Genomic DNA, 288,358 nt, shown 5'->3' with positions numbered 1-288,358 from the left:
TGTTGGACTGTATTAACAAATGAGCATGCTCAGCTCCTTAGTATGCAAATTTGCTTTCTCTTTAATAATTGTTAAAATTACATGCAAAAATTTTAAAAACTGGTCAAATTTCAAACAAATATTTTAAAATTTGTTTTAAAGATGTATTTATTTTGATGTGAATCAGTGTTTTGGTTGCATGCTTGTATGTGCACCATGTGCGTGCCTGATGCATGTGGAGGTCAGAAGACGGTACTGGAAGGGGATTCAGTTACAGAGGGCTGTGACCTGACATATGGATGCTCAGAAGCAAAAGTAGGTCCTCTACAGGAGCAGCCAGCGCTCTCTATCACAGAGCCAATGCTCTAGAATAAAATTAATTTATTTATGGCTTATTATCAACAAATATAGGACTACTTCATATATATGTACCTGAGGTCACATAAACATTTTTTGAGGCAATAGGGGATCACAAGGACAAAAGAGTTTAAAAATCCCTGATGTAAAAAAAACCCTTGAAATTAAATAATATACTTCTAAAGAGGAAATTGCAAAAAAAGTACATAATATTTTTATTAAATGACATTTGTATGCACACTTTGCAAGATTTGTAGGATATAACTGAAGTGTTACTAATATTAAAGTTTAGAAAAGTTGAGAGATTACATTAGAAAACAAGAAAAGACCAAATCAATGACCCACGTTTCTGCATTAGGAAGCTAGAAAGAGAAAGAGAGCATACAGTTGATCTGCCATAGACAGAAGGACAGAAATGACAGACAGACAAGCCTGGAAATCAGCGGCATGGAAAACAAAGGACAGAGAAAATCAACACAGCCAAAAATGATCTTAAAAGAGAGATGAACGACTAAGAGAGACCTAGAAACTGTCAGCGACCATATGAAAACCCAAAGTTCCAGATATGATAAGGATGGGTCACTGTAAACAACTCTTGGGAGGAGGATAGGTTTAACAGGAGGCTTGTCAACACTTGAGGAAGAAACAGCACCCATGTTAATCTCCTACAGAATGGGCAGAGGCCACCTTTCCAGGAGGTGACAGATTCCCGACACCGAGCCTAAGGAGCAGGTTGAGAAAAGTACAAAGCAATACCCCAGTGAGTAACACATAGAACTCCTCGGCATTTGGACCTCACTGAACTGGATCTGTAGACATAGGAAAGGTGCAAAGGTGGAAGGGATGGGAGAAGGGGAGGGAGTGAGAACTGGCATTTGGTATGTAAAAATGAAAAGAGATAGGTTGTTGTCTTTTTTTAAAAAAATAAAATTTAAAAAGTTCACAAAGCTTAGCACGTCATGATTTTATCACATAATAAAACACGACACATACACAGGTAGCGGGGGAGCTGAGCACACTCCTGTTCCGAGAACAGATACACTGCTGAGGAAGTTTAGATGCTTCTTCCCACAGGATGCCCTTTGAAAACACTCGGGACCATTGCCTTCCAGACTGTCCTTAGCATCAGAAGGTCCTAAAACATCCCTGTGTGACTTCAAGACTCAACACACAAGAAGCCCCCCCCCAGTCTTGGGGAAGAGTTGGGTTTACAGCACCCTAATTAGAACACCTGGTTCCAAACATTTATTAACTAGGAAACTGAACAATACAAGGAGCAAAGCAGTCCTTGTCAGGGTTTGGGTGGGCTGGGCTGCCTGGCTTCTATGCTCAGTGTTAGCTTTCGTAGGACATGACCTTCAGTGTGGGAAATCTGAGCAGGGACGAGGTGTGCTTTTTCCCTGCACATTGGAAGGCAAAAGCTACAGGAAAGGAAACAGGTGGGGGTGAAGAGGTCGTGCTGCTGAAAGTCAGTCCCCAGGGGTCCAGCTGTAGCTCTGCTTCGCTGCACTGTGACCTTGGACAGGTCACTTTCTCTACAGCTCACCTTCCTCACTATGAAAAGGGCATAGTGGCACCTGCCCAGTCTGCTTCCTGGAGCCCAGCGAGGATTAAATTTGCCAGATTTGCAATGGAGTTGCTTTATAATGCAAACCTCAGTGAATGATTATGCATCTACTGTATGCTGGCTGCTTATTATATCAGGACGGAAATCTTGCATGACCTTGTTTTCATCCGCTATGTAATTTGGGGGTGTAAGAGCATGCTCACAAATAAAAGCATTTCTCTGCTAATCACGAAGCTGGCTGACTGGTGTGTGCCACGGTTAACACATGATCAGTGAAGCCACATAAAAATAAACAAACCAGAACAATTGTCTCTTTGAGGAGAAATCGAATCCTGGGAGTCACAGCCCTCTCCTTAACCCTTTTTAAATCACAGGGTCTTAATTATCACCGAGCCAGGCGGCAGTGGAAGGAGGCTGCAGCCAGTAGGGAGGGCAGCGGCTGTTCTGTTAAGCAAGCAGTGGTTTTCAGACTCTTAGAGAACCCATGGTCTACACCAGTTACACCAGACAGTGAACCTAAGCCACATTAGATACCACTGTATACAGACTCAGAGTGAAAGAAAATACAGAACAGTGGAAGACCACGTGGTGTTTGCTTTGCTCTTACTGTTCCCGTTAACACTAAGGCAGGTGATACAGTTGCTAGGGCTGTCGCAACTGATGCGTTAGACTCATGTTGGCTGCATTCAAGTCTCGTCACTCAACAGACTGGCCTTGTGCCTCCGCCTCTGTGCGGCTTGCCTGTCTAACCTTGGACTCTGTTCACACTCAAAGGTCAGCAACGAGAGCAAAGAAGCTGTGTGTAAACTTGGAGTGCCGTGGCCAACAGAGAGTGTAGTCTGTGAACAGAACTGAAGCCAATGAGTGAGTCGTTGCCACCCTCACCATTATTGCCTCCAAACGTTTTTGTTTTCTCACAAAGAGTCAGGGGCATTCTTAATAAACTAGCAATAAAGTAGGGGGAAATGCAGTCTAAAAGAAAGTAACATTTACTACCTTTCTCTCTCTTTGTTGTGTGTGTGTGTGAGAGAGAGAGAGAGAAAGAGAGCAACTTAAAACTAAAGTAAATTAGTATCTATAACATCTATAAGAGACATATAGACCATTTTATTCACTTATTAGTGAAGATGAACAACATAATGGAAACAATGTTTGTAGCTGAGAAACTTCAGATACAAAGTTTTTTTTTCAAGAAATAAATCCACAGATTTAAAGAATCCAGTTAAAATCCCAGCATGTCTTGAAAGTCAAAAAACTGACTTCAAAGGCTATGTGGAAGAACAAGGGAGCCAAGATTAACCAAGGTATTTAAGTCAGAAGAGTAAAGAAGAGGAATTTATAGTCGTGGACAATGGGACTTCTAAGCAGTGTAGTGACATGGTGCGCACATAGCAAAGAGACAAATTCTGTTTTTATTGATTTTATTGAGCTCTACCTTTTTTTCTGATTCCTTCCCTGCCTCTCCCCTCCCCTTCAGCCTTCTCCCATGGTCCCCATGCTCCCAATTTACTCAGGAGATCTTGTCTTTTACTACTTCCCATGTGGATTAGATCCATGTATGTCTCTCTTAGGGTCCTCATTGTGGTCTAGGTTCTCTGGGATTGTGATTTGTAGAATGGTTTTCTTTGCTTTATGTTTAAAAGCCACTTATGAGTGAGTACATATGATATTTGTCTTTCTGGGTCTGGGTTATCTCACTCAATATGATGTTTCCAATAAAGCAAAGATCTACTTTTGTTGTCTTATTGTTCTAGCTAGAACCTCAAGTATTATATTGAATAGATACGGAGAGAGTGGACAACCTTGTCTTGTTCCTGATTTCAGTGGGATTGCTGGGAGTTTCTCTCCATTTAGTTTGATGTTGACTGTTATCTTGCTGTATTAAGTTGGCTTGCCTTTATTATGTTTAGGTATGTTCCTTGTATCCTTGCTCTCTTCAAGACTTTTATTGTGAAGGGATGTTGTATTTTGCCGAAAGCTTTTTCGGGCATCTAATGAGATGATCAAGGGGATACAAATCGGAAAAGAAGAAGTCAAACTCTCACTATTTGGCTGATGATAGGATGGTTTACATAAGTGATCCCAAAAATTCTATCAAGGAAGTTCTACAACTCATAAACAATTTTAGTAATGTAGCAGGATACAAGATTAACTCAAAAAAATCAGTAGCCAGTTTTATCATCAGTTTACACAGAGGATAAATGGGCTGAGAAAGAAATCAGAGAAACATTACCCTTCACAATAACCACAAATGCATAAAATATCTTGGAGTAACTCTAACCAAACAAGCGGAAGACCTGTATGACAAGAACTTTTAAATCTTTGAATTAAGAAATTGAAGAAGACATCAGAAATTGGAAAGATCTTCATGCTCTTGAGTAGGCAGAATTAACATAGTTAAAATGGCAATCTTACCAAAAGCAATCTACAGATTCAATGCAATGCCCATCAAAATCCCACCAAAATTCTTCACAGACCTCAAAAGAACAGTACTCAACTACATATGGAAAAGCAAAAATTCCAGGATAGTCAAAACAATCCTGTCCAATAAATATCTTCTGGAGGCATCACAATCCCTGACTTCAAACTCTACTACAGAGCTATAGTACTGAAAACAGCCTGGTATTGGCATAAAAGAAGACAGAAGGACCAATGGAACCAAATAGAAGACCCGGTATCAATCCACACATCTTCAAACCCCTGATTTTTGACATAGAAGCAAAAAATATAATATGGATAAAAGAAAGCATATTCAACAAATGGTGCTGGCATAACTGGATATCAACATGTAGAAGAATGAAAATAGATTCATATCTACTGCCCTGCAGAAAACTCAAGTCCAAATAGAACAAAGACCTCAACATAAATCCAGCCACACTGAACCTTATAGAAGAGAAAGTGGGAAGTACACTTGAACACATTGGCACAGGAGAACACTTCCTAAATATAGCCCCCAGTAGCACAGACAGTGAGAGAAACAATTAATAAATGGGACCTCATGAAACTGAGATGCTTCTGTAACACAAAGGACACAGTCAACAAGACAAAATGGTAGCCTATAGAATGGGAAAAGATCTTCACCAACCCCACATCAGACAGAGGGCTGATCTCCAAAATATACAAAGAACTCAAGAAATTGGTCATCAAAAGAACTAATAATCCAATAAAAAATGGAGTACAGACCTAAATAGAGAACTTTCAACAGAGGAATCTAAAATGGCTGAAAGACATCAGAGAAATGTAAAACATTCTGAGATTCTATCTTACACTTGTAAGAATGGCCAAGATCAAAAACACTGATGACAACTTATACTGGAGAGGATGTGGGGTAAAGAAAAACTTCTGCATTGCTGTTGGGAATGCAAACTGGTACAGCCCCTTTGGGTATCAGTATGGCAGTTTCTCAGAAAATTAGGAAACAATTTACCTCAAGACCCAGCAATACCACTTTTGGGTAAATACCCAAAGGATGCTCGATCATACCAAAGGACATGTGCTCAACTATGTTCATAGCAGCATTGTTTGTCATAGCCAGAACCTGGAATCAATCTAACTGCCCCTTGACCGAAGAATGGATAAGGAAAATGTGGGACATTTACACAATGGAGTTCTACACAGCAAAAAAAATTATGACATCTTGAAATTTGAGGGCAAATAAATGGATCTAGAAAACCTCATATTGAGTGAGGTAACCCAGATCCAGAAAGACAAATATCATGTATATTCACTCATAAGTGGCTTTTAGACATAAAGCTAAGAAAACTAGTCTACAATTCACAATCCCAGAGAACCTAGACATCAATGAAGACCCAAGAGAGACATACATGGATCTAATCTGTGTGGGAAGTATAAAAAGACAAGATCTCCTGAGTTAATTGGGAGCATGGAGACTATGGGAGAGAGTAGAAGGAGAGGGGAGAGGAAGGGGAGAGAGAGGAGAAAAATATATATATAACTCAATAAAAGCAATTAAAAATTTAAAAAAGAAAACTTGCAATGAGGAAGATGGTGGTGAAGGACTGTAGAAGAAGATCAGGGACTCTGCAACTCTGCTGAGTCGAGGCTCTTCTGTGTTGGGAGTCCCAAGTGTTTGGTCAAGACTTGCTGAGTGTAACTTTACTAGCATAGAGTGTAACCTTCACCCAATGGAGGGGGGATCTGTGAGTTATATGTGTGACTGCATGAGAGAGAAGAGAGAGGAGAGAGAGAGAGAGAGAGAGAGAGAGAGAGAGAGAGAGAGAGAGAGAGAGAGTCATAATTCTCCCTAGAAGAAAACAGGTGTCTGTAACTCAAAAAATGAAGAACCTGGCATGATAGACCTGATACATGAGGACCTAGAGCAGAGGACCTGTCTCACGGATCTTAGAGGAAGTCCTTTATGAAGGGAACGGAGTTGAATGTGTCCTAGGCTGGAGAGAGGAGGTGATGGGACATTTTGTCCAGGTCAGAGAGACAGCATGTGAAGGTAGGAGGTTAATGTAGAGTCTGGACCCTAATATTTGTTCTATGGATAAAGTAGCAAGCTATGAAGGAACATTCCAGAACCCTGTAGCTGAGTCTAACTGCAATTCCCTGGCCCTTACCCCCATCCCAGGGTGCAATAACCCTTGTGAAGGGCAGTGGTAACTCTGGCCATTCAATATCAGTCATTTAAGTAAAAACTAAAGTTATTATTTCTGAAGTTCACATTGCAAAAGTTTTATTCCTTAGAGATTTCCAGGCTAATTTTGCACATTGTCATTGAAACTCAGCAGTGGGTAGGAACCTAGAACCAGTTACTCCAAAGACACAAGAAGTGTTTTCTTCTTGCTAAGGCTTCCAAAGATATTTGTAGAGACTAATTTTTGAGCAATGTAGAATAAATACCCTTGTCTATCTGACTAATTGCAACCCCCAAACCCCAAAAGCACATCACTGAACCCTCATAAATCTCTGAAAAGTGGGATGAATGCAAAGGGGGCAAGGATCCCTGCACTCAAGGGATGCGCTCGTGATGATTCCTTTAGGGATTTATAAAATCTCTTTCTTCTCCCATATATATTGATATATATTGATCCTCTGGCCTGTCATCAGGCCAGTGACAGACAAGAGAAGGCTTCTTCACTTTCTCACCAGTGCTGCCAGCCCTGGTGAGGAGGGGCAAAGGAAGCTTGGAGTTTCTAACTGGAGCATGTGAAGGAGAAGATGTTGGAATCCAGAGGCTGCAGGGCAGCGTGGAGCATCACGGCGAAGCTTACAGGAGACAAGGATGCTTTCAAAGAGCATAGGTTCTGTCTGGAGTCATCATTGTCAAGACTCTAAACACTGAACCCTGGGGAGAGACTTCCCAGCCTTCAGACAGGGCATTACACAGGCAGGAATAGCCAGATTCGCATTGTGGATGCTTTAAAAAAATGGCCCAGTGTATGCAAGCTGAAGTTAAAGGGACTATTTAACTGTTCTCAGAATCAATTCTTTTTCTTTCTTCTTTCTTTTTTTTTTTGAAGATTTGAATAGAACTTAAAGTTTTATAGCAGAACATTTAAAACATACAATACAAGATACAACCTAAAATGATTCGGCAAACGAAGGACCAGGAAAGCCTAGAAAGCTCTCAAGAGTAGAACTCTTGGATGCTGTAATCTCTGACAATGGAAAGATGACTTCATGCTTCATTGATTTTTTTTTTTTTTTGTCATGCTGGCCCTCAAGCATGCTAGACCAGCACTCTGCAGTGGATCTAAAGCCAAGCCACCGATGGATGTTCTGAAAGGGAACCAAAGTGCACAATATAAAAACACAACTTCTAAGATTTTCCCAGTATGCTTTTCATACCCAAAATTATATTTTAATGGATTTCATCTCTTCTAGAGTGTTTTCCCTCTGCTGGCCCCAAGTGGACAAAAAGTGAGAAGGATAGAACCAAACATACACGAAGTCTCCAAAAGGGGGCGGGGATTAGATCCAAAAATGGAAACATTTCTCTTTCATTCATGGCTGGTACTTATCCTTTTTTTTTTTTTTTTTTTTTGGTTTTTCAAGACAGGATTTCTCTGTGGCTTTGGAGCCAGTCCTGGAACTAGCTCTGTAGACCAGGCTGGTCTCGAACTCACAGAGATCCGCCTGCCTCTGCCTCCCGAGTGCTGGGATTAAAGGCGTGCGCCACCATCACCCAGCCCATGGCTGGTACTTGTAAGTAACTTGAAACTGCAGAGCAGGCAGCAGGAAGGGGCCAGCCGACCTCCTCATGCCCACACTGTCCTGCTCCAGATGGAGGTGGGTCTCAGCTAATCCAGCCTTCTCTTTGTGGGTGGGGGCAGGAGAAGGATGGGAAGGGTGAGAATAAAAGCTTGTATTCAAATACATTAAATGAAAAAAAACAGTAAAGGCTCTTTATATCTGTAATGATCAAAGTGGGAACTAGGAACTAGGTAATCCCGACCAGCAAGACGGAAGAAGACAAGGGATCTGGAGGAATCAAATAATGACATTTTTATCCAGTGTGCTGCCCTGGTGTACACGCTCTCTCAAGGGTGTTCAGACTCCAGGATGGGACTCCTTGGGAAAAACAAGAGTTTAGTACATGGAAATCCGGAGGAGACCAGGTTGTAAACAGAATAATGGTATTTTTACATAAAGTGAGACCAACTCATTTGCCAAGAAAAAACAAAAAGCCTGGGGAATACAGGTGTGTTTCAGAAACAATAAGGGAAACACCTTGTCCTGCCCCAACATACACACAACACACACATACACATTGGCACATGTATACACACATACACATGCACACACAGGTGCACACATGTATACACACAAACACACATGTACACATATGCACACAAATGCACACCCATGTGCACACAATACACACCCATGCACATCTAGACAAATAGGAAAAGTCTCAAATGGCCAAGGAGATTAACACTGCTGTGATCATTTTCATTTCAAAGAGGGTCCACTTAAAATATTTACTCTGGTGTCTCCTTCAAGTGGGGACCACCTCGGGGAATTGAGATTTCTTTCATAAATCATTAACCACCGAGTCAGCAAGGGAGAGTTCAGAGTCCTTGTCAACGTGAGATCAATGGAGGCTGAGGTAAATCATCTCAGAAAGGGTGACGCTAGCCAATAAACTGACGCTCAAGGCTGCAGGAACCCAAGTGCAGAAAGAGGAGCACAGGTTGTCTCTAGGACATGGAGGCAGGTGCCGTTTTTCCCGGGGTGTGCTACTGGTTGCCTCAGAGAACTGAGACCATGTCCTGTCACCCACTCCAGTGTGTCCTCACTCCATTCTCAGGGCCTGCACTGGATTTGACAGGTAGTGTGTATGTGTGGGTGTGGGTGTCCATCCATGCACCTCCTGGGCCCTGCTTGCTCATTATGGAAGCTGCGGTTTCCTCTCAGATGAGCGGCATCAAGCCTGTTGTCATATGTTATGTGATGATGTTAGCTCCACTAGGAAATTACACCCTGACAATGCCCCAGGGCGGGCTAATACATACAAATAGCCATTTATCAGAGGCAACCATAATCTCCTCGTTGCCATGACCCATCCTGTAATTTTCCCTTAGCTGACAAGCTACGAATGAAGAGTGTACTTAGATTTCAGTTATGAGATTTAAAATACAAATGTGGCTATAAAAAAGCCAAGCCCTTCGAAAAGAAACCGGGGAATTTCCATGTTAAATTCTAAGGACTTTGGTCCATCTGAGACACTTTGCCTGGCCCCCCACACCAAGTCCTACCCGCCAACACTGTCAGCTTTCTCCTTTGTCCTATGTTCTGGGTCTTCTCTCACCCCCAACACTTACGGTTCTCTTACCCATGGGCATAGGCTACCTACCCCTGCAAGCTAGGAACCTCCCTGTGCTCGGGGACAACATGATATAAGTTTTACAGCCATGGAATCCTTTTACCATAAAAATTAACTGGGCGTCAATGTGTGTTAGTATCATACTGCTGTGTACTAGAGACCTTACATCTGCACTCCCATTTCATAGAGGAGACTAGGGGCCAGAACACGATGCTAAAGGTTATGGGTAGGAGTTGGAGCCAGGATTTGAATCAAGACCAACAGTGCGGATCAGCTTCTGGTGGCGACTGTAACAACAGCAAATAGGGTGGTTTTAAAGATAGAAATAGGTTCTGTCATGGTTCCAGAGGCCAGACATCTGAAGATAAGATGCAGTCAAGGAATACACGCTTTCTGGAAGAGCTAAGGGAAAATCGGTCACTGGCTGCTTCTAGCTTCTAGAGGTCAGCCGTGCATTCTTTAGTTTGTGAGCTCATCACTCTGCTCCGTCACACACACACACACACACACGCACACGCACACACACACACACACACATCAACCTCCACCACCTGCTCTGTGTATTCTCTCTCCCTTTCTCACCCATAAAGATCATGAGATTACCCTTGAGCCTGCTCAGATAATATGAGGTTGACTCTCGCTCTCCAGGTGAGAGATCCCCCATCGTATCTTCTGTTTAGGGTGTTTGATGGTAACTTTAGGGGGATCTTTTAGCCCACCACAGGCTGCAAAGGTGTCAGAGTCCCACAACCGGAAACCCTCTCACTACTCACACACAAGACATCCTTGAGTTTGGGGAACCAGAAGTGAGAACTTCCAAGCTTGCAAAGATCAAGTTACTCCTCAGTCCACCTTCATAGACATCATATTCCCAGGGACCCCAAAATCAGAAATTCCTTTAGGTTTAGGCTTGAGAGCCTCATAAAGAAATGAAGACACAGGAGGACGATGCTCATCACTGCATCTCAGATGGGCGCACTCGACAACCTTAGTTCATCACCACATCCCAGTTAGGCTCACTTGATGGCCTTGGTTCCTCAGAGTCACAAAAGGGCAGACACACAGCAGGCCACATCCCACCACTTCTTCATGTACATGGTTGCAATGACATAAACAGTGACTTTGAAATGCCCTTGAGTCAATTCCTTTCTGAGGTTTTCTCTACTGGGCACAGGAGCAGTTGGATGGGAAAAAAAATGAAGCTCATAATTAATTATGTGTACATCTTTCTACATAATAACTTTGACATGCTGATTATCCACAGAAGTCAATCATCCAGAAATCCTTTTATATGTGGAAATTGTCAAAGCCACCTCCCTAATGCATCTGTTGTTACCATACCCCCCCCCCCGCATGACTTGGATCTCTCCAAAATAATTCTGTTTTGTTTTCTCATACCAGAAAAGACTTTTCTGTAACCTTTTAAAGATGCTTTTTTTTTTCAAATAATTTTGCATCAGCATTAGAGGACATTTTTGAAAAGATGAAAAAGAAAATCATCCATAATCCCAGCAACCTAGCAAAGACCAGAAAGAGAGGCTAACCGGACTGAACATCACATCACTCTTGCGTCAGCAGCTAGAGGCAGTACGCAGAAGAGAAACCAGAAAATACGTGCTTTTCAGTCATGAGGCGGAGATGTGTTGCGGGATTTGACTGAAGTACTTGGGTACCCTGGCAACCCTCTTCCGAGTAAATAGATTCTCACTGTGCATTAGCGCCTGACTACGTTAACAGATGAGAGAAAATAAGCAGACAACAGCCTGGAAAATTCCGAGGTACTAGAAAGATTCATTTGGACTCATTGAAGAGTCAATGCCAGGTATACGAGGCGGGGTGGGGTCTTGGTGAAGGTTTTGCTTTTTCCAGTGCAGGAGATCTTTCACAGGACTCACATGGACTTTCAAGTCATCTTTTCCCACCATCTATCGACTCAGTGGAAGCCAACTTTAGGATTATCAGGAAATACTAGAGCTATAGTACTCTGCCTGCCCCATACTCCCAAGGAAGATACTAATATAGAGAACATAAATCAAACCCAAGTGATTGTTTCCTATTTGTGAACATTGTCAAAAAACATAATGAAGATGATAACAAGTTAATAGGGGAAAATTGTAAGGTACATAAGTTATCCTGATGGTGGGATCTCACTCATTCTTAAAACACAGTACTCAACACACTCTTGGGATGCTCTTGCGATGCTCTTGGCTGTCACCATTAAGACTGGCAGCCGTTCATTCGCTCTAAGTTGCAGAGGAGCAATGTAGAGCCCTTCCCACCGCTCTGTGTGGAGTGGCGGTTCTCAGCCTTCCTAACACTGCGACCCCTTAATACAGTGCCTCAGGTTGTGCTGCCCCCAGCCATAAAATTCTTTTTGTTGCTACTTCATAACTGTAATTTTGCTACTGCTATAAATTGTAATGCAAACACCTGCTAAGCAGGACATCAGATATGCAACCCCCAAAGGAGTCCCGACCCACAGGTTGAGAACCGCTGGTGTGGAGGTTCCAAGAGTAGAAAGATGTCAGTCTCAGGTGGTGACTGTGGGTCATGTGACAAATGAACAAAGCTCGTCAGCTTTCCTGGAGCACCTCAGTCCTTGACTTATGCACAGGGTGACTCTAGGGTGTGCTGGAAAAAAAAAAAACAACTGGATCTCCTTGTTTGGATCACAGTATGCCAAAGGGAAACAGAACGGTAGAGAGGAAGTAAATTCACAAATAATTCCACCGAAGGGCATCATCAAGTAAGGCTCGCAGCAAATATGATTAAAGGAGGTGGGTTCTGCTTTTCCACTTCTTGTTTAGTGAAGCTAAGACAATAGGGTGATGCATGGAAAACGCCTGGACTAGAAAAGGATGTAGACTCAGGACTTCTGTGTTAATGTAGGAGAAGCAGGGTACCACTGTCCTCTCCAATGTCCTCATGTTTAAAACGGGTGCCGTAGCTGGGTAGCTAAAAGGCAGTCTTCACCTGGAAAGATCTGACACCTGGCTTATAGCAGCAGAGGCAGAAAACAGGGACCTCTGAGCACTGACTTGGTATCCAGCTCTACACTGGCTAACATGGCTAACACACCGGAGAGACTAGTGTGTGTTTCTGTTGACCCCCTCGAACTCCCCTGGAGTTATCTTCAGAGTCAGAGGCTCATCAAATTCAGGGGGCTCTTGAGAATGTAGACCTCCAACCATTGGATGGGACTGGCCTGGGGTGTGGCCTCTGGGCTTTATGCTTCCTGCTCACAAGCACCTAGCCACTTCCCCCTCCCCGACCCCTCTCAGATTTTTAAGATTTTAAAACCAGGTCTCATCATGTACTCCAGGTGAGTCACAAAGTCACTACAGAACTCAGGCTGGGCTTGAACTCCTGATTCTCCTGCCTCCACCTCCCAAGAGCTAAGATTACAGGTTGGCACCATTATTTTTTTCTTTTGCCTTTCTTTCATTCTTGCTCAAATCTTTGAAAAATTTCCTCCATGTGTATACTATATCTTAATCCTATTTATCCTTCACTCCCCTATTCCAACTCATGCAGGACCCTCCCAACTTCATATCCTCTTTTTATATTATGTATTTAGTAGTTTTGCAAAAATGTTTTAACCCAGTGAGTCAATTAGTGTTGCCCAATTGCGCACAAGTGTGAGGTTTTCCTCTGGGGCTTGGGAAGCCTGCCAATGGCCACACCCCCAAAGAAAAGGAACTGCCCCTCCCCTAGCAGTGGGCATCAGGTGTCAGCAGCTGTCAGCTAAGAGCAAAGCCTCAGGAGCCCCAACCTCACTCCTTTTTGTTGTTGTTGTTGTTGTTTTGGTTTGGTTTTTTGAGATAGGATTTCTCTGTGTAGCCTTGGCTGTCCTGGAATTCACTTTGTAAACCAGGCTGGCCTCGAATTCACAGAGATCAACCTCTGCCTCCCCAGTGCTGGGGTTAAAGGTGAGCACGGCCACCACCTGGCCCCCTTTTAACCGGCTTGATCTCTCCTGGCCCCAGCTTGATCTCTCCAGTGCAGCCATTTCTGGTTGGCTCTGTTCTTTCCAATGGCATAAATTCTGGTCCCAGATCTTCTCTTACCCCCACCCCGAACAAATAATCGTCTCCTTTCTCGTTAGATTGGAAAGCATGTGGTGTCCAGGAGCCACAACCATCCAGGGTTTGTCTCTCTTTCACAGGAACTGTCAAACTGACTTCTTCTGGATCAGTCGTCTCCCTGTCAGAAGCCATGTCTGAACAAAACTCCTTAAGCAGACAGTACTCTTTGCCCTCTGCCAGCCAATGCCTTTCTCACGCAGCCGTCTCAGTGTGTCTTGTGTGAATTGTGGCTCCTTGAAAATCTGTGTCTCGTTGGTATTAGTGGCCCTTTGAAGGCGGCTGTGCGAGCTTCCCAAGGTTCCCAGGGAACTCTGCATTCTTTAGACAGCCAACCCCCTTCTTTGAACACCTTCCCCATGTCACAGTGCTGCCACCAGGCCTGGCCCTGAGGTCTGAGCATGATGAGGGAGAGCTGCTGTGGTATTGCCTTCCCAGAGCCCTTTCCACCAGGACTTAAAGAAGTTTGCATCTTCACAGGTTTCTCATTCTATGCTATATAATTCAGTATTTGAAACTAAATCCAGAGTCTCCTATTTACTTCAGGTAAAACTCATTTTGTTGATGCTTTAGAATGCTGCTTTCACTAATTGGTCCTGTGGAGTGTGACTCTGTCACCCACCTGACTAGTTGTCAGTCCCCCTCGGTACCATCTGGAAATGGTTCAACAAGCACTATCCACACCCACGTAAATATTTGAGGATGTATTGTTCAAGGGAACAGTGTTAAGTAGAAGACACAGAACCATCATTTTTACAAACACAAAGCACTCGGTTACAATGTATTGTTCCTGGGTTTCTAGGCTGGCAATAGACTGCCATCAAGAGTCTCAAGTTGAGCCAGGTGTGGTGGTACATGACTTTAACGCCAGGACTCTAATGGCAGAGGCAGGTTTTGTGAGTTCAAAGCCAGCCTGGCTTACAAAATGATTTCCAGGCTAGCCAGGGCTAGCCTCTAGCTTCAGCTGCTTCACTATTGGCTTTTTGGCCTGTGTTGGTGGCATCAACCTGAGATTCCCACCCCAGGCCCATGCAGAATCAGTTGCTTTCTGAAGGCATCATGGAGTACGCTAACTCATTTTCATGGTCATCTCGATTGGATTTAGGATCACCTAAGAGATTGAGGAGGCACATCTTTGGGTAGATCAGAGGAGGCATTTCCAGCGAAGAGACATCAAGAGAGTAAGACTCACCCGCCTCACACTGAATATCAGTGGTTCCTTCTCATGGGCTAGGGCTCAAGGCAGAACAAAAGGGGAAGAAAGAGAACTCCAGCCTGGCACTTATAGATGCTCAGAATGCGTTGTGGATCCTTGGTCATCATGTTGAGTCTTTACTCCTCTATTTCAGTAAACAGTCGCTAACTACCTGTTTGTTAAATTAGCCTGGAACCTACACAGAGCCCAGCACCAAGCCTCCCTGCTGGTGGTTTCTGAAATAGACAGCCCACTTTTCAAAGAAGCCCACCTTTATCTGTTTCTTAAGCCTTTCGGCATGATCCTTCCTGGCATTCATCTCAAGGTCTATGCCCCAGTGGTAGCAACCAGGTTACCTCTGTGGTAACCAGGCCTGGCTGTGCATCGACTCTGCAGCCAGGATGTTTGAGCCCGTATAACATGAGTGAGGATTCTTATTATCTATGTAACTAGTTAGCTAGTGTCTCAAGGGGGACATAGAGCACTACCTCTACCTGGGAGCCCCTGATGTCGATAACCACTTGCTTTTTAAGCCTCCTTCCCTCTCATCCCTGCTCCGTGCTAAGCCCGTCCTCTGACACATGGTTATTACCACAGGTGTGCCCCGATAGAAAGGGTTACTAGATACCCTCGGGTCCTTTATTTTTTTCAACCATATCAGACAGGCACAACCTTTCTTGCTTAGCGACCTTTAACAATCTGAATTAAGAGTTCAGCTTCACTCTGTCATCCAAAGGCACCCACTACCGTGCAGATCTGGAGTCACAAACATGGTGTAGCTACCATAGTCGCTGTCCTTCACCATCCTGTGGAAAAGCACTGAGTGCTCCTTCCCGGATACCCGCTCTCCTCTGGCTTGATCAGGGTTGGAAGGACGCTGACATACTCAAAGAGGGAGAAAGGTCTAACTTGTAGAGAGCATGACATGGGGAAACTGAGGCAGGATAAGGAAGCACCCTGGCTGTGACAACAACAAGGAGTTGTTACCAGTCCTGGGACAAAAGGGGTAAGGTATGATTGCTGAACTCTGCGTTCCTACACAATGCTTCTTTATCAAGCCAAAGAGAAGGCTTGAGAGCCCAGGGACTCAGCTTTGGTCATCTTCCTGGGCCTAAAAAGAAGCAGAAGGGCAGAGGACAAACCAGAAAAGCAGGTGGGAGATGTCCAGCACAGGGCTACGGTTTTGGATAAGCATATTTTCCCACTCCCTCTCCTAAACTTCATTTTGAAATTTGTCTCTCGCCAAACATGTTCATCCTAATTTCTTGAGAACTGACTTCTTGCCAAGAGCCTGCATCCAAATATACCAGCTCTGCTTTAGAAGACCAAATCCTGATTTTGGATGGCATCAAACAGCCAGCTGTTCATCTCTCTTCTTCTACCTCTTCCAAAACTACAAGCCTGGTGGGGAGGGGAGGTGAGAAGGTGTGGACTGACTTGTGAGATCTGGGGGATTTCTCTACCAGTGCAGCATCAGAGTCAGGGGCTCACAGCTAGTGAAGAGATGCTCTTACAGCTCTCAAGGGTACAGGTACCACTTTATCCTAGGCTAACTGTCAGGGGGGTCATCATGGCTGACAGAGAGATCTATGGTGAGGGGGGCTCCTGCTCCTTTATGCTTGTATCTGATCCACCCACCTGCAGGCTGTCCCTCTCTTTCAAAATATTTATCTCCATCTTTATTGCTTCAGCCATACTAGTCACACCCAGTCTTTGTTCTTTCTGCTAAGACAGTGGGAAACTTACATCCTTGCTGGAAAGACCAAGAGAATACTTGAGGGGAGCGAGGCAGAGACAGTATGTGCATCTATTTGAGATGCATTATAGTTATGGGAATGTATGTGTGCACACATCTTTATTATTTTTTAATTAAAGGAATTGTCACTTTTAAAATTGTATAAGGTAAGTATATTTATTAAAAACTTGGAAGAAACGAAAATATTTCTAAAAGGCTTACTAGTCAGGTAGACAAATGGAAAAAGGGGTATTATATAAAAGTATATAAATTTATGTTACTAAACCATGCTCCTCAGCCTTCCTAAATATATCCTAGAGCAGTGAGTGCTCCTCAGTCTTCCTAAATATATCCTAGAGCAGTGCTCCTCAGCCTTTCTAAATATATCCTAGAGTGCTCCTCAGCTTCCTAAATATATCCTAGAGTGCTCCTCAGCTTCCTAAATATATCCTAGAGTGCTCCTCAGCTTCCTAAATATATCCTAGAGCAGTGCTCCTCAGCTTCCTAAATATATCCTAGAGTGCTCCTCAGCTTCCTAAATATATCCTAGAGTGCTCCTCAGCTTCCTAAATATATCCTAGAGCAGTGCTCCTCAGCTTCCTAAATATATCCTAGAGTGCTCCTCAGCTTCCTAAATATATCCTAGAGTGCTCCTCAGCTTCCTAAATATATCCTAGAGCAGTGCTCCTCAGCTTCCTAAATATATCCTAGAGCAGTGCTCCTCAGCTTCCTAAATATATCCTAGAGTGCTCCTCAGCTTCCTGAATATATCCTAGAGTGCTCCTCAGCTTCCTAATGCTGCAGCCATTTAATACAGTTCCTCATCTTGTGGTGACCTCAACCATATTGTTGCTGCTTCATAACTGTCATTTTGCTTCTGTTATGAACTGTATTGTAAACATCTGTGTTTTCTTCTAGTCTTAGGTGTCCTCCGTGAAAAGGTTATTTGACGCCCCCTCCCATGGAGCTGCTACCCAAAGGCTGAAAATCACTTCCCGAGAAGGTGTTATCTAGACAGTTTGATCAAGACCAATCAAATATTGTTTAAGGTTGCCTGTCCCTGAACTGGCCCAACCACATGGCTGCTGATGGCAAACGCTACTGTCAGCCTAAGCCAGAGAAGCTTCTCTTTGCTGTGGAAGGTGAGTGTAGGGACACAAGCCTGCTCATGGTGCAGAGACTAAAGAAAGGTGTGCCCAGCCATAAGCAAAACATTTACACCATGGTCTCTAAGGTTCAGGAGAACGCCATGGAAGATGGGGGAGAGAATTAAGTATCCGATTTGCAGGATATTTGATACGTGATCCCTGTGAGAGGGTTGTTGGACCCCCCAGGTCGAAAACCCCTGCTCTAGAGTATAGTATGCCTATCTAATGACTTTTCTTCTCAATGAGATAGTAGGTTAATCAGTGTGTGTAAGTGTCTATACACATACTGTGTGTGCACATTTATTATATTATACATATTCTAAATTAAGAAAATCTAGTACTTTAAAACAATGCTTACAATACGTATATTTATAAACAATTGCCTACACACACATAAGCAAACAAAACTGATAGGAAATGACTATAAGTACCTAACTTGTATGACTATTTTGTTCTTCAACACTCTTTTAATGTTTTCTAAGCATTCCCAGCATTGTATGGGATTTGTAAAGCAGGAGTCAGCGTTCGCCTCCCAGAACCTTGATGCATTTTCCCCTCTGACGTCAGCATTTCTGCAGGCACTGTCTGAGCACAGCCGGTCAACGTCTTTAAACTGTGATCGACATGATCATTGATCTCCTGATGTGATAAGTACACTGGCCCTGTCTTTATCTCAGGAAATAGACACGGGAACACTTCAAAATAAAGGGCTATAAGCCGTTGCTTGTCCCCAAATGACTAGAACGTGCGCTTTTACCATATTTATCTATTTGGCTTCCTTTGCATGTGTTCCAGGTATGTGCGTGCATGCACATATAGCGTGTGAGATGTGAGGGAGTGCCCTCACCTGCACCTGCCACGGCAATGGGAGTTAAGTTTTCTCTCTCTACCCACTTGAGTCCGGGGGATTAAGTTCAGATTACCAGACTTGGTGACAAGCACCTTTACTGGATCATCTGGTCCATCCTGCTCACCCTCTCAAATGGCTTTCTTGAAGTGTGTGGGGGTGAGGGAGAAAGTCCAGATAGAGATAGAATGCCTAGCAGTTATGCTGAAAGTTGAAGAATAAAAGGGATAAATTTTAAAAGCTCACTAGTAGGTATTGAACATATAATGCTGTTATTTAACAGATTAGTATATTTATATTGCTAAACACATTTGTGATGGCTAATCTTGGTTGTCAACCTGACAGACCTGGGAAGAGGGGAACTCAACTGAAGAACTACCTCCATCAGTTTGGCCTGTGGGCATAGCCCTGGGACAGCATTTTTATTATTAATTTATAGCAGAGGCCCTAGCCCACTGTGGGCAGTACCATCTGCACTCGTTACTTTTCTGTTACTACAACAAGACCCCATGACCAAAGCAACTTAGAAAAGAAAGCATTTATTTCATTTGGCTTATGATTCCAGAGGGCTGGAGACCATGGTGGCAGAGTAAAGGCCTGGCAGCAGGAACAGCTGAGAGTTCACATCTTGATCGACTAGCAGAAGGGAGGGAAGGAGGAAGGGAAGAAGGAAGGGAAGGAGGGAGGGAGGGAAGGAGGGAGGGAAGGAGGGAGGGGGGAAGGAGGGAGGGAGGGAGGGGGAAGGAGGGAGGGAGGGAGGGAGGGAGGGAGGGAAAGAGGGAGTGAAGAAGGAACGGAAGGAGGGAGGGAGGGAGGGAGGGAGGGAAGGAGGGAGGGAGGGAAGGAGGGAGGGAGTGAAGAAGGAACGGAAGGAGGGAGGGAGGGAGGGAGGGAGGGAGGGAGGGAGGGAGGGAGGGAGAGAAAGAACAAGAGCACTGGAGATGACCAAGGCTTTTGAAACCTCAAAACCTGCCCCATGACACACCTCCTCTAACAAGGCCACACCTCCTAATCCTTCCCAAACTGTTCTACCAGCTGGGGACCGAGTGTTCAAATCTACGAACCTGTGGAGGCCATTCTCATCCGAACCACCGCACCCTCCATAGGCAAGTGGGCTCTATAAGAAAGGTAGCTGAATATGAGCCTGAGAAGGGGTGAGCAGCATTCCTCCATGGCCTCTGCTTCAGTTCCTACCTCCAAATTCCTGTCTTGAGTTCCTGTCCTGACTTCTCCTATTGGTGAACTGACACTTGGAAACCAAGATGAAATAAACCCTCTCCTCCCCAAGTTGCTTTTGGTCACGGTGACTATCACAACAATAGAAACCACAGGAGAACAATGATCTGCAGATGATTCTGTCCAAACATCTTGATCACATATCACAGAAAAACGAGGTCTCTGGCCACCCAGCCCAGTCAAAGCGGTCAGTGAGCCTCTGGTTCCGTGAGAGACCCTGTCTCAAGGCAGTTAGGTGCAGAGCACCAGAGGAAGCTTACCCTCCTCCTCTGACTGTTTGTAATCTCACACACATGTACCCCCTGCACACACACACACAGTCATCATCATCACACCCCACAACTCTTTCTGCCAGTAATAGAAAACCTTCTTTTAAATATTACTAGAATATGGCAGATTAATTTCTTAGGATCTTAGTTAACATTTTGTGATTCTGCAGTTCAGTGTTCTGCCTTTCAACTTAGGGTGTTTCTTGTCGCTGTGGTTAAACGGTTTTTTGGGAGGCTGGGAACTGAGATAGTCCCCGGCTGGTGGCCTCTGGATTTAAAGGCTGTCATAAGTGAGAGGGTGTCCACGGAAGGTGTGGACGGGCTGGTTTTATTGAAGTTTGGCTGTGATAGCCGCGTCAAGTGACACGGGCTGGTTTTATTGAAGTTTGGCTGTGATAGCCCCATTTCTCTTAGCCCTTGCAAACTAATCAGGATGCATCGGGTTTTAATATTTAAGATAACCAATTTCTTTTTTTCTTTTTGGTTTTTTGAGACAGGGTTTCGCTGTAGTTTTAGAGCCTGTCCTGGAACTAGCTCTTTTAGACCAGGCTGGCCTCAAACTTCCAGAGTTTGCCTCTGCCTCCTGAGTGCTGGGATTAAAGGTGTGTGCCACCACTGCCCGGCTAAGATAGCTGATTTCAAACTTTGCTGAATATCCTTGTTTTGGAAAGTTGTTGGTTTTTTTTTTAAAAAGAGACTTAATATTATTTCCAAAATTATCTTAAGAGCACAAATATAAATATCAGGAGTTTCTATTGATAGCATACAGCCTCTGCCAGCACACAACCTTCCGTTCTTGAAAATCTTCAGGGTAGGTTATCAGGAGGACAGGCTGGGACTTGGGATGAAGATGCCAATCACAGGAGGAATTTCTTTCCCTTACAGGAAGCTTCTTTCTTATCTTAAATCCCCTGAAATTATGGAATCAGGTCTATAGTAATTATATATAATAATCTGCTTTGCTTAAACCTCACTCACCTTGAACATTGATCCCATCTACAAAATACCTTCCTAGCCGGGCGGTGGTGGCGCACGCCTTTAATCCCAGCACTCGGGAGGCAGAGGCAGGCAGATCTCTGTGAGTTCGAGGCCAGCCTGGTCTACAAGAGCTAGTTCCAGGACAGGCGCCAAAGCTACAGCAAAACCTTGTCTTGAAAAAAAAATAAGTTTCATTGAGTAATTTGAAGTCTAAAAGTTAGTCAAGTTGATACAAAAGTAGAGGGGGTTGAGTGTGGTGACACGCACTTTTAATCCCAGCATTCAGAAGATAGAGGCAGGAGGATATCTATGAGTTTGTGGCCAGCCTGGACTACATCGTGAGTTCTAGGCCAGCCAAGGCTACACAGTGAGACCCTGTCATGTCACTGAGCAGTAGATGCACACACCTTTAATCCCAGCACTCCTTCGGCAGAAGCAGGAGGAACTCTGAGTTTGAGGACAGCCTGACCTACAGAGCAATTTACAGGACAGCCAAGGCTACTCAAAGAAACCCTGTCTCAGAAAGAAAAAAAGTAGCAAAGGAAGTCCATGGGTGCTGGCTCTCTCTGTCTGTGTCCTTGCAGTTGGACGACATGACCTGCCACAATGCCCTGGGTCTTTAGCAACGGAGCTAGCTGGAATCTGAAGCTTGTACTACATTGTTGGTAATCATAGCAACAAAACCCAGACCTAATTCAATTCCTGCCTAGGATGAATCAACACTCCACAAAAATTGCCTTCCATCAGTCATGTTCAGTTCCCAGCATTAGCGTTGACCTGAGCCTCGGCAGGCTGTCATTTGTGTATAGCTCGTGAGTCACGCAGGATTTACTGTGACTCACACACTAATCCTCAGGGGCAATGGGACTTAATGGAGGTCTTTACTTCATTAGGAGTGTGCCCCTACAGACGGTCATTAGACCCAAGGCTTTCTGCTCGCTTTCTAAATGTGACCACTCGCTCTTCTTATCTATCCTTTTGGCCAAGATGTGTAGGCATCGTCATCCTCACCAGAAGCCAAACTAAAAGGGCCGCCTTGTCTTTTGGATCCTGAGCTTCTAAATACTGTACACCAAATAAAATGTTTCTTGAGCTTGGGAATGCAGCTTAGTGGTACAACACTTGCCTAGGATATAACATGCTAAATTTCATTCCCAGAACCACAAAAACCACTTTCTCTTGACTAGTTAGCTGCCTCGCTTCATCGCAATGATGAAAAAGATAATACACAACTGTTCTACATACAACATGTATAGAACACACATGTATACACATACGCACACACGCAAAATACATGTAACAAAGAACTTTGAAAATTTCAAGTAAGATGAGAATGAAGGAGAAACATGTTATATACAGAATAAAGATAGTGACAGCGCAGATGTCTCATTAGAAACTACACACAATAATAAATGGATGAATAAATAAACATACCTTTTCCCCCTAGTGCTAGAAAGAAAAATGAAGGCAGATTTCAACGTGGACTTCTACAGCCAGGGCACATCTTTCAAAAAGGAAAGCCAGGGCATCTTCAGAAAAACAATAGGTAAGAAAATTAATTCAGTGCCCACCAATTTACCCTGCAACGAACATTAATGGACGTGCTTCAAATCAAAGAACAAGTTACCAAATGGAAGCTCCAATCTACAAATCAAATGAAGAACTATGGGAAGGATAAAAAGACTACTTCTGAGCAATAAAGATGAACACAGTGCTGATGAATCTCAAAATGAGAACCATTTAAAGAAGGCAGACAACTAAACGGGACATGTTAGCTGACTGTGTTCATACAAGATTCTAAAAGCGCACAACAGGCTCTAGCAACTGGAAGATCTGTGGCTTCGTGTGGGGTGAAGAGGATGCAGCATCGGAGGCACAGGTGACAGAGGCTTGCAGACGTGTTTATTGTTTTGAATGGAGGGAAGGACCAAGGCTGTACACACACATCAAATCTCATTACGGTTTTTCTCATTTTGAAATTCCTGGAGGATTTTTTAAGAAAAAAACATAACCTCCTAACAAGGTTGGAAAAGGAGTAGAGAGAAAGATAGTTGAGAGTGAGAACCCAAGTTCAGTTGCCAGCATGCACTTCAAGAGGCTGAGAGCTGCCTGTAACTAACCCCAGGGATATCTGATGTCTCTGGACTCCACTAGCAACTACAGTCCTATACACATTTCCGTAGGCACAAACACACAAGTCAAATCAAATAAACTCCAAAAGATTAAAATATAGCCGACTTTGGAGTACATGAAATGGGAGAGACTGAGTTTGTACTGTACACAAAGAAAGGTACTACTATTTGTTTTTTATGATTGGGGAGGAGGGTGTTTGTTTGAGACACTGTCTCACCATGTGGCCCTGGCTGTCCTCGAGATCCACCTCCCTCTGCCTCCCAAATGCTTGGATTAAAGGCGTGCAGCACCATGCCCAGCCTGAAAAGCCTCTGTGTGTAATCCCTGAAACGCTCACAGACTTGCTCAGCTCTAACGTAAATGTGTCAAATTTATTTTTCTTTGTTGACAATGCCACGTGCACATTTTGGAATAGTATACCTGCTCAGTGTGCACCTTTAAGTGTGTGTTTTACTGACTTAAACAGCAGTGTATACACGAAATGTGGCCCAGGGAAGTCATCTTGAGAAGAAAGCAGGGGAGATTTTCCTGTTGTGTGATTCTCTGTCTCGCATCGCAGAAATAAACGTGTCTTATATTGACATCTATTTCTGAACACCCACCATGCTCTGAAACTAACAACTATATTTCTAAGCTGCTACAAAACTTCCAAAGCAATGGTTTGGGGATGGGGGTTAAACCCATTTGTGTAAAGAATATCTAATTTGGATTAGAAGAAAACCTACTTAATGAAGTTTAACAAAACCTTGGCATATTGGATGAACAAGGTAGGAAGTGGAGATTATAAAGTGGATAAAAGAATGGTGGGAGGGGCTGGAGAGATGGCTCAGTGGTTAAGAGCATTGCCTGCTCTTCCAAAGGTCCTGAGTTCAATTCCCAGCAACCACATGGTGGCTCACAACCATCTGTAATGAGGTCTGGTGCCCTCTTCTGGCCTGCAGGCATACATGTAGACAGAATATTATATACATAATAAATAAATAAATCTTTAAAAAAAAAAAAGAATGGTGGGATGTTAGAACCTTCAGAAAAGTTTTTTTATGACATGTACTTTATTCTCTAATAAAAATAAATAGCTGGGCAGCGGTGGCACATGCCTTTAATCCCAGCACTCGGGAGGCTGAGGCAGGCAGATCTCTGTGAGTTCAAAACAAGCCTGGTCCACGTAGCTAGTTCCAGGACAGGCTCCAAAGCTCCTGTCTCAAAAAACCAAAAAAAATAAAATACTAAATAAATTAGTAAGAAAGTAAGTAAATAAATAAATAAATGACCTTCCACAACACTGCATATTTGACTGTGATGAAGGATCGAAGACACTCTTATTAGTGTCTTTTAAGTGAAGATAAATAGGTAGTTATGGCTACCACTATGGTATAGACGTTTAGGCATGTTTTGTCACAAAAGGTTTTTCTCTTAAAAATATATTTTTTTAATTATGTGTGTGAGTGTCTACATGATTGTATGCAACATATGTGCAATGCCCTTGGAGACCAGAAGAGGGCATGAGATTCCCTAGAACTGGAGTCACAGGAACTTGTGAGCCAACTGATGTGGGTGATAGAAGCTAAAGAGATTCTCAGGAAGAATAGCAAACACTCTTAACCACCGAGAACCTCACCAGCCCCCATGAAAAGTTTTAATTTTGTACCTATGATTACTACTAATGGCATGATATTGGTCTATATCAATGTTTTAGAATGTTTTAAACGAGCTTTTCAATGTTAGGAGTGAGTACCTCCCTGCAAATGGCCGTCCCCGCCCCTACAATCAGATCCCCACCCCGTGTAAGGAGTGAACTACACACAAGGGCTGGAAGTGCTGGGAGCTGCACATGTCTTCTTGCTGCGGCAGACTGCACGCTGCCACTGTTCAGACCGCGTGGATGGAGAGCTGCAATGGCTATATGAGTATAAGACTCTTCTTTTCCTCTGAAGAAAAGAAAAAGGTAAATACGCAAAGCGTAATAACAAAGTCCTTACCATTTGAGATCAAACCAATAAGTAACAATAAAGAGAATTATTTACCAGGCAAGAGAGTGGTAAACACTGGCGTAGCCACAGCAGAGTGTGATACACGAGTCTCATGTTTCATCTTCTGAGTGTTCTTTTTGTTTTTCCATTTTTGCATTTTCTGTGTTTGGATGTTTTGCCTGCATGTGTATCTATGTACACGTGTGTGCCTTATGCTGAAGGAGGCCAGAAGAGGGCCTCAGATTTCCTGTAATCTGCAATTACAGGCAGGTGTGAGCTGCTTGTGAGTGCTGGGAATTGAACCCAGGTCCTCTTGATGAGCAGCCAGCACTCTTAACCACTAAACCATTTCTCCAGCCCTCACCTTCTGAATTTTCTAACAGTTTTACCAAGACATAAGTAACACCGTAATGTGAGCAACTCACTGGTTTTGCATATTCAGAGAGAGTTCTGACATCACTACCAAAATCAAACTGTGGAGCAATTAATTGCTCATGCATTGGGAAGATGTGCCCATCTTGGTTCTGTCCCTGTGCCTCCCAGACTTGCCCCGTGCAACCAATATTTCATTCTGTCTCTCCTTGGGGTCTGTCTATCAGGGAGGTTTCCTGTGAAAGGCAATACTGAAGGGGGTCTTTGTGTCTAGTTTCCCTTACTCAGCACGCTGCGGAGGCACATCCACGCCACAACACACGCCAGAATTGCATTCCATCGTATCATACAGTGATGTCCCATTGTATGGTATATCACAGGGGGTTTATCCATCCAACGGCTGAAGGGCTTTTAGTTCAAATTGTATTTCATTACTTTAAATTTTGCAAATAAAAATGACATACATTTATAATGTCTAAACTTGACTTTTTAAAATGATTTTTTATTATGTGTATGTGTGTGTTCATAGGTATGTGGGGGTCAGAAGACACTTTCTATGTGTATATGTGTACACACATGTCTGCATGTGGTGATATTTTGTTTATGATCTAATAAATAAAGACTGCCTGAGGATCAGAGCTCAGAGATAGCCACACTAACTAGCCATAGAGGCTAGGCAGGGGTGGCACACACCTTTAATCCCAGCACTCCAGAGACAGAGGCAGATAGATTTCTGTGAGTTCAAGGCCACGCTGGGCTACACGAAATTTATCCAGTCTAAAAGAGCTCACACAAAGGTGATCCTAGCATTTGAGATCATACACCTTTAATCCCAGCACTAGGGAGGTGGAGATGGGAGTGATATGGCTGGGTGTAGAGAGGAATATAAGGCGGGAGAAAATAGGAGCTCAGTGCAGCCTGAGGGAGCTAGGCAGTCAGTCTGGGGATACAGTCAGATCATCAGTCAGTCTGAGAATGCAGCCTGAGAATGCAGTCTGAAGACAGGATCGCCCCTTTGGTCTGAGCATTGATAGAGGTAACTCTAGTGGTTCCCACTCTGCTTCCCTGATCCTTCAGTTTTCATCCTAATAGCTGACTCCGAGTTTTTATTATTAAGACCAAAGAGAATTTGTGCCACACCTGCGTGCCACACTATACGTGTGGGGATCAGAAGACAACTTTGTGTGTGTGTGTTCAAGACAACTTCGTGTGTGTGTGTGTGTGTGTGTGTGTGTGTGTGTACATCATATGCCTATGTGTGTTGTGGAAACTCCTTCAGCCAATAGCCTTTAAGATAGCAGCCCACTTGGGCATGGTCTCTTATACTATAAATGTAGCCATAAAGCTTGTATGAACTCTCTCTGCCAGGATTCCATTCTTGTTCTCCATTCGTGCAGAGGACTGTGATCTGTGAGTTTACCCCTAAATAAATAACCCTTTATTATACTCAATTCTGAGCCAGTATTGGATTACTTTATAGCATCCATCATCATACGTGCTACAAAGTACATGTAAGGTCAGAAGACAATTTCCTATGTGTGTGTTATATTCATGTTCCTGTATGTCACGGTGCACATGTGGGGGGTCAGAAGACAACTTTGTGTGTGTGTGTTCAAGACAATTTCTTGTGTGTGTGTGTTCATACCCATGCCTGTGTGCCACGGTGTACGTGTGTGGGTCAGAAGAAAACTTTCTGGAGCTGGTTCTCTCCTTTTACAACATATGTTCAAGGGATCCAACTCAGGTAGTCAGGCTTGGAGGTAAGTGCCTTTCTCCTCCCCAACCCCAATCTAAATCTTGGCCCTATGGGTTACTAGCAATGTGACCTTGAAGAAATCGCCATCTTTTCCCCATGTCCTATGGCAGCAGAAACTATTTCTTAGCTTTCTGGTGAAGAGGGAATAAGTTAATGAATGAGAAGTCTTACATCTATGGTCTAATGCTGAAATGGTATTCACCATGGGTCAGCCACCGAGCCATGGACAAACACACACACACACACACAATCTAGTGGGTATATTCAGAAACGTTAGTATTTCTATGCAATGTATATATATTGAATGTAGTAACATTTTTAAGAACGTTCAACAATTTAAGTCCTTCACAAGTATTGCCTTTTATTGAAGATTTATTTTATTTTTAAATGAGTGGGGGGGTATGTGTTTGTAACTGCAGGTGCCCATATAAAGGTTAGAGGTGTCTCGTCACCCTGGAACGGAGTTACAGCTCATTATGAGCTGCCCAATATGGATGCTGGAAGCCAAACTCCAGTTGTTTGCAAGGATAATACACTCAGCCACAGAGTCATCTCTCCAGCACCACAAGTATTATTGTGATCTTTTCAGGAAAAGGGAGATGTAAAATAACATCATACCACAGCATACTGTATATTCATTATTCTCACTTTACAGATTAGAACATTAGGACCCATAAAGGCTAAGTAACTCCTAGCCAGTAGAAGTTACACAGCTAGTCTGTGACAGCCAGGAAAATTGGGGGCTAGAGAGACAGCTCAGCAGTCAAGAGCCTTCCAGAGAACCGGGGTTCAATTCCCAGCACCCACATGGCAACTCACTACTGTCTGTAGATCCATTTCCAGGGCATCTGACATCCTCACACATGTGTACAGGTAAAACATCAATGAGCAGGGAGTTAAAACCACTACTCACCACCTCCTGCTTGTTTTGACATTATTTAAGATTAGTCTTACACTTTAAGACATCCTGATTTGCACGGCACTTAGCATTCCGTCATATACTTGCACACCCATTGAGTGTCCCCGCAAGCTGGTGTGGGGAGAGAGGTGGTTCTCACACTCGCTTTGAAGAATAGAAATCATCAGAATGGAAGGCTGGGCATCTGTGGGTGGGCGTGGCTTCCTCACCAGTCTCTTGGGAACCTCTGTACACAGGAAGTTACTCACCATCAATGGAATAAGTGCATATAATGTGTCAAGGTCAGATAGGACAGGTGAAGATACAAGCTACAGTGCTTTCCTGGAAATGTCCCAGCCTAGTGGGAGAGATAGATACGGAAACCAGAACACACAATATACAGCCTCCGAGGGGGACATGAGAAGAAGGTCCATCTGTGCCTGGATGACTTAGAAAAGGCAAGGGGGAGGGGAGCTTTCCCACGGGAGAGAATGCATGTGTGCGTCAATCCATGTTTGTGTCTATAATGACGTGTCTAAGCATAGCTATCTATGAATCTGAAGTGTTTCTACACAGCCTTAACCACATATTAACTTAGGAATGTGCAGGCCATCAATGGCCTGGCTATGAAAGAGAATTGGGCTGGATTCACGGACGCCATAGCAGAATTGGGCCAGCCATGGCTTGGGCTTCTTTTCCTCCATCCAACTCCCAACAGTAGGGTGATCAGGGACACTGGACACTTCTATCCTAGCTGCTGTGCTTTCTAGAGCTCAGATGACAAAATCCATCACAGTTTTCAGCCCATCTGTTTAAATGTCTAAGTGAGCCAGACAGTTTATATGAGGGCTGGATGGCGAGGAGGTGCAGGTATCTAGAGGTACGCATCTGTGTGGAGCCGCTAGGCAGGCTGGGAAACCATCCTTTTTCTCAGTCTTCACTCCCCACCCCCTCCAGCCTGCAGGGGCAGGACCTAGCTACTCACCTGTTTCCACTGTCATCTGCTTGAGGCTGGCTTCTGCCTCCAAGTGGCGATATGCTTGGCCTGAGCAGAGGTGAGGCTGAACGGAACTGGGGCCATATTCCTCAGACTCCCTCTCTCCCTCTCCCCTGCCTATTTTGGCCCACGACCCTCCCAGAGCATATGTGAACAAAAGTTAGCACTTATATATCACAGATATCAGGGACCCCGAGGGCCATTCTCTAAGTGGGCAGCGTCAAACCCCTCCCCTGAGGAGAATACCTCTTTATAGGAAGAAGGTGATTGTGGAGAGTAAGCCAAGACTCTCCTCTCTATAAACATCCCCCCAGGAACAGGAAGGCATGACGTGGCTACAATGCTCTTATTTTCTTTAAGACTGACCAATTTTAAAAAAGAAAAAGAAAGGCTAGATGTGGTAGTGCATGCCTTTAATCCCAACACCTGGGAAACCGAGGCAAGCAGCTCTCTATGAGTTGGAGAGCAGTCTAGTCTCTATGGTGAGGTTCAGGCTAGCTAGGGGCTGTGTAGTGAGACCTTGTCTAAAATACCAAGAAGAAAGGAAGGAAGAAGAAAAGAAAGAAAAAAAATGCAATTGATGGTGTCTCTGGCAGTATATAATCAATAGCAAATAATATGTAATTGATAGTGACTAACAGTAGATTTCCCTTATTTTTGTAACACGTAAATTCAGGGCTGGAGGTCATATAGGGCAAAGGTATTGTATGCTGGAATACTTTGTGTTTACATTTTAGCACAATACAGTGCCACCAGGTAAATATATCCACTCATATGTTGAGATGGACAAGAATGAAGTGCAGTAATTGACATGTACAGTCTGTCATATTTTAAGCCAAACAATGGATAAATGAATAAATGGATGGAGAGAAAAACAAGCATAACTTAAAAAGTAGAATTGTCTTATCTAGTGGTCTCTAGCTACTTCAGTTCTGTTCCTAATTTTACCAACAATTTATATTAATGTGTTAAAAATATCTTTTAAAATCATCTATTAGTAAGTTAGCCTCAGAGGAGAACACTTCTCCAAAATATCAACACTCTTAATAATCATGATAAAGGGTCTTTTAAAAGACATGCCATCTCTAATAAATGTTAGCATTGCCTATCTGAATATTTCACCTTAATTATAGCACCTTATATAGTATATGTTTCCAAAACTATTTTCCTAACCATTGATAAAAGATGCTGGCTTACAAAATGCCAGAGGAATTTTTCATGTTTATAAAATGTTTACTTGTACTTAAATAGTGCATCAATAATCAGAAAACAAGAAATTGTCTGTGTGCCTAAACACTGTTTAGACGCTATGGTTTCTATCTATCATGGACTGCTTTCAACTGCTATATTTTATGGCACAGATTCAGTGGGAATCTGATCTGCTAAAATATTTGGGCTGTGAAAACTCCCACACTGTGACAGATGTCAAGTCCAATTAAGTGACTCGTGTCCAGGTTTCTGTCCAATAGGATTTCCCATTAAATATCAATTTAGGGGGAAAAAAATTCCATCCCCCTTCTTAAGCCTTTATCTCTTCCACCATCTCCAGGCTAAATCAATTGGTACCAGAAGAGCCAAGAAGCCACACAGGCAGCTGCCTCTTTGCTCTGGCTCTCCCAACCTCTCCCTTCTCTGCTTCCCTGTCTGTGTTACTCCAGAAGCCGGTCAGGTCTCACCAACCTTTCTCAAGCGTCTCCAAGCTACTGAGTATATATATTTTACTGCTATAAGGTAAAGAGAGGGGGGAGTAGGGGAGGGGAGGGGGTGTAACCAAGCCTTGAAAGACTTTGAAACTGGAAAATAGGTGTCTGTTTATACAACATATAAGTCAATGAGGGACAAGACAGAGGCAACCTTAGCCCCTAGTTACCGTATTGTGTTCCGGGGGAACAAAGCATTATCTTGAAGAAAAAAGAAATCACTTCTAAGCCACATCCATCCCTTCGCGCACTTCCCAGGTTCGTCCCAGCCCGATTAAGGGGAGGGAAGGAGTCCTTAAGGAATGGAATTTTATCTTAACCATCTTTCGTATCGATTATTCTGCTATTAGAAAGTGAAGGAATCAGCCCTTTGATGTGACTGCGTTTATCTCTGCATCTCTTTTGTTATTTATAGAGCCCTAGGAAGCGGGGAAGCGCGAGGCTTCAACACTTCGACTTAAAAAGATCAACAACGAATTTTCCCGAAATGTTTAAGAACAATTAAAAGGAGCAGGCGTTTTCAATCTATCAACTAAGCGAGCAATCATACCACCCACCTCCAAAGGCACCGTCGCTCGTTGTGGCGGTCGGCGAGATGACAGCTGTTTTTTCATCTGTGAATGTAATAAATATTGGCTGCTTTTAATATTTGCCAGGATCTCTCCTCCTTGTTCCCTGGAATTTTAATTCTAAAAGATTGGCGAACCGATTATCAGCTGGGCTTTTGCAAGGTAAGACATCTTTACGTCTCTTTTTCTTGAAATTAAGTTGATTCATATTGCATTTTATAGATGCATCCCCACTCATAGTCATAGACATAAATACCCACGAAAAATATTGTTTATGACTATTCAAATATCCTGAGAATTTAAACGCGTGGAGGACAACCCGAGAACTTTTTGTCCGATCTCTAACTATGTCATGGTTTGTTGTGATTTTTTTCTCCCTCTGTGTTTCTGTCCCTTCATGGCAACTGCCTAAGTGCGAGTTGTTTCACTTATAAACGTAGAGAAAAGCCCGTAGGGGATCGCGTGTGGTTCGTTTGGATCATTTATTGTTATTTTGAGAATTGGCTTTCCTTGCACGGAAAGCTGTTTCCGAGCTTAGTTCGCTCCTGCGCAAGTGCAGGGTCAGGAGCCGAACCCACATCCCCTGGCTTTTGTTTCTCTGGAGCGAGCCTCTAACTCACAACCTGTTCGGAGCCTACTCTGGGGACCAGGGGTCGCATCCGAGTCGTTTCTCCTGGAGGCCGAGACCCAAGCGCTCAGCTCGGGCAGGTGCCTGTCCCCACCAGCGGTCCCCGACGCCCCGCTAGCCCAGCAGTTCCCGAAGGCGCGCCGCGGGGGCCCTTCCTCTAGGCGCCCGAGAGCCCGGCGGGAGGTGGCTTTTCCAGGAAGGCCAGCGCAGCCGCGGAGTCGTAGCCAGGCCTCCCGGGGCCAGAGGTGCGCGGCCAGGCTCGGGTCCCGGGAGCTCACGAACTTTACCTGCAAAGATGCAGCTTGCGCCTGGGGCGTCCCGCATCCATGCTTCGGAGTCCATCCCTCCCTAACCCTCCCAGCCTCTCAGCCCGGAGCGACCCGGCCGCCTGTGTTTTCCCGGGAGGTGGTCGGCAGACTGCCGGGCATTGTGTGATCCACGTCCCTAGGTCCCCAATGTGTGTGGCAGTCTGTGTGACAGATGGTGCTCCGGGAGCGTGTGAGGGCCGAGGAGTCAATTTTCTTTTGAAAGGACCGAACACATGTGTTCGGTCATTTCTTTATTATTTCGGAGAAACGCGAGGGGGGACACGGAAGCCTTTCTGTCCCCGACCTAGGTTCCGGGATAAGATTCGCCAGCACCCTAGCGCAGCCCAGATCCCCAGGCGCTGGGAGTCTCCAGCTGCCTTGCCCCAGGCCCTCTGGCGAGAAGCACACTCCGCACCTCTATTCAAAGCCAGAGACATCCATCCTTCGAGGTCTTTCGTGTGTAGAGGAAGGGGATGGAGCAAGGGGGCGGGATAGAGCAGCTGATGTTTGGTCAGAGGAGGCACAAAATGCCAGCCAGCCCTGCAGGCCCACAATCGTTCTCCAACTCCAAGGCCATTGGCTGCTTAGGCCACCTGCAGGCTTTGGTGTGGGGTTCGGGGTGCGCTCTGTTGCCGGCTCCTCTCCCAGCCTTTCCTCCTAATGTGCGTGGGCCTGGTGCGAGGAGGGGACCCCGGGACACTGGTCCTCTAGCAGTCAAGCTTGCTAGGCCCTCGCCTACCACCCCTCATTGCAAATGAAGAATCAGATTCCTTTTATTGACTGACTTTCTGACTCCCCATCAGCCTGCAAAATGATGCTGAGTCCGGACCAAGCCGCCGACTCAGATCACCCCAGCTCAACGCACTCGGACCCGGAGTCTCTGGGCGGCGCAGATGTCAAGGTGCTGGGCAGCGTGTCGGACCTGGAGCCGGTGGAGGAGGCCGATGGCGACAGCAAGGGCGGCAGCCGGGCCGCGCTCTACCCGCACCCGCAGCAGCTGAGCCGCGAGGAGAAGCGCCGCCGCCGGCGCGCCACGGCCAAGTACCGCTCGGCCCACGCCACCCGCGAGCGCATCCGCGTGGAGGCCTTCAACCTGGCCTTCGCCGAGCTCCGCAAGCTGCTGCCCACGCTGCCCCCGGACAAGAAGCTCTCCAAGATCGAGATCCTGCGCCTGGCCATCTGCTACATCTCCTATCTCAACCACGTCCTGGACGTGTAGGGAGGGGGACGCTGCGGGAGGCCGCCGGTCCCGGCGGGCGTCTAGTCTGCCAAAGGCGACACACCCGTCCTGCCAGGCCTGAGGGTCTCCCAGAGACATCAGAACGAGGGGGGGAAGCTTGCAGTCTGTTCTCTCTGGTCATCAAGGCAACAGGGCAATGTTTCCGAGCCTGGGAGGTGGGGTTGGACAGAAAGATCTGGGTCTTGCAGGGGTATTTTCCTGGCTGGAAGAACCTTCTGGAGGTACCTAGGGTGAGTTGCTCCGGGGCCTTCCTTGGATGTGTTAGGGACAGCTCCTTAAGGGTGGTTGCGGTAACCCACTGGAGGCTTTGAGTCCACCTATATTTAAATCCCATACATCTTCATATTTTGAAAGGATAAGGGAGGGCAGAAGCTCAGCCCAGGCTGTTCGTTTCAGATTGTGACTATCGGGGATTTTTCTAATTGAGAAATCACTAAACCTTGGGGAGAAGGGAAAGATTAAAATCTTTTCCATATAGAGATTAAGACAGAAAGGTGGCCCAGTAAACTTTCTGTTCACCCTGTAAAATGAAAAATCACATTCAAATACAAATAAAATCCTGAATATTTGACAAGGTTAAAAAAAAAGATACATTCAGAATAGACAAAACACACCGTGGGAGGATTTGAGTTTAGTGAGACTTTAACCCCAAGATAGGACACTAAAGTAGATAGAAAACTCCATATTTAAATGGAAAATTTAACATCTGATTGCTTTTCCGGGCAAAATGCCCCTTTAAATATCCAAAAACAACCTGTCTATTTGTGACCTTAACATGTGGACCCATAGATGCAGTTAGAAAAAAAGACAACCTATTTTTATTTATGTTAGAAGGAGTAGAGTATTTTTTTCAAGACATTTATTTTTCAGAGTGGTGATAATTTTACTTTGGATACTCCGTGCCAATTTATTTATAGTCGAGTGTTTACACTTTTCCCCCCGTGAAATAATTGCGTCTAACCTTTTATGTGTTTGTTGCGATTATCTTGTGGTCTTTCTTCTTTATTTTTTGGATTATATTGCACTTATATAAGAGAGTTCCCGCTTCCCCTGTTTCTAAGCATATTTTATATATTAAAAAGTTGGTTGTTTTGTTGTGAGATCAGCAACACTAGCCCTTCACTGCTATAGTTTTATAAGAAGTTAAGTGTTGTTATTCTTGCCTGTAGTTTTGTCTGAAAAGAACCTTTCCAAACTGTTTATAAGGAATAGCTTCTTGTGTGTGCGTGTGTGACGTTTGTGCGTGGGATGATTTTAGGAAGTTACATTATTTTCCTAAAAAAAGAAAAGAAAAAAGAATTCAGACTTACTTCCTCTGTGACAACCAAAAAGAAAAGTCTATGACCTGGAAATGTTTCATGTTTTCGGCTGTGAAACTCGTAAAACGAGAAGTGTATTTTAGAGACAAGGGAGAAAGGAAAAAAAAAAAAAACCACATCTGCTATCCAAAGATTTTAGTCTTTTTCAGGGTTTTTTTGTGTCTCTGTTGCTTTATATAATGCAATATTTTGTAGTGAAAATAGATATAACCTGGTTTCTACCTGACGAGTTTTCATATCTCATGACTGGTGCGCTGTTTTGCATATAAATAAAGGTATCAGATAAAACTCCTCCTCTTTATTTTAAGCATCTGTCTAGAAATCGAACATGCTGGCTGAGCGTGAAATGTCTTAATGGACTCCATTCCTTAGAAAGGAATTAGTGAAACAAAACGAGAACAAAGCAGAGAGAGAGAAAGAGAGAGAGAGAGAGAGAGAGAGAGAGAGAGAGAGAGAGAGAGAGAGAACATATATATTCAGGGGCTGCAATGTTTGATGGTTTGATAAATTTGTATACAAGCACAGCCTGGGACCATATGGAACATGCCACATCCGTGAGGAAAAGCTGGGTGGTGTGCTTGTAAAAACATTACGCAGATCATAAATGTCTTTTTTTTTTTTTTTGCTTCAAAAGAAAACTTTGTAACTGTCTAATCCAAGCTCTTGGGAAAACTCAGGTCCAAAAAGGGGCCTGCATTTAAGCGGCAGGGCAGAGCTGGGCGTGGTCACTCACACTTCACAGTCCCAGTACCTGAGTACACGAGGTGGGAGAGCCAGGAGTTCAAGGTCATCCTCAGCTGTGTAGTGAATTTAAGGCCAGCCTGGGCTACAGGAGATCCTCTCTCAAAAAGTCAGTGATCAGACTCTTGTGACAGCTTTCCCTCCGGTCACTTACATACAAGGTATGTATTACTGAAACATGGAATCAGTCGCCACATTCAGATTATGACACACTTGCAGTGAGAAATGGCCTTAAAACAACCTTAAATAGGAAACATGTCATCTACATACCTGTATCTGGTATAAAACATGGCAGACTGTATAAGCAGAACCCATGAATAATATAACCATATCCCTGTATGGACATGCTCATATAGACTCTTGAGAACTGTACCACCCAAATCTCTAGACCATATAAACAAGTGATTATGTTATATGGATTCTCTGGTTTTGTCCATACAGTCTGTGGGCTCACAGTGTTTTCGTTCTCCTCCCTGGTTTCTTACAGTAGTAAGTTTCACCCATACCTAGCAAGCAAGGTTTCGTGTTCTTCTGTCTGGAGGTGTTTGGGATGCTTTCTGCAGAGGGTATCAAAAAGAACAGCAGCTTCCTTTCACTTCTCTCTGGACAAGGCCTTGGCCACAGCAGCAGTGGCTATTCAGTCTCTGAGCAGCAAAGACATGTGTGGCCTGTGACACTGTTGTAGCTATGAGCATCTCTAGGGAGTGGGAAGAAGTGGCAGCTCCTGGTCTTCATAGCATCTCTCTAGTAAATGCTCCTATGCTAAGGAAATGTCTAACCTCTGGAAACCTTCCACAGATTGACCTGGACAAATGAGTTGAAATCCAGTTCACCAACACAGCCCTCCCTTCACACCTAGGAGGAATCTGTTCACTCAATGCCTGGGACTAAATGTATACTTGCTTTGGAGTAGAACAAAGGCGGACATCCCCAGTACACAACCCACGCGGTCTCAGAAGAGGATCTTTAAAATGTCATTTCAAATCCTCCAGAGAGATAGAGAGAGAAAGCACTGTGACTCTCACTAGAACAGAGGGTGATAGGCTTATTCTTTGAAGGTAGCATGGACTCCGCCATGAGGGATGGAGAGGACCGAGAGAGGATTCTCTGCACAGGGGCACTGAGGTAATTCACTCCCACTTTGACCAGCCGGTATTTACTGAGGATGTAATGAGTGCCAGGAAATGTTCTAGACCCTAAAAATTGACATCAGATAAGACGGTGCCAAAGACAATACTGACAGCAAATGATTAATCCACTGGTTTTGAAGGACACTAAGTATTGAGAGGCGTTGTAAACTGGAGACCGGAAGAAAGGCAGGCGAAGGTGTCCTGGTAGGGGTAGTGTTTCCTACAGCATGAAGGAAGGCCTTGTGTCCTGGGATAGAGACATAATTCTACTTGCCCAGCTCTCACAGTTGCTACCACAGCTACTTCACATGGCCTTTTATGATGTGGGATGTCCTTCTGTATGTGTGTTGCTTTTATTGGCTAATGAGTAAAGCTGCTTCTGCCAATGGCTTAGCTGAGTAAAGCCAGGTGGGAACAGAGATATAGGGAGAGAGTAGGAGTCAACGAGATGCCATGTAGTTGCCTAAGGAGACAGACGACTCAGGAACCTTTCCGGTAAGCCACAGCCACGTGGCAATACATGGATTAATAGAAATGGGTTCATTCAAGATATAAGAGCTAGCTAGAAATATGTCTGAGTCATTGACTGAAACAACTTCACTCATTAGCCAATGAAAGCAGCACACATACACATACATACACACACATACAGAAGGACATCCCACATCACTTTCAGTTTCTTGTCATGCCATGAAAACAGTCCAAAGTTGAGCTACAGCTGTTCTAAAGAGCCACGAAGGAAGGCTGTCAGTCACAAGGATCAGCTGGCTGCTCTCGTCACCCACCTTTCCAACAGCTGGTCCCAGCCTTGTCCTCCATCCAGTGTGGTTTTCCTCTGACTGCTCTTCTCACCCCCTCTCCTCTTCAGCAGCTCAGTCTCCCGCTGAAGTTGCTCCTGTCCACCCCATCCTGTGGGCAGGCCACTGGGGTGGGCCCAATGCTCACTTGCTCAGAGAGACTTCTCCCCACTCCTAGCCCTGCCTGGAGCCTTTCACAGGTAAGACATAAAAGTGCTGAGCAAAAATACATTCCTTCCAGGGAGAGAGCCAAGGCTGTGTCACAGCGGAGTGTCTGTGTAGTGTGGTAGAGCGGGAAAGGAAGGGAGGCTGAGGAGAGAGGAAATGGTATAGAGGCAGGAGGCATGGGGAGCTGGGGGAGAGCAGGGAACACCCCCGTGCTGGGAGTCTTCTCCAAGGAGGAATTAGAGGTCATACCACTGGTAGCCCACTCTACAGAAAATCTGAAAGACCACTGGTGGGTGGAAACATGTTCATTCAAAGCTGGTCCTAGAGACGGCACAGTTGACTATCTCAGATCTCTCTCAGTGGGTTCTAGGGACCAAGCTTGGATGGAAGCAAACCAAAAAGTCTGAGAACGGTGCTGCCATGGCTAGAAGTCCCTGCACTGGGTGTGGTTTCTGTCATCCAGAGGACATCTTCTTCCCTCTTGGATTTTGCTCTCCTGCAGCTGGTTAACCTGACGCTGGCAAGGGCTTCTCTACAGCACAGAGGACTTGGGATGGGTGCAAATGTCCAAGGAAGGGGAAAGGAACAGTTGACTCCTCATGACTTCCTGACTGCTCTGCCCCATGAACACGTGTCCCCGCATGGCACGGGGGGTGAGTGTCTAGCCTCTGGGCTTCTGGCTGCTGTCCGTCATATCCATTTTCCTGCCATTTGGCAGCCAGCTTGAGAGCATGTCTGGCCAGTCCCCTTTCCCAGGTTAAAATGGACTCTCATTTATTATTACTGACTGGATAGCCATGAGTTGTATGCTGAGTGTAGACACTGTACACCTAAGAGCAGCACTGCACACGCATGACTTCATATAATCCCCACCACTCAACAAGGTAGATACTTTCATTGTTTCCTCTTCACAGACTGGAAACTGAGGCCTAAAGCCACCAGGCAACTTGCCCAACTCATGAAGTCATGTTTTCCAATTGATTAACAGGTTCATACCCCAACTTGTCACATTGTACAGAGTTCGTTGATATCAGCATGGCCATGCCATGTGCATACCTGCCCCTGGACCCCTGTACAGACAGCGTCCATCCATGCACTTAGAGACACCTCTGCTTAGGCAGCACCTAGGAAAGGCGAGGACTGCAATAAACAAGGCTGCTCCATCCACAGGACGGATGAGTGAAAGCCAAAGCAGAGCTGTGCTGTTAGCTGAGCCAAGCATGCCCTGATGGGGCCGGAGGGGTGGAGACCTTTTACTTTGCAAGATGACCCTGGACCAACCCTAGGGAGAAAATTGCCAACTTGGTGCTGTCCCCGGCTTTGCTATTTTCTTCTAGTCTCTCATCTTCTCACCCACATACCTCACCTAGGGACCCCCTACCCTCATTCTGACAGGGATCACAACCTTCTTTCAAAACTAGCATGCCTTCATGTTACCTCTCAGTGCCTTCTCGGGAGGGAAGGTGAGATTCAGTTCATGCTCCAGGCGTAGAAATACTTCCCAACTTTGTTCAGTCATTCTCGAGGTTAGACATTGCTGCTAAACCCAGCTACACACACACACACACACACACACACACACACACACACACACACCTGGTCCTTCCTGATCCAGTTCACACAGAAGTACTCTGCTTTCCTCTGTGACTTTAGACAGCATCAGTTGCCCGTTCCTTGGGTCCCACATACACACTCCATTATATGAGAATACATTGTTTCTCTCCGCCCTCCAGGTGAGATGCCAAGGCTGTAGAGCCCAGTTCAGACAAGGCCTGTGGCTTAGTCACTGGCTCTGTCGCCAATTCCTCTTAGAGTACATGGTTTCAAGGAGAAGACAGCATGTGCAGTGCCTTCAGATGTGTGTGTTTGGGGTTTCCCTGGGCTAGTGTACAGATTCTCAGGATAGCAAAGCAGAAGAAGTATGCAATGGGTGTGATCTGTTACCCGCATCTTTGTATTTACACTTGCTTAGGAAGCTGTATAGGTGATAAATCTATTGTACTTTTTAAATTTAAAATTATGTTTATGTGTGTATGTGTGAGTTGCTATGCCCAAGTGACTGCAGTGCTTGAAGAGGCCAGGAGAGGGCACTAAACACCCCCTCAACCCCCCCCCCCCCCCCATGGAACTAGAGTTTTAGGTGGCTGTGAGTCACTGGACACGGGTGCTGGAAATCAAACTCTACTGTACTCAAGGAGCAATACAAACTCTTAATCATCTCTCCAGTCCCTGACGTTAGTATTGGTGCATGAATGTGCCAGTGATTTGTGATTGTCGCCCACTGTATCCATCTGCATATAGCACTTTATGAACTCTACAAAAAGTCAATCAGAAATCGTCCCCGTCCTCTGAAGGAAAACATGGTGGTTAGCAGGGAACCGTGGACTCTCCCACAATGCAGATATTTAAAATCCCCTACATGTCTGACAGCCTCGTCCCACTACGCGATCTCTGCTTTGTCCCTCTTCATGTTTTTTCCCACATAACTCTGAGTGTGGTGGCTGGTATTATAGCAGAGTAGTCAGAAGTATGTATGCCGGCAAAGCAGGATCGCTGCAAACCCCTCCTACAACTGGACATGGCCTTGACCAAATTACTCAATTCCGTGCCCTAATTTCTCCGTCTGTTAAATGGGGGCTGGGGTATGAGATCTAATATTTTAAAAATGTAAAAAGTTTTAAAAATTTCAACTTATTTATTTATCTATGTATGTATCTATGTGTATGTCTGTGCATGTATATGTATGTATCTATGTGTATGTATGTGCAGGTGCCCAGAAGAGGGCATCAGATCCCCTGGAGTTGTAAGTGTTTGTGAGCTACCTGATGTGGGTGCTAGGAACCAAACTCTTCTCTAGAAGAGCAGCCAGTGCTCTTAACCACTGCGCCATTTCTCCAGCCCCAGTGATAAAATGACTAGATGGTAACATGTTTAGGAGAGTGAATTCGTTCATGTAAAGCATTGGAACATGTTTTGTGCATGTCAAAAACTTCAGCAGCACTGAGTCTTTTAGATCTTTGGTAGGCGACCTTAAAAAAAAACAACAAGACTTAGCAGTAAAATATTCATGAGGTAATAAACTGAGAAAGAATTGTTGGGGTTTCTTGTTCAATTTTGTTAAGTACTTCTAGATCCAAAGGAAATTTTTTTCATCTTGCTGATCATTCTGGAAAAGAATTCAGAAAGGTATTGGGGGAGAGGACACGTTCTTAAATCACAGCAAAGATGGGGCAGTGTCAGAGGTAGGGAAGAGGGTCCTGGAAGAGTCGAGGACCTTCTGGGGTCAGGACAGATGGCCTGGGAGAAAAGTCACTGACGTCAGCCTCATCAGCCTTGAGTGAGGAGAGGGTCAGATTGAGGAGAAGCTGGGAAGAAAAGAGTTCCTTAGAGACGGTAGGCAGGCAGCTGTGGTGGGACAGAACTCTGAGAGAGATCTAAGATCGTCTTAGTCCACGTGTGAATCCTTTGGGGTCTCAGTAGGTAAAGCTCCATCACCAGGAACTCAGGAAGCACAACATTTTCAAATACACTCAGATGGAGAGTGTTACCATAGCTACAAAAGCTGCGATGTCAGAATGGCTTGCAGCATGCCCAGCATCTGCTTTTAGTGAGTGTGGTTCATTTACAGCCTTGCTCTCTCTTTTCTACTATTTCTTTGGATTTTACAGGTTTTTTTACTACCTATAAAAACTAAGGCATGCTACAAATGTATAATTAATAATAATAAACACTACCTCATGTTTTAATTTTAAAAAGATGATTGGAACATAAATATATCGGTTAATTTTTAAAACAAAAATAGACCCTTTAAATACATTTGAATGTAAATCATGATAATAATTTTTTAAATACCCCTTCTAATATGTCCAATATTTATTGCTTTTAGAATTAAAAATAAGACAATCCAATGGGATCCAATAACTATATATTTTAGTCTTAATATTTTAAAGGGAAATATATTACTGTATACTAAAGCCAATAGTAGCCTAAAATCTTTCAAAAGGAACTTTCAGTTTGGAGTATTTAAAATAATTCTTAGAGACATTGAGATGAATGATTATATGTCTAATGCCCAAATTCAACAAATTTGAGTTCAGCGTTTCTAGGTGAACTGTAAATCTGTAAAACAGCACACGCTAGTGTCCATTAGAGTCACAGAATGTGAACGTTTATATAACTTATGTACAACTTTATATAACGCTTTCATGGCGGAAACCAGTGTGCTCCTAAGTCCCCTCTCCTTGCAGCCACACTGTTTCTGGAAATGCACTCTTTATCCAGGAAGGATGTGTTCATCCAAATAAAAACGATGTGAAAGGAGAGGTCCTTGTGCCCTTGGGGATCTGCGCTCAGCTTTTTCTGTGTAAAACCATACGACATTAATAAACTGTAAGTTAAAACAGCCATTTGCTCTTTGAAGCAAACCCTACACGTGAGAGCTTCATTTCAACCATGAAAACATTAGCAAGTGTCTCTAAAAGCTGAGGACTCTCGCAGTCCTTTCAGCATAACAAAGATACCACTGTCATCACGGGAAACAAACAAACAGCATTTTCTAAGTATCTGCCCTGAGCAGATTTCATTGAAGGCTCAACTTTTCCCGCTTCTCACTTGGGTCCCCTCTCCATTTGCCCTCGTTCCACTTTGATGTCTCCCCTTCTACTTCTCCCCTATGGCATTCTCTTGTCTCCTTTCCCTGTCTTGAGGGTTGTACCTCAGAGAGGGCTCTCAGTCCAGAAAGCCACATCACAAGGCTGGAGTTGGTAGCAGAGGTGAAGGCCATCATATCAGAAACAGTTAGAACATGTTTGAGTGGACGGACACACAGCCAGACCTACTTTAGGCAGATTTTTTTTTTAAGTCAGGTGATTTTTGTTAGATGTTGGTCAGGCATTGGGAACAAGAGATGACCTGGAGTAGGAAGTTCTCTGGGGACTGGAGAGGACCTGTGGATCTTCTGTGACAACAGTAGCTTGTGGAGGCCTGAATGGCACTGGCAACACATGTCTTTGCTAGTCCCTCATGCCCCTATTCAAAGGGGACCACGGGTGCTGAGAGGTAAGTGCCTCCCTGCAATAGCAAACCATGCTGGGCAGAGACTGGCCTAGGAGTGCTTGACCACCAGTCCTGTGCTCTGAATCCAACATGCTCTCCTTGGTTGCAAAACCTTTGCAGAGGTGTAGTCTCTGTCATCAATGGCTCAGTCCTCTCAAAGTTCAGGGAGAAATGTAGAAAGAACTGATCCCTACATTATAGATGAAGACAGATGAAGATACCAGATTTCAGGGCTAAGCCAGGGAGAATGCCCAAGGTCATCCACTGCTTCACTAGAAAGGACTGGAATGAGAAAGTGAACCTGAAGGACAAGAAAATGTCAAAGCTCTTGCTTTGACAAAGTGGGAGTGGGGAAGGGGTTTCTCCTCCTCCTCCTCCTCCTCTTCCTCCTCCTCTTAATCCTCCTCTTCCTCTTCTTAGTCCTCCTTCTTCTCCTCCTTCTCCTCCTCCTTCTTCCTCTCTCTCTCTTTCTGCAAAAAAACCTACATTTGGAAGTGGCAACATGTTTTCTCTGAAGCATCTAGACTTTGGTCTGGCCAAGTAGAGTTATCTATTAGACGGATACAGAAGACCTGGGGTGGGGGGTGGGGTTGGAAAAGAGGGACAGGGAGATCTCCTATCACCCTCTGTATTGAACTTTGCTATGGTGGCAACAGATTGCTATGCACTCTGTTTATACCGTGGTATGCTTTCTGGGTGGAAATGGCGTTCACTATAGGAATAGCTCTCTGATTTTTGTTTGTTTGTTTAAGTGAGAACTTGAAAATGAGAGCTTCTGGTGGCATTTAGGAGTTTGAACTCGAAGAGTTCCTAGCTGTCTGTGGCTGCAGGCTGTTCCTCTCCTCCGGGTCCTGGTTGCATGTGGGCTCGGATTTGTCTCTGGCTTCTTGTACGGTTTGGGATGAGACCCTCGCGTCCCAGGGGAGGGGGGCAGGTGTTGCTCCAGTCGAGCGAATGGAACCAAATTACAGGCCCGTCTGTCACCTCCTCTGGGAGAAGGAGGGAGGGGTCGGGAGCCGAGGAAGGGCGGGAGGGGGAGGGGAGGGCCAGAGAGAGATGAAAACCCAGAGCTGGCGGCAGGCGGGTCGGGATGCGGCGCCCGCCAGCGCATCCGCCAGCACCGCGACCCGCACAGGGACAGAGCGACCTCCGGCTCGTCTGCGCGGCGCCGGCCCCACGTCAAACCAGAGTTGCCTTTCACTAAATTGATCTATTTCCCGACTGTCCTGACTCCCGGGCCCTGCCTCTAATCTGCTGAAAAGAAGCCACCAGCAGACCCACACACCTTCGTCCTGAGTCCAAATAACACCTTCACTTTCAGCCCTTTGTCTCGATCTTAGTTAGCCCCGGTGACCTCTGGTTCTGTTCCTTGGTTGTGATTTGACCTTTGGCCTTGTTGGTGTTAAAGCTGGGAAGTTACCTTGAGGACGTCCCGCTTAGCCCAGGACTAGAAACGGCTCGCTGGAGTGAGGTGGGGGTGGAGTCTCCAGAGGTCTCCTTTGGCAAGGGGGAGGTCCCAGTGGGTGCGGAACAACACAGACACTGCAGGTCCTTTGTAGCACTCCATGGATAGAAATAACAAATTGCCATCAACCTGCTTTCTTTTGTAGATGGAGTGACATGAAGCTGGGCGGGGGGGGGGGGGGTTGCGGGGAGGGGGCGGCAGACCAGAGGGAGTGTTTCTATAAAGAGATATGGTCTTGTCAAATGCCTCAGATTTGATCTTTTGCCCTGCCTCCAGGGCAGGAAATGTTGAGAAATTGTTGGTTCCTACCAGTCCTTTCCATAAGAACCAAGACTTAGATTTAGGGTGGATAACAGCAGGGCCAAGAAGAGACAGAATTCCATTTATTTATTTATTTTTTATTTATTTATTTATTTATTTAGACGATGAAATAATTGACAGAGATAAGTCCCCACAGGGGAGGGGAATCTAGAAGATAATGGGCCCCGCTTAGACTGTGGCTGGTAGGACTCTGTCCATCTGATGTCAAGTGATGGCTAAGAAGGGAAAAGTAATTCCATTATCCAGCTGTTACTGCTGTGAGGTGCCCAAATATCCAGATGTTCCCAAACATCTGGATATTCGATAGCATATTTCAAACCACACATCCAGATGGTTGGCACTGTGCAGAGAAAGAGCAAAGATGGACAAACTGGGGAGAGGAGTGGCAAGAAGGGGTTAAGAGAACAAGAAAGGGGGAACCAAGGAAGAATTCAAGGGAAAAAAAAATCTGTGAAGAGAGGCTAAAATGCCTTAAAAGCACATTAAAAAAAAAAGAGAACAGTCTTCCATTTCTTAATAACTCATCACTTTGGGCTCTATTTTTACCTGGTTCCATGAAAAGTGTTTCCGTTTGTCTAGGTCTGGGTGACAGAGGAGAATGTGTAAGAGAGTGACCAAGACATGAAACTCAGGAGAAAATCCAGCCCTGGTCCAGTTTGCGCAGGGAGGCCATCCCCGTGACAGCAGGGAGGCCATTCCAGTGACAACATGAAGAAGGCTCAGTGTATGAGGAGTGGAGGAGCAGCCACACCTGTGAGAGCAAAGTCAGCTCTCCAGCCAAGGCTAGCCCCAGAAGCGAAACACTGAGATACGCTGCTATGTTGCTTAGTCAACTTCATTCCCAGCAATCCATCAGGATACTGGGCCTCCTCAGAGCCAATGACGGTGCAACAGAAGGAAAAGGGTAATTGGGTGGGGGAAGGTTGTGCAGTTTGGTGACAGATTTAGGGGAGGAGACATGATGTGATGGAGGTGAGGGCGGGAGTAAGTGTTAGGCTTTCAGAGCCACTCACAAAGGCTCTGTAATTCCCAAGCTGTCTGTTATCTATGAAATGCAAATCAGGAGGGGAGTGACATCATGTCGGATTATGGCCACAGGGAGTAATTATTTAGACATTAAAGGCTATTGAAGGGAGTGGTTGACAATATTAATGATGTCCAGATGGACAGAGTGTGATGCTGAAATTATTTCCTAGTACAAAGAACGGGGAATTTTTTTTTTAATCAAGTTTATTCTTCTATTTGCACAGCCTATCTCTCGGAGCTTTGCCCCTCAATGAGCCGGCGACACCGAGGTGAGGGATGATATGATCTCTGGAATCAAGAGACGCTGGATTCTCCTGCTCCAGAGAGAAAGGTACAATCAAAAAGCCAAACATTTACATGTAGCTATAGCTATAAAAGTAAGACGCTAACATAAGAAGGTGTAAGCGACAGGCTGTAGCCGGGAGACCCCCTGTCCCTATAGTCCCCCACCTACTCTGCCTTGTTTACTCCAGTGGGCGGAGGCATGTGGTAACCTGTTGCCTAAAGAACACTCACCCTGTGCAAGGCTGACTTACACACCTGCAGACTTCCGGCGGATGCTCCAGGCTGCATCACCACAGCCGAGAGCACTCACAGCTGACAGACATGACCTATGCAAGAAGAAATGCGGCACGGCCGGTGCCACACTGTGGACAGAAAGGGGGGCGGGAGGAGATGGCTCTAGCTAAGAGCCACGAGTAGTGTCTGGTAAAAGCAAGCCGGTTCCAGAAGATACCGAAGCCCAGAGCATGGCTGTGGGCTACCTGGCAGTGAACCCGAGTTCTGCTCTCATCAGAACAGGCACCTGAGATTTGGATGGGAATTTAGCGGGGTTCCAAATCCTCTGCCCGTCTTTCTGACTGCTGTGGGAATGGATGGGTCAGTCGAACAAAGCACAGACTGGTCTCGGATGGATGGGAATTTCCCGCACAAATAAGATGGGCCAGAGCACAGGTGATGGTTTTGCTTGAAAAAGAAAGGGAAGTCATTACATTGGCTAAAGGAGGGTCAGTTCGAGAAGCAAATGGATACTTCTAAAAATAGTTTCAACCCTCCCCCCACCCCCGCACCCCTGCTCTCCTGAGATTGTGTCTCACAGTACCCATATGCAGCTGTGTGTTTCCTAAGCTAGGAGCCCTCATAAGCCCTTGGACCAGGGTTTATGATGATATGGTACTACTGTATAACATAAGTGTATTTGTTTTTCTGATTTTTTTTAAAAATGAGTTTGCTGGAGCAGGCAATCTTTCTTATTAGTGCCCGAGAGGGCCCGTTGTATGACAAGTCCTCTTTTACTGTTTGAGGCAACACTATGAGCTGTTCAAGAGGATTTAACACGGAAACTTGACCCGGAGGAAGAAAAACGTTGATGAAATCATTCATCCAGCTGCTATGGAGGATAATAACTGTGACCTGTGTGACCTGTGAAGAACGCGTGCTATGGAAGACGTACTTGGTACCAATCGAGAGAAATGTACTATTTCATCCATGCATCCACTGAACCCGGTTATTTGAGTTCTGCAGATACGTAGTGAGCACCTATGCCACGGTGCCTGTATCACAGTCCCCAGTAGTTGTGAAAGAAATGTGTGTTTTTCAAGACAAATCAGTACATATTCTATAAAAAGTACTTCAAACCCGGTTGTTTAGGCATCTGAGGGGAGATTGTCAATGATTTGCATAGAAAACGTTACACATCATGCTTCAAATTGAGGGTCAATAAAACTCATGGTTCAAATTATGTAACATTCAAGTTTCAGCAAAACAGAAATTTGGTTTGGTGTATAGCCACACCCACCTGATCTGTGTTGCTAATTTGTGATTGTCCTGGAACTACAGTGGTGGAGTTCAGCAGCAGCAGCAACAGAGACTTATGATTCTCAAAACTTAAACTTGTTATTACCTGAAACATTAATCTAATTAACCTTTATCAATAAAAACCAAGAGTCAGATATTGGGGTCAAAACCTGGAAGATCAGAGAATAGAGAGCAGTAGCCAGTTGCTTGCTACCTCTACAGTTCATTGATCCAAAAGTGCGGAGATGCTGTCTCCGCCCCACCTTAGCACTTCCTGTCTCCTCTCTGTCTGTCCAGACCTCCAGACCTCTATGGTTAACTAGTGGCTAGCTCCACCTTCTGACTCCAAGCAAGCTTTATTTGTCAGAATACAAACAAAATATCACACAGCAACTGCCTGGCTCCTAGAGAAAGTGCGCCAAACCCTGGTGTAGAGCATAAACACCAGGATCAGTTTCCGCTCTCGAATCCCAGGGCGGCCACCACCTGCCAGCTCCGAGACTAAAAGTCACTAACCATCCTTAACCTGAGGTTGCCTTCCATTAAAAAGAAAGCAGTGCCAATACCTTCAGGGGAACCTGTGGAAGAAATTAAATGCTTCTAGAACATAATTTAGAAAGGACTCAGCATATATAGGGATCTCAAGACTTGAGAGCAAGGCAACAGACAATGCAAAGAAAGCCAGGCAAAAGTAGCCACTTCACCAAAGAAGATGCAAACAAGCCTGTGGCTGAGATATTGCATAACCTTTAGCACCATTGCAGCCCCCAATGTTTTCAACTTACCCAGCACTGGCAGGCACATTCATGTTGAAAAACTGGGGTTCTCAGGCATTGCTACTGGGAGTGCAAAATTGGTACAGTCCTTTAGGAAAGAACCTGTAGAGTTCCTTCCCATCCTCTTCAGTGTGTGTTTTCTTCTGTGATCTTCATGGGTGCCATAATTACTCACCCAGACTCTGGAAGTCTTATGAAGGTATATGAAGGCATATGGATAAATATTCAAATTGGTATTTTGTGATGAAATAAATGCTCTGGGAAATCATATCTTGCCATTTTGCTGATGTCACTCTTAAGTAACTCTGGCATTAAAATTAAGAAAGAAGGTCAGGCATGGTAAGAAAGAAGGTCAGGCATGGTGGCACAGGCTTTTAGTTCCAGCACTGAGAGGCAGAGGCAGGTGGATCTCCGAGTCTGAGGCCAGACTGGTCTACAGAGTGAGTTCTGGTAGCCAGTGCTACACAGAGAAACTTGTCTTGGAAATAAAAATATAAAAGTAATAATAAGTAAAAGAATTAAGAAAGATAATTAAAAAAATAGATGCTATTTATTGCTTGGAGTACAATCTTTAAGAGATTTATTGTATTAATAAAGGCATTTCCAGGAGCTGGAGAGATGGCTCAGAGGATAAGAACATTGCTTGCTCTTCTGAAGGTCTTGAGTTCAATTCCCAGCCACCACATGGTGGCTCACAACCATCTGTAATGGGGTCTGGTGCCCTCTTCTGGCCTGCAGGCATACACACAAACAGAATATTCTATACATAATAAATAAATAAATAAAATAAAATAAAAATAAAGGCATTTCCATTAAAAGATAAAGGAAAATAAAGAAAAGAAAAATCAGTGACCAGAAAGCTTTTTTGAAATAAACACCATGCTTTAAAAACAAACATGGAATTTTATGACATTTCAAAAAATATGGAAAATATAAGAGAAAAGATAAATCATGGGATACTCATGTCAGGAGAACAAAGCCAATAATTCTGGAAAGATAAAAGGAACTGTGCAGAAGGGAGAAAACTATAAAAAAGCAACAACAAAAAACCCCTTTCTGTAGATAGGATACACCATTATTCAAAGTGAAAGAATACAAATGAAAATTCTTTGTACTTCAATTTTTCATTCTGCAAAGTGGAGGAAATCATTATATTATGGGGTTGTTGTATATTGTATTATATCTAACGTACTTTAAACAATGCCTAAAAATAGTAAGTGCTTTATAAACTTTGTCTCAGATTTGTACTTGTATTATTTAAGAGCAAAATGAATACAAATACGTTCATATGTAAGCCCATTTTTTAGGAAAACTTAGTTCTTCAAAAATAAAGACAAAATTTTAGGAGCTCCCACAATTTGTAATAGCATGGAGAACATATCATGGCAAAATGCAAGAGCAGTATGCTTAAAAGTTTGGGTGAAGAATAATATTTGACCTCAGAGTTTCAATACCCAGCCAAACTGTCTATCAAACATGTAGGCAAAAGGAAATCTTTCTTTAAACATATGAAGCCTTAGGAAGTTTGCCTTTCAGTTACCATTCCTTAGTAAATTATTTGAATATATTCTGAAGGGGAAAATGATGGTTTAAATGAAGAAATACCAGAATATGAAAATTTAAAATAAAAAAGTGTTGGGCATGGTGGCGCATGCCTTTAATCCAAGCACTTGGTAAGCAGAGGTAGGCTAATTTCTGAGTTCAAGGCCAGCCTGGTCTACAGAATGAGTTCCAGGACAGCCAGGACTGCACAAACCCTGTTTCAAAAAATCAAGAGTTGGAGGGGGGAGGGGCATCCTAGGTAAGAAAGATAAAAAACACAATTCCAGGATGAAAATATACAACCAGCCACAAGAAAGCGATTGTCCCGTGTGGAGGAGAACAAGAGGAAGTATTTCAGCAGAAGCCTCTGAGGCTACAAAGGATTCTACACACTTGAGACCCGTGGGAAGTAAATTCAAAGGGCTGCTGGAGAAGTTCTGCAGGTCATGAGAAGCCAGGCTTGATGGTGCTGCTGCTCCCTGCTAGGGGGAGGCCAGGGCAGGAATATCTCAAGTTCAATGCCTTATGTGCTCTACAGAGTGAGTTCCAGAACAGCCTGGACAACGTAGGCAGAACCTGTTTCAAAAACAAAAAGTAAAAAGAGGTGCCAGGCAGGTAGCTCTACTCAGTGGAAGACAGCTTACCTGGCAAGGTGTTCAAGCCCAGTAACACACACACACATGCACACAAACAAGAAATTAAAGGACTTGAAGGAAACCAAACTTATAAAAAGACCTCAACTCAAAAAAGAGAAAACAAAACAAAAACAAAACAAAGAAAGCAATAGAAAAGGAAGCATTCTCTTTGAGAGGCTCCAGACTGGAACAAATAAATATAATATGCTTCTTAACCTTTTCTGTGAATATTATTTGCATGATCATAAAATATTAGTGCTGTTAGTGGCCTGTTTTTTCACCTTTATAAAGACAAAACAAACAAAAAAGGTTTTTGATGCCTACAGAAATATCATATATTACAATGAATTATATGCCCATCAACCACCCTCCATCACCCATCTCATAGCAAATTAAATTTCTCCCTTCCTCTTTCCATTCCTTGTGGTATTTGGAAATGCATCAAAATTTTTCTATTATTACACATCCATAAATAAATGGACATAAACCATAGTCTCTCAAATAAACTCTACAAACAGGTTGGTTTATATTGTTTTCCAGCTGTAACAGTATTGGGAGACAGCAGAACTCTTAGGAGATGGGGCTCAAGGATGGATTTAGGTTGCTGGAGGCTTCCCTTTGAAGAAGTGTTGGGAGCCCTCCTCTCTTTGCTTTCCATTGCCAGGAGGTGAGCAGGCATCCTACAGTGGGCTGAGCTGCAACAGACTCAAAGTAACAGGCTCAAGAGACTTAAGAGACCTTCAATATGTTTATAGAACCACAGATTTAAAGTCACTAATATGTCTCTACCCACTGCTACTACTATTTTCCTGGTGCTCAATGTTTCCCCTCCTTGACTAGCAAGATCCTTTACAGGTAGGCTTCTAGGTCCCTTTGACATGACTTTTGTAGTGTTTCCTACTATTCTTGCTTTTGCTTTGACAAGATGTTCTCAGACTATCTTGAACATTTGCTTCCCCAATTCCTAAAATTAGCCATTTCTCTGGAGTGCCCTCGTTCCTGTCGGTACGTGGTGGTGCTCATAGACCACTGCCCAAGTTAGGATCTTCTCTGCTTTGACTGGCTTTGGCCATTGCTGCTAAGAGAGTCTCATTATTTCTGACATGGCCCCATGACTAATCATTTTCAATGTAAAAAACTAGGAGTCACTTTCATTTGCTTGTTTGGCTCCAGGAAAGGTCATTACTTCCGACTCAAATTCTAGACTGGGCTACTGATGGCTTCGTTGTGACTTTCTGTTTGTCTGCTTTCTTCTGCATGAATATGCCAGTTCTCTGTGCCATGGATATAATGATATATTCATTTGTCTTCTCCTACATAAAAGCACAGTACAATCTTAATAACAGAACCAAAGTTACTGTGAAAATCTCAGAGCATGTGTCTCTGGGGATACACAGTCGTATTTACTGCAACTTAAAACCGTTTCCCCCTGTCAAGGAATGCCACTGACTGGATTTGTAGTTAGAAGCATTTCTTTCATTTTGCTTTCAATTTTTCATAATTGCTTTTTAAAATTTTATCTTGCTATGGAATTGTGCAGGTTATTTGCATAGTTCCGAAACTATGCATAGAGTGAAAGAATGTACTTCCTGTGTTTCCATCACTACTTCCACCCTACTTCCTGACTTTTCCTGAAGGAATCGTGTGTGTGTGTGTGTGTGTGTATGATCTGCGTATCAATTTCAGTAAGAAGCTATGTCGTGGTAGGTGAGGCAGGGTCAGGGAAGGATTAGGAGAGTCTAGAGTGTTGTCCGATCCCTGTCTTCTACATAAGAAAGACATTATCCTATAGACTGGATTTTGGGTTGCAGCCCACCCCAACTTCTTCCTGTAGCAAGCTTCAGCTTACAAGATAAAATGAATTATAACCTGAAAAACTTTTGGCAGGTACTGCATCCTGCCTGACTTGGTCCTGGAAACCTGACTTTGGCATCAAGGGATTGAAGAAAAGAAAGACACACAGACACATGTACAGAAAAGCTGGGTGGGCTGTGCTTGCTCTGATGAAAGGCACCTAGAACACAACCCGGAACCAGGAGAGGGGGCTCAGCTAGCCTTGGTGGGAAGTCTCGGTAGGCGAGCGACTGTAAACATCTCCAGGGAGGAAGCTGCAGTTGCTAGTTTGAACACGCTGGTCAACTGTTAGTAAACATGAGCATTTGTATACATCATCAACATTTGCACTTGGACCAGAAGAAGGCTTTGCATTCCTCTGAGCATCACCCCAGGGGAAGGTTCTACCACTCTATGGGGTCCTTGACAAGGCTGTGCCCATATCAACCAATACACGTGCACTTGGGACTTCATCTGCTCTTTCTGTATTCACTCAAGACTTCCTCTCCTCCTCATAGGTGAGTATGAAATATAAGCAAAGGCCGAAGGACAGCCTCCCCTCCAACTAGAACCCAACTGTGCTGGCCACCAGCTTCCGGCCTGCAGCATCCTACTGACCTTGGAGCATCTCAGACATTCAGGAAGCTTGTCCACCAAAGACTGAGTAAGGAAAGCTAACGCTTATTCCTCCACGCCCACCCACCCTCACTGAGGTAGCTCAAGGCCGAGCTAATAAGATGGTACTTGTTCACTTTTCTGCCCTGGGCTGCTGGTGGACAGAGCCTTCAGCACAGGACATCCCGTTCTCAAGGGCTAGGTCCCTGAGTAACGTGGGCTGGCGAACAGTGGATCTGGCTTTCCTGCCATTTGTCACTGGGGAAGACCACATGTCTTTTTCCAGGAAGATTAAATATGTTTATAAATATTAGCTCAGAAGGAAGAAGCTATTGATCTGGGTGTTGAGACAGTTATAGAATGCAGGGGAAGGAAGGAAAAAAATGAATGAGAAAGATGGGGAGAAAAGACCAGGAGGACTGAAGGGCGAGCTGGACCATCTTGTATCTGAGGAGGAGGCATGTTCTGGCTTATTTTATGCCATCTTGACACAGCTACAATTATCTGAAAGAAGGGAACCTCAACTGAAAAAAAAAATGCTTCCAGAATATATGGTCGGAGAGCATTTTCTTAATTAGTGACTGATGGGGAGGGCCCAGTCCATTGTGGGTGGTGTGATCCCTGGACTGGTGGTCCTGGGCTCTATAAGAAAGCCACGGGGAGCAAGCCAGTAAGCAGCACTCCCTCCCCCCATGGCTTCTGCATCAGCTCCTGCCTCCGGGTTCCTGCCATGTTTGAGATCCTGTCCCAACTTCCTTCAGTGATAGACTAAAATGTGGAATTACAAGCTGAGATCAGCCCTTCCCCCACCCCTTGCTTTTAGACACTGTGTTTCATCACAGCAATAGGAACCCTGACTAAGCCAAGCTGTGACACCTGGTGAGTTGGGGTGGAAGGTGAGTTCTCTTTCTGCCCAAGGTACCTCTCTTGTCTTTCACAGGCACAGCGTCAGGCTACTCTCAGAGCTTCTCATACCAGGGAGAAGGTGAGAGGCCAATGTCTCTGCCTCTAGGCGTCCCTCTCACTAGAGTTAGGGCTATAAGAAATTTGGAGCCTGAGTTACAAGTAAGAGCAGGCGGGAGGCACAGGTGTGAAAGATTTCCACCTTATAGGCCTGTGATGCCCAGAGCCATGGAGCCAGATCTGCCCAGATCATTCTCCGCTCTATGTAAAGTCTGAAGATCAGACACCTTTAGATGCTTAACTTGGTCGCCTTGACCCTGGTAAGCTTCTGTGGCAGAACTCTTTCCTGGCAGCTTTTGGTACAGCTCTGTCTTACAGGCTTGGTCTGACCCCACCCGTATGGTTGTTGTTTTTTGTTTTGTTTTGTTTTGTTTGTTTGTTTTGCTGTTGCCAACACCTCTCTATTCAGCAATCACTGCCTTTTCACATTGTAGGGTTGTTTTCTAGTTGGAGGGAGGAAAGACATCTCTGATAACAGCAGCTTCTAACATGAGCAGAAGACAAAGGGAGGTGGAACGGATGAATACATTAAACCCCACGGAAGTCCAAGAGAAAGGCGAGGAATTATTGCTAAGTGACTCACAAAAGACTTCATGGAAATTTTATTTGTGCTGGGCTTCCGTGGGCAAGTTGGAGCAGGCCAAACAAGGGAAAGGTGATCTCCGTGAAGGGAACGATGTGAGACAAGCTGGAAACCAGGAAAGCTCAGGGCAGGTGAGTTCTGATTGTACTGCATCTAGGATTGAGGACTTCACTCTGCAAACAATGACAGACTAGCGCTAGCCTCCAAGAAAGGGATGGAAAGAGATCAGGCATTGATGACAGCCCGATGATGATCCAGGTCTTTCACACCGACCCCAGGAGGCTAATGAACAGGTTTAGAAAGCCAGCCCAGTGTGGTTAAGGAAGAGGCAGAAAGAAAGAACGTATAGACAATGGTGTAGGCTCCTTTCACTCTGGCTTGAAGCTGACTAGCCATGAGAAGTGTAGGGAAAATTCTGGGAGGTTGATTCGGTAGACATGGTGGCCAATTAATTCTGAGAGCCTGAATCCAAGAGTTGTGGCAGTGAGAGTTTTTTTGTTTTGTTTTGTTTGTTGTTGTTTTGTTTTTTCCAGTTGGACCAGATTGCAGGCTGGCCAGGATGGAGGCCAACGTTGGTTAGAAGTAAAAAAAAGTGCTTTGCATGTAACCAGCACTGAGTCAAACATTTCACACACACACACACACACCCTTGCACTTCATACTGACATTCTTTTCCTGTGGTTGCAGCTTCATTCTGAGAAAACCAAGCTTCAGAGGGCCAAGGCAACTGGCATAAGCTCACACCCCTAAACACAGGGTCTACAAAGCACACTGGAGTTTATGTCTCTGACTGGATGTGTATACTGGAGTCCTGGATTTACAAATTGTCAGGAAGCTCAGAAGACAAGTCTGGTCAAGTTGGGCTCTTTCCTACCTCTGGTCATGTGGTGGTTAATTTACATTCTTTTATTCATAAGCTAAGCACATATGAGACACCGATTATGCAGCAGAAACTGTGCTAGGTGTTTAGGTAAAGAGAAAGAATTTCTTATATCATCTGCAAGAAGATTCTAGAAGTAGAAGTCAACAAGAGAGTTCACAACTAGAACGGATAGAGAAGGGCAGCTAGCCTGACATTAGGGGTGGGGTGGGGGCTGGAGACCTTCTGAGGTGATGGGCAGACTCGGTCCAGAGGCTAGCAGAAGGTAGCTAGCTAGGCAAGGAAGGGGCAAGGTCGATGTTCTAGACAGGAGAGTCAGACAGGATCTGGAGACCTGGGTGAGCTCACAGGAACTCTGGTTGCCAAAAGCAGGAATGAAGGCAGGAGAATGATCCATTATCAATTAAGGAACTTGGATTTCATCTTCTAGGCCACCAGGAGCCTTCAGCAACCATGGGTCAGTCCTAAGGCTGGGAGCAGGAGTCTTCCTGGACACCTGTGCTTACTGAGACACAGAGACTCTATGGACAGGAGTGTCATGGCTTGGCCCTCTGTCCAGGAGGGGTATCTTTACAGTACTTTCTGGTTATCTCTGGAGACCATGCTTCCTCAACCTAGGCACACTCCCAAGAGAGGTCTGACTTTAGGAATGCCCATGGGAGATGAGGTCTGAGCCTACAGAGTATTCTGTTAGGTTATGGCCTTTTACATACTGGAGTCCGGGATTTACAAGGTATTTATGTGATCAGACAGTTCATGTCAGAATGGACTTGGGTGAACACTGGCTTTGGCACTTTGGGGCTAGAATCGGAATAGTTGAAACCTGCCACATAATGGCAGAGTGCCTAGCCCCCAGGGGCTGGGCGAGCCTCCTTACTGTGTGCCCCCATATACTGATACCAAGAGAATCAAGGACAGCCCCAGCAGCTCTACTGGAAGGACCCCCTAAAGGTCACGTGGTCTCTAGACTTTATCCCATGTGTTTTTTCCATTTGTGGTTAATCTGCCTCCCTTTGCTGCAATAACCTGGAACCATGAATGAAGAGTTCTGGGTCTGGGGAGCTGTGTCAATAAATCAGAAAGCCTGAGGCAGGTCTTGGCTCTTTGATAAAAACCTCACTCTAGCATGCCAGAGGAAGGGACCATTGGGGAAAACCTACAGAACCTGGCACTTTGTCCCTAGAGTAGTGGATCAGTTAGGGTTTCTATTGCTGTGATAAAACACCATGACCAAAAGTAATTTGGGAAAGAAAGGGTTTCTTTTGTCTAACACCTTATAGTATGTCATCCAGGGAGGGCAGGGCAGGAACTCAAGGCGGAAATTGAAGCAGAGACCATGGGGAGCAGCTTACTGGATTACTTTCTATAGCTGGCTCAGTTTGCTTGTTTGCTTTCCCCCTCTTTCCTCCCTCCTTCTCCTTCTTTCCCTCTCTTTATTCATCTCTCCCTCCTTCCTTCTTTCCTTCTTACAAGGTCTCATCCTGTTTCTCTGGCAGGCCTGGAACTTGGTACATAGACCAAGTTCTTCCTCTGCTGCCTGTGTGCTGGAATCAAAGGCATGAGCCACCACACCCATCAGCCTGTTTTCTGACCCTGGGGCCACCTGCCTAGGGGTAGCACCGCCCACAATGGGCTGGGCACGCCCCCTCACATCAATCATTAATTAAGAAAATGCCCCACAGGCTTGCCTCAAGCCAGTCTTACTGAGGTGTTTCTCAGTTGTAATTCCCTCTTTTCAAATGACCAGCTTGTGTCAAGTTAACAAAAGCTCATCTCCAGGACAAGTAGGTGTGACATAGCAGGCTGCAATGAACAGTCCTGGGGAGTGTTGGCAGATGTCCCCTGGTCATTCAAGGCCCCTGTGCCATTCTCCTATTGGCCTGGGGTGAAGGTGTTCTTGCTTGGTTCTTATTTTATTATCCAACAGGATATTACACCTTTTCATTTTCAGCTTTTCCACAAATTTTAACTGTCCCCTCCCCTTGCATCTCTCTCTCTTTCTCTCTTTTAATCTGATAGTTAGGTAGCCACGGCACAATTTCCAGATACCGTAAGGCAGCACTTCCCCTGAACAACAGAAGTGAGTCTCCAGTTGTTGTAACTGGCTGTCTATTTCTGTGGCAAACACTATAAGCAAGAACAAGTGGAGGCAAAGGGTTTATTCAGTTTATATCCTGATCACAGTCCATGGTTGAGGCAAGTCAGGGCAGGAACTCAAGCAGGAGCAGAGGCAGGATGCATGGACGAAGGCTTCTTCCTGGCTTGTCCCTTAGCGTCTCTGTCCAGCTACCATTCTCATACAGCCAGGGGTCCACCTGCCTGGAGACTGCTCCTCCTACATCTGTTAACACGCCCACGGGTTAGTCTGGTGGAGGCCATCTTTAATTGTGATTCTCTCTTTCCAGGTGTGTCAAGGTGACGGCCACGGTTAGCCATTGCACCAGCAGGTCCGGGAAATGAAATATACTGTATAATAGTTACTCAAATAACCTGCTGTGATACAGCAGGGAAATTAGACTTCTCAGCACGGGTGTCGTCCCTGACAGAAAGCCTGAGAGTCAAATGTATGTGACTCCATGCTTCTTTTGGCACAGCCATGGGCTCAGTTTTATCACCTCTTCTAGTTGATGGGATGTGGTAGAATAGATGGTTCCTACTTTCTGTGTTGGTTGCCTTCCTCCTTGGTGTGACAAAGAGCTGACAAATGTAATGCCAGGAAGGAAGGGAGGGTTTATTTTGGTCACAGTCTGAGGGTGCAGTCCATCTCGGTGGGAAGCACACGGCGGACAGGAGCTTGAGGCCACTGGTCACACTGTGCAGTCAGGAGGAGAAAGAGACAAACGCAGGTACTCAACTCACTTCCCATGAAATGTACCCTCCCACAGTTAGAGTATGTTTTCCCACCTCTTAGCTCATTCTAGAAAACATCCCCGACAGACATGCCCAGAGGTCTGTCTAGGTGAGCTTGGGTCCTGTAAGTTGACTTATTAACAATCACACTTCCTCTTCGTTTCTATCTAGTAAAGGAGTTAGATTCATAGGTGTTTCTGTTCATTGTGTAGTCTAAGCCCGCCCTTGTTTCCAGCTCCAAGAGTAGGAGCTAGAAGCTACAAATTTTCACTTAAATATATATTTTGAAGAACACAACCTTGTCCAAATTCATAAATCCTTTCTGAGCTCTTCCTGTAACCCAGTCTTAGTACACACCCTTGTCTTGTTCCTGCCATCTCCATTTCTTTATCCCTCACTCCCTGGTACCACTGGGCTCTTAGGTTCCGCATCTAGAGCAGATAAGGTAAGGATTTCCTCATTGCTTTGGACCTCATCTGAATCAGGGCTTAATGCACAAAATAGGCTATTTTAAGCAGAAGAGAATGCAGTACAGGAAATGCGTTAGTATTTTGTCATTGGTAATACCAAAGGAGTTGATTCTAGAATATACCTCCATGCAGACAAAAGAGGCTACTGAGCTCAGGGACACAGTGTCATGCCAACTAAGCAAAGGTTTGCATTCTCAGCTGCCTTCCCCTTTACTGGCTCTTATCTCCGGGACTCAGGGACTGACACAGCTCGGGACACATCCTGAGTCCCTGACCTTATTCCCAGCAACCATAGCAAACACAACAAGAAGATGGCCCCTTACTTCACTACTGATACTAAAATCTTGCTCATGTGTGTAAGTGGCAGAGTCTAAATGACATGTCAGGTCCTGGTTATAATCAAAGACTGGAAAAAAAAAATTCATTTTGTCCTCCCAGTATGGCAAGAGCTTTCCAGAAAGGAAGCATGCTGAAGGGCTGTGGTGGTTTGAATGAGAACATCCCCATGGGCTCAGATGTTGAATACTCCAGTTGGAAGCACTGTTTGGGTAGGGTTAGGAGGTGGGGTTTTTCAGGTGGAAGTGCGTCTCTTGGAATGGACTTTAAAATTTTAAAGCCACACACCATTCTCAGCCCAATTCTCTCTCTCTCTCTCTCTCTCTCTCTCTCTCTCTCTCTCTCTCTCTCTGTCTCTCTCTCTATGTCTCTCTCTCTGTCTCTCTCTCTCTCTCTGTCTCTCTCTCTCTCTGTCTGTCTGTCTCTCTCTCTGTCTCTCTCTTTCCTTACCGCTGCAGCTGTTCTCTCCCCTGCCGTGCACAATGCCCCCATGTCTGCGCTCTGTGCGCTGGCACCCAGTTCGCGAGCTTCGGGCAAGGGGGCTGGAGGTTAAAATACACAACACACACAGACAGAGAGACAGCGACACGGGTCATTCTTGAATTCCCCAAGAATGCCCCCTTTATTGTGTTCAGGGGCAGATTATATAGGGATAGCCACGCCCCAGCCAAACCCACAAGAAACCACTCTCCAGACATCAGGAACTCCTGAAGGTCTCCTGCTCAGAGCAGCTGTAGGCACTCAGATCAGGGGATTACAAGAAATTCAGGATCTAGGGTCTCACTGCTCCCAACAGTTCCCCACAGTAATAGTGATGGACTCTTATCCCTCTGGACCAGTAAGACCAAATACAACCTTCCTTCTGCAAGCTGCCTTGGTCAGGGTGTTTTATCACAGCCTCAGATAAGTAACTAAGGCAGAAGCCAAGATGAAACTAGAGTCTGAAATTTTTCTGTATTCATTGCAGGCTGCTACGGTTCCTTCAAGATTTGACAGGCTGCTTGTGATCAGGATCCTGAATAGGAACAAGCCTGGCATTCCAAGGGACAGATATAGATGAGGAAAGTGTGCCTTCTGCTGCCGTCTCTTTAGGAAGAAGTAATTTCCGGGTCATGTGCCTGAGTGACAAGCTCAAAGAAGCTCAGAGAAGCTGAGTTCAGATTCAAGTTCTGTCCGGTTAGTCTGGAAGTTTTTAAAACAATCTCCAAGTTGTAAGAAACTCTATGCCTAAGAAATGGGAGAGAAACACATGCATACATAAAAGTTATTCTTGAAAATATCCTAAAATAGATACATAGATCAATTTAAAAAGGGGGGGGGGAGGGGAACAAAGCCTCTCATTGGGAACTGAGACGTCTGCTGTAGCTTAACCGGAAGGAGAGAACAGAAAAAGCTATCTATGTTTTGGATAGAGTTGCATCTCTCTAGACATTGCTTATTTCAGAAAAGCCAAAAGCTTGCTTTCCGAAGAGAAATTTGAGCTGCAGCTATCTTTTTCCAGCAACCTTGTTTTGTGTCTTTGAAGGCAAAGCTTCCAAGAACCACATAGGTAAGGAAAGAAGAGTTCTCTGCTTTGCCATGAAATTCAGCACGAACTGTAAGGACACCTGGTGTCTGGGAGTATGAGCCATGGCTCTTGGCTTCCTGGAGGCAGGAAAGGGATGCTAGCTACCATAGCAACACTGCCTCCTCCTGGAAGCTTTGTGACTAACACACATCAGCTATAGAGGGGTGAGAAAGAAAGGGACAGCAGATGGTCTGTAGTGACCAGGGGGGCAGACAGGCTTCTAGACATGTCCAGGGCACCTCTGTGGTGACAGTCCTGAATGTGGAAATGGAGAAGGCAAGAAACCGAGAGGATCGGTAAAGTGGGGGTGTATGGGGATAAAAACAGAAATGTCGGTAAAGATATAAAAGTTACATCCGCCAGCAGAAGAAGCAGGAAATTTGCACTGTATGTATTTCTAAGAGGTGACATTAAAGAAACAGGAAAGGTGGGGAATCCACTGTGTGGCCGCTGCTATGAGACCCATCTGGAAGTAAGGCTGAAAGTTTGCGTATGGCCATGTGACCATAACTGGGAATGGACAAGACCGATTTAAGTCTGGTAACTTCAGCACTGCTGATGTTTTGCAACAGACAGCGATGGTGGTAGTGGTGGTTTGAGGGCTGGGCTGCCCTGTGGTTTGTAGTTCTCCCATCCCAGACTCAGGCATTCAACTATGTCCCTAAGCATTTTTAAGTGTCCCCCAGGAGATTAAAGTCCCTTCAGTTGGCAATAACTTTTATCTGTGAGTAGACTCTCAATGGCAGGAATGAGTCATAGGGAAGGGAATGGGGCTGCTGCTTCAGGAGCCTGGAAAGTCGCTGGTTCCCTTTGGATTTTACATGGCTCTTCTAAGGCGTCTTCAGAATTGGTACACACATCTCTCTTAGAATCTCCTCTGGTTCCTGCAACCCAGCATTAGCAATAAGGGCTCCCCTAGTGGGTGTTCTGTCATTAACCCTTCATGTTTGAAGCTTGGCCTTTCCTTCGCACTAGGCTGTTTGAGCAGTCCTCCATCTCCTCCATCTCCTCTGTCTCCTTCTGTCACCTTTCTTCCCTGTCGTCAAGGTCCTGATGATGTTCAGTGGTCACCTACTACTCCACAAGTAGAACTGTACCCATGAGGTCTTCTTCAGGCTGCCTGAAAGACAGAAGGAGACCTTCTGTGTAGGCACTAGTGACTCATTCCACTCTGAAAGTGGGACCCCCACTTTCTGTCGGCCAACAGCCATGGGATAACATCTCCTTGCTTTGCTCCTAAAGCAGGTGATCATCTAGGTCCTCATTGAGTTGCTGCCTGACTCTAAGATGTATCTTGCTGAGTCAAGGTCTTCTCTCTCTGAAGTGCCATGTTGATTACTAACTGCAGGTAAGGTTAAAATATCCTCTCCCTGCTCTCTTACTGCCTTCTCTTGGCGTGTGCACACATCTCTCTCTCTCCTTTCTCTTCTCCTTCTCTCTCTCTCTCCTTTAAGTAATAAATGTTCAGTTTTATGTCTATTTAAAAAAAATCTTCTCCCCGATGCCTACGTGGAGACCAATAGGGACATATTTTTTAGAAAGACGTTGATGTTAAAAGTCTTTGGCATAGCTAGATATAGAGTGTAAGGTACAACAGGCATGCAATGGTCTCAGAGGTGTAGGAGTGAGAATTAATTCATTCTGTAACCATTGACTTTCAACGATATGCCAGGTATTGGGCCAAGTGCTTAGGTTGAGAGAGAGTGACCCACCTAAGGGAGAATTTACTGTCAAACAAAGAAAACAGAACAAAGCATAGTAACAGGGATGCACAGATTCAACAGAACACACAAGAGAGGGAAACAAAATACTCAGTGGTATCTGAAGCTCAGCCTTGAGACACTAATAGAGAACTTTGCAATAGATGCTTCTGGTTATAGTCACTTGAGCCCAATCAATTATAACATATTGAAAAGAAATCAATAAATCCCTTGAAGAAAACCAAGGAAAAGCAAACAGATGAAAGAAACTATTTGGGACTTTAAAACTGAAATAGAGACAGAAAAGAAAACACAAACAGAGGGAATTATAGAAATGGAAATTATGAGAAACCCATCAGAAACCACAAATGCAAGCACAAATAACAGAATACAAAAGATGGGAGAGAGAATCTCAAGCGCTGAAGATACAATAGAGGAAATAGACTCATCAGCCAAAGAAAACATTAAATATAACAAAAGCTTGACATAAAATATCCAGGAAATACGGGAAACAATGAAAAAACCAAACCTAAGAATAATAGGGATAAAAGAAGAAGTCCAACTCAAAAGCACAGAAAATATATTCAACAAAATCATAGAAGAGATCTTTCCCAGCCTAAAGAAAGCTATGCCTATGAAGATACAAGAAGCTTACAAAACATCAAATAGACTGGATAAAAAAAAAGTACTCTCACCACATGATAATCAAAACACTAAACATACAGAATAAAGAAAGAATATTAAGAGCAGCAATGGAAAAAAGACCAAGTAACAAATAAAGGCAGACCTATCAAAATTACATCTGACTTCTCAATGGAAACAATGAAAGTCAGAAGGTCCTGGTCAAGTATTATGAAGACAATAAGAGACCACGATGCCAACCCAGACTACTATATCCAGCTAAACTTTCAGTCATCATTGACAGACAAAACAAGATATCCCATGACAGAACCAGATTTAACCAATACCTAACCACAAACCCAGCCATACACAAAGTACTGGAAGGAAAACTCCAACCTAAGAAAGTTAACTATATCCATAAAGCACATACAATAGATGATCTTACAGCAGCAAATCCCAAAGAAAGGGAAAACACACACAATAACATCACTAAAAATGAAATCTAAAATAACAGGATCTAGCAATCACTGGTCATTAAAAGATCCCTTAGTATAACTGCAAAGCCAAGTAAGTGTGCCTGTGTAGTTTAGGTTTATGTTTAGATTTTTATTCAAATAACTCCTATTAGAGAAACACATAGGTACAGTTGCTAAACTTGCTCACAAACAGTATATTGAATGTATTATCAACTTCTTGTGAACTAATGAGTCCCTACTTATTTTAGATAGAAGAAAAGATACCACAGATGAAACGGCCTGATGTCTAAGTATTCTAGATGTATCACTTATACAATTAAAAAATTGGTGAAAAAAATTAAGTGTAGGAGGCAGCTCTTTCTTATTTATCATTATTAAATCAGCATACAGAAGGAACCCCATTTATTTTAAGGGTCTGGCATAGAGGGAGGCCTGTAGAAACCAGGTTTCAATGATGTAGATTATCGTAAACAAAGCCTTCCAGAGGGAAAGCGGAGAACCACAGAAGATCTAAGTCTTGTGCCACAGTGGTCTCAGGACTGGCAGCACTGGCATCTCCTGGATTTTACCTTTATTTTTTTTCCTGAATTTTAATAAACCTTAGACCCGTATCAGACCCACTACATCCAAAATTATATTTTAACAAAATTTCTTGGTGCTTCCTATGCTCAGGAAAGTTTGAGAAACACAGTTCTGAGTCATGCCGGTCTGTTAATAAACTTGCTTCATTTTCCACCTCTGAAATCTCTCAGTGACCAAATTTAAGATTTCATGCAGGGTCCCCCGAGAGCAGAGAGCCACACATCAATCTGCAGCAACACCCACACCACCTCCCTTCCTAATGGCTGCTCTACCATCCATTCCTGGACCCTGGCCACACAACATCCTCCCTGCCATGCCTCCTAATTGGTAATCTGCCACCCATGACCTTGTCCAGATGGTGTTCTGTCTTGGGACCTCTGGCCTCATCAGCTGATTCCACACTCAGGCAGAACCATATTACAAAGAGAGGCGAGTGCCTGGAGCATCCATAGAGATGGATGGGCCCCCAAAGTCTGGCATGCAATTAAAGGGAAAGAACTCTATTAAGAATTTTCATGAGAGGCCAAGGCCCTCTATAGATAGGGGTCACTAGCCCTACCATTAATCTAGTCTTGCTTTGTCTTCCAAATAGAAAATACTTTACATATGACGAACTATGAGGACGACGGGGGGGGGGGGGGCGCGGGGGGGGGACAGGGGCAGCCATGGAGCCCTTTCAATCCCTTCACGTGAGTAGAACTTTCTGCTGTGCTCCATCTCCATGGCAGAAAGGAAGGAAGACACAACTCCGTTGGCGTTGTCTTCTCTTTCGCGGGGAGCCAATTTGGGAGCAACCTCTAGGCCCTCCTCACAATTAACTTTTGCTCATGCATGCGGCCATAATGAATATTGATTCTGGGGATGGCACTGATTGAGTCTGAGGAATTTCACACTTAATGTCTCAGTCGAGATGAGACAGGTGGTATCCCTTCCATTTTCTGGGCCTCGGGAACCGTCATGGCCGCTAGGGTGGAGTGTCTCAGGAGAACAGGATCTGCCACCTGCTGCTTGAGAATCCAGAGGGTGGAGCTGAGGAGTGGGAGGCTGGATGGGGGCAGGGTTTCTGGTTCCTCTGCACTCAAAGGCCAGACTGCCTAAGTTCAAATCACAGTTTTTCCAACTGCGTGCCTCCGCTTCACGTATGTAGAATGGGCGGTAGTTGAGGCAGTACATATAAAACACTTAGTACAGAGGCTGGCCCAGAGCACTTTAATATCATGGACTGGCCTGTGAAAATGTACACTGTGTTCCAGCATTAGTCCCCCAAACGAGGGAGTGCCTTGTAATTCAACCCTGATGCCACATAGGTAAGGGCAAAGTTCTTTGAGTCTGACTCTCCTTGAAGTTAGCCTGAGGGCCCTAGAAGACGACCCTCACTTCCAACACCCGGGATGTGTGTTCCCAGGGTTTCTGTTCTTCGAATCATGACAATGTGTTGGTTCTATCATTTTCTAGAACAATTCACAGAATCCACTGAAAGTACTCGGTAGCTAAAGTCTTTTGTATTAAATAAAACTTAGAGCTGGCCATTGTTGTAGAATAAGCCTCTGCACTAGGACACCCACAGAGCAGACTAAAGGTCACAATGAAGTCACTTATGCTAAGGATCCATGTTGTCATCATACTGAGGCTAGACTGGTCAACTGACCATCAGGGGGATATGAGGGGGAAATGGCAGCCATATTTCCCAAACAACCTGTTTCCCCTGGAATGATAGTGAAGCTCCGCTTGCCTTAGTCCTTAGTACAGAATGTGTCCTAGTCAGAACTGGTGGTGCCGGCAGGGGACGCTAACACTTGAAAGGCAAAGGCATGGGAATTTTGAGTTCAGAGTCAACCTGGATTATATAGCAAGATCCTGTCTCAAAACAACAACAAAAAAAATCAACTAACACATGCATGTATACATGCACACATGCGCACACCTGTGTGTGCTTGCACACGCTTCAGCTTGACACTAGCGCCTCAGTTTCTTGGCTTATGTGGAAAGTAACTAACAGCCGACAGTTTCCTTTAGTTTCCCCTTCCTACAGCCCTCCTCTGCGCAAAGGCAGCCTCTTTAGCTTGGCCCTTTGGGGCACTTATTCTGTCCTCTGAAGTGTTGTCTGATTCTAGAATTGAAAGTAAAGTCTATTAAGATTTCTAAATTGTGGTCCATTGGTTCTTTGACAGTGATGAAAAGCTTTAATTCCCAAACAGACACATGGAAGGACACAGCTCCAAAGGACTCACGGTTCCTCTCTCTCCAGGGAGGTAGAGGTGCCAAACTCCCAGCACTTCAGTCTCTTCACTAGCCTGCAAGCCCCCTTGAACTGCAGTACCCAGAGTTCTTACCCCGGCTTCCATTGTAAAGGTGTGATTGATTAAGTTGTTGACCATAGGATTGAACTCCATCTCTGGCATCCCTGTCCTCCAGAAAGGTGAGGATGTGGGGTTGGAACGTTTGGAACTTCTGGTTTCATTTGTCCCTCACTTGGAGTAATCTAGGACCCTGTCCTGAGGCATTTCATTAAAATAAACTAAGGTATGATCTTATGATCCTAGGCTTTCATGGAAGCAAAAGGCATGCTTAACCACTTAGAAAACCCCGTGGGACTTGAAGGTCCGTGTGGGTGTATGGTCCAGGGTACCAGAGAGGCAGTTTAGCAGTTAAGAGCCTGTGCTGCTTTTACAGAGGTCCAGTGTTCAGTCCCTAAGACCATACAGCACAGCTTGAAACCAACTGCAGGGGATCTGATAGCATCCTTGGACCTCGGCAGGCACCACACTCATGGTCCCAAAATCACACACACACACACACACACACACACACACACACACACAGTCTTAGGGTTTCTATTGCTGTGACCAAATGAATGCAGCTTGGAGTGGGAAGGGCTTATTTCCCTTCCCCACAGCAGTCTATCCTCAAAGAGAGTCAGCTCAGGAAGTCTGGAGACAGAAACTGGGAGGAGTCTTGCTTACTGACTTGCTCCTCATGTCTTGCTCAGCCTGCTTATTATACATCCCAGGAGTACCTGACCAGGGATGGCACCACCCACAATGAGTTGTCTCACATCAATCATTAAGAAAACGATCCAGCCGGGCGGTGGTGGCGCACGCCTTTAATCCCAGCACTCGGGAGGCAGAGGCAGGCAGATCTCTGAGTTCGAGGCCAACCTGGTCTACAAGAACTAGTTCCAGGACAGGCTCCAAAGCTACAGAGAAACCCTGTCTTGGGGAGATAGAGAGAGAAAGAGAGAGAGAGAGAGAGAGAGAGAGAGAGAGAGAGAGAGAGAGAGAGAGAATATGATCTACAGGCTAGTCTGGTAGGGATACTTTTTCAACTGATGTTCCCTTTTCTCAAATGACTATAGCTCATGCCAAATTGACACACAATTAAAAATAAAATCTTGAAAGAATACAAAACAAAAATTCCTCAGCCAGGTACCTGAGGGTAAAAAACTGTTTCATTATAATCCATAAATATTCCAGGTGTTTATCTTGTATTGGATCCTGTCTCAGGCAAGAAAAAAAAGGAATTTATCTTTTTAGTGGTTTTCTTTAAACTCTCTTAAGACCCTCATTGCTAGAGCAGCCCAGCTCTATTCCCAGGAGGAATGCCACCAGTCAATCCCCACTGGGTGATACCCAATTGCTCTTCCCCACAGCTAGGATTTTTTTTTCAGATTCTAAGATAAACATAGAGTATTCCCTGGGTCTTTTGGTCTTCAATCTGAAGTTTCCTCCGTCATGTAACTATGAGCAAGACATCTGTTACACTTTTTTGTTTACCTGTCTTTTGTGGTATGTGTTGGCCCTTCTGGCCTTGTAAAGAGGAGGTATGGCATTTCTCTGCATGCACTGTGCCATCTTTAGAATCCTGGTTCTTTGCGTGCACTGCTGTGCCCAGATCACCCTCAGTAAGGCAGCACGCACTGTGTATGTCACTTTCGTTTCGCAAGGAAGGTTCAGGGAAAACTAATTCTGTTAACGCGCAAATTTCTTTTGTAGCCAAGAACTGCAGAACGCATCTCTTCTGTAAAGTCAGTGAATTGGCATTCCGATTTCCCTTCGGGGACAAAGGAGGGAAGTGGAGTGGGCAAATGAATTCAGCTCACTGGTATTATGCTGCGGACTACATTCCCCATGGACCAGCGGGGCGTGGTTTCCATTCGGGGCAACACTGACCCGGGTACCTGGGGAATAAGAGCGCGTTTTAAAATTAGCCCTGGCAAAAATAAATGATAAGGAAAGAAAATGCTTTGTTCAAAACCCAAAACAACTGGTGATGCTGTAGAGTCTAAACTATACAAGGCTCTGGGCTTGCTTCAACGTGCGCGCGAGAAAAAGGCAAAGGGGGGGTGGAGAGATTGTGAGAGCCGATGACGACATTGTACTCAGTTGTGTCTTAGGGTTTCTACCTCTTCTTTCCCTTCTGTTCGTGTGCATAATTGATTGTTGACAATGAAACTAGCCTGATCATTTCTGAGGAAACGTTCTACCAAGACGATCAAGATGTGCTGTACTGAACTTCCTCAATTTTCTCATCAATTCTGAGCCTGTTTTCAGAGATTGCACATTTCCAGTTTCCTGAGCTGGTTTGCTACCTTGGCAGCTGATGGGCCTTCTGAGGAGGGAGCCACATTCTGGCTCCCAGTGTCTTCATGAAACTACCTTGGGTGGTACCAGTTCCTATGAGACCTTGTGATAGTGCTTCTTTCATAAGATGTCTCCTTTTATGTGTATGAATGTTTATGCACCATGTCTGTGCGCGGTGCCTGCAGAGGTCAGAAGGGGCTGTCAAATCACCAAGAATGGAGTCACAAATGGTTGTGTGCTGCCACGTGGGTGTTGGGGATCAAAACCCCGGGTCCTCTGGAAGAGCAACCAGTGCTCTTCACTCTGAGCCGTGTCTCCAGCCTTGTGACAACAGTTCTTAAAATTCACATTTGCTTTTCTAACTTTCTTTTTTCTTTTCTCTCTCTTGAAAAGATGTCTAAAACGATTCCAAAGATAGAACACGTAGGAACTTAAACACCTCAACTTCTTGACAGCCTCCATTGGTGAGTCTCTCATCAAGAGAATGCAACCATCCGAATTAACTTAAGAGCAAGCAGAGGATCTGTTACACAGGTCTCCCCAACAGAGAAAAAAGACAAGCCTGCATCTATGTGACAGCGGCACAGTCGTGGGGATGACCAACTTGAGATGTAAGTTTTTTAGTACAGATTAAAAAAATAGAAATCAACTGTTTGATGGCAGCCACTTTCCCATCTACGGTGAGAGAACCTAATGGCTGTAGTTTAAATGTGATGATCTCAAGCCAGGAAATTTTTCCTCCTCCTGCCCTGCTGGAGAGAGGATAGCAGTGGTTAGCAGCGCATCAGCAAGGCCTGTGATGTCATCCCAGAGAGTGGTCTCCACTATCCCAGCAGCCAGGGATCTCACTGCTCCAGGGAGCCATTCTGGCCATCTGGGATGCTAGCAGGTCTTTGACACTGACTGGGAGAAGCACTTTCTCATCTGCTGGCAATGGCAGGCCTTTCATAGCCTCTCCCTGGGACACGAGGGAAGGCCTTCCTTCTCCTTCCTTTTGTTGGGACATGATTTGGGTGTATTTGAATTTTATGCAAAGTAAACGAAATTAGTCTTGTACAACAGCCTTCACAGGTGGGTCACTCTGTACATTTCACTACAATCAAATTGCTTTTTCCTTCATCCTTTTATATTTTCCATTTTCCAATCTAGACTTCCAAATGTAGTCATCTGAGGGGAAAAAAAAAGATAACCTAAGCCTTTGGGCCTAATGTCGTCTTTTTTTTTTTTAAGTAAGGTTAAAAAAAAATGAGAACTCCATTGGCCTGACTTCTTTTGTCTGAAAAGAAGCTTAGTGCAGTGTAAAAGGGCTGCATGTGCTGAAATGTGGCCCAAGGATATATGTTATTATTCCTCCCCCCTTGACCAGCAGGGTCTCCTTCTCTTTCCCTTTCAGCCTTTTGTTTGAACAGATGGGGTTGGGGAAGCTGGGGAAAGAAAGGCATTCTGTTCTCATTAACTCTCCCCATACACAAACACAACCTGGCTTCGGGGACTCAGAAAAGGGACAGCTCCCACTCCACTGCCATTGAGACCCCAAGGAGGAGGTACAAAGAAAGCCACGCGTGCGGAGGACACACATCACCATATCAATGAGCTGGCTAGCCAGAGAGGTTGCATTTGCGGATGGTTTTAGGAACAACCGCCTCCCCCCACCCCTGCTGCCACACACACACACACACACAAAACCAACCCACCCATGTATGCTTAGCACACAACATGGGCAGTCACTATTCAACTAAAATCCATCGACCTGTAACATATACCTTACTTAAATAGAGTATTCTCAAACATCCTTTCATCATGTATAGCATCTCAAGACCACAAACACTAGATTTGTGGAGAAAGATAGTTATTCTGTCAGCCATTTGGTTCTTTTACTTTGTGTAATGGAGTTAAAATCTCCAGGATGACAAGCTAGAGTAATTCAAGCTCTACTGTTTCATTGTGATAGAGAAATTATGGTTGAAGGTCTGAGTGTTCTTGCCTGTTATAGTACTCTGGGCCAAGAAAAAAGTCACAAAAGATTAAAAGTAGAGTCTAAATGTTGAAATCTCTCCCCTTGCCTTCCTTCTCGAAGCCCAGGAATTCCCAGCTCTTAGGAAGGAAAGACTACGATTTCACAGAATGAAGCGAAAGTACCCATCCCGGTGAGTTAATCTGGGGGTGGGCTCCCTTCCCTCCCATGTGTGGCTTAGAGAACTGTTGACCCTCTTGATTTTCAGTCTGACTGTCCTCACTACTGGGATGAGGACCGTGGAGGAGAAGATGCTTCTCAGGGGTTGGCGCATGTGAGCTTCCAATGTCATGGGCCTGATCAGGAAGGCAAGGAAAAAGAGCCCAGCCAGGAGAGGTGTGTTCATGCTTCTTGCACCTTTCAACATCAGACCACAGGCTGAGAAATGAGGTGTTTCCCAGGGTTTCAGAACAGTGAACACACGCACATCCCCATACACACAAAATAGACTGCCTGCCTCTTTCAGTTTTTAGTTTTAAAATTGCATTATTACTATTATTGTTGTTGTTTCATGCATGAGTGTGTGTGTGTGTGTGTGTGTGTGTGTGCGTGTGATCTCTCACACGGAGAGATCAGAGCACAGCTTTAGGAGCTTCATCCCTCATCCCAAAGGAGTCCCAGGGGCTGAGTTCATGCGTGTATAGCAGGTGCTTTTACCTGCTCAGCCATCTCTCCGGCCTTGCCTGGCCCCTGTATAGTTGGGGTCCACAAACAGCATTAGGATATTTGTCTCAAGCGGCAAAGCTTTCCCAGAGGACAATCAGTCCTCTGCAGCTGCACCAAGCATCTCTTGGAGTTTGTTGTTCTATTCAGGTCAGCACACTTTTCTCGTATAAGTCCCCCTTTGAGTCTGTGACCAAATGGAGACTCAGAACAGTTTTCACCCTTGGTGAGCAATTGTTAAACCATGAGCTCGAGATTCCAAGTGACCTGTTCGAAATGAAACAGTCAGCTTCCTGGATGACCTCAAATGGGGTTGATGTTCAGTATGAGCCGTTCTGGCTTTGCCTGCGTAGCTTCCTGTGGAATGGGAAAAGATCTGGACTTTGGCTGCGAGGAGCTCGGAACGTTTTCATTTCCACCATCAGTTCAGATTAGCCAGCTGAGAGCAGACTATAAATTGGACAACAACTGCAAGGGAAAAAGGCCAGTGATAAGAGGCAGCTCTTCTGGGGCGGGGGAGGTGCCTGGCAGGGTGCAGCGGGGTCAGAGCTGGACTTAGTCCTGTTTAATTTTTTTATTACTTCTCTGAAGGGGGAAGGAAAGCCACATAAAAACGACCCTACATATGACTCACATGTGATTTGTGGACCCCAGGAAGGGCAGAAAGAGAATTACAAGGGCAGCTAGGTAGGGCAGTCAGAAAGGGCTTGGGAGCCTGGGAATGGAGACGCCCAGGGCGTTGCCTTCAGCACGGTGGGTATAGCACCGCTTGCTGCAGAGATGTGTAAGTCGTCTGTCAAGGGTCTTCAACAAAGGACGCTTTGGGGTCTGCTTAGATGTTTGAACAACCGGGTAAAGATCTTCTGCCCAGTGACTGTCTGCGTTGGTTGGTTTCTGTCAAAGTGACTGAACCTAGACAACTCTGGAAGGAGGGAGTCTCAACTTAGAATACGCCGTGTGAGATTTGACCTGTAGGGCAGTCTGCAGAGGCATTTTCTTGAATTGACAGATGTGGGAGGGCGCAGTCTGTGGTGGGCAGGGCCGCCCGCGGATAGGTGTTCCTGAATGGTGTGAGAAAGCTGCCTGAGCAAGCTGTGGTGAGCAAGCCAGTCAGCAGCATTCCTCCATAGCCTTGACTTCACCCCCAGGTTTCTCGTTCCCTGAGTTCCTGCCCTGACTTCCCTCAGTGATGAATATGGCCTGAGAATTTGAAGCTGAAATTAACCCTTTCCTCCCCATGTTGATTTTGTCTGCGGTGCTTTAACTCGGTAATAGAAACCCTAACTGAGATGCTGTCATCAGGCTACTGATTGTAGTTGCAAAAAGACAAAAAGGGAGAGATGGCTCAGCAGTTAAAACACTTGTTGCTTTCGCAGAAGACTCTAGGGAGCCCATGTTGTGGCTCACAGCCATCTGTAACTTTAGTTCTAGGGCATCTGATGCCTTCTTCTGACCTCCTTGGGTACCAGGCATGAATGTGGTGCACAGACATTCATGCAGGTAAAACACCCACACACACATAAAAAAAATTAATTTTTTAAAGAGAGAATTTAAGTTATAGTCCCTGAGTTCACGAGGGTGTTCTGTGAATGGTGGTGGGGCTTTTAGTGAATATTAAGATTCAGTGGGACCCTCTGGGGGAATTCCACACTCTTCGGTCCCGAAACAAGGAACTGGATAAGGACACACGGACTTTAGTAGGAACAGAGGCTGCTTCCTAATAGACGGCACATTTGTTTCCAAAGAGGAAGACGTGGGCCAGAACAGAGAAAGTTTAGTTGCTCAAATGCAGTGCACTTTTATGTCACACAGTAAAGGCTTTGGAGGTCATTTGACAAGCATGGAATTTCTTGATAATGCTTTGTCTTTTATATGTAGTTCTACATATAATTTCATGTAGCACATGTCTCGCTGGCATCTTAAATCTTCACCCATGGGAGTGTGCTTTGGTTATGAAGGTCACCTTCAGACACTGGAGTGCCCCTACACCTCACCAGTCAGTTCTACTAGAGATGGTGAGGGATAGAAAGGCGGGGGGGGGGGGGGATGGAGAAGAGGGGAAGGGAGGGATGGAGGACGGAGGCTAGGGGAAGTTTCCAGCCTCTCTCTCTTTGGTTCTCCTCCAGTGTCAATTACACAGCCACTGTGTAAAGACTTCTGAACTGTACCTTCTGTCCTGCTTCTCTGACTCAGTTGAAAGCACAAAGAAGACTAGAAGACCTTGGCCCTGGGCCGTGGGGACCTACAAAAGGCCATCTGTAGCTCGTGTAGGTCCCTTTGTCTCCAGAGACCACCACTCAGTGTGGCTTGGCTTCTTTCATGTACGGTTCGCTCAAAACCTCTCCTCAGGAATTGTGAGTCTCCAGCCTGGCCTTTCCAGGACTCTAGTGTCCCATATCTGACTAGTGCTACCCTGTCCTGGGTCTTTCTTCTGTGTCTACTCACCAAAGAGAGGGTTTCAGCAACACATTAGACACTCCTGTGCTCATTGCCTGGGGGCTCCCCACTCTAAAATTCAGGATCCTCTCTCCCAAATAACCGATAGTTTCTTAAATGGGGTTGATCTTCTTCAAAGTAGACTGGTCACCAAAGTCCCAGTCATTCACTGTAGGCATTCTCTGTAGTTGCCATGTAACGATGATAAAAATAACACCTGTTTCCTTGTGTTGCCTTAGGGGTTAGATGAAGTGCACACTTCCTGCTGATCACACCAGCACAGTAGGGGATAGCCCGGAACTGCCACCAGCAGTCTGAAGAGTTCCCTTACATTTTTAGGGATCTCTTCTTAAGTAAATCCAGATCACTGACTTTGCTAGAGAAAGGAATTTTGAGATGGGCCAGAACGGAGCTGAGTAGGACTTATTAAAAGACATTTTTAGCACAAGGGGTTAAAAGTGTTGGGGAGGGGAATAAGGTGAGACCTTGGCTGGAGGCTTCTCAATGGACAGGCCTGCTTAAGTGGCCCAGTGGTGACCATATGTAGGGTTTTGGTAGCATTGGGGGCTTCCCTGTGGGTTTGTAAAGGAGCCCCCTCCTCTACCTCTATTCCCATTTGACCACTGAGATTATAGGGTGGCTCCAAAGGTGTTTCGGGGGACATTACAACTGAGTAAGACAAAAAGCAGGACTAGGGGTTAAGTACTGTAAATAGGGTTTTTGGTGAGTCTCATAGAATTCGGGTGTGTTGGAATTCTTGATTCTTAGCGACAGAGGCTTTGGGCCCACTCCGGGGTTCTCATGATTTTCTCTGCCTTCCTACCCAAATTACAAGTCCTTCCCCAGTATCTTGGCATACAGCCAGAGCTCAGAGGATGCCGCTAAAGGTTCACGGCCACACCCTGATCTCACTTTCTGAAAGGGGTTTTAGAAGTCATCTCCATTGGCTTAAATATGTGACTTACGTTTCAGGAGGAATGTTTGTCACACACTAGTGATGTTTACCCCCAGAGGCTCCATGACCTGCTTCACCTTCAGACAGATGTCAGTGCCTGCAGTCCTGCTGCTTCCTCACTGGGGACTGACTTGTTCCAGCACATTCTTGGCCCTCTGATCTCAATCCAGCCTGCTCTTCCACTCTGTTTCCCCCCAGGCCTTCGCAGGGAGCCTTCGGGGACCTATGATCACCCGCCACTCTCTCAGCCTCCAGGGCAGGGTGACTCAGGCTGTACTTTCCACCATGACACTTTGGTTTTCATGCCTCTGGGTTACCCCATTCTGAGTACTGAGAAGCCCAACTACTCCTGTTAAGACAGCAGCAGAGGCCTCTCTTCAGTGAGGCCCTTCAGAGTCACTCCCTTCCCCTCGCTCAGAAACTGTCTCCCATAGTGAGTGAGAATGCTTGCTTCTCCATCTCCGCCTCTAGTATGAGCGCTTCTGAGGCCCTGTTGTTATCGGAGTTTGCTTTTTAGCTTATTTATTTTTATTTATGCGTATATGTGTATGCCTGTGTGCAACGGTGTCAAATCCCCTGGAGCTAGAGTTACAGGCAGTTGTGAGCTGCCCAACATGGGTGCCAGGAAGCAAACTCAGGTCAAGCAGTAAGAGTACCTGCTTTTGTGTTCTAGTGGTTTTGTTTTTTAGACGATTGTCTCCTGCATCCCAGGTTGGCTTCAAATTCCCTATTGAGCTTAGATGACCTTGAACTTTTGACCATCCTGCTTCTTCCTTCTGAAAGCCAAGATCACAGGCGTGCGTCGTCTTACCTTGCTTGTTATCAAAACGTTTAAGCCAAAAGCTCGGGTTCTAGCAACCCCAAGGGGCTACACTTGCCTGTCTCTCCCTGACATGTCAGCTAGAGAGACAGGTAACAGTAAGAATTCGATGGGATTTATTCAATATGGCCACATCAGAAAGATGAACAAATGAGAGAGGGTCCAGTGTGGCCAAGTCCATCTTTAGGGGGTCCTGATGGTGTGGGGGGGGTTGTTAGATTTAAACAGGGGACAAGAGCTATGCATAACTAAGCAGTCCTGACAAGGGTGTGGCCCCCACCCATCAGCGACTCTCACCACTCAGCTCTGGTCTTGCAAGGTGGGCTGAAGAGATTAGATAGCTAAGCTGTTCATTGCTGATTAATAAAGCGGTCTTGCCTTTGTGGGTGCTCGGCCTCATCTGGTGGAGGGAGGAGGTCCTGAGATGTTTCACTCTTTCTGGAGTTTGAGGTGACTCAAGAGGAAAGGTGAAGGGTTTGGGGACTTAGCTCAGTGGTACAGTCCTGGCTTCAGGTCTGAAAATAGGAAACTTGGAGGCCAACGGGAAAGGCTCAAGACAACAGTTCATCTCTGTGACTTCAGCCTAAGAATGGGCACAAAAAGAAGGCAGAGATGCCAGGCTTCTGTCCTGCTTTTAGCTTCCTTGTGGTTTCGAAGGGAGTCAGCGGTTTGGTTTTGTTTTGCAAAAGCAGCATCGCCAAGTGTCTGTTTCAAGACACTTTTGCTTACCCAACTTCCCAAACCTAAAGTTCCTCTCACAAAAGCCCCTTAGAAGTGTTAGCCAAGGTTTCTAGCTAGATCGTTAAACTCCTGAATGGAGGAGGCAGCCTGAGGAAATCCAAAAATCACCTTAGGGAAGGGTAGACCCGTCTGGCAACACGATCTGGGCTGTGCACTCCGCCCCCTGTTGGAGAGAGAAGGAGGTGCAAGCGGCTTTGACTTCAACCAGGGCATCTGGAGCTGGCTGCCTAGGTGAACCGAATGGCAGCTAGCCTAGCCGCTAAAGGTGCCTTAAGGAGGCTCACAGCATCCTTCGCCCTGGAAGTCGCCTCTGCCTTCCGCGCAGCAGGTCCACTTGCGTCCTGGGACAGGCACACAGACTGTGTAATCAGGCTCAGCTGGTAATCAGGGAACTGCCAAACAGACGGGAGACTAAATTATCTCCCTGTCCCAGACAAAGTGGCCTTGCAGATGAGGGTTAAAACCAGACATGGTAGAAAAAAAAAAAAAACAAAGGCGGGAGAGAGTAGCAGCTGCTACAGAACACCTGGCCAGTGGCCGGTACCCAACTGTCTGTATTCACCCTCAGAGCCTCTGAAGCCAAGGTGGGTTAACAAGGAATGGGTGGGCTTCAGACCAATGGCATTGGATGCCAAAATGTTGTTACAGGAGGAATAATCTAGACCCTCAGTGGCAGCAGAAGAGAGCAGAATCAATTTCCTGCAGGTGACCAGCTGCGAAAATATGCATGACCATGTGCCTCTGTTTCCTCGATTACTGGCTGAGGCAGACGTGCTCCCCTTTTCAATATCTTTCCTCCCCTTTCCCAGGTCAAGACTCCATTTCTATTGCTGTGTTTGTAACTCTGGGACCTCCGGAGCAGACTTTATAATTGTGGCGAGAGCTTCTAGGCTCACAAGCTGTGTGAGATAGAACGCTTGGAAGAAGAAAGTTTAAAGAAATCTAGAGATTGTGCAGAAGAGGAGCGGGTCTGATGCTTGGAGGGAGACTCCCTAGCCTATTAGCTAGTGACTTAGAAGGGTTCTGCGTCATGCGCAGTGCTGGGCACCTAGCACATAGTGTTGAGCAAAGGGACCCAAGCGCGTTGTCCTCACGAAGCTTCCAGTCCTCGGGGGCGGATGGACATTGAACAGATGCTCCACAAGACCGTGTTAACCAGAGACAGGACGGGGCTGTCTCTGGCAGTGCGCTTGATCCAGCCCAAGGCCAGTGAGAAGGTGGCAACCGCGCTGAGCGAGAAGAGAAGTGAGCTAGCCAATCCTGCAGAAACGAAAGTGCAAGTCCAGCTGCATGGCAGCAGCAGGTGGCCAGGGCTTGTTCTTCCCTGTGCGCTACGGTATGGTTCAGCCCTAACTACACTATCTTCCCTAGGTTGTCACACAGGGCTTGAGACAACTGAATATAGGATTGCGGTGGGGGAGGAGTGCTTCTAAACACACAGTGACCAAAGTCGGTCTCAAAAGTAAGCACTCGGTGTGTGTGTCTTACTGGTGTGTCTGGTAGTGCTTGCCCCTGTTGCACTATGTGACATCGCTGCCCTCTTGGTTCTGAACATTCTGCACCCCGCATGCCATCAAGCCTTGTGAGGCCAACCTAGTGCCTGAAACTCCTCGGCGCAGATTCCAGGCGGCTGTGTGTTATAACAGACTGCGATGTTTTTGCTATATACATGCTGTTTTCTGCCCTTCAAGAAACAACATGGTTTAATTATGGAATCGGAGTTGGAGTATTTTCTTACCACAGCTCCTCAGCTTGCAAGTATCAAACGAGGTTATGTTTGGATTGCATTGTGTTTTGGTTGCTGACTTGAGTTTCATTAAAAAAAAAATCATCGAGTTTTAGAATTGGGCAGAATTTCCAGCAACTTTGGAAATGACCCTAAGCGTATGTCTGCCTTTTATACTATGCATTTGTGCAAAGCATCGGCCTTGTCATTGAAGATGATAAAATAAAAGCATGGGTCAGCTCTGACCAGTGTTCAAGATGCTCTGCTCCTGTGGGCTCCATGTTTATCTAAGATTTAATTCTTCACAAAAACGGCATATCTCACCAGTATGCAAATATGCATTTGTCTTTAATACACAACAAAATTGTATGTATGTAAATTGTTTAAAAATATGTTTATGATTTATTATCAGTAAATGCTTAATTCATATTTCTATATTATATTCCTGTCTATCTGGAGCTGTAAACATGACTCAGGCAAAGGGGACTGAAAGCGGGAACGCTTAAGGAGCCGGATCACACAATGCTATAGTGTTTACAGCAGGAATGTGGGGGCTGGAGGCAGGCCCTCCCAGATCAGTGGAACTGTTGGATACCCCCACCCCAGCCCGTGGTAAGGCTAACTAGAGTGGCTGCTGAGTGCTCGGTGACTTGCTTCTTGAGTTATGATAGCAGTTGCTGACAGATACAGTTGGCACGATGCCACGGGACAAGTCCAGCCCACACTGCACAGGTGCTAGTCCAGGCTACCCCTACCTGGTTCTTACTGGCCAGACAGCTCAGGGAAACCCTCTGCTGGAAGAGAAGTTTGCTGCCCTTCTTGGGAATAAAAAGCCCAAACTCCTTGCCATAAGAGGTAGCAAGATAGTATGATATACTCAGGGCTTTTAAGTGTTTCCTACCTGTCGTCCATTTTGCCAACATTTACTGATAACAGATTATAAAGACATCTATTTTAAACAATTGGTTGCTGCACATGCAATTTTACCCTGTATTAAAGACACAAGCAAATTTGCATAGTGATGAGATGGTTGTGTTTATTTTTGCCTAAGGAATTGTGTCTCGTTCAATACATTGGGGGACTTTGCAGGGTGTGGGTCAGCTACTGTTGGTCCTAGCTCAGATGGGCTCAGGTCTTTCTCATGTGACTGCAGGGAAGTGTGACCCGAGGCTAGCTCTTCTCAGGTCACTGGACACAAAACCAAGCCTGACAAATAGAAGCTTGCACTCACGTTATGTTCACTAGCATTTCATGGGGCAAATAAATTCACCAATGGGACGGGAGTGCATATTCCGCCCTCAGTGGGAAGGGACCGAGATGAGTCTTTGCGTGATAGCCCAGATGGTCACAGCATCCATCCGAGCAGCCCGATCTGGAACAGGTATCTGCAGGGGCCACTGTTTCCTTCCAGGTCTCCTTTGGCACTCAGTTCAACCCTCTCTGGAAACGTCAGGCTGCCTCAGCTGTGCTATGATGAGAGACAGGAAACAATTTTGTCTACTGTGAGCTTGAGCGTTAAGTGGAAACGAATATGCCCAAGTCCCAAGTGGGCGATGAAGCTCAGGGGATCGTTTTTCTAAGAATTCCTGTTCAAGAGCCCTCGTCCTCGGGGCTTTTCCTTCCAGCACGCCTCTCCGTTGGCTCTGGGAATGAGAACAGGGTTCAGTTTCAGAAGGAAACGGTTTCCTTGAAGTGTGTATGACGAGTCAGATGACAGCATATGCCAACATAATATGCAATCTGCCAGGATGGCTCTGGGCGCCCAGCAGTGACTGGCATCCCCAAAGCAGGAGCATGGCACTTCCGGGCCCACTCCTGACCAATCCCGAGGGACATGTCTGCCAAAGACAACCGCTCTAAAAACTCAGCTTGCAAATCCTAAGGAACTTTTGATCTAGATGCCCTCCTGGATCCCTCTTTTTTTTTTTCTTTTTTCATGAACAAGGTAACTAAGTTATTTATTTAGGCCATCTCCTCTTATAAGCAAAGGGATGGAAGATCAGTGTAATGGTCACTGTTGGATACAAGGAAAGATGAGCTTAGCACCCCATGAGCTTTCATGGTCCACAAAGTAATGGTCCAAACCAGTGCTGTGGTCCCTTGCTGCCTGGGGGAAGGTCCAGGTTCTCTTTACTCATCTTCATAGCCAGTCGGAAGTGGGTTCATATTGAGGGTTGTGGCAGAGGGTATGGTTACCATCTCCCCAGGGCAAGGGCTTGGTCCTGATGCGGAGATGAGGGTAGGCGACAAACTTAGGTCTCTCGTGCTCTCCGCGCTGCGACTTCAGGAAGACGTTGAGCATGCTCACTCCCACCCCGGGGCAGCGCCACGAAGTAGGTGAGGGCCTTCCACATGCGTGCTGAACCCTCCTCGCCGTGGGCGCCACTCGACATGGGCCGCCCCACCTGTGGGAGGGCCCAGCCCAGCAGCCCCGACACCCCCGAGACCCGCACACCCACGACACCATCTTGGAACACCTGGGTCCCTCTTGCTGTTGGACCAGCCGCTACCTCACCTGAAAGAATGCTGTTCTCACTGGAAAAGACTGAAGCTGTACTCTCCCCCCCCACCCCCACCCCACTCCCCCAGTAGGACATCCGACTGCAGAAAAGGCTTGGGTCTTTTGCACTTTGCTTGCTCTTTTAAATTCAAATCTAGGTTTGCAGGGGAGGGAAGGTAGTATTTGAATAGACCTTAAATTCCTGACGTGGAGTTTGATCACAAATCTTGGGTGGCACGGCACAAGAAAGAAGTGACCTTGCTTGAGAATGTAGAAGAAAGGAAGGAAGGGAAGGAAGGAGGGAGGGAGGGGGAGAGAGGGAAGGAATGTAAGAACTTACTGGCTTACATATTCAACCCCAGAAAGGAAGGACACAGGGTTGCTGATCTAAAGATGGTTGGAGCAAGATTCCAAATTTCTGTCTTCCTCTCTATTTTTATTGAGTGTGGGTCCCATGGGGTCCCCTGAAGTAGCTAATGTCTGCCCTAAACTACTGGTCTTTATGAATCAGAAAAGAGGAGAGTTTCTTCTGACCCCCCACATCTAGTTAAAACCTCAAAACTTTACATATTATGTCATCTGCAAAATTTCTTTTTCTTGCCATATTTCACTGGATAGATCTCTAGTGTGATGTTCAATAAAAGTTGCAAACAGCCAACCCCTTACACTGCCTGCCTAAGAGCTGTAAGAAGCAGCAACTTCTCTGCTCTCACCTCTGCCATCTGCTCCCCAGCTGTGAAGCAGCGACCTCTCGTGAGCGCATCAGGAGTTTACTGCCTGGATCACGGTGCCTAGCCTGGTGTGCCAAAACCACTGGAGGAAAAGATGACGCCTTCGACACCTTTCTCAGAGAGGCAGGCACTGGCTACATGTGCCCTGGGCAGTGTTCGTAGATGTGAACCCTACAGACATTGATGGGGTTCGCACTGGTACCTGCTACTGCCAGCTCTTTCAACCCAACCGTCTCTTCACAGGCAAGAAAGATGCTGCCATGACTCTCCTCTGCCACCACACCACTAGTTTGCGTGGTTCCTAGCTAGATGCACTTGATTTGTTCCTTTACAAATCACCTTCTCTAGCTTTCTTCCTACTATTACCTCTTTCCAGAGGTTTCTTGTTGGCCTCATCTATTTGCTTTGCCCCTTTCCCTGGTAAGGTTTGTTAAAACGTGTGGCTCTGTGGACTCACCATCTCAATCACGCTTGGAAATTGTCCAGCCATTTATTTCTTTAAACATTGTATCCAGCCTCCTCTTTCTCTGCTCCTTCAAAGACTCCAATATATATGTCCAAGTTACTTGATTGTGTCTCACAGATTAACAGATATTGGTCTGTCTGTCTGTCCTTTCCTCTCTTGTCTTCCTTTCTTCCTTTCTTAACTTCCTTCTTTCTTCTCCTTCCTTCTTTCCTCTTCCCTCCCCTTTCTTTCCTTTCTCCTCCCAGCTTTCCTTTCTTTTCTATTTTAGAACAGTTTTTCATTGTTCATCCTTGTGCCTCATTGTTCCCCACCATTGTCAAATCTGTTTTGTATTTCCAGGTATGTTACTTGTCATGTCGAGAAGTTCTATTTAGTTCTGCTAGTGAGGACGTGTCACTTGGTACTTCAGTTGTCATATGACCTGTTCCAGTAGCGCCTCCGTCACCTCCCCTCGTCAGCTAAGACCATCGACAGTGCTTTAAGACGCTGCCATGATTAACAAGATCGATGCCCCAGCAAAGGCCGGGACACTTGTAATGTGTAGACCTGGGTCACGGGGCAGTTACCTGGGTCACCTTAGGGAAATCACTTAACTTCCGAGTTTAAGGAGTCTCACCTAGAAACTGGTGTGAGAGTAAGATTAGCTACTGCGGAGGAATTCGCTGGGTCCACAAACAGGTGAAGTAGGCATGTGGGACTCGAGGCCCCTTCGCCAAGCGCTCCTATCTGACCACTTTGGAAGCTGGCTTTCCTTATGAGTCACAGGGAAGATTAGCAGTCCCTTTGCCCTCCGAAGGAGGGGCCAAGGAATGTTTCTGGATATTCTGAACCCCGGCCACATGTTGCAAGATCACAGTGGCTATTCTTAGAGCCTTGCTGAGATCCTCAAGTGTGGGGGCGGTATTAAGAGCCCACAGGTGTCAGAGGCCATGCCCCATGTCCAGAAACACCAGAAAGACTTGCCTCATGCCTCATTTGGTTATGTGTGTGCATGTCCCTGTACACTTGGAAACCAGATCACAGAGCAGACTCAAAAAAGCTTGCGTACTTTGGCTCCATCAGCCTGGTTGTCTACTGAGGATAATGATGAGGGAATTTGGAGACGGGGCTGGGAGTCTGCTACCATAGGAAAGCAGAAATAGGTATCAAGGGCCACACTAGAAAGGAAAGATGAAAGAAGTAAGTGTACTTCTCCGGGAATAACTAAGGATAGCATTCTTCTGGGGCTATACTTAACCCACAGCCCATCGGGCAAGCAGACAGCAACTGGCCACACAACTGGGATGGAGATGCAGGCGCATGGTCAAGAGTGAAGTGTGCTTCTTATCCAGGCTCTGTGAGCAGGAATGAGGTCCCTGCTACTTGAGTATTTACCAAAGCCCTGGGCAGTGCCCACAGAGAGCGAACCTTAGGGAACAGACTCCGAGCTCTGCTTTAGTCTCGCCTAGAACATTTCCAGTGACGTTTTTGGGGCCAGATGATTCCTCCCTGTGCTTCGTAGACCATTCACTGAACCCCTACATTGATCCACGCCAGTAGCTCTTCTGCCAGCTCATCTCTAGAGTTAAGACAATCAACATGGTTTACAGACATCGCTAAAGGTATCCAAGGGAAGGAGAGGGGCGAAACTGCTCCTGGGTAAGAGGCGCGGTGCAGCCTTCTGGCTTTAACTTCAGATGTGGCAGCATTTGTAGGAACTCCCAGGACTAGAGCTTGAGAAATGCCGAGAGAGCTACAGTAAAAATCCAACACGTACACCGGTTTATTTATGTCTGTAAAACCACAAGGCATTGTTTATATGTTTTTCCCCCTGAAGCACTTAGCAGAGGCGTACTAAGTGTGGTTCATTACACATGCTCCAGTCAGAGCCCCAGCTGCTCAGGTCCCAGCTTCATCCTTTATTATGCATGACGCTGGACAAAGGAATCCTGTCTCTGCAGCTCAGGTTCTTTGTCCATAATGGAGATGATGGCAGGAGCCATCTCACAATGCAGCTGTCGGGCATCACGTTCGTCCATGACCGTGGAGGGCTCAGCACCGCCCTGGATGGATACAGGATGAGCTCTACAAAGCGCCAATTTCAGCCCTTTTTCAGCTGAAGGGAGAGGTGGCAGTATTCTACGGGCTCGTGTTAGTAGCACTAAGGTTTCTTCTTCTGTCTTAAAAAAAAAAGAAGTGTCCCGTATAATAACTGAAATGTCCTGTCGCTTAAAATAAAACCACTGGGAGTTTTCAGTCTCTCAGGAGCCTGTGTGGGCTTTAGGAGGATCAGCTGGGCCAGCTCCTGTCTCAGGCAATCAGGCTGTCACTCAGTGGCCATCGTGGTTTGGACCGCTGCAGGACTTTCAGTTGTCATGATTCTTAGCCTTCGCTAGGTTGTCTAGCACGAGGAAAGAGAAAGCATACTAGAAAGTTAATCCTGGGTTAGGCAAGGTAGACTTGAGAGCCCCCGCCAGTTTGATTTATTGGACTCAAATCCCAAATTATACACATCTAAATGTCTCTGAACTATCTCAGCAGAGTTAGTTAGGAAGTACTGTCGTCATTCGAGTGAAGCTGACTTTTTGTGTTTTAGGACTGGAGAAACAGCTCATATCTGTCTTTGGTTATTTGTCCAGAGTGTTTACAAATAGCCTAATGCCTCCCTAGATGGGCCTTGAGATTGCTCTCTGTGGTGGCAATTTTGAGGGCTGAACTTGATGAGATTTAGAATCAACCAGAAGACACATCTGTAGGTGTGACTATGAAGGACTGTTCAGAGATGTTTAACTGAGGGGAAAGACCCACCCTGAATTTGGGAGTAACTGTCTTATGAGCTAGGATCCCACATTGAATACAGAGGAGCCGAGCTGAGCACCAGCCTTCTCTCTCTCTCTCTCTCTCTCTCTCTCTCTCTCTCTCTCTCTCTCTCTCTCTCTCTCTCCTTTCTGGCTGAAGATGAAATGTTACCAGCCACCTCAAGCTCCTGCCACCATGCCTTCCCTGCCACAATACACTCCCAAACTGTGAGCCAAAATACACCTTTCCTCCCTGAGTTGACCCCTGTCTAGCTTGTAGGTGTAGCAACAAGAAAAGTAGCTAGTACACTGCCCCACAGTCCTCTCACTTTTGGCAAAGATGGGTGTCGTCAATGGGTGTCCATCTCTTCTGTGGTAGTCCCAGGCTTTGGAGTAATTCACCGCACCAGCATCTGAATGATTCGGGATGAGCTTTTAGGGAGATGTGACAGAGCTTTGGATTATGAGGTTGGAGAGGATGATGCTGTGGCCTCTAGGAAGAAAATCACTGCTGTCTCTTCTAGACGTTGGAATTGGATGCAGAGCCAGGAAATTGTCCACTCACTATTCGACAACCAGATACAGTCAGTAGTCAATACTATGATGGTTTGAGACAAAAGAACGCAAATCAGAGAGATGAAAGTGGAAAACATCTGGTGGTGGTGTTGAGATGAATCACAGTATAGTGGTTCGAATGAGCAATGTTCCCCATCAGCTCAGATATTTGAACGTTGGTCCCCAGTGGGTGGCACTGTTTCGGGAGGCTTTGGAGGAAGGGTTGTTGTGCCCAAGTCCCAGAGACCCCAAGAAGACCACCAGAGACACAGACTCACAGAGATGCAAAATCAAGGTTTAATTCTGCAAATCGCGATAGGGACCTCGTCTGGCACACCAATGCAGCAGGGGCCAGAGGAGGTGCCCCACCAATCTTAGGCAGGGTTTATAAAGTAAAACACACAAATCTACAGTTATGGACGTAAAGGGTGCGCGTAACTCTCTGATTGCTCCAGTCTAGCGGACTTTCTACTTAGCGGCTGAGCTACAGCTTCCTGATTGGTTGTCCCTGAGCTGAGGCCTTTTGGTACAACTCCAGGCTGTACTTTCTGTTTTCTTGAACGGAATGTTGCCCTTCTGGGCTTAACTACCTTGGGGTCCAGCACGAAATGGAGTTGGTTGTGTCCCTTCACGGTCTTGCTGTATGTAGGAAGCACAGCAGTTGGCGATCTTTGAATGTTTATGGTCTTATTCCTCTTTCAGCTCCTTTTCTCTCCTTTGTGCTCACAATTGTAGTTGAAATGCTAGCTCTCAGCTCCCTGCAGCTGGTTACCATGCCTCCCTGGCACGATGGACTCTTATCCCTCAAGAACATAAAGCAAGTAAGCTCCTCCATTTTTTTTTTTATTTTCGAGACAGGGTTTCTCCGTAGCTTTTGGTTCTCTGTAGCCACCTCAGTCATGGCGTTTCTCACAGCAGAAGAAAGGTAACTAAGTCATCGCAGCCCGCGGCCCCACCTTCCAGTTACCCAATGCTATTTTGCACTAGGGTCTTGCTACCTGAATCTTGATATAATCTCATTTAAATATCTCTAGCTTTTCTAATTGCTTAGAAATAGACAAAAAAAAAAAGCCAAAACCAAAAGCAACAAATCCAATACAAAATAACAGCCACGACAAAAACCTAAACTTGAAATAACTGCAGCCAGCCAGAATGATAGTGTGCTGGACTCCTCATCCCCAATGTTGTGAGACTAGGGGAGGGGTTTGGAGGGATCACTTAGGTCTATAGCCTTCATGAGTGAGATTATTGTCCTTATGAAAGGGACTGCAAGGAGGTCCCTCAGCCTGTCACGTGTGGTCACAGTAAGAAGGCATCTTCTATGACACATGAGATAGGACCTCAGGGGCCACTAAGTCTGCTGGCGCCCTGATCTGGGAGCTCTAAGCCTTTCGAGCCATGAAAAGCACGTTTCTGTGCTTATAAACCGACTTTTTATAGTACTCGGTTACAGTAGTCACAGTGGACTATGGCTGAATTCCTATTTCTAACACTTCTGCTTTTAGCCCAGATAGAGCAACAGGAAAAAATGTATCTTCCTATCCGAAAGACACCCAACAAAAACAAACTAACAAAATTAAATACCTGCTACAACAGTGTTTAAAGCTCCCTCCATCCAGGATGCGCAGGATGACTTAGAGGATACAGGTACTTACTGTCAACCCTGAGGATGTGAATCCCCAGGACCTACATGGTTCAGGGAGAGAACCAACTCCAATAAGTTAGTCTGTGATCTCCACATTTTTCTGAAGAGAGCTTCTGGGAAGTGGATGAGAGAGGGAGAATTTTTATGTTGAGATGAAACTGAGGGTCCAAGAAGAGGAGGCTGCCGTTTACAAGTACATAGACCATCAAAAACAATTACTACCAGGCCTGGAGAGAGGGCTCAGCAGTTCAGAACGCTCGCTGCTCTTGCAGAGGACCCAGGTTCAGTTCCCAGGACTCATATGGCTCACAACCATCTGTAATTCCAGTTCCAAGAAATCTAAAGCCTTCTACTGACTCTTACCAGACACCATGCATGCACATGGTGACCTAGACATACATGTAGGCAAACGCTCACATAAATAAAATACACAAGTCTAAAGAAGTAAATAAAGGGAGATGATTGCTACTTGAGACATGCTTGAAGGTACACTGAGATTCACTGTCAAACACTGAGCCAAGTCCTGAATGAAGCCTACGTGCTGATTTTAAAGGAAACTCTTTGAGATGAGGAAAGAATGACCTAAAGGGCTAGACAGGAGGGGTCTTTAAGCAGAGCTCACACAGAGCCAGCCGGGGGGTTAGACTTTTAGAGACGAAAACCAAAATGCCCAAGGTGGAAAATGTCCTCACCGGCAACAACAGAGTCATTGAAGGGAAAAGATTAGCAAACAACTTTGAGAACGCAGAAAGAACACAGCAGCTCAGCCAAAACTGTCCACTTCAGCACTGCTGGCTTACCCAGAAAAAAATGTTTTTCAGAGACCAAAGCAAAATTTGTAAAGCTTTTAAAAAATAATAATGGACAGGAGAGAGGGATCAATGGTTAAGAATACATACTGTTCTTGCAATGGACTAGAATCCTGTTCCCAGCACCCACGTTGGGTGGCTCACAGCCGCCGCCTCTAACTCCAGCTCAGAAGGATCTGATGCCTCTGGCATTCCCAGGCACCTGCACTTCCATGAACGCACCTCACCAGAGAGCTAAAGTGACAACAATAGTAACTAAAAGTGAAAGAGTTGTCACTAGTGGGCTTCCACGGCTAGAACGTGAAAGTCCTCTTGGGAGAGTGTGTTGATGTCAGCGGCTCCTCAGAATATCTCAGGGTGGTGCTCCTCAAAGGCAAATGTGTAGAACTTAGTGGATGGAATATAACAATAGAGAGATGGAGGAATCCAAGTTTATCTACCTTCTTTCTGTAAGTCAGTTTGCTAACTAAACAACTAACAAAGGAAAAAAAAATGTTTGAATCAACTCAGTAGATACAGAAGAATTATTGGACAAAATTCAAGACCTATTCCTGATTAAAAACTGTAGCCGATTGGGAAAAGACTGAATTCAAGCTAATAGAGAGCATATTTTATTAAAACAAGATCTGTAGTTACTGTCACACTTAACAGAATGGGCCGCTTCTCCTGAGATGAGGACAAGGCTAGGCTGCCAATATTCTCTTATCTGTGTCTCCTCAGCATCAACCTGGGGGCTCCAGTCCGTGTGGTAAGTGAGTAAAACAGAACAAAGGGCGCCAGAGACACGAGGCTCTGTGTATACAAATGCTCTGACTGTTTGTGGAGACAAGCTAGTGGAGTCCATAAAGAATTTCCAGAACAAGTGAATTAAAGTTTGGAGAATATAAAATTGATATACAAACACCAATTGTATTTCTGTATACTATCAACAAAAAGATGGAAATTGGATTTTTACAGATGTATCACTTTAATGGCATTAAGATCTATGAACTATGTCTGGATAAATGTAACGAAAGAGGAAAGCCTGTGAGTAGAAACGACAAAACACTGGATTTAAAGAAGACATCTGTGGAGAGTCGGACCTCTTTTTCATCCTTCTGAAGACTCGTGTGCCCGTGTTATTTCTTTCCAAAGGGACTTACTAACTTAGCACAATTCCACACAAAAATCCCAGCAGTAATCTACTTAGGTATCGCCTGCACGCCATGACACACACGCCTGTGTAAAAGAACAGCCTGTGACGCACAAGCTTGGGAGAGGTGGCCATGCGCAATCCTGTAAAGGTCCGGAGACTCCGGCCACCCATGTGCTTTTCCCTTCTTCCTTCTACCCCCAGGAATCCTTCTCCAGCTTAGTAAACTGTCTCTGTTTCTATTTCTTTCTTTAAATGACAGTGAATAATTTTGTTCACACCCACTGTCTGGTAGTAACTGATCCCGTTGCTTTTCTAGTATCCAAAGATCTTCTAATCTATATTTTTAAAAAGACTTAATTATTTTATGTGTGTGAGTGTTTTGCCTGCATGTATATCTATGCACGCTCTCTTCTGGAAGCAAGAAGAAAGTATTAGGTCCATTGGGACTTCTAGCCACCACGTTATTGCTGAGAGCCCAACCCAGCTCCTCTGGAAGAACACCAAGCCCTGTTAACCACTGAACCACTGAGTATCTCTCCAGCCAGCCCCTCTTGTTCTTTTTCTGACATAGTTTCTCTGTGTAGACCTGGTTGTCTCAGCACTCGCTATGGAGATCAGGCTGGACTCAGATTAAGAGATCCGCCTGCCTCTGCCTCCTGAACACTGGGATTAAAGGTGTGCACCACTGCACCTCAGATTCTGTACTTCAATACATGTATTTATTTCTCTGTGTGTGTTGACGTGTGTGGGTACATGCGTGCCGTAGCACACGTGTGAGGTCGGAGATTAACTTGTGGGAGCCTGTTAGCTCTCTTCTCGCACCACGTAGGTTCCAGGGATTGAACCGAGGTCATCAGGCTGGGTGACAAGTGGCTTTTTCTACTCAGCCATCCTGCCTGCCTGTCAAATTTCATCCTTTAGATATTCGCTATTTACTACAGTGCCATAGCTACTCTTCTGTTGTTGTGAGAAGGCATCATGGCCAAGGCAATGAGGAAAAGATCTGAGGCTTGCTCACAGGTTCAGAGGGTGAGTCTGTGACCATCATGGCGGGAGACTGGGGGACAAGCAGACACGGCTTGAGCAGCTCCTGAGAGCTCACAGCTGCTCCACAAGCACCAGGCAGGGAGACTGACACCGAGACTGACATGAACTTCCGGAACCTCAAAGCTAACCCCAGTGACTCTCCTCCTCTCACAAGACCACACCCCCCAATCCTTCCTAAAAGAGTTCCACCAACAAGGAACCAAATTCAAATATATGAACCCATGGGGGCCATTCTTGTCCAAACACCACATGTAGAATATAAGTTTTAAAAGAAAATAATAGCTTTATATCTCATGTGTGTATGTGTTTGCTTAGCCAATGTGCTGTCTAAACATCTGACAGAATCACCTTTCTCTGCGCAATTATTTTAATAAATAGAAATGGAATTAATCATTTGTAGACCAGCAAATTGAAGCTTATCTTTAATCTGTTTGCAGTGATTATGAGTGATACGAAAATAAATATTATAGGGCTGGTGAGACCCGTCGAGGACCAGCCTGGACAAAAATCACCTCTTACCAGGGTAGGGGTGTAGGCATTTAAAAATATAAGTAAAGAATACAGAGACGATGTGAAGAAAACAGAACAGAAACCACAGAATAATACTGGGCAAGCATTCCAGTGATAACTGAAAATCGCCTGTGTTTGTTTTTCCTCCGCTTTTATATCCAATTCTTCCTTTCTTCTTGCCTTAATTCCTTCCTTTTTCCTCTCTTCCTTCCATTCCTCCATCCTCCTTTGCTTCTTATTTCCCCTATTTAAACACCCATTTTCCCTTATTCTCCCCTGCCTTGTAAATTCTATGTAGGTTGAGCTTCCCCCTCTAGGAGACCGGGCAGGCCACCCTCCTTGTACAGACCAATCTGACGTCATCCCAGCCAGACCGGTCTACTCCTCACGGCTGTACGACAACAAGCTGATTACCTGCCCTTGCTCAGCCTCAGTTTCTTCACCTGGGAATGGAAGACTTGATACTCAGTTCAAATAAAATAGAAGAAAATTAAAAATAAAAGAGTATGGGAGTGCAATGAGTCCAGCGATTGCCCTCATAGTGAATCCTGGAAGCATTAGTTTCTGTGCCGGCTGCTTTTATGTCAACTTGACACAAGCTATAGTCACCTGAGAGGAGGGAACCTCAGTTGAGAAAATGACTCTGGAAGACCAGGCCAACGTTGAGGGCATTGTCTTAATTAGTGATTGATAGGGGAAGGCCCAGTTCATGGTGGGCAGTGTCATTCCTGGGCTGCTGGTCCTGCATTCTCTAAGAAGGACAGTGGAGCAAGCCAGTAAGCAGCACCCCTCCATGGCCTCTGCCTCAGCTCCTGCCTCCAGGTTCCTGCCCTGCTTGAGTTCCTGTCCTGACTGCCGTAGATGATGAACTATATTAAGCAAGAAGAAGTGAATTAAATAAACAAGCCCTTTCGTCCCTAAATTGTTTTTGGTCATGGTATTCATCACAGCAATAATTCTAATTGGACAGCCTCTCCCTCCTCCCTGTACTCTCAACAACCAGGGAGCTTATCTGCTTGAGTATGAAAAACCTGAGTCTCTTCCATGGAGCCGTCTCCGTGTGGACATCCAGCTAGCAATTCTTGGCTTCTGTAAGTGAAACGGGACCTCAAAGAAAACCCCAGCCGGGCTCAAATCCCAGTTCTACCAGTACTAGCCATGTGACCTTAAGCAATGTACTTAACCTCTCTTACCTCAGTTTGTCCACCTGTGAAGTGGGAGGAGTAAAATTGCCATCTTCCTAGAGTTGCTCAAAGGAATAAACCTGCAGTACCTTTGAAAAGGCCGGGCCCAAAGTGACTCCGCAATGCTATTTAATACGGAGTTACTGAGCTCTGCTCCAGGCCCAGGCTAGTTATGAGAATACTGGTAACAGATGTTTGCCTGATCCAATAACCTTCAGACCCATTGAAGAAGATAGGAACTCCAGAGGGAGGGGTGTTTCCAAGGAGAAGCGCCACGTGTCGGGGAGTGAATGGCAGCCCCAGTCTAGACTGACACCCTCCCCAAGGAAGTGACATTTGTCAAAAACAGGGAACAGAGTCACGCTAGTGGAGCCTTGGGGCTTGTCAGCCTCTGCTGCTCTCTCTGTACCTGACTCTGTACGGAAGTTTCCAGATGCTGGTGAGGTGCAAAGGCTCCTAAGGAGCCCTGACATTCAGAGCTCTGGGGAAAGGAGGGCTTCGACAGCTCCCAACCCTGTGTGGCAAATTCCCCCGCAACACCGGGATCTGGACACCACTGTCTGCCGGCTCTCCCCTAGGGCGGCACTGAGCCGCCCCAGGACGCGCCTAAGGCAAACACAAAAAAGATGCCATGTTCGGCTTTGTCCACTGGGTGGAGTATTTTAGTCAAAGAAGAGCGCTCTGGAGGCAGTGGGAATTCCCCGTGGAGAGAGGCAAGCTTGGGCTTGTCCTGGGTCCAGTGCCCTCTAAACCCTCCTCCAGAAGGAATGCAGGCCGCCCCTCCTAAAGTCCAGCCCCGGAGAAGCCCGAGGCCTGTCCTACATCCAGGAACTCTCAGAACTAAGAGGAAAACTTTCGAGCCAGAAGAGGGCCACGGGAGAGCTATGTCTGATGCTAATTTTCACAACTTGGAAACTGAAAGCCAAGGAGGGGGAAGGGGAGCTGACCTATGCCTTTGCATGTAGGTGTGACTTTTAAATGTAGTTGACAACGTCTGTGTTTGAAAGGATAAAACAGTCTGTAATGTTGACTGTTGACACGACACGGGGTGTTGGGGGGCGCTTGAGCTGGAGAGAGCCTGCAGGTGGAGAGTGAGGCTGGCCCCTGGGCCCCCTGCACTCTTTTTTCCAGACTTCAGCCCCCTCCTCCTCAAACACACATATACACTTCAGCTATCTGCTCTGGCTCACTGTGTAACTGCCCTTGAGGGAATGAAGAGATTCCAGAGAGACACCCTGTGCCTTCCTTCCTCTGCCTACCAGACTATTGAGACACTGGACCCTAAGCAACTGGAATTTCCATAACAATCTCAGACCCTCTTACTTCTCTTCTGGGGGGTTGGGCAGAGGGCAAGGTTAAAGCCCCGATGTTACCTGAGGGGTAACTTGTCTCCCAGGAAGATTTCCCACCTCGCTGACAAGATCACTTGTCAGGAGAGACTGGAGACAAGCGCTACTGGATCCACCCTTTGACTAGGATTGTTTAATTACACACAGCTCTTGACCTCCCTTTAACCCCACATCTCAGGTCAGAACCCCAAAGATGCACGAGGGAGTTCCCAGACCCTCTTACTTCTCTTCTGGTATGGCCACATTGAGTAAACCTTTCCTCACTTTTCACTAATGTCTCTTAACCGGCCTGCTGAGGACAAGTGACCAGCCATAGGCCTCTTAGGGCTGCCTGGGCACAGACTCTGCCCTCACTCTGGTAAAAAAAAAAGGGGGGGGGACTTTATTTCTTTCTTCCTTTTTTTGTGTGTGAGAGAGGGTCTCTTTCTGTCCCCCTGGCTTGGAACTCATTGTGTAGACCAAGATGGTCTTGAAACTGCAGCAATCCTGCCTCTGTCTCCCCCCAGTTGTTTTCTTCCAACAACTAGCATGTTGCCTTTGTCTCTTCTTTTGTCTTAACTGTTCTTGAGAGCATATTTCCCTATGTAATATATTGTATGATATAATTGCACATGCATATTCTCTCTCTCTCTCCCCAAAGATGTAAATTCATGAATTCAGGTTTATAGTGTTTCTACACCCTGTACCCAAAAACATGGCATGTAAGAGATGCTCTGGAAAAATCTGTGTGATTGACCAGTAAAAAACACTCCGTGGCTTCGAGTCCTAGTTTACTTGAGAACTGAATTACTGTGCAGATTAACCTGAACCACGCTCTTGAGATCATCTACCACCTTTCAAGGAACAAGTGGAAAGGGGCGAGGTTGGGGGATCCCAGATGTGCTGGCTCACAGAGACAACAGGTAGAAATTGCGAGAAAGCCAAGGGATGTAGACTATCCCTTTACACTCTGTGAATATATGTCATGGTGATTGGGTTAATAAAGAAGCTGACTGGCCAATAGCTGGACAGGATAATGTCAGGCGGGACTTGCAGACAAAAAGAGAGTACAAGGAAGAAGAGAAGGAGTCTGAGACTTATGGGGAGACTCAGAGAGGCGAAGAACTTGCCATCCTGAGAAAAGGTGCCGAGCCATGTGGCAGAGCATACATAAGAAATATGGGTTAATTTAAAATGTAAGCATTAGCTGGTAATAAGCCTGGGCTATTGGCTGAGCATTTATAATGAAGTCTCTGTGTCTCTTTGGAAACTGGCTGGCGGGACAGAAAAAAAAACCCACTTACAAAGGGCTTGTATCACACTGTGACGAGGAACATTGATCTGTATTTGTTTGTTTGTTTTCTCCTTCTTGTTCAAAAACAAATGCAGCGAAACTGAAAAATGTCCATGAATTGTATATACAACCCATCGGTTCCAGCAAACCCACACAGACCTGGAAGTGTGGGCCACACTGGTTTGATCAGGACCGAGACAGCTGATCTGAGGCACACAGGTGGATGCAGCACCCCGTTCATAAAAACCCATAAGTCTGGTGGGGAATGAAACCAGAGCGACCCCAGGAAAACAAAGGCTGGGAGAGACGGCTGCCATAGCAAACTGCCAGCCAGGAAAACGCACTCCTCCCTAACAGGTGGGCACAGGTTTGCCTTCCCCACTTCCACCCACTAGGGTACACACGGACCCTCAGCATCACAGGTATGTCAGAGACTGCATCCTCGGGTGGGCTGGCAGGTCCCACACAGAGTCCCCTGTTGACAGGACCTTCTTACTGGAGCAGCCAACCGGAAGCCAGACTTGAAGTCTAAAGTCCATTTAAAAAAATGAAACAATTCTCTCTCTGCCCTTGTAGTTCTGTCATTGCATGTCTGTAGTGGACTTGGCAGAAATGAAAACATTCTAGAGAAATTCTGTGGCTCTCCATCTGTGAAACAGTGCCTCCCCCCCCAAAAATGGGAATTTCCCCAGGAATTTTCTGCTAGGAAGGAAGGGCAACAGCCTGAGAGGCAGCTCGCCTCCCACAGATTTTCACACAGTTCCCCTGCACACATACACGCCCGCGCCCCCATACATGTCAACATTACCTTTCTCGTTTAGATTGTTCTATCTTTTCAAACACATACATTCTCATCTCCACTTTAAATGGAGGTACCCTGGGGCTGCTTAGATGGTATATCCTTGGCTCTTGGCCCCCCCTTTTAAGTTTCAGGCTCACTTCAGAACCCTAAAGACAGACTTGAAGAGGTCAGTGCACCTCGTTGTCCCTTTTCCCAATGTGTATGCATTGAATAGATGTTTCCTGCTCTGTTAACTTGACGCTGTTAATTGTTTTATTGAGATGGATGCTGGTCTGACTTGGGACACGGCTTACTACCCCCAAGTTTGATAACAAGTCAATGCAAAATGCAAAGACTCTGATGCTAAATGTTTCAAAGTGACAGGGGTAGAAATGAAAACGAGGGGAAAGAAAAGAAACAGTTACTTACTGAGAAAAGTAGAGCGACTTCTAAATAAAGGTAACCCAGGGAGATTTAGACAACTGGGAACAGTTTGCAACGCTGACCTCAAAAAGACAAGGAAGGAAGAATCTTTTCTAAGGAAGGAGGAATCTCGCAAGCTTGCCAAGGACTGTTGTTGACAACGCTCCCTTTAAAAAGCACAGAGACAGTGCCTTGGGAAGGACTGATGCCCTGGGAAGGACAATGGGTCAGGGTTATCAGTGCTGAGTTCCCCCAAAGTCCTGGTCTCCTGGACATGAAAGTGAGGCTCATCAGAGCTTCTGAGGCAGCAGAAGGCCTCAGTACAGTCAGCACTGGGATTAGCTTTGTCTTCCAGCAGCTGGGAAAGGTGCCGGTGACTGGCTTTCTAGCGCAAAGAAGATAAACATTGGCCAGACTCCTAAGCACCATTATCCCCTCTGAAGAGCATAACAGAACCATTATCTGACCAGAAGAAAGAGCCACCTAAGGGGTACAGGTAGGGGAACTGCTGAACGAGAAGCCACACAGCCCAGAGCCCTTACTTCCGCAATGCGGAGTCTTTGACGGCTCTGAATCCCAGACCCACCCTCCATGGTCCAGCGCTCAACCCCAATCAGCTCAAGTGGCCAGCTGCACAGTGGCCAGCTGAGCGCATGGTGAGAATGGACCAGATAAGCTTCACAGACAGTATTAGAAGTAGAGAAATTATTGTAATAAGCCACGTTCCACCCACTCCAGTGAGAAGGAATCATGTACAATGGCTGCTTTTCTAGGGCTTACTTTGTGCCAGACTCTTCCGTCTGTGTTCTAAACACTACGGTTGCAGTCTTCCCCATTTTAAACAGCGGGGATCTGAGCCTCGGGGAGGATGCACGTTGCTCTGGAGTCTACCAGCCACTAAGAAGGCAGAGTGGAGATTTCGACTCTGATCTGTCCCAACTTGGATAAACTCCCAGAACAGCCTGTTGCTGATGAAGAACAGGGCAAAGCCATGCCTTAAAAGTTAATGAAGGTGGAGATGTGGAGGGGGTGAGGTGGAGGGGTCGGTGAGGGAGGGGAGAAGGAAAGGGAAAGAAAATGGCAGGACCTTGGCAGAAAAAAACATGAATGTTCCCGCGGAGACCAGAAAACTTTTTTGAAGTGACTTTAAAATAATTACCAGTTCTCTTGCCTCTGGCAGCCCCCAGCCACGGGACCTGGAAAGGAAAAGGAACTGGTCCTTTGTGTCCTGGGTTAGTAGGAAAGCATGTTTCTATGTCCCTGACTGGCAAGGACATGTGGGCATGGTGTTGCCAGGACTGGGATTCCAAGAGGACCTAGAAAGGCGTGTGTGTGTGTGTGTGTGCGCGTGCGCGCATGTGTGTGTGTGCATGTGTGTGTGTGCGTGTGTGTGTACACGCACATGTGTGTGTACGTGCGTGTGTGTGCATGTGTGTGCGCGCGCATGTGTGTGTGCACGTGTGTGTGCATGTGTGTGTGTGTGTGCGTGCGTGTGTGTGTGTGTGTGTGTGTGTGCTCCCTCAGTGAGACAGTGCAGCCAAGGAAAGGGGCTGCGTGATTGCCCTGGAACTGAGCATCACCGTCTCTAAGTTGCATTTTCAATGTCCTAACTTCTCCATGTTCTTAGTGGCACCATCTCTTGCTTTCTCTTCTCATCCTCCCACCCGCCCCCATGAGCTTCCTTCTCTTATTTGGCCTTTGCCCCCCCTTATTTCATTGGCATTCAGTATCTTTATTCTCCCCCCCCACCTGCTGCCCCTCCACCACTGACACACTGTAACGCTGTATGGACAAATCCCTCAACAGTGTCATATCTGACTTATTTTATTATTATTCATTGCATGATTTATTTTTAGCCCGAAACAACTGCATCCTAAAAATGGAGTTCTTAATGAGACAGAGGCTGGGAGAGCTATGCAAGGTATCTAGGGCTTGGCCTCCCAGCCTCCTGCCCGGCTCTTTCTCTTTGCGCATGTGTGCGTTAAGCCTCCACAGTCTGTCCCGAGCCCAAGACTACATAGCTGCAGGACCCAAGGAGGTGAGATCAGCCTCTTTGCTCTGTGCTGGGCTCAGCAAAACCTCCAGGAGCCTTCCATCCCATCTCCCATGATTTTGAGTCTCGGGAGAGAGAAACAAGACTTTTCCCCAATGAAGAGAACTCTCCTGCTCCTGGTGGGGGTTTATCTGCTGTCCTTCAGCAGGGCAGAAGAGGGGCTGAACTTCCCCACGTACGATGGGAAGGACCGAGTGGTCAGCCTTTCCGAGAAGAGCTTCAAGCAGATGTTGAAGAAGTACGAGGTGCTGTGCCTCTATTACCACGAGCCGGTGTCGTCAGACAAGGTGGCACAGAAGCAGTTCCAGCTGAAGGAGATAGTCCTGGAGGTGAGTGTGAGTGGGCCAGCGGCCACCTGTCTGAGTGAGCACGAGAGCCCGTGTGGCATTTCACAGGGATGTGGGAACAAGGGCATGGAGGTCTCGTGTGGAGTAAGTAGTCTCACGTAGATGAAGAGGTTTGTTTTGCGTTTTGTTTTGTTCTGTTCTTTCTGCAGAAGTGGACAGACTCTTAAGGTGGAAGGGAGTGAGGGGTTGCACACTGACTCCCCTTTATCCAGGGAGCTGGGTGAGCATTGCTGAGGACAAAGAGCAGGGGCTCGTTCATGCAGACTTGCAGAATCAGAGCAGGGCAGCAAGATGGGAGGCCCCAGAGGCCACGCTCCAGGCAACTGAGTTAAAGGTCTTTCTTCACACGTCCTGATGTGTCAGGGGCTCGTGTCCCACCTGACCATTTTCAAAATGTTCCAGCTGTTGTTAGCCCTTGGCTTAAGGGAACTGATGGATTTCTTGTGAATTCATTCAGTGCCAAGTCCCCCATGCTTTTCTCCACACTCTGCCCTGGATCCTAGAGAAGCCAGGTCCTTTGACCTTGCCCAGGGGGAGAGCGGCTAGGTCGACTTTAGACTGTGGATGTGTGCCTTTCTGGGATGCGCATTCATCAACAGGCAGTTTTGTTTTCTTTTCTCAGAAAGTTCTTGATGTGAGTTTGGGGCCCCCGCTGAAGTCATTTCTTATTTTATCTGTATTCCATGACCTACTGGTCACCTGGCACAGGGCACGTGGCATTTCTAAGCGAAAGGCTCTCGGCCTCTCCTCCTGGACAGCTAAAGGGCACCGGCACTTCAAGAATACCCACGCTGCCAAGAGTCCTTCTTAGTCCCCGCAGCCAGCTCCACACACGGCTACAGAAAGGGCTGCTTGAGAATTAACCAGGCAGTAGTTTCGGGATACTCAGGCTAATCAAACAATACGATTAACAAATTCACCACATAAAAACCAGGGAGATTGAAAGTCTCAGAAAAAAAGATGATTATAATAAAATCCAGCAAAGCACACAAATATATCAAAATAACATTTAAAGACAGAGAAAGCATTTGAGAGTTGAAAGAGCCTCCTGATCAGCAGAGAGTGCTAGCGCTTTAACAAATCTCCACAGCCATCATGGTCCCCACCCTGGGCCGAGGGTGGCGGCTCTGTCCCTCTGTAGAACTGGGGAATGTCACAGGCTGGAAGAACAACAGTCCCAGAGTGCACCTGCTGCTTAGCCAGTGAAATGGATGCATTACAACTGTCGTTCTCAGTTACAACAGCGAAGTCACACAGAGTCGATTCGGCAAGCTCACACCTGACTAGTTAAAGCCAGACTCAGAAGAACTCCTCCATGGCTAGGGCATAGTGATGACCAGTTTTAAATACCTGCTTTAATTAATAGCACATTTGCACATGTTACTGCAAGTATGTCCCTTGTGTATACTTGGTTCTGTGGTCCCAGGGGAAAATCCTAAGAAGGGACGGCCTTGGGGTTCCATCTTTCCAGATACCTTTCCTGTGAGGGTGCTTTACAAGTTGGTAAAGGGAAGCTGAGCATGGGCTCTAGCCTGATGTTTCTCAGGGAAAACTAGAAGAAGGGGAAGATGGGAATGGTTGCGAGGAGCTCGGGGTGTAAGTTCTAGCTTTGCCTCTACTGCGCATGCGAGCCGGGGCTGATAACTATTTCTCGGAGCTTCAGTTTCTCATGTATACAAATGTGAAGATAAAGAAACCCTTGGGGTGTCGGAGAGTCAATAAGGAGGATGGCTTATGGAACACTTGCTGGGTGGGGGGACTGCTTAAAGCCCTTTGTGTGTGTTAGCTGACTTAGCCCTCAGTCACCCTGTGAAGTGAGTACGGGCACTCTCTCCAGCCTGCACCCAGGAGGAGACCCCCAGAGGCCAAGTTGCCCACTGGCACTAGCTCATTTGTGTGAGGCAGTCTGAGCTCCCACAGCCCCCATGGCGACCTCCTGGCATCAGGTGGACGTGAAGGATGTTGCTGGCTACCCTGTGCAGGATCCTGTCAAGCACCTTCCCAGAACAGAGTTACCAGTCCCAGGCCTGGCCTGAGGGTCCCAGCTGAGTGACACCTAGGCTGAGAAGTGCTGAGCCCAGGAGGCAAGTCTCAGAAGTGGCAAGAGGCCAGGCTACAGCTCCTGCGTCTATCTATTAGAATGTGTGTTTGATGCAGGCCCAGGCTCTCCTTTTCACTTGGCAATTCATGGGCCTTGCCTCCTGAGTGCTGGGGTCACAGATATGTGACGTCTTTATAGTATGTTTTTCCTGATAGGTATCTTCTTGCCTATGGTAAAGTTTAACTTAGAAGTTAGGTGCACGGAAAGATGACTACAACTAAGAAAAATGTAGTCCAGTTCCAGCAATGCTGTGTGCGCGCGCACTACCAAACTGCCCTGTGCACACCCATAGTACAGTTCCAGCAATGCTGTGAGTGTGCAGTACCACACTTCACTGTTCACACCCACAGTACAGTTCCAGCAATGCTGTGTGTGCACTACCATTCTGCCCTTGCACACACACAGTACAGTTCCAGCAATGCTGTGAGTGTGCCCTACCACACTTCACTGTTCACACCCACAGTACAGTTCCAGCAAGGCTGTGTATTCACTACCACACTTCACTGTTCACACCCATTTCCTTGTTCCTTAATTGTTAAGAACTTGCAGCCTCTCTCTAGCCTATCCTGTGCCAGCATGAGCCCTCTTGCCCTTTGAGGCCTCTGGTATATAAAGAAGTGTTACTTGACTTTAAGCACTGTACAGACCAAGACCAAGAGTCGCACTGACTTTCTGAGAAGGCTTTGAAGTAACTAATGGGCAGGTAGCATACATGACATGGGAACCCTAAATGAAGAAAAGACTCTCGCTTCAAGGGCAGGATGGAGCAGAGTAATATTTCATCCCAGTACTCAGAATGGCATACAGTTTAGACTGAAAATCATTTATTTCTGGTATTTGCCAATGGTATGGCTCTTATCTAGCCTAGGGGAGACTATAGGAAAGAGGGGATTGCTGTGTAAGGCTTTCTGAACATGCCCAGAAAAAGAAAAATACCCTGCTGCCTTTGTGTGGGTACATGGGAAGTATGACAGGGCAGGACTGGTCCAGGAAGTGAGTGAGAATTTCCCAGGCAAAACAAAAAGGGAGGAAGGGGCAGAGAGAGAGAGGAAGCATCTGAGGGCTCTTAAATATCTGCTCTGAGTTCTCCCCTAAAGACTGTCCATGGGCATGACTGCCTTAGAATAAGGTTTCTATTCCTCCTTGGGAAATCCCTCAAAGGCATTAGCAGCAGCACCCCGCCCCCTCCCCTTCGCAGAGTCTGAACCTTGTGGAGAGAGTGAAGTTTTGATAGGATAAGAGGCAATGTGGTCATTGGATAGTTCATAGGAAAAGGGCAAGTAAATGCAGCCAGGGGCCTGGAGCTTGAATTTTCCTTTCCGTTCTGAGTCTAACTCCCAGGGCTCCCTCGGGCCGGTGCACACCTGGTGATACATGGGTGTCTATACATGTTTGTTGGGTGGATGAAATGCCAGAGCTTGAAAGAACCCCAGTAATCTTCCGAATTCTTCTGAACACCTCATTTCATAGATGTGGCTCTTCCTGGGGTTGTTGTGGTCAGAGCCTTGACCCTGAAAGCTGTAACAACCTAGGCTCAACCACCTATTCTCACGAGTCCAATAAAAGAGACAAGCAATAATGAAGAGAGGAAAGGGACATTTATTTATTCTGTCCACTTTGAAAAGAGTAATTCAGTGTCCCTGAAGTCCATGTTTGGGGTCCTGACACGAGGTTTAGGTTTAAATAAAAGGCAAGAGGTGTTCCTAGCTGAGCAGTCCAGGTCAGGGTGTGTCCCTACCTGTCATCATTGTCTGAGCCCCAGCCTGTCCTGCCTGTGGTTGTCAGAACTGTGGGAGATCTTCTCCTGGGACAGAGGAGCCTCCCCTGACTGACAGCAGACTTCAATGTTTTCCCTTCGCCAGCCTGAGACCCTTGGGGAAATCCCAGTTTCTTGGGGCTCATTGTTTCAACTGTCTGACAGCCAAAGGGAGGAGCTACAGGTTCTCTTGGAGCATCTTCTCTCCCGCGAGAATGGTTACATGTCCTTCATGGTAGGCTCATTTCCCCGCCGGGTCCCTTCATTAACCATGTAGCACAGCTTCCTTAGAAATTCAAATTATAAAAAAGAAAGAGGTAGATGAAGGATGTCATAAAACCCATCATGGCCAAGCAAGCATGGTTGGTATTCTGACATGTTTTCAGCTTTTTTTCCTATGTCTAAACATGCATTTTCAGCCAGAGTTACAGATTTACAGTTTCCTCCCTTATTCTATGCCACTAAACAGTTCCATATTCATAAGCATAATGTCAGCACCAGCTCAGTGTTCTGTGGCATAGCGATACACATTTCAAAAAGTCATTTTCCTATTTTTTAGAGCCTAGCACAATTTTAAAAGTATTTTTAAAAATTAATTTGTTTAGATTTTCAAAGTTTTAATGAACATTTTTTTTGTTTTTGTTTTTTCTTTTGAGATAGGGTCTCAGTTTATAGCTCTGAGTGCCCTAGAACTCTCTATGTAGACCAGGCTGGCCCCAAATTAACAGTAGTATGCCTATCTCTACCTTGTGAGTGCTGGAGTTGACGGTGTATGCCACCATGTCCAGTTTGAAAATTCATAATGGCATTGATTTTTTTAAAAATAACATTATTTTCCATTCACATATTTTTTTCTTTCATAATGATTTATCTATGCCCTTCCCCCATTTTCCTACTGTGACGTCAACATAAATCAAGAGAGCTGCAGTTTTGTGTGCTGTGTCCTGTGCGGTAGGGATGGAAGGTGGGGAGCAACAACAGACCAACCCACAATTCAGTTGTTAAGTGGTGGGATAGCCCAGGGATTTCACAGGCAATGGAGGCTTTAGAACATGAAAATGAGCATTGTGGATCCCTGGATAGACATCTCCATCCATATGGCCAATGTTTATTGCTCTCAGCAGATAGTTAGTGTGACAAAATGAATGGGGGGTGGGCGGGTGATGAAGGACCAATGTTTTCTCATCATGAACAGTCAGGACTGGTCCATTTGTTTTGGGTGAACTGGGTCCTTTGGACTGGCAAGCAACCTAAGGTTTTGGCACAAAGGCCTCATCATTTAAGTAGTTGAGCATTGGGTTGACCATTTGCTTTGGTAGCTTCCTGATAGACCATTCCTGGGGTCTAAGGTTTGGGCTGCTCTTCAGCATCCCTTCTGAGAACACACTTGTGCTTCCTGCTTAAGAAATCACCCTTTGAGAAATGCTCAACATCCTTATCCCTCAGAGAAATGCAAATAAAAACAACTCTGAGATCCCATCTTACACCTGTAAGAATGGCCAAGATCAAAAACACTGATGACAACTTATGCTGGAGAGAATGTGGTGCAAAGGGGACACTCCTCCACATTGCCAGTGGGAGTGCAAACTGGTACAGCTCCTTTGGATATCAGTATGGTGATTTCTCAGAAAATTAGGAAACAACCTACCTCAAGACCCAACAATACCACTTTTAGGTATATACCCAAAGGATGCTCAATCATACCACAAGGATATGTGTTCAACTATGTTCATAGCAGCATTGTTTGTCATAGCCAGAACCTGGAAACAGCCTAAATGCCTTCAACCAAAGAATGAATAGGGAAAATGTGGTACATTTACACAAAGGAGTACTCCAAAGCAGAAAAAAATAACGACATCTTGAGATTTGCGGGCAAATGGATGGATCTAAGAAACATCATATTGAGTGAGGTAACCCAGACCCAAAAAGACAAATATCATATGTACTCACTCATAAGTGATTTTTAGACATAAGGCAAAGAAAAATCAGCCTGCAAATCACAATCCCAGAGAACCTAGACAACAATGAGGACCCTAAGAGAGACATACATGGATCTAAACTACATGGGAAGTAGAAAAAGACAAAAGACAAGATCTTCTGAGTAAATTGGGAGGCTGCGGACCATGGAAGAGGGCAGAAAATAGGGGAGAAGAAAAGAGGGGAGCGGAGAAAAAATCTATAGCTCAATAAAAACAATTTAAAAAAGACATCACCCTTTGAGAAACTGTGTTTGCCATTATTGTAGTATCTGCATGGTGTCTCTCATGACAGTAAAGGGACATTAAATGGTATACTACCTATAATTTTTAGAAGTAGCCTATTTTAGAGCAAGCAAAACCATGGTGATGGCTGATTCTCTAGTACTGCAACACAGGCTACTGTCTACTATTGTTTAATGTGGCAATTATAGCACAATTTCCCATGAGACTCTGTGGGGAAAGGGGAAGCTAGTTCCATGATTCATGGGCAATACCAGGATGGGATGGATGTGGATCCCAGGCTTCTGCAGGTCTTTTTTTTCTTTTTACTTATTCTTCTTTCATACAATTCATCCTGAACACAGTTCCTCCCCTTCTATTTCTCCCAGTTCCCACCACTACCTCTCATCTTCCCCAGATCCACTGCCCCTCCACTTACTTTCAGAAAAGAATGGGCCTCCCAGGGATATCAACTGAGCATGGTATAACAAGATGCGATAAGACTAGGCCCAAACCCTCATATCAAGGCCAGATGAGGCAACCCAGCAGGAGGAAAAGGGTCTCAAGAGCAAACAAGAGAGTCAGAGACACTCTCACTCCCATTGTCAGGAGTCCCACAAAAACCCAAGTTTAATAACCATAACATATATGTAGAGGACCCAATGAGGTTCCAAAGCTCTTAGATGCATCTCCTAGGCCATTTCTCAGTCTTCAGTATCCCTCACAGTTGAGTTCCCTCAAAGGAATGAATCTAAGTCCCCATTTGATCTGTATGTTGATGGAAAATCTCTAGCTTGGTGTCACTACAGCTTCTTCAGGCACTGCAATGCACCTAGCATCATTGATAGGTCTCACAGGTTGTGGAGGTTTGAATCAAAACATTCCCCTCCCCCCCCCAGCCCTGTGCATGTCTCATATATTTGAATGTTTGGTTCCAAGTTGGTGGAACTGTTTGGGAAGGATTTGGAAGTGTGACGTTTTGGGGGGGAAGTGTGTTGTTGGGGGTGGGCTTTGAGGTTTTAAAAGCTTGTGTAATTCCAGTTGTCTATCTCTGTTTCATGGTTGTTGCCACAGTATGCAAACTCTCAGTTACCTCACCTTGCCTGCCTGCTGTCATGTTCCCCATCATCATGGTCATGGACTGTGATCCTCTGGAGCCATGAGCTTCAAATTAAATGCTTTCTTTTGTTGCCTTGGTCATTTTGTCACAGCAATAGAAAAGTAGCCAAGACACAGTTATGTACTCTAAAAACACGGTCATTCTTATATGCCCATCCTTGCATGCAAATAAGGAAGCTTGGGAAAAGCAGACAATTGGAAGCCAGAGGGCTTGAACTCATGGGGTTTTACTCTTTACTTGATCAGGAGCAAGCCCCAAAGATTCACCTACTCACATGACATCTGTAAGACCAACCATTTAGCTTTGAACTCATTGGATTAAAAGAACCAAATGCAAGCAAATGAGTATTCTGTGTATTATTAAAAAAAAACCTGTGCAGGAGTTGATGCCTGTTCTGCTATGTCAGTTGCAGAGAAAGGAATTAACCTCTGTGGAGTACAACTATTCTTGTCCAAAGGGGAGCTTTCAACTCTCTCTGGAATTTTCCAACATGTTAGCCTATTTCAGTAGTTCTCAGCTAACACCTAAAGAACTTAAAAAATAAAAATGACCACATTTCATGTCCAAGATTCTGCTTTAATTAGGATTGGTCAAAGAGGACATTAAGACACTACCATTTTTTATAAGTATTTATTTACTTGTGTGTGTATACACTGTGGTATGCGAGAAGAAGCCAGAAGCTACATTCTGGCCTTGTTTCTTTACTTGGTGGCAAATGCCTTTAAAACACGTTGAGCCATCTTGGCAGCTTTCTGAATTTACTTTTTTATGTGAAAATTTTCTCACTCTGGACAAAGTACCTTCTTCTTTTAAACATTATTTTCAAGTTTAAGGGTTTATTATCTTTATTCATCTGTGTGTGTGTGTGTGTGTGTGAGAGAGAGAGAGAGAGAGAGAGAGAGAGAGAGAGAGAGAATTGCATTTGGTTTTGAGTCATACAACATTGCATTGTCCAAGAGTATGTTGGAAACGGAGGCTTTTGGGGCCCATCCTAGAATCAGAATGTACATTGAAATGGGATCCCCAGGTGATTAATAGGCATACTATGATTCTCAAAGCACTGGGTGATTCTATTGGACTGAAGAAATTATCTATTTGGCCAAACATCATGTTGCATCTGTTTGACCTTTGCTTTCTGGACTCCTTTGAATGATGCTGGCCTACTGGTATACCTCTGATTTCAAGGTTAAGCTGGGTCTTGAGGTTCAGTAATTCAAGACTGCTGTGGTACTCAGCCAGGTCTCCCAGCTATCTCATGTTGACCCTCATACCTCATGGCTGGAAAGGTTTTCCTGAAAGAGAATAATACCGGCATCTAAGGAGTGTTGCCCCTTTGAAATGTTTTCCATTGAATTGGATTTCTGAGACCAAATCAGAAGGTTACCTACAAAGTACACTTAGGGAGGACTCAGGACTTAGCTGAGAAGAGAAGACACATATCTGTTTGGCTGCTGTGCCTTGTTATTCCTTTCCTAAGAGATGCAACATCAAGGACAGTGAGGGCACATGGACGCAGGGTATGCAGAGGCCATGATAGCCAAAGGGAATCATGGGAAGGTGATTCAGAGAAGATGGGAGAATGTTCTGCAATGTGACACTAGGTTATTCTTTCATCTGTGCATCAAACAGTCATCTCACTTGCAAAGACAGATGGCACGGCCTCCGATGTCTGCCATGCTCCTCTTTCGCAAATGATAAAAGTCAATTTCCTTTAGGTCTGTGTTTAAGTGTCACCGTCTGAGTCAATGCTCTGTTGCTGTGAAGGGACGCCATAACCATAGCAACCCGTGTAAAACGTGTCGGATTGAGGCTTGTTTACAGCTGTAGAGGTTCCGTCCAGTATCATCACAGCAGGGAGCCTGGCAGCATGAAAGCAGGCATGATGATGGGGAAGGCGCTGACAGTTTTACATCTGCATCTGCAGACAGCAGGAACAGAGAACCCTGGGCCAGGCTTGAGCATTTGATACCTTAGAGCCCACCCCCGGTGACACACTTCCTCCTAATCTCTCAAGCAGTGCCACCCTCGATGGCCAAGCACTCAAATATATGAGCCTAAGGGGGTCATTCTTTTTCAAACCAACAGAGTCACCTTATCAAAGATGTCACACACACACATATATATAGAAGGATAGAAGGAGATATATATATATATATATATATATATATATATATATATATATATATATTCTCCAAGGCCGCTTTTCCTCTACCCTTCTTCTTTTTTCCTTAGCACTTGGGTAACATCTTGCATGTTGTGTGACACTTTCTATAGAATGTGAAATCTACATGGTTCAGGACTTTGTCCTACTCACAGGTCTCAGAATCAGGACAGGGTCTGACACTTGGGTACAGTGTAATATTTTTTTGAACAAATATCGAAGGAAAGGAGGAGAAGGGAAACAGTAGGTATTACTGAATGTACTGTGAGCCAGGCCCGCTGCAGAAACCTTGCATATGATAGTTTATATAATTCTGATATTCCCACATCGCAGAGAAGGAAGTCAGAGAGTTGAGGAAAAATTGTCCAAATCACAAAGTTAGGAAGTGACAATTCAGCACGAAGCAGGATTTGAACCCATACCTATTCGGTTCAGGCAGCATGCTCCTTCCAGTGTACAACTGACCAGGAGAGTTTCTGGTTTGTAGGCAGTACCAAGTGATGAAAGCATGTGTCTTGATACTCGGGATTTTCACCCACACCTAGCCACGCTGAATTCTACAGCTGGGCTCTATGTGGCTCCTAAGCGGTTACTGTGTTTAAATGGGCAGAAGATTAGCACCTCGCTAGACTTTAATGGGTAAATGACGATGAAAGAATGAACGGATAGGTGGAAAGAGAAAGAGATGGGAAAGGAAAGGATGGGATTTGTACACACATTGTCTATACTGGAAAAACACTTTTGCTTGATTTCTTTTTCGAATTACGTAATTTGGTGAAGTGGAAGGCATGTGCGCCAGTAATACACAGGCCGGAGAGCAACTTTTTGAAGATGGGTTTTCCTTCCACCACGTGTGTCATGGGGCTCAAACTCAGGTCATTAAACAGGTTTGGTGGCCAGGATCTTTGCAGCCTGAGCCTTCTCTCCAGATCAAGTTTTTCTGTGTGTTTGTTTGCTTTGCTTTTTAAGTACAGGACAGAAAAGAGGTTGAATTTGTGTGATCCTAAAATCTGCGTGTTCTCCTTTGCTTCTTCCCACTGAAATATGGGTAAAATATGCTCTTGTTGGTTTATTTGTTTGTTTTCCCAAACCTTGGGATTCTCAGTCCCACGTGTATCTGTGCACATGGACAGAAAGAAGCCCCAAGCTTTTTCAGGCCGACCCTGCATTCCGAGCCCATTTAGCACTGGCACACGTCCCAGTGGCTGCTCTTCCAAACCCCAAGGCAGAATGAAGCTGCTGGAGTCGAGTGAATCTGCAGATGGGATGATGTGGGAATACTGGGCAGAGAATAGCAGCGCACGCAGGACTCGGGGATGTTGTCCAACTGCTCCCCACCCAAAGACGGCCCTCTTCAGTCTCACACCTGCTCCACTCTGAGAAAAACCAGATGAGGTCAGGCTTATTTTGGTTTGGCTTTGAGAGTCCTCACACAGGGCCCGTGCTGTTCCAGGAGAAGCATCCTCCCCCCTCCCCACACTCCCAGCTCATGTGACGCTCTGGCGCCCCGAAACTGGAGAATGGGCCTTTGCTGGGCACTTTATACAGTGCAGGTGATCTGGGATGAGTAAAGCAACAAGAAGCTAGTGGGGAGGAGGGGGTGTTCAGTTGACTGTAGTTAAGCCTTCCCTGTACAGAATTAATGAAGACGTGAAGATTTCGCAAATGGAGGGGCTGGTAAGATGACTCAGTGGGTAAGGGCGCTTATCTAGTAAGCCGAATAATCCGAGTTTGATCCCTGGAGCCCTCTGTGTGACACACGAACCACACAGCACATGAGCCCCGGACACATTGAGCACGTACAATAATAAAAATAGTCCTACCCCGTACATCAGAACCACAGTTCATCTCGAAGCTTCTCCCCACCATCTTGTATCATCGGGGTTTGATAGCCTCTCACGGGCACCCATTTTTAAATGAGCTACCGTGAAAGCCAGCACCATGGAGATACAGTAAGGACTCTTACATGATAAAGCAGTAAAAGAAAGAGGACGTGGAATCTGCTGGAGAAACTGAAAGGCTTTTTATTCCTCGCCAGCCCGGCTCTCTGGTAACTTGCGCTTTGCAAGTTGGGGTGGGGCGTGTCGTGTGAGCTGCAGTCTCTGTCTACACCTAATGTGACTTGTTCGCCCTAGAAAGCTAGTTCATCCCGCAGCGTCAGGCTGTTTGAAGATGTCTCAGAAGGTTCTGCAGAGTCTAAGCTACGTGCAGCAGGCCAGAATTATCCACCCAAGCTGTTTCTGCTTGGACAGCCTCTCAGGAAGAGATCCAGCACGCCATCTTGCGATGCTGTGGGCTGCCAAGGCATCGGAGTGTTCAGGGTGCCTGGTTCCAGGAGCTCCCTCCTGCTGCTGGGTACCCAAGCCAAGCACCCTCTCCTCCCCATCATCTGCTGTGTGCTGGACTGGCCCTCCCCTGGCTCTGTCTCACCCCTTCCCCACAAGCATCCTAGGTCAGGATATCAAGCTATTAGCTGACCCCCCCCAATTTACCTATGAAGCAAATGAGTTTGAGTCTGTGTGCTAGCCGTGTGGTTGCTGACAGAGTGGGATTTTCCAAGTCTGAATGCTTGTTTTGTAAAATATTCCAATGGCCACAATATGTATTTTCTTCCCAGACAATCTTATAATTGTAAAACAGACACAAGACACTTGTAAAAGTGACCCACACATATTTGGTGCACAGTTACAGACTGCTTTTGAACTCACTGCTATGTAACATCCCATAAAACATGCCCCTCGCCACACAAGCTAGCTTTCCATAGCCTCTGCTGTCATTAGTAGATGTGATTGGAATATTTCTTGTCAGAATTTGTTGTTGTTTTGTTTGGGGGGACCTTGCACTTACGATGCAGCCCAATCCACCCCAGCCTCCCTGAATTCTCAGATCCAGCCTGGCTCAGTTATTTCATAAAGTTCAGCCAAGGAGAATCAGGCTTCTGCTTTTCAGTGTGCACCAAAGGACAGAGAAGTCTAAGCCCTTCGTTGACAAACGGGAGGTCTCTCCGTGGGCAGGGCACTCCCTCCTTTCCTTTCTAATAAAAGACGATACTAACCAAAAGAAAGTGAATGTAGAGGGCAGCCTTCTCTTTCTGACTCCCCAAAGGTCTGGGCACCGTGTGTGGGGTTCTTCTCAGTGCGTGTGTTGGGGGAGGGCTTCAGGGAGTCTCCTGCCAGATTGCATCTCCACAGCTCTTGAGAACAGAACTCTGCTAAGAACATTAGGAAAGGGCATGGCCTACCCCCATGTTAATAAATAATTAATTAATCAGTTTATTTATTTATATGGTGCTGGTGATTGAACCAGAGCTCTGCTCACGCAAGGCAAATGTTCTATCACTGTGCTTCCAGACCCAAATATTGCCTTAGGATTAATTTTGTTGTTAGAGCGCTCTCTCTCTCTCTCTCTCTCTCTCTCTCTCTCTCTCTCTCTCTCTCTCTCTCTCTCTGTGTGTGTGTGTGTGTGTGTGTGTGTGTGTGTGTGTTACTGGGAATTAAACCCATTTGTTTTTTATTCCCTGAAATGCTCTTGTTAGTGTAAGATGGATAAACGAAAGCCCTGACCTCCAGGGACAGCCTCCCTCATTCTGTCATACTGGATATCACCCAAAGCTGTGCAGTGAGAGACGGTGCTCACGTGTCAGAAGCTGTGTGGAGCAAAGGTTCTCACTGTATGTGGGCCTAGGGCTAGAGGCATGGGATCAGAGCAGAAAAATCCACTCTGGGGTTCCATCTCAGACGTGCTGAGTGAAAAGCACTGGGTGGACTTGCAGGACTGTGTGAGCACCAGTTTCCCCTGCAGGAGATACCCATGTGTGCTTGTGGTCAGGACAAGGTTTAGAATAGGGTTTGCCCCACAGCGGCTTTTACGGGGAATACACCTCCACTAAGTGCTTGCATATAGGTCGTGCTGGTAACAATTGGCTCTCGCTTCTTTTTTGAATAGAAACTTGACGATCAAGGAAGCTATAACTTGCTCAGCTCACAGCTGGTCATCAGCAGAGCCAGGGCGTGGGCTCAGGTCCCTCTGGTTCCCTCTGCAGAAGTGGGTTGCGGTGGAGGAGCGCTCCCATTCTGGAGCAGTGTCCGGGCTGGACTCTCAGTGGGGTTGTTTATAAACTGTGGTTGCAGACAAGTTAGTTAGCCTCTTGTTCCTCCATTTTCTCATCCGTAGAGCTCTTCCTTGGAAGCCCCTCATGAAGATTCCATAAGAAAATTCGCATGAGGCAATTAGTGCTGTGGTTGGCATAGTGAATACCCACTCAGTACTATCTTTTTTTTTAACATTTTAATCTAATTAATTGTGTGTGTGTGCATGTGTGTGTGTGTGAATGTGTGTGTGTGAATGTGTGTATGTGTGTGTGTGTTCATGCCATGGCATGTATAGAGGTCAGGGGACAACTTTGTGAAGTCGGTTGTACCCTTCTACCACGTGGGTACTAGAGACCAAATCCAGGTTGTCAAGTTCAGCGGCAAGGGGCTTTCCCACTGAGCCATTACACCGTTTCCCTAATTGGTGCTTTATTGTGGTTGTTTTATAGACGTTTAGCCTGGAGGGATGCAGCAAACACACAGCATCAGCCTTTGGGTCGCTGCTTTGGCACTGGGTGGGGTGATAGGTCCCCAAAGTGCCAAGAAAATAAGAAGCCTCCCTCCCCCCTTAGCACTTTCAAGGGCTACCCACCGCCGGCCTCAAAAGGCTTCAGTAAATGCTTGATTCTCATAAATAGCTGTCCTCATCCCCAGCAGCCTCCTTGGTTGACATAATGTGTGCCAATTGCCAGGCTATACATAGCCCAGGACTTGCTTGAGAGTGGCCAAAAGCGACAGGAGATACCGGAGATAAACGTGGGCTCTCGGGTTTCAGGGGACACAGTTTTGAGTAGTTTGACATGTTGCCAGATGGCATTGGGGAAGGACAGGGAGAGCAGAGCTCTCTGGCTCCTGGATCGCTTAGAAAGAACAGCAGTGCAGCCAGGGTACTGTTAGTGGCTGGCCTGAGGGACAGCGTCTTTGAGCAGAGGTCTGCAGAATTCTCCTCAGGCTTCTTGGTTTTGATGCTTGCAGATTCTTGAGTTTGCAGAAGCCGCCTCTTTCAAGTGGCCCTCTCCAGAGTTCTTACCCTTCCCCTCTTTCCCATCTTGCCTCCATCCAGGAAGGAAATTCCAGCTTCTCCCCCTGTGTTAGAGCTGATAAATTCTATACAGGGACTTGGGAGGCACACACAGTCCTATGCAGGGACTTGGGAGGCACACACAGACCTATCGGATGCCCTGACCTCTGAGGCCCAGGGCAATAGCCAGGCAGCAGGGGGGACTTGTCCCTCTCACTCCCTTGTGCACTGACTTCCTTTCATGGACAAACTTCTGGAACAAGCAAGCCACACCTGCTCCAGTCTGTCCTTGCCACCCACTCAACTGTCCAGTTCCCTGCATTGGCGCCTGTCCCGGCTTTTCTTTACAAGGTCATCCATGGCTCACCAGTCCAGGAGGGAGACCAGCCGGGGGTCCTGCCCCTCCTGGATTCCCTGGGGCACCAGGACTTAGTGACTCTGCAGTCAGGGCACCATAGTGATCCTTTCATGCCTTTCAGATTCTGAGCAGCTCCTCCTTGCACGGGGTGGGTGCTTCTTCAGGCACCTATTTCCACGCATCTGCTTCACAGCCTCTCACATGGCCAACTCTGACCTGAGGCTCTGTCATGCCCCAGGCCCCTAAGTGGCCCAGCCTCTCACACCCTCAGCTCCTCTGGGAAGCTTGAGTGTTTTCTGTGACCATGAATTCACTGTAACTCTATTAGTTCTGCGAATCTAACCCCAGTTCTGGAATATTCTCCTGACGTTACCATTTGTCCTTTGTTCTGGTTTTTGGCTGGAGACCCTAAATCACCTCGTGGCCCCTCTCCTTTGTTCTCTCTCGAAAGCCAAGGAAGAAGGCCTGGGCCTCGCTGGTACTAGTACTATCTCTCCGCTCATACTCGCCACCATATAAGGCTCTTGCTTCTTCATGGTCCAAACCTCTGTCTGAGACCAGAATCATCTCCCGATCTGACCACACGCCTGCCTGCCACCTGGATGCCCTTTCTTCCCATACTCTTCCTCTGCCTGGCCTGGGTCTACCCTCTCTGAACTCAGGTCAATCTCTTTGTTCTACTCAACTCCAAATTATAACTTCCAACCCCAGAGTTCAACCCTTCACTCTTTTTCCTATACATCTCAGACACAGGACACTTCCTAGCTCCTCCAAATACAACTTGCTCCATTAAGCTAGCTTGTTCTGGTCCAGCCCTTGACATGTCCCCCTTCAAACGTACGCTGACACTGTTTACTCCCTGTGGATGCTCTCACTCCTTCTGCCCGTCTACTGTCCCAATGGCCTCTGCTCTCACAAGCAGTCTCCCTTTTAATTGGTTCATTTACTTGAGGCACTAATTTGGGAGTCATTCAGCTACCCTCCTGGGTGCTGGAGATAGCATGGGAGAAAGGCAGACATAGACACAGAGCCGGCTGCCTGAACACCGACAGTAGAGAGGTGATAATCACAACCATCATATCCAAACCAAGGGAAAGTTGCAGAGGAAAATCTCAGGGTCCCCGAGTAAGTACCGAGTTGAGAGCAGGGGTCAGAGGTCACCTTCTAGAGAATGAGCATGTCCAAGTACACTGCAAAGACAGCAGAACTGGGTCAGGGGTCACCTTCTAGAAAACTAGCATGCCCAGGTACACTGCAAAGACAACAGAATTGGTGAAGAACGTTGAAGGGTGTCTTCTAGATGGACCGGAGAACATATCTAGATGCGGGCTTTCGTTAAGCTGAAGAGGCAGAGGGCCCACCATGCAGGGCTGTGTGGTTATGGAGGGATATTTAGACACACCCAAAGTTCATGGAAACCAAACCCACAGCACTTCTCATGGCCTGCCAGGCTCTTTATGGTTTGCCTCCCACTCCTGCCCACAAGCTCTCTCTCTCATGAGACTCCATAGCCTTTAAATATGCCCTGTTCTTTTGGCTGCCTCTCTCATTAACTCATCCTTAGCTAACGATCGTTACTTCTCTTTCCATTCTGATACCCTGGGCTTTGATACTTGGGGATCAGCACACAATCCAGAACCATATTCAGCTATCATACTTTTGTTTTGTTTTTCAAGACATGGTTTCTCTGTTTTGCTTTGGAGCCTGTCCTGGAATTAGCTCTTGAAGACCAGCCTGGCATCGAACTCACAGAGATCCACCTGCCTCTGCCTACCAAGTGCTGGGATTAAAGGCATGCACTACCACGGCCCAGCCTTCATACTATTAAGGAGGAAATCTACACTTATTATGCATCTACTGTATGTGAAGACCCATGCCAAACACTTCATAGTTGTTATTTCTGTTGACCTTCAAAAGTTTAAAAGAGTCCCGTGGTGTAGATATTGTTACTGCCTACATTGTGCAGTGAAGTCACAGCACAGACTAGTGATAAAGTATACAATCCAGGAATTGACACTAAGTCCCACGCTCTTCATCATTGGGGTCTAACAAGTATAGGTCACTTACTCATTTAAAGGTGGCATGCACACGGACCCGATCTTTCCAACAGCAATGGTAGTATAAATACAATATAATAACAGAAAGAGAACGACATACCAAAAACAAATAGTTGTCAGCTACTGAATTATTATCTTGTTTATTTATCATGGTATCTATGATATTATTTATATAGAACTTTGTTAGAAGTTCTTTTTGGGTAAAAAGAAATCAGCAATGGCCAAACCAAATCCTAATGATTCTGAGAGAGTGAACAATGTTTCCATTCCAGGAGCCACATATAACTAGCCAACAGATGGGGCTAGTTTCTAGGATGACCTCTCAAGCAAGACAGAGAAAGAACCCACCAAACTCAAACCAGTCAGGAATGGCTGCAAGCTAGCAGGAGAAAATCACAGTCACGTATAAAAGAGTATTCCGATTTTCTGGGAATTTAAGAAACATGGAGGCAACCTTTTTTCTCGCCCGGGACTCACAGTATTGGCTGATAATTGCTTCTTGCCTCTCTGGCTCACAAGCTCCTTGAACTTGTGATGTGCTCAGACCAATCCATCCGTGCACCCACTGTCTCCAAGGAACTGCACAGATTACAGGAGACAATTGAGATGGCCACAGTGAAGAAAGAGTCACAGCGCAGAAGAGATATAAACCCAGATTACAGAAGGTACCAGAGCTCACTCCTGGGGATGGGCCACGGGCTTTCTAGAAAGGACAACTGAGCGAAAGATGAGCCTGGGCCTGCTCTGGGCACCCAAGCTTTGCTAAAGTTTGGAGACCTGAGGGAGAGAGGGTAAGTGAGGTGGGGTTTAGGGTGTAGGAGTGGGGTGATGGAGGAAACGAGCCACGTGCAAGAGGCAGCCATGACCAGTTTGCCTACTCCAGCCTCCCCAGAGACTACCGGTCCTCAGGAACCCAGTCACACCAAGAGTTAACTCAGAGGTCTCGGGTCTTCACCGCCGCCCCTTCCTCATTCACTCCCACAGTACTCTTAGGTGTCTGCTGGCTCAGACTGATTTAAGCTTGTGAAGGCTGCATGCTAGAGCTGGTGATGGTAACGGTGAAGCTCAGAGGGGCAGGCTTTGGGTTGAGGGAGGATGGAAGCTGGCAGCGATTCAGGAGGTACAGGAATCTGGAGTCAGAATGCTGAGGAGGAAGAGGAACGGGAGGAGGGGGAAGGTACACCTCACGTATTGGGGCTTTCTGGCCCACCTGTGATATAGGACAGTGATAGCTACTGACCACTCAACCATATTCAAAAGTCCCATGCAGATATCAAGACAGGAAAGGCTATGTTTCACACGCCCAAGAGATGAACACATTTGTGCTTACGTAAAATAAACAAATATGTGGTGGTGTGTCCTGAGGAGAAGTTGGAATCAAACACTCTTGTTTAATTCTCCAAGTTAATTTCTCGTTCTCTCCTGGTGTGGGTGTGTGTGTGTGTGTGTTGGGGGGTGTGGACATGTGGTACGTGCCTGTCATGGCACACACGGCACCGCACGCCTATGGCGTTTAGGAGGACAACCTTGTTGAGTCAGCTCTCTTTCCACCTTTACGTGGACATAATACAGGCTGTGAGAGCTGGGTGATGAGGGCCTTCAGTGCTCAGTGGACCGTTTCCATGCCTCCCTGGATTAGTAGTACCTCCCACACTAAATGGAGAGATCAAAAGAGCCAACGTGAGCCCACAGCTGGAACACTGCCGTGTGACTTTCGGAGGAAGAGCAATCATTCATAGCTGCGCTTTCCAGAGAGTGACTGACTGGAGAGCCCGGGCCTCAGAACCACGGGGTGTGGCTGCGCAGTGGTGGATGAGAGTGTGGATTCCTGAGCCCCACCCAGCTCTAGCTTCTCAGTTCAGTCGAGGAGGACCAAGAAACCCCATTTTAACAGAGCCTTGGGTCATTCTTGTGCCGACTGAAGTTTAAGGACTACTGTCGAGGCTCAGGCCGGAGAAGAGGGAGGAATTTACTGTACTGCAAAGCTGGGTGTGGTGGCTTTGAATGATTGACAGGGGAACATTCATTTAAGATTTTGACTTCTGTAAATAGGACAGGGTGGCTTGCAATGAAAAAAACGTATTTGTTAGGAAACGAGAACACAGCATGGTCTGATGGATTGCATACAATAGCCTACACCCGAGAGAACACAGCATGGTCTGATGGATTTTATACAATAGCCTACACCCGAGAGATTTCGCAGCGATTGGCACGGGGACCTCATGGTGAGTCACAGCGGCGATGCGGCGTTCCCAGCCTTCCCAGTCCCGGACAAAATCCAAGAAAAGAGAAACGTTCTGGGATGTTCAGGGTGGCAGTGATTCCCCGTTCCTGGGGTCCTCTCTCCACTGCAGGCACCGGGCATTCCTGCAGCAGATCGGCATTCTGTTAGGATCCTTAGTCTCAGAAGGAGGGGCTGGTTCAGAGCCAGAGAAAAAGAGAAAGACTGAGGACAGATGAGAAGGAAGCGTGACTAGGCCAGGACAGATTTGTGCTCACCTCGGAGGACCTAGGAGGTCTAACTGGAAAGGGAATGGAAGGAAGAAGACAGCGGGGATACAACAGGGGTAGACACAGGAACGGAGGATGGAGCGAAAGAACAGCCACAGAACAGAGGGTAGCAGAACAAAGAGCACCGGCAGAGCCAAAGAGTCCCCGAGTTTCTGGGGGAAACGAGAAACCCCCAAAGGACTGTAGAATACACAGGATCAACCTGTAAAATATGTAGCAGAATGAAAAGGACAGAAAGGAAAAACAGCTCCATCTGGAAGACTGAGGTGCAAACAAAATGAAATAAAAAAGGCCAGGTAAGAAAGCAAGGTACCATCTTCAATGCAGGACTAGAGTTCTCACTGGCAGAATGAAAAGTGGGCAGAAACACAAGGAAATGGAAAGTCGGACAAATGGGAAAAGGAGATACCTTTGCAGGTGGCATGATTATCTACCCAGACATTTCCCAAGAATTCCAAAGAAAGAAAAATTTCTTAGAAATAATAAATAAGTTCAAGGTTATAAGCTATAAGAAAAACATAAAAATACACTGATATATTCTATACTAACAAAAACACAGATGTGAAAATTGAAAATACACCACCATGGTGTGAAATAATTGAAATATTTAGTTTGGCTTGTTTTGATTCAGCTTGACTGGGAATTTTGCGTCAGCAGGGAGCTCTTGGTAGGAAATAATCCTAACAAATATATGTGTTTTAAAAGTAGTATTCAGGTTCAGAGTGTAGCACAATGATTCGGTGTGCTTTGTAAGGACCTAGGTTCAATCCCCAGACATTTCGTATTTCATGGTATCCCCATTTCTGTCAAGGCCCTTTTTTTGGTGAGATGGCAAGACGACAGAGAAATGGAGCTCTGACATTTGAGAGTTTCAGGAAGCTTAGTTGGACGCCAGTCTTACACATGGCTTCATCTGAAGCACGATTAATAAAAACTCAGAAACAAAAATTGGGGTTCAGAAGAGCAAAACAGTCAGCCACTGGCTCTTACCTCTACCTCAGTCCAAAACGGCGATCCTGCCTCCAGGAATCTCAGAATGAGACTGTGTGAGAGCCGTCTCCTCCTGTTTTATAATCCTCTCTAGTTCTGGTATTAAGGGTGTGCATCACTGCCGTCTGGTTTCTATGGCAAACTAGTGTGGCTACTAAAGGTGTGTGCCACTGTGGCTACTGGGATTAAAGGTGTGTGCCATTGTTACCTGGTCTCTAAGTCTGGCCAGTGTGGCTCTTTTACTTTTCTGATCCTTGGGCAGGCTTTATTTATTAAAATACAAATAAAATAGCATTACATTCATCTCCTATGCTGCTGTCTGCTAGAGTGTTTTTGTTTGTTTGTTTGTTTGTTTTTTTGCCACCTCCCTGTCCAAGGCACTGATGCATCCTCCTGAACTTTAGGGTCAATGGTACCTCCAGCCTCAAACACTTCCCCTTGTTTTTCCTCACTATGGGTTTCAGGAAGCCTCCAGATGCCAGCGGGCACCTGTCCAGGGGCAGGAGGCCTCCAGGCCTCAGGACTCCTTCACTCAAAGATGTGTCCCTGACAGTTTTGTTTGACAACTGCAGAAGGGCTCAAGGCTCCGTACCAGGTGTCCACTGAGTGTTTGAGCTCCTTGGCTCCTTTTGCATTCTCTGCGGCCCAATTTTGTCTTCTCGAGGGCAGAAAGGGGCTTGTAGCTATGGATGTGTTTTTCCAGATCTTTCCCCTTAGCCCCCTGCTCAGATTCTCAGCATTCTGCTGACTCATCAGAGGTCCGAGGAGCAGGATGTGCAAAGGGCACTGGCCCTGATGCTTGGGATGGTTTCTACTGTCACTCTTCCCTTAACTCACTTCCTCTACCTATTTGTCTCCAGCTCGTGGCCCAGGTTCTGGAACATAAAAACATAGGCTTTGTGATGGTGGATGCCAAGAAAGAAGCCAAGCTTGCCAAGAGACTGGGTAAGTTTGTTATTTGAAATCCATTAGGAAGAAACAAATGTGTCTGGGGGAAAAAAAAGCAGTTATATTTATCTTGCATGGTAACTGGATTATTTTCAAACACATAAAATGATAGTGCATACACCATTCTGGGTCAGAGAAGAGCCTGATAAAAGTAAACCTAGGCCTCGATCTAATGGTTTGGCAGGAATCATTTAATTTATCTTTGTATCAGTATCAGGCAGAGAGAAAGAGATGTAAAGCTCTAGGGCCTTGACTGACAGCTCCCACAGCATCTAGAAGCCCAGCTACTGCATCTTCGTGCCTCAGTGGCTTCTCTGGGCCTCTCTGGGAACATTCCAACAGCACTCAGCACATTGTGCAATTACATCAGAGTCTCCAGAAGTCCCAAAGTTAAGGCTGAACCCCAGCTGGAAAATTTCAGCCTGGATGGATTTAGGTGAGGCACGGTTAAGCGACAAGGCAGAGAGAGCAGTAATCTCTCATGTCAATATGTCATGATCAAGTGCCCTTTAAGATCCCCATTCCATAATCCCAAGGAGAAAGGGCACAAGGAACCCCGCTGGTTTCCAAATACCACCCCAACACTGTCCATTTAGCTTTTTCTGCATGACCAGTGGAGAATGGCTATTAAAAATAGCAGGAGGTTATGAAACAGACCCTTTGAAGAAAGGTTAATTGCCTTTGGAGTAGTAAGCACAGAAGAAGAAAAAAAAATCTTAGTGGTGGTTCAATAGATATCTTCAGGTACATGCAGGTTTATTATCCCAGGTACATGCAGGTGCATCATCCCAGGTACATGCAGATATATTATCCCAGGTACATACAGGTTCATTATCTCAGGTACATGCAGATGCATTATCCTAGGTCCAGGAAGATGCATTATCCCAGGTACATGCAGATGCATTATCCTAGCAAATTACAAAACACTCTTTACTGTTTTAATTCTGAGAAGAGCAGACATTTTTAAAGATAAGATTTATTTTAGAGAAGACTACTTAAGTTGACACAGGAAGAACTCATGCCTATAATGACTTACTGAGAATGACTGGCATATCGATTTCCTTGGAGATGTCTCAAAAATACCTTTTCTATCCTGAGCATAGACGTAAAATACATTCAACTTTTCCTAGAGTCAAAACTATTTAATGAGTTCTACCTCTTTCCCTAGCAGCTCATTGATTGTTAGCCTTGCTCCCAACCTGCCACTGCTTTAGTGAGTGGGTGGTATTTGGAAGAATTTTTAGTAAAATTTTAAAAAGTGCTAGTGCCCTAGAAATATTCAGACGTAGGCAGCACAGGCTGAACGAGAATTCACAAGAACAGACTGGCCAAGGGCATGATGGCGCTTGGTCTATCTAAATATGTTTTTCTCTAGGGTCACCATTGAGGGATGAAAGTAGCTGCAATGTAGATGTTGGATATTTGGGGTTTTCATGATATGGTTGTGTTCTGCAAACCCGCCCCTTTGCCCTCACCCTCCTCTCCTGATTGCCTCACTTTGGTCATGGCTATAACGGGATATGAAGCCCTACTTGGCCTCACTCAAGACAAAATCCCAAACAAGATGCTGACCGATGCTTCCTGGGGCACATTTCAAGATCAGATGCTCTCAGAGTCAAGAATATTTTGTGTATCCAATGCTGGGGTATGTCAGTAGCTCCTCAGATAGGGTTCAGGGCAGCAGGCTGTGGCCCAGCCCTCCTGCTCCTAAGGGTCCTTTGTAGTTCCTTAGGAGACAGCGTTTCCTGGATAAAAGAGTTGAAAACGACCCATCTGAAGAATTAATAATGTGGTGGATTTGCAATAATATCAATCTTGGCTGTTTAATATTCCGGGGAAGAGGGTACAGCGTCCCAGCAAGGATTTGTTAAAGTACAGCACCTTGTACCAAGGGTACTGGGGCAAAGGTGAAGCTGTTGTTTGCCTCCCAGCATCAACCAGGGGCCCTAGTAAAGAGGCCCGTGAAGCAGGGTTGTCCACACACAGACGCCCAGCTCTGTGTAAGAGGCTGGCCCACCCAGCTCTGTGTGCCCTGGAAAAGAGCACACCCCTATTGGTAGAGACTGTCCTCCCAGAGTGAGCACCTTTAAGCCCCGAGAGCAACCATAGAAGACCCAGGCGGCTGCAGAGACCTTAGATGAAAATGGGTTCTAAGCCAGAACCAGAAGAAGTAACCAAGATAGAGTCAGGGATGGAGGTCATTCTAGGTTTAGAGAAAAGGAAAAGAGATGTAAAGTCTGGCTCTGTGCCCCGTGCTGGACACACCCTTTCCTAACACCATACGGTGCAGAAGTAACAAGAATGGGACCAGGGATGAGGAGCCCTGGTCTAGCCAACGTGGGTGGAGCAGTAGGGCTGACATTAGGTGATCAAGGGGCTTGAAGCCAGGCTCAGGTGACAGGTAGCAGTGGCGAGTACAGGTTCTGGTAAGGACAATGGCAGGGGTCAATAGTATTCCTGGAAACTAAAGCAGTCGTGGAACTGAGAGGAAATTTCAAATTCACGGCTGACCCCGAAAGCCTGACCTGTCTGTGTTAATATTAGTTCCACTGATCCTGACCCCACTGCCACTCAGCATGTAGAAGGTTTTTCCATACCTGAATGACCTTGACCTTGGGCCTCTGTCCCTCCCAGGTTTCAATGAAGAAGGAAGCCTGTACGTTCTGAAGGGTGATCGCACCATTGAGTTTGACGGGGAGTTCGCTGCGGATGTCCTGGTGGAATTTCTCTTGGATGTAAGTATTTAGTGGGCGGCCTTGTGTGCAGCTGTTTCACAGAGGGGAGGCTACACCTGGGGTGCAGGAACAAAGGAGCTGGAGATCCTGGTGTGGAATATGGCTTTTCTCGGGCTTCACAAAACAACAAGGGGCACCTGCACTATCGCGGAATCTGCTTTTACCAGGAAGCAGGCCTTTAAGTCACTGAACCAGTTGTTAGAAGTGATGGGAGTGTGTGTGTGTGTGTGTGTGTGTGTGTGTGTGTGTGTATAAAAGAAGTGACACGGTGTTCTCTTACCAGTTACACACTGATACCCACTGGTGTTTTATTGGTATTGGTATAGTGACACTGAGAGACAGCCATGGGAAGTGGGGAAAGAAGGGGTGAACCTGAGATGGAAGTGGGGACCCACAGGCCTAGTCTTCCTGAGTTTTCTGAGTGGTATAAAGGAAGTTAGCAGATTGATGAGATGGCTCAAAAGGTAAAGACACTTACCGTCACACCTGGTAGTCTGTATTCAATTCCCCAGTCCCACGGGATGAGAGAATCAGCTCTCATAAGCTGTCTTCTAACACCCCCCCCCCGACCTACACACACAATGGTGTGCACACATCTTCCCACATACAAAAGAAGAAAATGTAAAAAAAAAAGTTGTATTTTAGGAAAGACAGAGCTAAGGAATACCCCCTCAAACACATACACACATACCACCACCACCACCAACAACAACAACAAAAAATGAGAACAAAAAAACAACCATATTCATTTTCAGCTAATGAGGTATCGCTTCCTCAAATCTGTAAGTTCCAACAGAGGGGGAAATGCTACCAAACATTTTGGCCATGCATAAAGTTACACTGCCGGTCACAGCTACAAGGCTAAAGGCTTTGGCACCTGTGGTCTGCACAGATAACCCAATCCTGCCAGGAATGGTGATGCACCTGTAACCATGGCACCGGGGATGCTGAGCCAGGAGGACTGTGCATGAAAGGCCAGCAGCCTGGGCTCTGTGGGGGCAGCCTGAGCTCTGTGGGGGCAGCCTGAGCTCTGTGGGGGCAGCCTGGGCTCTGTTGAGGCAGCCTGGGCTCTGTGGGGGCAGCCTGGGCTCTGCGGGGCAACTCTGTCCTTAGAACAAACAGCAACACTAACACGAAGAGCTCACAGCTGGCCACCCACACTAACAGTTTTCTAGCAGACACCCAGCAGACTGTTGCTTTCTCTCTACACTCTCAGAAGCCAGAGAAGGGCAGAAAGGGGCTGCCAAATAGAATGTCCACAGTCTCTGCTCAGCTGTCTCATTAACACAGAAGTCCTAGGGAACTTCAGGAAAAGCAATGTTGTAAGTCTGGACCAGCATGGCGCTGCTCCAAACTTACCAGCTAAAAGGAGGCTTCTCAAAGCAAGCCTCCATTAAACGACAAACAGTGTGACTGACCCACAAAAGCAGTAAACCAGAATTAGGGCGATGTTTAGACTTATCAAATTGGGGTTTTATCTCCATAAACCACAGATAATTCTGTTCTCAGTATGTAATCTATCTTAGTTATGGTTATTATTGCTGTGATAAAACACCATGACCAAAAACAATCTGGGGAGGAAAAGGTTTATTTGGCTTACATATCCTGAATCATAGTCCATTGAGGGAAGCCAAGACAGGAACCAAGCAGGGCAGGAACCTGGAGGCAGGAGCTGATGCAGAGGCCATGGAGGGGTGCTGCTTACTGGCTTGCTTCTCATGGCTTGCTCAGCCTGCTTTGTCATAGCACCCAGGTCCACAGTCTGTGTGTCACTACCCCCAATAGGCTGGCCCCTCCCACATCAATCATTAATTAAGAAAATACAGGCTTGCCTGCAACCAATCTTATGGAGGCATTTTCTCAACTGAGGCTCCCTCCCTCAGATAATGATAGCTTGGTCAAGCTGGCATATAGCCGGCAGGTGGCCTTTGTTTTCAAGGTGGGTGCCCTGAGGCTAGGCCCCATCTATCACACATCTTTATCCATATCCGTGGAGGAAAGAAAACCTACTCCCATCATTTTCCTAAAAATGAGGAATCATTTTCTCAAGACCTTTAGCAAACTTGTCCCCACAGATCCAAAACCGGGCCACTAAGTGTCAGGAAATGTTACAGAATTAGTGCAACTCAACCGGTGAAAAAGAAAAAAAAAAGTCTTGTTTCCAAGACAACCAGGATGAAACTGGAGAGCATCACGCTTATGAGTTTGGGCACAGAAGGGCAAACACTACACATTGCTGGCCAGAAAGCAGAGAGAGAAAGAGGAAGGCTGGGAGGACCAGATTCGGCAAACACAGAAGGCACATCCTCCGTGACCCACGTTCTCCTAATCCTCATCAGGACCCAAGAGCATCATCAGACGTTAACACTGTCAGTGGATTCACCCCGCAAAGGAGTCAGAGGCTTCATGACCTAATCACATCCCAGTGAGTGAAGCCTCAAGGTGGGCCAAGCCTCAGCACTTGACTGGGAGAGACACTTCATATTCAAAAGACAGTGCGTGTTTTTCCTTACAGGTAGAATTTTAGCTAATTGAATGTCTTTAAAAAAATAGAACAGAAAGTCCATATAATACCGGTTACCAGAGTCAGGGATGGGGTCGAACATGAGGAGATTGTGATCCACGGCATAGAGTCTCAGCGGGTAGAAGGAATAAGTCGGGTTTCCTTCCTTTGAGACAGTGTACTCAGGACAGTGAATAAAAACATGCATTTCAGGGGGCTGGAGAGATGGCTCAGCGGTTAAGAGCATTGCTCTTCCTAAGGTCTGAGTTCAATTCCCAGCAACCACATGGTGGCTCACAACCATCTGTAATGAGGTCTGGTGCCCTCTTCTGGCCTGCAGACATACACACAGACAGAACATTGTATAATAAATAAATAAATACATACATACATATTTAAAAAAACAAAAACATGCATTTCAGATTCGCTAAGAGGGAACTCAGATGTTCTCATCACACAAATGATAAGTATCCAAAGTAATGGATGTTAGCTAATTATTTCACAGTTTATTCATATTTCCTAACACTTTATGTTCCAGGAATATGAACAGTTATGGGCTGGAGAGATGGCTTGGTGGGTTAATGTGCTTGCTATATAAGAACAGTCATCTGAAGGTCTGGGTTTGAATCCCCAGCACCCATGTGAAAAGCCTGCCATGTCTCCTTGGCCTGCACACCCAGGAGGAGACAGACAGGCAGTGCTGAGAGGCGGCTGGCCAGCCAGCCTAGCCAGAAGGGTGAGCTCTCAGGTCAGTGAGACATCCTGCCTCAAGGCGAGGGAAAGATACAGGAAGACACTGAGACCTTGCTCTGCACAGATCTCACACATTCACTTGGGCTCACTACACAATCTCTCTCTCTCTCTCTCTCTCTCTCTCTCTCTCTCTCTCTCTCTCTTTCTCTTTCTCTCTCTCTCTTTCTCTCTCTCTCTCTCTTTCTCTCTCTCTCTCTCTCCCTCTCTCTCCCTCTCTCCCCCCTCCCGTTCTCTTCCTCTCCCTCTCCCCCCTCTCTCTCCCTCCCTCTCTCTCTTTTTCTCTCTCTCTTCCTCCCTCCCTCTCTCTCTGTCTCTCAATACACATGTATTCCCTCTGTGTGTGTGTGTACACATTATATATATTGATAATTGTCAATATATAACTTAAGATATAATTTTTTAAAAAATAACTGTCAAGAGGAATAGAGTACCCCCTCCTCAGAACAGAAAAATTCCTGCTATGCACAATGGGGTAGGATAGAATGTGAACTCAAGACCTTTGTGTTCACGTACACAATCACACATACACATACCGTGACACACAAAACCATACACACACACACACCCCTTCCAGGCTAGAGAACATGACCTGACTTAGTGTTCTTTCCATCTCATTGCCTATTTGCACAATTTGTGCCCAAGTGTCCCTACTCTCCAAGGTGTTCTCTCTTCCACTGGGGGGAGAAGATCCCTCTTATTTGAACATCTTTATGTGTGTGTATGTGTGTCTGTGACCATGTCTGTGCCTATGTGTGTGATTTCAGCTCATCGAAGACCCAGTGGAGATCGTGAACAACAAGCTGGAAGTCCAGGCCTTCGAGCGCATCGAGGACCAGATCAAGCTCCTCGGCTTTTTCAAGAATGAGGACTCCGAATGTAAGTTTTCTGTCAACATGAGTCTGAAGGCTAGCCCTAACAAGGGTGCTAGGTTATCCCACAAGAGGGTGTGGCTTTAACATCTCTTTTGCTGGGGGGAATAGAACTTGAATTTCTTCTTTTTTTATGTACAAAGGGACACGGGCAGAAACTGTGCAGAATAGGTGGTGAGTTGAAAAGAACATTAAAGGCAGGCCATGTTCTCTAGTCTTGAAGGTGTGTGTGTGTGTGTGTGTGTGTGTGTGTGTGTGTTTGTGTGTGTGTGATTGTGTGTCTGATTGCATTTGTGATTGTGTGTGTGTATTATTGTGTGTCTTAGTGTATGTATGTTTTTTCATGTATGTTATTGTGTGTATAAGTGTGTATGTATTATCTTGGGTGTGTTCTACAGAATAAACTGCCTTCTCCCTCCCTCTACTCTCCCACCTGTCTGCCTCCCCATCAGCATCTCCTGTAAAATGGGACACCCAGTAGACATCTTCCTGATGTTGGCAGTTCCTGTGGTCAGTAGCTGGAGAGCTTCCCTGTCAGTTGGAGAGAATTAATTGAGTTTTGAGTGGGGATGGGCTCAGTAGTTGCTAGAAAACATGGAAAAATCTCTGGTCGAGCCCACAGCTGGCCATTCATCTGTGCCTATGATGCCACCACACCCTTGGGCAGATTCCTATGAAGGTTTTGTGGCCAGGTTGTGTGTGAGTCAGGGCCCTTCCCCAGCATCAGGGCAGTGGGTGTGCAGGCAAGAGAGGGTGGAGAGTGGAGAGAAGAGGGAAGAGAACAGGAAGGGTAACTTTCTGAGTCGTTAAAAGACGAAACAGAGCAGAAACCTTACCTGAGCCCTGGCACACACGAGCTGAGAGCAGCTCTGCTCCCGTTCCAGTTCTCCCTCTCCATTTGTTCCTACGCTCCGCCCTCCCTCTCCTTCACCAATCCTGATGCAACAGCCCAGGAGGGGTCAAGGCCAAGAGCAGCACAGAAAGTGCATTCCAGTACCTTCCGCTCTGCCACACTGACAAAAACCAGAACGACCCCATTTTATAACCATTTGTGATAGCCAGGGCCTGTGCCTAGAAGATTGCCTTGTGACAGGCGAGTGGGGTTGTTCTTCCAAGCAGTTATCCGCATTTTAACGATGGGACACAAAGATCTGATTAACTGTCTCTTGTCACTCACAGATGCAGAAGCCAGGATGTAATCCTTAGTGCTCATACCCCTAACTAGCAGGCTATGCTTGCAAGGCCTTGCAAGCCTTGTTGGGGGACGGCAGATGTGATCATGCATGTAGGCATAAAAAGAGGTTAACCTGCAAGGGGTTTGGGCCTCCTGGTTTTATTATTTATTTGCTTATTAATCTTCTTATGTAATGGTAGCAAAAAAGGAGCTGAGATGGGGAACAAATATATAGTTTTCTGATCTGGAAGGAGACTCTTGAGTCACTTCCAAGAAGGCAGCTTTGTGACTTTAGGTATGAGGCTTAAAATAGCGGCATGCAATTCCCAAGGATGGCTTAAAGCGCCAGCCTCTTCAGTTCCTTGAAAACCACCATTGGTAACGGACTTGTTCACACACTGGATGGTGGGAGAGGAATGGACCACACTCATTGCCTTTTCCGTCGCTGCTAACATTCTTTTCTCTTCATTTGACATAATTTAGCCAGTCTGGTCCCCGCTCTTCATGGGCCCAAGCATCCCCACTTCCAGATAACGGACTCTTCTTCTTGGTCACAGCTATAATCTTCTTATTTCTTGTGACCATGAATGGGATTGAAACCCAACCGTATATTTCCATAGCATATTATGTATGGAAAAATAAATGATGTTTTTACTTAGGAATGCATACATAGATGTGGCCCAACTTGTTTTGTAATTATTAGTAAAATCTAAATACTAGCTGATGGTGGTAACTTATGCCTATAGTTCCAGTGTAGAGGGATGTAGAGGCAGGATGTTGAAGGGCTGGTGCTACAGGAGACCCTGTAATTTAAAGTTAAACTTAGTTAGATGCTCGGCCTGTGTGTATACCTGTTTGCGTGTGCATATGAGTGCATGCATGTGTGCGCATGTGTGTGTGAGAGTGTGTTCATGTAGGGTGCAACAGAGAACATACTTTATTATTATTTTTAATTTTTTATTCATTTTTACATATCAACCACAGTTACCCCTCCTTCCTCTGACCCTCCCCCCTGCTCTCCCCTTTAATTTTTTTTTTTTAAGAAACCTAGTCTCTTGCTGGCCTGGGACTTTCCAAGTAGGGGCCAGCAACCTCAGGGATCCACTTGCCTCTGCCTCCTCAGCACTGAAGTGACAAGCATCTGTCACCCTGCTGGGCTTTTAACTATTTGTTTGTTTAAATTTTATTTATTTTTTTAAAAACAATCTTTTCTCATTTTATATACCAATTCCAATTCCCACTCCATCCCCTTCTCCTGCTCCCCCCAACACCTTCCCTCCACCCCACTTCCCATCCACTCTTCAGAGAAGGCAGTTTCCTTTGGGGTTTTACTATCTGGGTTCTGGGTACTGAACCCCAGACTCATGTCCTTGCGTTTGCCAGGCAGCTACTTAACTTACTGAGATGTTTCCCCTGGCTGTGGTTCCGGAAACCCCGTGCTCTCTTTACATTAGTGTGTTCATCTGTTTTACCTGGGCATTGCTGAGCCAGCATTATTCTGAAACAATCCATGACCGAATCTTATACAAATCTGCCTAATTACGGAGTATAAAATCCAGTGAGAAGGGAGGAAAACCAGTCTTCTGACGAGTCCATCACGGCGGGACTGCAGGTTGTAAAATTTATAAGCACCACCATTCCCATCCTTCACGGAAGGCCCGACTCCAGACACCTCGCGCAGTCCCTGCCCAGGTGCAATAAAGTGCAGCTTTCTCACACGGGTGTGGTTCCCTCCTCCCGTGACAAATTCAGATACACGCTTGAAACCAGAGTCAAGAATAGGCTTGACTTAAAATAATCTTCTTAGAGGGTCAGAGTTTAAAAGTTAAACCTCGTTTTAGTCTTTGAACATTTCACACACACACACACACACACACACACACACACACAATTTTGATCATATTCACCCCTGACTGCCTCCCCTGAATTCCTCCCAGGACCCCCTATCATATCTCACATTATCAAACTGCCTTCTAAATATTTATATTTAACCGAGTGTGATGGCACAGGCTTTTAACCGCAGCAGCTGGGAGGCAGAGGGACGTGGATCTCTATGAGCTTAAGGCCAGCACAGTCTACAGAGTGAGTTCCAGGACAACCTGGGCTACACAGAGGAACCCCTGTCTCAAGAAACAAATCAGCACAAACCAATAAATGAATACTTAAGTTTATATCCAGAGGTTTGTGTAGCTCCCAAGCCTGGCTAGAAAGCCGCTCATGGCTGTGGCTCAGTGCAGAAGCTGGGAGTGTCCAGTATACGTGGGGCGTCTCTACCATCAAGCCCTTCCCCCAGGGCTCAGGGAACATGGTGGAAAAGGGGGCAGAGAGGATGCAAGAGCTGGAGGATGGCGAGGAGGGCTGAGAAAACCAACTTGCTTTTAAAAAGGAAAACCAACCGTAAGATGTACCTAGGAGCCCTTCTTTGGAGAAGTGTGAAAAGCTTCCTAGGGTCCTGTCTTTCTTTTAACTGTAAGCACAGTGCGGTCGGTTTCCTTCCGATTATGGGCTCATTTATGCAGAAGCTGCATCTTCTGCGGTGCAGCTGTAACTCCCTGCATTTGGGTGGAAGAAGGTTTTTGGTTTTTCTTTTCCCTTTGATTTGGAGTTTTCCATGTGATTTTTTTTGATTCAGGGTTCTTCCATGTCTTCTTTGTTTCCTTCCTCTTCCTCAGTTTCCCCTATTTCTTGCTTTCTGTTCATGAACCTGTGGGGGAAGGGTGCCAGTCAATTTCAGCTCCAACTACTTTTGAGATGGTATTAAATAGTTATTTAACACAGTTCTCTCCAAGTGTGTGGTTTGCCTCCTGCAAATGTCCCTGTTTCCTGTGGCTTCCCTCCTAGACTACAAAGCCTTCCAAGAGGCAGCCGAACACTTCCAGCCCTACATCAAGTTCTTCGCCACCTTTGACAAGGGGGTAAGTACCTTTGAGAACCATTTCGACATGTTCAGTCGCATGGACAACTCAAGCCCCTCATCCTTCTTTGCCTCTTTGTCCACAAGTGTTAGAAGAGTCTGGAAAAGCACTTCTGAGGCTGTGGTCCCTATATTCAAGCCCATAACCCAAAAGGAAAAGCTAACCCGAATTCAAAGACAGTTCACCCTCGTTGGCTGAGGTTTAGAATTGGGACAACTTTTGAACAGAAAAGGCAAGATGGGGAGAATGATCATTTCTTAAGTGCTTAATATGCACAAGGATGGGCATTCCATCTTCTCAGGGCCTACCAGAGGAGCCAATATTCTCACTGTACAAGGCCAGGAGAGATAGATGGGTTTGATCACAGTCAGTGAGAGGTAAGGCTGGCTGACATCTGAGTCTCACCTGATGTCAAAGATGCTCTTCTTTACAGCTGTGCTCAGAGAAAGAAGCCGCGGGTGGAGTGTGTGGCTGGAGTTTGGCCATCGCAAATGTGCAGGAGATGTTAACTAGCTATAAGAACTGCTGTTAACCAAAGACATCTAGACCTAGGAGGAGGGGCGGTCACACAGTGTTTTAGGGGAGGATGAACGCAGAAGGCCGAGTTGGAGCTGTCACTGGCCTCTGCTTTTGCTGAGCCAGGGTTGATTAAGATTGTAGCTCTGAGTGCTGAGGACGTAGTTCAGTTGGTATAGTACTTGCCTAATGTGCACCAAGTTCTAGGTTTGATTCCAGCACTGCACACAGGAGCACACAAACAGGGTATTCAAGGTCGTCCTCAGCGGCACAGGGAGTTCAAAGCCTGCCTGGGTACATGGGACCCCATCGGAGAGAAAAGAACTGGTGTTCATCAACAGAAGAGTAGTTAAAGGAAATGTGGGGCTGGAGAGACGGCCCAGCAGTCAAGAGCACTGGCTGCTCGTCCAGAGGACCCAGGTTTGAGTCCTAGGCCCCATGAAGTGTACCTCCAGTTCCAGGGTTTCCGATGCCCTCTTTGACCTCTCCAGGAACCAGGAACATGAGTCGTATACAAGATATCCACGCACATAAAATAAAAACAAAATTGATAAAATGATAAGTACACATAATGACCATTTTCCAGCCACAAAGAATGCAGGAAATGTTTGCAGGAAAATGTATGCAATTGGAGGTCATCATATGGAGTGAACTGAGTCAGTCTAGGGAACACAATTATCATGTTTTCTGTAATGCATAGGTTCTACATTTTGTATTATATACAAAACCCTGTAATACATGTGACATGAAATTAGAAGTAAAACTCTCTTAGAAAAACAAAAAGGAAGACAAGGGTAGTGATGTATGGAGAGATTACACAGTTGCATGAAAATTTCTTGATGGGACCCAGTGTAATTTTTTTTTTTAATTAAAGCGGGTTCGTGTGAAGGGAAGAACAGAGAGAATCCTGGGCAGATGGGCGTGGCTAATCACCAGGTTCCTAGTTTTCTGAGTGGCAGTGTGTTCAGAGTTCAGGGCAGTTTGTTTTTAGAAGTGCCTTCCAGCCTAGCCAGAGTGTGACTCCGTGTCTGTGGCTATGGTATGTCGACTTCACATCTGTGCCTATGAAGACAGGGAGACCAGCGAACCCCCCAAAGCTGCTCTACTACCAGCTAAGCCAGAGTCCTAAATGCTGCCGCTCACGTGGCCTTGTGAGGCTCACACTCTTTGAAAAGAGAGCGGCAGTTTCTGCGCCTCCCTAGGGAACACAGACCGGGGACCAGGCTAATGCCACCCGGGACTTGGTGGTGGGATCCACAAGGCATGACTGCGGCCTCCACAATGTCCAGCAGAGGGCGAATGAGCTCAAGAGCAGAAAAAGTAATAAAGCCGAGGAGGAGGAAGACAGCCAGGTTTGTGGCAAGGGCATCTGACCAGACAAGGGAGAAAATCCTCAAACAATCGGAGATTGCAAATCTGATCTGGAAAAACAAAAACAACCCCCCCCCCAAAAAAAACAGCCCCAAAGCGACTGAGGCCATTACAAAGCCCGGGAAGAAGTGGCCGCTAGGAACACAAGATCAGTTTGGGTCCAGTTTTTCACACAAGGAGAAAACATTCGACACAGTGGTCTTTCTTCTTCATGGATTCATCCATTCAGTTAGCAAGTCATTTTCCGAGTGACTTCTAGGTTTCCAGGACTCAACAGCATCAAGCAAGACCTGTGATTGGTCTCGTAGAAGTTAGAGTTCAGAGAGAGAGAGGTGAAAGGGCAGAAAACTAGTAAGAACCCAGTAGTAACACAATTCAAGAGGCCCATAAAGAGGACAAGGCTGCTGGAGTAGATTTGACGATGTCAGCATTCCCAGCTGCAGTCAATTCATCTTCTTTCCTCTACTGAGCTTTTAAAAGTCTTTGTGTGGGCCAATGGGATGGCTCAGTGGTAAAGGGGCTTGCCGTCAAGGCTTATGACCTGGGTTCAATCCCAGGGACCCACATGGTGAAATGAAGGACTGACTCCCATAATTTGCTCTCTGACCTCCATACACACCCACTAGGCATATCACATGAATGTGCACGAAGACACATACAACAGATATAAATGATTATCTATACATATCATATATATATATATATGATAAAGCAACTAAAAGAAAAAAACCTTAATCTATGTAATTATTTTAGAAAATTTGATTTTTTAGGGTTGTGTGAGAACACGGGAATATGAATTAGTTTTTGAAATATTTATTTTATTTTAATTATGCATGTGTGTGTATGAGAGTGCAGAAGCCCACAGATATCAGTCGGATCCCCTTGGACTGGAGTTACAGGTGGCTGTGAGCCCCCTAACGTGGGTGCTGGGAACTGATCCAGTCCTCTGCAGGAACAGAATATGCTTGTAACTGTTGATCCATCCTTCTGGCCCTAGGACTCTAAACTTAGAAACAAACAAACAAAAAACAAAACAAAAACTCCTCCCAGGGAACTTTACAGGACACACGGGTTTGAGACCCACACGGATCCCTGTGGTATAGATCAGGCTACTCTAAAGTTGCCCTTCTCCTTCTTCCTGGGGACCAGTGAAATGAAGATTTAGTCACACCGGGGCCTGAAGGAGCTGCTGGAGAAGAGAGATGTGGAGAAGATCCAGGTTCCTGCTCACCTGACTCTTCATTGCTGACCACGGGACTGGCCTGTTAAACTGCCCCAAAGTCACAGTCAAAATCCCCGTGTATGCAAAGGCCAGGAAAATATTCATTGTCTTTTGTAGTTTGCTCGAAAGTACCGAGCTTTATTCCAACTAAAGGAAAAAAGAAAACCAAGAGCAATTTTATTTTTATGGAACTCTCTGGTATCATCTGAGAGTACAATGCATCATTATGTAATTGTAACACCCGTGAGCCAGGTTTTGCTAGAGTCTTGCCCTGGACAAGAAATTAGCAGGAAAGCCTTGCTAAATACTTACAGACAAACGGAACTAATAAATCCATTGGCCAGTCAACTCTCCTTCAGTCCCTGCTATCCAAAATGCAATCATCCAAGGCTGGAAAAAAAAGAGAAGTACAGGCTACCATGCAGATGGTGAGGGAGGAAAGAGCCAAGAGACTGTTGGAAATCTTAGGCTCTTCCAGACTAGAACTTAAGGCCTCAAGAATCCAATTTTACATCCATAGACTTAACATTGCGGACTGAGGCAGTAGCATCCAGGGTCCAGAGACCCTGTGCACAGGCACCTGTGCACACACAGACATGCACATGCCTGTGGGTCTGACCAGCTCTCACCTTCAGGGCACGATTACTTCCCCTGATGTAGGACGGATTAATGAGAACTCATGACAGATGACAACAAAACATCTCGTTAGAATGCAGGCTGCCAGTGTAGTTATTTACGGAGCATCTACAGATTCCTTTCTTTACATGGTCAAGGAGAGGGGAATTCTCAAAAGGAAAGGATGTCGGAATACGAGAAACTAGAGGGAGCGCTTACTTTTCCCTCTGAGTGTAGACGTGGACTTGCCCTTCTCATCCTGATGAATCGCCCACCCAAATTATTCTTCATATATAAAACAGAGCAGAGCAATACTCTGGACACGTTCATAGCACGCACTGCATAGCATAACCAACCTAAAGCTCTCTGCAGCCGTGGCCAGCACATAGTAAGCAGGCCACGTACAGGACAGTATTGCAGATTTTTTCAAAGTAATCATTTCTCATCGGCCAGAAACCTGGCTCTTAGAACATGAGTGAGCTAGTGAACCTGGAGAGCAGGACCTGGCATTTTCAAGTTTGTTGTACCGTAGGTAGGTGTGCAAAGGATTATGTCAATACAGGCCCTGCTCATTTACACTGTACCCACCCAAGGGGAGGCGATCAGGTGTAAGGAAAACTCTCTCCTGCTTTCTGACTCACCCCGCCCCATGTGTGTGTGCTGGGGACAGAACCTCACGCATGCTAGACAGAGTTCTGTACCCCTGAACTTCATCCTCAGCCCACTCTTTATCTTGAGACAAGATCTTCACAAGTGAGACCAGCCTCGAACTCACTCTAGTTTAATCTGATGTTGAATTTGTGATTCCCCTGCCTCAGCCTCCCTAGGGCTGGGGTTATGGGCTTACACCAAGGCCCAGCCTGACTGTAGCTCTTCCTGTGTGTGGCCTGTTGGCTTCAACCCTGCGTAGGATGTCGGAATTAAAGCTTGTCTTTTGGAATGAAGCGACCTAGAATTAATAGCAAGTGATGATACTTATGGACAGAAGTGTTTCCACAGAATAGACCTCTTTGTGTAAGAGCTTGTGTAACACCCACCCTTCCCCCAGTAGTCCTAATCCCTGGGTTACTGGGTCACTGCGCTCTGGTTACCACCACAAGGTGTCAGCTCCTAGGCAGTGGTGTGAAGTTTAAAAGGAGCCACTGTTCTATCCTGTGCTTTCTTGGACCATGGCTCAGAGCTGGAGAATGGCATTTGGCTTCCTATTGAGCCTTGCACATTCCAGGCCTCTCAAAGCGTGTCGCAATGAGAGGTCCTGAGCTCAGCAACTTTGCAGGCAAACACAGCAACCATTCTACCCTGACAAAGCACTGGTGTGTGGCCCCTTTAACAAGAGAGAGAAAAAAAAAATCTGTCAGGCTTCGGGCGCTTTCTTTGAGCTTAGTTATAGGGTGAGCCACTCATTCTGGCTTCCTGGGAACAATCTGCACTTTAGCACTGAAAGTTCTAGGTCCCAGGGAGCCTTTCCCTCCTAGGCAAAGGAGAGCAGCTAGTTGTCTTATGGCTGGGCAGTTCCCAGTGCCCAACAAAACACCTACCAAGCTTGGGACAAAGACTGGGCCCTCGTAAGTCCCGTGCTTTGGCTCAACTAGTAATTCGAGTTTATGAGCGGATCAAGGACAGGTGAATGGCCTGGCTTTTGATTCTGTGAACCTGTGTACGATAATGGTTTCCATCAATTGCCTTTTCCATCCAAATTATTTCAGTTAAAGCCACCCTGCGAGCAGGCTCGCTCCTCCGGCCCTGGCAAACTCAGCAGAGGGAAGATAACCACACACTTGCGTTCCCCGCCTTGGTCAATTCATGCTTCTTCTCCAGTTCTTTTCTATTGAGTCTGCTTTGATGGCAGATTAAACCCAGCCCAGACTACAAGCAATAGAGTCTCTGCTACTCCAACATTTAAGTTAAAATTGCCCCTGAGCGCTCATGCTGTTTACCAGAGAAGATAAGCACCCTCTCTTGGGTAGATAGCCCCCTGCTCCTCTAGGCCAGCATTCAGTGAGCGATTGTATGATTTCTGCCTCTTACAGGTGGCAAAGAAGCTGTCCTTGAAGATGAATGAAGTCGGCTTCTACGAGCCGTTCATGGATGAGCCCATTGTCATCCCTAACAAACCTTACACCGAAGAGGAGATTGTGGAGTTTGTGACAGAGCATCAAAGGTACATGTGGAGGTCGGGATGAGTCTGGGTAACGGCCAAGAGTCCAGAGCCACTGAGAGCAATAGCGTAGAAGAAGATACCCAACAGAGCAGAACTGGCCACTGTGGCTTTGGCATTCATTGACCAATATCAAGGATGTTACCACTTCTGAATAAGGCTCTACATTTGCAGGTAGGGTTAGACTACATCCTTCTAGACTACTCAAGCCAGAGTAAGACAGGAACAAAACTCCACAGTTATAATGGCAACTCCTATGTGTGGAGCAACATTCCTGGTGCTTTATGGGAGGAACTTTGGCCACTCTCCAACCTTCGAGTTGTTATTCTCCCAACGTCTCAGACAGCAGGTAGGACTGAGTGATTAAGTAATAATATAGCCAGGGCCAATTCTACAGGCAGCTCCTGGGATAGGAATGTTTGCTGGGACTCAGAGCATCTCTAGCAGAGATCCACAAAAATTTTTCACTAAAGAACCACATAGTAAATATTTACACAGTTCTGGGGTCAAACGGCCTCTGTCGCAGCTGTTCAGCTCTGGGCTTGGAGCAGAGAAGACACCCTCGCTCACGCGTAAACAAATGGGTGTGGCAGTGTCCCGGGCAGGGTCTCGTCACACAAACAAGAGGCCTTGGTCTGGTCTGGCCCACCATCTGGAGTCCTCTGCCTCTGGAGCCACCTGGGAACACAGGCCACGGTAGTGCGTCCGCGGTCTCACCTTTCCTTCCTCCCTGACACGAACAAACGTGCTCACCGAACCTGAAGCGCCATGACCCCGACACCTAAACAGACCCTAAGGAAAGACAGCACTGGGTAAACATGATGTCTATTGTTGAGGTTTTTAATGGATGACCCTAATGTTTAAAATTGGCATTCTGCATAGGAATAATTGTTGTGTGTCCCATTTTCTTGTTCAGGATTGACTCTGGGTTCTCGGGAGCAGTCCCTTTCTTTGAGGAGGGGACAGTGGGAAGGAGCTGCTCCCTCTGACCCATCCCCATGTACTTGGTGTGCCTTGGATCTAACAAGTCTGACTAGGCTGAGTGGGCTGGGCTTAGTTCTTTCCTGACAGGGCAGGTGGGAAAGCTCTGCTTCCTTGGGGCAGAGGTGAATTTAGGAACCAGCGTCTAATTTGCGCGGAGCTGAGATTCAGTGTCTCCTGTGGTGATCCCTACTCAAGGAAACTCCTCTCTTTTGCAGACCCACCCTGCGTCGCTTGCGCCCGGAGGACATGTTTGAAACCTGGGTAAGGAAATGGCAAAACCCTGTGGTATGTGTCCCTCAAGAAGGCTATCCTCTGAGTACCAAGTCTTACTGACCGGGTTGAGCATCTAGAGAGTGAAGTATTGGGAACATGGATGGCCTCATGCTCATGTAAAGCCCATGTTCATGGATCCAGTATAATCCTCCTGGGTACTAGTCTCTAGGTAATATTGCTCAAATTTATCTCCCTTAGAGGTTGGCTTCCATGCAGATGCCACCAGCTGGGTTGGGCGGCACAGTAGAAGAAGCCCAGTCTACAAAGTCGTAGAGACCTGGATTCAAGTCCAGTATCTGCCACTGAGTATTCTTGTATCTATAGCATGTCCCGTGGTCTTTCTGACTTTTGTTTCCCCAGTTAAAATGGGGACTTTGGCGGGGATGAGTGAGATGGAGTGTTCGGGGCTTGGCAGGTGCTTGGTTAATGACAGCTATAGACACTAGAGAGAGACACTAGAAGCTGGGGATGGCAGCTCCTCCTCTTGGTCTGTGTCATAGACTTTGGGTGGCTCCAACAGTATCATCGACAGGCATTGGGGGTGCACCACCCCAGCTTCACTAGAAGTCTATGGACAGAAAACAACCAGAGTCTGGGGGTGTTTTCTAGGCCATTGCTGGTGTCTCACTTAAAGATGTGGGACAAATACCACTTTAGCCCATTTTACATAGGGAAAAACTATGATCAACCAAAGTTAACTACTCAAGGACACAGAACTAATAAGCATTAGTTCTTGGGATGCAAGGCTATCTGAACCCAAATCTCATGTTTTCTCCATATCCCTCCCTAAAGTGGCCATGTCCCCACAGGCTACCTCTGTGGTGTTGGGCATTAAAATGAAAACATTTATTTACTTAAAATTTAAACTCATAGTTGGGCGCCATGGTTGCACAGGGAGGAACTCACACATCCAGCATTGGACTTGCTTCTGTTTCTGAAAGCACAGCACACATTCAGGGAACTCATCTTTCAAGGGCTTGTTACTGAGTGTAAAGGGATGGCAAACGCCTATAACGCTGTTCAGACTTCTGACATTCCAACACAATGTCATCTAGAAAGATCAGCCCCCAGAACCACATGATCAAATTTAAAAATTCGAAAGTAAAACAAAACCAAAAAAGCAAAACAACACCCCACAAATAAATCTCATAATGGTTTCAGAAAGCTTATGGTTTTGTCTCGGACCTCATTCATTTGGTCTGACCTGTGGGCTGTAAATTGGACAAGCAAGCATTTCTTTTAAAAACTCTTTTCACTTTCAAATCATTTCAGATTTATAAAATAATATGAAAAATCTATTTCACCCAGAGTCCTCAAAGGTTGATATTTTACCCCCTTGTTTTTTTTCTCTCTCTTCTCATATATAAGAATATGCTCATAAGCAAATACATATATGTAAGTATATTTCTGTGCTCTTTGAGAGTTCTGTAGCTGACATAAAAATCCCAAAATATTTTAAGTGCTTTTCTCTCATGGTCATAGTGATAAGAATCCAGAAAGCATTCAACAACAGCCTGGTCTACAAAATGAGTTCCAGGACAGCTAGTACTGTTACACAGAGAAACCCTGTCTCTAAAAACAAAACGAAGCAATCCAGAAATCAATATTCAACATTACTCACATTGGCCAGGAGTCCCACTAGTATCTTTTATTGCAAGAGAAAGCCCCCTTTTTTTTTTACACTGGCCCAGCATCTAATGTAGATTCTGACACTTGCACTTGGGTATTAGATTTCTTCATTGCCCTTGACCCTAGAACAGGTTCTCAGGCTTTCTTCCAGAACCTGAAACGCCATTTTAAACTGAGACCACATATTGCTTTTCCTTGTCTGTGGTGTCTTCGGTCCTTCTTTTCTTTATCCTGAGGTCATTCATGATTGTCAAGTCTCTGGGGAGAAAGAGAACACAGCTGCAGAAACATCCCCACTCCCAGACTCTGCTCAAGACTAGGATTTCCAAGCCTGTGTCCCCTCCCTGCCCCTGAGCCTATGAGCTTCTGAAATCCTCCCCTCACCACACAGACAAATATTTTATCACCTTGAGGGAGGTGGTAAAGGTGGGAAGGATGTGTCTGCCTGCCTCCGCTGCCACTACCTCTTTTTACTTTTTTTGTTTTTCACTGAGTAAGTTGAATCAAAACAAAGAAGAAGAGAGCAAGAGCGGTTTGTTCCTTTCCAACACTGCCTTCTGTACTGGTCACATGATCTGGCCAGCCCTCATTCAAGTCCCCAAATGAGGGAAAGAGTAGCACAGGTTCTCCTAGACGTCTTCACAGTTTTAAAAAGGAAAAGCAGCCACCAGTTGGTCAGAAGGACTGGTGAGAAGTCAGGTCCATGCCTCTCCCAGCCCCTGTGCCCACGCTGGGGGGCACCGCTCCAAAGAGCAGTATCTAGATGGACCACTTATCCACAGCAAGTTAAACTACAGGTGTTGTCGATAGGGACTAGTTTGCGACTTACAAGCCTTCTCTTAAATCCATTCTCTCTGACCTTACAAAACAGTTGCACAGGACAGGGGAGTGAGCCGGCCTCACTCAGTTTACCCTTAGCTCTCTGCAGTCCTGCAGGTTTTCAAGACAGCAGCCCACAAAAAGCCATACCTGCCTTAGCACTGAAGAAAATGCTGGCTAGTGGCATTTGCTGTGTGGAAATCTGAGGGGAACCCATAGTTTCTACGGTTCAGAGAACTTGGAGGCAAGGGAGCCTATGGAAACCTGGTGCTGGCTCACCGTTCTTCTGAGACTGCGTGTCAATAGCCAGAGTCCTTGCCAACTGCCCACAGCGGATAAGGGCCAGCGACTTATCTAAAAACATTACTTTAATTTTATTTATTTTGTATGTGTGTGGGGTGCATGTGTGCCATGGTACCAATGTCTGATGACATAGAGGCCCAATGACAACCTGTAGCAGTTGGTTTTCCTGTCTTCCACCATGTAGGTCCCAATGAATTCGTCACCTATTTAGTGGCAAGTGCCTTTACCTAGCTAGGGAGTTATCTCCTCTGTCCCAGTAATCTCTTCTGAAAGATGCTTTTCAATCTTGCAACGCAGAATACTTTCCAAGATAGGACTAAAGAGCCTTCGATTAGCCCCAAGGTGTTGCCACTGCCTTAGGGAGCTATGCCTTGTTTTCTTTAAGTCTGTTCATTCTGAGAAAGTTCCATAGAGGTGAAGGAAATAGGACAAAATATGGAGGTGGTAACATAGCTGCCAACGTAGATAACACTCGTTTCTTCTTGGCAGGGCTAGGTTCTCTAACATTTTTCCCCCCGGAAGGAGAGTTTTACACACAAGGCTCTTTCTTGAACTGGTGGACGGTGCATTGCATTGTTACTCTGTGTTAACAAGAGTGTTATTCAAGCAAATGCTGCTCACCCAGAGTTAATGTTGAGGGTTATGTAGGAGAAATAGCCTCAAAATTTAACGCCTCAGGGAAGGGGAAGTGCCTTAGCTAGTTAAGGTAGTTGCTACGCACGGCCGGGGAACCTGGGTTCAACCCCCAAGAACCCACATGAAAGTGGAAGGAGAGACCTGACTCCACACAGTTGTCTGACCTCCACACGCCTGCTGTGGCACGCTCCCTTCCCCATCGCATGCTCGCACAATAATAATAATAATAATACACCATCATAGTCATAAATAAGATAATAACAATAATAGTAATTTCAACATCCACAACCCCAAGCCAGGACATTCATTGTAAGGCAGGAGCAGACAAAAAGCTGAGGGACCTACAGAAGGGCGTTGACTAGTGGTTCCACACCCCTCCTCCTTAGGGTCTGTGGCATGGCCACCAAGTGCACAGGCTGTGTTTAACCTCTCTAAACACGTTCATCGCATGCAGCAGCAATGAGCTTCTTCAGAGAAACTGCACTGTCTTTCGCTGTTGGTTTCATGGTCTATATTTGTAGCTCACCCAAATTCATGTTTTGAAAACGTGATGTCACATGTGGGTGGGGCCTTTGGAAAGGTGACAGGCTGCCATGACTGAGCCTTCATAGTTGGAATTGCTGTTTTGAATGAAGCCCCAGCCAGGAGATGGTGGCACACTTGGGAGGCAGAGGCAGGTGGATTTCTGTGAGGTCGAGGCCAGAGCAGAATCCAAAGCTACAGAGAAACCCTGTCTTGAAGAACGAAGAAGAAGAAGGAGAAGGAGAAGGAGAAGGAGAAGGAGAAGGAGAAGGAGAAGGAGAAGAAGAAGAAGAAGAAGAAGAAGAAGAAGAAGAAGAAGAAGAAGAAGAAGAAGAAGAAGAAGCAGCCCTAATTTGGCCTTGGTGAATCATGTGCGTACTCCCAGAAGGAGGCTAGTAAGTCTGAAGACAGCCTGGGCTACATAGTGAATTCAGCTGGGGCTACATAGGGAGTTGCTATCTTAAAAAAGAAAAGAAAAAAAAAAGAAAGGAGGAGGGGGGCCAAAGACCAGAGACTAAGCAAGCCCTTATCTGACACTGAATTTGTTGTTGAGGGCACCTTGGACTTCCCACCCCCAGAACGGTGAGAAATAAGTCCCTGATTCCTGTTGTTGATAAGCTATCAGCTTATGACCCTTCATTATGGTGGACAGGGTGGACCAGCACAGAGGGTCTCTGGGTTAGACAGAACTAATCAGTCCCGCTTAGGTAACCACTATCTCTGCGGCTTTAGATTCCTTAAGTGATTCTTAAGTACTGAACAGGAATATGATGTGCATTTGACTCACGGTTTGCACGTGAATTCTTGCTCCACGAGTTTATTGAGGAAAATTCTCAGCATCTAGCATGGCCTCCCCGTCTCTCTACAGGTGCTCGATACAGGATCATGCCCCGAATGCCTGAGCTGCCCTGTCCCTCTGATAGTGTTCTATCCAGAGCCCGTCTCCGCTAACGATAGTGACAGGCCCGCCTGGAGCAGCCTGTCAGAAAATGAATATGGATTCTTAATTCTAAAACCAATTTCCAAGTGCATTCTAGAAGGGGAGGCAGAAATGAAGCCTGCTTCACAGAGTTACGGGTGCTCAGTTCCAACTGATGGCAGATGACAGGGACACGGGGCCGCCTAATGAGACCTGACCGGGGGAGTCTGTCTGGCGATCATAGCAAACGGACGTGATCGTCAAACGGTGGTGAACGTCAGAGTCTCCTTCTGGTTGCTGTCGGGTTTCCCTAATAACCTGGTGCACACACATATATATCTGTAACATTCAATTCCCCAGAGAACCCGGCCGACGCCGACCCCACTCTCTTGTTTTTAATAATAATATTTTCTATTTAATCTATCTTAGATTTTTTTGGAGGTTTTGTTCATGCCAAACTCAAAGGGGAAAAATTAGCATTTAGATAGGATTGCAGCAGCATTAGAAGCAATCGAAATGGAAAACGGAGGTGGGGGAGGTTGAGTCCCCTACCCCCATAGGACGACTCTGATATGACACAAGGGTTCCCAGTGAATCTCTCTCTCCTGGCAACTGTCATCAGTATACATTGGACTTTTTTTCTCCATCTCGTAGCATGGAGTCTCCAGAGGGTCACATTTGTTATACAAGAGTCTCCTCCAAACCCTCACTCTTCCTTCTCCAGTAAATAATCAACACGAAGGTGGGACAGGCAGGTAGTCTTCCTGTCCCAAACGTGCATCTGTGAAATGCTCTTTGCTATCTGACATGTCCTCAGGTTTACTTCCCTTGCTCTGGCTCCCCCTCCCCAGGAACACCCTAAAACCACCATAGTCCCAAATTCCAAATTCTCCCACATTTATAGAAATGTTCCTGCCAGGGGTGGGAAGATGGCTCAGTGGTTAAGACCATTTGCTGTTCTTGCAGAAGACCTGAGTTCGGTTCCCAGCCCCTACATTCAGCTTATCCCTTACAGCTGCCTATACCTCTAACTTCAGGGGATCTAACACCCTCTTCTGGCCTCCTTCAGACCATGCACTCACGTAGTGGCATCCCTGAATTGCTCCAGGGGCTCTGCTTCTCCCCTTTTCTTGTGTGGGCACCAGAGACCCAAATCCTAGTTGAGTTGATGGTTCTTTACTGCTCAAGGTGGGGGTTCAGGATCCACCAGTCATGCTCAGGAGTCCCTGTAATTGGGTCCATCCCCAATGATATCTCCTGGGGGGGGGGGGCGCTTAGAACTGTCAAGTTCGCAGAACTGTCTTGAAACTGTTAGATTGGCTAGAGCCATTTCCAGAGTTTTTGTTGCTCCGGAGTCTCTGATAAGCCAGACTGACACGCTTTCCAATTTCCCGCTGCTGCTGCTCTCTGGACTCGCCAGACCACAGGCGTGAGAACTATTTACTTCTGACTCTTGTGTGTGTTGTCCTGTCTTAGAAACCCACTGATCCGAGTCCCTTATCAAAGTTCCATGTGTCCTGCCAGTCACCCATCAGTCCCTGCTTCCTTTGCGTGTGCCTGTCTTGCCCCTTTGCACCTCAGTGTCCATTTCCATCCCCTGCCCCCTATTCCATGCAGGCTCCATGTTGTTGTCCCTGACACACTCGTTTATATTTCTCTTCTCTTGAGATTAACCTTTGATTATTTTCCTCTTTCAGGAAGATGACTTGAACGGGATCCACATCGTGGCCTTTGCAGAGAGGAGTGACCCAGGTAGGATACCTAGCCAGCCCCCATTCCCACCCTCACCAATCTGTTTAGCCATTGGCAGGAACCGGCTTCTAAGCCCTCTCAGTATCAGTTCAACAGCAAGAAATTGACCCCCTCTAGTGGTCATCTGGTCGGTATGAGTGAGTCTTCAGCAGCAAATTCAGCCAAGGGGACAGAACTGCAAAGACTGTCAGCCACACAGCTGGGCAGTAATCCCAGCTTTGGGGAGGAGATAGGAGCGTCGGCAGTTCAAGGTCAGCGTAGGCAACTTGTGTTGATTGTGTGCAGCTACTCAGAATAGGAATGAACCCACAAGGAGAGCACTAAAACTTCCTAGCCTTACAGGGTGTGTGTGTGTGTGTGTGTGTGTGTGTGTGTGTGTGTTTGTGTGTGTGTGTGTGTGTCTGTCAGTTTATGATCGAACCTATATAAACCAATCCAACCTTAACATACGTTGTCTTCCTCTGGAAAGCACCATGTGCATAGGAACGGTCTAGAAAAATCTGCCAAACAGAGAGGAAAGGTAGAGCAAACAATCCATTTTTAGAGTACAAGTCTCTCTACCACCGGAAGGGTAACTTGGCTATTCTTGCACTGTGGGCAACATTCCCTGGTTTCCATCTTATCAACACCAATGGAAAGAGAAGGGAGAGAACAGTGAATTTTTTAAGAGTCAAAATGCTAGTTCCCCAAAACAGTGATCCACAAGGCAGCCTCCCAAGGGGAGGTGGAGGAGCAGATAGGAGGAGCGTGTGGGGGAGGCCTGGAACAATCCAGAGGCAGTCATGGAAGTCAAGGCTAGTCATTTGGGATGCCTAGTAGCCAGGCTTTGGCCATAAAGAGTTGGAACAGGGTTTCCTGAACTTGACAGCAAAGGCCCCCTTGGGCTGGTTCAGTCAAGACCTTTAGAATCTGTGGTTTTATGGGCCTCTGCTCTGAGGCAAATCATGGTGGATCATCAAGTTTGGGACTAGTGCTCCAGAAAATGCGGAATTATATGTTTGCTAAGAACTTCCATTGCCATGGTGCATTGTTTAGAGGTTAGAACTGGGAAGTGCTAGCGTGCAAGAAGTCCAGGGCTCCGTCCACAGTGCTGCAAAAACTGCGGGTGGTGGTGCGGGCCTGTCATCTCAGTAGAAGTAGAAGGATCAGAAGTTGAAGACTATCCTCAGCATGTGTCAAATTCAAGACTAGCCTGGACTCCATGAAACCCTGCCTCAAATCTAACAAGCAAACAAACAAAACCCAAAACACCTTAAACCCAAAACTAGTTAGCCAACCAACATCAACAAAGCAGATCTTAGCTTCAGACGAAGATACAGAGACTCAGAGAAGTTCAACCCAGTCTAAGGGAACACAAGGGTGCTGGGAAGAAAGGACCTATTGGCTTACCTATCAGTGCAAGCCTGAGTCCTCAGTGGCTTGACAGGGCAAGTGCCCTGCAGATGTTTACGGAGCAAGTAGTTAGACCTTTCTTAATGATGTGATTCTGGAAATCAACGCAATGTACACCCTATAGCAGCCACTCTTTAAAGCTAGCTAGAGTGGGGATTTTATCCTCACAAGGCGGTGCAGGTCAGCACCATCTCATTCCAGCCCTTTACCAACAATACCCATTGACAGTCATTCCCATTACCGACCCTCTCCACAGGTGGTAACCACCAATTGCATACTGTCTGTCTAATTATCTGTTCTGGACATTCCATATGAATGAAGTCATCATCTGGCATCTTGTCTTTAGCATAGTGTGTGTGTGTGTGTGTGTGTGTGTGTGTGTGTGTGTGTATTCCCACTATATAGTATCTATCTTGACTATTTTTTTTTTAAGATTGAGTAATGTTCCATTGCATCAAAGCCAAGTTGTTTGAGAGCTAGTCTCTTAAGTATCCATTGCTAGGCTGAATTTCCCACCATAGACTTGCAGAGCTGAGAATCCTCCTCAAGTATTTCTTTTTGCTTTTTTTTTTCCTGTAGTGTCAGCTGCTTTTTTACAGATTCTGGCTACCCTCAGCCCCCAGGTTTACAGGCTATAATCAGACAGAATCGGATCCTTGGTGTTGCGTGATCAGAGTTGCTGCTGGCAGCTGCCTGCTGGCAAGACTCCAGGGGGCTTCCTTGCCACCCCACTGCCCCCTCCCAGGGTTGCAAGGAGGCCTGTCTGGCTGTCTGGAACAATAGAACAAAGAGGTCTCCCTGAACTGCAGAAACCTGTTTGACAGAGATTGCTGCCCTAATGAATCAAGCTTCTACAAGGACTTCCACCTCCTCCCTGTGCAAACACCCCTGGGCCCTGAAGCTCTACCTTCTCTCCAAATCCCAAGCCGGGGCTTGTCCCTGGGGAACAGAGCAACACTGGGAGGGGAGGTCAGGAACGTGATCTTTCAGAGGCAGGGGCTGCCTTGGCACTCAGGGTTCTAACCTGAACCGGGGTTCTAATCAAAGTCCTTGACTTTGGGGTCAGTCAGCATTTACCTGCTGGGCAGTGAGGTGCTGCTTGGGGCCCAAGGCTGGGTTGAGGTCCTGGAGGGTGCATGCCTGCAGCTGGTTACTCAGATTCCTATGGTCTGACTAACAGGTCGCTAGAAGGCTTATCTAACCAGACTGCACCCACTTTCTGAAAGAGGAAGGTGGTGGGTTCAGGATAGCAGTTGCTTCTTAGAGAAGGAATGTCTGCGTTGAGGAACCATGAGGAAACAGCCATGTTAATCCCGAGGCCACTCTGTGATACGTGTGTGCCGGTTATTATTATTATCCTGGTGTCAGGGGAGGAAGTGAGCTGTCAAATCTCACTGACTGGACCACATTGCCCAGGGTCTCTAAGTCCAGGCCAACCTTGCAGCCAGCCCTCGTGATGTCCAAATGCATCAGGAGTATGACAAAGGTGGCAATGATGGCCGTAACTGTCACAACAACCCAACGAGGAAAGTTGAATTGTTATTCTCCTTTTACAATTGAGGATGCAGAGGCCAAGGGAGGTTACCAGGCTGGGGAACAGTGGAATGAAGTGAGGGTTGTCTGGCTTCCCAGTCCACACCCTTAACCACAAGGCAGGCAGACTTCTGTGCCTCTCTCAGGCGGCATCTGACATCCAGGCGATCATTCGGAGTGCCTCCCTCCATCTCCACCCCTCTGCCTCCAACGTTTGAGCCACAGCAGAACAGAGACGCAGCCAGTTCAGTGCTGTGCACGAAATCACAGGGCTAGAGGTACGGCAGAAAAGTGAGTTTATCTTTATTGAGGGCTCCTCGTGGGTCCTCTTTTTGATAGCACTTCTCAACAGCAACCCAGCTGCTGGAGGCTGCAAGCTCGTGCGGTGTTGCTGCAGGGTGGTGGGGAAGGGGCCAGGGCTAGGAGATCAAAAGATCGTACCAAGGAAGTGAGACCCAAGCAGAGTCACTTGGCAGCATGAGGGTCCCGTGAATAACAAGGCATCCTCCTAGGGCCCACGAAAGTTCCTGAGGCAGACTGTGAACTTCCGGGGCAGCAGCAGCATTGGTCTCCTCAGTGTCCTGGCCCCCAAGAACTCTCCTTACAGCCAGAGTTTGTGTTCCCCTCAGCAGAAGGCTGAGCGCAGGAGGGTCTCCCTGGCAGGCATCCATGTCTGCTCTCTGGCCCTATATCATGACCTGGAGTCTTCACTTGCTGTGAGCTTCCCCGGCCTGGCTGGGAAGGATGATAGGATGTTCTCGCGCCCTCCATCCATGCCAGCGGCTCGTTGCACCTCACCCTCCTCTGCCCACATCTTTTCTTAAGCTGCTCAGAGCAGAGCTGCACGACAGGTTTGCAAAGGAAAGAGTCTTCCTCCTCGCTGCTCCCAGATGCGTCTGCATTGGGCTGACATCTTCTTTACAATATTTGATGAAAGGTTTGCTGAGAGCGGTTCTACATGAGTGAGCGCTGGATGGAAACCCTCTAAGGGCATTGGGAATATTCACACTAACAAGCTAGAAACACAAGGATGGCTGCCGTCTGCAAGCCCTGAGCAGATTTAGCAACAAGCCCTGGAAGGGGGCTTCAAGCCCTGCTGCCCCTGAAGTTTTCCTACCCTGGGGTTCTTGCAAAAATGGGTTAGAGACCAATTGTCTCAAATAGGGGCACTAAGTGCTTCTTGGAGCACTATAATTTAAATTTGATATATCAACCTCACTATTTGATTATTGCTGGGTGCTGAATGCTACTTATACGCCCAGCAAGCACCAGCTCTGCAGATAGGAATGGTTACTCCATATTCTCCAGTATATAGAGGAGGGGCACAAGTACTGTGAAGTTAAACATCATCCCCAGCTCTCATGAATACTAAGTGGTAGAACTGGGACGATGACCCAGCAGTCCATCCCTCTATCTATCTCCATGTGTCTCTGAATTGTGAAAATGTATCGTTTGACTTTCTCCCCACCAATTCTGGGATCCAAAGAGCAAAAAATGGCAGGACCTGCTTCAAAGCCACGGGCCCCATGGCATCTTCTGAGTGGCTGTCTCACTGCAGTAGAAGTTCTTTGAAAAGGGGAGGGGGAGCGGGGGAGACTCCCAGCCTTGTGACCTCCTCACGGTCTTCGCACAAGACCCAAGTCTGGAGAATTCTGCTTTTGGAGAATTCCATACAACCAAGGACCCACTTGGCTCTGGGTCTGAAGCACATAGAAACTCAAAGGCATGCCTAAGAAAAAGAGAACATCCTTGAAGGCAGCCTCCACGCTGGGTGATATTCACCTCTGGCCTGCCTAGCTGCCCACTTCCACGTGGACAATGGCAGGAGGCCACTGTAGGGCCACAACTTTCCTAAGCCCAGGCAGAAACCCTTCGGTCCACAGCTGCCCAGCGTGTGGAGTCAGGAAGAGCATCCTCAGTCTCCATGGACTGAGCATAGCCAGCAGCCAGGAGGAGGCTGCGAGGAAGGGGCAGTCTGGGCAGCACCATAGGCCTGTTTGCTCCTGGGCCGTAGCTCAGTCTCAGACACAATCACATCTGCAAATGGGGCCTTTCTCTAGATGACTGTGAGTGACCTAGACCTGGTCCCCTAGGGCCTGGTGCAGGCCTGTTCCCACCAACCTCTGCCAGGGAAGCAGGAAAGGATAATGACTGGGTTCTCGTCACACAGGGATGCAATTCCCAGAGGCCAGTTGCTTGTCGTGGGAAACCTGGCTCCACACTCGTTCCCCAGCCCTCGGTCCTGAACTTCCAGACCTGCAGTCTGGGGGCTGGGAAGGGCCTGCTGTTCTCACAGCCTTCTTTATTTAGGCCATCCTGGAGACTCTGGGCTTACTTAAAGCATCACTGGGGTGACCCCACAGACAGGGCAGGCCTCAGGAGCACGCTCAGAAGCAGGACAGGAGCTTTGCTCCAATTTCTGTCAGAAGGGCAGAGGCAGCCCACCCCCACTTCCAGGAGAGAGGCCACACTGCATCTCCTCTCTCACCTGGCCTGTACCTTCCTGAGGACAAAGTTTCACATCCAGGGAAACTCAGGTACAGAAGTGAGGAAGGAAGATGGCAGCTCTGTGGTAGGAATACCGAGACCTCAGAGGGAGGAGGAATAGTAACTGGCTGTAGGTGTGTAGACTGAAGACCCGAGTTCGACTCCTGGCTCTGCTGTTTACTCATAGACGGCAGGGGCAAGCTGCCTCCTTCGAGCTCTCTGGAAAAATGAAGGTAGTAAAATCCTCCATGCAGCCTAGACGGGAAGATGAAATGCAAGGATCCTCAGGACCCAGTGAGTGCTCAGTGCAAATGCCCCTGAGAGGAAGGCTGAGTGGCAGGTGGCAGACTCTGCGTATAAAGAGCAACGACCGGTGTCGGTCAAGAAAGAAGCTAGTGTAGAAATAGAGATTTGTGCCTCTTAGGATCAAGAGCTCTGGGATCAGAAGGACCTACCCTGGAAATAAAAGGGAGAGACAGAGGATTCTGGCTGGGGCTCTTCACCAGCCTGGTTACTGGGGACTTTAGGTCTCCTTTTTAGGTGATTCCCTGGTGGCCTAGTCCTCCAGTGCCTATGCTAGACAATTTCAAGCCTAAGAGTCTATAGCTAGCCTTCTCCTATCTATCTACTTAGCACAGATTATGGTCTCTTCACTTTGAAAGGTAGCCTGTCACAGTCTAAGGCCTCTGAGCTAGGTCACTTATATAGGAAACAGTCATTTGATCCTTCCTGGCTCAGTTGCCTCCAGCTGTGTCCCAATCATGTGGGACTTGATGAAGCTTTGTGCCTTTAAAGTCAATTTTATTCATTTTGTTTGGGAAGAAATGGTTTTTGAGTTTTCCTTGCTCTCCCTATACATGAAGAATATTCTCTTTACACACACACACACACACACACACACACAAACAACCTTTCACAATCTTTAACATGGAAATAAAGCCACATCTATGAATTCGTTTGGTTAACACAGACTTGAATGTATTTTTTTTTCTTACAGAACCCAATTTTTTACTCAATCTTCCTTTTTCTTTCTATCGCTGAACCTGCTCTAGTTTAGAGACAGCAGGGGTGGCGTGATCTTGTATGTAATGTTCCTTTAATAAGATCTCAGCATTACATGAGCTTTTCCATGAGAACACAGCAGCATCTGTAGGTCATAGGCTGGGCCTTTTGCAACCTTGGCGTGGGAATCTCTGCTCTCCCTCCAGGAGACCCAGTCCACGTTTACTCAGCTTGAATGTGGTCTGTGTTGTGGGACCTCACCCTCTTTGTGATTTGTAAAACCTGTCCAGGTCCCCTTTCCCGTTTTCATTTCATCTTCCAGAGAACTGGCCATGTCACCTCAATTATTGCCCTTTTCTTCTCCAAGGTGTGCAGTCATAATTGCGGGATCTGGGGGGAATTCTCTCTTCTGGTCTATGCATTTGGATCCACAAATCCACAGACAACTCTTCCATGAATCCCTTTATTGTCCTCTGCTGAGACATGACCACATGCTCAGAAGAGGGGCCACAATGTACCCAGACGGCAGCAAGGACACTTGAGGCTGGAGGAGGGAAGCTTGGTTTTCTCGATGATGCCTACATGCAGGAGATAAGAACCACGCTTTTGCCATCCGCATCCTCCAAACAGCGAATACGTGGGCTCTAAAGCACAACCCCTATGTTTGTACAGAGGGTGTGAATCTCAGGCCACAAACTCAGCTATCACAGATATGTAACTTGATTGTTTAGAACCAAACCTAAGATGTCTCTTTTGAGCTGTATACTGCTGGTATACTGGTAGGAGCTGGTTCTACAACTGGTCCTCTAGCCCCACCCAGTCACTGCGGTACCCACACAGAGCTGGGTGGGGTCACCGTCACTTGTACACACTGGCATCTGTTGAGAAGTCTGTTGTCCTGTTGCCTCTGTGGTCCTTGTTCCAAGCAGGTCACCACCACTGGCCCTCTCCTCCCACCTGCAAGACAACGTCATCAGATTTGCCACCGTGATCTTATCTCTGCTAAGGTTCTGAGATGGACTGGCTGTTGGTGGCTCACGCAGGACTTTCTTGCTAAGTGCTAGGGGACTTGCTAAGAGCTTCCTTGAGTTTTTTTCATTTTCCTTAATATAACTGTTTAACAAAATATTAGTTCTCTTCTGAATTCCCTGAACTTCCAGAGAGTCTTCTGTGGACTTATGTGCACATATGATGTATGTTCCTCACATGTATACAAACACACACACACACACACACACACACACACACACACACACACACAGTGGTTTTTTGATCAGGAACCTGCCAGGTTCAGACCACTTGTCTCTGCTCTAGTTCTGTGTGGGGGTGTGTTCAGGATTTCCAGTATCACTTACTAAATGTTCTTGCAAAATTTTTGCTTATGGAAGAAAGAACTGTGTGCTGCAGGGCTCAGGCTCAAAGTGCGGAAGGCCTGCCCCTGCTTTTCCTATGATTCATCCCCTCTCTGGGGCAGAGAATATTGCTGACAGAGGACAGGGAGAGCTGGCGCTACCAGAGCTTGTGCCGGAGTGGGCTGTGGAGCAGAGGGAGGCCGACCCAGTTTGAAGGCGTTGGAAATTCCAGGCTGTTCCAGGGCCGTAGAGCAGATGTGGGGAACCCAGGGACGGCACATGCTTGGAACACAGAATTATTGGGGACAGGCAGAGAGCTTCCTCTGCTCTGGGACTGACCTTTGTCACTAAGGCCACTCAGTTTTCATCTCCTGGTGAACAAATGAAGGGAAATCTTCATTTAGAAAGGGGGCCACTTCCCTGTGACCTTTCAATTTCTCTGCTTAAAATTGCCCTGGCTTTCTCTGTATGAGCTCCTTTATGTCTGCGGCTCTTCATCTGACTCATTTTATAGACTTAGTCTGTAATTGAGGGCATGCACCAGATGGCCATGAAAGCCCTGTGGAAAAACCATGCTCTTGTACTCCACGTGAGGAGTGCTGCATGCACTGGGTGACTCAACTTTCTTGAACCCTATTCAGATGGCTATGAGTTCCTGGAGATCCTGAAACAGGTTGCCCGGGACAACACGGACAACCCTGACTTGAGCATCTTGTGGATTGACCCAGATGACTTCCCACTGGTGAGTGGCCCAGGCCAAGGCCTCATCCCTGGTGGCCTTCACCATCTGCATCTGTGCTTAGCACAAAGTCTTCAAGCGTGAGGGACAAACTGAAAGAGTAGAAGACATTTGAAGAAACCCAGAGGCCACTGCATATGGAGTGGGTGCATATGCTTTCAGGACAGCATTGACCTTGGCTTTATGGAATCATGGCAGTGGCCAGATTTATCAGTGTCCTCACTTCTGAGATGCCAAGAGGGGACTACTCTTGGAGAGGCCCATCCAGGGCAGCTGGGGGCATTCTTTCTTTAAGCAACAATATGGCCCTTTTGTATCGCCACCCACCTCTCCATGAGCCTCCAGAGACAACCTAAATTATTAGAGAATAGAGTCAGAAGTGAACACTTTGTAGAGCTAAGAACTTGATGAAGCAAAGGAACACGCTGTCTGAGGGCAGAGACCATGCCTGGCTTGCTTCTCGCAAGTTCTCTAAGACTCAGCATCATGCCTAGTACACGTGGAAGGCACAGTGACTTTACCACCCCAGTCTAACCTCTGTCAATGAGGAATAGCAAGAAAGCTCTAATAATTCTTAGTTTTGAACAAAGCATACAGAATTCATGCCACATAGGAACCCAGTGATAATAATAACGCAGGAAGCTATTCCTCTACTGTAATGAACATTCTCTACTGGCCAAGTTCAATGCTGCACCAAGAGCCAGGATCCCCAACACTACATGGGGTTGAACTTGAGTCTCTTCAAGAGCCTTCAAGACTACCACATAGGTACTAGATTACAGAGCTTTGTTTGCAAATGTCCTCATAGCTCACTCCCTAAACAGGCGTTGTTACAACCACTATCCCACTGAGAAAGGGCAACACCTGGATGCTAAACTAAACCTAGCAGATGTGGAATTCCCACTGAGACCCATATAAAAGTTTACCCATAGTAAAGTTAAAGCTTGGTCTATTGATAGCTTCTGGTATGGCTAACTGCTGGTAACTATACCAATTTGGTTATTTTCTGGCTATGAGTTGCATAGGCAATGACTGGTTATTAGACAGAAAACACTAACGTCAAATCCTACACACACAGGGGTTGGGTGAACCAAAGGCAGAGACTTCCATAACATTTGAGGTCTATGGCACAACTCTGGGTAAACATAAGAAAGCCATGGCCGTGTAAGCACACAGCATTGCTTTGCAGGTTTGTTTTCTGCTGGGTTATTTCCAGTTTACCCCGACTGTCTCAGTATGCAAACTTGTAGATGACCTGCCATTTTTTGGTCAGTTCTGCATCCATCTGGGTACTTGCAAAGCAATTTCCGGGCATTTCTAATTTCCAGATTCATAACACCAACTCCACGAAGGCCCCGCATTTACTAGGGAAGCCTCTGCCCCTGAACATCTCCATTTTCTTAGCTTCATGGTCTCCATTAACTCCACTAGCCTGCCCCAGCCAGAGATCTGTCCAGATGAAGCCCACACTGCACTGAAGAAACCTAGCTTGTGTTTGCATCTTATGCCAAATTAGAGCCTATCAATGTTTTCCCAGGCATCTCATGTGACAGGGAGGCACAAGATAAGGGCTTCTAAGAATGCAACATTTAAAGGGAGGTAGAGAGAAATGGCTCTTTCGTTACCCACAAACTACCAACAAGTTATAATTTGGGGGTTGGCCTCGGCCATCTTTGTGCTAGTCTCCCTGAGAGTTGTGGAAGCATTTATGGTCGGTGTTGTTACAGCTCGTGTTGTGGCATCTTTTGCTTAAGGCATAAAGTGCTTTAGAGATGGAGCTGGCCTTCAATTTCCTGAGTGTCCGCAATTGTTTCAAAGGCATTCAACCAATCACAACCCGGTTACTACAGCAGGCTGGCAGGTGAGTCCAGCCCTCTGCCCACTGTCTAACCTGGCCTTTTTGTTGCTGCAGCTTGTCGCTTACTGGGAGAAGACTTTCAAAATTGACTTGTTCAAGCCACAGATCGGGGTGGTGAATGTAACAGATGTGAGTATCCCCATCAAGACCTGATCAGGCGCTCTCAGCCACCCTGTTGGCTGTTATACAACCCCAACTATGAGATCATTCAGGAGTCTACAGCTGCAAGTAGAACTCTTGGGTCTTTCCCAAACTCTAGGAGCTTGCTGGTACAGCCCGAGCCTGGGCTCAAGCCAGTCCCAATCTTCTCGAGGAGTGTGTTTCCTTGCTTATGGAGCTAGTCCAACCTGACTCGTTGACCTTGAACTTTCCACCCAAGAACATCCTCTTGTATTCACCAAGCCAAAGAACAAGGCCTTCTTATACAGGCAACTCATGCCTGGAGCTACCATTGCCTAAGAGAGATGGAGAGGTTGATATCCAGAAACCCATGTTAGCAGTCACCCACTCAGTCAGGAGACCCCGATGACAGAAGTTTCAGCACGGATGAATTCAGGGTGGGAAGGGCTACTGAGCTGAACAGAGAGTGTGAGGAAATTTAGACTCAGTCCAGACATCTAATACACAACAAGACAGAAGCGGGGCAGATTCAACAATGTGAACAGTGGGGAGAAGGAGCCACAATAGAGGGCCCACTGCAGCCCAATGAACACAGCTCTTTTTGTGAATAGGGGCCAATTAACAAGGTCTCTTTGCTGCCGTGTGGTAAGTGTTCTCTCAATCTCTACATTTCTTGACTTTTGAAATTTGAAAGAAGATTGACTCATTCATTCATTCATTTATGTGTATGCACATTTACATTCTCTTGGGCAGTAGAACGCCCATTTCTTTTGCTGTTCTTGAAACAGAATACTGCACAGGAGTGTTCTGCAGTTTGGCATTTCCATTTGTCTATCTGAACATATCCCTGATAGGTGTGAGAGAGTTGGAGGCCTACCCAACAGAGCTCCTTAGAAAGTCCTGGTCTGTCTCAACCTCCACCCACTCACGCCTTGGTTCATTCCGTGTGTCACTGTAGGCTGACAGCGTCTGGATGGAGATCCCAGACGATGATGACCTGCCCACAGCCGAGGAGCTGGAAGACTGGATCGAGGATGTGCTTTCTGGAAAGATCAACACTGAAGATGATGACAACGAAGAGGAAGATGATGACGGCGATAACGACAATGATGACGATGACGACGACGATGATGATAATTCTGATGATGAGGATAACGATGACAGCGATGATGACGACGACGACGACGATGACGAATAGCTCCAGACCTGGGTGCATCTGAAGAGAACGACATCACAACTACCCCCTATCGTACAGACAACCCAAGGGGTCAGCAAGCAGTGGTGCCCACACCCAGCCGGTTCTTTTCCTTTCTCCAGCATCTTTTTCTAGTTGGTTCTTGGCAGAAGTGGTCAGTGAATGCCTTCCCAAACCCAGCAGTCCCACTCAGCAGGGGCAGGAAGGGGGGATTCCCATGCTGACTTCTTTTAAGCATTGGGGAACAAACAGCTCTTGTTCTTTGCTAGAACATTGGGGGGGTGGGTCATGGAATTCTGGGAGTCTGGGGATCATATCTCCTGACACCTCTACTCAAGTTTACTTACTGTCTTTGATTCTGGCAGTGACAGAACTGACAGCTTGCTATTAGTTCACAAGCAAAGAGAGAGGATTTCTAACCAGAGCCTAGGAAGGACACATGATTATTCAATTCAGTCCCCAAACCCAGAATCTCTCGGGGAATCCAAGCCTTTAGATGGCAATTAGAATCCTTGAAATGTGTGGGCATCACCATTATTTCTAGAATATTAGGATGCTGTGTGGGGGTCAGTTAGCTCTCTGAGCATCCCAACAGTTGGCAAGCCTCTTAAATTCACCAGCAGGGAGCGTAGGGAGAGGCTGAAGGTTGAAGGTTTTTCATTTTTCTGACGGAGACAGTTTGGGTCTCTGAAAGAGTTTGCAGGCTGCCTCCTGTGATCTGGGAACTGAATGCCCCTTCTCTGTCCCTGCTAGTGAGCTGTCCCATTCTGAGTTAGAATTGCTTTATCCAATGGTCAATTAACTCCCCATTCATCAGCACTCCGCAGCTGACCAGGGCAGCCTAATTAGAGTTCACGATGCCCTGAGGCAAAGAGGAAAAAAAAATCCCCAAGTGCCTTTTGAATTGTCTGAAAGTAACATTGTGCTCGGTAGTTTTCGTTGCTAAGTAAGTGTTCTAATTTATTTTCAAAATCTGTTAACGTGGAGAACACTCTGTGTGGCTTTGTTTCTGAAACTGGGGCAGTCCTTTTATGGAATGGTAATAAACCGACGGACATTAAACTTGTGTTTTGAAGAGATCGAGGCTGTCTTGATAATCCTACCCTGGCCTTTCAGAGTTGGTTTGCTTTTGCTGGGTTCCAGTTCTAGCCCTCTGCTCCTCTGTCTGCCCTTGCACAACCAGCACTTCACAGGGTCTCTCCGTTCACGTCTCCAGGCACCATCGTGTGTGGCATCATCAGCTACCACCTGTGTGTTCATGACCTCCACTAAGGGTCTCTAACCTTGGTCTCTGATCCACTGGCACGCAAGCTGAGGACTTCAACTCAACACAACAAAGCCTGAACCCACTCTCGTTCACACACACACCCCCCCAACACTGGTCCTTTTCATGAAGTCCCAGCTTCGATGAGTGCTTTTACTAGCTCTGTAATTGTGTAGGTGACTGAACGTGCTCCCATGCTATGGGGCACACCTGTGGTCACAGCACGTCTCATTCAAATGACAACACACTGCACAGCTGTGCTTCTACTAGATACAGGCTTTAAGAGACAAGCCATGTCCTTATCTCTGTATTCCAAGCACTTGGCGCTTTGCCTGTCACTAAGCAGATCCTATTTATTTAGTCAATGTGTGCGTAACTGGCCAGCCAAAGCAGCGGTCATTGCCTACCCGGTGTGTTGGGTAGCGTATCACGTGCCCCACACTGTAATAGGTAGCTTTTGTTGCCATAGCAAAATACTCGAGAGAAACAACCTAAAAGAAGGGATTTCACTTCAGCTCACGGTATTAGTATTAATCTTTAGTTTTAGTTCTGCTGTCTCCATTGCCTGGGGCTGGAGTTAAGGAAGAATTTCACGGTGGCAGCATTTATAGCAGAGGAAACTGCTGGCCACTCTGCATCAGAAACCCTAGAGAAAGAGGGAGGGACCAGGATTCCAAACTATTCTCTAGTGCCCCTCCCTCTGGTGACCTACTTTCCCACCTCCTAATAGTCCATGCACCTATGAACTCATCAATGGACTAAGACGGGTTAGTACCCTCGTGATCCAGTCACCTCTCAAAGCCCCACCTGTGAACCTTCAATCTTTGATGATATTCACATCTGTCTTACAACAGAAAGCCCCAGTCTGGGAGGTTTAAGCAACAAAAGTCTGCTTTCCCAGAGTTTAGTCCGATGTCAAGTTGCCAGCTGTGTTGGTTCCTGCTGAGGCCTCTTTTCCTGGCTTCTCATCTTGTTTGCACATGGAAGATAGAGAAGGATAGATAGATGATAGATAGATAGATAGATAGATAGATAGATAGATAGATAGATAGATAGATAGATAGATGATAGATAGATAGGAGTTCTGATTCTCTTCTAGAAGGACACCTATTTTATCAAACTAAGGTCTCACCAATATGATTTTATTTGACTTTGATTGTCACCTGAAAGGGCCTTGTCGTCAAATGCAGTTATATCAGAAGCCAACACTTCCTTAGGGTCTTGGGGGTGCCCAGTTCAGTCTAAAATGCAGGGCCTCAATATAATTTTCTCCCCTCACAAAACTAAGCAGGCTATGCTGTGTGTTCCACCCACCCAGGCCCAGTCACACTTCAAGCAAACTCTTGGGGAGGTGATTGTCCCAAGAAGTCTCTGACGCTGAACTCTGAAGTAGCCAAGGAGTGGGGGTCTGATGGGAACGCAGTCTGTTTCTCAGTCCAGCGCTGTTCTCAGAGACCTAGAAACATGTGAATCTGAAACTGTGCTCTGGTATTCCTGTTTTAGCATCCCTGGGAGCCAGTGCTTCTGCGTGGACAGTTCAGTGAGCAGCAGGAACCCTCTGAGCTGATACATATGGAGTGTTTTGTTCCATGACCAGAGCATGACATTGAGTGCTTTGCATATGTGACCGCAGCTAATCCTTAGAGCAGATTAGGAGATGCGTCTGGTTATTGTCCTTAATACAGAAAGACACAGAGGGCTCAAGGATTGCACAAACACTTTGAAGGGATGTAGATACAACTGTAGTTGCAACTTAAAAGGATTGACATTACGGATCAAAACACTGCATTCCTTTTCCCCCAGAGCGTGTCTGAAGAGACAGACTCACACGAATTTCCCGCAACTGATTTTATTGCTTGGATGAATCCATTCAACTTCCCATCCCGAGTTCATAATCAACTCAAATGACACTAGAAATGTGGGCTAATTAAAAACACAAGATCTGCTCTTCTGCTAAAAGAAAAGAGAAAGAGGAAGATTCAATGCAGAATCCGGAACAAAGAATCCTTTTCAGTCAAAGTCAATTAAATGCCATCTTAGACTTGAAAAGCGCTTGTCTTTTCTAGGAGAGATTGTGGCCTCTCCAGTCTTCATGTTTGTCATCCTGAGAGGAGTCAATGTCATGTCGTGTGCAGACATGTCATCTTGCTTTCATTGCATGGGTTCCTCACCTATAGGTCTGATAGCAACCTTAGGGGGAGAAACTTGTTAACTCATTTCTCCTCTGCCCAAGTTTGGGTAGGCAAGTAATAAATTTTGAGACAACATTGCAAGCATGATACTCATCGACTTTAATGGCGAGTACCTCTATTAAGAATATACAAAATAAACCTAGTGATGATTGAAGGGGAATCTTAACCAAAGAGCTTTGGCAGCATGGTATCGGTTGCCTGGATTGGCTTAGGAGAGTCACCTACTACAGAAACAGGACCGTACGATCCCCTTGGCTCCGTGAGGACATTTGAGGTGCACGATGATCTTTTCCCTCATGCAAGGGACACAGCCGCAGCCTGGGAACAAGCATGGAAGTGCCATGCTGTCTGGGGATGGAATGGCCACAGCCACCTCGCAGACCTAAATATTTGCAAGACGGATTAAGAGGAATCTTTAGAATCAATGCAATATTTTTACAATCTGAAATCTTTAGCGATAACTTCAAGTCTGTGGGATAACTCTGGGACTCCCATCGGCCCCTAACACTCCTAAATAATCATGTGTGATTGATTAGTTTGCCATCAGTGCTTTGGTGTTGAGTGTACTTTGTGCACTCACTCACTCACTCATTAAAAAGTCAGACTTTTTAAATAGACTCCTAACCTTCATTGCATGTAGATTAGGGAAGGTAAGAATGAGCAAGTAGCTGAACAGAGAAACAATAGAGGAAAAATGTTTGAAGTGCCCAGCTTCAGTTCTGAAAACGCATCTTCATATTTCCTGCAATATGAAATCTGAGACCACAGAAACACATTTGGACATGGACCCAGGCAGCAGAGCCCAAAGCCAACTATCATTTTGGATTATCCATGGCGACATGAGCCTGGGTAACGAGAGGATGTTCGCACACCATCCTGGCACTAACGGGAACGACATCCTGTCTGTGCCGTCTACCGCCAGCTGGTCCAGCCTCTTGCTCTTGGACTTTACCTACGGCTGTCCTGATGCTCATGACATTGCTTTCTCAAGATTCCTCCACGCTCTGCAGCTACAGCCATTGGCCCCTGTCTGCATGTGGCTTTAATTTGTTCCCCCAGCAGGGTTTGCTTGTGAACTTCTGAACTGTGAACATCTGGGCTGGTGGCCCAAGGAAATAGCTTATCATTAATCTATACGATAAGTATCTTCGAATCAATTGCTTTCTCTGATCCCCGTCCATGCAACTGGCAGGAATTTGTGCGCTATCAACATTCCAGGCAAGCGAAGGGGTAGCTGATGCAGAGCAGCAAGCATCAACATTTTCCATCAAATAATCTAGTTCCCTCATCTCAAGTAAGTCAATAATTTAAAACCAATTTCCAAACACAATTGACTGTGCGCCTCTCACCCCTATCCACGGTGTGATGGTTTTCCCCCCACTTTCCTGTCTCGAATATGGTTTTTTACTCATTTACTCGAGAAGTTGGCTTCCTCTCCAGGTTTTAGATAAGCCTCAGGATTTCATCTTTCACTCTGTATTCATTTAGACTTTTTCTCCCCATAAATTGGCCAGTGACTATTCATGGTCGTCACAGTGATCATCACCCTTCACTGCCTTTCCTCCTCTCTCATACTCCACTTGATTTTCATACAAACGCGAAGCTGCAGAAAATCAAATCAAGATAAAAAAAAATCTTCCCTGAAAAGATAGCAGAGCTTAAACCTGAACTAGTCACATCAGAAAGGGAGGGAGACAGTACACAATTTGGGGTCTCAATTTATCTTCCAAGTTTTTAGCATACCTGATGTGTAAAATGTTTTATAGTGAATTAGGAAGGGATGAGGGCATCAATGGAGGGCCCAAAAGAAAACCAAATAACATTAGCTACTAGGTACCATGTGTGGCACTGGTCACATATGCATCATGTGTAAACATACTAATAATAACAATAATGCTATTATCTCAAAATTTTTAAAAAGGAAGACCCAAGAGAAACTGGGGTAGCTAATGCCATTGCAGAAGACAAGACCTGAACTAGGGTGCTAGGCATGGACATGGAGAGAGGTAATTAAGTTGAGAAAGTTATAGGGCAAGGACAAGTCTTGATGGATTTGCTATGTGAGGGAGAAAACTGTCAATCATGGCTTCTGATTTCTCTCCTGGGTATGTTAGCCAGTGGCATGTGCAAACAACAGAAAAGCCAAATAGTCTATCAGGAACTAGAGTTATCTTCTTGCCAGAGATAAATTTTTAATGACAAAATATATAGGAAAAAATGCATTCATAATGCTGGACATAGGCAAACAAACGACAGTGTCCCTTTGATTGTGGCAGCTTACTGCTCTGAGAGCTTCCAGTCAGTGGTAGACACCAACCCTGCCACCAGCATCAGGACGAGAGGGCATTTCACAAAACAAACCTTAGAGAAACAACGGGACTTGTGTACACGGCTCTGAGTCATGCAATGCATTCAGCTACATATTCAGAAATGTTCAGTTAGAGCATCGGACTCAACCAATGTGGTGGTGTGCATTGACGCATCATCATTGTTTTAGGGTTCCACTGCTGTGAAGAGGCACCGTGACCATGGCAATTTTCATAAAGGAAAAACATTTGACTGGGGTGGCTTCTAGTTTCAGAGGTCTCTGGTCCACTACTATCATGAGGCACCATGGAGGCGTGCAGGCAGACATGATACTGGAGAAGCTGCTGGGTGCCTTACATCTTACAGGTAACCGGAAGTAGACTGAGACTCTGGGTGGTATCTTGAGCATATGTGAGACCTCAAAGCCTGCCTCCACAGGGACACACTTCTTCCAACAAGACCACACCTCCTAATAGTGCCACTCCCTGTGAGGATCCTTTCAAACCACCACGGTCATATACACATGGTATTTGACAACCCTAGGTACAGGCTAGGCAGAAACAGCCCTTCTTGGTTACAAAGCACAATACTAACTATTCAAAAAGGATATGGTCCATGCCACATGGTTTGTATTATCTACAAGATAAGGATAGATACTAGGTTCAAAATCCAGAGATGAAAATCGCTGCTAAAAAAAGCAACTGTCAGATAGCATCTCCTAAGGCCTGGCCCAGAAAGGTAAGGACTCTGGTCCTCACCAGAGTTTAGTTCATTTCCCCTGGTAGGGCAGTGTCTGTCACTGCTGCATCCTTACTGGTTTCCTGCGCTCTGTGAATAGTTGTTCTCATCGGTGGCTGCTTAAAAATGAACTTTGGTTCAGCAGGTCATAATTTGGGGGTTCCAGAGGAGCTGACAATTTAAAGCTTGGAGTAACCATCATAAAAATAAGATTATTAGCATTGGATTTTCTCCTGCCCACATTTATACAAAATGACTATTCTTTTTTTTTATTTTCTTTTATTTTTTTCTTTTTTTAAAAAATTTATTTATTTATTAAAGATTTCTGTCTCTTCCCCGCCACCGCCTCCCATTTCCCTCCCCCTCCCCCAATTAAGTCCCCCCCAGCCCGAAAAGCAATCAGGGTTCCCTGTCCTGTGGGAAGTCCAAGGAACCCCCACCTCCATCCAGGTCTAGTAAGTTGAGCATCCAAACTGCTTAGGCTCCCACAAAGCCAGTGCGTGCAGTAGGATCAGAAACCCATTGCCATTGTTCTTGAGTTGTCAGTAGTCCTCATTGTCCGCTATGTTCAGAGAGTCCGGTTTTATCCCAGGCTTTTCCAGACTATTCTTTTAAGACTAGAACTGAGGGGCAATAGCACCTGACAACGATGGTCACATCTCCCTCCCCGGCTTCTATGACAAAAACCTCATGCTTCCAGCTACATTACTTATAATGCAAATTGAACTGAATTTGTCACCATTGGTCAGGTGTCTCAATGCCATAACTAATCCCCTGGACAAAGGTCTGTCATTTGATGTTTTCATAGACTGGGGGTTTGAAAACTCCTACATCCTTGTTTCTTCCCTGTGGATTGTGACCTGTGGAGGCTTATCTAATTAATGACCATCTTACAGGTGTTACCTAAGACCATCGGAAAACACAGTTATTTACATTACAAGTCATAACAGAAGCAAAATTACAGCTATGAGTAGTAACAAAAATAATTGTGTAGTTGGGACTCACCACAACATGAGGAACTGTATTAAAGGGTCGCAGCATTAAGATGGCTGAGAATCACTCTCCCACACGGTGAGCAAATTCACAGTGAATGTACCTGGCTATGCCTGAACGCTCAGAGAAACACAGGCAAAACCAGACAAATTACATGCTCAGATGCTGTGATGCAAATGTCATTTCAGGGCCAAAAGAATCAGAGACTCAAGATAAAAGCCTGGGAGGTTGTTACATTTGTCCCCAGGAATTAAGACAAAAGTGTCTTTATTTCATCTCGGTGAGAACAAGTCTTTGGCCTTTCTGAGAAAGCCACCTTGCCTGCATTGCCTCAGGCTCCAGGAATCTCTATGGTGTTGAGAAACTCCACTCCACAAACATTCATCAAAGAGGTGCATTTCATGGTGAAGCAAATTGGGCGATCTAGGCAGAAAGGGACAGGATGGTGGGCTCGGTGTCCTAGGCTTTCATTTCATTCAGGAGTTTTTCTCTCCTTGTTCACCCTCGGGAATTCATCTTAACTCCCACCGCAGTGACCACATGAGCACCATAACCCCATCCCTCCGCTGGGCTAACTTGACCCTCCCACCTAGAAAAGTCAGCTCTGGTCCCTGTGCGCAAGGCCCGGGCTAGCCTCTTGCTCTGGTCCACCGGGGAGAAGTAGATGTTGGAGGGAAATGGCCCGGGCTGCAGGGAGCAATGCCGCAGCAGCTCAACTCCAGCAGGTTAGGGCTCTCCGGGAGGAGGGGCTTCTTCATTTCCTCCCATTATGTATCCCAGTGGGTCAGCCTGGTGGAGAAGCTTCCCACGGGACCAAGTGGTAAAACACAAAGTGCAAGAAGTGATCGTTCTCCCCAGGAATTCTCCGCCTCAGGTTCCTACTTGCGGTGGTTGTCTCCAGGTCCCTCCTCCACACCCAGAAATGCCAAACCACTGAGCTCATGCTCCAGGGTAGGGTGGGCAGAGGGACCTGGCTCTAAAGGGCGTGTCTGAAATCCCATTTACCAGGCAAGAGTCCCCTGCAAGTCTCTTCTCTCATCTCTTTGTCACCTGCAAATGAAAGGATCCCTAATCAAGACCCTGCGGGGAGGACAAGGGGTGCAGAGCCTGCAGATCCTGGTTTAGCACCCTTGGATGGTGCCAGCACTCTTCCCCTCCTTGTGACAAAATACAATGTTTTGTTAGTATGTGTACTCGGCTCATTTTCATTTGAAAGATGTCAGAATGAAACCCATCGCTCTACATACACTAACTGAAAAAACAGAAAACAGAAACCCGTGTCCCAGATCTGATTTTTCTGGGCATCTGATTAAAACTCAGTAGGGGCTTCCAGAGGGGTCGAACTGGGGTCAGCTCACGACTCTGGTGAGTACCAGTCAAGGACTGCACTCCGGGTTTAGAAACAAGGCATGTTTTATTTATAATGGGATATGACAAGGTTACATAGTAGTAAATTCACAGTAGTGATTTATCTTTTGTGATGTAACAAGATCCATAAAGAGCAAACACTACCCAGAAATACTTTAGGCCTTTTTATAACCATTGAGGTCTCCACTGCAGGACTCTTTAAATCATCAACCAGACATTCCTGTCAATTTCCATAACTAATCATTGGTTGTTTCTTTTAAAAGTTACATAATAAACGCACAGAGGCTTCCAGGGAAGTAAACCTTGCAGTAATCCCCATAGAGCTTGCCCTTTCTTTCTTGCTTGCTGTTTGTAGGTCACAGAGGCCCTAATGCAAGAACAGATTTAACGGGCAGGCCTGCAGGCTGACGACGGGCTCCCACAGACATCTCCTCGGTGAGGGGACGGTATAAGGGATAAAGGAGAACACAGACAAGGAGCCACCGTTGAGTGACCCTCCAAAAGCTGGGGGCTCGGAGGAACTCTCTGAAGAGATGTAGACCCCCACAGGCTGTCATACACACATGTACACATGAGACATACACTGATTTGTCACTGGTCACATGAATGTCATGATTGCCAATAGGCAAACATGTCTACCTGGCAACACATGCTCAGAGAAATACAGGCGGAAACCAACCCTCCCTTTTCCTGGTTTGCACCCACACGTAGGGAGTCTTACACAGCAGGGCCAGGGTTGACAAGAGTAAACCAGGGACTTCGCCTCGTTGTTTCCCTGGGTCAGTGGTTGGCAATGAGTGGGCAGGCGATGTCTAGAGTTCAATACGTTGGTAGACGCATACAGAGCTCTGCACTGGCTAGTTCTATGTCAACTGGACACAAACTAGTTATCAGAGAGGAGGGAGCCTCAATTGAGACACGCCTCCACAAGATCTGTCTGAAGGCATTTTCTTAAATGGTGATCCATGGAGGGGGGTCCCAGCCCATTGTAGGTGGTGCCACCCCTGGGCTGGTGGCCCTGGGTTCCATGAAAGCAGGCTGAACAAGCCATGAGGAACAAGTCAGTAAGCAGCATCCCTCCACAGCCTCTGCATCAGCTCCTGCCTCCAGGTTCCTGCCATGCTCGAGTTCCAGTCCTGATTTCCTTTGATGATGAACAGTGATGTGGAATCATTAGCACAATAAACCCTTTCCTCCCCAAGTGCTTTTGGTCATAGTGTTTCATCACTGCAATAGCAAGCCTGACTAAGACAAGCTGTTACATTTAAGACATGCACTCAAGAAGATGGTATAGAAAGGAGACTGACCACCACCACTCAAGGAGTGGCAAGAGTGAGCACCGTAAGCCTTTGTAAGACTCGCCAGAATGGCCAGGCCCCCATGCTCCTAACAATGAATTGCAATGAGACAAGCATACTTCACCCTCTCTGCTGTAAAGAACCACTCTTCTTGCAGATCTCAAAAGGGAGATCAGAGGAAGAAAGGGAAGCAGCTATTGTCAGGAGGTCAGGGGGATGAAGGCTAAGCATTTCCTCTGGGGTTTACTTTGTGAACTTTAGCCAAAAGATCTTGACTCTGTGGTTAACCTAAGGATGAATGAGCCTTATAACTTTAAAACCTATTCGAATTTCCATGGTGCAGACTTTTGGAATAGTCAATTCATGGACTATTGAAGACTGTCCCACCTTTTTATAGCACACACTTTTGAACAAAAGTTGTCTACTTTTGTAGACAACTGAAAATCACCAGGGGGAGGGCAGCCATAGCGAACCTACTCTCGGCATTGAGTTCTTTCACACTTAATGTTAGAATTTTAATAACTTAGGTTGAAAGTTATAGGGGAAAAAATCTATAAACATTTAAGTTAATGGAATCCTGTGTACTCTAACGGGATCATGCATCCTACTAGCTTTAGGGCACAATTTACATCCTTTAAAAAGAATAGGCTGTGGGGCTCCAAGAAATGAAATAAAAATTTATTGTCTTTAATCGTGTGATGCAGCTTTCTGCATCTTTCCACTGCTTTTCTCCAAACTATCATTCACATGGTCCCACTTCGCTGGTAACTCAAGCTGCTGAGATGGGAGAGCACAAGGGCCTAATTTGCCTTTGATTTTTGTTTCTCCTTTGGGAAGAAATCGATGCAAACTTCGTGTTTTGAAAGAAAAAATCGATATTCAATTTACAACCAAAACAATAATTTCAGGAAGTCTGAAATTCTACTATGCAAAGAGTCATAGAGGGAGAGGGGGCAGGAGAGAAAATAAATTAATTCCTTAATTTTAAACCTTTCTTACCCTGCTGCAAATGCACATACCAATACAGGGCTCCAACTTAACCCCTTAGAGAGCCAGGATCTAAGACAGCGTAGGGAGCACAGTATTTTAAGCGCTGATGAGCTGTGTTACATCTAACCCCACATTCTGTACATTTATGGCACTTAGAGCCACACGGTATCCGTGGCCAAGCAGCTAGCCTGTGACATTACCCTCCACACACAGCCAATCTCTCCCAGACTGCCCACCCCTTACCTTACCTCCTAAAATATTCCTGAGAAAGACATCACAAGGAACGTCCAGTCAGAAGGGACCTAACGGGAAAAACTAAGACCAAAGCACCATGATTCCACTCTGTGTGTGCAAAACAGAGTCGTGCTACTAACATGGGTTCTCCTGGCTCTGTGCCTGGCCCACGCCATTCCCCTTCCTTCCCCAACACACCTTCCTGAGCTAAAAGTTGTGGAGTGAAGAATGCTCACTTTTCCAAGTACAGATATATTACAAATATCCCAAGCCAATTTTGATTTTTTTTAAAAAAAATGACAGATAAAATAGTGTGATTTACCAAGTGCATAAACAGGAAGGGATACATGCAGGGACAAGAGGGCATGGTGACAGTGTTCTCCTTTCCTGAAACCAGATCCCTGAAGCCAGGAAAGGAAAGAGTGAATACTTGGGGGATCATTGCTTCAGATACAGGTAGGTAAACTGAGACCAAGACACCCACCCCACTTTAAGGTTTCAGGACATGGCTCCATTGGCACTTCCTGGCACAGGGTTCTGCCAGGAGGCACCTATGTCTACAAATCGAGGGACAGTCCTCTGAAACCAGTTACAAAACTAGCTGACAGAAGAGGCTTCCCGGACTGCAATGCTGACGCCCCCCCCCCACTCTCCCTTTTCCCAGCACCCCCTTTCCCTTTCTCTTCCTGACCAGTAATTAAGGGCAGCGTACCCCTTTCCTTGCAGCACACTGCACAGTGATGGTGGTCACAAACCACAGCGATGGGACAGCAACAGTTGCCAGCGTGTGGGCATTGTTTGGTCTCCTGTGATAGGGCAGCTTGGCACATGAACTTTGTGAGTACCCGTCTCCCTGGGAAATTGGATGGCTCCAAGAGGCACCTGCCAACTGGAGTCACAGTGTTGGTCTCTCCTGGTTTGTGAGAAGCAGGCCTAAGGAAGCAGGGGCTCCTGTTGCAGCCTAAGGGGGGCTCTGCAGCCAAATTGCTCCCCAGGGTCACACCTTACTTCTGAAAAGGACTCTGTGGGAGAGGCTGAGGCTGTGCAAAGAGCTTGTGGACACCCTGGGAAAGCTCTGGGGGGGGAGGGGGCAGAGCTAGCCTTGCCAGGGCCGCCCACCAGGTGGGGCTGTGGTCTGGGGTGCTCAACAGGGGCTACTGTGGAGTTCAGGTGGTCAGTCCCAGGCCTAGGGAAAGGCTACCTGCCTCAGGCCAATTAGAGGAGCGGGGCCAGATACAGGGCAGGTAGTTCTCTCCGTCTGGAGAAGAGAAAGCAAATCACTGAACAGCTGCAACCCGGCAGCACACAGTTTCTGTTGGGCTCTTTCTCTGCGGAACTTAAGGCAACAAAGAACAGATGCTGGTGGGTGGGTACTTCCTGGACTGCCCACCACTCCCCAGGATGGTGTAGTGATATGGATAATTATAGGCGCAAACACACGTATGGATGTGTAGTTTCCTGAAGCAGGACAAAGGGAGTCCCCTAGAACCTATGAGGGGTCGGCCAGAAGTACAGGGGGACACGGTAGCGGGGCAACAGGCAGGGACCAGTAAGGCGAGGCTCCCAAGGACACAGCAGCTCCACTTTGGTTTACAGCTGTCACAGGAACTCCAGGGAACAGCTTCTTCAGAAGTCCCATCTATTAAAGTCAGATGCCACCAGTCGCTTGTCGGGGTGGACATCTGCTTCCTTCCAAATAAAGTGCAGATGGTCGAAGGGTACTGGTCTATCATCTGCCAGTTTCAGTCAGCATTAAAGAATTAAAAAAAAAATCTTTATAAAAGGATCCCCCCCCAGGACATATATATCTCTATATATTCTTCTTTTGTTTTTCATAAAGCCACAAATATAGACCTTTCAAACCGATGTCTCGGACTGTAAGCGAAGAACAAACTTGTGAGATTTGGGGTCTATGAACTCTTCAGAGAGTACAATGAACGGAATTTTCTTCACATTGACTACGAGGCTGAAGTCCAAACATTTAAGGACGAAAACAATTCCATCCCGTAACCCATTCGTCACGGCTTCGTCACTAATAAGTCTCCACTGTGTTGAGAGCCAGCGATCCTTGTCATACTGCAAGGTGGGACCCGCGCTGAGGTATCGTTCAAGGAAAGCCTGAAAGCCAGAGAAAAGCATTAGGAACTCACAAGGGCGGCTACGCCAAGCGGCCAGGGGTCATCTAATTTATTCCTCGGAAATGTTACTCAGTTACACAGAGATCCTAGACCAGAGTTTGGCTCCTCAGGCTGAAGCCCCATGAGACCTTCTCTGGGGGAAGGAAGACTGCCTGGGCTTCCCCATTGGTTTTGTTTGCTTGTTTGTTTTTGTTTTGTGTTTTGTTTGTTTGTTTTGGCAATTTGCAACTGGAGGATGAGGCCAGAGAAGTGGAGTAGCATTGGTCAGAAGGCACATCTAAGGTGACAAGCCACCTGTAGACACAGGTGCCACTGCACGCGCGCTTCTCCCCCACTAAAGCAAAAGATCCTCAAGGGCAGGTCAAGTACCTGGTGCAGAGGGAAAGCCAGACAGACAAGACAAACCACACAGACAAAACTGCATGCTCTATCCCCTGCTGGCTGTGACTTTGCTCAGTCATTCACCCTCTGTCTGGGTGGAGGTGACACACTATCTCACTCCCTGGGCTACCACGAGGTGGGAAGGTTCAGTTCTCACAAAGCACCCACGGTTCCCGCTGGAGTTCAGTTGGCACACGGTGACTGGCGGTTAGGACTGAACCCGCGAGGCCAGTTCTAGGGACAGGCAGACCAATGTTCCCTCCCCTCTTCTGAGCTCTTGCTCCAGAAGGGACACCAAGCTAACCGAAGTTCTCTGCTTCTACTAAATCCTCCCATGTGCCGTTCCTCCTTAAACTATTTTCTTGACCCTTTGAGATGGATCGACACGCTCTTCTGCCAAAGCATGATCAGAAATGACTGGGATGATCTCATGTCACAGCTTACTTTTTGAACTATGACTGACTTGCTGTCTCCTCCCTACTCAGCTTCATGCTCGTAGAGGGCAAGACCTACATCAACACTGTCCCTTTCTTTTTAAAGTGACTTTCTGGTCCGTCTGGCACAGAATTAAATACACAAGTCAGTTTAGTTGAGAGAAAGAATGAGCCAGTAATATAAATTGAAAAATACTGGCACATATCCATCTGGTCCTAGGCCGAGGTCAAGCCGTTTTCAGTTTTCAAGCAATCCTCTTTCGTAACTCCTCTACCCCACTGCGCATTGCAAGCAGCTTGCCGTAGCCATGGTGATAGGTACACAAGGAGGTGTGGCTGTGTTCCAGTGAAATCGGAGTCACAGCAACAGCCAACCCCTGGCTTTGACTCAGGAAACTCAATTCAAATGTGCATCAACAGACAAGCGGCTAGGCAAATCTGCGGACCTGGCGGAATCAGACCCAGCTCTTCACAGGGAGCGAGTCGGAGCTGTGCGAGCCAGGTTAGAGGGTATGGAAAAGAAGATCCAAGAAGCCCTGAGTGGAGAAAGCGGGTTTCCGAAGTACGAACAAGTATCAAAGCATTTCCACCCTAAACACTGGAACACACACCAGCTCTCATTAGTGAGAAGTGTAAGGAGTGGAGGGAGACAGGGCTTTTTTTTTCCTCAAAATTTTTTTAATTTTAGTTTTTGGGTTACTGATTACTTTATTTAGTGTGTGTGTGTGTGTGTGTGTGTGTGTGTGTGTGCACCCTCATGCTCATGCATGCCTTGGCATGTGTGTGACCTGAAAATAACCTTCAGGAGTCCTGTCTCTCCTTCCAGCATGTAGGTTCTGGGGCTTGAACTCAGGCTTGGTGACAAGCGCCTTTATCCACAGAGCCATCTCACCAGCTCTAGTTGCTTTTGTTGTTTGTCTGTTTGTTTTTTGTTTCCATGAAGGGTCCTTCTAGGTAGCCCAGGTTGGACTAGAACTTACATAGCCCAGGGTAGCTATGAACTCATGATCCTTTTGCCTCAGCCTCCCAAGGACTGTGATTACAACTTTCTACACTGGATTTTTCTTACTCTATGATATATATTCAAGAAGGCATAAGTTTTCAAAAGAAATGGGAAGAAATCAGACTTTTAGCAACCCTGAATAAGGGAGGACAGCTGTCCCTCGTCCTTGCCAGAGACCATCCCTCTGCACATAGACACGTAGTTTTCTATCTACACCCTGTGTTCATGCTCTGTTGGATTTGGAGTTTTGTAACTAAATACTCAAACAACTTTTCCCCCACATTCCAATAGACGATATACCACATAGCATGTTAGACACGTTTGTAAATGATTTCCAGTTTGGAATCACATAGAATATTCTAGATGGGGGCAATCCACTTTCAATGTATGGTTGTGCATACAGATAAAAATTGAAAAGCTGATTTCAGGACCCCCCCCCCATATACTAAAATCTGATGTTCACGCCCCTAATATAAAATGGCACAGCATTTGCAAGTAACCTGCAGACATCTGTATACTTTCGAGTCCATCATCTCTAGGGGCCTTACAAGATCTACTCAACATGAAGCTAGCTGGCGGCTACACTGTGTTGTTCAGGGGACAGTGATGAGGAAGTTATGTACACACTCAATGTATCAGGAAAGCATGCATATGCGCTCAGTGTGACGGGAGAGTGTGTGCACGCGCTCAGTGTGACGGGAGAGTGTGTGCACATGCTCAGAGTGACAGGAGAGTGTGTGCGCATGCTTAGTGTGACGGGAGAGTGTGTGCACGTGCTCAGAGTGACAGGAGAGTGTGTGCACGTGCTCAGTGTGACGGGAGAGTGTGTGCACGTGCTCAGTGTGACGGGAGAGTGTGTGCACATGCTCAGTGTGACGGGAGAGTGTGTGCACGTGCTCAGTGTGACGGGAGAGTGTGTGCACATGCTCAGTGTGACGGGAGAGTGTGTGCACGTGCTCAGTGTGACGGGAGAGTGTGTGCACATGCTCAGTGTGACAGGAGAGTGTGTGCACGTGCTCAGTGTGACGGGAGAGTGTGTGCACGTGCTCAGTGTGACGGGAGAGTGTGCGCACACTCAGTGTGACGGGAGCGTGTGTGCACGTGCTCAGTGTGACGGGAGAGTGTGTGCACATGCTCAGTGTGACGGGAGAGTGTGTGCACGTGCTCAGTGTGACGGGAGAGTGTGTGCACGTGCTCAGTGTAACTGGAGAGTGTGTGCACGTGCTCAGTGTGACGGGAGAGTGTGTGCACGTGCTCAGTGTAACTGGAGAGTGTGTGCACGCGCTCAGTGTGACGGGAGAGTGTGTGAACCTGCTCAGTGTGACGGGAGAGTGTGTGAACCTGCTCAGTGTGACGGGAGAGTGTGTGAACCTGCTCAGTGTGACGGGAGAGTGTGTGCACGCGCTCAGTGTGACGGGAGAGTGTGTGCACGTGCTCAGTGTGACGGGAGAATGTGTGCACGTGCTCAGTGTGACAGGAGAGTGTGTGCACGTGCTCAGTGTGACGGGAGAGTGTGTGCACGCGCTCAGTGTGACGGGAGAGTGTGTGCACATGCTCAGTGTGACGGGAGAGTGTGTGCACGTGCTCAGTGTGACGGGAGAGTGTGTGCACGTGCTCAGTGTAACTGGAGAGTGTGTGCACGTGCTCAGTGTGACGGGAGAGTGTGTGCACGTGCTCAGTGTAACTGGAGAGTGTGTGCACGCGCTCAGTGTGACGGGAGAGTGTGTGAACCTGCTCAGTGTGACGGGAGAGTGTGTGCACGTGCTCAGTGTGACGGGAGAGTGTGTGAACCTGCTCAGTGTGACGGGAGAGTGTGTGCACGTGCTCAGTGTGACGGGAGAGTGTGTGCACGTGCTCAGTGTGACGGGAGAGTGTGTGCACGCGCTCAGTGTGACGGGAGAGTGTGTGCACGCGCTCAGTGTGACGGGAGAGTGTGTGCACGCGCTCAGTGTGACGGGAGAGTGTGTGCACGCGCTCAGTGTGACGGGAGAGTGTGTGCACATGCTCAGTGTGACGGGAGAGTGTGTGCACGTGCTCAGTGTGACGGGAGAGTGTGTGCACGTGCTCAGTGTGACGGGAGAGTGTGTGCACGTGCTCAGTGTGACGGGAGAGTGTGTGCACGTGCTCAGTGTGACGGGAGAGTGTGTGCACGTGCTCAGTGTGACGGGAGAGTGTGTGCACGTGCTCAGTGTGACGGGAGAGTGTGTGCACGTGCTCAGTGTGACGGGAGAGTGTGTGCACGTGCTCAGTGTGACGGGAGAGTGTGTGAACCTGCTCAGTGTGACGGGAGAGTGTGAACCTGCTCAGTGTGACGGGAGAGTGTGTGCACGTGCTCAGTGTGACGGGAGAGTGTGTGCACGTGCTCAGTGTGACAGGAGAGTGTGTGCACATGCTCAGTGTGACAGGAGAGTGTGCACATGCTCAGTGTGACAGGAGAGTGTGTGCGCATGCTCAGTGTGACGGGAGAGTGTGTGCGCATGCTCAGTGTGACGGGAGAGTGTGTGCACGCGCTCAGTGTGACGGGAGAGTGTGTGCACGCGCTCAGTGTGACGGGAGAGTGTGTGCACGTGCTCAGTGTGACGGGAGAGTGTGTGCACATGCTCAGTGTGACGGGAGAGTGTGTGCACGTGCTCAGTGTGACGGGAGAGTGTGTGCACGTGCTCAGTGTGACGGGAGAGTGTGTGCACGTGCTCAGTGTGATGGGAGAGTGTGTGCACGTGCTCAGTGTGACGGGAGAGTGTGTGCACGTGCTCAGTGTGACAGGAGAGTGTGTGCGCGTGCTCAGTGTGACGGGAGAGTGTGTGCACGTGCTCAGTGTGACGGGAGAGTGTGTGCACGTGCTCACTGTGACTGGAGAGTGTGTGCACATGCTCAGTGTGACGGGAAAGTGTGTGCATATGCTCGGCGTGACAGGAGTGTGTGTGCGCATGCTCAGTGCAGGGATGCATGTTTCCACCCATGACCGGCTGACACCACAGGTGAGGAGCCCACGGATACAGGAAACTGACTATGGACCTGACTGTGTTGGATCGGTTTCCTGGGTGAGAGACTACTGAGTGAAAGAAATGAAAAGCGCTGCAGTTTCTCTCTAGAGATTTCTGCACGGCTTTTCCAAGTCTGTAGCACTGAGACCTGTGGGACATGTAAGAGTAACATGTCCTTAGGACAAGGCCTATTAAATATTACCTATGCACCAATGCCAATGTCATTCATGGTTCCCTATGATTTACCTGCTATGCAGCCTTATTTATCATCATTTCTTACACCGTGACCTTGTTGAGCAGATATCCCTATTTTATATCGGGGGGGGGGGGTATAGAAAACACTTATGCACAGCTGCAAGCCAACTGAGTGGTTGGGGCGAGGACCTGAACTCACCACACACCCGCTGCACACACCCACTGCACACACTCGCTGCACACACTCGCTGCACACACCCGCTGCACACACCCGCTGCACACACCCGCTGCACACACCCGCTGCACACACCCGCTGCACTCACTGCACTCGCTGCACACACCCGCTGCACACACTCACTGCACACACCCGCTGCACACACTCACTGCACACACCCGCTGCACTCGCTGCACACACCCGCTGCACTCGCTGCACACACCCGCTGCACACACTCACTGCACACACCCGCTGCACTCATTGCACTCGCTGCACACACCCGCTGCACACACTCACTGCACACACCCGCTGCACACACTCACTGCACACACCCGCTGCACTCGCTGCACACACCCGCTGCACTCGCTGCACACACCCGCTGCACTCGCTGCACACACCCGCTGCACACACTCACTGCACACACCTGCTGCACACACTCACTGCACACACCCGCTGCACACACCCGCTACACACACTCACTGCACACACTCGCTGCACACACCCGCTGCACACACCCGCTGCACTCGCTGCACACACCCGCTGCACTCGCTGCACACACCCGCTGCACACACTCACTGCACACACCTGCTGCACACACTCACTGCACACACCCGCTGCACACACCTGCTGCACACACTCACTGCACACACCCGCTGCACACACCTGCTGCACACACTCACTGCACACACCCGCTGCACACACCCGCTACACACACTCACTGCACACACTCGCTGCACACATCCACTGCACACACCCACTGCACACACACGCTGCACACACCCGCTGCACACACCTGCTGCACCCACCCTTAGTCTTTTGGCCACAGTGCTCTATTAAATCACATTGGTGCTCACTGTAATATCCATCCCTAAAAGTGTTTTAATGCCTTTATCCAAAAGTGCAGTGGCATTTCATTTGTATTTTAATCAAGTTTGCCAGAATATCAGCAAAGTAAGTCAGTCATACTGGTCAGTCTTACAGACCAGGCAGCAATGGCACACACCTTTAATCCTAGTAGCCACACTAGCTTGCCATAGAAACCAGGTGGTAGTGGTGCACAGCCTTAATCCTAGAGCTAGAGAAAATTATAAAATGAGAGGAGCCAGCTCTCAGTCTCAGCCTCAGTCTCATTCTGAGGTTTCCTGCAGGCAGGATCGGCATTTTTGGACTGAGGTCAAGGTAAGAGTCAGTGAGTGGCTGCGATGCTTCTCTGGTCTTCAAGTTGAACCCCAATATCTATAAGATTTTATTAATTGTGTTTCAAAAAAAAAAACCTGTTCAGTAAAACAAATTCTACAGCATTGAAATTGGTGGCACCCTACCAAAAATCAATAGTTACTAAGTTAGGCTTTATGAAACGACAGGTATGGTGTTAAGCATATGACATGAATTAACATGAAGTGTTAGGAACACCCTCAGTTTATAAGTTAGGAAACTGAGGCATAGCACTAGAAGCTATTTGCACAAGGTAATACAGCCAGCCAGTTGGTGGAAGACCCAGGTTAAAATGGGTCGGTTTAGCTCTAGGGTCCACCCTAGCCACTACACTGTACTGGTAAAAAATGAAATATTGTTTTCTCTGTAATAGAATCGAGAGGTCTTAAAAGCGTACATTTAAACAAAACAATTGTACTGGGCTATGAGGCAGCTCAGTGAGCAAAGTGTCTGCTGTGCAAACATGAGGACCTGGGTTCAGATCCTCAGCACTGCCACAAAAAGACCAGCTATGGCAGTTCATGCTTATAACCCACTGCTGGGGAGGCAGAGAGAGAAGGGGCCCAAGGGCTCATTGATCAGCCAGTCCAGTAGGATCACTGAGTTCTATGTTCAATGAGAGACCTTGGGTCAAAGATGAGGTAGAAGGGTTGGAGAGACGGCGCAGCAGTTAAAGAGATCTTGCTTCTCTTCCAGAAGACCCCAGTTTGGTTCCCAGCACCATCAGGAGACTCAGTCACCTGCAACTCTAGCTCCAGGAGTCCTAACTTTGTCTTCTGGCTTTTTTCTGAGGCATCCAAACACACGCGAGAGATGCTCACACGGAAACACGCAAGTGCATATAAACAAACAAAGAAAGCACAGCAGTGTGGCGGCAACAGAGGGGACCCAGGACGTCAGGTGACTGCCCACCCACCAACCCCGGCAGCGCACCTTGGGGGTCATGCTGTTGGTGATGCAGAAGGCCAGATGCTGCAGGATGCCCTCCATGCTGTGGTAGTGTTGCTGCCGTGTGGTACGCAGGTACTTCTGCAGCGCCCTGGCCATGGAGGGGAAGATGGCCTGAGCTGCCTCCCTGGGGTCCATCACCTCTCCAGGAGACTTCTGCTGCTCCTCAGCCTGGAGACGCTGGATGTGGATGAAGGCTTCCTCTACTGCCACTACCAATCTGGGAGGAGATGAGGCGCAGTCGTCAAGGCTGAGCCCACTGCGGGGTTTGGGGACAGTCCCCTAAGACCCAAAGGGCCTCATGTGCCTACCACCAACTTCTCCAAGATTCCGTCACACTGTGCATCCCTAGCTGTCCTCCAGGGGATGGGAAGAGACCAGGAGAAAGAAAACTAACAGGAGAAACAAGATTGGAGGGGCCGGGGTGGGGGTAGGGGTGGAGGCGGTGGTCCCTGGGGCTTCTCAATTCTGCCAATAATGAGCTCAGAAAATGCACTTTAACCTGCGCTTTAATTTTTCCAATAAAAGATGAGACAGGAAGGCTTCTGCTCAAACTCCATCTGGGAAGAGGAAATGGGGATACAGGAGCAGCTGATGAAGAACCAGAGCTGGGGAGCGTCTGTTGGTGGAGTGTTTGCCCAGTATTACAAGACCTAGGAGAGACCCCCAGCACCTCATGTGGTTAGGCATTCCTGTAAGCCAGCACTCAGGAGCGGGAGGCTGGGTGAGAAGCCAGACTGACAAGATGGCTCAGGGTAAAGGCCTTTGCTGAACTCATGGTAGAAGGAAAGAACCAATCCCCAGAGTTGTCCTGATCTCCACATATGTACTGTGGCATACATGTAACAGTACATGGACACACGGGTACATACACCACACATACACACACACTCACATACACACACACAAATAGATAAATGCTTTAAAAAAGGTTTTAAAAAATAAGTTCAATGTTATCCTCAGATACATAGAGTTCAAAGCCTGGGCTACAAAAACAGAAAAGAAACCAGAGCGTGGGCCCCCTTGCTCCACCCTCCCTCCCACCCCAGCAGCTCAGGAAAAGGAAGAATGGAGCAGCAGGCATAAGGGAAGTCACCTCTGTCCCCTTCAATTAACAGGGGAAACAGTGTGGTGGGGCTGGCACCCTCTAAGGGCAGCGGCAGAAAAGCCCCTGGGAATCTGTGCTAGCTGCAAATTCCCAAGCCTGATCCAGGACCCACAGATGGTGTAGCGTGCCCAGAACCTGTGACGGGCATTAGAGGTATGTCTGGCTGGTGGTGATTACCCCTACACAAAATCTGAGAGACACGAGAGTCCAGTGGACTGTCGGCAGGCACGCAGGTCATGTTTGCAAACAGAAAATTAACCGTGGAGGTGAAAATAAACTACTCCACCAGAGGGGCCAGGAGTGTGGGGGTCACAAACCTTGCTCTCCGCTTCTTCACCCGCCGCTCGTGTTCAGCCTCCTCATAATACAGCTCATTGTGGCTCGAGTCCCTGCGCCGGGCAGCTGCAGCAATCATGGCTCGGGACTGACCAGAGGCATTGTTGCTGGGCCCTTGGACGAAAGGAGAATGGTGGGATAGCTTTAACATCAAAGGCCAGGACATGGAACAGAAAAACAGTACCAGGGTACTCTCCCACCCGCCCCCTATGGAGCGCACAGGGATGCTAAAAATAACTTCCCTGGGCACCGTACTCCATAGTCACAGCGGCTGAGAAATCTAACCCCAGCCTGATGGGGAAATGGAAAAGGAACTCTGAAGAGGCTGCAGGAGGCTCAGCACTGAGAACATCGGCCAAGAACAACACCCCCAGAGCGTGCCGAAGATGATGTCACTTACCATCTGCGACACAAAGTTTCAGTTTGGCCATAAGGGCAGCTGGGACATCACATGCAGCGGACAGTGAGAGAGAAAGAACAGGATGGGAGAACAAGGACAGACAGAGAAAAAAGAGAGTCAAAGGGCACGTACAGTGGTGACCACACACAGGAAAACACGCTAAGCTGGGGGGCGGCCTTTCCAGTCCCCACCCCAGACACCAGCGACTAGCGGCCACAAAATGCCCCATCTGTGAATGTCACTGTGAGTGCTATAGGAGAGATGTGGCAGGACCTCAGTTTCTTCTGGGTAACCTGCTGCTGAGGATTTGGTCTCACTAAGTTTTTCCATGGGGTGAAGTTTACACTTTATATATAGAGAGAGTGTGTGCGAGAGATTGCCATCACCAAAGTTGATATGTATGTAAATCAGCTGACTGGCTGACGATGTGATTCTCTTCTGGAGTCGGCAAAGCCCTTGTCTTATCCCAGGTGGCCAGCGAGAAATGACACGGAAGGAGGGAGTCCAGTTTCTCACACTTAAGCGCTTGACACCCTGAATGAAGCTGGGCTCCGACTCCTCAAGTCTGGCTCCAGCTTCTCGTCACCATTCAACTCCTGCTCCTAGCCAGGACTGAGAAGCCCGAGAGGAGCTCCCAGGTGCCTGAACTACTGACATGTCTTGGCCTCACGCCTTTGGAGGAGCATTCTGGTCTTTGGGTGAGCTGCTCCGACTTGGAAAAGCAGCCCTTTCCCGAGGGCTTCCAACTGAAGATGCTCCCAGCAGGAGGCAGGAAACACAACTACAGTTTCCAATATCAAAATCCCCAAATGCATGAACTTGCCATATATGTGGACCGTGAACTGACATTCCCCTGGAAAACATGTTTGTCTACCAGTAAAATAAAACAGAAACTGTTCTGAAGTGGGGAAGGCCCGCAAGGCAAGCGCGGAGCCCGGGGAAGAGGCAAATGTACCGCAAAGTTTAGGTGACAAAGGCGCCTAACTGTGGCCTTCGCACCGCACACAGTTTCAAGCACATACCATCTACATTGTAGACTTTCAGGCCAGCCATGTGCTTAGCGGCTCGGAATTTGGATGCCGTTAGAAGGTTGGGGTTGTAGATGGTGAAGTCCTTGTAGTAATTCTCCAGAACCACCAAGGCTGCTCTCTGGATGCTGTGAAGGGAGGGTAAAAATTAACGCAGGGTTGTCATGGAATACCACCGGTCTACAATAAAAGGTCCTCCGTGTCAGGTCGGTAACTGCAAGGCAGGGTAACCTCCCATGGAAGTCCGCTGGCTACACTCCTCACACGGGCCACTGTTAAGTGGCTCCCTTCCCTCTTCTGGGCTCTGTCATTTCCCAAATCCCATCCAGCCAGTGGTTGGAAGGGAAGAAAGTTACAACCTGAAACTGAGACCTAGGGTTAGCGTATACAGAACTTTTCCTGCTTGTCCTTAGTTTACAAAGGAAAAAAGAAAACTGAGGAGCCTCCCACACACCCACCCAAAGGTAGGAGGTGTGAAGGTGGTCACAGGGCTCATGAACGAAAGAAAGGCCACAGTTTCTGAGGCCCTCACTAATCCTAGGTTTCACACACAGATTACAGTGACGGCCTCCATATGAGGCAGAGTCGGCTTGAAATGAGGCTTCAGATAAGACCGTCTGATCATATAAGATCCTGGGAGCCCCTGCCCTTGCCATCTTGGTCATCCAGTGGATGATAGCTCCAAGCTGCCATTTTTGAGCCCGGAGATAAGACCCACACCCAGGACTAAGGGTGCATGCTGGGAGCTGTTTCAGAGAGATCACCCAGAAGTGATGCAGGAAGGGCCTACATCTAGCCCATCTCATCTGATGCTCAAGATCACTCCAGGCAAGAAAACAAAGGTACAGAAACCCATGAGCACACAATGGCATGGCATGCACTGTATCCGACTAGGACCAGGTGCAGACCAACAACCTAGATGCTGGCTCTTCACTCTACGCTATGTGTTCTGATGCCCGCAGCTTCTAAAGACATTCACCAACCCCAGCGTGCTAAACACCACGGCTCTGTTTTATCTTGCCCTCTTGCGTCTTCTTCCCAACACTCTAAGATGACAGGCTTATAAGGATTATGTACAATAGCCAGAACCCCAGGACAGGGACAGCCTTGGATTCCTGGATGACCACGTGGCATCCCAGTGCTCTGACAGTGGCTCAGAGACCTTCACTTCATTCTGACCATGCAACCCTTAACTAACCAGCTCAAGCTCTTGTGTACCCCCGCCACTCCCTTTGGAACTCTGCTTTAAGAGCTGAACCCAGGCCGGGATGAGGCTCAGTTAGAGTGTTGTCTTCTGGACTGCACTGGCCGAACAGGCACTAAGACAGTGTGGGATGCAAAAGTAACTTCCCCAAGGGGTGGCCCTTGGTTGGCAGGGATTCAGCGCAGATTTTCATGTATTTCTGAGCTCTGTTCAGTGTGGCTTCCATCTCTGCCCTGCTCTCCTCTGTGGCTTTCTCCAGTGTGGGGCAAGGGTTCCTTCACCCACAAGGAACTCAAAGGTATATTCTCCTCCATTACTCGCGTGCTTCCTTGAACACTGTTGCTTGCTGCTCTTCTGCCTCTGCCCATACTAGTTTCCCAGAACCTCTGGGCCTAAGGCAAGATAACGCCCTAAGCACGAACGTAAATCTCAGTTGTATACAGACACACCAGTTCAAACTAGTCCCTTCTGTGCTTCTATACCAGCAGAAGAGCATCTCTAGGTGCCTGGATTATAACAGAAAATTCTTCCATAATCCAAAGTTAAGAACTTGCATGCAGGGATTGAGAGATGGCTTAGCTATCAAACACTGGCTGTTTTCGTAGAGGCCCCAGGCTCAGCCCTCAGCACCTATATGGCAGTTTAAAGCACCTGTAACTGACATTTCAGGGGATCCAATACTCTTTTGGTGTCTGTGGGCTCCTGTTTGCATGTGGGGCACATAAACTCTGAAGGTACATACGTGTTATCAATAAGTAAATAAATAAATCCTTTAAAAAAAAGTGAAGAATTTAAAGGCAGTGTCAGAAGTTCTCCCCAGGGCCATCTTCAAAGCTTCTTGTGGTGGCTGCTGGTTTTGATTTTCATCCTGGCTACAAGCAGGGGCCCAGAGAATGCCATGGGCTCATGCGCTGAGGAAATGGTACTGTTGCTCAATGCCTTCGCCCCACAAATGCCATCTTTAGAAGTGGCTTTTGTCCTTGTCTCACTCGAGCAGAGCACCTACCCTGTCACCTTCCAGCATGGCTGGGACAGGCTGAGGCAAGGCCCCTGGCTGCCAATGCTGGGGCAAATCCCTAGGCAGCTGGTGTTCCGGGACAGAGACCTGGGGCTTCCCACAGGGGCTCAGTCCTCTCAAGCCCAAAGGAGTACATCTCCTAAGAATCACAGAAGAGAAGAGCAGGCATCCTGTTCCTTCTCCCACCCCGTCATCTCACAGAGGCACCAGGGTGACTCAGAGCCAGGCAAGGTCCTGGCCAGCTGCCCAGACTGACAAGCTAGTTCAGGAGCTGACTTACACTCACGCCAAGTTTCTAAACTCCTCCAAGAGCTGTGCACACTCTCGCCTACAGAGAACCGTTTGTCTGGCATCTAACAATACGAGGGAGTGGAATTCCCACAGAACCAAGACAATACATGACCAGTGTCCCCAACTTTAAAGGGGGTTGTCACCGTTTGGGTTAAACGCCAACATTACTGTGTTTCATCTTTTTACCGAGTAAACCATGGTGCGACAGGCCTGAAGTTTTGTTGAGACCTGGGATGGTGATTCTCTGTGTTCACGGCTTAGCTGTGCTTCTTCATACATAACAGCCGAAGACTTGGGTCCAATCAGCAGCTAGAGGCCGCCTGTCCCCCTGCTCTGCTCCAGGCTATGGTAACGATCGAAATACTCAGAACTCTACGGCTGATATCATTTTCTACGTTCTCCCTTGTTGTTGGCTATCAAAGTCATTTCAGGGGCTTAGATGCTGGCTTAAGTCATGCTAGACCTGCAAGACCAGGACATACAGTGCAAGCATTCTTTCAGCCAATGTCAGTGTTCAATACCGTCCTTGCCTCTGTTTCTCTGTATCTTCCAACTATGGACCACACAGGGCCAGAGCAGGCCTGGCCTCTTTCAGGCAGTCGCTCACATTCTTTAGACCCCATGGCCTGTCCCTAGATTCAGGGACTCCCAGCGCTACACAGACAGACCGTTGTCATGCTACACGGAGTCAGGCAATGCAATCTCTGGCTCTTTAACAACTCCTTGCAGAAGTCCCTCACAGGCAAGGGAGGCCTCCTTTATTTCTTCCACACATAACACTTGTTGGCTCAACTTGTTCATTTATGAAACCTTAGGATTCCCATAGGTTTAGGACTGGCCAAGAAGTATTTCCTAAAACCATTCAAGGCAAAGGGGGAATGAGAGATGTAGGAAATCAAATCTTTCAAGGAACCCTGATTCCTAGACAAGATTCATCTCTGGGGAGTGAGAGGGGCAAGGGAAATGAGACTGGTGAGGAGCTTGGCATCACGCTGTCAGAGACAAAAGGCAATGAGCTGGCCAAGCCATCTTTAAGCAGGAAATCTAGGACATAGGCTGTGGGCACAACTCTACCATATTCCCAGAATTGTAGGAATGAAAGCAATCTCCTTGTTCTCCCCAAAGTTCAATAATCAAACAAATCATAATTCATCTAGTCCAATATCCCAATCCATGAAACAATTCTATTGATAACATCCCAGACAACTCCCGCCTCTGGAGAGAAAGAAAGAGGGAGATCATGTCATCTTAAATTATTCATTTCATTCATTTGGCTTTTTTTTTCTTTAGTAGGATGGGACTCATAACCCAGAATACCTGGCTATGCCATGCGACGTGGGCTCCAAAAGCTGGCTGATATGAAGTGCGTCACTGGAGGGTGAATGAAATGAATTGGGCAGGCTGGTGACTTTAGAAATTCCAGCGAGAGACCCTGAGGTGCTGGCGAAGGCTGGCTTCAGGGAGAGCCGCCTTCCGAGCTTCAAGGCTGGCGGGCAAATGCTGAATTCAGACTCTCTACAAGTTCACTCTGACTGACATTTAGGGCGGAAAAATATTGGAGCTTGGGGATTTTGCTTTCTGCCTTTCCACGTTGACTTGTCTGTTTAGTTTAGGCTTGGTAAGATTTAATAAGATAATATAATTTAAACGGTCTGGTCTAAGGCACATGCCTCATAAATTATACTGCCATGAGTTTCTCTATCCATGTGTGTGCTGGGGAGGCTGATCTGCCCCGTGTGCACCCATACCAAGCTCTCCCACCCAGGAGGGCTGCCTTTAGAATGAGCCAACGTGGAGCCCTCTGAAAAGCTTTCCCTGGGGAGAGGAACCACAAGCACACAAGGTTCCAGCATCCTTTGACAACTCGCAGCCTCTTGACAGTACGATCTACTTATTGGGAGGCAGCCATGACTCATGGGTGGAGAAAACACTGGCCTCCGAAGCAGAAAGTCGAGATTCCAGATCTGATCTTGTCTTTCTGTTACTTTCTAGACTGTTTCCTCTTAGCTTGTGATGAAGAGATAAAAACAACTACCTTATGAAGCCGTTGAGATGAACTGAAATCATGCCTGTGAATGTGTTTATAAACCAAAAGCCTTATACAAAATAGTATCATATTATTGAAAATGGGTATAATCATCTTATAATAGGGAATAGGGTTGATTGGTTCATGCCACTCCTGGGCATAAAAGCATGGGCTCAAAATCCATTTATACTGAATGACTTGTTAAGCTTTGTGTCTTCAATGTTCCCCTCAAAGACTATATCCTCAGGGCTCAGTTGCCAGCTTGGGGAACTGTGAGGACAAAACCCTGAAGGTAGAAGATTACAGAAGAAAGTTAGGTCACTAGGAGTGTGCTCTTGAAAGGGACACTGGGATCGCTGATTGGTCCTGTCTCTCTTGCTTCCTGGCTGCCACGGGTTGAGCAGTTGGCCGGACTATATGCTCCCCACCCCCAAAGCTCTGCCTGGGGCCAAGTAAGCAAAGACAAAACAAACAAACAAATGAAACCTGAAATTGTGAGCTGAGCCCAAATAAGTCATTCCTCCTCAAAAACTAAACATTTCAGGTATTTTGCCTCAGCAATAGAAAACTAACCAACATACTCCTAGAATTCTAGAAATGGAAGTAAAACTCACTGTTCTGCCAGAGATTCAAGAATTAAAGAAATCAGAATTCACCTGGTTTATTTTTGCTAATCTATGTAACAACTCCCTTGATAACACCCCAGACAAAACCAACCTCTGAAAAGAAGATCATTCTCCCACTGTGCTGAACTAATCTCTAACTTCTGCTATTGTCCTCATTGCTTTCCCTGGGGACATGTCCCTCTGACTGCGGAGAACATCTCATACTTGGAGGAACAACTGTGGCCATAAACCATCTCTTTTTAAACCATCCCCTAGGTTGCAGAAAGAGAAGGATTGAAGTCTAGAGAAGCATGCACTCACGCACATATATGAGGTCATACATACATACGTACATACATACATACATACATGTATACCTCCACACGCGGTCCCTTATTTACTGTTCATTTGCTCTCCCTTGGCTTGACTGTGCCTTCTGCAACCAAACTAGTACACATGGCGGAAATGGCTAATGAAAACTGGCACCTAGGCTAACTTCCTCACATCCTCAACTCCTCTAAGACCAAGGGGAGACAGCATGACACAGGTAAGGCCCTCTTAAGTCTTAGCCTTTTCCAATATTAACTGGACCCTTCTAGCTCAATAAAACAGCTTTCTCCATGAGGAGAAAATGTGAACATCTTCCTTACACTCAACTGCCCCCCATCAGCGCCAGACCACTGTTCTGATTACCTGGGTGTGTGTTGACTGATAGACGAGCACTAAACAGCTTTCTCCTCATAGTAAAATCTGGAAAGATGTCCATTTAGGGCATGTGCTCATTGCTCGAGTCAACTACGCTGACGTCCAGAAAGGGATGAATAATCAGCTGCCCTGTCTCCATCCTGGCCATTACAAACCCTGAACACCTGTGATGGTCCAGTCACTAAGCTCCAAGCCAGACTTTGTTTTGCATGCTTTTTTTTTATTAATGAATTTCACATCACGCCCCTCAATCCTGCTCGTTTCCCAGTCCTTTCATATCCACTTCCACCCTTGTAAGCATCCCACAAAAGAAAACAAGTTGTGGTGTGTCAGTGTGTCCCACCGCATATCCTTCTGTCCAAATGGCTTTACTCGCAAATATTCATGGCAATGGATCATTGGCTTGGCTCAAGGCCTCTGGCTTCTGCTACACCGTCAATACTGGCCCCTCACCGAGACTCCTCTTGGCTATCCTGCTGTTGCCCTGAGTCATGGAGATCCTGCAGCTTTGGTTCTGCAGGACCACTCCCATCAGGTGCTCTAGCATGGGGTAGACATTGGGGCGGGCCAACTCAAAGCCCCGAATCTGGGCCCGAGTGGTAGCTGAGTTGGTCAGCCTGCCAACTCTCCTGAACTGCCCAGGAGAGGGGCAGGACCAATTCTCCTGTCCCCACAACATTGTTGGCACCACTGTGCAGTGGCTGGTGAGAGGTGAGGCCAGCTCAGCATGGCACTCAGTCATCAACGTATACTCAGACTGAAGCCCAGACAGGAAATCTGTATGGTCTTTGTTAGTAACATTGGCCAGGTACCCTAGGTGCAGTAGGGCCACAGACCCAGATGCGGCCCTTGGCAGCGGCATGGCCCCAGACATCACCATGACCTCAGACAGCAGTGCAGGCCTCTTGCAGCAGGCCATTCCTCACCACAGTCAAGTCTCCAGCTCCTCCTCTCTTCCCAGTGCACAAGGCTGCTTCTCTCTCGTCTCTCTACCACATACTTGTTCATTGTAGTGGCGCCTGCCCTGGGCCAGTGTGGCTGCGAGCTGGGCCCGTGTCCTCTGACAGACCAGACTTTGAAAAGGACTTTCATTCTTCCAATAGGCGGTGACAAGCACCCAAACAAAGAGTATACGTGAAAGACTCACGCGAGTGGAAGCAAACACATATGTAGAGGAAGGGGATGGGGTTCTAGCTGAGGTCCACACACCAGGCAAGGCTAACTGCCCAAGCTAAGTCTTAACAGGTGAATGCTGGTCCCACTTTGAGGACACTGGACTCCAAAAACTCCAAGCAGAGGAAACAGTATGAGCAGAAAGATCTGCAATGGGAGCCGCAGGGTCAGTGTTCACCACTGGATGGCTCTGAGAAACCCAGCGTAGTTTCTCAGACGGTTTCCTGAAATCTGCATCTGTCTGGACCCTCGGAGTGTGACCTGATCTGGAGATGGCATCTTTGCAGGTGTCACGGTCACTCAACCTGGTGTGCCTGACAAGATCTAGGGAAGCAGAAGTGGGAGTGGTGCACCTCAAGTCAGGGAGAGCCAGGACGGTCAGCACACTGCACCAGACGCAGGAACAGCTGAGGAAGGGGTCTCTTTAAAGCCTTCAAAAGGAGCGAGGCCCTGCCAAGATGGAGACCACAGGTGTCTGAGACACCAAAGGGAGATCTGCAGCCCTAGGAAGCTAGTAAGAAGATGAATCAGGAAAGAAGGGAAGCTGGTCAAGGGTAAGAGGGGAGTGAGCTAGCTGGTAGCTGAAGTTCTGCACAAACGCGAAGGGAAACTGAGGCACTTGGACAACGAAGAGAACACCGACACCAAGACGACCAACAGAAACGTCGACCGCATCCCCTGTCACCTACCCTTTACAGTATGGCTGCTCCAGGGGCTACATTTAAGGGCTCACACTCAGGTCTTCTTACAACAACACAAAAACCGCAGGATCTCAAGCTGTCTGCTGTCTGTCAAAAACTCCCAGCCAGGGTAAGACATCTGTGCTTAATACTGACAGCAAGCTTGGAAGGACCTGAGCATCACTTGGAGACAAAGCTGTGAGAAAGGATCTAGGTTAGGTTAAGGGAGCTGGGAAGAGCCGCACACAAAGGAGGAAGGAACTTAGCAGATCTTCACCTCCCTCAGCGGATGCAATATCCACCTAAGGATCCTGCTGCCAAGACTCCACAACTCTGGGCTGTATCCTGAGTCCAAACAAAGCCTTTCTTCTGTGGCTTGCTTTTGTTAGGTATCTGACAGCAACAACCAGACAAGTAACGAACAGAACCGTCAGTGCCCCCCACCCCCTGCCCGCACCACCATTCAGCCAAGGGCCAGTTCTCCCCAGCAAACATATATGAGAGCCGAATCAGTCTGCATGCATGCAGCTCACTAGCCCAGAGCTCTAGCAAGACACAGCTGGGGCCAGCTTGCAGCCCTATTTGTGTGAGTCCCGGAGAAGCAAATAGAATTAGCCCACGAGTGCCGCTGCTGCCCTGGCCAGGCACAAATAGTGTTTACATTTCCAGACCCTCTCTGCTGTTTAATTAAGATGTCTGTATTTGCAAAGCTATCTTGAGATCAAGTCCCTCCCAAATAACAGGCAGCAGGCACCTTGAAACTCAAGAGACCAGAAGGGGCAACAACTGGAACTGGCTTCTGTTTATTATCCAGGAGATAGAGTGAGCTTTCTGGGACAAGGCATCTTGTGCCACATGTCTGGGACCCAGGCTGCCTGCGATCTTTAACCACTAGGCAGACACACTACCTATCTTGAAGGGGAAGCTGATCAGTGGCTTTGGCTGTCTGGCGAGGCTGCAGGAAATCCCAGTCTGTCACTGCCTGGATCCACAGGTGATCCAAGTCTTCTAGTGCAAGCAGGTGGAAGCTTTGAATCAATAATCACAAGCGGCAAAGCGTTGCTGGCCTCCACACTGACTACCAGAGCAGGGCAAATCTCACAGCTAATCCTGTCCTTAGTGAAGGAAGGGCGAGCCAATGAGAAGCCTGGGGTACCGAGACTAGACCGCCAAGACAGAACCAATAGAACTGAGTCACCACAGCATGGTCTCCAAAGTGCAGGGTAGGGGGCACCTTGAGCACTTCCCCACGCTTTTACTGTCGCCATGTTAGTTTATAATGAAAGCGAAACTCTGAAAGATAGCCACTTTTGTACCGCGAGTGGAGCCACACACAGAGCATGCGCACACTGGGAGGGGGCGTGTGAAAGAGACCTGCTTGTTCTGATCTCGGGAAAGAAATGACACGAAGCTGCCATGGGCGTGTACCCTCCCTGGTCATCACGCATGACCCTATGTAGGGCTCTGAGTGTGGGGAAGGCACTGATAGACATTTTCCTTCTGAGCCTCCGATGAGTCACAGCCAGAGCCAGGGATACTGGAGCCCTCTCGCATTTGGTACCCAGGAGCCCTGTTCCGATAGACGAAAGCCCCATGGCCCTGCCACTAACTTCCCAGAGGGCTGTAGCTCTGCCTCAGGCTGTAGCATAGAACCCCACCATGTTCGGGTAAAGGTGGCGGTGCACACCTTTAATCCCAGCACTCAGGAGGCAGAGGCAGGTGGATTTCTGTGAGTTTGAGGCCAGCCTGGTTTACCAGAACTAGCTCCGGGATAGGCACCAAAGCTACACAGAAAAACACCGTCTCAAAAAACACAAAAGAACCCCATCACACTGTCACCTGTTTGTCAGTCCCGTCTGGGCCAGAGTCCCGATCTGGAAACTGGCTTTTCTTAATTTGACACATTACTGTGTGAATCACACAAAGACAAAACACCAGAGACCCCAGGATCAGAGACCAGGGCCTGCCTAGCGTGTCTGAAAGCAGCCATGACAGAGACTAAGAAGGCCTACAGACACAGCTGAGAGGCTCTGCTGGCCTTCCCGTCCCACCTTCCTCAATCGGCACCCCTAGCTTTAGGAAGACTATGGGAGCACAGGTCATTAAGTCTGGGCTCCAACAGTTAACAGCTACCCAACGGAACTTGTGACTGCAAGACAGGGCCAAGCTATACCTGGAACGGAGCTGAGTGCCATCCAATGAATCAGAGGGCAGAGGCGCCAGGCACCACTTCCCTTCTCGGCGGTGTCCCGACAAGCACAATCACACCTGTATTTATGGGCGGGAGCTGGAGTGTGGGACCAACCCACAGGAGCCCTTGAGGGAAAGGGGTGGCGTCCTGTTCAGGAAGCCAACATAGTTCCCCAGGAAGGCTGCCTATACTCACACTGTCATGGGGAAGGTTCTCTACGCCACCATGGGTCCCAAGTAGGTTGTCTATGCCAGCATGGCCCCCAAGTAAGCTGTCTACACCAGCGTGGCCCCCATGTAGGCTGTCTACACCAGCGTGGCCCCCACGTAGGCTATCTACACCAGCGTGGCCCCCACGTAGGCTGTCTACACCAGCGTGGCCCCCACGTAGGCTATCTACACCAGCGTGGCCCCCAAGTAGGTTGTCCTTGCCAGCATGGCCCCCGAGTAGGCTGTCTATATTAGCATGGGTCCCAAGAAGGCAATTCACGGATCTAGCATGGATCTTAGGAAAATACCAGTTGGCTTCCATACAAACATGGTCCCCACAGAGGCCTTCCACACCAGGATGGGTCCTAGGAAGGCATATATAAGCATAACCCTTAGGAAGGCATACTCAACTGCCACAGCCCCTGCCCCCCTCCCACCGCCCCGACAAGGGAGTGGAAACCAGCTTCCCTTCCATGGGCACTGTGCCCTATGAGAGGTGAGTCCTCTCACCTCGGCATGAGGCTGTGGGCAGACGCCATGCACAGCAAGCCACCCCAGCTGTGACGGCTGCCAGAGAGCAGCTGTATAAACAGAACGCCACAGTGTCCAGAAACTTACATTCCCATTACAGCCACTTTTAAGAGGCACCACAGCACCAAACCACAAACGGCAGCTCTGAGCCTGCCTCCAAGTTCTCCTGCGGCACAGCCTGCATGGACCCCGCACCCTCTAGTCTTCAGCTTGCATTCATTTTTAGCCGTTGGTTTTTTTAAGGGAGTGGGCATGGGGACTGGTGAAATATTGTTATTGGAAAGTAGTTACAAGTGAAAACACTCATTTCTATATGAAACCATGGTAGTAATAATACAAGCCAAGGACTGCAGTAAGCATTTAAAAACACTCCTGGTGTCAGGGCTGATGGCTCTGGGTCCTCACCAGCCTTTCAAGACCATTGGTGTTGGGCCCTAGTGTAGGAGGGGAGGCAGGTGCCAGCTTCATGACTGAGCCTGACCTACAGCCTGAAGGGCTGCTTGTTTACTGCCAGAGTCAGAGTCAGGGACACAAGCCTTCCCAGGCTGCCTGACTCTCCCTTTCTTGTTTTAGCTAGAAAGCAGAGAATTTGCAGGGAGAGCAAAGCCCCCTACTCAAGCCTGGAAGAGAGTGGATGAGCCACCCAGAGGACAAGACCAACCCTGTTTCACTAGGGACAAAATGTGCTTACTGACCCCACAGATTCCTGCGTTTTAGTGTCAAAAATTGCCAGTTCTGATAATAATCCCATCTTAGCCTTGCCTATGATAACGTGGATGAGCCCAGGTAAGTTACACGACATAAATCATTTTCTCACAGTTTTGAGGCCTGGAAGCCAACATCAAGGTTTCAGTCAATTCGGTTCCTGTGAGCGCTCCTGTCCTGGCTTTCAGATGGCTGTCTTCACTATCTCACATGGCTTGTGTTTGTGTGCACGTGGAAACAGAGTAAGGTGTTCTGGTATCCCTGTACATAAGGACGTTAATCCTATTTAGATTCTTAGCTTATGGCTTCAAATGAGCCAGTCATTTCACTAGGGCCCATCTCCACATACTGCCACATTAGGGGCAAGGGCATTACTGTATGTGTGGAAGAAGGAACATAAAACCAACCACCTTTTCAACAAAGCCATCCAACAGCTGTATATACTCATATATTGCTATGATTTAGAAAGCGATTCCAGAACCACTTCTTATAAAGCATAGAAGGTTCTCTGGTTAGGTACCAGCCCTGTGACGAAGAGGTTCATGTTCACTGGCAATTTATAAAGTACTCATAGTCTTAGTGAATGAAGCACTGAAAAAGACAGTTAAAAGCTACAGGGTGCTTGCTGGGAGTTGCATGGACATCCGTGCGTTCCTTTTCTCTCTTCCTGACAATGATTATCAACAAGGTATTCATATTTGTGCAGCACCCCAAAGAAGCACTTTGTCCCCACTTGTAACCTACTTCTAGTCCTTTAACATAGAGAAATTAATATCAGAGCTATATGCAAAATAAAGTCTAGCAGACTGGGAAAGAGGAGCCTGGGGTGGTAGGTGTTGACAGAATCCAGGAGATCCTAGGAGATAAGCCTGGAAGAGATTATTTAGACAGGGCTATGAGAGAGGAAGTAGATTGGGTTCATGATGGAGGAAGGTCATTAGCTAATAAAGGAACTGCCTTGGCCCATTTTATTGGTTAGAACATAGGTAGGTGGAGTAAACAGAACAGAATGCAGGGAGGAAGAGGAAGTGAGATCAGACTCCACAGCTCTCCTCTCTGGAGCAGATGCCTCAGAGAGACGCCATGCCCCAGCTCCGACCCAGGATGGACTTAGGCTAGAATCTTCCCGGTAAGACTGGTGCTCACAGATTGTTAGAGATGGGTTGATCGGGATATCAGAATTAGCCAGTAAGGGCTAGAGCTAAAGGGCCAAGCAGTGATTAAAAGAATACTGTGTCCGTGTAATTATTTCGGGGCATAAGCTAGCCAAGCAGGCGGCTGGGGTGTTGGGGATGCAGCCCCGCCGCCGCTCCTTATTACTACAGGTTCACCAAGGGCTGGTGTCCTGGGCTGAAGAAGGAGAAAGTGAGCAGAGCACCAGCATCCATTTCTCTCTGCCTCCTGACTGTAGATACCATGGGAGCACTCACCTCAAGCTCCTGTAGCCATGACTACCCCACCATGACTGACAACATGCTCAAACCGGGCCAACACAAACTCTTTATATCTGGGCTTGCTTTCACCAAGAAAGAACACACCAGAAGTGATGCCGGGCTCAGTGCCTGAGAACTATTTGGATATCTTTTGAATCCTTGAGCTGCCATGGATATCTAGATTCTGACGCAGAAGCAATAAAGAGTCCATGAGGAGATGGAGAGTGTCTCGGGATATACAGAAAGAAAGCAAGGCACAGCCATGCTGGCTCATATGTGTGCGTAATTGCATAGGGACCCAGGCAAGATCTACGGGAGAACCAGCCAGCTGAGCCCATCCCATGCTGCAGAACTGTTAGAAATGAAATGTTGGTTGCTTTATGCTAGCTATAACACAGCACCAGGGCAAAGGCATCCTTGAAGCAGGTAAAGTAGAGAAGGTAAAAAGGGGGTCCATTCAGAGCCTCAAACACACTGCGGCAGCCCCAAGGCCCAGCCTTTGTCAGCTGGTGAATTAAAGGACTGTTGGAGCCAATGGACCAGAGAGAAAAGCCAGTCTTACATCTGCATCCTCTCCAAAGAGCCGGACGAATACAGCAGCACCCACGGCATCAGCTAACACCTGCCAGGCGTACACTAAGCCCACACAGGGTGCTTGCAAGTCCCTTATGTGCTCTTACAGCAGGACCACGAACGTGAGCACAAAACCTCCGTCTAGGGCCAGTACCAGGAGTGGTTAAGGCCATTCTGAAACCACACCGTGGGGCTCAAATGTTGTCTCTCACAATGGCAAATGCCTCCGTGCCTCCATTTCCTCATCTACCGGTGAAGAAGACAGTTTCTCCCCCACAGGACTGTCCTAAAAACTGAGTTTTGTATTCAAAGGTGAGAAGGCGTCTGACGGCTGAGAGCCAGCTAGGTAGCTACTTGCTGTCAACTACATCAGTGCCTGCTCCAATATTTATGGAGTTTTGCTTTAAAGATTTCAAGACACAGAAAATATTGAAGTTAGTAACGGTCATTTTAAAACCTGTCTCCCATATTCTTCTGTGTTACTCCCCTCATAAGTCAGCTTTTAAAAAATACATTTCTAATAAAGTTAAAGAAAATTTATCAAATCACTGTGAGAATTGGGCCAGTGGAATGTGTACGAGCAGCTGACATTGACCTCCACACCCACCTCAGGTGCCACAGAGAACATAGGTCTTGCTGCCTGCCAGTGACCACAAACAGGTCCCTTAACCTGCCCTCAGTGGGAAAAGCTGTATGCCACAGTCCCACCAGCTCTGACCCCCAGAGGTGAGGTAAATTAAGCAAGCATGAAAAGCCCTAGTAGCTCCCAAGGCATTAGTTAAAGGTTAGGGCACATCTTACATCTATTTCTGGAACTTCACGTCCCGCAACAATGATCTCTCCCATTTCGGAAGGTTTTCAAATAAACCCCAAACGATCCCTGCCCACGAGGGAAGCCACAGCCGGGGCCTTTTACCAGCGCTAACAAGACCATTTCCTTTATGAACCTGAGGAGGAGGCATTCTTTTGAACACTCTCAAAAATAGCTCAGCCCATTCAGGAAAACCATCTTTGAACAGGGAAGAAAGAGCTCCCCATTGCTCGGCCACAAGCGGAATAGGTCACTCTGCACTGCAAAGGCTTTGCATAAAGGGAAAACGGAAGGGCCTGGGGTTCGGTTGGGTCTGGCTAAGACCTGCTATTCTGACGTAGGGAGCTTGCTTTGTCCATCCAGCTCCCCGCTTCCCTCCTGTCTTGAAAATTCACAAAAGAGCTCAGAAGTTATATTTCTGGCCCAGTGATTGTTCCAGCCACTGCTGGGTTTGGACTGGATTTAGCCCATGGATCAGCAGGCGCAGGCGATAAGACCAGCACCGTGCCAGGGGGAGGGGCCAACCCTGCTTCAGCTCTCTGAGCCTGGTAGTCACAGGACACCTAGCCCTGACCAAGGTTCTATCAGAAAGAGAGATGGGACACCTCTCCTTCCACCTCAGAATTCGGAATCACCACATAAGGGACAAAAATGCCCTGATAAAGGAGGGGGAGGGAGGAGCCGCAGGGAAGAAATCCCACTCAAATGCTCCCCTCCAAGCCTGGCAGAAACTTGCAGTTTTCCTGTCTGGCTTCTCCCACCAGTTCTGCCCCTTACCCACATAGCTAAGCAGTTAGATACCAAAGCTGCTTGTCAGTTTCTGGGTTTTTTTGTTTTTCCTACTTTCTAGAGGCTGTTGGGTTGGCCCCTTCCATAAGTACCCAGGTCCCACGTGCAGTTGAGGTCAACCTGTCTCAGAGCAGGGTGGGAACCCAGGAGGAGCCATTTGTCCCAGCAGCCTGGACTGGCCTACGGTGAGGAAGAGTTCACCCTTCCCTGTGCAAATGGGAATTACAGCACCTGATCAGAAGGAAGGCCGAGTCACAAAGCTGTATCTGGTCTCACTCACAGCCTACGGCTGCCACACTCCCGAATGCTGCTCCCCAGCTCCAGGACCACAGGTTTCTCGGCACAGTGATGACTTCGGCAAAATTCGCCTCAGAGCCAGACTGTTTCCCAATAGGCTTTGTAGCTGCCCTGTTGGAAACCCCCTGTTCTCCTGTGCCCCAGTCCCCTATCTTCAGGCCTGGCACAGCAACTGCCCACTTAAAAGCCATATGTTAGCCTCTTTCCAAGTGCCTGGGAGCTGCAGGAAACTCTGGGCTTGGAATAATCATGGGGGTCCCTCTCGAGTACAAAGAGAAGAAAGCTCTCTAAGGTTCCAGTGCCCTACTGATTTATTTGCATCCGGAGCTTTACTTGCACCCTTGGAGGATTTGAAACACCAACGTACACTGCACGGCTCACTCATCCAAACAGAAACTTCTCTGAGAATCAGTCATGGTGGCTGCAGCCTTGAACACTAAACCAGTTAGTCCTCAGGCAGAGACATGGATGCGAGTACACGCCAACGTGACATTGATTGGACAGTGGGATCTGACTCCAAACTGGGGCAGGGCCACCTCTGTGGGTAGCCAAAACAATGACAAAGCCAGTCTGACAGCCACCAAAGTGTCTTCACCGGTCCTGGCTGCTTGCCATGTGACATGCATCAGCATTTACTGCTCAGGCCAGTGAAACTTTAAAGCCAGATATCCAAGGTAGGTGACTTAGTTATTTTTCTATGACTGTGAAGAGACACCACAACCAAGGAAATGTATAAAAGAAAGCATTCAATTTGGGGGTTCACAGTTCCAGAGGGTGAGAGTCCATGATCATCATAGCAGGGAGCATGCAGCTCCGGGCTCACGTCTCCCTCAGGCAGTGGCAGAGAGAAGAGACAGATGGTTGGAAATGCCGTGGGTTTTGAAACCTCCAAGCCACACACCTGCTCTAACAAGGCCACACCTCCTAATCCTTCCCAAACCGTTTTACCAACTGAGGACCAAACATTCGAATATATGGGCATTTATGGGGCTCATTCTCATTCAAACCGCCACACTGGATCACTCACCCAAGGACTACAGGACTGCCAACTGTGTACCATGCTCCATGCCAGGCAACAAGGGTGCCAGAAGGAGTAAGACACGGCTTGTGGTCTCAGAGATCTCACAATTTACGGAAGGAAACAAACAGAAGAGTAAGCTGCTACAGGGAAGGAGAGATGTCATAACTGGATCACCAATTCAGCCCCAGGACATGGGAGGAATCCAAATAAGGCGGACATGCTATGTTGTGCAAGTTACTTACACCCTCTATCCCCAGTTCTGCATCCAAAACACTGGGATTAATAATATCACAAGGTTCCACAGTGATAACCAGCATAGAGTGCTTACTTTCCTTTATAAAAACAAACAAACAAAAACCAAACCATTCCCATCCTTGGAATTACCTATTTTGTAGGTCTAGCTTACTTTTGCTTAACACAATCACCCCCAATTCTGTCAATTCTCCTGCCAATAACATAATTTCATTCTTTATAACTAAATAAAATTCTAACACACACACACACCACATTTTTTTACTCATTCATCTGCCAGTGGACAGCTAGGATGATTCCAAAACTTGGGTATAGCAAGTACCTGAAGCATCATTTTGGACAAAATGGAATAGTCACTTTATCCATCATCCATAAGCCAAGTTTTCCGGCAAGGTAGGTAGCTGTCACTATGCCTATCTTTTCTCTGCTACTCTGGAAACTGCCAGAGGTAGGGAATGAGTCCGATAAAACTCTGAACACAGTCAAGAGCCCCAGTGTGAAGGCATGGAGACCCCTGACCTCACACAGCCCCTACTAGAGCCAGAGAGTCCGGCCCCAGTTGTAGCGTTTATATCTAGGACTGCATCTCAGCCGGGCCGGCCGAGGACCTGCTGTCTTCTAGTTATAGGTCATCCTTTTTGCTCGGTGTGCACGCCCCTTACCTCAGGTGTCCCAAGCTGTAGAAGCGGGACTCTCCATCGGTGGAGCGGACCACCTGCAGTGTGAACATAGGTTGTAGCTGCCGCAGCTCCAGCAGCACAATGGCAAGGTAGTGGATAAAAAGCAGCGCGTCCACGAGGGAGACCGCATATTGCACGATGTCCTTGTAATTCTGGTCCCTGGAGTCCAAGATGCGGACCCCGTAAAAAAGCCAGTAAGAAACCACAAACAGAAAGATGAGGACCAACAAAAGGGCTCGGAACACAAATACCCGCGGCACATCTGCTCTCTGCTTGCGGAAGAAGAGTGCCCAGGTTCCGATGAGCAGAATAAGCAGTTTGAACGATACAGAAATGAGGAGTCCCTCGCAGATGGCGCCACAGGGTTTCAGCTCCTCCCTCCACAGGATTGGGGGCAGCAGGATGAAGGCGATGGGGGTGAGGAACACGAGCAGTCCAAGGAATGCGGCGACAGTAAGGCCCAGATAGCGCTTGCAATCTAGCCCCACGCTGTCCTCCATGTCCTTGCTAATCCTGGCGATGTCCTCTTGGGATATACTGTGCTCCGAGGTACCTGTGATGGCTGTGGTGGTCTCTCCCCAGTTGTCATCCTGATGGCAGAGAAGGCAGAGAGGGGGATTTGTAAAAAAAACCATAGAAATAGAAAACAGAAAAGAAAGACACTTCGGTTATCCGACCTTCTCAGAAGCAGAAGTACTGCCAGCTTTTCATTTTTATGATTTATTTTTTATTATATATGCATTGGTATTTTGTCTATATGTGTGTCTGTGTGAGGATGCCAGATTCTCTGGAACTGGAGTTACAGACAGTTGTGAGTTGCTAATGTGGGTGCTGGGAATTGAAACTGGGTCCTCGGGAAGAGCCATCTCTCCAGCCCCTAGAATCAGCTTTTAATACGGGGACGTTTTTAAACTTTAGCGATTTTTACTGACATTTTCAAAACAGATTCTATATTTGTCCTTTGAACACAGAAAACACAATCTAACCTTTGAGTTTGTTTGGGTGATCCATCACTATGATGCCCTGTCATCCCTCAGGTTGGAAAGTCCTGAGAAGCCCAGGGGCCTGGCCTTTCTGCTCCGACTTGACTAGCAGTTGTTAGACTAAGCTACAGTGAAGCTGTTACAGGAGAGTACCCACTACTACACACCAGTGCGCCCCGCCCCTGTCACCCACTACTACAAACCAGTGCACCCCGCCCCCAGCTAAGTTCTAGGCTTACAAAGCCCAAATCTCGCCTCCAGTAGCTCTGAAGAGCAGAGGGCATAAAAACGGAATGTGTATCACATCACACATTATCTAAACTTCTGTATGACATTTATAGGATTTACTTCAGTGAGGAGTAGCAATAAGAATTCTTTGATAACATTTCTCATTGATTAAGTAAAGAAAATCCAGAACTCTATCTATGGCCAGATCAGCTCAAAAGTTCTTTCTGAAACATGTTTTCATGATAAACTAAACAGCAAGGGCGTAGGAATATCGGGGCATGGCATGTTATTATGGTTATTCTATCTTTAATCCCATTGCTTTCTTCCTTTAGTCTTCTAGGTAGCTGCTAGTGGGAGCGCTTGGTCTGTTCCTTCAACGAGAGTCTGTTAAATACTTCCACGGTTTTTCTGGCAACTAGGATTCCATCTCAGGGCACAACAGAGTTAGGAGGCACCAGGGACCATGTGAGTTCCACGCATTATGATTTAACTGGAAAAACTTAAATCGTATACAGTAGCAAAGTGGTGGAATGAAGACATCAGCTTATGCCAGGTGTAGTTTCAGTGCATGGATAAAACAGCGGCATCATCACTGGTAACCAAACAAACCACGTTCTCACCCATCTGTGGATCCTAGCAGTGAATCTTTGGATTTGTGTGTTTCATTTGGAGTACCCATCAGAGAGGGACCACTGGTGGGGAGGAAGAAGAAGGATCTTAAAGGAGGGGGTGTGTAGGACACAGGCAATAGGAAGGGGAGAGGGAAAGGGAAGTCTAAGTGGGGGGGGGGGATAACTATTATTTTATAAACTTCACAAACACGTTTATTCATATAAAAGAGTTTAGTTGTAATCATCCTACACAAGGCATCAAGCTCCTCCCAGAAGCCACGGGTTACCAAATAAAAAGCCCAGTGCTGGGTATGTGTGTGCCCAGCAGAAGCTGATGGTAAGACCCTTACTGCTAAGACATCACATCCTTTGGTCACAGGGAATGGGAAAACCAAGTAGGCACTGACAAAGAATCCTCCCTGCTGGCTAGTTTTTCTAGTACAGAAGATGCTGTGCAGGCCATTGGGGAGTTGGGGGTGGGGGAATCATCAATAGTTTGACTCAGCTGTGAACTCTCTGAGCTATAATAATGGCCAGTGTAGGAAGAGAGGCCCATGGCCGCAATAGTGGCATGAATGCTATGATGGTAACCAACTAGTTTCTGATTGGACTTAAAGCCAATGTGGCCAAGAACCCATGGTTGGGGAGATCACAGACCTCAAGGGGACACCACTGCTATTATTCTGCTAAATGGATGTAATATCAAAGTGCCTTCTAAAGTCGCATCTCTTTACCTCTAGGACCTCATCAGAAGGGTGTGTGTGTGTGTGTGTGCGTGTGTGTGTGTGTGTGTATGGTAATTAACACAGAAATTCGGAACTAGAGCAAAACCAAAATGTGCCTCACTCACAAACGGGACATCTGTATCATACCCCTTCTGTATGAGGCTCAGGGACCATTGCAGGGGAGGGGAAGCAAAGACTGTAATGGCCAGAAATCAGGGAGAAAACAGGATGACAGCATCTCTGGAGCACGACAGGACCCTGTACTCATGAACTCACAGAGTTGTGTTGACTAGACAGAATCAAGCCAGCCAACATTCCAGCACAGAGCAGGCAAGGGGCTCACGAGTCCCCACTCCTAACTGAGGAGCTCTGGGCAGCTAATGGATTCTGGAGGTGAGAGAGTCAGTTGTTTGTTTCAAGGTTTGGCCCATAGCAGATTGAAAACACTCCAGGGAATGACTCACGCAAACACATATCCTGGACTAGGTAAGTTCTTTAAAGAAAAAGATGTATAGTTGGGAGGGGTGAGAAGTTGAGAGTGGATGTGGGCAAAGTTATTGGGGGGAGTGAATATGATCAAATAAATTGTATGCATGTGTAAAATTCTTAAAGAATCAATAAGAACATCATATTTAATGTTTAAAAGATCCAGGCTAAGAAATATTGTTTTATCATTTAAAAAATCATAAATTTATGAACACATCAACAAATACTAGGGGTGAGTAGTAAAGATTTTAATCTAGGAACACATAGGTTATCAACTTGGGAAGTCAGAGGTATTATGGGGTGTTAGAGAGAAATGACCACAGACAATGGCCAGAAGCAGCCAGGCATTGATGGTGGAGGTTTAAGATGGTTTACCACTGCCAGAAAACGGCCTGAAACTTTCACAGGAATTTAGATATATATTTACCACACGGCCCAGCAATTCGACTCCTAGGTTTTACCAAAAGTTAATGGAAATATGTCCACAAAAAACTTATGAAAATATTCATAAGAGCTTAATCCATTATAGAATGTGTATACCTCCAAGGTCCACCCGCCAGCAGAACAGATAACAAACTGTGGTCAATTCACTGGAATACTAGTCAGCAAAAATAATAAAGGGTGAACTGTTGAAACACATAGACCATGGATAAATATCAAAATCATCATGCTGAGTGGGGAAAAACTCATATGATTCCAATTATATTCAACTCTCCAACAGGCAAAACCAATTCACTGAGATGGAAATCAAAATAGCGGTTGCCCTGGAGAGGAGGGGATGGCAGTGCAGATCAACTAGGAAGAGCCAGGAGAATTTTCTGAGCCGAAGGGTGTGGGTTCATCTGTTGAAACCATCAAAGTATACCCTTGAGAATGATTTGATTTCTGCGTGTGAATTTAGGTCAGTTAAGAAAGAATACACCAGCAGGAGAAAACAAAGCAGAAAGACATACAACTTGCTGCAATATAAGACAAATTCACAGGCTGTAGGAAACAGTTGGCCTTGGAGCACTGTCTCGGGAAGACAAAAGCTGGATTCTGCACACGTGACTGATAGCCCTGCTGAGGTAATAGTACTGATGTCATGTGGACATTTTGTTGTGTAACAGCACTGCTCTGACTCGGCTGTGCACACAACTTCCTGCCTGCTCATTTTACAAACCCATGCACATCTCTGTCTAAAAAAGTATAGTTGTACAAAGGCGTCTCTCAAATTTGAGGTCTTCAGGGAGGAAAAATGCATCTGAACTTCGCCAATCGAGTTCCCGAGATTTTTGGTAAAGAAGCTGAGATGAACGAAAGTTGTAGTTCCCAAAGTTAACATGGCTGCTGAAACACACAACCTCCAAAAGTCCTTCCCATCACACCATCCTGCTGAAAACATCAACAGCTTCCCAAAGAGCTCAGGGTACAAAGAAGGAAAAGCCTACACGGTGGGTTACTGGCACCTCTGAATCCACTTCTGGTGGAAACTGACCCATGAGGCTTTTAAGGATGATCCAGTCATAAGACTGACCACATCTATCCTTCATCCATCCATCCACATACACATTCATCACCCATTCATCCACCATCTATCCATCCTCCCATCATCCATCCATCCATCCATCCATCCATCCATCCATCTGTCTTCTTAGAACCAAAGCAAGCAGCAAACAGTATTAAAAGAATTTGCTCGCTACTGAACAAACCCCACATTCAGTGGGGAAGCATAGTTATCAGTCCCAATGGCATCTGTAGCCTTGAAGGGATTGCAGTTTCAGGGTTCCTATCTGATTATAAATGCCTATCTGTGGGTACCTACAGGTGTGCATGGGTATATGCTTATCTCTGTTCCTATATCTTTATGGCTGTGAATTTGTGCATTGCTTTGTTTGTGTGAGGCAAGGCTGGGCATGCAATATTTCAGACATGGGTGTGTGTGTGTGTGCAAACATACTTCTGAGTATAGCTCAGATGGTTATTTAAATCAAGTAGGCTGCCAGACAGTAGGAACTCCAAAAGATCCCACACATTTTTTTTTTTTTTTAGTCACTGGAACAAGGTCAGGAAGACCACAGAGATGCTCTCTCTCTCTCTCTTTTTTCTTTTTTTATTTATTTTTTAAGTATTTTATTTTATTTTTAATTTATTTATTTATTAAAGATTTCTGCCTCCTCCCCGCCAGAAATCCCACACATTTTTTTTAAAGTAATAAAGTGTTGATATTTTAAAATTGGTTGACTTCATATGAGATCCTAAAGCTAATATTTCTGAAACAGGCCAGGCCTAGTAAACCTGAACTCCTGCAGTCCTGAGTGGCTGTGTTCTGAAGGAGAGAAGCTGTGGGGTCTTGCCAGAGGAAACCCCTTCTCCAATTTATGCAGCACCAACCAATAGCCTTGACATTAAGGCGCCCCAAAGACCACAGCTACTAACCCCAAAGTTTGCTGAACATATTTCTGATTCTGATCTTTGACTCTAGATTCCCATTCATTCAGATTTCCATGCTTGCCATCCGAGAGCCAAGGACTTGATTTCTTCATATTCCGAGTTTCTAGGCTGTCTTCTCTCGTCATTGTCAAGCATTCCTTGGGTGTTTTTTGGGGAGGGAGTTTCCCGCCCTCTCCAGTTCCATTCCATTTCGGAATGAGTCTCCAGGGACTCTTGCCTGGAACTTTTCCCATTTCTGACTTGTCATCAGCCAAGCTGGCTTCTTCCCAACATCATTCAAGGGAGGCCACCAATCACACTTCAGAAGGACCCCAAGCGGCCCAATGGTAGGACATGTCTCTTAGACCAGCAGGAAAACCAGAAAAATAGATAAACTCATTAAGATGTTAGAAAAATAAAAATTAAAAACCCAAGAGAACTTACTGCAACAAGACATAGGAAAAAAAACGTTTGCAGAGGGGAGGCGGGGCCGAGTGGCAGCCTGCCCACGGAGGTGCCTTTGATCCTTACCTGAACTTCCTCTGCGCCAGTGGGGACAGAGTCATTTGCCAGCAGGGGCTCTCCGGTGGGAGCCTGGATAGTGACAGACTTTTCTGACCCTCTGCCATCTTTACTCCGTGGAGATTTGTGTCTCTCTCGTGTTCTCTCCCTGGGGAGAAATCCAGTCATCAGATATCAAACTTCTGCCAAGTTCATTACTCTCTAGCTCACCGAAACATAAATTTTATTTTGATGTTAGGGAAATCCTATGCCTACACCTATACCCCACCCCCACCTGTACACATGGCATCCTCCGTTGCTACCCATCCCCACAGCCCTGCAAGGAGTAAGATTATCTTGAATCCCCTACTTAGTATTTCCTTTCTGACAATTTAAAACCCAAAACAAAGACTTGGCCACTCCTCCACCAACAATGATCACTTTTTTTTTTTTCGGAGCCTAATTTTAGAAATACTATGGCTGAGGCATATTTCACTATAATAATTACTCAGTTGATTTGGTTATCATTTGCCTAAGCTAATTAGAATTTTTTTATTACTGGAAGAACACTGCATCATATCTAAACTTTGGTCTGGCCAAAATAAAAAAAAAAAATCTGGGACACAATGTCACCCTATACTTTGGGGGACAAGAACAGAAAAGAGGAAATTCTAAACCCGGACAGAGAATCATTTACTTCTCATTCTTACAAACCCAACATGAAAGCCATTCCTGTAGGTTTTGGCTGAGCTCAAAGACACCCATAGGAACAAAGAAGGCGAAACAAACAAATGACCCTGTGTGTGTGGGGGGGGGGTGTCTTCAGGCCACCTGAGAAAAGCAGGCTTTCCACACTGGCACCCCAGAGGGACTTTGTGGGTGGTCCTCCAGAGACAGTGGGAGGACACCCTGTTGTTAAGTCTTAAAACTACAAAAGGAATCAGCCACAGTGGCCAAGCCCTAGAGGTCACAGGCGGGTCAATAAGCAGTGGCCAGCATCCGAACATCCCATCCGGGTTTCCTCGGCCTCCTGTCCCCATGTGCCATTTGACAACAGTCTTTCCCACTGCCACCTCCCCTCATACCCAAGGTTTCCCATTCTGGGTGCAGAGCCAGTTAGCTCTCGATCTGCCCATGAGATGTGTGAGCTTGTGCAGGGAACTTGACCTCAGTTTCCCTTTGTGGGAAACAGAATGGGGGCCATGAGGATGCCACACAGACAAGGGAACGTGCGTGTGCCCAGCACAAGGGTGTGGAGGGAGCACCCAACATACAGTGGCCATTATTAGCCAATGGCAACAGCGGAGTCTGGACCTTGGGACAGAGAGTATGCCGTCCTGAAGAAAGGGGAATAAAAGAGCCAGGAGCAGCACACGACCAAGCCTCTTCCTCGCTGAACGTCTATCTCCTATTAACCTACTACTTAGCAACAACAACAAAGCCCTAAAACAAAACAACGGAATGGCAGATCTCTGGGCAGACTCCTATCTTGGGAACCCCTCCCTTGGATAAGCCATGGACAATTCCTTCAAGGAACAAAGGGTTTCCCACGGCAGGCAGTTTTCTAGCGACAATACCTCCGTTCCTAGCCTGTTCAATAGGAAGAGAAGTGCTCTGGTTAGCTGTGTGTGGTTCAAGTCAGACAACCAAATATCAGAGGATCTAGCTCTTCATCCAGGGCTCTGGGTAATGCGGCCAGCTCCCCCTGCTCTGGCCCAGCCACACAGCACTGTGGAGAGCTTGACTGGATTAGCTCCATTCAATTCTAACAAATGGCTCTGAGGCCAGTATTACTGTCCCATTTCACAGATGAAAAAAATTGAGGCTCACGGAGGTTAAGTGCCTTCCAGAAGTTGTGGTAAGGACCAGAACAGGAACTGAAGCCAAGTCTGTTGCCACTATATCTATTCAAGCTACTACGTTATACTGTTTCGGGGGAACAGTGAGATTTTTTTTAATTAGCATAAATAATTATGTAAAACAATGGGCTTTTACTATGACAGTTTCCATACATGAAGATAATGAACTTTGATCACATTGACCCTCTTCTACCTTCCTTTCCTCCTCCCCACTGGGTCCCTTTCTCTTCCTAAATATCCGAAATCTGGAGATTTTATAGCGTAAATATTCCTAGCACTCATGTTCACGCCCCCATGCGGTCACACTGCTGGAGCTGTGGAAACCGGCCTCTGAAGCTAGTATTGGTGGTCACCATTGGCCGTGACAGTCAGTAGCCTCAGCTGTGCGCTCTGGGCTGTCGAATACCAGCCCTCCAAAAGGCATTCTCTGTGAGCAACACTGAGCCGTGTGGGGGATTCTTGCTCCCCCAGCTTGGTCAGTCCTCAGAATGAACTCCAGGCTAACTCTAGAGCTGCTTTTCCACCAGATCCCGCCTGCACCTAGATTGCCCTGGGGTGACCCCATGCCCTTCTGCCCCCCCCCCCACTGCTCTTCTGTTTGTCACTCTCTTGTTGACCAGCGGCTGAGTCACGTGCTTATCTAACCTGGCTCTCTGTTGAAAAACCTCACAGGTCAAATCCTGTGCCGGCAAAGATTGTTCTGGAACTAAATCCTTTCACTTCGTGCTAGCTTCTGGTTCCTAAACACCGTGAGGGCTGAAGCAGACAGAAACTAATGGGAACGAAAAAGGACCACACTCCTCTCTCTGGACCACCCAACTGGCAAGGCTCATAAAGGCCCCAGAGAGCGCTGACATGGGAACAGCCAGTATCTTTGCAACTCAGTCTCACAGCTTCCCGGAGAGCACCGGAAGTGAGCCAGGTAGGAACTTGATACATAGCGCTCCGTCCTCCAGCACCTGCCTCTCTACACCAGTGCCTCCCATTTCTCAGACCCCTTGTGCAGACAAGCCACCGTGGGTGCAGAGACTGGGTGGCCCTGCCCTCAGAGAATTTGTCTGGAAGAGAGACAACAGGAATCTACTTTTTTTCTCACCAGCACCCCAGGCCATCAGGAGGCAGGTGATGCAAGGATTATTCCTGAGGACTTTCCCACCCCCTGTTTCAGGGGCTGTGGAAATTCCTACTTAGAAGTCTGCCTATGTGTGAAAAGCCTTGGGAATGGCAGGGGATCAAAATCACGGGGTGCTCGGCTGTGTAGCGCTGTAATACACAGTGCATCTTTATTAAAATAGTGGGGCTGGAGAGATGGCTCAACAGTTAAGGGTGCTTACTGCTCTCCCAGAGGTTTGAGTTCTGTTCCCAGCACCCACATGGAGAGACTGGCAAACACCTGTATTTGGTGGTGTAACTGAGTACCTTTAGGATACACAAATACAGACTCATAAATAAAATAAATCTTTTAATTTTGGTAGTGCACGGATGAAGTAAAGCCCACAAGCCCAACGGAGGGTTACCCAGAACAGGGAGGCTCCCATCGGCACCTCACCAAGACAGCTAGCTGCTCCCAGTACTGGTCTCACCATAGAAGGGAGTGAGACACACCACATGGCAGCTCCAGAAATCACTGCTGCTAGTTACTGCTCCGGGCAGGTCTCCAAGTCAAGCCAGGACTTGAGAGTGATGTCCAAGAAAAACACTGTTGATCATCCATCCAGGGCTTTCTAGTTTGCAGAACTACAAACCTCTAGGAGGTCATTCCACTGCAGAATATACCTCAACGCTCATCTCTGTAGCTCCAGAGGCAGTAACGGGGCAATGGAGATGGAGCTCAGACGGTAGAGGGCTTGCCTAGCTTTACTGAAGCCCTGAGTTCAATCCCCAGCACCACATAAAACCAGACATAATGGCACACACCTGTGACTCTTGGTGACATACAGAATTTGAGGCCAGCCTGGGACAGCAAACTGGTGCTGTGACTTAAAGGGACTGTGGCTGTCCATTATCTTGGAAGAGAGCTCCCCAATGAAGCTGAGAGTCAGGGGTGGAGGTGGGGGGCGGGGGCGGAATAAACAGTTTACTAAACCAATAAATAGAACATTAAGACACACTCAAGATTTAACTGCCTAAGTGGTCAGGATCACCTGAGGCTCTTGCTGGGCAGCCTCATCACCCACAGGAATCTGCATCTTTATCGCTAAATCTGTCTTCCTGATTCCTTGGCCCACAGGAGTAAAGATAAGGCTGTCGGGGCAAAGATAAGTGTCTCTGTGCACTGTGGGTACACAGGCACGAGAGGGTGGGGAGGGCAAGTGGCAGCACGCAGGAGGCAACCCTGTGCACAGGCAAATGCATCATCATTTAGGCAACTTGCTAGCCGAGCCATGGGGAGCTCTGTGACCCCCCTTCGGTTTAGCCGGAATGCCTGAGATTCCCACACTGTCCCCACTTACAGTCACCATTTCCTGGGAAGGCTGTTTCCTCCTGTTCCGTTGCTTGTCCGTTTCTAAATGGGGAAAGCCATCCCACCGGTTACTCCTCCCTTTCCTCCCCCACCACCACCCACTCATTACCTGTCCTCTGCCTGTGGACTGCAGGCCTGCTGGGTGTGGAGAACAAAGAGGCTGATGGGGGACGGGGCTGGGGCTCCACCACTGCCTGGGCAGCCCTTTACAACAATGCATTTTAACACAGTAGCCACATTTTCCTTCCAAAGGTGGCATTCTCTTCCAAAGGACCAACAAGCCTGAAACTTGCCAAGTGGTCCAATATCTGGTAGCCATGTTCCTCTCTGTGCCTCAGTTTCCCCACCTGTAAAGCGGTGCCCCCAATCCCCACTATTCTAGGACCGTTGTAAGCATGGGAGAGGGTGACCATGACGGACCTTGCAGGGACTCTCAAAACGATGCTTCTTGCTGCTGGCATCAGGAGCCCCACAGGTCAGACGAGGTTGGCTGCAGTGTGTACCACTCTCTCGGCAAGCTAACTAACTGGATGCTCTGGGGAGAATGCAGGCATCAGTGATCTCTTTGTCAGAAAACGGGCTTGGGCAGTGGCCAATCCTCCAAGACCATCAGTGTCCTCGGGCACTTCATTATTCTTTTCTGAGCTGGAGCTGCGCTAAAGTTACCAAAAGACCAGGTCCCTTTCTTTTCCTACTCCTCCATTCAAACTCCCCACAAATCATCAAGCAGAGAAGCCTTTACAGGGCATTCCTCGGACCAGAAATGCCTGAGGCAGCTGGCTCTCATGCCTTGGAGGGCTCCTTAACCATGGGGTACAAACTTTGCCGTGTGGTTCCTATGACCTCTGTGGTCCTCCCTCAGGCAACACAATGCAACAGAAGGGAGGGAGGGGCTTCAAAGATCCACTCAGTGCACTTACACGGCCCTCCAGCTCAAATCACGCACTCAGCTCCACTCGGAATGGGCACTCAGCAATATTCCCTGATCAACCCTTGGGAAGCAGAGCTCCACTCGGGCCTCCCAGTAGGAGCTCCACAGTGTTCCTTGATCAATTGATTAAAAGCCTCAGCTCCGGCTCGCATCTGCCAAGTACTTTCCATAAGGGATCAAGAAAGAACTAAGCGTTCTGCATGTCATCTTAATTGAAAGTTATAGTCTCTTACAGTTCCCATAACAGCACTAGAGCCATGCATTTCGGGGACCCCAGGAGGTCCCGGGAAGCAGCAGGAAGCAGCAATGGGCCTGGGAGGTGCACATCTTGCTGGGTGTGCAGACAAAAGAAGCCAGGGCTGGCTCCATTCAGAATTTTGCAAGTCACCCTCCTCTCCTGCTCACCCCAAGCTCCAAAGAAACCCTAAATTCCTACTCATACCATATGGGTGAGGAAGCCTGACACCCCAACAATCCAGCTGCTTTTTCCAGGTCGGTCCAGAAAGCAGATATTTGAAAACAGCTGTTTCTGGTATTTTAGAACAAATCTCTTAAGCTTGCCCACTGATCAAAATCTGTGATCATTTTTAAAACCAGTGGAAGAAGGGGGTTCTGACTTTCTCAGGATCGGGGCTGTAGAATGTCACCACCAAAGTGCCTACTCCGCGCCTTCTGTCCTCACTGGAAAAGAGAGTGGGGCTCCAGCATAGGGAGCTATACAAATAATGCAGGAATGTTTGGAAAAGAAAGCAATTAAAAAGAAGAAGAACTACCCAGAAGCCTGTTTCTTTAAAAATAATGTCGTCCCCTGAGCACAGTCTTGAAAATCTTCCCCTTATGCTTTTATCTCATTCGTTTTACTTTTTTTGAAGACAGGGTTTCACTGCGGAGCCCTGCCTGGCCTGGAACTGGCTACTTGTCAGGTAGACCAGGCTGGCCTCCAACTCACACAGCTAGCACGCCTCTGACCCCTACGTGCTAGGCCTAAAGGCCCCTGCTCCCTTATCAGGGCTCCGTTCACTTTTTTAAAAAAATTACAAACTACACATTTGTACAGAAAAATCAAGTTTACGTGGATAGGTCACCACCTCCCAGGCACCACTACCAGGAGCCCCTTCCCTGAAGATGTCACTCCGGCAGCCTAGAAAACACTTGGAGGCTTCTTTCCAGGCATGGCCATCCACACAGGAGTGACACAAAACATATATCCTAACCTGAAACCTCACTCTGGGCACAGCTACTTATATGGTGATCTGTTCAGGGAGATAAACAAGCACCAGGGCGGTAACCATTCCATACAGCACACAGCTGTGGCCAGTGGCCCTCCGAGCTAGGAGCAGAGGTCACCTTCGAACACAGGTGCTGAAATACCAAGACTAAACAGCATGGATACAGCTACTAGCGAGAGGCCTCCTACTATGGCCTAGCTACTCATTTCCCAAGCATAGCTCATTCAGTCTAGGAGAGGGGCTCCCTATACCCATTTCACAGAGGAGAAGACCCCTGACCTGTTGTATTCTTACCCTGCACAATACAATGCCACCCACTGCCTCATTTACGTGTCTGTTCATTCATTCGTCCCTGTGTCCCGCCACTCAGCAAGCATTCTGCAGGCCAGAACGCACATGGCCCTCTGAGTACCAAAGCAGGCCTGTTTCCATCAGCAAGGAGGGAGACTTGGTCCCCACCACGCAGGACAGTGTTTTCAAATCCTGAGCTTGCTCGCTTGGAAGACTAGTCAAAGAGAGATCAGATGCCAGGCCAATCATGCCCACGTGTGGGTGTCGGTGGGTGGGTGTGCGGTGTGCCCCCCTCCCCACCCCCTCCCCCCCTCCCCCATGCCCGAGATAGTCTCAGGGCAGATGTTTAATGGCCCGTGAGTCAGCAGCTCGGGGTGAAGCGAGAAATTAACACCTACTTTTTAACTTTCATTCACATTCACAGACTTGGTAAAGCTCTGGGAGAACTTTCCATCTATGAGAAGTACTTAGAAATGAGAACCATTTCCACTGTTGGGAAAACTTTAATTTAAAACCAATTGTGAGAAATTAAGGTCATCAACTCTAATGGCGGCTATAAAATGTAAATTGGCAGAGCCCTGTCTCTGTGAGCCTGTCAGCCACTCTTATTACAGCTTGGCTTCTCACACACCAGCGGGCTGAACCCTTAACATCCTCAGCCCTTTGGGCAGGCTGTTGAAAACCTGGTTCTCTGACAGCAAGCCCTACCAACCTGCAGGCGTTCCCAAAGAGAAGTGTTGACTGAGGCATTGCTTACATACCCTTGCCTGTGAGATTTTTTTGAATGGCTTGAGTAGTAGGAATATCCAGAATATGTGGATTCGGTATCCATAGCAATGGCGAGCTTCCCCGGATGGCGGATGGAGCAGGCTCTCTTCTCCCACGAGCAGTCTCACCTACTCGCTCCTAAAGTCTTGTGGGCCTCAGAGATGCTACTCTTCAACAGGACTCTGGGAAGGGGAGAAAATGGAGAGATTAATCCTCAAAGTCAGTCATAAAAGGGCGGAAAGATAAACCGATAATAGCCGACTCTCCTGGGAGGTTCCCGTTATGGAATATGGGGTAAGCGTAAAACTCAAACCTTCAAATGGGCTGCTCACCGTGGAACAAGCTTCGCAGGTGTCTGAGAGGTGAGAGGGGTACAGAGCGTGCTGGACCCCATCACAACCACAGGAAGAAGGTTTGGGAGAACCCTGGGCATTGAGACATGTATTTCTCACGGCTTTGGCTGTAGGAACTACTTCTCACGCCAACCCCCAGACAAAAGTCTATCCCACCCCCACCTGTCAGTTATAAAAACTCCCAGGGAAATCACTTAGTCAGCACTTTGGCCATCGTTTCCAAAAGTCAATTAAAGTTTTTTTTTCCTTAGTCTCATTGAGAATCCAAACACCTAGAAATTTACCTTAGATAATTAAAAATCAACAACCACCACAATTGCCTTGCTGCCTATGATAATAAAAAGCCAGAAGCAATGTAAATGCCCCCCCCCCAAGCCAAGGAATAGCTAGGGGGAAAATATGATTCAGTCAGTCGAAGAAAATACCATGTATCTGTATAAAATGACAATTATGAAGAATGGAGATTTTAATAAGCAGGAAACAGGACTGCAGGTAGCCAGTGCACCTACACAACTGTTACAATGATGTACGGAAGGGCGGGGACTGCTACGGGAACATCAGGAAAGGTGATTTATTAGTTGCAAGGTCCTAGGTCCTTTCCCACTTCCCTCAAATATTGCTCTGCAATAAAAATAAATTGGAAACACTTGCGAGCCCATTCCTGAGCCTCCACATGCTCAGGCTCCACTACTAGGAAGTCGGATCTAGAGTTCTGCCTCTCCCAGGCCTGGTCTAGGCCCCGCTGCAGGGTTTCCCACCCTGCAGTGTCCTGGAGGCTAAAACTCAAACAAGGCCAGTGAGATAAAGTGCGAAGAAAACAAAGGAGTTGCAAAGTCCACACCCTGCCCCGGTGCTGGAGGAGGCTCAGGTCCCAGACCACAGCAAAAGCTCAGACTGGGAGACATTTCAAACTGGGAGCTTTAACTGGGCCTGGATGTCACAGCTACACAGTTACACAGTCCTTGAGCCTAGAAGTGGCATTCTCTTCCTTCCAGGATGGAAGGTCCTTCCTAAAGAAACCCCGTGCCTAGGGGTTACCTGCCTTGTTCTAGATGCCTCAACTCATGATTTCACTAGGAACTGACCTCAGAGCACTAATTCTTCATGTTAAAAGAAAAAAAGATCTCCCCACTCTCTAATGTGATTAAAAGCTAAAAGCGATGAAAATGTCCCCTAAACCAAGGGCACACATGGCCCAGTCACCCCCAAACTAGCACACATTGGTAGGAAATGATAATTATGGAGTCCAACCCCAAGGCCACTCCTTCCCTCCTGCTCCGTCCATGCCTTTCTCACGGCACTGACATCCATTTCACGTCCGTGTTATTAAGGAGCCAGGAGATCCTGCTCCGGAGTGTTAGGGCCACAGAGCTGTGACCGGACAGAGACCTGACTGCTTTCCCTGGCCCTGTTAGTGGCTGGTTTCCAATCGGATGCCACTACCGCTTGGTCTTCTTTCCCCATATCAGGTTATTACTTAACAGTCGTCTGTCAGCAAGAGCCAAAGCCTAGTCATGGGGAAGCATGAAGTCCAGGCCATGCTTAGACTCTTGTGATCAGCCCCTCTCTTGCCTTCTTTAATCCAAATCTGCTCACTTGTCACGCGCAAGCCGCCATCTCCCATAGCAGAGATACAAACAGACAGAGGCTTGACTTGCTTCCTAATTGTGGGGCCTCAGTCAAACGATGAAACCTCTTTGAAGTCCCATCTATAAAATGTGAGCATCGGGAGCATTTTGATGACTGTACGAGCGGTCAGAGGTAACAGTAACCAACATGAGCACCAGATGCGCTGGGTAAGTAAAAGTGGGTGGCTCTGAGAGCTTCCTTTGGAGGTTTCCAAACTCCATGACCTCCTCGTCTTTTTCAGCAAGAGAAAAGCTTAGAGGGCACCTCCCTCTAGGCTATCCCACCCTGCAGCAGGTGGGCAGACTGGGGCTGCCTCTCAGGCGGCCTGCTCACCCACCAGCTTGTGAACTGGAAGAAGGCAGTTTAATCTTGGCGCTGTGAGTTTCCTACCTGGTAAAAGGAAGTCAAGCAGCCTGCTTGGGAGGAAGGCGGTGATGGTAAAGACTAAATGTGAAACCAACCAGGCACTCTCAAAACATTAGCTTAGCTCCAGGGCTCTCTCCCAGGGATTTCACCAGCCATTCACCAAGCTTTCAGCTTGCGGGAGTCTCCCTCCTTTCTGCTCTGGGCTATGCTCCTGTCTCACTGGCCTTCTGGCTGGCAGACAAGCACCTTTAGGAGGTACAGCCAGGATAGGGAGCCTAGCAGGGACCAATCCTCTTTCCTTGATAGCTCCTGACCCAGCTCTCTGTTGACCTACAGATTGCATGGTTTGCCTCCTTCGTCAGAAAGCTGACCATTCTCTGCATTCATAATTGACTCCCCTCCATCGTGACACTTGCTTCTTCCACCTTCCAGCCTGTAACTCCCGGCTCTCTGTTCTACTCTAACTTCTGATCTTAGAGGAAGGTAGCTCCAACCCAGAACACCACGAGTGATTCTTTGTTCATACTGCCTTGCTGTTATACCTCAGGGCAGGTGCTTCTGCTCTGTCCCATACCCAAGTCCCCAGTAAGATGACATCATTAATATTCCCTTCTCAAGGTCAGTATGAGGAATAAACAAGACTCCGGAGGTATAATCTCTAGGGCATAGAACCCAAATCTCGTTCCCTTCTCCCTCTGCTGAAGGTCATCATCATTCTTTGGCCTCATTAAAATGTGGACCATCCATTAAGGCAACGCCGGCATTGTCCCTCAAAGGAAACCCCAGCTCTCAATAGCCCCCCTCTGGGAAATGTCTCTTCCTAACTGTACCAACTACCCTTACCCAGGTTTTCTCCAAAGAGAAGAATCTTGTATGAGATCCACTCTGACCCCATACCCACTGCCACTAAATCCTTCATCCTTCCCTCTTCATTTTAGAAACTCTAAGTTAGCCAGAGACTGCCTTGAGTCATCTCCAAAGGTCACACCCTTGTCCTCTTTCTCCTGGCCCATCTTACCCCCTGTGATTCACCCCTTCATATTTCAGGAGTAGCCACCAGACCCTGCTCAGTGAGAGATGACTTCAACAGGGGCACACATCTGCCCTAGTTAAGTTTCACTGATGTCTAGCTTCTAGCTTGATGGCACTTGTGCTGTTTGTTGTCCCTTCTCCTCTAACACATCTTCCTACAACCCCCCTATCAAGTTTTCACCCCGTATTCTTCTCCATCTCTGGTGATAAACTCCTCAGAGTCAGGAGCAATGGTCCCCTTCCCCAAATTATTATAAACACTTCCTGAAAACTAAAGCCAAATGCTCCTTTTTTTTTCTCTGCTCTTTCAGCTCTTATCCATAGCTGTGCTCTTTGGTCAGCGCACGGCAGCAGAGAGCTAACCTAGGGAACACCTCCAGGTTTCCAGGTTTCCTCACCTGAGCCAGCCCACACAGAGCCTGGCCTTCCTAAGTCTCTCTGCTTTCACCATGGTTACCAGCTCTTGCCTCATCTAAGATCTGAGTGAGCAGTCAGGAGGGAAACTAATAAAAGGCAGGGTGAACTCCTTCCAGAACAGGGCTTGACCTCAGGTAGGGGCTCCCACTTGAGTTAATGAAGGCACACATCCCAATGCTCATCTCTGAAAGGATGAGTGTATAAGGAACTAACAAAGTGCACGAGAGACACCTTTATCAGCAAAGACAATAAAGTAAGGAAAAGAAGTCCCTTTCCCTGGGCAGCAAGCTAATGAGAGGTTGCAGTGCCCAGACTGGGATAGAGGCGGGTAGGCGTGTACATGGGGAATCCTTGAACCTGCAGCGTCTATCATACTGGCCCCTGACAGGACCTGTATCGTGTTTGGTCCAGGCAGGGTAGTAGCCAAACTCACCCCCTTGCTTTCAAATCCCCCCATGGTGTTCCCTGGACTTTAAAACACAGAAACTTTCATTTGATCAGCAGTTTTGGCAACTGTTCCAGTTCCTCTGGGGTCCGGTTCTTTCCAGCCCCAGGACCTTAGCAGAGTCCAGTTTATCTGCTGGGGCTCGTTCTTTTCACAAGCACCATTTTGGCTAATTCCTCTCCGTTTAAACACACTTCTTCGGCGAGACCTCGTTGACCCTCCAGTCCGCACCTGGCCAGCCCACCACCTGCATTCTCCCTACTGGTCTTCCAAGTTACACATTCACTTGGGTGACAACTGAGCATCAGGCTCCCTGAAGAGGCTCCTGGGGTGCGGGGACCATGTTCCTTACCCTCTCCCTGGCTGCTGGCAAACAAGAGGCCCATTAATAAATATTGGCTGACTGAATGAAGAGAATGTCCTGAGAAGTGCCTGTTTCGGGACACAGAGGCACGCCTTTACCATAGAAGAAAGCCTGCAGAGAGTAGATAAAGTGGAGATCTGGGGACTATCAGGAAGGAAGCTACACCGTTGGTGCACAGGGCAGCTTGCTCAGCAATGGAACATATGGTCCAGATGTGCTCAGGTGTGACCAGCACCATTGCTTCAGCCACCATCCAAGAGCATCCTGCCCTGGTCTGGGCCAGAATACACCAAACCACAGGGCCTGGGGAACATTATCGAGACAGCATCTCAGTGTGCAGTGAACTTTCCCCACCACCCTGGACTAAAACAAGGTGAAAGTCGGTGACCTCAAGGAGAATCTTTCCCTAAGGTCACATTTACTCCTATAAAATACATGACTCCTACTTGAAAGAAAGACAGTGCTCAGGGAAAAAAAAATCATATAAGGGAAATAACAGGTTATGATAATGACCATGGTAAGCGGAAGCTAGCCTCTATGAAAAGGAAGTTATAAGAACCTCTCAACAGTTTCCACCCAGAGCAATTAATTACAGGGGCTCTGCTGGGAAGGGAGAAAAGCTACTGCACAGGGGGTCCAGAGAGTAGCATGTGCGGGTTCACTTGGAGGCTCTCAGGTGCAGAAGAATGGTGCAGAGGGTCGTGGCTAAGACACCTTGCTGAACTTGCACCTGTAAATCATAGAACAAAATCCAAGACGGTGGCAGGAGGCTCTGCAGAGCTCAGGCATCTGTGACAAAGCAATGGCCCTCTCCCAGCAGGAGAATGGCTGAGGGCCACTGTTCACCAGGAAAGAAAATACCAGCCTCATTTTACCTGGCTTGCCAGAGCTCAACTCACTCTCCCAGACCAACTGGGATTAAGTGAGTCTTTAATCACCTCTGGAACACCTCTCGGCAGCTGGATACAGATTGATGGAGAGCTGTGGATAGTTACTGTGTCTATGATGGATAGTTACTGTGTCTATGACGGATCTTTTTTTCAAGCAAACCCTTGCCCCCTCCTGGATCCGGAAGCCCCAGAAACAGATCTGATGCACTCCACATATTCCACGGTGCCAGGTACAGTGCTCTAAGTGGGACTGGGGTGGGAGATGGGTGGAGACAGAGCAGCAGAGATGCAGGTGGCTTTTCTTCCGACTCCAGGAGGACCTAGACAGCTATCAGAAGGAGTCCAGTCATAGTCTCTGAATTTGTCCTCCTTATGGGCAGCTTCGGAGCAATCAAGCCAGTGTGCAGCAGAGGCGCTGGGCACAGGCACTTCCCGCCACATCAATGATGGCAGTTCCAGTCTGACAACAAGTGCCTACTGTGTGTTAAGACTGAGGTCACTTGCATGAAATACCTCAATCCTCAGAACAAGTGTAAGGGGACAAAACAGAACGTTATGGTGCAGTTAAGAAAACAAGGTCTCACAGACACAAGGAAGCGCCCCCACTTCAACTTGGAGTCTGCTTTTAGAGAGCCCAGGAAAACTGAAAGATATGTAGCAATTACCAAAATTGTTTGTTTACTTAGAGAAGGCAACAATAGTGAATTGTTCCAAGCCACATATAACCTTACAAAGAATCCTGCAGTTCAATGCCTACTCATAGCCTCAGTAGGGCGGGGAAGTGGGGCTTGGGGATGGACAGGACTGGGACTTTAAGGAGAAAGGAAGTTCATCTCAAGCAGCCTCCATCCCAAGTGAGACCTCTGATTATTAACCAGTATAATCAGGACCCATTCAACCCAAACTACATCAGAGTCAAAGTAGGGTGTGCCTTTAGGGGGATTAACAAAAGAGTATTCGCCACAGTCAACACATTAATTCTTCAACAGAGGGTGTCACGGAATTGTTGCTCGGGAAGGAAACTTTTCAATTTCCTGTATGGTTCCGTCCTGTTGCTCAATAAATAAGACAATAAAAACGAGAGTTGGCAAGCTGTCTCAAAAATATGACACTCTCACAATTCTCCCATTTTATTTACAAATTAAGTTGTCACCAAGTCACAACGTCAGCGCTGCAACTCTGAAAATTTTCACACTGGGTGTTTTTAGCTAATCATACTAGGAGTCATCAACGTTTGGAAATGCTAAACACGCCTGGATATTTCTTTGAAATGTAGAATAAAACAGTTTCCTCCCACACATCAAAGCCCCAACTATATCACACTGATTTAATTCAATTCTAAAAACTCTAATTAGTGGTTCCATAAAATGACTAATTATGCCTCCCTGGGTTCAGACAGTTTCTGCCATCTCACTTACAGAGCCTAGGAGCTGTGTAATCAACACACCCACTGGAAGGAGAAGGCTAATTAACGTTGTCGATTGGTGACACAACTTACAATATTTTTCAGCAAACCCTGTAAAAGGCATAAACATGTCAATGAAAACACTAATCCTCACAGCTTGCTAGCTTTCGGAGTTAGCTTGTAAGAACACATGCATCCTGACCATAGTCCCCTCAAAAGGATTTTAACGAAACGCACGCGCCAACCACACAATCATCATGATAAATAGCCCTGACACCTCCCCATGAGCTTCAGAAGGAGCTCACCTTCTAGTGTGGGCATCATACCCGGTTTGGAGATTGCCCGGCTCCAAGTCTCCCCTGCTCATCACCCAGCCGCCAAGCTGTGGCTCCGCCCCACTCCTGCTTCCACCGCCGACGCTTTTAAATTTTTATAAAGCTTCACAGGTCTCTGGGCGCGTTGCTTGGGGGCAGTTCAATGGCTGCGGGATGAAATGAGGTCCTACCGGTGCTTCCCGGGCACGGCGAGGTAGCCCCGGACAGGGACTCCTCCTCGGGCTGGGACTGGCTGCACGCCTCTGCTCCGCCCCGGCGCTTTTGAAAGTAAACTCCTACCTGCCTGTTGCGCTCCGCGAGGCGCAGCGGGCCGCGCCCCCCAGGCCTCCAGGGCTGCGGTTTTGTGAGTGAAATGTGAAACCTAAGCCAGCTCGGTCCCGGTACCCGAGTACCGGCTAGGTGACCCCGGGCGCTGGCGTAGACCCCGATAGTGTCCTGCCCTGCGCGGCGCATCTTGCCGCCCGCTGCCTCGGACACGCCGTCATTTACCCGCTGCTGCCCCGGCATGCGCACCCAGAGGCGCACTCCAAAGGCTAGCCAAGGCAAAGGGACGTCCGAGGTAGCATAGGCAGCCCAGGGACTCGGAGAGACCTCGGGACAGGGATGGAAGGACCCGGGTGCGGGGAAGCGCGACCCGAAGCGGCCCGGGGGCTCCTGCCCGAGGCCCCGAACCCCGATCGGAGTGCTGGGGAACAGGGACAAGCGCAGTTGGGCCTGACCTCCCTCCCAGCTCAGTCCCCCGCCGCCGCGCCGCGCCGGGTCCGCTTCTCCCGGACTCACCCTGGCGCCGGCCAGCCGCGCTCCACGCCCGCGCTCTTGCTGCAGCGCCCCGGCTCCGCGGCCTGCGCTGGGCTGCAGTGGAGGCACAGCCCCGCCGCGGTCGCCGCTCTCCGCTGCTTTCCGCTTCCTGTCCCGGCGCCGCCCCGCAGCCCCAGCCCAGCCCTGCTAGCCCAGCGCGGCGGCCAGCCAAGAGCTGCAAGCGCTGCGGCCCCGCGGCCGGCCCGGCCCACCTGCAGCGGAGGGCGGGGCGCGTCCCCCAGGTCTCTCAATCTCTCTCTCTCTCTCTCTCTCTCTCTCTCTCTCTCTCTCTCTCTCTCTCTCTCTCTCTCTCTCTCTCTCTCTCTCTCTCTCTCTCTCGTTCTCTCTCTCTCTCAATCTCTCGTTCTCTCTCTCTCTCTCTCTCTCTCTCTCTCTCTCTCTCTCTCTCTCTCTCTCTCTCTCTCTCTCCTTGACTAGGGACTGACATCCCAACTCCCATGTGCACACACGAACACATAGTCCAGCAACCGCATTCTGAGTATATGATCCAAAGGTGTTGTTGTCTCCCCACCAGCACCCCAACATAGCACCCCCCCCCCTCTCTCTCTCCAATTGTGCATAAAAGTCTAGCCTTCTCGGTTTTTTTTAATCATCAAAGCTTCAACTCACATATTCACGTGGCTCAAGAACCAATTTCTACTCCTCCCCCAAACTCATACATATTTCAGCTCACATAACACTCACACTTAAACTCCAATGTAGCCCAAGAGATGACCCAAGCAATAACCACAAACGCCCACACCTCTCCAGCAGCTTTTCCCTGCCCCTCTCCTACCAGAGCAGGCATGCCCTGCTCTTCCTGGTCTACTGGAAAGGGCCTGAAGAGCCCACCTCTAAAGGCGGAGAGCCAAAAGTTCCCAACTAAGACCACTTCCCTTGCTGAGCCTCCTTTCCCTGTCTGGACAGTGGTGAGAACGCTAATGTTGACCTTGAAGAGTTGTAGTGAGAATTCTAGAAAGCGCTGAACAGTTGGCAGCTGCGTGTGCGTGTGCGTGCGTGTGTGTGTGTGTGTGTGTGTGTGTGTGTGTGTTGAATATTTGTGCCCTTCGTTCTTGGTTTGAATAGAAATCCGTGCCCAGAATGACAGATCCGCTGCTGCCACGACAAAAGCTCGCAGGAGGGCATGCACAGCAGGAAGTGCTGAATTTGCAGTTTGTCTGCAGGAATGCTGGGAGTGATGCTTGGGAAAGTTGGGCTCCTTCTGAAGCAGCCTTCTTCAGGAACCTGCAACCTCGAGAAGCCCTTGCTCCTCACCCTCCACTTTTCCCTACACCTCTGTACCCCATTTTCTCCACTACACATGCCCCTTCCTTCCATGTAAGCCAGATGTTTAAGGTAGCTGACTGGTACTCCCCACTTCCCGCCACCAGACTCCACTGGCCCCAACCGTCCATGCAGCTACCTAAACCCCAGCCTCTAAATAACTCCAGAGCACAGATCTAGACCCCAGCAACCTGATTCCAAGTAAAGCTGACTGTCTGTCCAACATGATTAGTACGTAGAGAACTCTGGAAATTGAGTCTCACTCATCTTAACTTTTAGAACCTTCCAAATTAAAGCAATCCAAGAGGATCCTGTGCAATACGAAGAGCCGCATGAATTGTCATGGAACGGAATTGCCGCTCACTTTAGGCGATTAGGTTGAATAACCTAGGATGCTTTTTGTGTGTTGGGAGGGTGGGCGGGAAGAGAAGGATAGTCCAAAATAAATGATTGTAAGTGATTAATTCACCTTTAAGTGCCATTTGTTTTTACCCAGCAACCTTGAGTATCAGAGCTGAAAAGTTCAGCTGATGACGTTCAGACGCTGAGTGGCAGTTCCAATGGCTGAACATTGCACTGGAACAATCCAAGTCACCTGTGGTGGAGCTGTTCCTTGCCGCTGGCCTTTCCTCTTAGGGGGACTCCTCCAGCGCTTTACCTTTATCAATAATGAAGGTGACACCGTGGGCACCCTCTGCTACTCTTTGTTTTGTTAATTCGTGTATTCCAAACAAAACAGGGGAGGAGGGATGGTATATATTGGCGGTTCTCAGAACGTCAGCCTAACTGCATGCAATACCTTCCTTTCTCCTTTTCCTTTTCCCAAGGCTTGTAAGGTTGTAACCTGCTGTGATGTGATCGATCTACCAAGACCCAGGTGTTGTGAGACAAAACATTTCCTGGGAAGATGCAACACACAGGTCTGCTCAGCCCAGACAGGGAACCTTGACGGATGAAAGTACACATCCCACCGAGGCCAGCTTGGTAACCAGTGAGTTTTATTGGGGTTACTTACAGGAGTATGAATGGGGGTTATAGAAGCAGAAATGATTCAAAGATGGCTGCATCTCCAAAGCCCACCGCAGCCTGAGTGACAGGTCACAAAGCTGGGAACTTGCGTCGCAGTGCACAGCTTGCAGGCAGCTTGACAGGTCGGAGAGGGTCCTTTTCAGGTGCCTCAGTTGGTCCAAACCTCTTCCAGGCAGCTCAGCTGGTTTCTGCTTCTTCCAGACAACTGGTCTGGTCTCACGGTCTACTTTCTGGCTTGGCCCTGTTCCTCTGAGAAGGACGCTCAGTTTTTAATTGCTTCCTCTGGCAGGGAGGGACTTAGTGAATCTGGTCAATTTCAGGGACTTCCTGAAACTATTTTGAATTGTGTATCTCCCTGCTTAAGGAGCTTCCCTGAAGGAAGGGCTGTTTTAATTCTAGAGGAAATTTACATAACACCAACTCAAATCCCCAGCTACAGAAAGCCCTCTCCAGTTCTCTTAACCAGAATGTTACCATCTCCCAACACTCTGGGCTTTTTTTATTTGTTGGGGTTTTTTTTGTTGTTTGTTTTTGTTTTTGTTTTGTTTTTTGAGACAGGGTCAACCCAAGCTGCCCTTAAATTCCTGATCTTGATTTCTTCACTTCCTGCATGCTGGGATTATAGATGTGTGTGCCAGCATATCTGGCCTGTCCCCCACCCCATCACAGACCTTCCCACATACTGTGTGCTTAATTTTATTATTATTATTGAAATTCATTTTAAATTATAGGCATATGTGTGCGACAGTTGGGGTGGGGGCGTGCCCACCTTTGAATACAGCTGCCAAAGGGGTCCAGAAGAGAGTGTTAGATTCTTTGGAGCTCGAATGACAGGTGGTGGTGAGTCACCCTCCATGGTTGCTGGGAACAATTGATTGAAAAGTCAGGACATCCATACCTGAAGTAAGTGAACAGCAGCAGATGATGCATGTTAAATGTGGATGATACTTTCACTGAAGTCAACTATCTCACATCCAGAACTCGGAAAAACAAAGCGAAAACAGGACTTAAATGAGAAATATCTCAATAGAAAAGCTCATAAACATCAGTTTGTGTGCGCGGTAAATCAAAGCCTGGCCCTTTGCAAGAACAGATGCTGCTAACCTCTGGGCCATCTCCCCGGCTCTATACATCCCAGTTTAAAAGAGCACAGATTTACTGTCTTACCCACACTTAAGAGATCTTTTTGGGGGTGTGAAGGGGCTCATCGTGAGAACTGTGGAGGTCCAAATCTCACTTTACTAGACATTTCTCCTGGCACCCCAGAATTAGAGCTAGCACACAGAGGGAAGACAGGAAAGCTGCAAAGTAAATAATAGGAAAATTAACATCCGTAAATATTTCAGCTAGGAAAAGGAACTGATCATTTAAAGGGCCATTACACGTAAAAAGCTATGCAAGATCTACATATGCTTGGGGTCTTTTTGTTGTTGATCATGCTGGTGAGGAGCCTGGGTGGCCTGAGCCGGTCCCCAGGGAGGGTCAGTTCGTCTTCACCTTGAGGAAGGAGAGAAGGAAAATAGTCTCAGGTGGAGGATGATGAAAAGCCTCTCTCAAGTGCTGAGTCAGTGGGCCAGCAGTGTGTCTGTCTGACTGTGGGCATGGGTGTGGAGGGAACAGCACCTGGAATCCAGTCAAGACAGGGAATAGACAGTGTGAAGCTAAGGAATTATGCAGAGACACAGGGAATTCGAAAGCCAGTGAGAAACCAGGAAGTAGGGAACATTGGCTACAACATTAGTGTTTGAACATTAAAAGCAAACTAGCTATATGATAAAATATTCATTAATCCAAGAATAAATACGAATGTCTGAATTACAATGGCTCTGCTTAGGAGTTTTCAATCTGGGGAGATGGCTCAGTCAGTAAAGTGTTTACCATGCAAGCATGAGGACTGGAGTTCAGGTCCCTGATACTCACATAAAATGCGGTGGCCTGTTCCTATCATCTTAGTGTTGAAGAGACAGAGACAGGAGGATCCCTAGAGAGTTGGGCAGCTAATCTTCCCCAGATGCCCTCTAGGTTCAGTAGAAGACCTTGTCTGAAAAACAAGCTGAAAGCCATGGAGGAAGATACCAGACATCTACCACTGGTTTACACACACACACAACACACACACATGTGCAAACATGCATACATACATAATACATATACCAAATACATACACACACTTCAACGTTACACTGCCACAAAAGCAATACCTGTCGAAAGAAATCTGACTTTGCATTCTGAATATTGGCTTTTTACTCTGACTAGCAAGATGCAGCCACAAGGAGCGACTGACTAGGTCAATCATATTACCAGGGGGATAAAAACAAATGTGGCACATTGCTTCTTCAAAGTATGTGTCCAATAAGTTGCAAGAGATAGTCAAGATTGACTTATAAAGCAGGCCATATAGTTGATGCTTTGTTTCCCACAAAAGCGAAGGGATATAGGTTCAAATTTAAGGTAAACCAGGCCAAGCTATGATGTTTTGTAAGCTAGGTATGTTAAATGCTTTTAGGATATTATCGATTAAATCGGTTTATCAGGACCATAACTTCGTGGTAGTTGGAAAAGTGTGAATACTTCGTGTATGTTACTAGGCATATAAGTGCAGGCAGTGTCCTGTCAATCGGTGACACAATAATTTATCCAACAAATATTTGCTAAGCATCCACCATGATCCAGTCACTCTTTTAGGCTCTAAGGACACATTAAGACAGTCAAAAGCTTATGCATACATGGAGTTTATATTCCAGTGGGGAAAGAGGACAGACAAGCCACACAAACATTCTCCTTAGCAACGCGTTAGGTGGAGAGCAATGCAGGAGAGGAGATAGGAGGTGTGGGCAGGACACCCTCCCGGAACTCAGGCACAGCCTGAAAAGGTGTCTGTAAACCAACACAATGAACTATGATAGTAACGTGACTAAGGCGAGGGGCAGGAAAGGCAGAGGTGTATGACCTCGCGTGACCAAGAAAGTACCTCACACAGCCATATGCAGTGCAAGCTGCTGGCCAGAAGGGGCAGTGGCATTCCAGAGGGGGGTTGTTGCTGAACCACAGGCCTGCAGGGTGAGGTCCTGACACTGGCAGTGGGACAGGACAGGAAATGGAGAAGCTGCACGTTGAAGCGGGAGAGCTCCTTGCAGCTGCTGGTCTGTATTCTGGGCTGGGGAACGAAGGGACTCTGAAGAGTCTGAGACCCACGAGAGAGTAGGACACAGGGCTGGAAGCGACACAGCGGTCAGAGTTCAGGGGGCGCTGTGCAGCGGGCTTAGAGGTGCTGGTCTTAGGCGGCTGGTAAAAGGGACACATCGCAGACGGGACACAGAGCAGCAGCAGACCTTCACTGAGTGTCGAGGTGACTGGGCGAAAGGGACATGTGAAGCAGAGAGAATGACTTGTGAGAAAATAGGGAGCTCACAGTGACAAAGGGACCTGAGAGAAAGGAGCCACCACAGGCAGACTGGGAATGGAGGATCAGAAAACGCAAGGAATTTAAGAAGAAAAAGTACATTCAGACCCATGCATGCAAAGTGCATGGGTCCTTGGGGAATGCACAGGTGCCAGGAACGACAGGCCACTTTTACTGAGCATTTGCTACATGTTAGGGGTTGTTCTAAACCTAATCATGACACTGGTGTTTCACCCATGTGTGTGCTGGCCAGGTTTATATCAACTTGACACGAGCTAGAGTTTTTTTGGAAGAGAGAATCTTAGTTGAAAAAAAAATGCCCCCAACAGATTAGCCTGTAGTGCATTTTCCTGACTGATAGTTGATGTTGGAGGGCATCCCACTGAGGGCCATGCCACCTATGGGCTGGTGGTCCCGTGTGCTGTATAACGCAGTCTGAGAAAGCCATACAAAACAAACCACCATGGCCTCTGCTTCAGTTTCTTCCTACAGGTTTCTGCCTTGAGTTCCTACCCTTGGTTTCTTTGATGACAGACTGTGATGTGGGAGTGTAATCAAACAAACCCTTTCCTTCCCAAGTTGTTTATGATCATGGTCTTTATCACCCTAAGATAACTGCTCAGTTGGTACCTCCAAGCTCGCTCCTGTACTGTCTGAGAAGCCCCTTATCTCGCTACCTCTCCCTCTCCTCTCTCTCTCCCTCTGTCTTTTTCATTCTCTCTCTCTCTCTCTCTCTCTCTCTCTCTCTCTCTCTCTCTCTCTCTCTGTGTGTGTGTGTGTGTGTGTGTGTGTGTGTACCCTCAAAAGACAGAAGAGGGTGTCAGATCTCTGGAAGTTGGAGTTCCAGGCTGTTACGATCTTCATAGTGTGGGTTCTGGGAACCCTAGTCTGGTCGTAATGCAGTAACAGCCAGGGATCTTAACTACTGAACTGTTGCCCCAACTCTCAGATTCCTCATTTTTAATCCACATATCCATGGGTTTTAAAGTCATGAAGAGGATTTAGAGTGATGGCTCAGCAGTTACGAGCACTTGATATTCTTCAAGAGGACCAGAGTTCAATTCCCAGCACCCACACAGTTACTCACAACCATCAGTAACTCCAGTTTGCTACTCTCTTCTGACCTCCGTATGTACCAGGAATGCATATGGTGTGCAGGCAAAGCAGTCATACACATAACATTAAATCTAAAAATAGTCAAGAGGCAATCTCATGACAATGAATATGGTTTGGGGACAGTCTATGCAACCTTCCACACAATAAAGAGGTGGGTGAGGAAAGACTGGCCATGTACAGCAGAGATAAGGCAGGGGTGCACAGAGGTGAAGCCGCTGTCATGGTTGTTTTGTTGCATCATGGGAAACTCTGGAACCTTATTAGGCCAGGGAGAGGGGACTTCAGAGAGGCTAAGGCTTAGGAGAGAAGGGGTAGTTGCAGGTGACAAAAGTCTTGTGATGAAGGCCATGGGCCTCGGCCTCCACGGGTGAGATGGCCAGGATCAGGTGACAGCGAGGAGATGTGGCAGAAGGCAAAAGCTCCAAACGTGCTGATAGAACCCGGGAAGCTGAGAGGCGGAGTCAGGCCAGAGGAGGAGGCCGGCCTGATGGCTGCCCTTTCAGAATCTGGTGGTCATTGCCCTGGAAACCACAGGGAAATGGACCCCTCCCCCCGCTTGAGGCCCTTCTGGAGACCCCAAACACGGTGTGCTATATGGTCTCTTTCACAAGGATTTCTGTCTTCCACTCTGGGGTTAAGGCAGGAGCAAGTGCTCTGTCACTGAGCAAATCCCTGCCCTGCGGCTTTTCGTCACTTCTTTCACTGTTGTGGCAAAATATGTGATAAAAACAACTTCATGCAGAAAGAGTTTTTCGTAGATCGAGGATGCAGGCCGTCATGGAAGTGCTGGTGGCAGGAGTTTGTGGCAGCGGTCACATTTCATCCATAGCCAGGAAGTGGAGAGAGATGAATACCCATGTCCTTTGCCCTTTGCCCTTTGTGTCAGTCTAGGACTCCACCCCATTAGTGGTGCCCCCTCCTTAGGGGTGACTCTTCCCTCTTCAGGTAAACCACTCTGGAATCACTCTTATACACATCAAGAGGGGTGTTTCTATGGTTACTCTAAATCTCATGAACTTGACAATGTGTCACTTGTGGACAAGTGTATATTTCATGTGAAGTCATCGGCTCCATTGGTGCCTAAACAGTCGTGGTCTATGGACCAAGAATACTCCCTCCCAAGAAAGGCCAGCCCTCTGGATGCCTCCATGATTCTCTGCAAGTCTAGGCAGGTAGGCCAATAGGCTCTCAGGCCCAGGGAGGGAACATGATGCCAGGTGTGTAGAAATGTGATCTCAGAAGCAGGATCCTTCCCGGCCTACAGGTAAACCCTGGGTTTGTTATCAGTGAGAAGAATAATAATCAGGCCCACGGCAGAGGGCCCAATAAAGACACTAGCTTGTGCCCCTGGCTCCTGGGATGCTGGGTGTTCCCAAAATGGTCCTAATTACTTTGGCAGTATTGAAGGTTATACTCACCAGTCAACCACAGGCAGAGCTGAGCGAGGCTCCTGATCCTTTGTGGGATGCTGAACTTCCTTCTTTTATGCTGATTTTTTAATCTGTGATAGCATCAGTAGCCCATTAACTATGTATGAGGGGAAAAAAACCTTGAATAACACACCACATATGGTGTTAAGCTAATTATTTGGATTGACACCAGGTGGCATTATTTTCCAAGGGTGAGGCCAGCCTCTCGAACTATTAGTCCCGCTCAGACTCCTGCTGTGTAAGAGCTTCAGGCAGGCCTTGACTTCCGGTGTCCCCATGCCCCTAACCGCAGACCCGGTCTCTCTCCTGAGTCACAGACCCTGTGTGGGAGAGCAGCAGGTGAGGTAGGCCAAATCCAGACACAGGAGGACAACACAAACGTCTGAGCCATTAGGGTCGCCATTAATTGAGCTCTTTTTTTAAAGCAATCTTTATTTTACGTGACCGGGTATTTGGCCTGAATGTATGTTTGTGCTCTACATGCATGTAGGTATCTGTTGACCACAGATGCCGGAGGAATGCCTCAGAATCCCAGGAACTGAGTTATGGAGCAGTGTGAGCTGGGAGCCAAACGCAGGTCGTCTGCAAGAGCAGCAAGGGCTCTCTCTTAACTGCCGAGCCATCTCTCCAGGCCCCAGTCACACCTCTCTAATCTCTGTATTTCTGATGTCTTGACATCGCTGGCCCTCTGGCTCATTTATCAGGCTTCTGCGGAACTCATTCATTCTGGACCTCTGTGGTCTACCTACCCTAAGCACCTCGGGGCCTGGTGCCAGACAGGAGAGATAGCCTTTATCCTGGAGTCTGGTGAAATTATTCAAACTAGCCCATCCTGTCCTGTCCCATCTGATCCTCCTCCTACAGGAACCACAACAAAGCCTCTTAGCCCCATTTCCCAGGATGAGAACATTACTAAACAACAGGAACCGAGAAATCAGCAGACAACAGCAGACAATGGCCTCTGAGAGACCGGAAACAAACAGGCAAACCCTAGCATTTAGCAGAAACCCATCTTTGTGCCTAGAGAGTGCTCAGCTGTGAGGCAGGAAGGGGTTAAACCTCTGCTGCTCTCCCTAGACTGAGGAGGCAGGGCAGGAACTCAAGAAGGACAAGGAGACTAGAATCTGAAGAACAGAATGTCAGGTGAGCCCACTGGAGAGTCTAGGAGTCTTCAGGGCTCCCTCGGGTATTCCACCCAACCCAACATGTTCAGTGTAGAGGAAAATAGCCTCTGAGTGACTAGAGGGAGCAATGCCAAAAACTCACACAAGGCAGTAAGTAGGTAGACTGAAGAACCTCAGCATCCGTGGGTCATTGGTAAATCAGAGAAGTCTTGCCTTGATGGTAAGACAAGAGAAAAAGAAAGCTTTGGATTAAATGCTTCAAGGCTTCAAAGACTTGAAAGTGTCAGTCTCTTGCCAGGACTTTTGGTCGCAGAACAAAGTTCCAGAATATATATGGACCATTGTACAAACTCCCAGCATCCAACAAAGCAAATGTACAACGGATAGAATCCTGGGAGACATGGCCCAGCCTGTAAAGAAGCAGAAGAAGAGCGAAGGAGAAGGGAAAAGGCATCCCTGGAAACCTGCCTGGACTGACTCAGGTGACAGACTCAGGAGGGACACACCGAAGTGACCATTCAGGAACATTCGTGTACGTTCCGAATGCTACAGGAGAGACTGACTAGGCACGGAAAGCTGCGGGAAGCATTGGGATGCAGAAGCTGAGCTTCTAGAGATGGAAAAGAGGACTCTCTGTTTACTTTTGTTTTTTAACTCCCCCTCCCCCTTGCGTTTCATTTGATAATTTCTGTTGCTTGATCCTTAGTTTGCAAACCTTCTGCAGTGTCGTTTCTTCAGCTGACCCCATGTGGCAAACATTTTCCCTCAGAAATCTTCATTTTTTTAAAAATGATTATACACATACACTTACACACACGTACATATATCTGTGTCTATTCGAGCACATGCCGACATACATATATCTGTGTTTATTCGAGCACATGCCGACGTACATATATCTGTGTCTATTCGAGCACATGCCGTATTTTCACAGGTATCTTCAGAAGCCAGAAGAGGGCATCTGATCCCCTGGAGCTGGAGCTACGGGAGGCTGTGAGCCGCTGAATGTGCCAGCAATCACGTCTTCTGTAAGAACACTAACCCCTGCTGAGCTGTCACTCCACCTCAGAAGAGACTAGAGCTGTGGTTCAAACACAAAACGTCTCTCAGGTGTTGAGCACTCCCTGCTGGCAGGACTGGTTTGAGAGGTTCTGGGGCCTGGCTGGAGGAAACTGGTTTGGAGATTAGTCATTACCCAATCCCTTTCTTGTTCTCGTTTTCCTTCCTTCCTCCTTCCTCTATTTGCTCCTACTGTGATGTTCTCTGGCTTTCCAGGTCCACAATTAACAGAGCCCAGAGCGGTGACTGAAGTCTCTGAAATCCTGAGCAAAAACAAAGCATTCTTCCTTTGTCTTGCATTGTGCCACAGTTTTACAGACGCTTCTGTAACTTGGAATTTGCTACAGTTTGTCCATCTCTGTCCAGTAAAAAGATCTTGCCAAATTTAAGGTGAGGGGCTGGGGATGTGACGCAGTGGGTAGATACTTGCCTGGCATGCGGGAAGCCCCAGGGTTGGTCTCAAGCATTGTATGGAGCTGGGTCTGGTGGCACACACCTGTGTTCCCCATCCCCAGGGAGGATGGGAGCAGGGGCTCAGAAGTCAAAGTCATCATTGGCTGTGTAGCTCGGCAGTGAGTTTGAGGCCAGCCTGGGCTCTATGAGACTGCCCCCAAAAGAAACAAAAAACGAACATACAAACAAAAAAAACCTAAGTTGTAACAAAACAACAACAAAACACTCCATCCAGATCTATGCAGTCTGAAAGAATTCCTTTGACGAAAGTTCCTTCGAAGTCTGAGAAGTTAAGTTCATTAACCTTTCCTCACGTCGCATCTAATCTGCTCCCAATCCCGTTGGGTCCGTGTGCTTATTTTAAATGCTTTCTTCCTTGAATTTTATTTGGATCTCTTCTGCATCACCCAGGTTCCTCTTTAAAGTTTTGTCAATGTGGACTGTAGCTAAAACATGCATCTTAATGCTCTTGTCGGCTAGATTGAACACCCATACCCATTCTATATCACTTTCAAATGATTAACCTATTCTTTTCACTTGAATGCTCTTTTCCTGCTTTTTGACTTGCTTAGTGATGTATTAAATTGAGTTTTACACTTTGAGAAGTTTGTCTTGTGTGTTGGATATATTTTATATTTCTGTAACTATTGTTCAGCAGGGTTGCAGAGATGGCTCAATGGTTAAGAACAGTTGCTGTCCTTCCAGAGGGCCAGGTTCGGTTCCTAGCACCCTCATGGTGGCTCACAACCATCCATAACTCCAGTTATGGTTGATCTGATGCCTTTGTGACCTCCATGGGCATCAGTCATGCACAGGAATATATACATACATGCAGGCAAAACACCCATCCACATAAAATAAATGAATCTAAAAAAACCCTCAGTTTAAAATGCTACATAAAAATTTAAGTGTGTGTGTGTGTGTGTGTGTGTGTGTATACGTGTGCGCGCATGTGTAAGCTATTGTCTCTGACACCACTAAGATACTTGAAAACAATCGGATCCCTTAGGGCTTGTTTTCAAGTGTGTGTATTGGTTACTTGTGTGTTATATCACAGCATCGGACAGAAACAACTTTTTTAAAATTTATTTATTTATTAAGGATTTCTGCCTCCTCCCCTCCACCGCCTCCCATTTTCCTCCCCCTCCCCCATCAAGTCTCCCTCCCTCATCTGCTCGAAGAGCAATCAGGGTTCCCTGACCTGTGGGAAGCCCAAGGACCGCCCACCTCTATCCAGGTCTCATAAGGTGAGAATCCAAACTGCCTAGGCTCCCCCAAAGCCAGTACGTGCAGTAGGATCAAAAACCCACTGCGGTTGTTCTTGAGTTCTCAGTATTCCTCATTGTCCGCTATGTTCAGCTAGTTCGGATTTATCCCAGGCTTTTTCAGACCCAGGCCAGCTGGCCTTGGTGAGTTCCCAATAGAACATCCCCATTGTCTCAGTGTGTGGGTGCACCCCTCGCGGTCCTGAGTTCCTTGCTCATGCTCCGTCTCCTTCTGCTCCTGATTTGGACCTTGAGATTTCGGACAGAAACAACTTAAGGGAGAAGGGTTTATTTGGTTTACAGTTTCAGAAGCTACAGTTCATGTTTCTTGGTTCTATGCCCTTGAGCAAAACGTCCTGGCAGTGTGGGGTGTGTCGGAGGATAGCTGTTCACATCAGAGCAGACAGCAGCAAGCTTGGCAGGATGGAGGCTCTGCTGCACTTTTCTAAGGTTCACTCTGAGTGATCTACTTTTGCCAGGAAGATCCCGCCTCTTAAAGCTCCACAACTTCTCCTAACAGTGATCCCACTGGCTGGGGAGTATTCAAAACATGATCCTGGGGGGGGGGGCTTCTCAGATTCAAGCATATAATGAGCAGGAGGAGAGCAGAACCGTGCTTTTCATCAATGCATGGCTTCGGAGGTTTTCTGTGCTACTTCTCTGGTTCTTAGTGCCATCTCCGCAGCAGACAGTCCCTCATGGCTTTCCAGAGCTCGCTTTCCTGAAGCGGCAAGCCTGGGTCATCCTAAATCTTACCGTATTTTCTTCCTGTCTCCCAGGGAACACTGCCCTCAGTTACCTACCATTCTATATCCTGAAAGACATCATCTTACATATTTTGTGCATATATTTGTTGGCTTAGGAAGCATGGATAAATAAGCTCACTGTTAATTCATCTTGGTTAAAAAAAAGTTCTAGACCATTTATATTTAATTATTTTAAAATTAACTCTGTTACTACTATAAACTATATTTAATTTATTATGTGGTTGACTTCATGCTGTTACTTTCTACTGGATTTGTTCTTTTTCCTGCCACCATTTGAATTATTTATTTGTGACTAATTTTATTTTAATTGTTTTTTAATTATTCATCTTAATTATCTTCAGTGGTTGCCCTAGGTTGACAGTATACACTCTCATCTTGTTATATGTGTTGTACCAGTCATACATGGCTATAAAGTTTACAATAACACATGCATTATCTTTTTTCCCTTCTGATATTTAAACATAAGTTTTAATGGATTACATAAAATGTATAGATATTTTGTTTGTCACCAGCTAGTCAATGACCTCATGATGCAATCCAGGATAAATAGAGTGGTTCATTTTAATTGTCTCACTGTCTGTTGTGTATATGTCCTTCCTTGGTTGTTTTTAGATTCCAATTTGGTATCACTTTTTTTTACTCAAAGGAATTGGGTAAAATATTTAAAAAATTTAAATTTTAATATTTCTTATAAAATGGTTCTGCCTCAAATTACTTTGCCCTGATTTTATCTGTCTGAAGCACTGATTAGTTTGCCTCCATTTCTTAGAGAATTTTTCCTGAGTGTAGACATTTAGGTAGATGGTCTTTCTTGCCCCCAATCACCGTTCTGTCTCCTCTGGCTTGTATCGTGTCTGGTAAGATTGTTGTGTTACTGATCTTTGTCTATGTGCGTGTCTGTCCTCTTACACTTTTTTTTTTTGGTATTAAGCAATTTGGTGATGATGTATCTAGTTTTTTTCAAAAAGTATTTGTACTGTTTGGGTTCTCAGTAACTCTTAGATCTACAGCTTCACGTCTTTTATGATTTAAAAAAGGATTTCACAAAGATTTGGTCCTCAAATATCTATCCCATTCTGACCTTTCTTTCTAGCCCCTATAGTTACATGTATCTTAAACCTCTTGATAGTGTCCCATAGCTTTGAATACTTTGATCTTACACTAATTTTTCTCTTTGTAATTTAGTTTGAATCCTGCCTGTTGACTCAAATTCACTGTGGTCAATATTTTTTTCAGCTGTGTTTTCTTTATTCAAAGCCCTGCTGGAAAAAAAGTTCATATTTGGTATCATGGTTTCAATATTTAGTATCATCGTTATAATAGTTAAAAATAAATTATTAAAATATTAATATTTAATATTATCCACCTCCCTCAGTCTTTTATACATTCATAGTTTACTTTCAGGCTTAAGCAGGCTGTGTAGTTACATTGAAGTTTCTCTCTGATAGTTCAAGCGTCTGAACAATGACCGATCACGATTTCTAGCTAACATCACCTTTTTACAATAGCTTGTTTCCCCTTACAAAAACCATTTTTGCTCATTTTTAAAAAAAAAAATCAGATATCATATGGGAGAATATCAGAGACTGGCATAGACAGCATCTATACTTTCTACAGTGCCTTAGGTCTGTGTGGAGGCTTGTCACAGACTCACCAGAATATGGGTGTGGAGAGGCAGAACCCCCACGCAATAAGGTACTCACAGAAAGAGAGAGAGAGAGAGAGAGAGAGAGAGAGAGAGAGAGAGAGAGAGAGAGAGAGCACCAATCAGTAGAAGCCTCAGATGCACAGCAAGCCAGCCCTCCATGGGTCAGAACATCTATTCAGGGCAGAGGGAGTCTCAGCTACTTGCACCCTGCTTTGCATTCCAGCTGAGGAGCCCCCAAGTACTCCAGGGTGGCCATCCCCAGCATTCCACTGTGTTTTGTCATCTGGAATGTGGGGGCTTCAGTGCTGTGGGACTTCCTGTTCTGAAGGGATGGGGACAAAGCCCGGCAGAATGTCTTATTTTTGACACCTCTTAACCAGAGAACCAAAGGGAACTGGGGAGTCACTGAGCTAGCCAGGCATCTAGGGGCTCGGAAATGCACACTCGGAAATGGAATTGTTTATTTTCCTGCCAGATCTGCAGCTAGGACTGGTGCTGGCGGTTGTGACTGAGGTTGTCCAGTCAAGAACTTGCCTGGTCTGGGCTTCATGTTCTACTGCTGGGGTACCATTGAGATTTTCTTGGGGTTTCTGCTCTCCACTCAGTTGTCTGCTTTTCCTCTGTCCTTACACCACAGGGTATTTCTCTCCCTTCCATTCCCCCATCAGCAGAATTCGGCTGCTCAGTGCTAGGGCTGCAGTAGGGCAGGGAGTGATCTCTACTGTCCTGGAGTGGCCCCCTCTTAGGGGAAGCATGGGTGGGGAGAGACATTTTGTGCCTTCTTGCTTTCCTAACGCTGACAGTGATAACTAAACTGTGCTTTGTGCTTGGCACCACCCTCAAATTAGTGACCTTTTCCCAGTTACAGTCTCTTCTGTGTCAGGGAAGATTCTGGAGCCAAAGGGAAGAAAATTTTGCTTCCATTCTATTTGCCTGTGATGGCCCAGAGAGAGAGAGAGAGAGAGAGAGAGAGAGAGAGAGAGAGAGAGAGAGAGGGAGGGAGGGAGGGAGGGAGGGAGGGAGGGAGAGAGAGAGAGAGAGAGAGAGAGCGCTTTCTACCTTCTAAAACGAGGAGGGAGCTTTCTTCCTCCTCTTCTGCAAGGAGCCTGGACCTAGTCTGTCTCTCCTGTAGTGGCTTAGATCCATGACAGGAGGGGCCTCACAGGCATTAGCAGGCTCTGTAGCCACCATCCGTCAACATCCATCACCTTCTCCCCTCTTGCACCAGTGTTTCTGGCTTAATGTGAAGTGTCCGCTACAGACTCGTGTGTCTGAACTCTTGCTCCACATCTGTGGCATTGTTTTTGGAGACTGTGGAACCTTTGGGATACGACCACTAGCTGGGTGACTTAGGGCTGGAGGGGAGGGGCTTGATAGGTGGGCACAACATCCAGCTAGAGCCAAAGATGCGACCAACTCCCTCAAATCCCTGCCCCCAGCCTCTCTACTCGAAGGAGTAATTAATGTTTTAGCGCGTTCTCCCTTTGCTTGTTTGGTGGTCTTGTCTTTCTGTCGTCCCCTGTGGGAAGAGAGGCTGTGTGTGTCCGGTCCTGCCTCTGAGGTCTTATCCCTCTCTGGAATTTGGTTTGTTGGGAAGCTTTGTAGTCTCGCCTTTTTCAGACGATCCATAAAATTTTATCTGGCTGTTCCTCGCTGTTCAAATGGGAACAACATTCTTTCTAGCCTTCCTCACCCTGAGCGGCTGGATTCTCTTTGACGGAAGACATAAATTTTCCATTTCACACTGGAGGAGCTAAGTTCTCAGAGGTTGCGCTCCTCTGTGGACAGGTGGTAAAATCAGGACTCCCAGTCATCAGGACTCCAGGTGGTGCTGGAATAAGCAGGGAAAAGACAGAAACGGTTGTATAGAGGTAGGGGGTGAGTCGTGACTGCTTGAGTCCGTGCCCCTCAGAACATCAGTGCTGCCATTGCCCGCCACTCACAAGCCTTCTTGGGTGGCTTTCTGGAGCATCCCAGATCAGGACTTGCCCATACACCGAGGAAGGAAGACTGTTCGAGAAGACCTGCTGCTGCAGCTTCACACCAGAATAGAGGCTGACACCACTCACAGCTGCTCGCTGTCCCCTGTCTACCCTATGCATGCTGGTACTTCCAACCCTATGCCACGTGCACCGCCCAAAGTGCACAAGCCTGCTCTCGGGATTCCCCCAACACGCAGCCTCCTACTGCAACCATCGTAGGGTGTTTCTTCCAAACAGTTGCTCTCTACATCACCACCCTTAAGACAGCTCTGCACGCCTGAAACTGAGCCTGGGGAGACAGCATATGCATGTGTCCATCCAAACATTACCAGCTGTGGTGCATTATGGGTATGCGATGTGTACGATGGCTGTGGCACGGATTGGGCGCCCAGCAAAGGTAGTGGCTAACTTAGAGGGTACTCACAGGGAAAGAGAGGCAGACATGGTGGGATTGAGAGCCTACGGCGGTGTTAGATCAGTCCCATATGTATCATGACTAATGCTCAGGTAAAGCCCAAGCTTGTATCAGGGAGAGGAATCAGTCAGCAGGAATGACGGAACACATTAGGATACCACATTGCATAGCAATTAGCCTAGGCCACCACAGCTGCCCTGTGACCGGGGCCACACAAGACCAGGCACTGACCATGTCTCATCTAGTCACCCAGCGAGTAATCGACTGAGAAGAAATTGATCCCGGCTGTTCCAAGGACATATCTCATCCTTTTCATATTGCCCACTCAGCTGTGATGTGGTACCAGAGAGAAAGGCTGCTTCCGGCTGTGTATATGAAGGGAGCATGATGAGGGCCCCACGCTGCAGGGTGAGCCCAGGAAAGGTGAGGCACCTGTGTGGTACGGCTTGAGGATTTGGTTTGGGGATGGTTGAATGCCAGAGGGTATGAAATTTTTATTGCTAAGGATCCAATATTACCATATTTTGTGCATTGTATCATTTTAAAATGAAAATTTTCGAGACGGGATCTCACATAGTCCAGGCTGGCCCCAAGATTCCTATACAGCTAGGCATGGCTTTAAGCTTATGATTACAGACATGTGCTACTACGCTTGACTTATGCAGTGTTGGGAATAGAACCCAAAGCTTCATTCATGCAAGCAAGCATACTATCAACTTATCTGAATTCCCAGTCTCTAAAATGAAACTCTTTCCAATAAGAGTAAAATATTTGATTTCCTTTATATTAACAGTGTGGGATCTATTCCGTTAAGAACCGAGATAAAAAATCCTGGCTCCATCAATTATCAGCAAAGAGCACTATGAGGCTTTTGACTTTATTTTTTTATCTTCATCAGGAAAAGTGAAAACATGATACTAAGTCATCAGGTCTGTTGAGAGGATAAAGTCAAATAATGAAATAGAATACTTCCTACAACGTCTACCACAAGAACCACCAAGTCATGTACATAGTCACCAAATATCGACCGAGAGACTATGAAGTGTTCCTTTCTGGGGGTTCTTCAAAGAATCAAAGATTTCATCACCATAGGCTCTATGTGCTAGCGAAGGAAATAAATAAATACTTACACACCAGAAGTGAAGTGCTTTGGAGAACAGTGATGCAGAGGGAGAGGAGAGAGTATCAGGGAAGGGCTCCTGATCCAAAGTGTGTGTGTGTGTGTGTGTGTGTGTGTGTGTGAGAGAGAGAGAGAGAGAGAGAGAGAGAAAGAGAGAGAGAGAGAGAGAGAGAGAGAGAGAGAGAGAGAGAGAGAGAGAAGGTCTCTCTTAGGAGGTGATGCTTGGGGTCTGAAGTAAGCCAGGGAGCAAGCATCAGAGCTCTTGGGGGAAGCAGGTAGAAGCGTAAAGAATAGAAAGTAAGTTTTTGAGTTGGTACCATACTGGGGAAGTTGAGAGTGGGGGTGGGAGGCAGAGTGTGAAATGAGAAGGGGAAGGAGATGAAGGGATGGAGCTAAAGGCCAGGAGAAGCTCTGTGGACAGCCTATCTTTTAGGCAGTGTGAAGGTGGCAGCTTTGGCCTTGAGATAGGAGCCACAGACCTGTGTAAGTGGAACTACCTTTGGCCTGGCTGCCCCGTGAAGTACGAACTGCAGAGAGGGGCAGGTATCACTCCAGGTAGCTCATGAGGATGTATTTGTAATATTAGTAAATGATGGCTATGAGGTGAGAAGGGATCAGATCCAGCGTGGGCAGAAGCTGGCCGATGCCTGATGGACAGAATGTAGTGCGTGAGAGGAGGAGAGAGGACTCGCTATTTACCAGACTGAGAGGAACAAGTTTGGACAATAGTGAGCTCGATTAGTTTGGCATGTTGGGCTTGATGCCCAAGAGAAAGGCTAAGCAGATGGATCTCTATAGGGGATCTTACATGCAGGCAGAAGTGGGGGCTGGAAGTAGAAATGGGCAGGCCATCTTTCCCTCCCATTTAGGATATTTTTAATGAGGTACAGAAAAGGGCTCTGGAAAAGAGGGGTGTGGCTGTGAATGGGCTCCACCCCTTTCATGTGACGCCTACGCTTTGTGCTTAGTTTCCACTGAGAGTTATGTAAGACATGTTCTAGTTGCCTAACTAAACAATGGCTCATGAAGATTAAGACATTCCCAGGAAGAGGTAACACATTCAACTAGTGTTAACCAGTGGTCCTCCTGGGAAGGCAGAAGGAAGATCCCAAGAGTCAGAACTCAACAGCGAGGATGCAGAGTGGTAGGTGAAGACAAACGTAGAAGTGGGTGGGGCATGCTCTTCAGAGCAGAAGGGGCGGTAGATGGGCTTCCCCGTGCTCCCTGGGTTGTTCTGATAGCCCCCTTCCCAGGCTGTTTCTGCATGGGATCGATTGACCAGTACCTGCGGAGCCTATTTGCATTTCCGTTCAAATCCCGAAGATTCAACCTGTAGGGTTTCTTTTTTTTTGTTTTTTTTAAATTTATTTATTTATTAAGGATTTCTGCCTCCTCCCCGCAACCGCCTCCCATTTTCCTCCCCCTCCCCCGATCAAGTCCCCCTCCCTCATCTGCTCGAAGAGCAATCAGGGTTCCCTGACCTGTGGGAAGCCCAAGGACCGCCCACCTCTATCCAGGTCTCCTAAGGTGAGCATCCAAACTGCCTAGGCTCCCCCAAAGCCAGTACGTGCAGTAGGATCAAAAACCCACTGCGATTGTTCTTGAGTTCTCAGTATTCCTCATTGTCCTCTATGTTCACCTGTAGGGTTTCTTAAGGCAACTGTATCCCTACATGGCAGTCCGCCACCCTGGAGAGCTCAGCCCGGCCTTCGTCTCACTGCAGGGAGTCTGTCTTGAGTCCCAGACTCCAGCAGTCTGTGACAGAGAGCCCCTGATGATGACTTCTCTGTGTCAGCTTCACTATGGGATGTCTCGACAGCTGGTAAGACATTATTTCTGGGCACGACTTTGAGGGACTTTCCAGGAGAGGTCAACATTTGTATCAGCAGACTGAGCAAAAATCACTATCTCACCAGTGTGGAGGCCACTCTCTGACTGAGGGATCCAGTAAAATCAAAGAGACGAATGACAAGATTCTCTTCTTTGGGACATTCATTTCTTCTCTTGGATATTAGATTTCTTGATTTTGGGGGTTTTGGACTTACCCCCAATCCTTTCCCACGCCTGCCTTCCCCCACCCCAAGGCTTCTGTCCCAGTTCCCAGACATTTGTATTCGGAGCCACACCGGCTTTCCCGCTTCTCTAGCTTGCAGATGACACATTATGGGGCTTTGTAGCCTTTGTAGCTCCAGGATCCAGACCAGAGCACAGTACACCTCCCCAATGCACGTGCATCTATGTCTTTCCCCTTGGTTTTGTTTGTCCAGAGAACCCGGAGACATTCAATGGTCTAACAAGGTAGAAACTTCAAGTAGCCAATAAATAAATAAATAAATATTAGATACTGCCATTGGTAATTAAAACTGTCTGAAATGTACACTTATAGAACAGATTGTAATTAAATAAAAACAAAATGAATTAAATAAGAACATAAGTCAAGTCACAGTAAAATGGGTAAGAATTTTATGCCATCAGGGCACCCTGGTTGTTGTGTAGGTATAGGGGTAATATCTACAGTAGAGTCTCCTCTCTAAGGTGCTCACAACAGAAGGCAAGGTGCTCACAACAGAAGGCTTGCCACCACTTCTGAGGGGCCTGGAAAGGCTTAGATATGAGAATCATTGAAAGCATGCTTCTCAGGCAGTTTTACACAATAACTATCTTTTCAATAAGCAGATTGCAAGGTTTGAGAGGAGACTCAGTAGATAAGGTGCACTTGAATTAAAAAAAAAGAGAGAGAAGAAAGAGAAAGGAAAGTGCACATGTTTATCATCCCAGTAATCCAAGAACCAGGAGGGAGAGATGGAAGATCCCTGGGGCTTGCTGGTCAACCAATTGAGCTGAACCAGTGAACATCAAGCTCTTTGAGTGATTCTTTTAAAAAGTAAGGTGGAGAGTGATTAGGGAAGATGCCTGACAGATATTTGGCTTCTACATGCAGGCACATGTGTGCATTCCTCCCATGAACTTACATATATGTGTACACACACACACACACACACACACACACACACACACAATTAGTTAAAAACCCTGTGTAGAATTCTAGCTACAGCTATACTTAGAGATTCATCGTATCTCCGATCTGACCTGGGATTCATTCTTGCAAGCAAGTGCCTCAGGTGACTTTGAATGATCATGGACTACAACAGAAGAAATGCTGGGAAGGGTGGCTGAGGGTTAGGATGGAGTTTCCACGTTAGGGGAGTTGTTTGGCAGACAGTGGAGACTGAATCCCAGGTCTATAGGCGGCTCAGTCAGGCAGCAGTTGGATCCATTGCTAACTGAACCTCTGACAGGATTCGTGTGGTGACCACGTATTGAGTCCATTACACAAGCCCCCTCCCCCACCCCCAAAATGACAAGCAGATCATGCAAGAAGTGGAACCAACAGTATGGTGACTCCATCTAGGAAAAGTGAATAATTTGCTGCTAAGCTACATGGTATGATAACGTAATTTGTGAGGGGTGTGTGTATGTACCTGTGTGAATGGGTATGTGTGTAAGTGTTTAACCATGGCTACCTGATTGGGAGCATTGTTTCCTGAAGATTCATGAACTTATCTGCGGTATCCTTTGTCTGAGTATAAACAATTGTTCCACGACCTTTCTGTGAAGGAGGCCTCATTTGTGTGTGCAAATACTCCACATAGAACCACCACCTCTGTCTATGTCGGCAGAATACTTTAGAAAAAGTGAATAACAGGGCAGACAAATGTGCATCATGGAGAGAGGACAAAGACACAGTTTAGTCCAACCGTGCATGTCTGCTCTGTCTTGGATAGCCTCATCCTGCCAAGATGCTAATTTCCTCTCTTGATTGGGAGAGTTTTGTATCACTCTGGACAGGTATCCAAGTAAGTGCAGAAGCCACAACAAAAAGATGCACAATTCTTTCCTTTGGGCTGTGCTATGTTGGCTCTGTTACAAGTCCTGAAATCATTAAACCATCACTGCTGTCTGCCATAGGCTTTGCTTGCTTTCCCGTTTTCGTGATGTTTGAAATGAGTAGGAAACTTTGCTTGCCCATATTACAAAACTGGGCTATTAATTTACAAAAGTACACAATTGCTGAGGACAAATTTTACTTGTTAATCTGACACAACAGGCGTCTCAATTGCTGGGAGAGTCTGACAGGTTAAATTTGTGATTGTAGGCTCATCTGTCTCAAAAAAAAGTAGTTAATTAAAAAGCAAGCAGATAAACATTGAACAGGATTTTGTCTGTTAAACTTGTTAGCTGAATATTGATCAAAACCCAATAGAGATATTTCTTAAAATTTTTTTCAGGGGCTGAAAAATGGCTCTGCAGTTAAGGTCATGTTTTGCTCCTGCAGAGGACCCAAGTTTGGTTCGGGTGCCCACATTGGGTAGCTTACAATTGCCTGTAACTCCAGCTCCAGGGGATCCAGCGCCCTCTTCTGGTCACACAGGCAGCTGCCCTCACGTGCACAGATCGACACACCTTTCGCATGTGCACACACGTTAAAATTTTTATAAGAAAATCCAAACTCTTTACAATCTCTTCTGAATGCTACATTTATAAGTAGAATAAGATAATTTGTAGTTTGAACTTAAAGATCTAAGGAAGAGTACTTTTTAAAGTTAATATTTAATATTAGATTTTTAAAAATGAATTACATTTCCCATATACAAAAGAATTCTTTCCATAATTTGAAAAAAATTATAATCACATTCTCCTTAGCTCTTGTAGAACTGCTCTAAGTAGTTGCCACTATTACTCATATTAATTTCTACCAATCCTGAGTCAAAAGAGAATTTCATTATTGCCTGTTGCATTTACAGGACTTCAGTGAGCTAAGGCATTTTTAAAATGTTTGAGTTGGACATTTCTGATTATCTTGAGGTTTTGCTGAAGTTTTAAAACTGAAAGCAGTAAATGAAAAAATTTGAATACATTCTAAAGAAAGTCAGCACCCTTCTTGGGCCTACAAAGAGAGAGCAGGGCTCAGGATGACGAGCTGATAAGGGAGTCAACAGAATAGGAACATGGTGTGGGATTTTGAGGGAGGCTGTTCATTCGTTCCCAGCTGCCCAGACATGAAATAACCACACAGAAATCTGTATCAATTGCAATACTGTTTGGCCAATAGTTTAAGCGTATTTTTGGCTAACTCTTTTTTTTTTTTTTACTATTTATTTATTATGTATATAATATTCTGTCCGTGTGTATGTCTTCAAGCCAGAAGAGGGCACCAGACCTCATTACAGATGGTTGTGAGCCACCATGTGGTTGCTGGGAATTGAACTCAGGACCTTTGGAAGAGCAGGCAATGCTCTTAACCACTGAGCCATCTCTCCAGCCCCTTGGCTAACTCTTATATCCTAAACTAACCCATCTTCATCAATCTGTGTATTGACACGTGGCTGTGGCTTACCCGGTAAAGTTCTGTCCCCAGTGACTGTCTCCAGTGGGGCTACATGGTGTCTCCCTGACTCCACCTTCTTTCTCCCAGCACAGAGTTTAGTTTTCCCGCCTAGCTCTATTCTGCTAAGCCACTGGCTGAAACAGATTTATTCATTAACTAATAAAAGCAACACATGGACAGAAGGACTTTTCACATCATTTTTCCTTTTCTGTTTAAGTAAAAAGGAAGGTTTTAACTTTAATATAGTAAAATTACAATAACAAGACAGATATTAAGCAAGAATTACAGTTACATTTATATCTACTTTATCTTTTATCATAACTAAGGAAACTATAACTGTCTATTCTTTAACTCTATCAAAGACCCCAGAAGGATATAATATTACCTAAGTTAACAGGAAGTGCATTGTAAGTAACTTCCAAAACTCTAGAATTGTCAGAGACATCTCACTTCCTGGAAAGTCACCCAAAGTTCTTCTGTATTGTTGGGGCATCCAATCTGCAACTCATATGCCCATAGTATCCAGCAGACTTTTCCATGAGGCAGGAGATTTCAAAGACAGCTCCACCTATATTGGCAGTTTTCAGTCACTTTCTTCTGTGTTCTGTGCAATGTCTGTCAGACTCTTTCATGAAGCAGGAACCCTGAAAGACCATATCACCCTTAGGCAAGTTCAGCAATCTTTTCTCTGTGGGTCCTGCATGTCCATTTCATACAGCATAGCTTCAAGCAATCCAGGCAAGAGCAAATTCTTGCCCAAATGGCTAGCAAACTCCATAAGCCTCTTCCATGCCCATCTTCCTCATCAAGTAGATTGGTGTTGCAAGAGCATATGTGTCTCATTGTCACGAAAAGTCCTATGTTCTTAAGCATTTTAAATGCTATATTCTGTAGTCTTTGAAAGGTTTGAAAAATGCCTATCCATCTGAAATACATCTCTGTACATCTAGAAAACCCAACTAACATGACTACAAGCTTGACTATTATAGATGACTATCTATTAACCTGTATTTCTTAATTATATATTACATTTTTAAATGAGCTGTGCAAACACAATACCTTAATCAAGAACAAAAATATACATATAACAAAACTGACCTAAAATTTGTATCAATAGACCAAGATCCATACCAATAAAAAGTATTCATATCTATAGCATATCCCCCTTTAAATGTAAGCAAACATTTATAAACAACATTTGGGAACTTAGGCGTAATTCTCTCCAAACTACTTCCTACTGTTTATTGGGTGAAGTAATTTTTGGGGTGTTCACAGAGACCTTTTGGGTGGTCTTGGTCAATCAAACCACATTAGCTTGGAAGAATCCACAGATTCTCATCCTCTGTGGAAGCAAAAGAACTTCTTTTTCAAAGTAATATATCCTTAGACTCAAAATTTGAAGTCAAGAAACCTTTAAAGCATATATATATTAGTTTAGCTTAGCAGTTCCCAGAATCAAATGTCTCTCTACAGCCAAAAATTTAAATAAAGCACAATATCATACATAATGCAGACCCTCTGTGCACAATCCATCTTTATGTGGCTTATTTTTATTACTCTATTACTTTTTTCTACAAGTTTAATATTTATTTTATTATCTTTACTCCTTTAATCTATATTAAATATACTGTCTTTTATATTAAATATACTGTCTCTTTACTCTTTTTCTTCTCTCTTCCAAGCCTATGTACATTTTTAAAACACACTATGTCTTGTTTAGAGGTCTTTTATGTCTGAATCTGTCCTACCGTGTATATGAAATCCTTTTCTGTCCAGGACCACTTCTTAAGATGCTAAGCCTTGTAGCTAGGATTAAGGCTTCTTTGCCTTTTGGCTTAGCCCAGTCCAACATGGCAGAGGCATGTTTGCTGACACTGAGATCCATGTTCATTGCCCCATTTTCAGGCACACAGCAGGTCTATGTTGTCATTAAGCAAGTTGTGGCACTCTGCTCACAGACCCCATTTAAATTCTCAGTAGCTGGACCTCCGAAAGAGTCAGAGCTGTTTGTGCTGGTGAACTAGGAAACCTTCTTAAAGGAGTCGCTCAGTTTTTGTTGCTGCCACTGTCAGGAAGCCTTCTCTTAAAAGAATTGTGCTTCTGCTTGCTTCTAGCAAACAGAGCCCACCTGAGAAAATGCTACCAAAATGTCATTCTGTGTGGGAAGTTCTTCTGTCTATGTGTTGATTTTATTGGTTAATGAATAAATCTGTTCTGGCCAATGGCTTAGCAGAATAGGGCAAGGCAGGAGTTCCAAGCAGATAGAGGAGGAGAGAGTAGGTGGAGTCAGAGAGAAGCCATGTAGCCACTAGAGAAGAAAGATGTAAGCTGCTAGCTGGAACCTTGCCATTAGGCCACAATCCTTGTGGTAAAATATAAAATAATAGAAATGGGTTAATTTAATATGTAAGAGTTTGCTAGGGATATGCTAGAGTCATTGGCCAAGTAGTGTTTTAAATAATATAGTTTCTGTGTGATTATTTTGGTTCTGGGGGCCGGGAAATGAACAAGCAACCTCCAACTACAGGAACACCATTGCTTCTGTCCCCTTACTTGCATGTGGAGTGATCCCTTACTATCAAGTCAGATATAAAGACTGCCAGGGATGGCACATTTAGAAAATGGCAGAAAGGCTTTACATGCAGCATACGGAAACTGTCATTTTCTTATCTGGCTAGTTCATGAGCAAGAGAGAGGGGAGGTGCCATGTGCATCCCACCGGGGGATGCTCCAAGGCCTCTATGGAATATGAAGCTGTACTTGCCACAACAGCAGAGCCACAGACAATGAAAGGAGTTGCAGTATTGTTAGGGGTGATTGTTCCTAATTACTGTGAAAAACTATGATTGCTGAAGTAAGATGGGAGTGAGCAGATAGAGGGCCAGACTCTCCCTTGGGCATTAACCAGGTGTTAAAATCACTATCCATGTTAATAATACGCTATTGTAAGTTCTTTTTTTTTTTTTTTGGATTTTTGAGACAGGGTTTCTCTGTGGCTTTGGAGCCTGTCCTGGAACTAGCTCTGTAGACCAGGCTGGTCTCAAACTCACAGAGATCTGCCTGCCTCTGCCTCCCAAGTGCTGGGATTATTGTAAGTTCTTGATGCAAGCATTTCTTCTGATGTTCATGTCTCTGTAAATAATCAAAGACCTTGAGGGTTGGTGCAACTCAACTCCCTCTGACAGATGTTGGACTCTCCCTGTTGTCTTGCCCTGAGCAGAAGAATAGCCAATCAAACACCTAAGGGAGACTACCCTTTTGCTAGCAGTTCTGACCACTCCATACACAACTGGAGGAAGCTGCACAAGGACCACAGCTCTTTGCTGTGGCTCCTTAAGGTACACTCTAGGCAGGACTGTTCCAAACAGTTTGTTCTGGGTGTCTCGCCAGCACAAGTCTTGGTGAATTCTAGATGACCTGGGATAGTTTCTGTTCAGGTCAGAAGGAGAGCAGTTCCCCTGACACCACAGCAAAGGAACCATTGAGACCCATGCAAGAGGGATGAGGCTGTGATTGGTTTAAACACAAACCTTCATTTGCATAAAAGGTTTACAGTAATTGGTACAAATGCAAACCTTGATTTGTTTGTGAAGTTAGCTGACCCCTGGAACTACCTCTCACCTGGACCTTACACTCGGAACGACCCCTCTTCCTTGGAGATGAGATTTCTGGGACACACAAGAGGGACGGTGGGCCCACTGGTAGTAAGGGGTTTGTATTAGAAGTCAACACATTATCCTGATCTCAAACATTCTCTAGCACCAGCCCTTGACTCAGCCACCCAAATGATCTCTAACATAAAACAATACGGGACAAAACTTAACCAGTCCCTAGAGTTCCTGACAACAAAGCTAGTGTGCCCGTGGCTGCTTCATTTTGGTTGTAAAAGATGCTGCATGCTGAATTGCCCTTCTTGGCATGCCTAACTTAAAACAGGGGGTAGGGGGCATTTTTTAAGATGAATTCTGGACTTAGGGCCTATGACATTTCTTTAGATTGGCTCTCTCCAGAGAAACTGGTTACTCAGGATCTTTCTCCCAATCAAGCCTCTGAAATATGACTATTAAAATGCTACAGAAGCGATGGCAACGCAGCTTGCGCGAAGACAGCAGATGTTCTCCATTTGTTTCACTCCAGCATCAATATAATTTGGATTGAACTATCTGTTCATAGACTTGATAAATCTGCACGCTCTTACTTTATAAACGTAGGCACTCTTAAATTCTCAAACTCTATTAAAATGGTATGTGTGTGTCTATTCACTATGTTTCATAAAGCATTGAAATGTTTTTAATACATCATCAAGAGATAGCTTATCTTGTAAAGCAAGTGTTTTGAGGGACAATAAGTATCTACAAGAACAACTTTGCTCAAGATCCAGTTTGCTTCCATGAACCAACATTTATTGAGTCATATGATAAGTGTTTGTTATGTTACAAAAGTTTGTATAGACTACATGGATGCTAAAGAGTTTCACTAAAAGATTCTAAAGAAATTAAATTTCACATTCGTTATTTTCCCAAATAGTCAAGGATAATTGAAAGCAGAGAACATAAAAATGCTTTATGTTGGTGAAAATGTATTATTTTAACTGATTGGGGAAGCTAATAGATGAAGAGACCAAACACAATTGCTTTGTGACATTCTCTTAATATATGGCTGTTACTAGGTATTATTGTGCTGAGATATAGAATATCTCAAAACCCAATTATAGAAATAAAATTAAGTAGCTCTAAATGATGTGCATTAAAAATCCTTTCACCAGATTGTTGCCAGAGGCTTTGTTTTCAGGAACACTCACATGTACAACTGTTAAAGGTTTTATTAAGGCAGAAGTAGCTACAAATTCACGGATGTATACAGTAGTCGAAGAACTTCATGTTAGCTAGAGGAATGGCTCAGGGGTTAAGAACACTTGCTGCTCTTCCAGAGGACCCGAGTTCGATTTCCAGCACCTATATCAGGCAGCCCTCAACTGTTCATAACTCTAGCTCCAGAGACTCTAGTCCTCTTTCCTGGACTCCATTAACACACACACACACACACACACACACACACACACACACACACACACACACCACACATCCCTAAGTAAAATAAAAATAAATCTTAAGAAAGACCTTCATGGTAAGTACCTTTTTCATGATGAGATCACACAAGATGACAAGCCCTGCAAACAGTCAGGACCCAGTTAAGATTTATATTATCTAATATAATATGAGCATAGACATAAGCATGTCTAGACAGAAGTATCAAACCGAAGTATTATATGGCTAGACCTTAGTGAGAAGAGGGAAAACTAACATATTGTATGTAAATGGTGATTAGGTTCTTATAATATGATCTCATGACATGTTCAAACTGCTTTTTGTTAGGCAAACTTAAAGGGTAAATTTAAGAGATAAATGATTAAAATAAATCAAAGAATTGCTTCTGTAAATAGAGGTACTTTTGTAAGTTTTTCTGGGCTTCGCTTCTTAAGAAATCTTATATTCTGTCAATATTGAGATGGGTTTTTCTCACTAGTGGAATAATAAAGTTGCTACTCAACATCGGTTTATTATTAATACACGATACCATGCATTTTGTTATAAATAATATTGCGATAGTAAATATTTGATATCTAATTTGCTATGAATACATATTGCGAAATTAATAAGAGAAAGCCAGTATTGGTCACAAAATCAGCATTTTCTATTGTTAACTGGACTCAATTTCTTGGGACTTAATTTTACTTATTATTACTGTGTGTGTGCGTATGTGTGTGTGCGCGCATTACTGTGTGTGTGTGTGTGTGTGCGCGCGCGCGTGTGTGTGTAGGGGTTCTTGTTTCATGAGAAACAGTAGAGGTCAGAGGATAGCTTTATGGAATCAGTTTCTCCCTTCACTTATTTTAAGGATAAATTAATTTATGTGTATGTGTGTGAGCTTGCTTCATTCATATACAGCACATGCATAGAGGAACCCTTGGAGGCCAGAAGAAGGTCTCGAATCCTCTGGAACTGCATAGGTGCTGTCAACTGCCATGTGGGTGCTGGGAACCAAACCCAGATCCTCTGCAAGGTCAATAAGCACTCTTAGATGTCAACCATCTCTCTGGTCCCTCTTTCTATCTTTATGTAGGTTCCAGGATTGAACCTGGTTATCAGGCTTGTATTATGGGATGGGAAGTGCTTTTACCCTCTGAGTCATCTCACTGATAATAAATTGCTATGTTTATAATATGTATGTAGCAGAATGTTCCTATGTTTTTATTTATCTATACACACATACACACACAAGTATATACAAAGCTTGGGTTTCATGACCACTTTATAGCTTTGATTAAATAGGTAATCACATGTGTAATAGATCTGCCTGCCCCTGCCTCCCAACTGCTGGGATTAAAGTGCCACCAGGTCCTGCTGTTGTGATACTATTTTCAATGTTAGAAGTGCAGTTACTTTTAAAGATTCTAAACTTTTAAAACTTCATTAAACTATGATGTTGGTTTCTTTATATGTCTATGGTCATCTAGGATGCAAATCTTCTAGAAAGCTTAGACATACTTTTCCAGGTGTCAGGCAAGCTGAAATTGTTAATAATGGTGTTTTTGACATATGAATGTTCCTGATCATACAATGATCACCAATTGTGCCCAAGAACTTTGTATTCCAAGCCCCGCCTCTCTCACAGCTAAAGTAAGATCAAACACTGATAACCTAAAGCAGTGGTTCTCAGCCTTCCTAGCGGCCCTTTAATACAGTTCCTCTTGTTGTGGCGACCCTCAACCATAAAATTATTTTTGTTGCTTCTTCGTAACTGTAATTTTACTACTGTTATGAATTGTAATGTAAATATCTGATTTCCAAAGGCCTTAGGTGACCCCGTGAAGGGGTCATTTGGCCCCCAAAGAAGTCGCATCCCACAGGTTGAGGACATTGAGAGAACCCTATGGTGCCAGATGGAATTGGAATTGAATGGTTTGTCAGTTGTTGAGCTACCTGTGAAATCCCGACCGTGACTGCTCTAAGCAGTTTCTTCCTAGTTTTGCTCCTTGTCTAAAGCATTTCCAGGCAGTGTCATGAAGACGGCTCTCACAAATAGTCATTTTCCAAGCAAATTCATTTTGCTTTAAATATTTGTCCTTGTTCATTGTATTCTGTGTTTTCCTTGTGACTTTGTAAATTAGCCTGGCATTTTGCAGCCACTTCTAGAAAATGAGAATGATAATGCCTTTGAGTCACTAGACCGCCATCTACAGGGCGATGGGATTCAGTTTATAAATGAGCTCCAACAGTTTTCATTGGCATTTCCTTGATGGCCAGGGATAGTGAACACTTTGTTTATTTTTTAGTTTTTGAAACTGTCTATCTAGTTCATTTGCCCACTTGCTGGTTAGCAGTTTTGTTTCCTTGGTATTTAGTTCCTGTTATTCTCGGTAAATTCTGGATGTTAGGCCCTTGTCCGAAGTACAGCTGATAAAGATTTTCGTGCATCCTGTGGGACGTCTGTTAACTCCACCGACTGTTTCCTTTTACTGTCCAGAGACTTTTTGTTTTCATGTAGTCCCATCTGTGCAATCGGGTTATTTTGAGATGCCAAAATGTGATTACAAATGCTGGAGATGACCCGGCAAGAGGGGAACCCTTATTCACCGTTGGTGTTGCTGCAAGTTAAAGCAGCCACCATGGAAACCGGTTTGTAGATTTCTAAACAATAAAAAATAGAACTAGCAGGTGATCCAGTTATTTCGCTCCTAGCCATATATCCAGAGAACTCCATACCCTAACACGGAGATCTTTGCATCCCATGTTTATTGATGCTTTATAGCAAAGAACTAGAATCAACCTAATTGTTCGACAGTAGATGAACAGGTAATGAAAGCAATAAAGAGAAATGCAATTAAAAATTTACAGGGAAATGGATGGACTTAGATCTATACTATTAAACGAGGTCATATCAACTCAAAAAGAAAAAAAGCATAAAGCATATTCTCCAGCATATGCAGAATCTTGTCAATAATATATCTGTATATGTAAACAAATGTATGTATGGGTACAGAATAAGATATTAAAATGAAAATAAGGAAGGCTGAGTATCAAGGGACAAAGAAGAACTGTGTCCAAGCAGTGAACCTGAGCGATGAGAGAGGATATAAAGCACATCATTTTTTTCTGGTTCTAATTCTGCCATGGGATTTTTCTGGGTTTGGTGGTAGGTAAATACATAAAAACAGAACCAACAACAAAAGCATAAAATCTAACATGAAATTCCACATCTTCCATTATGTGTGTTTGGTCTAACTGTAGACAAGTTCATGAGCTATATAGCCTTGGGGTTCATTTCTATGTGTTTTAGCTTTGTTATTTGCAATATTATTTTTATAATACTGTTTAAAATAGAAAGAGAATGGTCTTGGCGAGAGAGGTGCAGTGCACCCACTGAGCTAGACCACTCTGTGGGTAGAAGACAGTTTATTAGGAACAAACTATCTCTTGATAGCAGAGAACAGCAGCTTGCAGGGAAGCGAGTGGATTTTATAAGATCAGCAAAGTGGGAGCTTTGAGCTGTTGCAGGCTGTTTGTTTAATCAGGAACCAGATGCACTTTGCCTGTGGTAGCTGACTGTTGGTGGCAGAGAAGGGAAGTAGTGGCTTTCTTGGCAAACAGAAAGCCGGCATCATGTTTAGGTTTCTGTTTGTTTACCAGGTAAGGATCCTGCCGGGACTGGGCACTCACTTTAGGACACTGTCAGCAGCATTGGCATTTTATTACCCTCTGTGTGACTCCCTCTATGTGACTGAACAATCTCCAAGTAAATTCAGGCTGAGAACTCCTCCCTCCAAGCCCCCCAGTTGCTTTAATTTTGCTAAGAAAAGGAGCCTTTAATGCTGTCTTCCTGAGAGCCCCTCATAGGTGTAGGATCAGACCTGGGGAAAAGCCTATATTAGTGACGGGAAGATGAAACGAAACGACAGAGCAGTCAATCGGTGTTGTCATCTGCTATGCGATGATGCTTTTACTCGTTTGGTTTTTCGAGGGGGCCCACCACCCAGTTCTTAAATAAATCACACACAGAGGCTTATTCTTAGTTACGAATGCCCGGCCTTAGTCTGGCTTGTTTCTAGCCAGTTTTTCTTATCTTAAATTAACTCATCAACCTTTTCCCTCTGGGCTTTTATCTTTCTTACTTATGTATATCTTACTTTCCTTCCTACTCCGTGGCCGTTGTGTAGGTGGGTTGCTGGTCCCTGACATCCTCCTCCATTCTCTTGCTCCTCCTCTTCGTCCTCCGTTTCTCCGATTTGTCCTCTCTGCCTGCCAGCCCCGCCTATCCTTGCTCCTGCCTTGCTATTGGCTGTTCAGCTCTTTATTAGCCCACCCGGCGTTTTTGACGGGCAAAGTAACACAGCTGTACAGAATTAAACAAATGCAACATAAACAAAAGCAACACACCTTAAAATAATAACAGTCATCAGAGTAAGTTAAAGGGGAAATTGTCATTATCAAAATGGCGCCACTTGTGTTCGCCCTTAGGAGGGTCCTTCTGCATGGTTGCCTGACACCAGCCACACTCCTTTTCACTTTGGGTTCTTCTAAAACGTTGTTATGCTCTTTGTTTTGGGCACAGTAGATCTCAGGGATGCGAATAGCATCCGAGCATTGATGTCACAGGATCTCAGATCCCTTAAGATGGAAGAACGAACAAAAAAAGCGAGGGGATTGGGGACATTGGGATTCCCTCTCATGTCTGAGAGGGAAAGGCTGAAGCCCTGGTGTCAGAGAAGAGATTAGCCCCCAGGAAGAGGTTCCACACAGTTCTGACAGCTTGTCCCACAGATGAATCGACACGCGCGCATTTATCCTGGCCTGTGTGTTTAAGTTTTTTTTCTTTAAAATTTTAATATTGCAGTGATTGGAGAGAATTTGTAAATCTTTGTCCTTTTTTTCCCCCAACCTGTCTCAAGATAGAGTTTTCTAAGAATGAAAAATCTGTGAACCATTTTCTTAATTAGTGATTGATGTGTGTGTGGGGGATCCAGTCCATTTTTGGTGGTGCTCTCAAGGGCATATGGTCTGGGGGTATATAAAAAAGTAGGCCAAACAAACCACGGAGAACAAATCATTAAGCAGTGTTTTTCCATGGTCTCAGCTTCAGTTCCTGCCATGAGGTTCCTGCCTCAAGTTCCTGGCTGACTTCCTTGGATGATGAACTACAAGTTGCTTTTGATATTATTTGTGCTACAGGAGGAGGGCTAGGAGCAGAAGTGATAGCCGTGGTAGCAGAGGCAGCTGTCTGCCTCCTTTATTTCTTACGTCTTGTTTGTCAACTATGACTACTCGGGAAGCTCTAGCTGCAGGACTCAGGATTAGGCATGAGTCCGGATGGTGCAAAGGGAAGTTGATGGTTTCAGCCATTTCTAATGTCCGGCTTTACCTCTCCTCAACCGTAGCTTTCCACTGGTGCAATCAGCGAAGCACAGGTATGAGCTACAGCCGCATTGCCCATGCCTAGTTCTGTGTATCTACTTGGCATGCCTCTTCCGTGGCGTTTCTGTACCTCTGCCTTGTGATAGACCGTATGAGTACGCTTGGCCGTTCGGCGGTGCAGGCAAACCTGGAAGTCTAGGGCACAGGTGCCCATGGGGAGATCCTTGACTGCTCCAGGGATGGAATTACGAGTGAAAGGTGTTAGCTTGGGTACAGCTCCCGCGAAAAGAAGATCCAGGTGGGGGAAAGTCTTAAGGCAATGCAGATCAGAATACCTGTGAAATGGAACTGGGACTGGACAGGGGGATCCCCAAATGATGAGGCTGATCTTCTGAGTCTTAGCTGGCACAGAGCACTGAAACAAAATTGGCTCACATTACATCAGAATGGCAAAGTTCCAGCCGAGCGGGCTGGGGCACGCCTTTGCCTTTCATTCCAACACTTGGGAGACAGAGGCAGGCGGATCCCTGTGAGTTAGAGGGTGCCCTGGTCCACAGAGCTAGTTCCAGAACAGCCATGTCTATGTAGAAAAATCCTGTCTCAAAATAAAATAAAATAAAAAACTAACAGAAACCAAACCAAACCAACTCCCCCCCCCCCTCAAAGGGAGCTCTCTCAGAAGAGAGAACCAGTGTAGATTACAGCCTTTCTGCTTCTGCCTTGAAGCAGACAGCTCTATGTGTTCCGTGGTTCCACAGAGGGTTCTCAGAGAGAAGGGACTCTTGCTGTCTGCCCAACAGTCGGCTGTATATTGGACTTGTGGTTTGATGTCTCTTTTTCCTCAAGTCGTCTGGCAAGAATTGATCTCCGGTGGCGAAAACAGCTTTGTACTAAGTTTCTTAATTCAACAGCGCCCTCTGCTGTTGGTATAATACAATGAAATTCTGTTTCTTTACTGAAGGGTGTCCTCACCACTCACTTTCTCTCCCTCCCTCTCTGTCTTTCCCTCTCTCTGTTCCTTCCTCCCTCCCTGTCCCTGTCCTTGTCCCTCCCTCCTTTTCCTCCTCTTCTTTTTCCTCCTCCTCCTTCTCCCCCCCTCCTCTCGTCTTAAATGGAATGTTCCAGATTTTATGAGTGTTTCCAAGGACAGATACGGTGTTATGTTTTGTTTTATTATCAAACCTCTAAGGATTGTCCCCCTTTTCCAAGCACCCCTTTCTCCTCCTATGGTATTTAAGGTTCTCACGCTCTCTAAGGCTCTTTATGTTCTTCAGCTCCTGGATTAATTCCAAGTTTATTGTCAATATCTCTCCACGCAGGGTAGAAGACTCTTCTTCTGATAGTGTGAGGGATTATTTATTTATAATATCCATCTATTTATTTTAACACAGAGTCTTATGTAGCCCAGGCTGGCCTCGAACTTGCTATGAAACCAAATATGACCTTGAACCCCTAATCCTCCTGCCTCCACCTCCCAAGTGTTGGGATTTCCAGTGGTCACTTCCATAGCTGACCGATGGAGATTGTTTAGCCTCAGTTACTGTATGGGTCTAGCCTCAGCTGTCTTGCACAAAACTCTGCTTCATTCCTGGCTCCTCTACTGAAGAAAAAGGCTAGTCACATGACTCTGCTCCTTGGGCAGATTTATATTTATATGCAAATTGCTGTCCCATGTTGGCGTGGCAGAAGAGTAATCCTGTTTGTGTATATTGTATGTATGTATGCATGTATGTATGTATGTATGTATGTATCTATCTATCTATCTATCTATCTATCTATCTATCTATCTATCTATCTATCTATCTTTCCAAGAGGTAAAGTTGGTGACCCAGACTGCGAAGGTGCACGGGTTTGCTTCTCAAACACTCACTTTACAGTGGAGATGCTTTATTCCACGAGTTATTAAGAACGATGTTGCTAAATTTCCATGGACAGATTTTTAAGGCCATCCTGTTTAAAAATGAACTTTTATGTATGCTCGAGGAAGATGCATCTGCTCTCACTGTTAGACACAAAGTTCCCTGTGTGTTCATCAGCTAACTATGGCTTCTAATCTTACCGATTTCTCCTCAGACTGTTCTGGTAACTCCTGAGGTGATAAGATGAAATCTGCAGTGAAAGCGGCAAATTTTTCTCTTCTGGTCGATTTGTTTTGCATAGAAAGGACCTGCTGGGAGCAGCTAAACCTAGGAATGCGGTTCTCCAGAGAGAAGAGCTCTTTTGTCTCCACGTGGGGGCTCTGGAGCTCAAAAAACTGTATTGGCCATAAAGTCTTTGCTGATAATTTTTAATATATATTATTAAAATATATTTTGGAGTATTTTAAAATTTATTTCATTTTATTATTATTATGTTTATGGTGTGTGTGTATACAATATGTGTATGTTATGATGTGTGTGTGAATGGGGAGTTATGATGTGTGTGGGGGATATGACATGTGTGTGTGTGGGTTATGATGTGTGTGTGTGGTTATGATGTGTGTGGTTATGATGTGTGTGTGGTTATGATGTGTGTGTGTGGTTATGATGTGTGTGTATGTGGTTATCATGTGTGTGTGTGATTATGGTGTGTGTGTGTGGTTATGATGTGTGTGTGTGGGGGTTATGATTGTGGGAGGGAGGGTTATGGTATGTGGGAGGGTATGATATATGTGTATGTGTTATGATGTGTGTGGGTATGATACGTGTGTTATGATTGTGTGTGGGGATTATGATGTGTGTGTGGAGTATGATATGTGTGGTACTATTGTGTGTGTGGGTTATGATGTCTGTGTATGGCTATAAAATATGTGTGTATGGCTATAAAATATTTATGTGTATGAGGGTTATGACTGTGTGTGGGGGGTTATGATGTGTATGTTATGATGTGGGTAGTTGTAATATGTATGTGTGTGCAAGTTATAATGTGTGTGGGGGTTATGATGTGTGTGGGGGGTTATGATGTGTGGGGGGTTATGATGTGTGTATGGGGGGTTATAATGTATGTGGGTTCTGATTGTGTGTGGGGGGTGTTATGGTGTGTGTGTGTGATCTGCACATGTCACAGTGAACACACGGAGGGCAGAGGACAACTCCGTGGAGCTGGCTCTCTCTTTCACCTTTATGTGGGTTCTAAGGATGAACTTGGTTTTCCAAGGTTACCTGGAATATTTTCTCCAGCTTTTGCATTCATTATTTCCTCAGAGCTTACTGCCTTCTGTCTTGGAAAAAACACATACACGAATTAAAAAGAGCTGGTCTGACACTCTCAGTCACATAGTGAGAACTTTAAAAGCGTCCACAAGTGCCATGGTTACTGCTACTGTCTGCTTTCTCCTTTATTTTCCCTTCTTTCTCATCCTTCTTTCAATGAAACACACTTTCTTGTTGTATTTTCCTACCTCGCTAGGTTAATGTTTTTCTCATAGAATAGTTGACTCTTGCTCCTGCAAACAACCATGGAAACTTGGGGGTCTCTCTCCCTCCCCCGATGACACACAGACACAAAAGTAAAAGGGGAAGAGGATGGTCTGGAAGATGGGTCAGCGCTTGCTGTCCAAACCCTACCACCCAAGGTTTAGAGGACAGAAGACAGACACCATGGCACACATATGGAAGATGGGAGGTGCAGACAGGAGAATGTCCCCAAAGCTAGGCTCAGAGATTCCTTAGAAACAAGGTGAAGGATAAGGACTGACTTGTGGTCGTCGTCTGACCTCCACAATCATGGCATGGCACACGTGGTCCCCCTCATGTTAAAATAAGAAAGCAGAAGGGGGCCTGGACAGAAAGAAGATGGAGATTGGTGGGAACTGGAAGCGAATGAAAGAGAGCAGAGGGGATTTGGGTGAAAATGATAGAAATGTACAATACACAAGTGTGAAATGTCACTGAGGCCCATGATTGCGTATGATTAGTATATACTAATAAAAACATGAAGAGAAATTTTACTGCACATTCGAGTCCTCCCCTGGAGCACAAGACACTCAGAACATGCATTCTGGTCCTCCTACCCCATCTTTGGGCAGTTACTTGTAGATGGACTTTCTTTTCTGCCACCAGCCCCAAATAACAACTTATTAATTATGAAAGCTCAGCTTTCGCTTAGACTTGTCCCACTAACTCTTATAACTTAAATGACCCATTTATATCAATCCACCTTTTTAAAGCTATTTATTTATTTATTTATTTATTTATTTATTTATTTATTTATTTATTATGTATACAATATTCTGTCTGTGTGTATGTCTGCAGGCCAGAAGAGGGCACCAGACCTCATTACAGATGGTTGTGAGCCACCATGCGGTTGCTGGGAATTGAACTCAGGACCTTTGGAAGATCAGGCGATGCTCTTAACCACTGAGCCATCTCTCCAGCCCTCAATCCACCTTTTGCATCATGGCTTTTTACCTTTTTTTTCATTTTGTATGTCAGAGTCCCTCTGCGTATTGGCATCTCTCTTGTGTGCCTAGCACCATCCCCAGTTCGTCTCTTTTTCCTGGAAGTCCCGCCTATCTCTCCTGCCTGGCTATTGGTCATGCAGCCTTTCATTACACCAATCACAGCAGCATGTCTTCACACACTGCACAGAAATCCCACAACAGCGACTATGCTAATGTTAGTTGCTTTCTATGCACCCAGGGTCTCTCATCGCAGCATCCCGTAAGCCCTGCAGCTTAGGCATATTTGTGACGTTACTCTTTTATTTTTCTCATTCTGGTCTATAGTCAGATACTTCTTTTGGGGTAATTCTTCTTGTTTTAAAAGAATACATTCTAAATTCCTTTTTTAAATTTACCTTTTATTTCAAGTGTGTGAATGTGTGTGTGTGTGCACGCGTGCGTGCATCACGCACACAGACTCACATGAGTATGGATACCTGTGGAGTCCAGAAGAGGGCATCAGGTCCTCTGGAATGGTGAGCTATCCAGTGTAGATTCTGGGAACTGATCCTGTGCCCTCCAGAAGAATGGTACACATTCTTACTACAGTGCCAATATCTCTCCAGCTTCCTTGAATTCCTTTTAATGATGGTCTCTTGCCGTGAATTCTCTATTTTACTTTTGGTTGAAGATGAGTTATTCTGCTTTTGTATTTGAAATTTATTTTTGTCTAATTCATTTTACTGTATTCTACTGTCCATCGTTGCCTTTGAGAAAACCCCCAGAACAAAAGTGGAACTCTTCATTGCCTTGGTTCAGATCACCATCTACTTACCAGCCGTGTGGTCTTGAGGAGACTGCATATGGCCCGCTTAATTGCTAATCGCAAAAAGAAAAAAGGGAACCCGTCTTTGCTTTGCTTTGATATTTTCTTTTGGTGTTCTTCAGGCTTACATTTTTTCATTTATTTAATAAGCAGAACACCTTTAAAAGTAGGCATTGTGCAAATATTAGATCATTAAATTTCAAAATAACTCTAGGTGGTACTATTAAGTATCTTTGCACACCGGGAAGCCGAGACCTAGAGACACTGAGTGACCTCCTCAAGCTTCCACAGCAGGGAAACGATAGAGCTGTGCTTCTAACCAAGTCCCCCTGGACCTGGAGTTTCCTTTACAAATCTAAGGAGTTCTAGTAGATTAGCATCGTGGGTAATTTGTGTCTGTGAAGACATTGATGCATTCATTTGCGTTTCATGAGCTTAGAGTCTCTCAAGGTATTTTTTTACTTTCCTTTAAAGTCCCTGTGTGGTCTAAAGAGGCACCCCTCCATTCTGGATATTGACAGGTAAGGTAGAACCTTTCCGGTATAAACAGGACGCTGCTTTCATTAAAGTTTTTATTAACGTCTATTAATTACACATAACAATGGGTCTCATGATGTCGTTTTCTTACATGTATACAATGTATTTTTATTATATTCACCTTCAGTTACCCTCTCTTTCCTACTTTTCTCTCCCACTCTACTGAGCTCCCTTTCTCATCCTAACTCATCTTCCTTCTACTCTCATGTCTTTATGTGTGTCTGTGCATGAGTGTGTAAGGTGTATGTGTGAGTGTGTGGGTGTGCATGGCATGTCTGTGCATGTCTTTATGTTTGTTTGTGGGTGTATCTGTGTGTATGATGTGTGTGTATGTATGTATGTGTGCTTGTGTGTCAATGAGCATACAATGTATTTGTGATTTTAGTGTGTACGTCTGTGTCTGTGTGTGTCTTCTGTATGTGTGTATCTGTGCGTATATGTGCATTTGATGTGTGTGTGTGTGAGTGTATGTGTGTATGGTATGTGTGCACATTTTTTTCAGGACAGAGTTTCTCTGTAGCTTTGGAGCCTGTCCTGGAACTAGCTCTTGTAGACCAGGCTGGCCTTGAACTCAGAGATCCACCTGCCTTTGCTTCCCAAGTGCTGGGATTAAAGACGTGTGCCACTACCACCTAGTCATGTGGGCACATACTCTATTTAGTTTTCATGTCAACTTCCCACAAATTAGAATCACCTGAGTTAGGGGTCTCAGCTGAAGAGTTGTTCTCATTGCCTTCATTGATGTAGGAAGATCCATCTGGAATGGGGGTAGCACCTTCCGGTAATAGTCCAGGAAAAATGGCATGGCTACAGGTGCACCCTGTATCTGGCAAGAGTCTGCGGGTAGAAAAAAACCTGATTCCCTCTCAGAGGCAGGCAGGTGGAGGCAGGGGGAGACCCTATTCTCATGGTTGGCCTGTTTGCCCATTATTCTGAAGCCACTGGCTGGATAGTACTGTGACCTGGCTTTTGAAGTGAGGTTGTGGCAGCCCAGCTGGTTGGCAGCTCCTTGCCAGATACAGGCCTCAAGACTATTTGCTTTTAATCAGAATAGTACACTGTGTTGCTTTTCTCGTAGCTGGAGTTCATGGGTTCAGGAATTGGGGGCATTAAATGGCAGTGGTGCCTCTGACCATCACCTCTAGTGATGCAGAAGTGGGATTTTTGCTCCCTATCCCTTGTACTCGGCCAACTTGGAGATCATGGTTCCAGCTCCTGCTAGGAGTCACAACAGGGATCCCACTGAACTGTATACATAATAAATAAATAAATATTTTTTAAAAAAGAGTTTGAGCCAGAGTGGGGACTTTTCCTGCCATCAGACTCTAACTAAAACATCACTTCTCCTTAGGTTTTGAGCCTCTCCGTTTTCAGATCAGAACCTGGGTTCTTCCTCCCTAGTCTCTAGCAGATTTGGGGATTTATTACCCTCCATAGTATGAGGCAATGCCTCACAGTAGATCTATTCCGGGTGCTGGTTCAGTTTTGAGAACCCTAGATAGTACAAGGCTTATGTCAACACAAGGGGTGAGATATTGAGATTAAGAATTCAGAAGTGGCTTTGTGGGAGTGCAAGCTGGTACAGCCCCTTTGGATGTCTGGTGTAGGAGGTCCTTCTGTATTTGTGTTGCTTTCATTGGTTGAATAAAGAAACAACTTTGGCCTTTTGATAGGCAGCCCTTAGGTGGGCAGAGTAGACAGAACAGAATGCTGGGAAGGAAAGTGTGGCAGACACCATGAATCTCAGCCTGAGACAGATGTAGTTTAGACTCTTGCCAGTAAGCCACAATCACGTGGTGATAAACAGATTATTAAATAGAAATGGGTTAATCAAGATGTGAGAATTAGCCAATAAGAGGCTAGAGCTAATGGGCCAGGCAGTAATTTAATTAATACAATTTCTGTGTGGTTATTTTGGGGGCTAAGCTAGCCGGGCAGCCGGGAAAAGCAGCCCACCGCTCCTCCTGTTACAGATGTCAGTGTGGCGATTTCTCAGAAAATTAGGAAACAATCTACCTCAAGACCCAGCAATACCACTGCTGGGTATATATCCAAAGGATGCTCAATCATAGCATAAGGTCATGTGCTCAACTATGTCCATAACAGCATTATTTGTAATAGGTAGAACCTGGAAACAACCTAGATGCTCCTCAACCAAAGAATGGATAAAGAAAATGTGGTATTTGCACAATGTAAAAAAAATTATGACATCTTGAAATTTTCATGCAAATGAATGGATCTAGAAAACACCATATTGAGTGAAGCAACTCAGACCGAGAAAGACAAATATAAAATGTACTCACCCATAAGTGGCATTTAGACATAAAACAAAGAAAAACCAACCTACAGTGCACAACCCCAGAAAACCTAGACAACAAAGACCTCAAGAGAGACATACATGGATCTACATAGAAAGGAGAAAAAGACAAGATCTCCTGAGTAAATTGGGAGTGTGGGGGTCACAGGAGAGGGTAGAGGGGGAGGGAATGGAGAAAAATGTATAGCTCAATAAAAACAATTTAAGAAAGAAAATTTGAAGGAGCAGATTAAAAAAAAAGAAGTGGCTATGTTAATTTATGTTTGTATTTCTGGAGTCCAACTCAAATTTCTGAGTCTGCGTAATTATTCAATCAGAACAGCTCATTTAGGAGACAATCCTTCTCTAGTGTCTCTGGCATATGCTCCAGAGAGCTGTCTTAGGAGCTTTTAGCTGAGATGTTCTCTGGAAAGATATTGGAGCTGTGTGAGCTCAGTGGAACAGCACTTGAGCTGTGCACAAGGCTCCTGGCTCGATCCTCAGCACATGTGTGTTTGAACCTTAGGAACCACATCCTAAGATTCCATGGCAGGCAAATGAAGGTAAAATGGCAGAATCTGAAGCCAAGTCCATTTCTAGCAAGCTTTTTAGGGAATCTTCACACACACCAACCTCCAAGACAAGAGGACCTCTGGGACAGCCATCCGGCCAGGAGTGGCATATCCTTTACACTAGATGGCGCCACAAGCTCAGTCTAGAATTAGATGCAGCTGGGCTTCCTCAACCCTGTGTTCTCTGCCTCTTACATGAGAAAAGAAAGACACAGTCTGACTCCATGCAATCATGCTGCTACAGTCTGCTCACGAAAGGCCTGCCTGGAAGAGGTGAAAGTTCCTAGCCTCAGACAGGTGAAGAATCTTCTTTTCTGAGTGATCGCCTGGAACCACACTTTGGTCCAGTCTGGCAAGGAGTCAGGAAGCATCACAACCCAGTCAGAGGCAGGGCTGTGGAACCAGGAGGGGCGTTCCCTTCCCAAACCACCATCCCTCCTGGTCAGAGTGCCCATGTTCCCCCAGGAGAGTCAGGCACAAGTATGTGGATGCCGCACTGCCACAGAGCTAGGCATCCCTCTTTACTCTTCTTAAGGCTGCTGCTATTCAAATCTTACCCCTTGGCCCAGCGCTGATAGCTCTCATCTCTGGCTTATTCTCAGGAGTGCTGACATTATTCCTGGAAGAAGAGATTTCTGGACTTTCTCAGGACAGAGAATTGATGGAAAGGACCTAGGGTGCAGAAGAGACCAGGGTCCCCATGCTGGGAGAGGGAAGGCAGGAGTGGCTCTGAGGAAAGAGCACCCTGGACAGTGTATGGGGCGTGAGCCCCACGGAAGAAAAGGGTCACCTAAGTGGGTTGGCTGTGGAGTTGCGTGGGAGCATAAAGGCTAAGGGAGTGGACCAGATTAGGGAAACCGATAGGTAATGATTCCTGGTGATGACGACAAGGTCACGTCTTGGTCCACGTTCTAGTGTCATAACAGAATAACGGAGGCTGGGTGCTTTATTCAGAAAAGGTTGCTAGGATCTTAGGGCTAGCACCTCTGGCTCTGATGAGTGCCTTCTGGTGACATCATTGCAAGTAGCATCATAGGAGAATGTATGGAGGAATGATTGATCACACAGTGAAGCCAGGAGGAGGGGAGGGAGGAGAGGGAAAGAGCGACAGAACCGTGACCTTGCTTTATAACAATCCGTTCTGATGCGACTGAATCTACTCCCCCCTCCCAGTGTTAACCCCTGTGGGTAGTACCTTATGACCTAACTACCATTGTAAAGATTCTTCTGCCTCTCACTATTACCACGTGGGGCCCAAGTCTCTACACACAGACAGTTAGAGGACACTTTCATACCACATTCGCATTACAGCGGAGTCTCCAAGACAGGGGTGAAGTTGGGGGGAGCAGTGGAGGGCCACCACTGTAAGAGAGACCTAGGTCTAGATGGAAGCAGGGCAGTCAGCATTTCTCCCATGTCTTCCTCTCCCTTCTCCTTCTGTCCCAATATCTTCCTGGTGTAACGGCGTAAAACGAATGCAGACAGATTGTAAAAATATATATACAGCTTTAATGGAGAAATAGACTTACAGAACCACTGTTCCCGCGGAGACCAGGAAAGCAGAAGCAGCGGCTGGGAGCACGAGCACACTCGCCAAATTTATAGGCAAACATTAGCCCAAGACGAACAAGCCCCCTTAGGGGCGGGACTTATCCCTACATCCTGGGGCCTCTGGAAAACTAGAGAGCAGTGTATACCCCGATTGGGCATCAAGGTGAGAACTGGGAAGAAAAACAAACAAATCAGGACAAAAATGTTGGATGATTTGGTGGAAGGTGACCCAGGGGTGACCAAATACCTGGACAGAAGCGATTTTAAGGAGGCATGATTTATTTTGGCTTATGGTTTGAGAGGATACAGTCCAGCATTGAGAAAGGCTCGTCAGCGGTCATCAGCCGGGACGTAGAGAGCGACAAATGCTGATACCCAGTTAGCTTTCTCTCTCCCCACTTTCAGTCCGTGATGGTGTCCTGCGTTTATGGGGATGTGAATCCTCTTTGCAGAAGCCCTCACAGACACACCCATGGGAGTGCCTCAGCAATGCCCCAGGCAGTTCTCAGTACATCACAGGGGAAGAACAAGAGGATGACCAGCATGGGAAGCTGGAACTAGGAGCAACACACTTCCCCGTATTGTCGTTGTTAAGAGGGCCAAGCGCTGGGGGCCTACAAACCACAGGGATCTGTCTCTACCACAGACCCTTAGGTCAGGTCCCTTTAATGCCTAACATGGGACAATGGGAATTACATGTGTCTTCCATGTTTGTACAGACTCAGAGTGTGGCAGCACACATTGGGTTCAATTTGCTAAATTTGGTTATTTTTGACCTGTGGATAGCATGTCTTATAGTGAAGAGGTATTCAATTCTTGCTATGTCTCTCCCCTTCTCAGAGTGTTCCCTTTTTTCCTCTTTCCTCTGCAGCTTGCAAGAAGATAGTTTGGGAGGTGGAGACCAGACCTCTGCCCTTGCCCAGGTCTCACTATCTAGGGACCTCACGTCTGCTCTTCCAGAGACAGGGAGCCTCAAAGTCATGACATTGTCTCCTCTTTGTTCTGCCCATCCTTCTTGTCCTCAGTACCCCCCTGCTCACTCCCGCCCACCCTGTTCCCAGGGCTCAGCAAGCATATCTCACCCAGGGCAGATGGGGCACAACAGCCCTCCTGAGGCACAGAAGCCTGCCCTGCAGCAAGGATTCTTGGATGTAGTTTTACAGTCAAAGTGTGTGTGTGTGGGGGGGAGCCCATTTACCTATGAGCATCAGTCAGGACTGAATGGCTCCGAGGCTACCAGGCCTGGTGAGGAAGTACCTGTGCTCTGGTCTCCACACCCCTGGATCAGGAAAGCAGAGGTTCCACCTTATGTAGACAGCAGCAGCATGGTTTCCATAGCCGCTGCCCTTCCTCTCTTGTACACACACACACACACACACACACCGCTCTACTTGCACAGAATGTCTGTGGGAACCTGGGCAGAGATCAGGGATGTGGGCTCAGTCTCCCTTGCCCAGAGAGCCTGCAGCATGAGTGCCGTGCACCCGCCAACCACAAAGTGCATGTTCTGTGACACCTTTGCAATTGTCTAAAGGCATGAAGGGGAGCATTTGCATTTTGTCCTTTTAGTGATCCCGGTAAGCATTTATGAGCTCTCTACAATGAAGCTGAGCCATCCAGAAACCGGAGTGGATTGGAGTTTTCCCAACTGTGGAAGGCCTGATGCCATCAGGTCACAGCCTACCTAAGATGAAGTCACGACTGGTACAGGAGACTTCCAGCCAACGGTCCATCTGGCCCCACCCTTCCTCTCTTGATTTAGAAGTCTACATAGTAATTCTAGACTGGGGGGACCCAGGGCTTCCCAACCCTCTCTCTGCTTCCTCTAGGTGGGTGGGCCATCTCTTCTCTCACACGAGGGGCCAAGGCTACTGTCCACCCAAGGCAGGGGGCGGCCCTCAGCGTAATCTCTCCAGTTTCAGCAGCCAAAACACACATACAGATTGTGCACGGGACACTGCAGAGACTTCTCCAGGAATGAACTCTTAAGCTGGGTGCAGTCACCTGGGGCGACCAGAGTCTCAAAGTCCCAGAAATACACACCCAGCTCAGGAAAGATTACAGATCCCAGGCCCTGGCCTCCAGAGGCAAAAGCCTTGGCAAGTAGAAGCAGACTCGGAGGATTAGAAATGTGTTAAGAGTGAGCAATTAGGTCAGCCCTCTTCTTGATCTGCTAAATGTAACAGAGAGAAAATCCTGAGGGAGGAAGCGGGGATAATAATACAATAGCCACATTTACTTTGTGCCAGTAACTAGGCTCTGTGTCTCACATGCATTAAATCCTAACAGCCCTGCTAAAATTTGGATATTGGAGGTTGTTTTTCTCACTCAGAGAGGAAGAAAAATTAAGTAATTTGGCTGCTCGCTAGAGGTAAGGGATGGGGATTCCACACCACATCAGCCTTGCAAGCTCTTTTTGTTGGTGATGTCTTCTGCACTATTTTGATTTTGGTTTTGATTAATATATATTGGCGTGCATAGTAATGAGGATTTGCTTTCCCGCTTCTGGAGTGGGGTAGATCTGGACCGGGGATTTATAAGTTTGGGCTTCCCATCCAGAGATTTGATAAGAAGGGGTCGTGCGTGTGTGTATAGACAAAGCCACTTTGTTAAGAGTGAAGAAATAGTAAATAGTGGGCCGGATGGGTGAGAGCAGGTGGGGGTGCTGATGTGGGAAGTCCTTCTGCGCATGTGTTGCTTTCATTGGTTAATTAATAAAGAAGCTGCTTTGGATCAATGGTTTAATAGAATATAACCAGGCTGGAAGATATATATATCTTATAGATATATATATATCTTATATAAGATATATATATCTTATCTCTCTCTCTCTCTATGAGAGAGAGTAGGAGGAGTCAGTGAGAAGCCATGTAGCCATCACAGGAGACAGATGCGCCAGAACCTTGTCAGTAAACCACAAGCCTTGTGATAAAATATAAAATAATAGAAATGGGTTAATTTGAGATGCAAGAGCTAGCTAAAAATATGCTTAAGCTATTGGCCAAACAGTATTGAAATTAATACAGTTTCTGTATGATTACTTCAGGGCTGGGCGGCCAGCCTCCAACTACAAGGGGTGTCCCAATATTGTTTGGGACTCCCTCCTATGGGGGTCGAGAGAAGGAATAGTTGGTTACTAAGGGTGTAGTAGGAGTGGTTCTCTCTCTTTGATTGATAGATTAGGTCATATACTATTTTTTTTCTGCTGTGCATAATCCTTCCCACGATGCATCTGATTTTGATCACATGCTTACTCTTTTGAGCTTGGGTATAAAATAACAAATAGGGGACTCCCCTTAAAAGTTTATTAGAGGACACAGTATGACTTACTGTGTTTGCTCCCCAAGCCAGTTCAGGTCAGATCAATCCTCCTGTTCTTCATACCTAGCTACATTGGGAGCGAACTTGAATAGAAACAGTCGAACTTTGATTTACTCGGGGTGGGAGGTTTGCACCAGTGTTCAGAGTTGGGAGCACACACAGCCCTATGCTGATGGGAGTAGAGAGGATTGTGAGGTTGCTACGTGCATTGTCTGAAGACAGGTGTGTGCCTAGTACCTGCAGCTGAAGGACCTAGGCTGCCAAGTACGTTATTAAAGGGGGTGGCAATGGTGCACATAATCCAAACCAAATATTGTCCCAAGCTAAACTATCTCCTATTGTGGCTTGTCATAGGAGGCGGCAGACCCTAGAGTGTCAATGTAGAACTGTATGGGCCCCTCTTGACTCAGGATTTTAAAACTTGATTTCTCTCCCTCTGTGCCTCTTTCTTTCTCCCTCCGTCCCCCATCCTAACTCCCCCATCTCTCCTTCCCTCACACTCTATGTGTATGCATGTGTGATGCACAGAGAGAACACTAACACACACGCACACAGAGAAAGAGAGAGCACACACAAACACACACACTCCTACACGGGGAAAGACAGAGAGATAGATGGAGAGGCTCATAGAGAGACCTTTCTGATAAGGTCTGTGGTCCTGGCTGACCTGGAATTTTCTATGTAGTGTAGGCTGAACCTAACTTAGGCCAGTCCTCCTGCCTCAACTCCCTGCATTCTGGGATAACAGAGATCCGCTGTGCCCAGCTTTGATCCTGAAATCTTGATTTGAACGCTACCTCTTAGCCACAAGTCAGTCCTGTATTCATTTGTTGCTTATCACGCACTCAGTGGTCTTTATCTTTCTAGTGCTTCTGCAGTGTCCTACGCTGAGCTTGGCTCCAGGTCCGTGGGGGATAACTGAAACATGAAAATGCTTGGGAAAGCATGAAGAGACCTTTTGCCTTGAGGAGGTAGGAAGGGCTTCCCTTACAAGAGTGGGGAGCATGTCTCTGGTCCTAGAAGAAATTTGGCTTTGGTGTGGGACCCTTCTGATGGAAAAGTTTAAGTGGGGGTTCTAGGAAGAGGGCCTAGGGCTGCTTAGTAGAAGAAAGCCAAGCACGAGGAGCTCTCTCTGCCAGACGTGGTTGGTAGTTCCTATACATTTGAGTAAATTCCTTTCTTCTGAGGCTCCCTCAAATATGTTAAGGATCTCAGTTTTTGGAAAGAAGAGTTTTTTTGTTTTGTTTTTTGTTTGTTTTTGTTTTCTCTTTGGCTTGCAGTTCCAAAGGAATACAGTGGGAAGGACAAACAAGACAGGAGTATGAAGCTGGCTGCTACATTGCATTTGCACTTAGGAAGCAGAGAGTGGGTAGGAAGTGGGCTCGTTACAGCTAGGGAAGCTCAAAGCTTCCCCCCAGTGACACACTTTCTTCACTGAGGCTCTACTCCACCTCCTCAAACAGTGGAAGCAGCCGAGGACTGGGCTCCATCATATGGGGGATATTGCATATTCAAACACAACACCAGATATTGATGGAGGAAGGTCATTGGTTAAGTAATAAAGAAACTGCTTGGCCTCATAGGTTAAAACAGGTGGGAGGAGTAAACAGAACAGAATGCTGGGAGGAAGAGGAAGTGAGCTCAGAGATGCCATGCTCCTCGCTCCGGGGCAGACACACGCGATGAAGTTCCGACCCAGGATGGACGTAGGCTAGAATCTTCCCAGTAAGCGCACCTAGCTGTGCTACACAGATGATTAGAAATGGGCTAAATTAATATGTGAGAATTAGCCTAGAAGAGGCTAGATAGAAATGGGCCAAGCAGTGTTTAAAAGAATACAGTTTGTGTGTTGTTATTTCAGAGCATAAGCTAGCCAGGCGGCCAGGGTGCTGGGGACGCAGCCCCGCTGCTCATATTACAACAAGATATCAGAAGGAACAAGGGGAAGGAGCGAGTCCTATGAAGAATTGTCTAAGCAGACAGCACAGCAAGTGCAAAGATCCTGAGGCAAGCCTGGATTTACTTGTTCGTTGAACAGGATGGAAGAGGCAGAGGGACAGAAAGCACAGAGGTGAGTGGGGGCAAAGCTCATGGAGGGTCTTATGTAAAACAGGCCAGGCAGACATGCACACAAGCATGGTGACGTGTGGACAGAAGATAGCATTTGCATTTCTCTGGAGATCCTACCCTGGAAAATTAAACAACTCCATCCCTGGCGCAATTTGATGAAGCATGACTTAGCCAGGAGTGACAATTCTGAATGGAATGTCTTCAATGGCGCTCTTTAAATTGCAGTCTTTCTTTCCCCCTATGAATCAGTATTTGATGAAAGACAAATATTTTAATTCACTTCATACAAGCAAAAGCCAACTGTAAGGTGTGTATCCCTTCATGGCAGTGGGTTCATGGAAGTCTGGTCCCTGGAGCCCTGGTAAAAATGGAACTGACCCCACAAAGTTGTCTTTTGATGTCCACACATGTGCCATGAACCTATACTCATGAAGACACAAATTCATACACACACACACACATACACACACTAAAAATGCAAAAACAGTATCAAGAAGAAGACTAGAGAAACAAGGACCTAACAATGTGTAATTTCAATTAATTTCACTTTCTGGAGCCTCGGAAAATCATGTCTTGCCTTAAGTTCTCTGTGTGTGCTCTCCTCTGGTTAAGCTGTATACTTGGCTCCAATAAGGGAATGCATTCAATTGTCAGATAACTTCCAATAGTAATTGAAAAGATAACCTTTTGGCAAAAGGAAAAACATAATTCAGACAAAGTAAAGACAACTTAAGGGGTTTGCTTTCCTCTTAACGCCAAAAGAATTCAAAGAACAGGCATGTCTATAAGCCACTGGGAATGTTGGACTAAAACTGCTTAATTTTAGATAGCAAGTATATAAAGTGGCCGTCAGTTTTAACTTTACCAAACACACTCTGCATTTCCACAGCCAAGGATAGGATCCACTGTGTCAATTCCTTCAGCACACGGAACTGTAAGAAATCTCATAGATGGAAAAAAGGCAGTGGCGCACAGTATATTGGATAGAGCCCCACCTAAGACACAACCCTCCTTCTGCCCTTGGCAGAGAATTCTGTGGGCATGGGTTCCTTCTATGTTTCCTCTCTCATATGTGATTCGATAAGAATCCTATTTGAGCCTGAACACTCCAAGATCAGCTTTGAATGGTTTATTAGGGTTCACTGGAAGAACAGAATTTAGAGAGTGGATCTGTGTCTCTCTCTGTCTCCCCCCCCTCTCTTTATCTATCTGTCTATCTATCTATCTATCTATCTATCTATCTATCTATCTATCTATCTATCTATCTATCTAATATACACATATGGGATTTATTAGAATGACTTGGATGCTGCTCTAACAAAGGAACAAAGGTTGCCTATGAATTGAAGGTCCGAGAATCCAATAGTTGCTCAATCTATGAAGCTGGATGTCTCGACTCTTCTTCAGATACACCGGAATCCCTAAGAAGTAGCTCTAATGCCAGTGAAGAAATGGACTTGCTATTGAGGAGAGAGCAAGCAGGCAAAGAGCAAAAGCTCCTTCTTCCATGTCTTTATATAGGTTTCCAGCAGAATGCACAGCCAAGATTAGAGTTTTTGCTAGGTTTTCCCAGCTCAAAAGAGCTGGATTAGCCCTGTGGTGGCGCATGCCTTTAATCCCAGCACTCAGAAGGCAGAGGCAGGCGGATCTCTGTGAGTTTGAGACCAGCCTGGTCTCCAGGATAGCTAGGGCTGTTGCACAGAGAAGCCCTGTCTTAAAAAGCAAAGCAAAGCAAAACAAACAAACAAAATCTGGATTAAAGGTGTGTATTCCTACCCCAAGACCCAAGATTAAAGGTATATTTTCCTACCTTAAAGATCTGGATTGGAAGTAGACCATCCTACTTCAAAATTAAGCAAAAAATCCCGCCTAGGTGTGCCCTCTGTTTTTGGGTTTTAATGAATTCCAGCTGCAATCAAGTTGACACCCAAGAACAGCTGTCTCAGATGGGGAGTCATTGTTCTCAGCCCTAACCTGACCACAAGGGAGGTAAGTTATCACCACTAAAAACGCTGCTGAAGGAAAGCTAGGAAACCCATGAGAATTTCTGATTTGGGGGCCCAGGCAGGCAGAGGCAGCGGGAATTAGAGACCTTTATTCCAAGGAGAAAACTAGTCTGGAACCCTGAGGAGTAGAGCTGCCTAAGGAGGAGAAAAGAACTCCTGCTATAGTGTTAAGAGTACTACATATAAAAGGGGGGAGGGAAGGAGGGAGGGAGAAAACATGTGTGCTGTGTAGGGTAAAGCTATATAACCTGAAAACCCATCCTCAGTGACAGACTTCCTCCTGCCAGGCTTCACCTCCAAAGGGTCCGCAACCTCTCCAAATAGCTCCGCCAACTAGGAACCCAGTGCTAAACACACGCATTTATGGGAGACCTTTCTCATTCAAACCACCGCAAGAAAGGGACCATTTTCAACAATAGAAGCCGTGAAAAAGTTAGATAAAGCATAGAAAATTATTCTGTTAAGATGTGATTTTTTTTTTTACTGCAGAGGTGGTGAATAACATCTTTTTATATTCTAAATGAAGGCATTTAATTTTTGTTTTAAAAGTTTTACTATTTGGCGAATGCATGTGGCGGTCGGGGTGAGTTCATGCCATGGTGTACGTGAGGAGGGCAGTGGACAGCTTGCTGGTGTCTGCACCCTCCTTCCCTGATGTGGGTCCTGAGGACAGCACACAGGTGGTCAGGCTTTGAAGCCAATGCCCTTACCTGCTGAGATGCTTAGCATGCTGGCAGGTGATATTTGCTCAGTTTGAGTTTTATCCTCCACTCTAGTCTTTCTTATTCTCGTTGGAATAAATGGACAAGTTAGGACAAAACTATTTCTTCCCTTAAAACATAAAATAAAGGGATAGGGAGATGTTTCAATTAGTAAAACACTTGCCATACATTTGAAGTCTGGGTTCTTGTCTCCAGCACCCACCTAAGACGCTGGGCACAGCAGCACGTGCCTATAACCCCAGTGCTGAGGAGTCAGAGGTAGGAGGATCCCTGGGGCCTGCCACCCAGCCAGTCCAGTTAACTGGTGAGCTACAGGTTCAGTCAGAGACCTTGTCTCAAAAGGGTAGATGGAGAACAATTGAAGAAAACATATGTCATCATCTTTGACCTTCACATGCTTGAATGTATACACACATAAATACCAACAAATAATTATTTTTCTTTTTTAGTATTGTTCTTGGATCACTCCAATTGCAGGTGTTATTACTCTTTTGTTTTCTTGGAGACAGGGTCTAACTATGTGGTAGGTAATACAGGCAGATCAAGAACTCTCTACATAGCTCAGGTCTCACAATCCTCCTGCCTCTGTATCCCAAGTGCTGACATTTTAGGTTTATGTCACCTATATCCAGTATAATGTTGACAAGTTATTAACTTCTATGTTACTGAGAGAAGTGAGAGATGACAGTTAACTCTTCAAATATGAGCTTGTTAGCAGAGCAGCAAACATCTTGCCTGCACAAAACGCAGCCTCCTACAGCCATCCGTTACGTAATTACTCCCTCCAAGTTAAAACATTCCCTCCTGGAATGGGGAGGAAGGCTCCTCAGAGTCAGGAAGCCAATGAAACATACAAGGCTCAGGAACTGCTGGAAAATTACAGGACTCACAAAGTGCTATTATTACCTGCACTATTATTACCAGCCAAGCAACAGCACCATCCATGCTGGGGTGGATATCTTTGGTCCTGATGCCTGTGACTCACCTGGGCTCCTGCAAGGAGCTTACAGACTCGTTGGTTCATGAAGCTCAGCCACAGTGTAATTTGTTTCTTTCGTTTGTTGTTGGAGCATCTATCTGACGTACAGAGATTCACGTTGTGTGACCCAAGAAGAGTCACACAAAGACTATCTAATCATTTATCTACCAAATGTATATTAAAGGCTCATTATGTAGCCCAAGCTGGCCTCAAGCTTGTGGTCCCACTGCTTCACCCTCCAGTTGGGATTGCAAGTATGCATTATCAGAGCCAGCCTACAGTGACAGAAATGAACCCAAAGATAAGGCCTCTCTGCGGTATATAAAAACAAGAAGTAAGTACATCATTATTATCCTTAGAAATCTGTGTTTATATCCAGTACACCTTTATTGACTCACTTTAATATTGGTTTTAGGTTTTAATTACCTAGGGTCTGCAAAAACATATTTAAGTAGAACCCCACAAGCCACACTTTTGGATGATATAAAGAAGTTGTTGATCATGAAAAGTAAGGTTCTACTTACCTGGAGCTGCTCTGGGAGCTGAGGAAATATGTCCTTGAAATAACACAGCCTGTGACATGCAAGTAGCTTGTGCCGCCATTTGGTTATTCCCCTCAGGAGAAGCCCATGGGGCATCTTAGTGGATGGCTTCCAAACCTGCTAAAATGCATTTTTTTTCCAAAACCAAAAATTCACTACTCTCACAGAAATTTATAATGTACACCATCAAAGGGTGCTTCATTAAATGAAGAAGGAACGGTAGTAAAGGTCAATCAATCAGAATTTGGTATCTAGTGATTTATAATCACGTTGGGAAAGTATTTATTGACGTCATTACAGAGAGAAATCATTTGTATCGCTGTGGAAGAAAACATTTTGACTACTATCAGTTTCCTTAAACTTAGCCTCTGACTCCAGAGAGTCATAAAGTAGACTCATCCATCAAAGGCAGTCAAGGGCTCGCAGCCTGTAGAGTCATGATGTCCCGGCAGTCCTACAAAACAAGGCCAGCATATTCTGGAAGGTGTTCCTAGCAGTTGTCTTTAGTTTAGGTCTTCAATAGAGGTTTTAACCTGTTGAGAGAATAGTTTTGATGGAGATAGAGAAGGTGGGGAGCCGAGAATATGGTACAGCTTTATGCATTAGAAAAATTATGCATCTCCATGCCATTGGAAACAGTCCAGAAAAGATGGAGTTGGAGGTGGGAAGTCCAGTTAGCAAGTCTGTGTAATGTCCAGGGAAGAATAACTAGGTCATTGAATAGTTACTAAGGGGATGGGGCACAGTGTTTTAGGGGTCAAGCCGAGGTATTGGAAAGAAAGGTGAAAATAAATAAATAAAATTGACCAACGCTTAGCAAGATATTCTATTTAGAAATCCAGACAGATTCCATGAGTGTTATCTAATATTGCTAGCTTGTATCCAGTCTGGGGCTGGGGATGGGGTGGTAGGTTCTAAAAACAATGAGTTCAGTTTTAGAGATGCCGCATGAGAAAGGGTGTAGAAGCCTTTAGTGATGATGGACATCTAACAGCCCCGGAGACAGGAGAATGATAGGAGTCAGGCAGGGGGGGGGGCAAAGCAGAAGTGACAGTGTCGCCTTCTATGGAAGGATAGAATAGGGTGAAGTCATTCCAGGATAAGAGAAAGGGGGCCCCAGAGGAAGAGGAAAAGCTGGGTTCTCAGGGGAATAATGGGGCAGTTCCTCCATTACCATTTATGACATTGCTTACTGCGAGATGGAATACTTGGACATGAAGTTAGCTGGAACAGACAAATTACTCACAAATAGGTAAGTTTAAACACAACTTAGGACTCATGACGAGCAGGTCCACCCAGGCTCTGCAAAGCTGCTCTGGGTAGGTGGAGTCTCATTGTATCCCATGGGGCATTGCAGCTGAGAGGCCCTGACATCGCCCTAGGATTGCTGAACACAAATGCTGAGGAACAACTTGTTTAAGGAGAAAAGAGCTCACACTCTCGATAACTCCAGAGGTCAACAGGGTGCTTGCCTTGCAAGTATGGGAATCTGAGCCCAAAGAGCCTGTGGGGCGGCACTTGCTTGCAATCCGATGATGGGAAGGTCGAGACAGGAGGCTCTCTGGGGTTCGCTGGTCAGTCAGTCAGTCTAGCCTACTTGGTGAGCTTTAGTGAGGGAACTGATTCTGAGAAATAACAGCTAAGGTCTTCCTCTGGCCTTCACACACTAGGCACACACACATGTACTCATATACACATATGTGTCTGGAGGTATACATATGGGGGTGGGGTAGGGGTGGAAGGAAGGAGGGAGAGGGAGGGCAGAGGGGGAGGGAGGGAGAGAGAGAAAGGGAAGGAATGAGGGGGGAGAGGAGAGCAAGAGAGATGCAGGCCATTTGGATAACTAGCCTCCCACAAATGTCTTTTTTTTTTTTTTAATTTTGGAGAGGCTGTTTGGTGATATGTTTCTCTTACCCAGTTGTGTTTCACACTGTAGCTCCAGAAACTAGCATGTTTTTTGAGAGAAACATCAAGCTGAGACAGAAAACTTTGGAGACAGCACAGGACCACACGAGGAAGGATGGCACGAGTAGCTCCCTCTACTTGGCATCGGTGTAGTGCCCCGGGGCAGAGTCTGCTGTAGGATGCTGTCTGCTGGTACCCACGCACCCTTGATTGCTTTCTAGCCTCCTGGGTAACATAGGCTCTTGTAGGGATACTCCTATGAAGATGAAATGGGTCTCTGACATAGCAAACTGGTTGACTGCTGAGAATATCGGTTTCCTATCATCCACAAAGATGGAAAATATCCGTCTCTTTATGAACCTTCAATTTCTATACCATTTCACCTCTGTGCTAGGATGACCACTAGATTGTCTTGGTGAACACCTGTGCTTGCCCACTGCTACGGTTAGAATAGATTTTCTTCAGTATACCAGAGGCTCATTGCCAGCCTGGGGTACAGCTGGAAGTTTTAAGGGGTATGACCCAGGGGAAGGAAGGCAGGAGGTTGGGGCATGTCCCTGAAGGAGGTAGCACGCAGCTTCCTGGCTGTTGTGAGGTGAGCTGCTTCCTCACAATACTCCCAGCATGATGTCCTGCTTCTCAGAGGCCCCAATGTGACAAGTCATGACCCAGATCTCCAAAGCTACCAACAAAAGGGACCATTTCTTTCTTTAAACTTGATTGTGGTGTATATAATTGTTTTTCAATGGTGAGGGCTCATTAACACCCCCATTGTTTTCTCTGGTTACTGACTGGAGCCTTTCTTATTTAGAGTCATTGACTGGAGCTTTAGAAAATTAATATTGAATTTTACTAATCTAGAAATTAATAAATTTCTTCATGCTACATTAGTTTGCATTCTTGTTTTATAATTAAAACTAGCTTCGAGAGATAGGATTTTTCTTAAATGCTTTATTTATTTAGTGTGTATATTTGTGTGTAGGCATGTACACTGTGGGGCACACAGAGGTCACAGGACAACTGCAGGGAGTCTGTTCTGTCCTTCTACCACGTGGGTACCAGGGATCGAACTTGGGTTCTCAGACTTGGTGGCAAGCCCCTTTACCTGTTGAGGCATCTCAGCTGCCCAAGAAATCAGTTTCTACTTGCCTCCTGCGAGCTTTTTCCAAGGCTACACTTTTCAATGATCTTCATCTCTGAACCATGTCACATGGAAGTCAGAGGAGTCAGAGGTGGCTGAGGTGGCTTTTGCTGTGTGAAGGCATCCAGACTGTGGCATACTCTGTCCACACAGAGGAAGAATAAACTTTGCAACCTATTTCTTTAGTGAAAGCAGTAATGAACAAACTTTCGCAAACATGTCTCATCTAATATTCATGGCTCTCACAGGAAGCAGAGCAAATAATTAAAGTGACACATTCAGAATAGATGACTATCATCCCAAATGCAAGAAAACCCAAATGCTTTAAGCTTTTGGCAGATAGTGGTTCTTTTAAAGCAGAGGTGCCTATTGCTTTCAGCTACAAGAATCTCAATCTAGACAAGAGAGGAACTCATGAGAGGACCTGAAGCTTTCTTTTTAAGAAATAGTTTCTGTGTGTTTGTGCAAGTGTGTGTGTGTGTGTGTGTGTGTGTGTGTTTGTGTGTGTGTGTATGTGTATGTGTGTGCATACATATACCCACTCAGATGAGAAGGCATCAAATCACCTGGAGCTGGGGTTATAATCAGTTGTGAACTACCAGACTTGGGTGCTAGGAACTAAACTCAGGGCCCCTGGAAGAACAGTAAATGCTCTTAACTGCTCAGCCACCTCTCCAGGCCCCAGGAGCTAACGTGTTAATGTACAACTGATAACTGAGAGACTATTAGGACCATAAATTGCTGTGAATTGATTTTGTAATCCTTTTCAATTTTATTTATTTGTGTGTATGAGTGTGTGTGCATGTGTGTATGTGCAGTGTAAAGTGTTTCAGTGTACACAGAGGTCAGAGAACAGCCCTCAGGAATCAGTTCTCTTCTGTTACCCTGTGGCACCCAGGAGTATAGCTCAGCTCACCAGGCTGGCCCACAAGTGCCTCTACCCACTGAGCCATCTCATCTTACTGGCTCCCTTGTGATCTGGCTAGAGTTTACAGCAGGTGAAAGGGGTATTGCAGATGACCACACCAGTGGGCTGTCTGCACTCACCCTCCGGGTTAGCATAATGCCACTAACTTTGGGCTGCAGCTTGCCCAAATATCAGGAAGCTCCACACCAGCTGCGCGGTAAGGCTTCGCTATGGAGGCTTGTCTTGGTCCAGCTGCAATTACAGGAGGAAGATGGCCCTCTTTCGTACAAACGAAGTCTATGTGGGGAAAGGCCCAGCTGTCGGCCAGTTATCAATGCAGCCTCAGCAGACTGCAGCCCTACCGGTGATCCAATGCTCAAACAGCGGGACCGCCCGGCAAGGCCACGGAATCAGGAAAATAATGAGTCATTATGTTAGGTCATTAAGTTTTGGGGCAGTTTGTTACCTAGCAAAGATAATAAGTTGCATTGCATAAGAGGAAATACAGAAATATGTAAATAAGAGAAGCACCATTTCAAGCTCTGGTGAATATGTATTATCTGGTCTACTCTCAGAGACGCCTCTGCCAAAGAGTGCACGAACCCTTTATAGTAACTCTAGAAAGTCTAGAATCATGAACAGAGTCTCAAATCAGCATAATAGTCTATAAAGAATGATTTCAAAGTTAGGAAAAGCTAGACCCACGCTTCGCCCCTCTCCCCCAGGTCTGGAATGCAAGCTGACCCTTGCATTATAGCAAGAAATAACCCTGCTGTGTTTCATGGTTCCTGAGCTAATACTTTTTTTTTTGCTGGATTTTATGGCAACCTTCTAGGCAGTGAAGTCAATTTTCTGTCCGGTGGATTCTGCCCAAGTGGTCCGTCTTTATCAGATAATGTTGTATTCATGGATTACTTCCCAGTTTACAAAGTGTTCTTTGTTTTGCAAAACTCTCCTGTGCATTATCTCATTCAACCTTGTCACCGTGCAGAGAGGTTATTTGTCCCAGATCTGCCGGGTAGACATGCCTGGGGAGGGCTGGTGTCACCTGTCATCACTGTTGGACAGATGATTTAAACACAGACATTACAAGCCGTCCAGCCTTTTTATAAGCCTTGTGATCGCCAGCATCAAGAAGATGAAGAATGGCATCTTCCCAACACTGCAAAAGTCGATTTTTCATTATCTGTGGCACTAAGCAGTTTTCAGTTTGGATCTTAGGTCGATTTCTGTTTTGTGCTGCGGAAGTTTTAATTACTGCAGAAAAGCCTCAACACCTCACTTTCTTCACAACAGCCTCCAAAGCTCTGCATTTTTCTTTCTGAAGCTCTCGCTCCCTCGGGCACATTTTAGCAAAAGATGCACTTCCAAGCTTTCCAGATGTTGCCTCTCAGATGTGCCTCGGCAAGACTCTAGGAGCCATCTGGCCACAGCAACAGCTGGACTGTTTCCAAATGTCAATGCTCCTGCAGGTAAGGGGTGTGAGGAGAAGAATGTGGATGGACCCTTCGGTACTTTGTCAGCTAAATTTGTGACACTGTTTGACCAGCTGTGGAAATGAGCACTCGGTGACGAAGGCATCTTTCAGAATTTTTCAGCCCACTTTTCTATCTGGATGTCTGTAATAGCCTCCCGGAGCATGGGCTGCAAGCTTGGTACCCAGTGTGTTAACGTGGAGGTGGTGGAAACCCTAGGAGGTGAGGTTTTGTAGACTGGTTAGCACATACCTGTAAACCCAGCAGGTTATGAACATGGCTGCTTCTCCACCCTGGTGTGGGATAATTGTCTGTATTCTGTCAATTATATTTTAAATAAACGCTGATTGGCTAGGCAGGAAGTATAGGTGGGTCCGGAAGTAGAGGCAGGACGATGAGAACAGGAGAATGCTGGGAAGGAGGAAGCCCATTCCTCCCATTCCTGCCCAGACCACCGAAGAAACAGGAAGTGACCTGCCCGGCTGAGAAAGGTACTCAGCCATGTGGCTAACATAGATAAGGATAATGGGTTAATATAAGCTACAAGAGCTAATAAGAAGCCTGAGCTAATGGGCCAATCAGTTTATAACTTATGGAGACCTCTGTGTGATTTTTCTTTGGGACCTAATGGCTGTGGGAACCGGGCAGTACAGAAAATCCTAATGAGCAGCCTGGCCCTCATGTTACACCACTCCACCCAGTAATAGTCAATGAGGATTTCTCTGGTCCTTCTCTGACTCTGAAGCCCATCAAGACCAAATTTACCCCCAGATGAAAACACACACACATACACCCTTTTTTCCTTCCTTCTTCTCTTCTTCTCTCCTTCCTTCCTTCCTCTTTTCTCCCTTCTTTCCTCCCTCCCTCCCTCTCTTCTTCCTTCCTTCCTTCCTTCCTTCCTTCCTTCCTTCCTTCCTTCCTTCCTCTTTCCTTTCTTCTTTCCTCCCTTCTTTTTTCTAATAGATTCTGTCAGCCTCACTTTTTAAGATGGGGCTCTCCCCCATTCCTTTGCTCCTTCCTCTATAGTATGGACATTTCAGCATAATAATGAATCAACATATGGAGAGGGGTCATTTCACAGGGAGAGACAAGCTGACTTAGCTAACTGGCAGAAATTGGTCTTTTAGGAGAGCACACTTCTGAGGGATTGGCAGCAGACTTAAAGAAAGCATCAGGAGGTAGGCAAGATGGGCCTTGTGGAGAAGTAAAACAGGAAGGAGGATGTGAAAGGGGAAAGAGACCTCCCAGGAACCTTTGAAAGGTAAAGTTAGCTTTAACCCACGGGGGGGGGGGGGGGGAGAGAGCTGAGGAGTGCTTGTCCTGATTTCTCTACTCTAGTATCTTCATGATCAACAGTACACTGTGTCCTTTCTGGAAAGGACCCTCTGTGTGTTTTCCATCACTGTGGGGTGTATCTTCATGATGGTCCCACCTTCTAGTCCCTGTTTGTTGTCCTCAGCCCAGGTGTCTGTCTTTATTCATGCTCTTGTCTCTTGTCTTGGCCAGGACTCTTTTTACACATGCCAACTCACCTGCCAGTCCAAGTCAGTCTTTAAGAGTCTACTCCAGTGCCAGCTCGTTGTCACCTGAGTCCCAGGATCAGAGAACTGAAGAAGAGTAGAAAGCAAAAGAAGCATGGATATGCATGACGTGTGTGTGTGTGTGTGTGTGTGTGTGTGTGTGTGTGTGTGTGTTGTGTAGGTGGGGCTATGTGGAGAAGTGGTCTCTTCTAGATTTTCAAAGACTTAAGAGCCAAGACAACTAAGTACATTTTAGACTGAATCCCTATTTCCCCCAAAGCTATAATAGACATTTTAGAGATAGCTGATGTGGTGGTTTGAAAGAAAATGGCCCCCAAATGAAGTGGCACTATTAGGAGGTGTGGCCTTGTTGGAGTAGGCGTGGTCCTGTTGGGGGAAGGGTGTCACTGTGAGGACGGGCTTTGAGGTCTCATTTTTTTTTTTTCAAACTTCACTCGGTTATCAGTTGATTTCTTGCTACTTTTTGGTCAAGATGTAGGCAGCTCTACTTCTCCCTGCCTGTGACGGTACTCCCCGTCATGAGGATAATGGACTGGACCTCTGAAACTGTAAGCCACCACCTCAATTAAATGTTTGTTTGTAAGAGTTGCCATGGTCATGCTGTGTCTCTTGACAGCAATATAAAAAGCCTAAGGCCATTGGTGTGGTGGTTTGACTAAGAACCATCCCCATAGACTCAAATATTTGAATGCTTAGTCACCAGGGAGTGGCGCTATTTGAAAGGATTATAAAGATTAGGAGGTTCCTTGTTAGAGGAAGTGTGTCACTGCGGGAGGTCTTTGAGATTTCAAAAGCCCATGGCAGACCCACTTTCTCTCTTTCTATTTGGGGATCAGGGTGTAGCTCTCAGGTACTTCTCTGGCCCCATGCCTGCCTGCCACCCTGCTCTCTGCCGTGATGCTAATGGATTAAACCTCTGAAACAGTAAGCGATTAAATGCTTTCTTTCATAAGAGTTGCCTTGGTCACAGTGTCTCTGCATAGCAACTGAACGGTGACTAACACTGTTGAGAAATATTAACAGGAATTAGGGATAATGGTGATATTAAGGAACTGTTGTTTAGTTTTTACAGTGATAGGAAGTTATATGAAAGGATGGCATCTTTTGTAGATGCCTTATGAAGAATGGTTATGATCATAATAACTTAGCAAGTATGTATATTTGTACACACACATATAATGTAGCAAAATGATACCATTTAGAACTAGATGATGGATTGTTCATTTTTTCCCCACATTTTAAATTATCTTGTTTAGGTAAAATTTTTCATAAAACAAATTATTTTTAAATATATTTTTTATTTTTAATTATGTGTATTTATGTATGCAGATGCCCTCAGAGGACATCAGATCTCTCGGATTTGGAGTTGCATGTGGTTTTACGCCAACCAACTGGGGTGCTGGGAACTGAGCTGAAGTCATCTGGGAGAGCAGCCAGTGTTCTTGACCACTGAGCCATCTTGTCAGCCACATAAGAAATATCCTTAAATAAAGGAATCGAGTTAGTTGGTTGCAACTATTTTGGAGGTCAAACGACCATTTCACAGGGATCGCCTAAGACCATTGGAAAACACAGATACATTATGATTCATAACAGTAGCAAAAAAAATTTATGGTTGGGGTCACCACATAATATATGAAGAACTATATTTAAGGGTTGCAGAATTAGGGAAGTTGAGAACCACTGATTTAGAGCAATACCAGACTTGTTGGCTAGGCCAAGCCTCCAGGACCAGGACAGACTGAAGCGCTTCCTTTGCTGGAGAATTGGTTTCAGCTGCACACAGGGCCCCTTTGCCTGAGGCAATGCTGTTTCTTCACCTTAATAACGAGAAGGGGAAATGAGAGGAGCTGTCTTCAGTCTCTTGTTTCAGAAATTCTTTTAACATTTGATAAAATCTTACTCCGTTCCAGCTACTTTCAGACATGATAATTCTCACAGTTTTGTTTTTGCTAGCTAGTCCCATTTCATGGACAAAGGAAAACAAGCCTCTAAATTAAGTGGGATCCTCCTCGCCTCCTTTTCTTTTAGATCACAGAGCTAGACCATGGCAGCAAGATGAGAATTTGGTCTCAGTTGTGTCGAGGCCACACTTCAGGTCTTTCTAGATAAGTAGTTCTCTACCTTCCTGATGCTGTAACCCTTTAATATAGATCCTGGTGTTGTGACCCCAACCATAAAATTGTTTTCATTGCTACTTCATAATTTTGTGCTTTTGCTACTGTTATTATTTGTAATGTAAATATCTGTGTCTTCCAACGGTCTTAGGCAACTCCTCTGAAAGGGCTGTTCCACCACCAAAGAGTCGTAGCCCACAGGTTGAAAACCATAGTTCTAGACTTTTCTAGTGCTCTTTCCCGGCCATAGGGCTCAGAGTCCTCAGGCCAGAGGAGAGAGGAGGAAGTAATGAAGTCCCTGTCTGGGTCTGTTGGAATAAATTTGGGGTACGATGTTTTGTGAAAACAGCTCCCAGACCTAACTGGAGGACCATGTTGTGCCCTGGCTCCTTCGCGGCATCCTGGAATTTGCAGGTCTGCTAACAGCCCATGCCTGTGCTTGACGAACACCCCCCACCCCCCTACCCCTGTCTAGTCACAGAGCCAGCATGTACCCCACTGGGACTTCTCCTTTTGCACCAAGGGAGTACTGTCAGAGATTCGCAGAAGCAGTCAGGAAATCCATCTGCAGTCAGGAGTCGGGTTCTCCTGGCGGAGGGATTTCTGAATCAGAGCAGAAGCAGACACCCCACCACATCAAGGGGACCGGGCTTTCAGGCAGATGCCGAGCTGCGGCACGTGGGCCTGACTACTGATTAGCCAACCGCAGAATGGGACAGGCCGGGCTCCTCAGCCAGGGTAGAGGCCAGTGGGGCTGGAAAGTGAAGGGAGCAGGCAGGGAGCACAATGTGTAAGGGCTGTGAACATCTGGGGATGCTTAATCCGGAGGAAATGCGGACCTCCCACACAGTAGCACTTCCGTGAGCTCTGATTACACACTAGAGGGCACGGAAAAATAACAGAAACTAATGCCCTGGTAATGAGTAACCTTCTGATGGTAAAGCATGCTGCCTTCCCTCCCGTGAACATGATGCTAAGACCATGGAAGTGGCGAGAAGGGAGCTGGGCAGGTGTCTGTGTATTGTCAGGCACCCGAGTCACAGAAGGTGAAGGTTTGGGGACATTGGAGAAGAGCAGTTCTTGGAGTGAAGACAGGGTAGGGTAGGAGAGGTGAGTTGAAGGAGTCGAAGGAGCAAGGGATCGGGTCTCATCTTGCTTCTTCATTCATTCATTCCTCCATTCATTCAGCGTTAAAAACTAGTGTCCTGAACGAAGGTGCAGCTGGATTCAAGTCAAACCTTGCCATTTGAGAGCCCTGTGGATAGCGAGAGTTGTTTGGTATCTTTAGACTTTGTTTCTTCATGTGATGAGAGAGATCCATGCTGTAGAGGTGTGTGTGTCTGTGCGCGCGCATGCGTGTGTGGTGCATATTTGTGCATGTCTGTGTGTGCGCGCACGCGTGTGTGGTGCATGTTTCTGCATGTCTGTGTGTGTGCACACGCGTGTGTGGTGCATGTTTGTGCATGTCTGTGTGTATACAAGTGCAGAAGCCAGAAGTTACAACATCAGACACTTTCCTCTATTTTTCTGCACCCTTTTGAAGACAGGCTCTCTCTCTCTGAGCCTAGACGTCACCATTTTGATTAGAGTAGCCGCCAGTGAGCCCTGGAGACACACATGTCTCTGCTTCAACCCCAGGAACGTCACCCTTGGCTTTTACATGGATGCAGGGATCTGAACTCAGGTCTTTAGCTTTGAACAGCAAACACTTCACTCACGTCCCCAGGTCCCCCAGAAAATGTCTTAAGGAATAAAGTGCCCAGCCCAGTGATACAACAATCCATGAGGCCATCCACGAGGCCTGACGTGTTTGATCATTCAACGCCTCCTATTGTTGTTGAGTCTTACAATAGATGCGTAGAGCTCTGCTACCTGCTGAGGGCCCAGGGGGGTGAGCTTGGAAACATAATTTTACCCTGCACTTGTGAAATGAGACACTTGTCAACTTCTCCCCTTTCATTTCCTGTCTTCCCTCTTTCCCATAGCCAGAACATGGAACACGTGCAAAAGAGAAAGGAAGGGCCCATGGGCAGAGAGGAGATAAGGGAGCATAAACTCTAGGACTCTTTGTGCCTGGTTCACAATAGACAATTGATAGTGGGATTAATAATTACTTCCAGGGGCCAAACACTCAGGAAAATGGAAACATTACTTTTATGTTTCTGGTGTTTTGATTAAAATAGAGTCACTCATTTGGAATTCCAGGGCTGTGAGTGAGCTGGTGGTCCAAGGATCAGGTCTGTCCCAGCAAAATGTTTTATTTGGCCCAAACAGTATGTTAAAAATTGGAAAATTCAGCCCACGTTTCTGGCTTCTTCTGAAAACAGAGGATCTGACTGTCCTGGGCTGCCATTCCTCATGGCAGCAGGCAGAGGGAGCCAGGTAGAGACTGGGGGTTCTATGAGACTTCCCACTGATGCCCTCAGGCACCCCATCCCTACCCCAAAACAGTACAGCTTCTTTTCCCACTCCCAAGGAGCCCTGATTGCAGTGATGGCCTCATCTTGTGAGGTGACTGGAGATGAGACCAGGGGGTCAGGAGGACCATCCATGTGTCTAGATCCATCCTCTTCACTAGGCCTGGGGTGACTAATTGATACTTCATTCACTTTCTGTCAGATACAATGGCCTGGTGTCACTACCACCCTAAGATAAGCCTTCCTTAATGGGACCAGGCCTTCCAGAACAAAGAAAGTTACTGAGTGACATAGGTGGTTTCCCTCTGTCTAGGGAACCACCAGATGGAGCCTAAGTGAGGATTCTTCACTTCTGATGTGATAGGAAGGAAGCTGCTACTCTTGGCTTATGTGATTCAGGACCCAGGACATCTCCCAGTGGGAACTTGGATGCCACAGAGCACCAAGGTTCCATGCTTGCCTTGTCTTTATTGTTTTTGAACACAAGTACAACCTTATTATTTTCCTCTCTCTCTTCTTAAAAGATTTGTTTTTAAATTGTGTGTGTGTGTGTCCATGCACACAAACGCCAAGTGTCCACAGAGGCTGAAAGAGGCCCTTGAAGCTGGAATCACCATCAGTTGTAGGTCATCTGACATAAGTTCCGGGAAGCAACTTTGTGTCCTTTGTGAGCAGTAGTCTGCTCTCTGAAATGCTGAGCTGTCTCTTCAGCCCCTACTTTCCTGTTTCATGTGAGTGCCCACAAGGACACCTGATAAAACCAGAGCTTTCTACGGCCACACGCCATGGATTCCCAAAGGACTGATTAAAAACCCGTGGCCTAGGCCACCATCTCCTTCTGTCACAAAGGAGGTGCAGAGGCCCAGAGAGGGAAAGAGTCCTGTCTGTGCTCATGCTGGACTGGGGTGGGCAAAGATTTTCCTTGGAGTCTGGTGCCAGCTTGAGAGTAACACTGGAGTCTGGGCCTCTGAGTATGACCCAGCTGGGCAGATGTGAGCGCCACTCTGCAGGATTCTAGCTATACTCGTGAGCTGCTCAACGTCACTCTGGGAGCATGGCCCTGAGTTTCAGGTCTCCTGGTGTGTCCCAATTCTGCTCTCTGAGGTATCCATACTCCAAGATGGTCGCCTAGTCTCTTCACTCATGTTTTGTATAGTCACCTCCAACTTTGGACTAGGCTTGTCACCATGAATGACAGAATATGGCAGATGTGAAGGGTGTTACTCCTGAGATTAAGATGAAAATGTAATAGATCCTACTGTCTTCTCTGTCTCCTAGATCATTCACTGTGGTAGAGATATCACTGTTAACATTTCTGTGGACAGGGAAAGCATTTGAAATCCATTTCTAGAAGGGGAGGGCACACAAAAGCGTGACCTATAGTGCCAGGCATATTCTCAGCATTGCAGCTTTGGAGGATATAGCTCAACTGAAACTGTCGGAGAAAGCCCAAGTCAGAATAAACTATAGCAATCTAACTTTGCTACTGTCAGCTACCTGCTCTTCCAAAGTGGTGGGATTGCTTGTTTTAAGCTGCTGAGCCTTGTGGTAATTTGTTGTATGGCCGTAAGTAACCTATACATGCTGTGGGATAATGCTCTTGTACATTGTAAAGATTTGTCATTAATATTAGTTTAATAAAACACTGATTGGCCAGTAGCCAGGTGAGAAGTATAGGCAGGGCAATCAGACTAAAAAATTCTTGGAAGAGGAAAGGCAGAGGGTCAGTCACAAGCCAGATGCAGAGGAAGCAAGATGAGAATGCCTCACTGAGAAAAGGTACCAAGGCACATGGCTTAGCATAGACAAGAATTATGGGTGAATTTAAGTTATAAGAGCCAGTTAATAATAAGTCTGAGGTAATAGACCAAACAGTTTATAATTAATATAAGCCTCTGTGTGTTTTTTTGGGACTGAATAGCTACAGGACCATCAGGACAGAGACTTCTTTCTACAAATACACTCTCACAGCAGCAGAGACCTGAACACCTCACCTTCTCCAGAACTGAAAGGTAGACCCCAGAATCAGTTTAGGACTAAACTGGTTGCCTTAATCACAGAATGTCTATTTATTACAGTTTTAGAGGCTGGGAGGTCCAAGATCAAGGCACTGGTAGAATTTCTGTTCTGGTGAGGACTTGTTTCCTACTTCAAAGACGGCAGCCTTTATGCTAGCTCCTCACAGGACAATGACAGAAGCTACTACTATTGTGTGGTGATATTTTGTTTGTGCTCTAACAAATAAAGTTTGTCTGGAGATTAGAGTTGGATCTAGCCACTAGTTATCCACTAGTTAACCACAGAGACCAGGCAGTGGTGGCACACACCTTTGATTTTAGCACTTGGGATCTCATGCCTTTGATTCCAGTACTTGGGAGGCACAGGCTTTTAATCCCAGCACTAAGGAGGTGGAGACAGGAAGTGATATGACTGAGTGGAGACAGGATCCTGGCCCATTCAGTCTGAGAATTCAAAGTAACAGGAGCTCAGCTCCTTCTGTCTGAGTATTTGGAAGAGGTAAGAAGTCCCTCTAGTTGCTAGCTCCCTTACTTCTCTGATCATTCAACATTTGCCCTGATATCTGACTCCATGTTTTTGTTATTAAGACAAATTAGAATTTGTGGTACACTGTTGGGACTCTTATAGGGATAGTAATATCATTCATAAAAGCTTAACTTCTGCTACAGTTTGAACATGGTTAATTCCCAGATTATGTTCTGAAGTTTGCTTGCAACGTAGGCACATTGGGAGGTTGGGTCTATGTGAAGGACTAAGTCTTTGCTAAGGACTAGATTATTTTCATAGACATAGGTAAGTTCTCATGAGAGCGGGTTGTTTCAATGCAGGTAAGTTTGTTTGCCCTCCCCTCCATTTTTTTGGGCAATTGCTTCCTCCTGTGCTTTTCTACCCTGTCTCATCAGAAGCAGGACTGTGCCAGGTCTGTGAGTGATGGTGAAGTTCTTTCTTTGTTCAGAGTCTCAGATGGTCTTTTATAGCCGTTATGACCCCATCTAAATCTAGTTACAACCCAAATGCCCATGACACCATCACACTAAGACTGAGATCAGTGAGTTCATGGAGGACACACAAGTATTAAGTCCATGACAAGCATCCTTCAGAAAAATTCAAAGTCCTGGCAAAGCCTCATTAATGTTTTACTTTCTATAACTAAAATATGATAAATAAAAAACAAGAATTAATGTGTTCTCACACACACATTACTGGAAAATTATTTTTGCCTTTTTTAAAAAAAGAAACTCTATATGAAACCAAAGATAGTTTTTTTAAAATTGAGATGTAATTCACATAGCAGGAAATACACTATTCTGAAGCATTCAACTTAGTGGTTTTTAGTGTGCTTGCTATGTTGCGCAACCATTGCCACTAACTCAAGAATATTTTTATCCTTCCAAAGAGAAACTCCATACTTTCCTGTCTCTCTTCGCATTCTCCGTCAACCATTAATCTGCTTTCCGTCTCTACAGACGTGTTTATTCCAGACATTCCAGCTTGGTGCAATCATACAGTATGTGGTCTTTTGTGTCTAGCTCCTTTCACTCAGCGTGTTTACAGGGTCTCTGACTCAACACGCATCAGAACTCCACTGCCTTTTATGCTGAGTCACGTTTGGCCATGTGGGTAGTCTTGTTTTTTCCATTCATCAGCTGGTGGGCATTGGTAACGTCATCCACCTTGGAGCCAGATGTGTTTGTGTGCATAGCTTTACATGCACATGTGATCTCATTCTCTTAGATACATACTGAGGAGTGGAACAGTGGCATCATCCCATAACTCCAGATTCAATTTTTTGAGGAATGGCCAAATCATTTATTTTTCCAGTGGCTGACTGTTTTGCATTCAAGATGGATAGTTCCAGTCTATTATTTAATTCTAGCAACCGAACCAAAATTAAACATCAAAATATGTAGAAAACTGAGGCTTGAAAAGTCCTTCGCTTATTATATTCAAGTCTCTGCTTTTTACTTATTCTTGTCTAGTATTGTGTTTGCCATTGTGAGCTCTGGTCTAGTGGGTTGTTGAGCCCCCTAGTGTACTCTGACATTCGTTCTTCCCTCTTAGCACTGACCCCTGGCCCTAAGCTGGGCACTTTCTTGCCCAAAATGAAAATGACATTTTTCCACCTCCCACTAAGCTCTTGGGGCCATTGACTATGTTGTGATAGATGAGGTAAGAGTAGAAACCTTGCAGATGGCTTTCAAGAAATCCTCTCGAAGGCCGGCAGCCTGCTCCTTTCTTCTTCCCCATCTTCTGCTGGCTGGAATGCGAACATAATGGCTGAGCCCAGGCTGCAGTGTTGGACAAGATGGTAGACTACACAACAAGGAAGGCAGAGCTTGGAAATCTTTAACATCACACAACCCTAAAATAGTTATAGACTGGCTAGTTGAAAAAAGTTTGTATCTCATTTTAAGCTATAGCAGTTAGGACTTTATGGTCATATCAGTTGGCCTCATGACCCAAATACCTTTTCCCAGGCTCTGCCTTTTCACTCGGCCTCAGTGACAATGTCCAACATGAGTTCCAGAGAGAACAGGCTATGCAAAAGTCATGGCAATGAACATACTCAATATCCATCCTCACCAGTCTCTGTTTGCAGCTATCTGTTGGCAAGATGGATGAACAAGGAGCACATAGTTACATAGTCTCCTTGAGTAGCCACCTACTCATCCACTAACTAGGGACACACACATTGTCTTAAATGACAACAATTCGTTGGGTTAAATGTGATGATGTCAAGTGCTCAGAAACCAGAAGCCAGTACTACTTACCAGTTACCAGCAAAAGTTAGCATTCTTCCATTTACCCTTTTCTGGAGTGGTGAGGCCAGAGCAGCATACCTAAGTATACACAGCCGGCGAGTGGGATCTATTGGTAGGGGCCTCAGGCCTAGGACAAGGCAGAACATGAGACTCAAGAGATCTTGGACTTTCTGGTGCTGTCAGCCACTTCTGCTCCTCCTCTCCCCATCCCACCCTCAAAGTTTGGAATCAGTGGCTTCTTTTGAGGTTGCAGGCTCAGGGCCCAGGAATTCCACTAAGACAAATCACATCTTCACTTAGGAGTTTTGTGTTCGTGCTGAAATGTTTCCCACTGTGATAAGGGAATGGGTCTGGGGGTGCTAAGGGGAATGCAATGACTTAGACGTGGTTCACTTCCTCTGAAACTCATAAGGAAACTTAGTTACTGAGCTATCAGTTCTGAGCACTGGTGAGGCCATAGGAGGCATCTTGTCATTAGGACTGCATCCTCATGAAGGGACCCTGTTGTTATTGAGCAGAGAAGTAGCTGGCGTGGATGGCAAGAACAGCAAGAGCAGGCTGATAAGAGGGAGCTCAACTTCCTTTGGTTCTTCTTATTTCTGCCACCACAGGCCTTTCTGTTCTTCCATCGCATTATAAGGCAGCAGGAGGTCCTTAGTAGAACCTGAACTGTTACCAGTACCTTGCTCTTAGACTTTCAAGCTTCAAGAGCTGTGAGCCAAATAAGCGT

General features: G+C 46.3%; 3 protein-coding genes and 1 pseudogene across 4 annotated transcripts; 2 read left to right on the top strand and 2 right to left on the bottom strand.

Moving 5' to 3' along the window:
• Nucleotides 1-30,890: 30,890 nt before the first annotated feature.
• Nhlh2 (nescient helix-loop-helix 2) lies at nucleotides 30,891-35,348 on the top strand. Its single transcript, XM_075979043.1, has 3 exons — nucleotides 30,891-31,042; nucleotides 31,427-31,742; nucleotides 33,320-35,348. The coding sequence occupies exon 3, from the start codon at nucleotides 33,328-33,330 to the stop codon at nucleotides 33,733-33,735; it is 408 nt and encodes a 135-aa protein (XP_075835158.1). The 5' UTR covers nucleotides 30,891-31,042; nucleotides 31,427-31,742; nucleotides 33,320-33,327; the 3' UTR covers nucleotides 33,736-35,348.
• Nucleotides 35,349-79,885: 44,537 nt separating this feature from the next.
• Nucleotides 79,886-83,654, bottom strand: LOC142854057 (cytochrome c oxidase subunit 6A1, mitochondrial pseudogene; annotated as a pseudogene).
• A 13,469-nt stretch (nucleotides 83,655-97,123) lies between these two features.
• On the top strand, nucleotides 97,124-156,262 carry Casq2 (calsequestrin 2). The gene is made up of 11 exons (XM_075981776.1): nucleotides 97,124-97,506; nucleotides 118,749-118,833; nucleotides 121,471-121,571; nucleotides 125,592-125,703; nucleotides 129,712-129,785; nucleotides 135,540-135,670; nucleotides 136,867-136,912; nucleotides 143,450-143,504; nucleotides 151,912-152,012; nucleotides 153,922-153,996; nucleotides 154,946-156,262. The coding sequence occupies exons 1-11, from the start codon at nucleotides 97,231-97,233 to the stop codon at nucleotides 155,183-155,185; spliced, it is 1,296 nt and encodes a 431-aa protein (XP_075837891.1). The 5' UTR covers nucleotides 97,124-97,230; the 3' UTR covers nucleotides 155,186-156,262.
• A 7,809-nt stretch (nucleotides 156,263-164,071) lies between these two features.
• Nucleotides 164,072-217,781, bottom strand: Vangl1 (VANGL planar cell polarity protein 1). 2 transcript variants are annotated; one of them, XM_075981774.1, is made up of 9 exons: nucleotides 217,649-217,781; nucleotides 209,626-209,814; nucleotides 202,121-202,259; nucleotides 196,127-196,734; nucleotides 178,945-179,078; nucleotides 177,923-177,961; nucleotides 177,504-177,636; nucleotides 176,064-176,298; nucleotides 164,072-168,684 (listed from the first exon to the last, which is right to left on the bottom strand). In XM_075981774.1, exons 2-9 carry the CDS (start codon nucleotides 209,694-209,696, stop codon nucleotides 168,424-168,426), a joined length of 1,620 nt encoding a protein of 539 aa, XP_075837889.1. In that variant the 5' UTR covers nucleotides 209,697-209,814; nucleotides 217,649-217,781; the 3' UTR covers nucleotides 164,072-168,423. The 2 variants fall into 2 exon arrangements, with proteins under 2 accessions (XP_075837889.1, XP_075837890.1); XM_075981775.1 differs by lacking the exon at nucleotides 177,923-177,961.
• Between the last annotated feature and the right edge of the window lie 70,577 nt (nucleotides 217,782-288,358).

The sequence above is a fragment of the Microtus pennsylvanicus genome, chromosome 7 (assembly GCF_037038515.1).
Source record: "Microtus pennsylvanicus isolate mMicPen1 chromosome 7, mMicPen1.hap1, whole genome shotgun sequence".
Classification (NCBI taxonomy): Eukaryota; Metazoa; Chordata; class Mammalia; order Rodentia; family Cricetidae; genus Microtus; species Microtus pennsylvanicus.
The sequence above is the reverse complement of the archived record's forward strand: the minus strand, read 5'-3'. Positions and strand labels throughout refer to the sequence as shown.

Bases quoted from the DNA above. Each gene is read 5' to 3' on its own strand.
- Nhlh2 (XM_075979043.1), top strand. From the start codon at position 33,328: ATGATGCTGAGTCCGGACCAAGCCGCCGACTCAGATCACCCCAGCTCA.
- Vangl1 (XM_075981774.1), bottom strand. From the start codon at position 209,696: ATGGATACCGAATCCACATATTCTGGATATTCCTACTACTCAAGCCAT. The intron at 179,079-196,126 runs GTAAGGGGCGTG...CTCCCTTCACAG, and splicing joins TACAGCTTGGGACACCTGAG to CATCCAGAGAGCAGCCTTGG. The intron at 177,962-178,944 runs GTATGTGCTTGA...GTGATGTCCCAG, and splicing joins GAAAGTCTACAATGTAGATG to CTGCCCTTATGGCCAAACTG.
- Casq2 (XM_075981776.1), top strand. From the start codon at position 97,231: ATGATTTTGAGTCTCGGGAGAGAGAAACAAGACTTTTCCCCAATGAAG. The intron at 97,507-118,748 runs GTGAGTGTGAGT...ATTTGTCTCCAG, and splicing joins TGAAGGAGATAGTCCTGGAG to CTCGTGGCCCAGGTTCTGGA. The intron at 153,997-154,945 runs GTGAGTATCCCC...GTGTCACTGTAG, and splicing joins GGGTGGTGAATGTAACAGAT to GCTGACAGCGTCTGGATGGA.